This window comes from Orcinus orca, chromosome 5 (genome assembly GCF_937001465.1).
Source record: "Orcinus orca chromosome 5, mOrcOrc1.1, whole genome shotgun sequence".
Taxonomy (NCBI): Eukaryota; Metazoa; Chordata; class Mammalia; order Artiodactyla; family Delphinidae; genus Orcinus; species Orcinus orca.
In genome coordinates, this window is record NC_064563.1 from 146,299,718 (window position 1) to 146,540,243 (window position 240,526).

General features: G+C 52.3%; 5 protein-coding genes, 3 long non-coding RNA genes and 1 pseudogene across 30 annotated transcripts; 4 read left to right on the forward strand and 5 right to left on the reverse strand.

Moving 5' to 3' along the window:
* Positions 1 to 1,147: 1,147 nt before the first annotated feature.
* Positions 1,148 to 6,431, reverse strand: LOC117199297 (uncharacterized). Its single transcript, XR_004480506.2, has 2 exons — positions 5,376 to 6,431; positions 1,148 to 2,838 (listed from the first exon to the last, which is right to left on the reverse strand). It is a non-coding gene; the product is annotated as an uncharacterized LOC117199297 (long non-coding RNA).
* Positions 6,432 to 6,485: 54 nt separating this feature from the next.
* Positions 6,486 to 16,846, forward strand: NDUFV3 (NADH:ubiquinone oxidoreductase subunit V3). Of its 3 annotated transcripts, XM_033418399.2 has the most exons (4): positions 6,486 to 6,635; positions 7,859 to 7,979; positions 12,965 to 14,056; positions 16,606 to 16,846. In XM_033418399.2, exons 1-4 carry the CDS (start codon positions 6,582 to 6,584, stop codon positions 16,767 to 16,769), a joined length of 1,431 nt encoding a protein of 476 aa, XP_033274290.1. In that variant the 5' UTR covers positions 6,486 to 6,581; the 3' UTR covers positions 16,770 to 16,846. The 3 variants fall into 3 exon arrangements, with proteins under 3 accessions (XP_033274290.1, XP_004264642.2, XP_049566357.1); XM_004264594.4 differs by lacking the exon at positions 12,965 to 14,056; XM_049710400.1 differs by lacking the exon at positions 7,859 to 7,979 and having other exon boundaries at positions 6,501 to 6,635.
* Positions 16,847 to 26,290: 9,444 nt separating this feature from the next.
* LOC125964521 (uncharacterized) lies at positions 26,291 to 46,545 on the reverse strand. 5 transcript variants are annotated; one of them, XR_007477611.1, is made up of 7 exons: positions 45,597 to 46,545; positions 44,919 to 44,972; positions 31,973 to 32,102; positions 30,946 to 31,075; positions 30,234 to 30,544; positions 27,945 to 28,089; positions 26,291 to 27,755 (listed from the first exon to the last, which is right to left on the reverse strand). It is a non-coding gene; the product is annotated as an uncharacterized LOC125964521 (long non-coding RNA). The 5 variants fall into 5 exon arrangements; XR_007477607.1 differs by lacking the exon at positions 30,946 to 31,075; XR_007477609.1 differs by lacking the exon at positions 30,946 to 31,075 and having other exon boundaries at positions 27,945 to 30,022.
* A 39-nt stretch (positions 46,546 to 46,584) lies between these two features.
* PKNOX1 (PBX/knotted 1 homeobox 1) lies at positions 46,585 to 96,796 on the forward strand. Of its 13 annotated transcripts, none has more exons than XM_049710409.1 (13): positions 57,425 to 64,708; positions 65,600 to 65,668; positions 66,070 to 66,164; positions 66,628 to 66,734; positions 70,222 to 70,349; positions 72,362 to 72,533; positions 74,324 to 74,494; positions 78,249 to 78,348; positions 79,240 to 79,337; positions 85,033 to 85,161; positions 88,829 to 88,905; positions 91,056 to 91,228; positions 93,578 to 96,796. In XM_049710409.1, the coding sequence occupies exons 4-13, from the start codon at positions 66,684 to 66,686 to the stop codon at positions 93,787 to 93,789; spliced, it is 1,311 nt and encodes a 436-aa protein (XP_049566366.1). In that variant the 5' UTR covers positions 57,425 to 64,708; positions 65,600 to 65,668; positions 66,070 to 66,164; positions 66,628 to 66,683; the 3' UTR covers positions 93,790 to 96,796. The 13 variants fall into 13 exon arrangements, with proteins under 13 accessions (XP_004264644.1, XP_004264643.1, XP_049566367.1 ...); XM_049710406.1 differs by lacking the exon at positions 66,070 to 66,164 and having other exon boundaries at positions 57,425 to 61,193; positions 62,219 to 62,309; positions 62,544 to 65,668; XM_004264596.3 differs by lacking the exons at positions 57,425 to 64,708; positions 66,070 to 66,164 and adding an exon at positions 46,585 to 46,718.
* LOC125964524 (uncharacterized) lies at positions 54,141 to 240,286 on the reverse strand. Its single transcript, XR_007477617.1, has 2 exons — positions 240,241 to 240,286; positions 54,141 to 54,362 (listed from the first exon to the last, which is right to left on the reverse strand). It is a non-coding gene; the product is annotated as an uncharacterized LOC125964524 (long non-coding RNA).
* On the forward strand, positions 54,335 to 56,792 carry LOC117199298 (40S ribosomal protein S26-like; annotated as a pseudogene).
* Positions 112,547 to 143,314, reverse strand: CBS (cystathionine beta-synthase). Of its 3 annotated transcripts, none has more exons than XM_033418403.2 (16): positions 143,186 to 143,314; positions 139,340 to 139,547; positions 136,054 to 136,151; positions 133,961 to 134,095; positions 132,516 to 132,595; positions 132,302 to 132,436; positions 131,692 to 131,761; positions 130,347 to 130,438; positions 129,455 to 129,580; positions 128,731 to 128,815; positions 128,304 to 128,409; positions 120,281 to 120,358; positions 119,983 to 120,117; positions 119,161 to 119,269; positions 115,286 to 115,370; positions 112,547 to 113,399 (listed from the first exon to the last, which is right to left on the reverse strand). In XM_033418403.2, exons 2-16 carry the CDS (start codon positions 139,537 to 139,539, stop codon positions 113,254 to 113,256), a joined length of 1,680 nt encoding a protein of 559 aa, XP_033274294.1. In that variant the 5' UTR covers positions 139,540 to 139,547; positions 143,186 to 143,314; the 3' UTR covers positions 112,547 to 113,253. The 3 variants fall into 3 exon arrangements, with proteins under 3 accessions (XP_033274294.1, XP_004264645.1, XP_049566355.1); XM_004264597.4 differs by having other exon boundaries at positions 136,045 to 136,151; XM_049710398.1 differs by lacking the exons at positions 131,692 to 131,761; positions 132,302 to 132,436; positions 132,516 to 132,595 and having other exon boundaries at positions 136,045 to 136,151.
* Positions 159,268 to 172,187, reverse strand: U2AF1 (U2 small nuclear RNA auxiliary factor 1). 3 transcript variants are annotated; one of them, XM_004264599.3, is made up of 8 exons: positions 172,030 to 172,187; positions 168,496 to 168,583; positions 165,977 to 166,043; positions 161,694 to 161,743; positions 161,443 to 161,541; positions 160,747 to 160,880; positions 160,578 to 160,670; positions 159,268 to 159,549 (listed from the first exon to the last, which is right to left on the reverse strand). In XM_004264599.3, exons 1-8 carry the CDS (start codon positions 172,071 to 172,073, stop codon positions 159,411 to 159,413), a joined length of 714 nt encoding a protein of 237 aa, XP_004264647.1. In that variant the 5' UTR covers positions 172,074 to 172,187; the 3' UTR covers positions 159,268 to 159,410. The 3 variants fall into 3 exon arrangements, with proteins under 3 accessions (XP_004264647.1, XP_004264646.1, XP_049566381.1); XM_004264598.3 differs by lacking the exon at positions 165,977 to 166,043 and adding an exon at positions 165,095 to 165,161 and having other exon boundaries at positions 172,030 to 172,186; XM_049710424.1 differs by lacking the exon at positions 172,030 to 172,187 and adding an exon at positions 165,095 to 165,161.
* On the forward strand, positions 204,834 to 208,197 carry CRYAA (crystallin alpha A). Its single transcript, XM_004264601.3, has 3 exons — positions 204,834 to 205,243; positions 206,398 to 206,520; positions 207,411 to 208,197. The coding sequence occupies exons 1-3, from the start codon at positions 204,932 to 204,934 to the stop codon at positions 207,618 to 207,620; spliced, it is 645 nt and encodes a 214-aa protein (XP_004264649.2). The 5' UTR covers positions 204,834 to 204,931; the 3' UTR covers positions 207,621 to 208,197.
* Positions 240,287 to 240,526: the final 240 nt, after the last annotated feature.

The following is a 240,526-nucleotide window of genomic DNA, read 5'->3' on the forward strand; positions in this document are numbered from 1 at the left end:
GACACGGGTTCGTACCCCGGTCCGGGAAGATCCCACGTGCCGCGGAGCGGCTGGGCCCGTGAGCCATGGCCGCTGAGCCTGCGCGTCCTGCGTACCGCAAAAAAAACAAACACTAAACTGACCCTGAAGCTTCACTACTTTCATGTTATAGGTTACAACCTCGAGAAATAACTACAATTTTTTTGGAGTTGCACTATTCCTCTTAAGTCTTTATTATTTGTTATTTGGAGGAAAAATAATAAAGACTTAAGAGGAATCCTGCATTGTATCAAAAGACGCAGAGCAGCTATAAATGAAAACTTAAAGATCTGTACTTGACGGTCAGATGTAAACAAAACTTAAGCATTTTGAAGTTTTTGAGTTGATAAATCACTTGCCTCATACTTTGAATTCTTATAGTACTTGTGCCAACAAGACTTATTTTCCTCAAGATTTTTTTCATCAAATTTCATGATAACATGTACCTTTTTAATTTTAATCAAATCTAATTGAAGGGGCTTCCCTGGTGGCGCACGGGTTAAGAATCTGCCTGCCAATACAGGGTACACGGGTTCGAGCCCTGGTCCGGGAAGATCCCACCTGCCGCAGAGCAGCTAAGCCCGAGAGCCACAACTACTGAGCCCACGCACCTAGAGGCCGTTCTCCACAAAAAAAGAAGCCCCCGCGCACCGCAACGAAGAATAGCCCCCACTCGTGGCAACTAGAGAAAGCCTGCGCGCAGCAGCGAAGACCCAATGCAGCCAAAAATCAATTAATTAATTTTTTTAAAAGTTAAGAGAATAGATCTTGAAAGTCCTCATCACAAGAAAAAAAGTTTGCAACTATGTGTGGTAATGAATTTTACCTAGACTTACTGTGGTCATGATTTCACAATGTATACAAGTACTGAATCATTATGTTGTACACCTGGAACTAATACAATGTTATACGTCAACTATATCTCAATAAAAAATAAAATAAAAATTGTACGGAAAAGAGAAGAAAAAAGAAAATGCTACATATATATATATATACACATATATATATGTATATATATAATTCAGCCATAAAAAAGAAGTAAATCCTGCCACTGCACCATTGCAACAACATGGATGAACCTAGAGGGCATGATTCTGTGTGAACTAAGACAGGCAGAAAAAGATGAATGCTGTATAATCTTATTTATATGTGGAATAAAAAACCAAACTCATAGAAACAGCAGATTGGCAGTTGGCACGGACAGGGGTTGGAGTGGGGAATCGGGGGAAAATGGGTGAAGTGGTCAAAGGCTACAAACCTCCAGTTATAAGATGAATAAACACTGGGCATGTAATGTACAACATGGTGACCATAGTTAGGAATATTGGATTGCATGATGGAAATTTAATAGAGTAGATCTTAAAAGTTCTCACCACACTCACAAAAATTATACCTATGTGAGGCGAGGGGAGTGTTAACTAAACTTACTGTGGTAATAATTTGCAATATATACACTTGACCCTTGACCAACTCAGGGGTTAGGGACGCCAACCCCCTGTGCAGTCGAAATGCATGTACTGCTATCTCTGCCTCAAAGGGCAGGAAGCTGACGCAGTTTGTTCCGAATCAGGACTCAAACCCCAGTTCTTTTGATTCCGCATATTGTGATTGCTAATCGAACACAAACTTTTCCCTACACTTAGTTAATGTAAAGACCTGTAAAAGGAAAATACAGGTACTATATTTATTGAAAAAAATACAGGTATAAGTGGACCCATGCAGTTCAAAGCCTGTTGTTCAAAGGTCAACTGTACATACGTCAAATCATCACATTATTCACCTTAAACTTACACAATGTTTTGTCAATTATATCTCAATAAAGCTTAACCATTTTTTCCATTAAAAAAATAAAGTCACTCATAATCTCCCATTTGGTGTGGTTTTGACATATGTTATGGGTTGAATTGTGTTTCCCCCAGATATACTGAAGACATGTGGAAGCCCTAAGCCCCAGGACCTCAGGACATGACCCTATTTGGAGAGAGGGTCTTTACAGAGGTAGCCAAGTTATAATGAGGCCATCAGGGTGGGCCCTAATCCAGTACGACTGGTGTCCTTATAATGGGGGAAATTTAGATACACAGACATGCACAGAAGGAAGACTCAGTGAAGACACATGAGGAGTGCGCCTTGTGGAGACAGAGGCAGAGACTGGACTGATGCAGCAGAAACCCAGGGACAGCAGGGACTGCTGGCCACCACAGCTAGGAAGAGGCAAGGAAAGATTCCACCCAGGATCTCAGGGGGTGCGTGGCCCTGCTGACACCTTGAGTTAGGACTCCAACCTCCAGGAAAAACTGTGAGACAATAAATTTCTGTTGTTTTAAGCCACCCAGTTTGTGGTCCTTTGTTACAGCAGGCCCTGCAGGCTACTACGACACGTGTTTTCATCTTGAGGACACTAGTATTATAACAACTAAGTTCTTAGTGGCAGCACTCAGCTTCTCGCTTAGTTGGTAGCGACCTTTGTCCATCAGACGCTTGGAAAGTCTCCGGTAACAGCCACTTGGTGAGGCGGGAGAAACGTGAAAGCAGATCTTCCAAGCTGGATGCAACTTTTATCCCTGTTGGTCCATCGGGAATGAGTTAGAGCATGCTTAGATATGCAGGATTCACATACACAGGACCTTGCTGGATAATCCTAGTCATCACGTCAGTGTACAAGAAGACAGCCTTTCTAGTAGCATCGTTGGAATCTACACCCTTTCCATGAAACAGTGGGCATCTAAAACGATCATATCAGGACTTCCCTGGTGGTCCAGTGGTTAAGACTCTGTGCTTCCACTGCAGGGGGCACGGGTTGGATCCCTGATTCGGGAACTAAGATCCCACGTGATTCACGGCATGGTCAAAAAGTAAAAAAAGAAGAGAGAAAAGAAAACAATCTTATAACTTTGAAGCACCAAATGAAACAAAGCATTTGTGGGGTTTTTTAACTCATCAAAATGCATTATGAAATATTTCTTACAAATCAAAACCATGCATATAAGAGAGCAAACACTCATGTACCCCCAATATACCTTAAGAACTAACCATTACAAATAGAACTGAAGCCCCAAGGCTCCCTTCCATGTAGGCCTCACTCCAGTCTCCCAAATCCCCTCCAGAGGTAGCCCCTATCTGATTCTTTTGGGTGGCTTGTCCCTCTTGTTAATAAGTAGGAAACACTTTATGTATGTTGGATACCAATTCCTCACGAGTTAAATGATTTCCCGGTTTGTGGCTTGCCATTTCACTTTTTATAGTATCTTTTGCTAGAGAGAAATTTTAATTTTAGGGCTTGGCATGTCCTGGACCATGGGAGGTATGTGTATGTTTTAACCCCAGACTCAAGAGAGAATAGGCCTTGAGATATGTATCCCCACCTGAGATAGACACATTTCCTGTGGACTTTCTTTGCAGATTTTTTTGCTAGCGGGTGGCTTTGCCCAGGTTCACCCTGTCACTGAGGGGAGTTCTGCAAGGGCTTCCTCTGATGCTCTCCAGCCCACTCCCAAGTGTCCTCAGGGCCAAAGTCTTGTCTCCTCTTCTGATGTCAGTTAAACCAATGCTTTGGCTTTACTGAGATCAGCAAATGCTCCCAGGGCAGTGCTGGCTTCTTGTCGTTTCTGGCTTCTGTGTTTTGGCCCCTGGAGACACACACTTCCTGTGGTCCAGGACACTCCAGACTGTGAAAAACATGATCACACTAGACCAAGACAACCAGCACTAAGAAGGGTATGGCAAAACCCAAACCCACTAGGGAGGAACGCACATTCAACCCGGAACTTGGGAATTCCCACAGAGAAGAGCCCAGAAACACGAGCTCCCAGTACATCAGTGCCCGGCAGTCATGAATAGGAGCCAGCAGAGACCACGGAAAGCAGAACTGGCGTGAGAACGGAACTGGTCGTTTGAAATTATGCTTGTAATACTGTACCCAGCATTGCTACATGTTTTGTAACCCGAGGGTTCTTCATTACGTCTCGTGGCCACATACTACCAGAAATAGAAGTCATTACATATGTTTTAAAACACAGTTTTAGGTACATCCAGTATAACTTCAACTTTATTTTCGTATTTTTTCTTTATGTAAAAGCTTTTAAATTTACTTTTCCTGTTTGCTGAGCAATCTGCTTTTTTATTCGATTATTAAAAAGAAAATTATCTTACTAACTTAGGCATACTATGTATGGTCATTCTAAACAATAGTTTTAAACTACACTGTTATCATATACACACTACTATACATAAAATAAACAACAAGGACCTACTGTATAGCACAGGGAACTATACTCAATATTTTGTAATAATCTATATGGGAAAAGACTCTGAAAAAATATATATATATATAACTGAATCACTTTGCTATACCCCTGAAACTAACACAACATTGTAAATCAACTGTACTTCAATAAAAATAAATTTAGAAACTACACTGTTACTGAAAGCTTTGTTTTAAAAAAATCTTAATTTAAGACGTAATTAAATCATACTTATTTACATAGGATAATGCCATAATACATTTCCTTTGGGGCTTACAATGTATGTACATATTAGCCCAGGATGCAGAGTGAGGTCATGCGTATGGAAGGTGTGATAGCTGAGTATGTTAATTTTCCTCTTTGGCCCAAACACCTTTGAGTTCAGGACACCCATCACTGGGTCCAAGTGATGCCCAAGTGATCCAGTTATCTTAAAAAGAAGTTTAATTCACCCTTGGTTGGGTGGGTGGTGGATTCCTAATAGTTTAGACAGAATTTTATGTGATTCCTTAAGGAATGTAGACAAACACAAGTTTTTGAGGTTTTGCCTAAAAACGCTGGATCATCACTTGCTAGAACCTCAGGCACAGGTGACGGTGCCCGCAGAACGACTAGGGCAGAGAATTAACCACTGACGAACAACCCCCGCTGGCAGCAAAATCTCGCCTACACTTTCCCAGCTGGCTGTGAAATAAGATGTAATCTCCTCTCCACAAATACCTGTGAGACCACCGGCCCTTTCTCTGGCCCCTGCTTGGTTTTTCTATTTCCTGTTTGCCTCTTGTTGCTTCTGTTCCTTCTGGCCAAATGTCGTGTAGGCCTGCTTAACCTCCCCACCTGGCTGCAGCAGCGTCCAAGGAGGTCCTGCTCCCCCCAGGCTTAGGTGCTGGTGCCAACTACAAATTGTCCCTTGCCATCTGCCTCTACAAAGATGAGGTCATCCTCCACTGCAGCCGCTCACCTTCTACACCCCCTGAAAGGAGCTCAGGGTGGAGATCAGCAATGAGGCCCTCTGTGCTCTGGGAGAAACTGGCAGAACAGGCCCTCGGATAGTTAGAGATTTGCAGCAGATGTTATGAGCCGAATATCTAGAAAAGCGCTAAAATCACTCACGGTGACATCTGTTCCTCCTGATTAGCAGGATCTGAGGGTGCAGTTTTCCACCCTCTGATCTCAAAAGGTCATTCGTCCGACACCTGGCACGGGCCCAGTTTTAGGGTTGGTGATCCCAACCAGTCTTAGCCGGCTTGAACTGGACAGGAGCCCACCCCAAGTTCCTGAAAAACGGCGCGGCGGCCTGGGCGCTGGGTCACCGAAGTGGTCGTTGAAAAACCACTAAAGTTCTTGAAAAACCACTAAAGCCTCCATTACTACAGTGACCCATAGGTCAGAGGTGTTATCTATAGGCGTGACTAAGGAGTCAGAAGTAATTAAGGTAAGCTTGGTCAGTGAAGGCACGTTAGAAGCAGAGTTTTTAGCGAGCTGTTCCTTTAGCTGCTGTTCTGTCAGACAAGCTCAGGTATTTCTGTTAGTCACCAGTTTCTGTTAATCCTATGGGGATGCTTTTTTTTAACCCTATGGGGCACGGTTTCACGGGTTATCTGTTTTACCCATTTATCTGGCACTTGTATGAGTCTCCAGCCTTAGCCACGGTGGGGGGCCTCTCCCGGGTGGAGTTGAGGTGTGGGTATGCTCCTCTTGGTTGGAATGCTTCCCGGCACCGGGCATGGGCAGGAGCGGGGATTGAAGGCACGATCAATGGGGGAGAAGGAAGCCAATAACTAACCACACCTACTCCATGTCTATGCCTAACTTGGGGGGAGTCTGCACCGCAAGTTATAAACACTCAAGTAAACTAAAGCTTGCACTTCTGATCTGTTTGGCTACGGGACTAGTGCGGTCACAGGCCAAAAGAGCGTCCACGGTCCCACCTGAGGCTGCCCTGCAGGGTGACCACAGGTGACCACTCCGGACGGAGTACAGGAAATGGCACCCACAATAATCCCTTCGGTGACCCAGCGCCCAGGCCGCCGCACCGCCCGGGTCCGCGGGCCCCAACCGCCAGTGATTGGTGGCTCTTCCCGGGGGCGTGGCCTCGAGGCGCAGCGCGGGGAACCTGGAGGCCGCCAGGATGCGCGCGCAGGACCTCGGCGGTGGTGCGCGCGCAGCAGCCGGAGCCCCGCCCCGCCCCGTCCCTGCCTGTGATTGGCGCCTTCATCCTAGGGGGCGGGCCCTCAGGTGGCAGAGGGCGCGCTGCGGCCGTGTCTGTTAGGTGTGACCTTTTTCCGCCCGGCTTGTTCCCCGGCCCGCGCTCCCGTCATGGCCATGGCGGCCTCGTTTCTGCTGCGGCAAGGACTAGCCGGGGGGCTGAAGGTAAAGGGGGGCCGGACCGGGCCGGCGCCCGGGAGCCCGTGGAGGGCGGGGCGAGGACCGCGGCCCTGACGGTCACCTCCAGCCGTCCGGGGACGCCGCTGACCCCACTTCCTGGGCCGAAGAGAGGACGTCTGGTCGGGGGCCGGGCCCGGGGAGCGGCGAGGGTCCCGGCGACCCCGGCCACCGCTCCCTCTGGTCCTGGATCACCGGGAACCTCCGGTGTGCGGTCCAGGCCTCCGACAGACGTGGGGGCCGCTGGTGCCCCGCGCCGAGCCCTGTCCGAACCCTTGAGGACAGTGTCTCTACTGCTTATTTAACCCGCGAGGAAATAAGGGCACTTTCAGGCACCTGGTTGACCCGGTAACTTACGAGGCAGCCATGTGAAGCCAGCTTAGGTTACCTCATCTGTGAAAAAAAAGGAAGAAAGAAGGGCTTTCTCCATATAGGAAAAGCAAAGTCCCCTTCACTATCTTTACAATTAAAAGGGGCTCTTATTACAAAAGCAAGAACTATTCGTGGCAAAATAAAGTACAGATGGTTGGAGGGGAGATCTGTTGTCAGAGAGGCCACTATTTACCTCTGCATATCTAGTCCCAGTTCATTTCGGTTTTTGCTTTCATGTATACATATACACACGTGCTGACGTCATAACCATAAGAAGCAAATGTTTCACTCTCATACATGGGCTGTAGGCACCTCTCTTCTGTGTCCAGCATCTGGAACAGTGCCCGGCACATAGCAGGCCTTAGTAGATGTATGCTGAGTGAATTAACGCTCTGTAAAATGCTTTCCACTTATGATATATGGTAGGCAGTTTTGAAGCAACTATTATTCATGTACATTATTTTTCATGGCTAGATAGTGCTTCTACTTTATATTCTAAGTACAGGAAAACATTTTATGAAAAGAATCAGTATTTTGTAGGTTGATAGGTAATTGGAGAGTACAAAACAGCACAGTCAGGAGAAAGTCTGGTTGGAGAAATACCCAAATGTTAATAGTGACTGTCCTTGAACTCAGGTGTTTTTTTCTTGCAGCTTTTTTAGTATTTTCCCAAATTTCCATAATACACATAGATTAAGAGAATTGTAATAACTGTTAGAAATATGCCATATGTATGCAAAACATTTATATGTCATAATAATACGTAGTATTCGTGTCGTAATAGCTGTTAAAAACGGTATTACTCTAAAATATTCGTATTTGTGCCATTCTTTTGTCAGACTGTGCTCCTAGAAGCAGGAGTGTTTCGAGGACTTGCTTCTACAGTTTCTCTCTCTGCAGAATCAGGAAAGAATGAAAAGGGATTGCCACCGAATCCCAAGAAGCAAAGTCCACCAAAAAGTAAGATTTTAGTGGTCGTTTTAAGGGAGACAGAATACAGAGTAAATCAGTCAGCTTCCCAAGCAGGAAAAGGAGTTTACTAGCTACATAATTGGACTCTTTGTTTCTAGCAGTGTCCAGGTTATAATCAGACATAGGATCTGTAACAGGCTTTAGACCAAACACATCAGTAACATAACAGTTAACTCTGTTAAGGCTGAACTCAACGATTAGCCCTGAACTGTTCTCTCTGTATTTTCTAATTGCCGTACTCCACGGATAGCAATGGGCTGCAGAGTATGCAGGCTCTGTGGCATTTAGGTGGCCCTAATACCGATCCCATACTCCCGTGAAGTAGCTGTGAACCCCTCCTTTTTTTTCTTCCCTGATTGTGACTTTTCAGTGTCTCTGGGACTTATCCGTAGTCTCCCAGGCTTTGCTTGGTCATAGCCCAGGATTGCAGGCATCCTTTTACGACTGTGGAGAGAGAGTTAGGAGTAGGTACCGTCTTCCATTATGACTCTGGTGAAGCATGATTCTAATCTGCTTCCAGCTCTGTCCACAGTCATTTTGACTTTTATCACCAGTTTTGACTTTTTCCCCTGAACCCAATGTCGTATATCCTCATAGGAGGAGAGCAGGAAATGCAGCAGTGTAAACCTGATTATAATCCAGGTCCACCACGTTTAGTCTTAACTGATGAAACCCTAGTTAACTCTTAATGCATGCATATGATATATACAGTCTCTTTATAAAGCTTTGACTGTGTGGGGTTTAGAAGGATAATTGGAGTTTGTCTTGTTTTCATCAGAATATCATTTACTCAGTTTGAATGCTTGAAAAGAGTGTAGACACTTTTGTCCCCCTTCATCTGCCCACGGAGACATGGGCAGCCTATAAAACGTCTGCGCGCTGTTGAGAGAGCCAGCCACCCACTGCCTTTCACACGCCATCCATCCACGCTGAGCAGGTGTACCCTCCCTGTGGTGTCTACGCGCTCCCGTCCGAATTCAGCAGGAGCGTTGTTTTCTGTCCTGTACCTGCTGTGTTTTTAAAGCCAGAATTCCATTTTCATTTTCATCTGTACGTTTCTAAACAGGTATCTTAAACATAAGGACTCTTCTTTTTTCCAAAGATCCCCCTTTTTACAAACATGCTTCTGCCTATGAGTAGAAATGGAATACTTCATCCTGTGGCGGTTTGGGGTACAGTTACGAGAAGGGAACACGGAGCTGGGAGTTGGCCTCGGGCTCATGTAGCTTCTGCCTCTGGGCGTGGCGGGCCCTGCCGCCCTCGGAGTTCCTCCGTGCTCAGCGGGATCAGCATGCCAGTCTGGGCCTGGTCGATGTGAGACTGATGACCGGCGTGTCATGTGTATGTGCTGTCAGGTGGGAGGACAGTTTTTAGAGCTACACCGTCTTTAATGCACATTATGTTTGTATCTCAGAATTTAAAAAATAATTACAGTCCCTCCATGAAGAAAAAGAAATGATGCTTCTAAGTCAACATGTGCAGGCCTCAGTATTTCTCCCGAAGTGTCAGTGATTGGTGAGTGTAAGATACAGAAATGCTTTGGCCCGTCAGTGGCACATTGCCACTGTGGGTGGTTTTGGAAGCTCGAGGGAAAGTTCCCTGCGTGCAGACCGGGCCCTGAGCGCTCACCCTTGGGTTCACATCTAGTCCGGGGATCTGCATCTGGGGTGAACACGCTCTCCATTGTTCCACCTGGGGCGCAGCTCATCGTAGCCAACGATTCCTTCCTGAGGGGAGCTGCCAGCATGGCGAGCACAGACATCAGAATCCGGGTCTCCAAGTGGGTGCCTCCCCTGCACAGCTGCCTGGCTTGCCAGCTTTGATGTTCTGGTGAATTCCATCACTAGGCTGAATTTTGCAATAATCAGTAATAAACCATTGACAGGATAACTCCTATGTGGCTTTCTAAAGACTCTGTCAGGAAGCCAAAGTTCATTATCTGCTTCAAGCCCCTGTTCCAGTTTGAGAAATGAGGAATCTCCGGAAATAGGGATTTGATGTATTTAATTCTAACCAGTGTTGCTAGGCACTGTTTTAAGCACTCCGTATCTCCCCTCCACACCCTGTGAGAAGGTACCATTAGTATCCCTGGGTTATAGATGAGAAAGTGGGCGGGGGACTCCTGAGCTGCCCAAGGTCACACAGATGTCGGTAGTAGAGCCCAGTCTGAGCCCAGGCAGGAAGCCCCACAGCCCATATTTATAAGCAATGTGCTGTCTTGCCTCTGAAAAAGGTCTCGGTTCTCGCATGTTCATTAAAGCCAAAACCAAAAAAAACAAAACAAAACTTTTTTTAATAGTAAAAAACATGTAAAAAGAGGTTTTAGTTACCATACAGAATTTGAATAACTATTCTTTCACATCTTGTTGAAATGCACCTTTGTTTCTGAATGTGCTTTGTTTCTGAAATTAGTTTTGTGACCCACTGACAAGATGTGGCGGTATTGTAAGGCTGCTGACCTGTTTCAAACACCAAAGGCATTTTTCCTTTCAGTAGGGGACTACTAAAACGTTGAAGGTCATGCCCTCCCTTGCTTTTCAATGAGCAGGAAAGAAATTCAGTAAATTCAAATTGAGAGGAGATAGAGAAGCAATAAGAGAACTCCTGTCTCTGCGCTGTCACTAGTGTTCGTAGACCTTTATTTACGTGGGTTGTGATGGTCTCTGAGGGTTCGAAACCGTCCCTGAAAGCCCCCCTCTTGTGCTGGGAGGGGTGTCTCCATGGCTAGTCTTATTTAAGTAGCTTTGTGTTTTCGTATATTTATCTTTCAAGGAAAGTCACACTGAAACTAAAACGTTTTCAGAGTATGCAGGCATCCCGCCTCTAGACACGCAAGAGGTTTCATGAAAACAAACAGGTAAAGTCATACTTATATTCAAAGTGAGAGCCATTGTTCCTGTACCCAATGGTTGTGTCTCCAGGTGACATCCTGCACTGTGAATGCAGGTGTGGTGTCCACACTGGCACTTTGGCACAGGGGTCACTGGTGGCAGCTACAGATCGTTGTGGCAGGCTTCCTGCTGAGTCACAGAGGACGCTGGGCCTGTGCTGCAGCAGGTCAGAGGTTGGCTCTTAATAAAAAGCAAATATGCTACTGAGGCTTATTCTATTAGCCTTTCCATGGAATTGTCCCAATAACTAAGCCTGAATAAAAGATATTTTAAAACATTAATATTCTTATTAACATTATCTGTTAATGTTAATAAGAGCATTAATGTTCTTATAACATTAAATAAGACAGAAGTTTCCTTTTTCAAACAAAATAAACTATATCATTTGAAGTTTTCTTCCTGTTTTCAATAGGTGATTAACGTTTTAATAACTTATTTACATTTTTAAAAATCTCCACAATAAATTTTAGAAGATTGAGGCATAATAATTAGATAGCAGCCTATCTAAAATAAGCTTTATTTTAAGTTAATTTTTCACACTGGAAAATTCATGCTCAGCGTAAAAGTGTATTAATGATACAGGTGAGCAGGCTAGCAGGGTTTGTAGACCAGCCTGTGTTACCCATTGCTTATAGGAATTTCTGGGCTATATCAGGTATGGTTTAGAAAGACAGAGAGAGAGTTCAAGTGCATGTGCATGCCTTTGCCATGGTTTTATGTTTAACACGATCCTGGAGCTCTGTTCTGCTCCTGTAGTCAGAATGCAGATTCTGGGGTGGCGCACGGCCACAGAATCAGACAGGGCATGGCAGAGGGGGTGGTGGGGGTGGAGGTGACACGGTGATGGTTTTTTAAGCAGTGACCCACTGCTCCAGCTGTTCAGTCATATCCTCTTACACTGCCCATTAACCTCTCTCTGACCCATTTCTCATTATTTCTGGTTATTCCTCAGTTTTCTTTGACCATTTTCTATCATTCTGTTTTAGAGAGAGAGAGTTCCTGAGCTCAGAAAACAATTAGAAACTTTTTTGGATACCAGTAAGATGGTAAAGTTAGAAATACATTTTTTTCCACTTTAAAGAAGTAGTATACTCTTTAGTATAAAGTAGACTCCTAGACTTGAAAGTAAGGAATGCATTTAGAGTTTGCTCATCTGAAATATACTTTATAAAGTTTTGCTTTAGATTTGAAAAGTAATTTTAATTTATAAACACTTGTCCTGTATTTTTCTTCTAATCTGTATGGTTAAAAGAGATTTAGCACCTGAGAAAACTGAATGAAATGAGCTCTCATGAATGTACTGTGGCGGGCTTTCGTTTTCTTTTGTAACTGACTCTACAAAGTCTAAGACGTTTATATCAGCATCTTTTTGTAACAGCTTAAAACTCATTGTTTCCAATGATATATATGATACTAAATTATTTTAGACTTTTCTGGTCTTGTAATACTTTTCCTTGGCAGAGGAAATCCCCAAATGATAGGATTTTGCAGGACTTCCCATCGTCTCCAGCATCTTCACTTGAATCACATTACGCCCTCCATCTGATCTCCCACTCTTAGACTCATGCATATGCTCACCCCAGGCCACTGTCTCTACTTCTGCTTTGCTGTTTTGTTCAGAAAGTTCAAGTTCATACAATACGGGTAATTTTTTAAAATATTTGAGGTGCACCAATTTTTTTAGGGATTTAAGAAATGATACATTTCTAAAACTTCATTATCTGAAAATATCTTTATATTATAGTTTATCTTAAATTTAGATGAAAATAGTAGCTTAAAAAATTACCATCCAGAAGCTCTCCCTGCAAAAAATGGAGACAAGATTGTTACTTCTATTGGTAAAAATCCCATCTTAAAAAGTTTCAGCTACCAAGAAAAACATCTACGTTTTTTACTGTTCTCTGTCTTGTGTGGCTTGCCTTTCACTTAAGAATGGGTTTCGATGGAACAGTTCCTAAGATGATTATGTTGAAGATATTATCAATAACAAGGTGATATGTAATGAAATGTCTGTGGCCTTGGTGAATTTTCACTGTTTTACTAAATATTAAAAATAATCTTCCTCTTTATGCCATTTCCTAGATGTAGTGGAGCCAAAGGAGAGGGGCCAGCAGCTAGCCACCCCAACAGCAGATGAATTGTCTAAAAACGTACCTTCACCCACTTCTTCCCCACCAGTTGTGAAGCAAGGCAGGGTGCTAGCTGGCCCTAACCCCGATGCCAGCATGCCGCTTACAGACCAAGGGGTTCTGAAGTTTTTGCCAAGAAAGACTTTGGTAGAGTTTCCTCAGAAAGTTGCACCTCCATTCAGAAAACAGGGTTCTGATTCAGAAGGAACCCAGCAGGGCAGGAAAGGGACAGATGATTCATCTTCGTCTTCATCTTCGTCCAGCTCCTCTGATTCCGAGTCAGATGAGGAGGGTGACAGCTCAGAAGCGGGTCCTCAGGCAAAGAGCAAGCTCAGAGGAGGGTTTCCCGTAGCACAGGCCTCCCATTCCTCTGCAGGTGGGGCCCCCCAAATTGAAATATCTGCACAAGAGAAGAGTGTATCACAGCAGCCGCATCCGGACCTCGTCTCTGCACAGAGGACCCCCGGGGCAAAGAAGAAAGGGGCCTCCCGTCAACCATCAGAGGACAGAAAAGACCCCAAACCAAAAACCACAGCACCCAAGTCACACGCAGGTGGAAAGTTTATGGAGCAAGATGTAAAGGAAAAACAGTGGCAGGAAGTATCTACGTCCAATGAAATAGATAAGGAAAGCCAGAAGCCACTGGAAGTTAAAACCTTATCTGACCGTGCGAAATCAGGGTTATCCACGCGACCGCATGGCAGCCCAGCGCCCACTCAGTCTGCGGAAACCAGAGCAGGAAGACGGCTGCCAGCGACTCCTGAGACCACAGAAAGGCTTTTGGAAAAACAAGTACCAGAGCCTGATGGGGAGGTGGCTCTTTCCCTGTTCCAAAAGGAAAATCTAGAAAAGCAAGTAGCAGAAGGAATCTTGAAGGCTAAGGAAGAGATTTTGGAAGATCAGTTACCAGTGAAAAATTTGAAGCCAGTCCCTGTTCACAATAAAGACGTTTTTGATGAAAAGACAGCGGTACTAAAGCTTGAGGAAAAGGGCGGAATCATCGAAGACTCAGCAACTCAGATGGAAGGCCAGGACGGCACACAGGGTATACCTTGACTTGGGGCTGAGAGCTCTTGTCCTGTGGTGGTGGGTGAGACTGAAGAGCTGTGTGATCTGAAGAAGCCTTACGCTTGATCAGATTCTGCAATAGGAATATGGCCTATAGCACTGTCTCAGATAGGCTGAGGGATATATGTTAGTTATGGATAAAAATTCCTGAAACATTTGAAATTTATATCACAGTGGAAGAGTATGCCCTTGGCACTCTTGGACTGTCCCTTAACCAGTGTAACTTGTGAAAATAGGCAATTTAACGTCGTCACCCTTAACTTTTGAGGGTGTTTAAGTGTTCATTTCCTGAACCTGCAGAGCATGTCACTGAGTGGAGGGGGCGGCTGTCCTATTAAACTCCCACAGGTGAGGAGCGATAGTTCCAGCTGTACTGATGGTCTTCAGGTGAGCCAGACAGGCTGTGGCTTTCAGCATCTTTATGCCTAAGGGAAAATCGCATTTTAGGGAGTAAAGCCGTGACATGAAGGCAGCCATGAAATGCACGAGTCTAATTTACACTAGACAGTTCCTGCTCCTAAAAAGCGCAACGGGCTGCTTTTTCCATATTGAATTTTTATGAAGGGCTTTTTTGCTACCCTAAATTTTTTTTTTTTTTTTTTTTTTTTTGCGGTACGCGGGCCTCTCACTGCTGTGGCCTCTCCCGTTGCGGAGCACAGGCCCCAGACGCGCAGGCTCAGCGGCCACGGCTCATGGGCCCAGCCGCTCCGCGGCATGTGGGATCTTCCCAGACCGGGGCACGAACCCGTGTCCCCTGCATCGGCAGGCGGACTCTCAACCACTGCGCCACCAGGGAAGCCCTGCTACCCTAAATTTTTAAAGGGAAACTTTATTCCTATTATTTTACCATTTTCTTGCGCTTTGAACCTCATAAAATGCAGTGTGCTCTAGGTGGATCGTGGCGAAACTGTAGAGCAGGTCTCCTGTCTTAGGATCTGTGGCTCTTGAAAACGCATCACTGACAAACCCCGCTCCTTCCTGTTTGCTCTCTTCTTTTTAAAGCCCCCCCCCCTTGCCTAATTTACATTACCTGTAATTATACTTACGGGTTGCACTATGTTGACAGGATTGATGTTTTCTTCCCTCTCCATCTTCTCTTTCATAAATGTGCGAAGTACCAGCCCCTGCCAGACTTCTCCAGACGTCAAGAACCACTTTCGTGATGCTGCTGTTAGTCATTCTGCTGTAAATTTGTAAAACCTTCAGGATGATAACAGAGAGTTGGGGGTTTTCAGACTGCAATCTTTTTGAAAACAATTTGCCCCTACTTTTTCATGGTTGTGTTATTTTTCCAGTATTGTCTTTGCCCTTCAGAGGCTAAAGACACTGCCCAGGAGTGCAGCTCACTTGCAGGGGCAGCGTCTACAGGGGGGCCGACTTCGTAGCTCTCCCAGCCCAGCTGCCTGGCTCCTGGCCCTCCGGCGGGATTGGTGTTGGACAAGCGTTCCCCAGACCCTCGTTCCCTCCAGTCAGCACCTTCCCCACCTGGGCTGTAAGAGTGCATCTGCTTGGGATGTCCCTATACCACATCGAAGATACTCTGCGTGTTGAGATTGGAAAGACAATCATTTATTTAAATAAGACATCATTTATTCTAATACAACCAAAAAAATGAAAACCAAAACTTTTGGTATGAATCCAAATAGTGGAAAACTGTAGTTATTTTTTGTACTGCATGAATAGGAGTGGCGAGAGTCCCGACGGCAGTGGTTTAGGGTCAGTAAGAACTTAACCAGGCTGAGCCGTCACCCCACGCCAGCTTCGCTGTGCCTGCATCGTGTCGCGTGTCATGTTGCAGGAGAGCCGGGCGTCTTGTGCTTCATCCACGCTCTTAGTTCTAAGATCACCAGTTGTGTAGGCGTGTGGATTTTAATTCTTCTTTCCACTTAGAGAAATAAGGCTAAGTATTTCTTAGTCTGTGAATCTAAAGTATACCAACAACTTCTTCAAAAAAAGTTAAACAACAGAAATTACACATCTCATTTCCAGTTCCCCTTAACTGTGTCATTATTATTATAACCACTGGGCTTTATCTAATTTTCTTGCGTTTAGAGACTTAAAAGGTTCACTTAGTTTCTGCTTTTAAATTTCTCTTCTGTGAATGGTTTATTTCTATTAGAGACATTTTTTAATAGATCTGCTTTTTTTCTGCATCTTTAAATGACCTGAAAGTCCCTCCATAACTGTTCTTGGCATTTTCAAGGCTAGAGGTATACAAAGTTAAGATGTTAAGGCACGTTGTAAAAGCTATTCCATTTCTTGCATTATTGAGGCTGTATGTTTTAGTATAAATTTTCAGCTAATTTCTTTATTTTGCTTTTGAAGACAGTGTTGCTTTATGGGCTTTTCTAAGTAGACAGTGCATTCAGGAAAGGTTCATGTAGAATGCTTGGTATGTGAGTGTGTGTGTGTGTGTGTGTGTGTGTGTGTGTGTGTGTGTGTGAGTGTGTGAGTGAGTGTGCGCTGACTCACTCAGAAGCTCCCTCCCTGCCGGAGGTCCTCACCTGCGCTGTGTTTCCCCCGCAGAGTCCCCGCTGGCCGCCACCCCCGCTGAGCCATTTGACAACACCACCTACAAGAACCTCCAGCATCATGACTACAGCACGTACACCTTCTTGGACCTAAACCTGGAGCTCTTGAAGTTCAGGATGCCTCAGCCCTCCTCAGGACGAGAGTCACCTCGCCACTGAGAGCTCAGTGTAAAGATTAACCTTTCGGTGTCTTTCTGCATTCTTGTGTGCGAAAATAAAATCTGCTCAGTGGTCAAGAGGCCTGGTGTGTAGGATTGCTTTCCCTTCCACACCTTTCATAGTGAGTTGTGAATTGGCAGCAGTCCTGCTGATGATTTATTCACCATGTGTTTAGATGCATCTATGTGCAGGGAATTTTTCTTTTTTTTTAATTAAAAATTTTTTTAATTAATTATTTATTTCTGGCTGTGTTGGGTCTTCGTTGCTGTGCGCAGGCTTTTCTCTAGTTGCGGCAAGCAGGGGCTACTCTTCGTTGCCCTGCCCAGGCCTCTCATTGCGGTGGCTTCTCTTGTTGCGGAGCACGGGCTCTAGAGCACGGGCTTCCGTAGTTGTGGCTCGTGGGCTCTAGAGCTCAGGCCCAGTAGTTGTGGCGCATGGGCTTAGTTACTCTGCGGCCTGTGGGATCTTCCTGGACCAGGGTTTGAACCTGTGTCGCCTGCACTGGGAGGCGGATTCTTAACCGCGGCGCCACCAGAGAAGTCCGGGAATTTTTCCTTAATTATAAAGTATGGGTCACTGGACAGATCCACACAATTAGAGAATTGCAGGTGCTTTCCCTCTGTGATTCTGCTGTGCTGGGCCCCTGGTCAGTTCAGCATTTTCTGGTTCACCAGCAAGGTGTTGATAAGGGCAGCAGGGCCTTCTGATTTGGTAGACCTAGTTCTTGATGAATTGGAAATAGGAGTTTTACACATTTTAACTACCTGCTGCGTTGCAAAGAAATTACTAAATCATGGCATTTTATTATCAGAAGGATGGGAATTCTTTTGCTCACTTGAATTAGGCATGGGATGTAAACTCGGGGAAGTTTCAAGCGGTGGCATTACAGACAGGTGAAGGTCGTATAGGGTCCAGCAGCAGCTGGGTTCCCAGGTGGCCTGGCAGACTGAGCTCATTTAGCCACAGAGGGTTTCTGGGTTGGCCGAATAACTCTGTCATTTGCGGGAACATTACCCAGGCTTGGGGACGTGCGCTGTGTGAGCAGGCTCCCGTGTGTCACTCGGTGCCTGCACCAGGCCCCTGTGAGGCCGGAATAAACAGTCCGCTCTGAGAAGTAACAAATCCAGATGAGGTGTTGCTGGGCTGAGAGACTGCACCCATCTGTTGGGGCCTCGCATCCCCCCCTGAAGCAGAATGTCCGTCTGCACACCGGGGACGTTTCCAGGTTTGCCTGTTCTCACACTTCCCTGATGTTTATGTGCCCAAACTCGTGGGCCTTATTTCATTTCAATTCTGGTTCTTGGCCTCTAGTCAATTTATAGCAAACAGTACAGGGTATTATAACTTCTGACTCACATTTCTGTAATCCTGCATTTCTTAAAATGAGTCCAAGTAAGGATACCAGGACCGAAAACATGGTGTTGAAAGCTAATATCGTGATCACATGTCTCAGACTTTGTTACCACCCTGGAGGCTTAGCAACTCTGCAAGATTCTTCTAATCACGTTTTTTATTATAATAGCACTAAAACCCCATTACCAAAAGAAAGAAAACGGGGTTTCCCTGGTGGCGCAGTGGTTGAGAGTCCGCCTGCCAATGCAGGGGACGCGGGTTCGTGCCCCGGTCCAGGAAGATTCCCACATGCCGCGGAGCTGCTGGGCCCGTGAGCCACGGCCGCTGAGCCTGCGCATCCGGAGCCTGTGCTCCGCAACGGGAGAGGCCACAGCAGTGAGAGGCCCGCGTACCGCAAAAAAAAAAAAAAAAAGAAAGAAAGAAAATGGAAAATACTAAGATTACCTAAAATCCCCTCTGCTAACCCAACCATTATTAACACTGAACAGGTTTTCCTGGTGGTGGTGGTGGTTTTGTTTAGATATGACCATATAATGTATGTACAGTTTTCTATCCTTCTGGGGCTTTTTTTCATTGGATAGCTTGCTTCTCACACTGGCCCACAGAACCCCTGTGCTCTGTGGTGGTTGGGGGGGGCATGGACGCTGATGCCACGGAGTGTGTCTCCCTGGGCTGTTAACACCACGGAGAGTTGAAGTTCTTTTTACATAAAAACCAGTCCAAACATATTTTAAGTTGCATGAAGCTTTCCCTTGGAACCAGTGCTGTTGGGCTCATCTCAGTCTCTCTGGGAGTTTGGTTCCCTCTGCCCCGCCCCCTGAAAAGGCTTCCTGCGGCCACGATAAACAGCACCGGGTGTGGCTCTGTCTTCAGACCCCCTGGTCCTCCATCTGGGGACAACACCGTGGTTACCCGCCAAGTGCAGCGTTTTGGATTTGTGTAATTTCCCATGTTCTCCTTTAAAGAGTGCTACCAGAGACACCTTTGTGAATGTAACTCATTTTGTATTTTGTATTGTTTCTTGAAGATGAATTTCCAGAAGCCAAGCTGATGATCATAAGTGATTCATGAGCACAAGTATTGCTCTCATTTCTGTGAGATTTTTAAACCGGCTTAATATGTTTTTGAGTTCAATAAGGTAATGATTCTACCTCCTTTTATATTTTTCCCATCACGTCACCTGAACTCTGACATCTTCCTAGATGTTGGTTCTCTTACACCTGTTACAACACATACCCTGGGACCGCAGGAGGCTGTACAGAGACCCTAAGTGCAGGCCCTGCTTATTGTGGACCCTGGTTCTAATGCTTACTGGCCGCTGCTTAACCTGAAACTCAGCAGGTTATCGTGTGGCTTTTCTGATGCTGCTTCCAAGCCCGAGGTTTGTGTTTTGATAGTTTGTACGTTCTATTTGTCTCCCAACCCAAGAAAGTGCTCGGCGCTTCCTCGCTCACCCCCAGCGCTGTGTGACCGTGGCCCCGTACCCTGCGTGCCGGATGCAGGCAAAGGTTTGTAAAATGAGTTCGCCAACGGCACAATGTGCCTCACCCTGCAGGGAGGCTGCATGAGCTAGAAACGATGCACACCGACTCAGTCTCTTAAAGCAGGGGGGGTGGCACGCTTTTCCAGAAATGGGCCGGATGGTAAATATTTTTGGCTTTGACACATACAGTCAGTGCGGCTCAGTCATTCTTTTTTTTCAACCCTTTAAAGATGTTAAAAACCATTCTTGCTGTGGGCCTTACAGAAAGACACGGAGAGCGGGGTTTGTCTGAGGGCTGCAGTTTTAAGTGTTAATACCCCAGTGTTATGCGGCGGCCACAGATCATTTGATTCAGTGAAAGGCCAGCTAAGTGGTTTTCTCCACAAGCTCAGCGCCCCAGCTCTACTGCCCTCTCCCCTGCCCTCCTTCCCTCCGCCCTCCTCTGGCCTTTATTCTAGAAGGGTCTGAAACAGAGACTAAGATGTAAAATATTAACCACCGAAGTGATGCTCCTTTGGGAGTAGTTTTCTCTCTTGCAGGCCTGGAATCCACATCAGTCTAAATGTCTGCTCCACGCTGGGCTCGGGTCTGGGCCTTGGATTCACAGATGGTAAAGGCCGCCGGCCTCTCCCGAGTTCACAGCCTGAGAGAGAAAGGAGGCCTGTGAGGCACATTGTAGGCCACGTGCCGAGTCTCACGACATGAGTCAGCTGTATGGAGAAGAGGTGAGGGTGGGCGTTCATCAGAGGAGGCTCTGTGGGGCGTGATGTCTCACCTGAATGCTGGAAGGGGGCCGGGGACTCACCGGTGCAGGTGTAGCTGGTGGAGGGAGCCCTGAAGGTCGGTCTCCGAGGCACGGGGGATGGGGGGTGTGATGCACGGGCCTGGATGCTGGAAGAGCGTTGTGTTTTCAGGAAGCTGTAAGTCCTTTGGCATTGCTAATGTGGTAAGTGCTGGCGCTGAACCAGGCAGCCAGGGCTCCGCCTGCCACGGCAAAATGCAGCAGGTTCAGTGGCTAAACCACACCCATTCACTGTCTCACAGTTCTGGAGGCTGGACGTCCAAGATCAAGAGATCTGGTGCCGGCTGATTCAATGTCTGGTGAGAGCCCTCGTCCTGGCTTGCGTGTGTCCGCCTTCTCCCTGTGTCCTCCCATGGCAGAGTCAGAGAGTAAGATTCTGGTGTCTCTTTTTATAAGGGCACTAATCCCATCTTGGGCCCCCCTGCCCTCCTGGCCTCTCTAGTCCTAATTCCTCCCATCACATCAGGGGTTAGGGCTTCAACATATGAATTTGAGGGGGACACAAACATTCAGTCCACAACAGGCTCTGTCCTGTAGGAGAAGAATTTCACTGTCTGGTTTTATTTTGTTTTTTTAACTGGTAATTTGTTTGAAATATTCTGACAAAAAGTATGGGAAGGGCTAAGCTGCAGAGATGATAAAAGAATGGGAAAATGATAATTGCTGAGCCTGGGTGATCGACGATTCTGTTCTCTGCAACTTATTAAGTCCTTGGGAACTTTCATAATAAAAAGACTTTTACAGGGCTTCCCTGGTGGCGCAGTGGTTAAGAATCTGCCTGCCAAGGCAGGGGAGACGGGTTCGAGCCCTGGTCCGGGAAGATCCCACATGCCGCGGAGCAACTAAGTCCATGTGCCACAACTACTGAAGCCCGCGCGCCTAGAGCCCGTGCTCCGCAACAAGAGAAGCCACCACAGTGAGAAGCCCGCGCGCCGCAACGAAGAGTAGCCCCTGCTCGCCGCAAATAGAGAAAAGCCCGCACGCAGCAACGAAGACCCAACACAGCTGCAGATAAACAAATAGATTTATTAAAAAATAAATAAATACATTTCCTTTTCTCTTTCTTTTCCATGTGTTTGGACATCTAGCCTTCGGTGATAGCCCTTCCGTCTGTCCCCACATCTACCATCTTCTAACTCCTTTCTCCAGACAGCATATCACCCCGCGCCCTTGGTGGGAAAAAAACTAGGCAGTGAAATCCAGTTGCTCGGAGATGAATGAGCTCGTTTCCAGCCCAGGGATTGGAGAGCGCGGAGGGGGCCGGGCTGACCACACAGCCCCTCTGCACAGAGCTAGGACAGAGCACGGGGTCAGGGTGGCAAGACAATGGAACTGTCAGAAACCTCGACTAAGGAAGAATCAAACAAGTCAAGGGGTCTGGAGGAGGCAGGGGGGTCGGGGGGAAGCCTGAGAGAGTGACTCAGCTGGACCTTCGGAGCAAGTTAGCTGGGGCCTAGAGCAGAAACTCGGAGAACAGCCACCGGGCTCTGCAGGGCTCGCACGGGCTGTTTCTGGATCCAGTGGGATTTTTAGGAACCAGTGTGTCTTGAAAAAAAAATGTGTTTCTGACGTTTAGGAACTCCTTTTTTACTTCAATTTCTTTCCATCTGTTAAAATTTAATAATTTAATGCTTTTTATTTTTGAAAGTGTCAGATGAGTTCTTTTATGTCTGACAGATTCTTGTACAGAAGAGACTTTTTTAATTAATATTAAATTTTTAAAAAAATATTTTAAAATTTAAACAATTTTTTGAAAACATTAAAGTTTTTAAAATACAGTATTCTTAATAAAAACCTAATTTTTCTTAAAGCATTTTTTTACAAGTCTCAGTAACTTACTTATAAAGTCCAATTTTAACAAACATTTCTAAACTTATAAAGTAAGTTTTTACTGGATACGTATTTCTTAGTGATTTGTATTGAAACTATTTTTTTCAATTAGTTCCTATATCCATGAATGACTAGTACTTAAGGCTAGAAGAGGTTCAATGAAAATTAACAGAAAAAAAAAAGAGAGAAAGTATAGCGCACTCTTGAGGATTGATTCAGGTTTTGTGGGGCCTAAATCTGACAGAATATGGAGCGCTCTTAAATAAAAATAATGCACAATTATGAATTCAAAATTAGGTATGAAAGTGATATTATTTAGAATGAGGAAAAACTAGCTTACAAATTTTAAAATTTGGTAGATACTGTAAACCTCGCAAAATCCAGAAAAATAACATGGTATTTTGATTAATGGCTTGACATACCTCTTTATGTGTCAAGCAGTTAATAAAAAAATAATTTTTGGTTGCATACTTTTTGAATCCTTCTTCACATGGCATTTTTATAGTACTATTTTGATAGAAGAGAAAGATAATTCAGTCTTTCCACCTGCAGGGTTGATCAAAATTTGTTTTTAGTCTGGACACATAAAAATTGTGACCGCACACAGACATCCTCGCTGTTTGTAGCACTGCTTCAAGCACAGGAATTCTGATCAATATAATTTCACATGATTCCCATCAAAAAAGAGAAAGCAAGGCCTATGTTTAATTGCATGTACTGTATTATGGAGTTTGTTCCCCACAGAGAGAAGTTCTGTTCGTCTAGGTATGGAGGGGAATCAAATCTGATGCCATATTTCATGATTTAAAGAATTTTCCACGACTAGTTTCTGGCTCCCTGCATTTCAAAATTTGCTTCTCAGGACTTCCCTGGTGGTCCAGTGGTTGAGGCTCTGCCTTCCAAAGCAGGGGACTCGGGTTCAATCCCTGATCCGGGAACTAGGATCCCACATGCCTGCGGGGCAACTAACCTGTGTGCTGCAATTACTGAGCCCACATGCTCTGAAGCCCACGGGCCACAACTGCAGAGAAGCCTGTGCGCCACAAGGGAAGATCATGTGTGCCGCAACTAAGACCCGATGCAGCCCAAAATAAATAAATAAATAAACGTTAAAAAAGACAAAAATAAAAACTTGCTTCTCCTCCTTCCCCACCTACCGCTGCTGCCAAACCTCTCAGGACGTGGTCACCGCTTACGTTCACGTCACATGTTTGTAAGCATGCTACATGTTCACGGTCATGGGACACGGTCATAGCACATGTCCGTGACGCTCATACTGCCGTCTCCCCTCTGGTCACCACCTTCACATCCGCGTGCCTGGCGGGTCGGCTCTGTGGGAAGCAGGAGTGTCCCCGGAGGCCGTGCCCACGGCAGACAGCTCTCAGTAGCCCCGCCACACAGGAAGTCGGTGTGAACCCATAGACATGTCTCTAAACCCAGACAAAGTGTGCCCCGACAGCCACTCCAAGCCGGCCAGGAGTGGAAAGTGATGGAGGACCCTGGAGTGGAAAGAGGCTGTGGTTTGGTTTTGTTTTTTTGGCACGTGGGATCTTAGTTCCCTGATCAGGGATCGAACCCGTGCCCCCTGCAGTGTGAGTGCAGAGCCCTAACCACTGGACCTCCAGGGAAGTCCCAAGAGACTGTGGTCTTAAGTGATTGTGTTCAAATACCCTCCTTTTGCAAGTCTGACGCCACCTGACTGTGTGAAGCCTTGGCCGCCCCCTCCACTACTCCCGGGAGGGGCCTGAGGCTTGTCCCCTTAGCCACGGGGGAGCCGCCCCTGGGCTGGGGTCAGCGTCCAGCTTGCACACGTGCCATGATGATGGCTGAGTACATCTTCACACAAAAGCCTCAGCACTTCCCATTAAGCTCATTTAAATATAACACATACATTCGTACAGGCAGGAGTGAGTGAGAGCAGGCAAGATTGCCCCATGTCAAAAAGAAAAATAAAAGAGTGTGGATTTATAGTAACCAGTTACCTTTTGGCAAAAATCAGTGACTGTTTTCCCAAGTCTGGAGAACACGTGAAACATTCAGTTTTCTCCGGTATCTGCTTCTTTTACTTGAGGATGTTACCTTGATCTGTCAGAAGTGAGGACTTCTCCCCGCCTCCTTGAAATCATGAAAACTGTGCAGCTGAACCCCAGTTAGGGAGAGCACTCACCACACACTTCCTTGTGGGAAACGTGCAGCAGGTGCCCCTGCATCCCGCAAATACTGAGTATCCCAGCTCCGTGACACACACACGGCTAGGTGGGATCTCCGACCTGCCAAAGGTTATCGCCTGGATGAAGCCGGGAGTCGTACCCTCGAGCCAGGGGAGGGGGTCTGACTTTGAGTCTGCTCTGCTGTCTGAGGACCCTCGTCCTTCTTCCCTAATTGGAGGTGGAAGGGGCACAGCTACATGGGACCACTGCTTTCAAGCCCACCCCCCCCCCGCCAAATACCCAACGTCGTGACACAGGCCAAAATGTCTGTGTCTAATGCTACATTTTGTTCATAACAGAAATACACATATAAGCCCAGGGAAGATGGGAGCCCCACTGCGCGGTCCTAGGGCCTTGATTAGTGGGGCATCCTCTGACATTGTGAGTTGCTTCTTTGAGGGGTGCCCCGGAGATTTCTTTTTTTTTTAACACCTCTGGGATGATGTATCCGAGCAGTCTCCCAGATGAGTGAGAAGCCAGCCTTTCTTCTGTGGGGGGAACAGGGTGCTGGTGAAAGGGGAGATGGACAGGGCAGGCACCCACCACAGGCTTCTCCAGACATCAGGGCACAGGAAGACCCAGGGGAAGGTGAGGGGTGCAGACTCTGCCCTCCAAACCACCCACGCCCTGTGCCCCAAGCGGTCCCTGCTGCCCAGCGCATATTAAAATACCTTTCATTTATACCGGGTTCGACACTTACAAATCAAGTATTAACCTAAGTAATACCGGAAATGAAACAGTAAAACCGAATCAGCTCCTCGGCCACTGCGGGGCTGGGTGGTGGAGAACCTCAGCCAGGCGGTGGGTGAAGACGGAAATGGGTGTCCCAGAAAGTGGGCTGCTCGGGACCGGGTTAAGCAAGGTCTACCCACACGCAAGGAGAGGACCTTCCACAAAACAGATACTAGGGCAGCATGAACGATTAGGTCCATGTTAGAACTATGCCTGCGGCAGATGGAGACGTGGGTTGGAACGCAAATTCTCCACGTATGTTCCTTTTATCCATTTGGATTTTTGAAGTATGTGAATTTATCACTTACTCAAAAATAAAATTTTAAACCTTTGGAAAAAAATTTTTAAAGAAAGAAAGAAGCAACTCTTTTTACCAAATGAGGTTGAAGCTATTTCTTCTGTTGACCCCGCCCTGCTGAATCCCCAGCTGAGCAGGGACGTCATGGGTGGAACAAATCAGGGACAGAATATGGCCAGGCATAGCCGTGCCAGTCTAAGGTCTAAAACAGGCAACCCGGCAAACACATTATAGGGGCAAACTTGGGCAGCCTGGAGAGAAGCTTCTTTGCGCTTTCTTAGGTGGTCGAGGCCAACCGACCACCTGCATCCCCTTGGCAAGAGCTGCCTCCAGGCTCTGAGGGCCACGGAGCTGCTTCCGGGACCACCACGCTCTGTCCTGGGATGCCAGCCCTGCCCCGGAGCGGGACCAGTCCTCGAGGGATGGAGTCCGACCTGTCGCCTGGGCTCCCCCAGTCCTTTTTTCTCTCTTTTAAGCACTGGTGTTAAAACCTTACAAAATCCAAACTACTCGAACCCCAGGTTACAAGTATATCTTGATGTCTTTAGTTCATCAGAAGCTTTGCCAAGGTTTTTAAAGCGTGGGGCTTAAAATACATCATCCTCTGCTCCGAACCAGCTGGGGGAAGCCAAAGGAAAACACCGTCTCCCTCTGAGCATATGGCCAGTCGCTGCTGCCAGCATAGGGAGAAATCAGGAAAGAAAGGACGCTCTGGCATGAAATTAAAATGTGGGTTTACTGCATGGAAATAGACAAAGCTTCATGCCACCAAATGCTGTTTGCAGGGCGAATTTTTTTTTTTTTAAGCTGAGATTTCTTTTTCTTAAATTTATTTATTTTTGTCTACACTGGGTCTTCGTTGCTCCACGTGGGCTTTCTCTAGTTGCAGCGAGCGGGGGCTACTCTTCGTTGCGGTGCGCGCGCCTCTCATTGCGGTGGCTTCTCTTGTTGCGGAGCACGGGCTCTAGGCGCGTGGGCTCAGTAGTTGTGACTCACGGGCTTAGTTGCTCCGTGACAGGTGGGATCTTCCTGGTTCAGGGCTTGAACCCGTGTCCCCTGCATTGGCACGTGAACTCTTAACCACTGCGCCACCAGGGAAGCCCTTCAGAGTGAATTGTTAAATGACAGAGTTAATGAGAAACAGAAAGGGGGAAAGGCATTGCTGAAACCTCACTTGGGTGCTGGCGACCTGACTGTCCTACCTGAGATGGCGACCGGGAAGGGAAGGAGATAGATTTGGATAGAGTTAACATGTGCACACTGCACAGCGAGGTTTGTGGGCAGGACGAGCTCCATCCTGGGCCTCATGGTCCTCCAAGAAGATCCTTTTCTTTCTTTTTTTTTAAAATTTATTTTATTGACGTATAATTGATTTACAATGTTGTGTTAATTTCTGCTGTACAGCAAAGTGACTCAGTTACATTTATATACACGTCCTTTTTCGTATTCTTTTCCATGATGGTTTAGCCCAGGAGATTGGATATAGTTCCCTGTGCTCTACAGCAGGACCCTGTTGTTTATCCATTTGAAATGTAATAGTTAAGCAGGTCCTTCTCTGGCTCATGGCTTTCAGTTCCCACCTTCCCCGTTCTCACTGTGCCACCGGGTCCTTTAAAGCATCGTGATGGCATCACCAGGTGTACTGCTGCAAACGAAGGTCACCTGCATGCAGGGAGCAGCTTAAAGAGCTTGTGGTGCTTGAACCATATCTAAGGTTTATTTTCAGCATCTTTTGACCCTGTATTTCTGCTCGGTCTTTTGGTTATTTAATCTAAAACGCATAATTCTCTTTTCCACACTTTTAGCATTCCTGGGGTTTCCACCTCGCTCTCCTCCTTTCACTGAATGTTAGACTTGTCATTGTTATTAAGGATTTGACAACACAGAAGGAGGAAATTTTATGTAGTGTCACTGGAGTCAACGTTTTACTATTGGAGTTGGAGCGTCCTTAGGAAAATATGTGTGTAACAAAAGACTGCTGGTGGTGTAATTGTAGAGGTATTAGGTTAATATATAATGCATAAGTCTGTGTCATGGATCGTTTTTATTCGTCATAAAATTTTCAAATGACTCGAGGAGGTGTGGCCCTCGCAGCTGTTCCCCCGCGCTAACGGCCTCGGGCTCCGACTCAGAGAGGAATTCCGTGCCAAAGCGCCTGGCAGCCACCACAGTTCTTGGGATCCTCCCAGGGAGATCACTCGTTGTCAGCAGTGGTGATGATGACGAACCAATAAAAGGCTGCACGGGGAGGACCTGGTGAGGATAGAAGTCTGGGTCCCTGGGGAGTGAAGAGGCTGTTTTGACCCCAAAATGCTTACCGTTGATTTACTTACTTAAATCCGTTTCTATTTACAAAGTCTAATTTTTGCCCCCTGCAGCAGATCAGAGAGGCCCGTGAACACGAGTCTGAGGACACACCTGCATCTGGAGAGCGGATCCCCCAGCCTGACGCCCGCGTGCCCCTCACCCGGCTGTGCACAGTGTCTGTCTGAGGTCGGACCACGCAGCCCTCGAGATGCTCTGATGCTGCTGCCTCTAGGGCTGAGCTGCTCAAACTTGACCCCGTAGGAATCGCCCAAGGGTGCCGGTGACTCCTGGGCCCAGGGTGGGAGCTGCGGGGACAAAACAAACGAGAGTGGAGATTGATTTTATTCAGGCTGCTAAGGGAAGGGGACGCCCAAGATCAGAGCTGCTCAGCGGAGGGGGCCTGCCTTGGGCTTTACAGGCAGGGCCATCGAGAGACGGCTCAGTTCGCTGAACGGAAATGTTTGTCTCTGTGTCCAGCTGGTTTCACAGGGACAATTCTAATCTCAGCTCACCCTTCACAAGACAAACAACGGGACATTGGAGGGCCTGTGTGTAAAAGGGCATCTTCTAGAAAAAAAAAAAGGGGCATCTTCTGCGAGTCCTACGGGGGTCGTGAGGAAGCGCGGACTTATCTAAGTCGTGTGGGGCAGGGGGTTTCCTCAGCACCAACGATCTGCACTTTAACAAATGCTCAGTGACTGAGAGGCAGGTGGGACTGGACCAGACGTTGAGAAACTCCCCCTGGAGCATCTGAGAGAGGCTGGACGGCCCGTGTTGCCCTGGTAACACCTTTGCCATCTCCTGGTCCTGTGACAACCTGAGACACCGGGGTGCAGGTGTCCCGGCCTCTCCAGCGTTTGCTGCTGTCGGCCCATGAGGTGGGTCTCCCACGTCTGACACTGGGGAGACCCCAGGCCCACGATGGAGGAGGGGCCTCCCCGTCCCCGCCGCACAGAGGGTCTGCCAGCCAAGGGTACCTGCCCCCTGCCCTCTGTCCTCAGTGACCTTTGCGGGCCTGCCCCCTCTCACCCCAGCCTGGTCGGACCAGAACCACCCGGGCTTCCCCGCCATGAGCCTCAGCGCTGGGCGGACGGCGGCTGCTCCCGCGGGGCGTAGGCTGCTTTCTGGCCCCCTCCCTGTTCCCAGTGGGACATTGTACCGGTCATCTGAGGACACTTCCTGCGGGCACTGGCTGCGAGCTGGGGCCGAGGGATGAGGCACCGCTGGTTCCTCACATGGGGTTGGTTATCGAGAGCTGAGAGCCCCCAGAGGGAGGGCAGGGGAGGGGCAGTCTCAGAACCAGGAGGCAGGCGATGCCTGGGGCTGTGACAGCGGGCGAGGACCCTGCACCCACGGTGACCCAGGCATGACCCCTGGCTTTCTGCCGACCCTCTGCGTTCTGAAGGTGCCCACATGGGCCAGCCCACCCGGGAGCCGGAGGAGGATCCTGGGGGCAGCCAGTGCGATGGCCCCTCAGGGCACAGAGCAGGAGGGGGCAGGGGGAGGGTTGGGGGCGGGTGCAGCATCCCCGCCTTCCCTGCGGGAACCGGGCCGGCTTCCTCCTTCTCCCCTGAAAAGGGCACCTCTTCCAGGGCACGGCGACAGCCCATGGGGACACTGGGGGTATTTTCATTTATCGGCGTCTATATTTTTGTTTGCTTCTATATTTGAGCTTTCAACGACGTGTGTTATTCGATAACAAAATCTACTACAACTGGTCCGTTCCCAAACGTACACGAAGCGGCGACGGGGGGAAACGTTAGGGCAGCTGGCCCATCCCCGCGCTCGCGGTGAGGCTGGAGGTACTGCCTCCTCTTAGGGCGTGGCCCCCAGGCCCCCGGGGTGCCATGTTGAGACCTGGGGGTGGTCGCAGGACAGATCTGGACCGGGCGCCTGGGCCCAAGGCGAGTGCGCTGGGGTGAGCGGTACGACCCTGACACCAACTCCAGGCTCAGCGCAGACCCTGCAGGTTGAGGACACGGCCCCCCACAAGACCGTCCTCACTCCGGACACCAGCTGCACTTTGGGGGTTCCAGGCCCCTCGTGCTTCTGACCAACTGGCTACAAATTTGGGGGTTCCCGGCACCCCCTCCGGTTCCATCGTTCGCCAGAATGGCTCACGGAACTCAGGAAAGCAGGTCCTGATGACTACAGGTGAGGTCCGGGAGGGCCCTTGGGTGCGCTCTCCGCCCATCAGCACAGCCAAGTGATCCAGACGCCCATCTGAGTTTCCAGCGCCTGGAGTTATTAGGGGTTTGTTACACACGCATGATTGAACTCTGATCTTGTGATTGAATCCAGTTTCCAGCACCCCCCCCCCCCCCCCCGGAGGCCAGAGGTCAGCCTGATGTCACTCGACACCAGGTCCCCACCCTCTAAACCCAGGTCTTTCTGGCACGATGGGCCCCCCGCCCACACCTGAAGCTCTCAAGGGGCCACGGTTAGTCACCTCATTAGCATAAACTCAGGTGTGGTCTGAGGGGTTGAGCCGGAACCGGAGACAAAGACGGCTCAATTCTTGTTGTACGACAGCTGCCCAGGGGGTGCCTCGAGGCGCCGAGGAAACTCCCGAACTGGCCTTCTAGCCTCTGGGAGCTGCCCCGGAAGCCCCACCCTTGTGGGGAGGCCGGAGGGGGTGACGCGTCTGGCAAAGTTTCCTCGACGCGGCGGCATCCAAAGCTCAGCAGAAAACCCCAGACACTCAGGATGTCTTGGCGGGAGATGGTGTTTGCTGTCATTCTCCTCGCAGGAACGTTGGAGCTGCCAGTGCAACAACAAAAATAAGTATTTTTAGGGTTGCAGTTAAACAAAAGGTCACACATTTATTCTTTATGACTCCATATGTTTGGATTTTAAATAACATTCTTCTGAATATATGCAATCCGGGGCGTTTAGCTTCCTAGTTATTCTTCAGAGGGACTCTGATTTTTACTTTCTGGAAGTAAGCTCTTAATTTATTTAAATAGTTGTGGGCTGAGATAAATCTCTCCATGTGATGGATCTGGTTGAAGACCTCTGTCCCAGCTGACACTGTGTCGTGGGTGACATGCTCTCTACATGCCCGAGTCAATCTGTGTGTGGGATGGCTGCGTCAGTTTGCAGGAGCACAGTTAGGACAGGGGGAAGTTGAGGACGGGGGGAAGTTGGCTTCTGGTACCTACCTTCCCCCACAGACTCAGTGTATCATTCTGGGCGATACTTTTCAGTACTTCTATTTTCCCATAAAGTGGAATTATTAACACTTGCATCCTACTGCAGTGAAACAGCATGATCTCTGGGATTTGCTTTAAACTATGTAAGGGGAAAAAAGGATGGGAAATAGATGAAACAAGATTGGCAAAATATCGACAGATGAATGAAGAAAGAAGATGTGGTGTATATATATAATGGAATACTACTCAGCCATAAAAAAGAATGAAATAATGCCATTTGCAGCAACATAGTTGAACCTAGAGATTATCATACTAAATGAAGTAAGTCAGAAAAAGAAGGACAAATACCATATGCTATTGCTTAGACGTAGAATCTAAAAAAATGATACAAGTGAACTTATTTACAAAACAGAAATAGATTCACAGACATAGAAAACAAACTTATGGTTACCAAAGGGGAAAGGGTGGGGAAGGGATAAATTAGGAGGTTGGGATTAACATATACACACTATATACATAAAATAGATAAACAACAAGGACCTGCTGCACAGCACAGGGAACTATATTCAATAACCTGTGATAAACCATAATGGAAAAGAATCTGAAAGAGAATATATATATATATATATATATACGTATAACTGACTCACTTTGCTGTACACCAGAAACTAACACAACATTGTAAATCAACTATACTTCAGGGAATTCCCTGGTAGTCGGTCCAGTGGTTAACACTCCACGCTTCCACAACAGGGGGCATGGGTTCGATCCCTGGTCGGGGAACTAAGATCCTGCAAGCTGCATGGAGCGGCCAGAGAAAAAGAAAAGAAAAAAACCTGCAATAAAGGTTGTCTGTTTGGGGGGAAAAAAAGAAAGTCGTAAAAAAAGATTGGCAAAATGTTGGTAATCTTACAGCTGAATGATGAGTCCACACAGGTTCATGATACTCTTCCCTCTACTTCTGTGCATGCAAAAAATTTTGTGAATTTTTGTGAAAATTTCAAAAATGAAAAGGTTAAAAAGATAACAGTAATACCTGCCCCTGTGTACCGCACATGAGCTGTCCTTAGAGCACCTTGCTTCCCTTGGAGAAGGATGCCTCGTAAATACAGGACCGAGTCACTACTCCGTGGCCCTCAGATTACTGCATCACACCTTGAGGTATTCTTGACAAGGAGACAGAAAATAGATTAGACCCCACGGGAAGCATGGCCATGAAAGAGGAAGATAAACTTTCAAAGCATCGGATGCTACGAGGAAAGAGCTCATCTTCAACTGACAAACTGGAGGGCCATCTGGGCAAATCGTTGACGTGGGAAGTACATTTGCAATACATCAAAAATATGTTTCCTGGTCGCTGACAGTTTATTTCTGGAGTTCCATAAATGTAACATTTCCGAACTTGTAAATAATAAATGTTTATTTATAAATCACTGGTTCCCAGAGGCAGATGAGCACACAGAATAAAAACAAGCTGCAGCAGCTGGTTAATTCCCACCAGCCTGACTCACGGTGGGGATTCATGAGCCCTCGGGAGAGGCCAATACGTCCAGGAAACTGTGCTCATCTCAACACCAAGGCTACCAAGCGTGGTCGGCGACACCCAGAGCATCAGCGTGCGTGCCGCAGAGGAACGTGTGTCCTTGCAGATCAACAAACCTGCCCCTGCTCGGAAAGATGCGGACCGGGGCACGAACCCGTGTCCGCTGCATCGGCCGGCGGGCTCTCAACCACTGAGCCACCAGGGAAGCCCCCTAATTTTTAAAAACGGCTAACGTGCCTTTGGGAATGCAGGAGGGCTGAGGATTGGAACAAGGCATGAGTGAAAGCTTATCTTAGTTCGCAAACCTTTTGGCCACGAGATAATACGATGGTGTAGATAAGCCTATAGTGGAATCAGAATAAGTAAGAAATGCTTTATTAAAGGCTTTGAAAACTTTTACATACAATTGGCAAAAGCTTAGCTAATTTTAAGTGATTCCACCCCACTGCTAAACAAGCCTTCTGAATCCTTACTAGGGAAGCGTTTGTATTCTTCGTTCACTCTGAAGGCAGTAAAAGGGGACGCCCAGTTGGTTAAGCCGTGAAGACCACTGCCCGGGATGAGGGCCCGGCCCGGCTTCATGGCCCTTCGGGACTGCTGGGAGCCCTCAACTTGTCCAGTTTTCTTCCCATAAAAGGACCCCGGGTTTCCTTCCGGGTCTCTCATTACATGAGCACTTTCTGTTTTCGGGTAACAAATCTATTCTTTAATCTTTCCACTGATCCTGACTAATATTTGCACGTAAGAAAAGTGCATTTACATAGCACAGGGAGATCAGCTCGGTGCTTTGTGACCACCTAGAGGGGTGGGGTAGGGAGGGGGGAGGGAGACGCAAGAGGGAGGAGATATGGGGATGTATGTATATGTATAACTGATTCACTTTGTTATACAGCAGAAACTAACACACCATTGTAAAGCAATTATACTCCAATAAAGATGTTAAAAAAATAAAGTAAAAAAAAATAAAAGTGCATTTAGATAATGTCATACATGGTGACGCAGCCAAACAAGGGGCCACCCAGCCCGACGGGCAGCGGGAGGGCGGCACAGCCCACCACCCAGCCAGGCTTGGTTCTTTCTTTTCTTCTCATTGAAAATATGTTGCAGAAGCAGCAGCTCTGTTCTCTGACGTCTCAAGAGATGGTAAACATTCATTTCAGCAAGATCAGGAAGAGAGCCAAGAATGAGGCGGCAAGAAGAAAGAGAAACGTTTTTTCATTTTCATGCTCCTTTCTGTGCTAATTTCGTGCCGTCCCGGGGGGCAGGAGGACAGCGTGCCAGCTCCGCCTCCCTCTCCCCTTGGGCCTCCATCATCAGCCTCCCCGATGAGCCACAGAGACGCCAGGCCCTGCAAAGGCCAGTGCAGCCAGCCGGCGGGCAGGGGTGGGAGAGGGGCCCGCAGCTAGGCCACCATCTCTCTGTCCCTTCTCATCCTCTCTACCCGCCCCCACTCCTCCTCAGGCAGGAGGGCACCCTTCCCAAGGACACGGATGGCTGTGGGCAGAGAGGAAGCAGGACTTGAAAGCATGTCTTCTGAGGCCGAGCCTCAGCTGTATCATTCCTGTAGGAAGAACCTGGAGCTGAGCCTCCCAGGGTCCTCCCACGGCCACCTTGCCATCCACGGTAGGGAAGGACGAAATGGTGCAGCGAGTAAATGGAGCCTGCCTGTTCTCGTGGTGGCCTCAATGTGCCATTCTCAGGGCCTAACTAGAGACAGAAAGGGTACTTGTCTTACTCAGGGGTCTCCAGAGAATCAGAACCAATAGGATGGAGAGACAGACAGATAGGTAGATACAGACACACACATAGAGAGAGACAGACACAGAGACAGAGAGAGATTGATTTTGAGGAAGTGGCTCATGCCACGTGGGTACTGGCAAGCCTGAAGTCTGCAGGCAGGTTGGCAGGCTAGAAATTCTGGTAAGCAGTCGGCTGGGAGAATTCCTTCCTCCTCAGGGAAGCTCAGTCTTCTCTCTAAAGGCCTTCAGCTGGTCGGATGAGGTCCACCGCATTACGAGGGCGCTTGGCTTTACTCCAAGTCAGCTGATTCAAACGTTAATCACATCTGAAAAATACCTTCACAGCAATATCTAGACGGTATGTGACCACACAACTGGGCACCCCAGCACAGCCACGCTGACACAGGAAACTAACCATCCCAGGTGCCGAAGCCCAGGAAATCCTGTCCTGACCCAATGCAGCTGAGCCCATGCCCAGTGCCAGCTGCCTACACTGGGTCATCTCACAGCTCTTGCCTCTGTCTTCCTCCGGCCTGAGGGCGTTGTCTCTCTTTTAAAATGAAGCACAATTGGGCTTCCCTGGTGGCGCGGTGGTTAAGAGTCAGCCTGCCAATGCAGGGGACACTGGTTCGAGCCTTAGTCAGGGAAGATCCCACATGCCGCGGAGCAAATAAGCCCGTGCGCCACAACTACTGAGTCTGCGCTCTAGAGCCCGCGAACCACAACTACTGAGCCCGTATGCCGCAACTACTGAGACCGCGCACCTACAGCCCGTGCTCTGCAACAAGAGAAGCCACCACAATGGGAAGCCCGTGCACCGCAACAAAGAGTAGCCCCTGCTCGCCACAACTAGAGAAAGCCCGTGCGTAGCAACGAAGACCTAACGCAGCTAAAAATAAATTTTAAAAAAATAAAAAATAAAGCAAAAGTATTATTCAGCCTTAAAAGGGAAGGAAATTCTGACCCATGCCGCAACACAGATGAACCCTGAGGACACCGTGCCCAGTGACATAAACCAGTCACCAAAAGACGAGGCCACTCAGATGAGGCCCCCGAGAGGCAGAGACAGAAGGCAGAGCTGTGACCCCCAGGGGCTGGGGTGTGTGCGGGGAGCTGCCCTTCCAGGGCCCAGCGCCTCAGCCTTGCAAGACGACAGAGCGCTCTGGATGCGCGGTGATGGCAGGACTACAGCGCGTGTGCGCCAGGCCACTGACCTGGACACCTGCACACAGTCGGAAAGGCAAACCTTGTGTTATGCGTATTCTACCCAAGTGTGTAATACGGTTTCCAAATATTGGGGGTTTCCCACTATCTCTCTGTTACTGATCTGTAGTGTAGTTCCGTTGTGGTGGGAGGACGGGCTTTGTACGACTGGAATCCTTTTAAATTCCCGGACACCTGACCGCACTTGCTGGCTTGCTCCGTCCTGCTGTTGTTGCCATGTTTCCACTGCTCAGAGACCTCCTCAGCAAAGGGTCTCTTACAGGATTACAGAATCGAGTGATATGCAGAACGATTGGAGTGGACACGATATGACGATATTTGTACGGTTCCCGGCGTGTGGAGGGAGAGGCCCTGGAGGGGTGTATGAAACGTGGGCTCCGCTCAGAATAAAGAGAGGGAGCGTCACACCGATCACTGAACACCCGCACGGGACCTCACACCCCGTGGGCTCTCAATTACAGGACAATAGCAGGTGAACGATGGAAAGGAGGAAAAGACGATGCTGAAGAGGTCCTGCGGGGAACTAACTAGTCTTCCGTGCGGCACGCACGTCTAACCAGCTTCTCTCAATGTGTGGCCCATGGGCCCCAAGGGCCCCCAGACCCGTTCAGGGTTCAGCAGTTTAGGGTCAAAGCTACTTTTTTTTTTTTTTTTTTTGCAGTACGTGGGCCTCTCACTGTTGTGGCCTCTCCCGTTGCGGAGCACAGGCTCCGGACGCGCAGGCTCAGCGGCCATGGCTCACGGGCCCAGCCGCTCCGCGGCATGTGGGATCTTCCCGGACCGGGGTACGAACCCGTGTCCCCTGCATCGGCAGGCAGACTCTCAACCACTGCGGCACCAGGGAAGCCCATAGCTACTTTTAAAAATTAGGAGTTTGGGATTAACATACACACTACTATATATAAAATAGGTAAACAGCAAGGACCCACTGTATAGCAACTATAAATAACTTATAATGGCAAAGAATCTGAGAAAGAGCAGATATTTGTATAAGTGAATCACTTTGCTGTGCAGCAGAAATTAACACAACACTGTAAGTCAACTATACCTCGGTAAATTTTTAAAAATCTGAAAAAGAATATATATATGTATAACTGAATCACTTTGCTGTACACCTGCAACTAACACAACAGTGTAAATCAACTATACTTCAATTAAAAGATAACTGGTATTAAAAAAAAACTACTTTTCTAATAATACTAAGACGGTCCTTGCCTTTTTGCGGGGACACGATGGTACATATATATATATCACCATCTTTATCCATTCATCTGTTGATGGATACCTAGGTTGTTTTCACATCTTGGCTATCGTAAATTATGCTGCCATGAACATTGAGGTGCATCTATCTTTTGAAATTAGTGTTTTTGTATTCCTTGGATAAATACTCAGATATGGACTAGCTGGATCATATATGGTAGTTCTAGTCTTAATTTTTTGAGCAGTCTCCTTACTGTTTTCCATAGTGGCTACTCCAATTTACATTCCGCACAACTGTGATTTTTAATATTGTCTAGTGAAATGGGTCAACATTTGGAATAACTGCACCATTCAGTGAATTAATATTTTCCAAATGACCAAATGGCCATGTTACAAAATCATGTGTGGGTCATAGATCCATCCAAAGTGCCAGAGAGACCAGTGGGTTTTAGTCTAACAGCAGGAAAGGTACATTGCAGTGCTGCTGGAGTCCACATTGCAATGAACCCGTAAGGAACATTCACTTGTCAGTTTTGGTGGAGAACCTGTATAAACGCTCCTCCACTTTCCTGCTACACATCCCTGCGAGGTCAAATTTTCTTCACAGACATCAACTAAAACAATATATTACAAGAGACTGAACACAGAAGCAGCTATGAGAATCCAGCTGTCTTTTATCAAGCTAGACATTAAAGAGATCTGCAAAAATATGAAACAAGTCCCTTGTTCTCACTAATCATTTTTTGAAAATAATGATTTTTCATAAAATGTTATTTATTGTTGAGTAACGTAGAATCGGTTTCTTATTGTAGGTTTAAATGAATGAATAAAAATCTTTTAAAAACAATCTTTTAGTCTTAATTTCTAATATTGTATATGTTTTCATGAACCCAAAGCCAGCTGTGAAGTGAGACAGGGCAGGCTCTGGCTGGGAGAATTCAGGGTGGTAAAAAGGGACTCATTCCAATCCCTCTGGGAAATGTAAGTCTAAACTTCCCAATTCCTCATTTTTGGGAATTTCCTTATCTTATACATTTAACCTCTTAAGTATTTCATAAGGTAGGAGGGGAGAGAAATTGGGAAGCAAAGGAGTCTTAAAAATCACCGATACCGCCTCACGCCCACGAGGGTACAGACCCAAAAGAACCGAAAGCAGGAACTCAAACAGATATTTGTACATCCCTGTTCAGAGCAGCATTACTCACACTGGCCAAGGGGTGGAAACAACCCAAGTGTCCACTGAAAGGTGAATGGATGAACAAGATGTGGTCTATCCAGACTATGGAATATTATTCAACCATGAAAGAGAAGGAAGTCCTGTCACCTGCTACAACATGGAGGAACGTTGAGGACATTGTGCTTGGTAAGATAAGCAGGGGCCTTCGAGTAATGCTTAAATCAGATCACTCTTCACAGCAAACAATAAAGAGAAGTTGTATTCTGCTTATTAGTTCTGTTTCTCAGACCAGGAAGTGGATGCACAGCCTGGCTGGATGCTTCGGGCAGAGGTGGGCTTCATCCACCCACCACCCTGGACCCCCTACGCCGGCGGCAACGATCAAAACGAAGTGAGCTCGGCCCTGCGAAAGCTCGTGTTGCCATTACTTTTGTAACTTCAACGAGAAACAGATTTTTAAATACGTGACATCACAGACCATGCCTCTTGACCGTTACCCAGTTTAGAAACTGGCCTGATCACAAAGGAAGCTGAAGCAGCTGCTGGTTTGGGAAAGTCGCCGGCTGCAAGCGAGCAGCTGGGTCACGGTGTCACTTGCAGCTGCATGGCCCGAGGAGGCCTGTTCTGGTCCCGCTCAAAAAAGTCGCCACCCGGCTCTCCTCGGGAGCAGCCAACTCCAGCACCTGTGGTCCCTCTGAGGGGTGGGCAGCCATCATGGTGTGACCCACAACGAGGCCAGGGAGAGGGACCGCTGGGAAACAGGAGCTGCGGAACGAAGCGTCGTGCCATCGGCACAGCTGCGCTGGGGCAGGTGGTTGGAACAAAGCTCTCACTGGCAAAGTTGTCCAAAGGCTGTGCAGTCAGGGGACAGCCAGGAATCGTCCTCTACCACGGTGTTTCGTACTTTGTTTTTTTAACTGGACAATACAGTTTAATGTAGCAAAAATCTAGGGAACGATCCGGTATTTCAGTTAAGGCTCCGGGTGCCTGAAAATGATCAAGAGAAAATTGGTTTCACGGCCTAAAAACGTGAGGTTGCATCAGGGAACGTGTTCATGTAGGAAGACTTAGTCTAAAACATTGGTTAATAAAAGGTCAGGATAAAACCAAGAGGAAGCTGGCTTTTCCCTGTAGCATCTGCTGTTTGTTTTGACTGGTATTTCGTATCCTTGGCTTCATCTCAGGGGAGCATGCCTGGCCAGGAGGCCAGCCTGGGAGACAAGGACCACTGCAGCGCCCCTGCCCCCAGAATGCCTCAGGAAACATTTTCCTGATGAGATTTTCAGTTAGTGACAGAGAGTCACCCCAATAAGCCGAGTCGTTCTGGTGCCAGGGCTGGAGCCCACTGGCCAGGAGAGGCCACGGGACCACGCTGACCTATGGGTGGGGAAGGGGCCACACAGCACGGACCTGGTGCGATTTGATGCTGTGACCAGAGCTCAGGCCCTGGTCCTCCTCACTATTCTGCCTGGCCAGCTGTGTTTCCAGGGTAGGATTTCCTGGTGTGAGGGTTGGATTGTGTCCCCCCAAAATTCATATGGTGAGTCCTAACCCTCAGGACCTCAGAATGTGACTGTATTTGGAGATACGGGGTCTTTATCAAGTTACAGTGGGGTCACTGGGGTAGGCCCTAATCTAATATGACTGATATCCTTAAAAAAGGGGGGAAACTGGGCACCCAGAGGCACACGGGGAGAACACCACGAAGGCAGAAATCAGGGTGAACTTCTACAAGCCAAGGAGTGACACAGCTTGCCAGCAAGCGACCAGAAGCTGGGGGAGAGCTTGGGACAGATTCTCCCTCTCAGCTTCAGAAGGAACCAAGCCTGCTGACACCTTGATCTCAGACTTCTGGCCTCCAGACTGAGACAGAATAACTCTCTGTTGTTTAAACCACTCAGTCTGTGGCACTTTCTTACGGCCGCCCTAGCAAAGTAATACACCTGGTGTAAGGACACCTGGAATAAGCAAAAACGTTGCCTGGGCGTCTCCAGTGGGCAACTACGCATTCTTTGGAGCTCACCCTTCTGGGTCATCTGATTCTAGCTTTTCCTTGCCTTTGAGCTATCTTATGGTTGTAGAGAACGAGTGACGATGCAAATTATTTTTGTCTCTGGACTCTGTGATGGAGGGACAGCCCTCACCCCACGGTCCCCAAATCCTCCCACCCAAGGCCAGATTTGCACAATTTGCAGTTCCCGCCAATATTCCTGCCTATACAGGTGTGTGTCCTTTGCATTTTCCTTTGAACTGGCTGGAGCGTCTTACCAGCTCCCTCGCTCAACTAACAAGCTCAGGAAGCTGCCGGCCACCTGCTGATTGCACGTCTGCCTGAGAGTCACGATTCCTTCTTTGGTCAACATTATCTTTTGACACTGGCCGTGGCTGCCACGTCCCTGTTGCGCTGTGCTGGGATCCTTGAGGAGGAGCCGTCACAGCTGGGGGCAGCGTCTCCCACCCTGATCTTTTAGGGACTTAATTGCTGGAATTGTCCCCTTTAGAAAACCGGGGCTCCTGGGGGGTGGTGGTGGGATGAACTGAGAGACTGGGATCGACATATATGCAACTAATATGTATGAAACAGATAACTAATAAGAGCCCGCTGTATAAAGTCAATAAATAAATAAAATAACCAGTGGCAAAACACTCCCCCCAAAACAAACAAAAAAAATCCAAATTGCTGACACAGGTGAAAGTAAACAAATAAAATTATTGTTAATTTTTTAAAAATTTAAAAATAAAATAAATAAAAACAAAACCACGAGCCATGAAATAGAGAGAGACACAGAGAGAGAGAAAGTAGATAGATAGAAAGATAGGAACGCACATCTTTCTTCGGCGTTCTAGTGACTGATTCCTCTCCCTTTCCCTTCAGCCTAGTTCACAGTGGTTTGTTGTTAATTAGTCTCCTGGATACTTAAGTATCTTTTTAAAATAGTACTTTTATTAAACCGCTCTTGAAATCTTCCTGATTGATACAACTCCCAAATTTGTATCTCTACCTATAACCTCTCTCACAAACTCCAGATTTGTTTACAAAACACTCACTTGTTATTCTCAGAAGTCATTTTGAAAATACCTCAAAGTCAGCATGCACGAAACTGAACTTTCGCATTTCCCCCAAATACCATCTCTGCCAGGGCCTTCCCCGTGTTATTTAATGGCAACTTCATCTGGGAGTTGCTTTAGCCACTCATTATATCTTATGATCCAACAATTCTTTTTTTTTTTTTTTTTTTGCGGTACGCAGGCCTCTTGCTGCTGTGGCTTCTCCCGTTGCGGAGCACAGGCTCCGGACGCGCAGGCCCAGCGGCCATGGCTCACGGGCCCAGCCGCTCCGCGGCATGTGGGATCTTCCCGGACCGGGGCACGAACCCGCGTCCCCTGCATCGGCAGGCGGACTCTCAACCACTGCGCCACCAGGGAAGCCCCCAACAATTCTTTATTAGATGCACACCCCTGAGAAGTTCTTGCACGTGTACCCCAGGAGACATGCAAAAGAATATTAATATCATGTCTATAATCCTTGCAAAGAAAGAACAGTCTAAACCTCATTAAGAGTAGATTGGATAAAATGCTGGAGAGGGTGTAGAGAAAAGGGAACCCTGTTGCATTGCTGGTGGGAATGTAAATTTGTACAGCCAGTATGGAGGTTCCTTAAAAAACTAAAAACAGAACTACCATATGACCCAGCAATCCCACTACTGGGCATATACCCCGAGAAAACCATAATTCAAAAAGAGTCATGTACCACAATGTTCATTGCAGCACTATTTACAATAGCCAGGACATGGAAGCAACATAAGTGTCCATCAACAGATGAATGGAGAAAGATGTGGCACATGTGTACAATGGAATATTACTCAGCCATAAAAAGAAACGAAACTGAGTTATTTGTAGTGAGGTGGATGCACCTAGAGTCTGTCATACAGAGTGAAGTAAGTCAGAAAGAGAAAAACAAATACCATATGCTAACACATATATATGGAATCTAAAAAAAAAGAAAAGGAGTGGTTCTGAAGAACCTAGAGGCAGGACAGCAATAAAAATGCAGATGTAGAGAATGGACTTGAGGACACAGGGAGTCGGAAGGGTAAGCTGGAACGAAGTGAGAGAGTGGCATGGACATATATACACTACCAAATGTAAAATAGACAGCTAGTGGGAAGCAGCTGCATGGCACAGGGAGATCAGCTCGGTGCTTTGTGACCACCTAGTGGGGTGGGATAGGGAGGGTGGGAGGGAGATGCAAGAGAGAGGGGATATGGGGACATATGTATACATATAGCTGATTCACTTCGTTATACAGCAGAAACTAACACAACATTGTAAAGTAAGTATACGCCAATAAAGATGTCAAAAAAAAAAGGGTAGATTGGATAAACAGTGGTTATACAGATGGAATAGTATACAGCCCTTAAAACGAGTGAACCTCAGTACTGTGCAGACTCATAAATGGATGTCTCAAACCAAAGATTAGGTTAAAAGAACAAGACTCAATAAAATTCAAGTATTGTTTTAAAACAGTGAAAAGTAAAATATATATATTATTTGAGATTTCAAATCTAAATGGTAAAACTATAAGGAAGGGCAAAGGAATTACAAAACAAAAAACAGAAGTCAGGATATGTTTATTTCTGGTTAGAGAAAAAGAAAAGCATTTAAGAAAGGGGACAGTGGGTTTGAAAGGTAATGGCATTGTTCTATTTCCCAAGATTGATAAGTATATTTATATTCCTTTTATTATTATATAAATGTACGTATATGCTATCTGCTCCCTTGCAGATAGATAATGTTTCATAATAAAAAGTTACACAATTAAAAAAAACGGGGCTCAGGCATGAAGAACCGTGGTTCCTCCAGTCTCGGCCCTGGGCACCCACTGTGTGCTGGGAGCCTTCCACACGCAGCTCATTGCGTCCTCTGCAGAATCCCAAGAGATGTACGAAGTCCCCACTGAAGGCAGGGAGCTGGATCTCAGGGAGGTCAAGTGCTCTCATCCACATTCACACGGCAAGTGGCAAAGCCAGCCTCCACCCCCAGCACTGTGGACTGCAAGCCCAGGGCTCTTCTGACTACACCACAGTGCTCTCCTTTACACAGAAAAAGAAATACCACTTGGGTGGGCCCTAAGATGGTCCTGGGGGATCCTCTCTTCCTGGTGTTTGTGTCTTCCTGTGACCCCCTCCCCTTGTGTGTGGGCAGGACCTGAGACTTGCTTCTAACCAATAGACTAGACAAGGGTGATGGGAAGATGCTTCTGGGATTACCTTCCATAACAGTGTGACTTCTGTCTGCCTAGCAGACTCTCTTCCTTGCTGGCTTGGATAAAGCAAGCCGCTGTTTTCCTCTCTGGACAGGTCCATGTGGCAAGAAACTGAAGGGGCTCCAGCCAAGAACCAGCAAGGACCTGAGGCCCTCAGTCCATCTGCCCACAATGATGTGCGCTTGGAAGTGGATCCTTCCCCAGTGAAGCCTTCAAATGAGACCCCAGCCCTGACGGCCACTCGTGACAGGCCCTGAGGCAGAGGACCCAGTCAAGACACGCCCAGATTCCTGACCCACAGAAATTTGAGATAATGTATGTTGTTTTCAGACACTAAGTTTGGGATAATTTGTTATGAAGCAATAGCTAACCAATACACCATGCCTCAGAAGCACTCGTTCATGCGTTCAACAAATATTTCCTTGCCAGGCACTAGTACAGGTGCTCGGTATACATCAGTGAACAAAACAGAGTAAAATTCTTGTTCTCCTGGAGAGTAGATTCTAGTGTTTATGTGTGTGTGTGTTGGGGGTGGGAGTGTTGGATGATAGACATAATAAACAAGCTACATAGTTATACAGTTACATCATATGTTACATGTATCTACACAAGTACCACAGAGGAGGAAGCAGGGTGAGGACAGGGAATGGGTTGGGAGTTTGCAATTTTAAACCTCTTCTGAGAAAGTGATGTTGAGAAAGATTTCAGGGAGTGAGGGAGAAAGCCATGCAGATATCTTTGGGAAGAGTGCTTCAAGCACAGGGAATAGGCAGTGCAAAGGCCCTGAGGCTGAATCATGCTTGCAGAGAGCAAGGAGCCGCAAGGTGGCAGACTGGAACACAGTGGGTGAGGGGAAGGATGGTGGGAGCTGAGCTCAGAAGTGCAGAGGGGAGAGAGATCCGGGAGACCCTCAGGGGCTCTGCATGGACTTTGCTTTTGCTCTGAATGAGATGGGTAACACTCGGAGGGGTTGAGCACAGCAGTGATGAGGTCTGACATATTTTTAAAAGGATCATCCCCTACTCATCGCTGGTGACTTCCTGCTCACCTATGCAAACTGAAGCAGCTTACACACATCAGCCACACTGGCCGCCATAACAAGCCAAGAGACTTGCCCTTATTTTTAGGTGTTTTTCTCACTCGTTTTTCTTACCAAAGCCCCAGATCCCAGCCATCCTCTGAGGATGGCCCAAGCCCTGCCTGCCCCCGTCACCTCCTCCAGCCTTCACCCCGTAATCTCCCCCACACAGTGCAGCTCCCTGCACCCCATCCAGGCTGCCACAGGCTTTGTGCACTGGCTCATAAGCTCCGCCAGGCAGGGTCCAAGGCTCGCCTTTCTCCTACATTCTCCCCAACCCGCTCCAGCTTGAGACAGCGCTGCACAGGGCGGGGCTCTGTCAGGCTGGCCGGCGCCTTGGCAGAGTTCTTTTTGCCTTTCCTGTGGGTCCCTCAAAGCGTTCCTCCACCTCCCTGCCTGCGCCCACCTACTGTGCCCTCCCCTCCTGGCCTCACAGCACCTACTGTCATCTGGACAGTTCTAGAAACAATTATATGAGGCTTTTCATTTCACACACCTAGACGTGGTCCTTGGGAAAACAGTAGCAAATCTTTATAAAAAAGAAATTGGAAGGAAAGTACTCAGAAGAGCTGCTTGTGCACAAACGTTCCTTTTCTGTTAGTAAACCACCCTGGTGCCAATACTAGGGGGCAGGCTGTGGAGGGAGGCAAATGGAAGCAAAGGAAGCCTTGCCCTCCGTGACCCCACTTCTACCTCATTTTGAATTATTTTTCCTAAAGAGGGCCCCCAAATGTGTGAGCCTCAGAGCCGCAAACCTGGAGGGGATCACCGACGGCACCTGCAGCTCTTCCTCTTTTCTGGAGATGGCCCTGTAGAGAGAAGGAAAGAAAGAGCGGGCAGATCATGGGGGGCACGGGTAGAGGAGACCAGGCGCAGAGGCCAGACTGGCGTGCAGGGCCTGGGCCTCAACTGCCTGGTGACTTGTACCTGGCTATCAGGGGGCTGCACACCCCCAGGTCTTCCTGGTCCGAGACCCCTGCTGCCTCACACACTTGATGGGAACCAGGTGAAAGCTTCAGCCCTGCGCCAGCACTAGGATGAAGCCAATGAGGCCAGGATTGCTGCACCGCGCCTGTGACCAGTGCAGACGGTTGGGCCCGAGCTTCGTATAATGCTCTGCTGTCCCTGCCTTAAAATTCTTAATATCCTTTGAACAAGGGACCTGTATTTCCATTTTGCACTGGGCCCTGCACATATAGGTAGCTGGTCTGCATCACTGACATTCTGGGGTCCCCTCCCTCCAACTTTCCACTGGTCAGTGGCTCACTGGCCTCCCCTGAGCCCAAGCGCTGCTACAACCTACTCTCTGGAAAACAGAGCCGTTCTGCAGGGCCACACAGACTGTCTGTGGCTTCCTGGTGTTGCTGGAACCCTGAAGACTTAGAGGAGGGATGTCCTGACGAGCTGTTCACAACTGAACCCACCCCGGGCACCTTTCAGCCACGTGTTCCCGTCCTGGGTCTGCTTCTTCCCGGAGCAGCGCGGGAGCCCTTCTCCAGACAGCGATCCCACACAGGAGGAAGGTTTCCGCAAAAATGGACAGTCAGCCAAGCCCCGTGCCTCTGCACTAGGGAAGGCCTGCCCTTCCCTTCACGTCTTGGAGCGCACGGCCACCGGCGGGGCCCGCGGACGCAAGGCAGCACCGCCTTTGAAAGTCCACCTTGAAATACGACCACACTTTCCGGGTCGCTCTAAGGGAGGCCACTTCACCTACAGACTGGGCCTTGCGTGGATCACCGGGGGACAGGTGCCTGAGGGCAGAGCGCGAGACCAGAGGCGAGCGTGCTGCAGTGGCTGGAGCCCGGACCAGGGCTAAGGGCGCTCGGGGTCAGGCGGGTCTCTGGGCACAGCCGCCGCGCTCGGGACGCACGTGCGCATCCGCGGGGAAGAAAGCGGGGGGCTGCCGCGGGCCTGTACACAAAGAGGGCGCTGCGCAGAGTAGGGGCCTGGGCGCCAAACGCCCGCGCGGCCCGGCCTCCGAGGGCAGCCCGGGGGGGCCGGGCCCCGCGGCGCCCTGGCGCGCGAAGAGGACCCGAGGCTCCTCCCGCGGATGGTACAGCCCGCCCTCCCCGCCGGACCATCGCGAATGGTCTCGCCCACCCGAGCCCCACCACACACCTCCCCTGGCCGAGGAGGGGCGAGCGGAGGGGGCGTGGCGAGATAAGGCCACGCCCCATCTGCGTAGTAGTGAGGCGGGGCTCGAGGCCAGCGGGGTGGGCCTCTCCTCGCGCCGCGGCGCAGCGGTCGTGGGCGGGGCCCGACTGGGGAGCGAGGCGGGGGTGGGGCCGGCCGCCGCCAGCCCCCGGCTCACTCTCCGCCCCCGGCGCCAGGCCCCGCCCCCGGCCGCCGCGGCGCCGGGACGGGGCGGGGCCCGGGCCCGGAAGGCCCCGCCCCCTCTGTGAATATTGATGCGGCGCGCGTCGGCGTCGCCCTCCTCCCATTGAGCGAGGCTGTGTCGCGTGGCCCAGCGTCGGCGTGACGGTTGGACGCGGGCGCGGCACTGCGGGTCCCGATTGCTGCAGCCGCTTGTCAGTGTGATGAAGATTGGCACCCAGGTAAGCTGTCACTCAACCGCTCTGCCGCCGCCGCCGCTCCGCCGCCCCGTCACTATCAATCACGCCGGCCTGCAGGCGCCGCGGCCACCGCCCCGCCGCCGCCGCCCGGGTCTCCGCGGGTTGCCGCCGCCCGGGAGGGCCGCGCCAGACCCGCCGCCCGGGGCAGGGGGCGGGGAGGGGGCGCGGGTGGGGGAGGGGAGCCGCGGCAGCGGGGAGGGGCGCTGTCCGCCGGGCCGGCGCGGGGGCGCGCCCCGCTTGTTTTTCGGTGTGGGCTTAGGGACGCGGAAATTTCTGGAAGGCTCCGCCGCCGCCGCCGCGCGGGGCCCGTGGTGAGGCGCGCGCTCCTAACCGTCCCTCTCGGAGCGCGGCGCGCGCCCCTGCGCGGGCGGGGCGGGGGGCGCGGGGGCGCGCGGTGGGGGCGGGGCCCAGGCTGAGGAGGCGCGCGGGGGCGGGGCCTGGAGCGGGCGCGCGCGGGGGCGGGGCCGGCGTCGCGGGGGCGGCGGGGGTGCTTCGGGGGGTCACCGAGGCACTGCGTTGGCCGTCGCCGAGTCCGAGGCTGGGAGGGAGCCGGGTGCCCGGTGTCTGGAATGAGTGACAAATGCGTCGCGAGTAATAAACAGCCGATGTGAAGTAGAGGCCTGGGCGCGTCGGGCACGGTCCGGCCACTCGCTGGAATTCCACATTCCTTTAGAAAGAGATCGTGAGTCACTTCAGAAAAGGCAGGGAGCGTTAGTCTGCTTTATATCATCGTCAGGGCTGTTGAAACGCCGTTTTGTTAGCGGTTCCAAGGTTCGGCCAGCCAGGTTCTCCTTCTTGAAGTTTGACTCCTAGAATGCGTCTCAGCGCGTGCTGCTGGGGTCGGAGTCCCGGACGGGGGCGGCGCGGGGCGGGGCGGACTGGGGGCGCGGGTAAGGGCAGAAGGCAGATCCTTGCGGGGGGGATACCTATACATGCGCGAATATGCATTTGGTAAATTTGATCGCACACCTGCAACCATCCAGGATAGATTTGCCATTCGTAAGAGGGTTGAAATTAATTTTGATCCCAAGACTTAGGTTTTTTTGTTTTTGTTTTTTTGCGGTACGCGGGCCTTCCACTGTTGTGGCCTCTCCCGTTGCGGAGCACAGGCTCCGGACGCGCAGGCTCAGCGGCCATGGCTCACGGGCCCAGCCGCTCCGTGGCATGTGGGATCTTCCTGGACCGGGGCACGAACCTGTGTCCCCTGCATCGGCAGGTGGACTCTCAACCACTGCGCCACCAGGGAAGCCCCAAGACTTAGTTTTTAATAGAAACTACTGGTTTTTCCTTAGGAAGGGAGTGCTTTCTACTTTATGGTAAATGAAACCCTCAGCTTTCGTTGGGTATACTTGTATGATTTTTCCTGACATATTGAAAAGGGATTTATGTATTTATATAATACATAATTGTATATAAAGTATTTTGAATATTGTATGGAAGAATCGAAGTGAAATGTAAACATTTTGCCAGTCAGTTATTGGTGATACTCTCAAGTCTAGTTGTACGTGCATGTGGAAGATGGCTCACTGACTCAAATCTGCCTTGCATCATTTTTTTTCTTAATTTACCGAGCGTGGAGAGTGGTATGTAGATCGTTTAGTTACAGTATTTGGTTGAATCAGCGATGCACGGCTGTGTGATATTGACTGACACAGGGCTTTCGGAAGGCAGCAGTGGAAGGACTCTTCCTGCTTCAGAGATTTACAAGTGGGAATTGAAATATGGTAGGTGAAGTACGATTCGGAAGATTAACGTTCTATGCTGAGGATTTAAGTGTCAGCACTAATGGAACTGGGTGTAAACAGCTGTCCTCAGTGTCCTACATTTACATTTCCGTATCAGTGTGTTGTGACTTTAGGAAAGTATTACTTAGGATTAGTGAAAGGTAACATTCTGCTTATAACTTTCGCTTTTGTTTCAAACTAATTGAAACTGTTTAGAAGAAAACCTTGAAACTTCTGGACTGATGCAAATCATGCGCCCCAGGGGACCTTTCCCTGCGCTCTGCTGGTCTCCAGACTCCTCCTCTCCTCCTACAAACGGTTTAGAAAAAATAAGAGAGGATCAAGAAGAGAACCTATTGCACTGAAATACAGTTATCAAAATATTGAACCAAACTGGTGATAAATTTCTTTACATGCTTTTTAGTAGCTCACTTAGTAACAGATTAAACACTGGCTCTAATAATTTCTTCTTGAGTATGTGATGCTAATGCTTTGTGCAAATACCTGCGGTTTCTGTTGGTGAAGAAGTCACAGGTGCTCTCCAGGATTTCACGTCTGCCGGTGGAATTGAGTGAGTGTTAACTTTCAGCCAGATGTTATTGCAAATAAAGATGTGATTTTTTTTCTCATTCAGGTTCACAGAGACCAAGTTAAGAACCTCTGCACTGGAAGGCTGTTTACTCTCAGCCCATCCCTTAGTAGGAATATGTATGTGCCTCCTTCTTCCTTCTTCACATGCTTATACTGATGGCAAGGGTGACAGGAAGTAAAAACAGTGCATCGAGGGAACCCAGAGCTTCACAGTATGGGGTCATAGTGGGGTGAGGCCACGTGGGTTTACTGCCTGACACCAGTTGTGATGACTCACAACTGTGATGGGTTACTGTTCTGTCTTGTACAATCTGTTTAGGAAGACGTGGAAAGTGAAATATAGTGTAGAAAAGGTTCAGTTTGGAAATTGTTAGAATAAACATTCAAGGGCTGGGAGGCATGGTTGTTTGGTTGGAAAGGCCTGGCTGCAAAGGGCCCTATCAAATGAGGCCCCTCCGGCCGTGCTGTCTGCCCTCCAGCAAGTGGACAGGGTGCCTAGCTGCTGGGTGCCCTCGCCAGCAGCCGTGCCTAGTGTCGGTGTGTCAGCCCCGCTGGTCTAGGCACTGTTTCTGGGAGTTTCACTCACAGAGGGCCTGGTACTGACCCAGCAGACCTGCCGTCTGACGAGGTGGTTGTAGACTCCTGATGCAGAAGCACTGTGGCTCTGAGGATGTGTCTGGGGGACTTGGGGAGGGGACAGAGCAGCTGCTGCTTTCCATCTAGGATTCCTTGGGGAAAGGGTCCTACAGCTTTGTCAGAATCTTGAAAAGTACTGATCAGTCACGTTGCAGGATTGAGGGCCAGTGAGTTAGTGAACCTTTCAGATGCCCTTTGTCTTGAGTCTTCGCTTCAGTGTTGGCATGTGCTCGTCTTGACGGGTCCAGCAGCAGGCCTTGTCATCCCTCCCCTCAGGGTGAGCTGCTCAGTATGGGGTGATGCGCTCCTGTCTGGGGGATTATTTCTGTTCAGGGCGACCCTGCCACCCAAACGGTGTGTGTCATTTGGTGTAACCTCTGGCCTAGCAGAGCCTTGTTGGTGGCAGGCTGCAGGGCACATGGTGGGAATTGCCTTTATCGTTTGTGTCTGTCTTTGATGGACACCTGGCTGTTGTAGTCAGGCCCCAGGACGGCAGGGAGCGGGCCGACTTCAAGTCCGGGGGTTTAGGGTCACACAGGAATAAGGAAAAAAGGAATCCAGCGGGGTCCAGGGACCAAGGTAGTGCTGGGCCTTGGGGCTGATGGAACTGCGGCTTGGGCCCTGGCGGGATCCGGCTGCCACCCTGGTCTTGACCTTCCCTGTCCACTTCCACTGTTGCTCTTAACCACTGACTGCTTCTGCACACTGTCTGCTGCATGTTCTCTGTTTCCCAGCTCTGCCCACCTCATCCTCTTCCTGTTTCCCAGCGCACATCCTGGAGACAGGGTGACAGCTCTCTCGCCTTCCACCGTGTCCCCCAGGTGCTGACCTGGGCGCCAGGGGCTCCTGGTCCCCGAGCTCTCCCCAGGGAGGGGTGGGCTCCTTTCAGCAGGATCTGCAGTGGTGGGTGGGGTCACTCGGAAGGGACTGTGGATGGTAGGAATTGTGATCGCAGCTTCCTGAACAGTCTGATCGGACTTGCAGAGATAATGCCTTCACGAGAGTTTGGCAAGCCCTCACTATATGTCACATGTTGTCTGAGACATTTTACCAAAGTTTGTATTTTTTTTTTTTTGCGCTACACGGGTCTCTCACTGTCATGGCCTCTCCCGTTGTGGAGTCCAGGCTCCGGACGCGCAGGCTCAGCGGCTATGGCTCACGGGCCCAGCTGCTCCGCGGCATGTGGGATCTTCCCGGACCGGGGCACAAACCCGTGTCCCCTGCGTCCGCAGGCGGACTCTCAACCACTGCGCCACCAGGGAAGCCCCCAAAGTTTGTATATTTTTTGCATTAAAAATCAGGAATTTAACTTTGCGATAGTCTAAGTTCAGTTATGTGTTTGTGCACAGTTTTTTTTAAAAACAAATACGTGGGCTTCCCTGGTGGTGCAGTGGTTAAGAATACGCCTGCCAATGCAGGGGACACGGGTTCGAGCCCTGGTCTGGGAAGATCCCACATGCTGCAGAGCAACTAAGCCCGTGTGCTACAACTACTGAGCCTGTGCTCTGGAGCCTGCGAGCCACAACTACTGAGCCCATGTGCCACAACTACTGAAGCCCGTGTGCCTAGAGCCCGTGCTCCGCAACAAGAGAAGCCACCACAATGAGAAATGAGAAGCCCACGCATCACAATGAAGAGTAGCCCCTGCTTGCCACAACTGGAGAAAGCCCGCGCGCAGCAACGAAGACCCAACGCAGCCAAAAATAAATAAATAAAAAAGAACCCTATAAAACAAATATTTATTTCAGTACAATTTATTGCAGCCTAAGTGAAACACCCCTGTGATCCTCTACGGCAGGCGTTCAAAGCTGGGGCCCCGCTGACATTTGGGGCTGGGTACTTCGTGTCCTGTGCGTTGTGGGATTTTAGCAGACACCAGAGGAACCCCCACCCCCAGTTGTGATGACCAACAATGTCTTCAGATATCGCCAAGTGTTTTCTGGGGGACAAAAATCCCCCCTGGTCGAGAAGTACTGACCTAGAACAGCATTTCCCAAAATGCCTTGTGTGGAACCCGGGTTTCATGAGATGGGCATAAATTTTTACAAATTCATCAGTTCAGCTCCTTTGAGTTGTGTTTTTAGTCAGTGTTATTACATATGTTTTCATGTATTTACATAATTGACACATTTCTCATTTTAAATATTTGCCTACAGTCTCTTTATTTTCTGGCTGTGCCCGATGTTGTGAAGCCTTTCAAGCGTTTAGGTCTTGTTGTTTCCCATGTTTATTTGATCATCCTCTGGGCTGCCAAGCTGAGCGCCAGCCCGATCAGGATAGGGATGGTGCTGCCAGGCTGACGTCCACGGTGCTCTGTCCCTGAGCTCAGACGGTGCCCTAGGGAAAAGATGGTCCCAAGAAAGAGCCCTTGCCTTGAAGGGTGGGGGTTCCTGTTTTTCCTACAACATATTCATTGACCGTCAGTAGCAAGTATGTCATGAAAGTTTTAAATAGCAGTGTTTAGTGATGCCGGTGATAGTCATGGCCCTAAAGACAGAGCTGTGGTGTGAATCGAATCTATCAGCTGTGAAAGGCCATTCAGCCCAGAATTTACTGAAATGGGTTCTGAAACCATTAAACACCTTTGTTGTTAGAATTTTGCTGTGTCTCTTGGGGACATAGGTGGTTGGCTTGGAAATATTTTGGGGGGATAGATTTTAACAGGATTTAACGTCTGATTTTATTTGAATATTAAACTTCAAGTGGTACCTCCCAAAATCTTGCTTGAAAAATAAAGTGATATCTTGATAAATGTTTTCCTCAGAATGAGTTCTTGACTGAACACCGCCCTGGGATGGGACATGGAGCCAGGACAGAAAGCAGGGGACATCTGGCTGGTGTTCTCGAGTGGCAGTCACCTCAACCCCACACACAGGAGGAAAACTGATTGCACTGTAGTGACGTACAGCTGGTGTCCTGCAAGGTGTCTCAGAAAGGATCTGGTTTTTTGAATATAGAATTTTGAGAGTCTTGGGTTCCTTGACAGCTTTCTTAGCTTTATTAGTACACAGGTTTGGTTTAGAAAAGGATCATCAATTAAATGTTTTGGGAAAGATAAGCAACTGCCCCCTAAAATCTAGAGATATAGTTTGTATTGTCTCCCAGCCGTTTTCTGGCTTCATAACCGGCTCTCACAGCCACTAAGACTGAAATTACCCCAGAATTTCCTGTGTTTCTCGGTTAGTGGAATTGGTGGAACTCTTAGAGCAGCTTCTGAGAGCAGCTGGGGAGGTGCCCTGCTGGGAAACTGAAGCCTAGCTGGGTGGGCATGGCAGCCTGGGAGGGAGGGAGCTGCCTGGACGCACCAGCATGTGTGTGGATTAAATGAAAAGTGCAAGAGACTTGACATCACCGAAACTGAGTTAGAGAGTGCGCTGTAGCTGGGGTTATATTTGTCAAGTATAACATGTCTCTTGGGATAGCTAAACTTTAGGCCTGGGGTTGGCAAACTGCAGGCCTATGGGCCACGTCCCACTGTGGCCTGTTTTTGTATAGCCCTAGAGCCATACATAGTATATTTTAGAGGAAAAAGAAGACGGGGACCTCCCTCGTGGTGCAGTGGTTAAGAATCCGCCTGCCAGTGCAGGGGACACGGGTTCGAGCCCTGGTCCGGGAAGATCCCACATGCTGTGGAGCAACTAAGCCCGTGCGCCACAACTACTGAGCCTGCGCGCCTAGAGCCTGTGCTCCGCAATGAGAAGCCTGTGCACCGCAACGAAGAGTAGCCCCTGCTCGCAGCTACTAGAGAAGGCCCACGCGCAGCAATGAAGACCCAACGCAGCCAAAAATAAATTAATAAATTTAAAAAAAAATAAAAAGGGATATGACTACAAATATGAAAATTTTACAAGTGAGAACATCCATGTACAATTTGATGGCAGTAAATTTGAAAAGCTGTGGATAGTTTATGAAGAAGATATAAATGATCAGAATTGACCTTGGAGGGACTTCCATGGTTACGCAGTGGATAAGACCCCGAGCTCCCAATGCAGGGGGCCCAGGTTCGATCCCTGGTTAGGGAACTAGATCCCACATGCATGGCGCAACTGAGAGTTTGCATGCCGCAGCTAAGGAGTCCGCCTGCCACAACTAAGACCCAGTGCAACTAAATAAATAAATAAATAAGAATTGAACTTGGAGGTAGAAAACTTGTACAGACCAGCAACTTTAGATGAAATGGAGAAAGGTAGTCAAGATTTATCTTTTTAAATTTTTTTTAGTAATTCTTTTTTTAAAATTTTTATTTAGGGCTTCCCTGGTGGCGCAGTGGTTGAGAGTCCGCCTGCCGATGCAGGGGACACGGGTTCGTGCCCCGGTCTGGGAAGATCCCACATGCCGCAGAGCGGCTGGGCCCGTGAGCCATGGCCAATGAGCCTGCGCGTCCGGAACCTGTGCTCCGCAACGGGAGAGGCCACAACAGTGAGAGGCCCGCGTACCGCAAAAAAAAAAAAAAAAAAAAAAATTTTATTTATTTATTTATGGCTGTGTTGGGTCTTCGTTGCTGCGCACAGGCTTTCTCTAGTTGTGGTGAGCGGGGGCTACTCTTTGTTGTGGTGCACGGGCTTCTCATTGCAATGGCTTCTCTTGTTGTGGAGCACGGGCTCTAGATGTGCGGGCTTCAGTAGTTGTGGCATGCAGGCTCAGTAGTTGTGGCTCGTGGGCTCTGGAGCGCAGGCTCGGTAGTTGTGGCGCATGGGCTTAGTTGCTCTGCGGCATATGGGATCTTCCCGGACCAGGACTCGAACCCGTGTCCCTTGCATTGGCAGGCGGATTCTTAACCACTGTGCCACCAGGGAAGTCCCAAGATTTATCATTTTAGAAAGGCACTGGCGTGAGTTAGGTCAGATTTTCATGGAACAGATACTTACTGTGTTAAATGTAACAACCATTCACTAACAAAATGACTGTGCACCTGCTGTGTACCAGACATTGCCACGGCGGTGGGGAGTATAATGGTGAACAAAGACAGACACGGCTCCTTCCTGCCAGGAAATAGTAAAGGCACAAGTTAATCCGAGGCCCATCGGAATAATGTAAGATTACAGCTGTAGGAAAGACTGTAAAAGGGAGGCATGTTTTGCTCTGAGATGTGGGTCGGAGGTCAGGGGCAGCTCTTCTAAGTTGGGGATGACTGATGTGAATGGTCCAGGGGAACAGGAGTGGGCGAGGGGACGAGGATTAGGGTGACCAGTCCAGATGGGGGCGAGAACTGTGCTCAGAGGCTTTGGGGGTTGGGGGAAGCCCAGGGCTCTGAAGAACCTGGAAGGGCCTGGTATGCTTGCGGTGCGGAGAGTGGGGCGATGGGGGGCGGGGAGGGAGGAGCACAGTAATGACCCAGTCATGCTGCGTTACAAGTTATCATCTGTATCTTGTAGGCAGTGGGAATCCTCTGAAGGGTTTTAAGTGGGTGTGTCTTGATCAGATTTGGGTTTCCAGAAGATCCCTTTGAAGACTTGGAAACACACCCATGTCCACAGAGGGGCTGGTTAAATAACTGCACTGAGTCTGCTACACCTGTAGTACTCACTCTGCAGCTGTAAACAGGAGTGAAGGTGATGACAGCCTGCTGGGAAGCACCTTTAGGATGTGGTAAGTGAGAAAAGGAAGGCCCGGAGCTGAGAAGAGTGTGCACTCTTATCTGAGAGAGGGTATGACTATTTGCTTATGATAAAAAAGCTTAAACCCCAGACTATTAAAATGAGGTTCCTTATTGGAGAGGGAGGGGACAGGGTTATAGATTAGGTTTCAAACGTATCTTCTATAGTAAAATTAAATCAAAAGGAGGGGGGAGGACTACCTAAAAATTAAAGCAAAATGAATCAAAAGAATCTAACTAGGGCTCCCTTGCCTCCTTGCTTCTAAGATGACCAAGAAAAGAAGGAAAAATGGTCATGTCAAAAGGGGCCGAGCCAGCTGTGCCCAATGCATGCCCAAGAATAAGCCCATTAAGAAGTTCGTCATTCGGAACATAGTAAAGGCCGACGCCATCAGGGACTTTTCCGAAGCAAGTGTTTTCGACACCTGTGTGCTTCCCAAGCTATATGTGGAAGTACGTTACTGTGTGAGCACAGCATGGTAGTCAAGAATGGTTCTCGGGAAGCCGGAAGGTTGGAACACTCCCACCCTGACTTAGACCTGCGGGTGCTGCCCCATGGCCTCCACCAGAGCCCAAGTAAGGAGCTAAGTCCTTAAAGACTGAAGAAATACTATTCTCTGAAAACACAACAACATGGAAATTATACTTAAAAAAAAAAAAAAAAGAGGACTTCCCTGGTGGTCCAGTGGTTAAGAATCCGCCTGCCAACGCAGGGGACATGGGTTCGATCTCTGGTCCGGGATGATCCCACATGTCCCGGAGCAACTAAACCCGTGCACCACAACTACTGAAACCTGTGCACTTAGACCCCGTGCTCTGCAGCAAGGGAAGCCACCACAATGAGAAGCACACGAACCAAAACGAACGAAGAGTAGCCCCCGCTCGCCGCAACTAGAGAAAGCCCATGCACAGCAACAAAGACCCAGCACAGCCAAAAAAAAAAAAAGAAAGAAAGAAAGAACAAGAACCTAACTAGGAATTGAATTGGTGGCTTAAGTACACAGAGAATTATTATTTCCAGTGACTTCAAAACAACTTGGATTGTACATCTATCCTAGTGGGATAAATCCTAAAGACAAAGAAACTACAAAGAAATCTTAAACAATTTTTAGTACTTGTATTGTTAGTAGTAATATTCATATTATTTTGAAACTATATATATATATATATATACACACACACATATAAAGTGATAAATAGGTCATTATGTTACTGTCATTTGGAAATTATTTTCAGGGTAAGAGATATACAAATATTAATTTGAAGTAAAGTAAATACCCTGTAATCCCAAATTTGAATTGGAGGTATCAGTGTTATTTTGTTTGTACAAAATTTTTATGAGAAAACATTTCTTATCCCTGTCCATTGGAAAGGTTAGAAACAGTGACCAACCAGTAGCAATGAGCACACAGCACCTGGATTGTGGTTTCTACGTATCATTTCCCATTGGAATCAAAGCCCCTTGGATCAATGGCAAAGTCTGGGTTTGACATAGAAAATAAACAATATGAGCCTGGAGTATCTCGTTTTACCTGAAAGCAAGAAAGCTATCAAGAATTACTAGAGGGCTTCCCTGGTGGCGCAGTGGTTGAGTGTCCGCCTGCCGATGCAGGGGACGTGGGTTCGTGCCCGGGTCCGGGAAGATCTCACATGCCGCGGAGCGGCTGGGCCCGTGAGCCATGGCCGCTGAGCCTGCGCGTCCGGAGCCTGTGCTCCGCAACGGGAGAGGCCACAACAGTGAGAGGCCCGCGTACCACAAAAAAAAAAAGAAAAAAAAGGGCTTCCCTGGTGACGCAGTGGTTGAGAGTCTGCCTGCTGATGCAGGGCACACGGGTTCGTGCCCCGGTCCGGGAGGATCCCACGTGCCGCGGAGCGGCTGGGCCCGTGAGCCATGGCCGCTGGGCCTGCGCGTCCGGAGCCTGTGCTCCGCGGCGGGAGGGGCCACAGCGGTGGGAGGCCTGCGTACCGCAAAAAAAAAAAAAAAAAAAAAAAAAGAATTAGTAGAGTGCGTTAAAAGCTGTAGGAGGTAACTGAAAGGGCTTACATTGGAAAAAGATGGGATAATTTGGAACATCAGAAAATATATACATATATAAAAAAGCTGTACTTATTATTTTTTTTTTTTGCGGTACGCGGGCCTCTCATTTGAGAGGCTATTTGAGAACGCTAGGGAACCAGCACGTTACTCTGAAAATTGATAGCAGAGGGAAAGCAGCAAAGCCTTAAGAAACCCCATCACTGGGGCTGCAGTGTGGAGAATGGACTTGGGGGACGGGTGGGGTTGGGAAGAGTGGCCATGGGGGAGAGGTCCGGAGGCATTACGGGGAGCTCAGGGGATGGAGGTGTGATGGTTGGTGATTGTTCTGTAAGCTTAGTTGTTGGATCAACACCACCAGATGGCTCTTCTCCAAAGTGAAATTCTGGAAAATAAACTTTACGGTTGCAATTGGGGTCTTCATCGCCCAGCATTTCAACTCTTACATGCTCATGGGTAGTATCGTTACCATGTGCTGGCAACATACGGTGGCTGCATCATGTCTTTCTCATACATGTTGATCGGGCAGGAAGGAGGAGTTCCTTTCCTTTTCAGTAATTGCTACGATATTTTGGAGATGTCTGGCTTGCAAACCTTGGCTGTTACTGGGAGATGCCACTTGTACACTTAGCACCGGGCCGTCATTTTCTTTAGACTCGTTACTGTTTGCAAAGCAGAGTTGCCTGTGTGTGCAGCGTTGAATGTTACATGGCTGGAGGTCATTTGTGGTGTGTACCTGGTGGTTCACCTTCTTCATCCATTCTCTTAGTGTTTCCCGTTTTGAATGACACTATAATTCATAGATTGACTTGAGGTAATTAACATCTGTAGGCATCAGAGCTGTCAGATTGTCAAACATTTGCCTGATTTCCTTGTGAGTTCTACAGTTATCTTAGAAACGGTTGCCATAAAACAGATAGACTGCTGGTTACTTCTCCAGCAAAATGGGTTTATTCGGGACCAACGAAGAATTGAAATCTGGGGTCTGCAACCATGGGGCGCCCGTGCAAGTCCCTGCGTGGCCAGGAGAGGAGAGCTCTTTTAAAGAGCTTGACTCTGGAGTCGAGAGTCCGCCGGAGGAATGGGTCCCTCCGGCGGCTTTTCCCTGCTGGGCTGGGCTGGGGCAGCGTCTCCTGGGCTGAGGCCTTGCCAGGCGGGAAGAGGAGTCTGTCCACTTTCTGTCGGGTGGCCCTACCGTCGGGGTGTGGGAGTGCGCCTGCTGGCCTCCCAACTCTTTTTTTTTTTTTTTTTGCGGTACGCGGGCCTCTCACCGTTGTGGCCTCTCCCATCGCGGAGCACAGGCCCCGGACGCGCAGGCCCAGCGGCCACGGCCCACGGGCCCAGCCGCTCTGCGGCACGCGGGATCCTCCCGGACCGGGGCACGAACCCGCGTCCCCCGCATCGGCAGGCGGACTCCCAGCCACTGTGCCACCAGGGAAGCCCCCAACTCTATTTAATTAAGGGTTCTGTTTATTAATTTTTACTAGACAGAGTTCTGTTGTGTTCTCTGAAATAGCACATAGGGGAATGGCAGGGCCTGGGAGCCAGACAGATCGGCCTCTCAAAGGCGCTCCACCTCTTTGCACCTGTTTGCTCATCAGCAGGGCTCCAGAGACTGCCGAGCGCTCCGGTCCCTACTGGCGGGGGCACAGGAGGCTGCACACCTCACTCTGCTCACGGGCCTGGGGGCCAGGAGTTTGGAAGGGCTGCGGTGGGACCGGCCCGTCTCTGCCCCACAAGGTTGGGGTCCTCAGCTTGGAGGGCGCCGGGCCGTGGATGGCTGGGTGGCTGAGGGCTGGAGTCTTTTGGAAGGGTTTCCTCAAATCTGCAAGTTGCTGCTGCCTGTTAGCTGGGACGTGAGCTGGGCTGCTGAGCACAGCACCTCTGCGTGGACTCTCGCTGTGGCCTGGGCTTCCTCACAGTGAGCGCAGGGGCCGCTCTGTTTAGTCAGACTTCTTACTTCTCGGGGCTCCGGAAGTGAGTGTCCCGGTGAACATGGCGGCGGGAGCTTCCGCAGCCCTGGAGTCACACAGCGTTGCTCCGGATGCGCTCTCCTGCTTCCCAGCAAGTCGCTGAGCGTAGGCCACGTTGAAGAGGAGGGAACAAAGACCCCCATCTCGGGAGGAGTGTCGCAGTTTGGGGATGTGCTCTAAAAGTGCCTCACTTAGGTCTGCACATATATAGACCCTGGGAGATATCTCCTCCCTCGTTTTCCTTCCTGCCCTCACTAAGCCCCGCTGTGATGCTGGCAGTGCAAATGAAGATGGACCCTCCTGGACCAGTTCTCTGTGCGTCTCTGCGTTAGCGTGGGCCCCGTAAACAGGACTCTGATGCAGAGCTCTGATCTTGCGGGAGCTTCTGCTTGGCCCGCCCAGGTGGCCGAGAGTCCGCGTGCCCGTGGCTGAGCGGGAGCGCGTGGTTGCCCACGTACAGTGTGTGTGTGTAGCAACACCAAAAGCCCGCGTTCACCAGCACTTCGCAGCAATTGATGAGTACAGAGAGGTGTTTGTAAAAGCATCAAAATTCCAAAGCTTTTTGCATCTTTGGTACTTTTCCTTCCAGCCCTGACGAGTCCAGCGTCTCACTTCTGCTGTTCCATTGGCCTGTTTACCTGTTCTTGTGCCGTTAGCCACTTCTTAGTTGTTACCTGTGGCCTTGTAGGATGTTTTCCAATTTTTTGAGTTTTTCAGAAACAGCAGGAATCTTGATTGGGATTGCATCTGCGTGTGCTGAGAAACACCAGCAGCCTCTCCATGAGCTGTTAGGAAGGTTGGCGGGTGCAAGGTTAGCCTGCGCAGACTGGGGGCATCTCTCACCCAGCAGTCCACCAGAAAGTATAGTGACAATGAGATACTTTTGACAGTAGCAAGAAAAACCATGATGTGTTTCAGGATTAATTAACCAGGGCTACAGAAGACCTCCACAGAGAGGACCATCAAACTTTTTAAATTATATTTTATTTTTTAAATAAATTTATTTATTTTTTATTTTTGGCTGCGTTGGGTCTTCGTTGCTGTGCGCAGGCTTTTTTTAGTTGCGGCGAGCGGGGGCTGCTCTTGGTTGCGGTGAGCGGGCTTCTCATTGTGGTGGCTTCTCTTGTTGCGGAGCACGGGCTCTAGGTGCATGGGCTTCAGTAGTTGTGGCTCGAGGGCTCTAGAGCGCAGGCTCAGTAGTTGTGGTGCACGGGCTTAGTTGCTCCGCAGCCTGTGGGATCTTCCTGGACCAGGGCTCAAGCCCTTGCCCCCTGCACTGGCAGGCGGATTCTTAACCACTGCGCCACCACGGAAGTCCCCGGACCATCAAACTTAATAAAGGATGTAGGAGAGGACCCCACGCTCTTGGTCCTAGAGAGCTGTCTCTTCTCCCCACATTAATTTCCAAATACTTTTTCAACATTGTTGTAAAGTTGTTTCTTTTTTTTTCCCGGTACGCGGACCTCTGACTGTTGTGGCCTCTCCCGTTGCGGAGCACAGGCTCCGGACGCGCAGGCTCAGCGGCCATGGCTCACGGGCCCAGCCGCTCCGCGGCATGTGGGATCTTCCCAGACCAGGGCACGAACCCGCGTCCCCTGCATCGGCAGGCGGACTCTCAACCACTGCACCACCAGGGAAGCCTGTAAAGTTGCTTCTTGACAGCAGGGACTGTGTTTGGTTTGCTGCTCCATACCCAGCATTTAGAACAGAGCTTGGCCCAGAGAAGACTTTCAGTAAACATTTGTGGATTGAATGAAAGGCACAGTTACGTGCACAGCAGATTGTGTGCCCTGCTTTTCCATTTGACAGCACCCATGAGACTTTTTCCTTGGACTTAACCTTCGTGTTCGTGATTGATGGTTGGAACCGTAATGGATTTCACCATTCCCCTATGGATGACGTGTAGGTTCTTGTTCTCTTTTCTATCAATGTGGATAAGAAACATTATTTGCCTCTGACTTTCTTGCCATGAGTTTTTTTTTTTTTTTAAACAAAAGGCTTCATTCTTTTTTTTTTTTAAATTAATTTCTTTTATTTTTGGCTGCATTGGGTCTTCGTTGCTGCGTGCGGGCTTTCTCTAGTTGCGGCGAGCGGGGGCTACTCTTCGTTGCCCTGCCCAGGCTTCTCATTGCGGTGGCTTCTCTTGTTGAGGAGCACGGGCTCTAGGTGTGTGGGCTCAGTAGTTGTGGCTTGTGGGATTCAGTAGTTGTGGCTCGTGGGCTCAGTAGTTGTGGCACACGGGCTTAGTTGTTCTGCTTGCCGTGAGTTTTTAATGCCCTTTGAAATGAGGCTTTTGAGCTTTTCTCTTTTGAGAAGAGATTATTTGAGGTTATTTTTATTTATTTATTTTATTTTTTTATTTTTCTCTTTTTGCGGTACGCGGGCCTCTCACCGCCGTGGCCTATCCCGCCACGAAGCACAGGCTCTGGACGCGCAGGCCCAGCAGCCACGGCTCATGAGCCCAGCCGCTCCGCGGCACGCGGGATCTTCCCGGACCGGGGCACGAACCCGTGTCCCCCGCATCGGCAGGCGGACTCTCAACCAGTGCGCCACCAGGGAAGCCCTGAGGTTATTTTTAAATCAACATTTATTAAGGCTACAAAGCTACAGCCCTGTTTTTCTCTCTATGCTTTTATGTTAGAATTTATAGATTTCATTTTTCTCCTTATAAGTTTAGTAAATTTTGATCTTTCACCCATAAGACAGCCTTTGATCAACTCAAGATGATCAGACTACATGCACCATTTTTAATGATCAGTCCCATATACAACTTAAATCTTATGCATTTTGAACCCGTTTTAAGTTTAGTAGATACACTTTTTGTTTTAAGCACCTTAAATATGTGACCAAATAAATAAAACCTTCTCAGTAGATCTAGTAACTTAAAATTGCACATGTAGTGAATCTCAAGTTCTCAAACTTTCCAGACCTTCTACCAGGAAGTGACGTTCGTCGGATGAGGAACTTGGTTTTGCTCACTGCTGCACCCTCAGGACCTAGAATAGACCCTGGCAGTCGGTAAACTTGCATAGATGAAGTAATGTTTACAATCTTAGTAAATTTCTTGTGCCTTTTCACTAAAAAAGAAATGTGTAAAATCAGTAACTCAGTTATACTTTTAAACTGGAATCAAGGCTAAAACCTAAGATTAATTTGCCAAAATTTCTTGCGTACTGCACACAACTTAAACGTCAAATACATAGATTATTCTGAAGCTAAACACAAAAATATTAAAATCTATATCTCCCACAGGGCTTAGAGACACCACTAAGGCAGGAAGGAAGTCATCTCAGGCGAGTCGGGCTTCTCATCTCAGGGACCACGTGGGCTGGGATGAGGGGAGCTGGGGTGCTGCTGACCTGGGGCCCCCTCCACCGTCTGACCCGCATGCTGCACCTCCTCTTCCTGTCTCTGCAGACTGAGCCGTCCTGGACCTTCCCGGACTCACCGTCTGCTCTGAGCAGGAAGGCCTTCTCCACCTGGTGGTACTCAGCCAGTCTGTCTGCCTCTGGTTCTTCCCTGACTTGTCAGTTGTCCTTGACTAGATCCTTAGAGATATTAAAACACCTGCCTGTTAGATTTGGCTCACCTTTCATTTTTTTGTCTGCCTTTCAGGTTGCAACACTAATGCTGTCTTCTTAGCTGAGTTTGAGAAGAGTGTAACTTTTTTTATGGGTAACTATACATACGGTCAAATCTCCTTCCAAACCAATTACACGGTTTGTGAGACCTAGGATTCCTGCAGGGTGCTGGGTTTCACTTCGTCTTTGCTAGCAAAGTGGCGCACTGTTGTTTTAAAGTTAATAATTGCTAGCTGAGAAAGGATGTATAATTTTAAATTTTGTATTTCTTTAATTACTTTTAGTTTTAACGTTTCTGTACATGAAAATTGGAAAGTTGTGTTTTCTTCAAGTCTGGCTGGAACTCTTGAAAGGGTACCAAAGTGACAGTTTCCATAAATGTGTTCTTTTTTAACTGGATGAAACTTGTAGAAATAAAATGGACAAAACCGTGTCTCACCCTTCAACACCATGGTGTTGTTAAGCCTGTTGGGTCGGCAGTTCTTTGACTTGGATTTTAGAGCCTTGCGTGACGTTAAGAATTGAAGACAGTTGGAGGAAAGGGAACCCGTGTGCACTGTTGCTGGGGATGTAAAGTGGTGCAGCCACTATGGAGAACAGTATGGAGGGTCCTCCAAAAACTAAATATAGAGCTACCATATGATCCTGCAGTCCCACTCCTGGGCGTATATCCAGAGAAAATGAAAACACTGATTCAAATGTTCATAGCAGCACTGTTTCCAGTAGCAAAGATATGGAAGCAACTGAGGTGTCCATCAGCACATGAATGTATAAAGAAGTGGTATATATTTACACAATGGAGTACGACTCAGCCATAAAAAAGAGTGAAATCCTGCCGTTTGCAACAACATGGAGGGACTTGGGGGGTGTTATGTAAGTGAAGTAAGTCAGAGAAAGGCAAATACTGTACGTTTCCTTTATACGTGGAATCTAAGAAATAAAATAAACTAGTGACTATAACAAAACAGAAACAGACTCAGAGATATAGAAAACAACCTAGTGGTTACCAGGGGGGAGAGGGAAAGGGCAGGTAGGGGTAGGGGATTATGAGACATAAACTACTAGGTATAAAATAAATAAGATACAAGGATACATTTTACAGCACAGGGAATGTAGCCAATATTTTTTAATAATCATAAATGGAGTATAACCTTTAAAAAAAAGTGAGGACACTGTTGTTGAGTTTGAATATAATAGAAGCTTACTTTTCTATGTAATGGGGGAGAGAATTAGGGATTAATTGATGTTTAGAAATCTCAAGTTAACCTTGGTTTTCATATAATGCCTAAAAGAAGAGTTTTTGCTAAACAAAGATGAGCCTGCTGACCTTTCATCCTTGGGTTGGATGCTTTATTTCCCAGTTAATGGTAGGTTTCCCTTAGTCACTCAGGTTCTGTCTTGGGCCTGCCTTGGCCAGGGCTGGGAGGGCCTGTAGCTGAGTAGCTGAGGTTGCCAGAGGCCTGGACCAGGGCACGCGCTTCCTCCCAAGCCCAGGCAGCTCTGCGGGATGACCCTGTGAATTCTGCTGGGGACCAGGGCACGCGCTTCCTCCCGAGCCCAGGCAGCTCTGCGGGATGTGTGAGCCTGTGAATTCTGCTGGGGGCTGTTTGCCCGCTTGCAGGTGCCAGGCCGTGTTTCTGCCCCAACATGGAGGACCATTTTGCTGCAGCCTGGAATTGAGCACCTGAGGACTTTGCAGATAGATGGCTGCCGGCGGGCCTGGACCACCCTTTCAAGCGGACGGCGCCATCTGCTGGCAGCTTCTTCCAGGCGCCTTCGGTGTCCTGCGGGAGTGGGACCTTGGCACTCTGTCCCCACCTTTTTACTCAACAAAATGTTAGTCATATGGAGTTGCCTTTTTTTTCTTATTTTTCCACTTCTTGCGTGGTGTTCCATTGTAGAGGAAGTATGTATTTTCAAAGCTTTTGACGCAAATTTCAAATTTTTTCCTTTAGAACGGTTGTACCAAGTTATGTCAGATATTGAAGTTTCAACCAGGTTGGTAGAGAGAGGGACTACACATCTATATGTTTTTAAAATGAAACGTTGACTTGTCCCCACTATTTATTATGGGCATTTTGAAAGCCCCCAGAGTTGGAAGAGTGATCCGCCACTGCCTAGATCCCGCAGCTGTGGGCTCGACCGCAGTGTCATCTCGTGGGGCGGGCCGGCCGGATGCTGGAAAGTGACCGTGGAGAGTTGGCCCCCAGCCGAGACCCACGTGGCTGTGGCTCTGCCTTCTTGGTCGAGGCCCTTCCAGGGCCTCTGCTGTGCATTTTGTTCAGGTCAGCTGTTGGGAAGCCACTGTCAGGTGGACGCCTGTAGGTGAGCAGCTCGGGCCCCTCCCGGCACTGGGCTCAGGACCGGCTCTGGGTGTCCTCGGCCTGTGTCAGCACCACTCCAGGCTGCTTCGGATTCACACAGGTTCACGTGGCCACGCCCTCGGCGCCTCTCCCCTCCCCCTCTCGGCAGGACACGCCTCTCGAGACCCCTAACGTGATTACCCCTGTAAAGACCCTGTTTCTAAGTAAGGCCCCACTTGCAGGGCCTGGGGGTCAGGACCTGGGCTACTTGGAGGACACGTTTACACCGCTGCACGTGCTGGCCACGCCCTGACGATTACCGGGCTGGTACGGGTGGCCCAGACTCGCTCGTCCAGAATTCCCTCGTGGGTATTGAGAAGCGTCTCAAACCTTCAACGTCCCATCTCTCGCTTTCTCCTCCCAGGCCGCAGACCCCGCTCCCCGCCGTTGGCTCCACCTCGGGACATGCGGCTCTGCTCTGCCGGTGGCTCAGGTGGGAACTGTCGACCTTCCCCGGACCCGCCCCCCTGCCCATCCCGGGCCATCTGCACGCCCTGTGCTCCCATCGGCCCCGGCCACACGGCCTCCGCCCTCCTCCCTCCTCGGCCCTACAGTCTCTCACCTGCCCTGCACACCGTCAGAGGGACCGTCCCGAGCCGGGAGCCTCAGGGCCCTTCTGGTCAGACTTTCCTGGGGCTTCCCTCCCCCGCCCCAAGAAGGCGCACAGTCTCCACGTGGCCCATGAGTGGGTGTGACCTGCTCCCGTGTCCCCCACTGCCCCCCAACTCTGCTGTCCCACTGCACGTGGCTCCACTGTCCTCCTGTCTGCGGGGGGCACGGGTGGCATCCCCACCTGGTTTCTCTCGTCTCATTTACCTGTGTGCGTGGTGACAGGTGAATGACAGCGTTCCCACCTTTGCATCGCGTGCAGATGTGAGCCGATGCCCAGCGCAGCCTCCCTGAGCTCACCTGTGTCCTTCCTGCCTGAGGTCGGCCTCCCCGGGCTCAGTGTCAGTGCACCTGCCCCGTCACGCAGCCGTGTGACCTGCCAGCTGCGTGCTCACCCTCTGTCGTGTCACCCTGCCTGAGCGCCCCTACGCCCTCCGTGTGCTGCCTGGCCTTCCTCTTCCTTGTGGCCCCAGGAAAGCCGCAGGGCCCAGGACAGTGTCCCGCACGTGTAGACATTACTAGGTGTTTGCTGGGTGAGTGAAGGAATAAACCCAAATGCCTGGAGACGTGATAACGTGTCCGGGCCTGGGGCAAGTGCAGACACGCAATCGCCAGGCAGGTGCGGGGCTGCTGGGTAGGATTTGGCTTATACCGTAGTGTGGAGGATGGCTTTTACTCTCCGTGTGAAGATATGTATTTAAAAAGGTATACGGGTGCTGTGGAATAAGGGACGAGAAATGCTCTGAGTTATTAACCGATGCTTCTCTGCTTTTGTCTTCCCAGACGCCGTTTGCTTTTGACTCGAGATGATTTGATGTTTTATAAAGAACTCACTCACCATGATGGCTACGCAGACGTTGAGCGTCGACAGCTATCAGGATGGGCAACAAGTGAGCTCGGGCGCTCTGCGCGCGTCCTAAGTAGTCAGCCGGCCTGGTGCTGAGACACGGAGGCGCCCTGTGCATTCGCAAGCTACTTTCCGTGGGGGTGCAGGTCCAACGTTGAACGTTTGGTGCATTTATTGTATCTTGGTGCTCAGAAAGATTAGGGGTAGAATTGGTCAAGTAGTTTCCTAAATGACACCGAGATTGCCAGTGATTTTGAGTCCCCTAAGTCATAGTTTCTTGGGACTTTACCTTTCTAATGTCAGTGTTAGTAAGTATCGTTGCTCTTAAAGGTTGTGGTGATAATCATAGACTCCCGTGTTGCCCAGTTGCTGGCCTGGGCGGGAGCTGTGCGGTTTCGTTCCCCTGCATGTGGGTGGCAGAGGGGACCGTCCGATGGCACGTGGGGTGCAGCTGCGGTGCTGTCTGTACGTCTCCTGCCCCTGCAGGAGACGGTCATGACGCCCGGCTCCCTGCTCAAGGGTTTAGGGACACCCCCCCACAGGCCTGGGGCGCCTCGCCCACCTGTCACTCCCCACTTGGTGAGACTCAGGGGGTGTGTAGGACCTGAGCTGCGACCCTGTCCCCTTCTCAAGTCGGGTCTTTCCTTGATGGACAGTTTTGTTCCATTCCTGGGATGTTTCCTGTTGCAGTGATTTTGGTTTTGTTGATTTAAAAAAATGTTTTAAATGTTTTTGCTTCTTAGAGGTAGGGAACTCTATTTCAGGCTGCTCTCTTCACCAGGAAGTCCTCTGATATTTCCAAGAGATTTTGTTTCTCAAATGCACATCTAACGATGTCCCCGCTGTCCCTGGGCCCTGCGGTGGCTCCTCGTGGACTCCCTGCCCGGAGGGCCCTACGACCTCACAGGCTCTCACCTCTGCCTGCCCCGGGGCCCTGGCTCTGGTTGCCCCTTGGCTCTGCTCCGCTCCGTCCTGCAGGTCTTTGCTTCGCCCCGCTTTCTGTGAGGACCCCCCACCGGCCCTGGTTACCCCCACGGCCTGCTCCCCACCTGCCACCCGCTTCCCGGTCCCTTCCTCTGATCTTTGTTCTCCATCCGTGGCAGTGATCACCCTCTGACACACCCTGTTACGTGTCCGTCTCCCTCCAGCTGGTCCCTGCCCTGATGCAGGGAGTCCAGGGCAGGGCTGGGCGCAGTGGGGGAAAGGCCTCGCTTGTAACAGCTCAGCACTTCCCGTGACGTGGAGAACCGCTTGTGAGCACTCCTTTCAGTAAGGATTTGATCTTCTACCGCACAGACAGACCACACTTACTTAGCCGGTCCTCTGAGGTTGAACATTTAGACTTCTCTTTTTTCACGATCATTTTTTTAAAATCCTGAAATAAATCCTTTAAGGCTTTTTTTTTATAATACTGTCAGACTTCTCTCCAGAAGGACTGTGTTTGATTGGGCTTTAGTCAGTCACTTTTGTTTGTTTGTTTGTTTGTTTTTTGTCTGCACTGGGTCTGGGGTGAGCAGGGGCTACTCTTCGTTGCGGTGCACAGGCTTCTCATTGCGGTGGCTTCTCTTGTTGTGGAGCACGGGCTCTAGGTGTACAGGCTTCAGTAGTTGCAGCACGCGGGCTCAGTAGTTGCAACACGTGGGCTCAGTAGTTGCGGCACGTGGGCTTTAGGTGCGCGGGCTTCAGTAGTTGTGGCACGTGGGCTCAGTAGTTGTGGCTCATGGGCTCAGTAGTTGTGGCTCGCAGGCTCAGTAGTTGTGGCGCACGGGCTTAGTTGCTCCACGGCATGTGGGATCTTCCCGGACTAGGACTTGAACCCATGTCCCCTGCACTGGCAGGCGATTCCTAACCACTGCATCACCAGGGAAGTCCCACTCAGTAGTTGTGGCGCACAGGTTTATTTTTTTAAGAGAGAAGCAATTCCCAAGTATACTGTTCCATCTAAAGGCAGCAGAATGGAAGTAACCTGCTCGCTCTGGCCTGCTGGAGAGTTGAGAACAGGGCCCGAGCCCGGACCTGCAGGGCTGCTCTCTCGCCTGCAGCCCCGAGCACCAGGCTGGGTTCCTGGCAGGATGCAGGCTCTCCCATCTCCATGGATGAGCTTCCCCCCACCCCACACCCCACCACAGGTTCCCCAACAGGCTGCTTCCCTGAGGGGCGGGGGGTGGCAGTTGTGGGCGGGGCAGGTGCATCCCAGATACCCCAGTCCTGAAGAAGCCGAGGAGGGCAGTGATCTGCTCAGGGATAACAAGAAGTTTACTGTAGCGATTTTGTTTTATTTGTAAACTGAATTCTTTATGTTGAAGGATTTAAATACTTTTCCCCGGATGTTACAAACAACACAGCCAGTTTAAAGCAATTTCAGTGGTAATATCTTTAAGGCTTCCTCTTACGTTTAACACTGTTTCTTTAAACACAGCTGGTCTTTGCTTTCTGGATGCAGTGACTTTCCTTAACATTTTTTTAAAAAATTTTATTACTTTCGGTTGCATTGGGTCTTCGTTGTGGTGTGTGGGCATCTCATTGCGGTGGCTTCTCCCGTTGCGGAGCGCGGGCTCTAGGCGCGCAGGCTTCAGTAGTTGCAGCACGCGGGCCCTAGAGTGTGCAGGCTTCAGTAGTTGTGGCTCGTGGGCTCTAGGGTGCGCGGGCTTCAGTAGTTGTGGCACGTGGGCTCAGTAGTTGTGGCTCGTGGGCTCTAGAGCGCAGGCTCTGTAGTTGTGGTGCACGGGCTTAGTTGCTCCGCGGCATGTGGGATCTTCCCGGACCAGGGCTCGAACCCATGTCCCCTGCATTGGCAGGCAGATTCTTAACCACTGCACCACCAGGGAAGTCCCCGTAACATTTTTATAGCTTGTGTATTCCTGAGTTTAAGGATAGGTAAGGGAGAATTTCAGCCCTGTCACAAATATGGAGCATCTTGGGTTTGAGTTGTTTTTGTGACAAGATAAGAAAGCTTGGATTATTTGTTTATTCTTCTCTTCCTGCAACGTTACTCAGCATGAGGACAGATAACAAGGAGAGGCAGACGAGAAAGACTGCATGTGTACCAGTTCCCTTCAGGGATGTAGAGTTATTACGGTTTTGAAAATCATAAGCATTTCACAGATAGCGGTCCTCTCAATTTTTAAATGTTTTGGAAATTTGACCTTTGTTTTAGCCGTTTAGAAGTACATTAAGTTCAAAGGACTTTGTTGGTAGTATTCTTTCCGTATTATTGCCTGTCATAACCGTCTGGCAGTTTACCATTCCACTGCATTTCTGTTTGAGAATAGAATACAGCAAGTCCCCTGCATACAAACGTGTTCCTTTCCAACAGCAAGTGCGTGTCCAACTTGTTCATAAGTCCAACAAAGTTAGCCTAGGTATCCAGCTAACACAATTGGCTATATAGTACTGTACTGTAATAGGTTTATAGTCTGTTCGCATCTTTGAAAGTTCACAACTTGAAGGTTCGTACGTAGGGGACTTACTGTACTTGGTAGCAGCTTATTTTCTTTCTAGTAACAAAAGTTCTCTTCCTCCTTTCACAGATGCAAGTAGTAACAGAGTTAAAAACGGAGCAAGACCCCACCTGCTCTGAACCAGATGTGGAAGGAGTGAGCCCTCCCCCTGTGGGGTCCCAGACCCCGATGGACGCAGACAAGCAGGCCATTTATAGGTAGCAATGCGATGTGAAGCGTGTGGGTGTTCAGAGGAGTAAAGAGAATGGAAAATCTGGTTAAATGGAACGTGAGCTATTAGCCAGACAGAGCAGTGAGGCGTGATGTGATAACTACTGGTGTAAAAGTTTTCTCAGATTACAATGTTATTCCTAATATCTTTTAAAAAAAGTTTTGGAATGTAAATCTACATTTTAGTCAACCTTACAAAAAGCAATCTTCAGGCCCAGATAGTTGTACTGGAGAATTCTACCAAAAAGAAGGAAAAGCAGTAAGTCGACACAGTCTCTTCCAGGAAGTAGAAGAAGAGGGAATGTTTCTGAACTCATTTTATGAATTGAACATCACTCTGATACTAAAGCCAGACAAAGACAATATAAAAAAAGAAACAACTAAAGACTAGTAATCCTCATGAACTTTGGCATAAAAATAATTCATAAGATATTAACAAGTAAAGTCCAGTAACGTGTAGAGAGAAGACTATTTAGTGACCAAATGGAGCTCGTCCCAGGAATGTGAGACTGGTTCACCATTCAGAGATCAGCCAGTGAGACGCACAATGTGATCATGTCAAGTGATGCAGGAAAGCATTTGACAGAAGTCAACAGCCAGTTATGATTAAAAACTCTCAGTGAAGCAGGAATAGAGGGGAACTTTCTTGGCCTGATATAGGGAAACTACAAAAGAACCCTGCAGCTCGCATCATACTTAATGGCGGAAGACGGAATGTTTTCCCCCAAGTTTGGGGATAAGGCAGAGATGTCCGCCCTGACTCCTCCTGTTCAGCTCTGTGATGGACGTTTAGCCAGTTCACTGAGGCAAGACAAAGAAAGAAAAGGCACATCAGGTTAGAAAGGAAGAAGTGCAGCTGGCTTTATGTACAACTGACACGATTGTCCACATATGGAAAATCCCGAAGCACACAAAGGACCTCCAGAACTAAATAAGTGAGCTTAATTAGGCCACAGGCTGCAAGGGCAACACACGGAAACCAATCCTGTTTCTCTACCAGTAATGTACAATTAGAAGCTGAAATTAAAGAGAAAATACCACTTTCGAGAGCTCCAAAAAAATGTAGGTATAATTCTAATAAAGCACATACAGAACCTTTATGTTGAAAACTATAAAATGCCCATGGAAGCAGTCAAAGGAAACCTAAATGAAGGGCATACCATGTTCATGGATTGGAAGACTCAACATAGTAAAGATGGCATTTCTCCTAAAATTGCTCTATAGCAATTACAATTAACGTTGTAGCAGGATATTTCTGTACATATAGACAAGTTATTTCTAAATTTTATATGGAAGTCAAAAGAACTAGACCAGCTAAAACAATTGTGAAAAGAAGAATAAAGTTGGAAGAATCAGTCTACCTGATCTTCTCAGTGGAGAAAGGTGGAGTTTCCAACAGATTGTCCAAGTTGGAACAATTGGACATCCACATGCAGAGAGAAGATCCTTGACCTAATCTCACATCCTTTACAAAGATCTACTCAAAATGGAGTATAGATCTGAAAGTAAAATTTAAAACTGTCCAACTGGTGTTAACCATACAGTGAAATATTATGCAGCCATAAAAAAGAACGAAGTACTGTTATATGTTACAACACTGATGAGCCTAGGAAACATCACGCTAAGTGAAAGAAGCCACACACCAAAGGCCACACAGTGTGTGACTCCTTTCATATGAAACGTCTAGAATTGGCAAATCTGTAGAGACAGAAAGTAGATTAGTGGTGGCCTGGGGCTGGGGTTTGGTGGAAAATGGAGAGTGACTGCTAACAGTTACAAGGTTTCTCTGGGGGATGAAAATATTATAAAATCGACTGTGGGGATGGTTGCACAACTCTGTGACTATACGAAAATCCGTTGCATTATAAACTGTAAATAGATGAATTGTGTGGCGTGTGAATTATATCTCAGCAAAGCTGTTATATAAAACATTGCATATGTACATAGTAAAACATTTTCATGAAAGTGTAGAACACATCTTTTAAATTTTTCCCCCCAGGCATCCGCTGTTTCCACTATTAGCTTTGTTGTTTGAAAAATGTGAGCAGTCCACACAGGGCTCGGAAGGCACAACTTCTGCCAGCTTTGACGTGGACATTGAGAGCTTCGTAAGGAGGCAAGAGAAGGAAGGAAAGCCCTTCTTTTGTGAGGATCCAGAAACTGACAACTTAGTAAGTAACATACATGGTCTTAATTTTTATTTCTTCTAAATTTAATCTGTTCGATAAATTTTAAATTTCTAATTAGAACTTCAGATTGTTTGTGGCTCTGCCGAAGGGGAGAACTGTACAATTCGTGAGATAATTTTCCGTGTGTGACTTGAATGTCGCCAGGTCTCCAGCCTTCTCTGTTGACCCCTTCCTGTAATAATCCAACAGGATGGCTTGAGCCTGCATCCTGAGTGGGCTGGGGGTTCAGTCCCTCCTGTATGTTCAGGAAGGTCCACTGGGGTCGGCGTGCCCTGTGTCTTGCTTCCTGGGAACGTGTCTGGGCCCAGCTTCAGGTGTTGGCTCTTCCCCGATCGTGGACCACAACTTTGTTCTCCAAGACAGCTCTGTCTGGAGGCTGGCACTGGTGGTGGGTGACAGACTGTGGATGACTCGGAGTGGCCTGTGAGCACAGAGCAGGGACGGGCCTATCAAGGGACCGACACCCCTTACGGCCTCCCTTAGGCTTCCTGTCTGAAGCCAGCCTGGCTCACGCGGGTGCCCCCCTCCCAGGTCCAGTGCTCCAAAACCTTGGGTTCTCTGTGCTTCCCGACAGCAATGGAGAGTTCGTTGGGCTGACATCACTGCTATGCCCAAGGGGAGTGGCATCCTTCAGCACCGGGCAGCCCTGGCAGCCTGTGTCTGGGGCTGGATTCCCACTAGAGTTGGCCAGCTCCCAGACCAGAGCCCTAGGCCCCTCATCAGCAGGAAAGGGTCTTTGGAAAACTTTTCCCTGAATAAACTGCCGTGGTCTTAGGTGTTACTGTTTTTAATTTTTCATTAATATTCCACCCTTACAGCCAAATAGATTTTATAGGTGAGTTGTCTGACTTTGAGTCTGTCTCCCCGTCTTCGAAATGGGACCAACAGTGCCTGCCTTTTGGGGATGAGGGCCTGATGCTCTCTCTGCCTCCGCATCTCTGTATGCGGCCATCAGCAAGGAGGGAACGGGCGTAGCCAGCATGGGCCAGGTGGGCAGGGACCAGGGCTCTCCTGCCTGGTGCCCTAGCACAGGGCCTAGCAGAGCTTGGTACTTAGTAGTCATTCTCACTACTCGCTGGCTGACTGGTTGATTCCACAGAGATGTGTGAACTGTCACCACCAAGGTCACGGGGAAGGAGCTGAGTCTTAGGTTGCTCGTTCACAGGAAGTGGTGTTTATGGTAATGGTTCATCACTAGTGTCCGTTATCTACTGCTGGGAGACGAATTACCCCCAAATGTAGTGACTTTGTATAAAACCGAAGAACTTTTAGAAAAATTGTAAGAGAAATTCTTTAGGATCTGGGGCTAATCTAGGGGTAGGCATAGTTCTTAGACTTGATGCCCAAAGCAGAGTCCATTAAAGGCAGAGTTGGTAAGTTGAACTTCTTCAACATTAAGAACCACCCGGGAGGTGCGTACGGACTCATCCCCATTTACAGATGAAGGAGCAGTAGCGGGGGGAGGGTGAGTCGCTAGGTGAGGCCAAGGTCGAGGCCCGGCGGCTCCGGAGCTGTGACCGCCTCTGTCCCTGCAGCCACGTGGAGCCGAAACAACAAGCCACAGGTCGGTGGGGCTGGAATGCTTGGTGGTTCTGCGTAACATCTGGTGTCTTTCTCCTCCTGTTACTGGCGGTACAGGTGGCCTTGGCTGGCTCATAACCAAGCTGAGTCATTACCAAGCTCATAACCAAGGAGAGTCGTGTGGTGATAATGATAACTTACCGTCATGCTCCCTTTTTCTGGTCTGAAAGTCTTCATTTTCTTGCTTCTAGATGGTAAAAGCAATCCAGGTTCTGCGTATTCATCTTCTTGAGCTGGAAAAGGTTAATGAACTCTGCAAAGATTTCTGCAGTCGCTATATTGCTTGTCTAAAAACGAAAATGAACAGTGAAACTCTCCTGAGCGGGGAACCTGGCAGCCCGTACTCCCCTGTCCAGTCCCAGGTATTTACGGCGGGCCCTGTGCTCCTGCTTGGTCCCTGCAGCGTCGGCAAGGGTGAAACGTGCTGATGTCTGAGGCCGCAGCCCTTTCAGATTGTGGGGCTGCCCTCGGCTCTCCTGCTCTGAGGATCCTCTGGGTTTCTGAACGTGGCCTGTGCCGGGAATGTGTTCCCTCAGGCCAGAGAGAGAGCCCACCTGGGCTTCCTGGGTGAAAAAGGGAGGCTTCACTCTGTGTCCTGGATCCTGGACCCCATGTTTCTGGAGGCCAGTGTACCAGTCATTTCTTTCTAATTCTTTTCTTTTTAATGAACTTTTAAGATTGTGGTAAAACACAAATAACACAAAACTTACCATTTTAACCATTTTAAAGTGCACAGCTCAGTGGCATTCAGCACATTCACATTGTTGTGCAACCATCACCACCGTCCTTTCCAGAACTTTCTCACCTTCCCAACCTGAGACCCTGTCCCCCTGCAACACTGACTCCTCACTCTCCCTCCCCCTCCCCCCGGCCCCTGGCCCCCACTATCCTGCTTTCTGTCTCTGTGACCTTGACTAATCTTGGTACCTCATGTAAGGGCAGTCATACCATGTTTGTCCCTTTGTGTTTGGCTTATTTTCCTTAGCATAATGTCCTCAAGTTCATCCATGTTGCAGCACTGTAATATTTAGCCATTCTGAAGGGGTGTAGTGACATTTCATTGTGGCTGTAATTCGCATTTCCCTGATGGCCAGCGGTGTTGACCATCTTTTCATGTGCTTATTTCCCATCTGTGCATCCTCCTTGGTAGAAGGTCTGCTCGTGTCTTTTGTCCATTTTCTAATTGGATTTTTAAAAATGGTTGACCTTTGAGAGTACTCTAGATGCAAGTCCTCCATTGGATATATGGTTTGCCAGTATTTTCTCCAAGTCTCTAGCGTATCTTTCCATCCTCTTAACAGGGTCTTTTGCAGAGCAAACCTTTTTCATTTTGATAAAATCCCATTTATCAAATTTCCTTTTATGAGTCATACTTTCAGTGTCAAGTCGAAGAGCTCTTTGCCTAGCCCTAGGTCCCAAAGATCTTTCTCTTATTTTTTTCCTAAAAATTTTACATTTAAATCCATGGCCCATTTTCAGGTTTGGGTTTTTTTGCCTAAGTTCGTCCATTTGCTCCAGCACCGTTTGTTGAAAGGGCTGTCCTTCCTCCATGGAATTGCCTTTGCACTATTGTCAAAAACTAGTTGGTCATACTTGTAGGCCCTGTTGCTGTGTTCTCTGTTCTGTCCCATTGATCTGTGTATCTAGACCATATAGTCTTGATTCCTGTGGCTATATAAGTCTCAAAATCGGGTAGACCGATTCCTCCTACTTTATTATTTTTCAAGATTAGTTTAGTTATTCTAGTTCCTTAGTCTTTCCACATGAATTTTAGAATAATCTTGTCTATATCTGCAAAAAAATGTTACTGAGGTTTTGACAGGAGTTGCATTAAACCTGTGTGTCACCTTGGGGAGAGTTGACACCTTTACTGTGTTGACTCTCCCAGCCCACAGTTGCGGCGCTCTCTCCACTAATTTACTCTTCTGTGATTTCTTTCATCAGTGTTTTCTCGCTTTTGACATAAAATTCCTGCACACGTGGTTTTAGAATTATACCTAAGTATTTCACTCTTTTGCACAATCGTAAATTTATTATATTTTTAACTTCAGAATCCATGCCAATATGTAGAAATCCAGTTGATTTTTGTATCTTTATCTTGTATCCTGGGACCTGGCTGAACTTGCTTATTAGTCCGAGGAGATCCTTTTTGTAGATTCTTTAGGATTTTCTACCTGTTTAGTCTTGTCATCGGCAAATAGGGACAGTTCTGTTTTGTCCCTTCTGATCTCTACACTTTCTGTTTCCTTTTCCTGCCTTACTGCTCTGCTGGAACATCCAGGACTATCTGGAATGGGATTCAGGGGACATCTTTGCCTTCTTCCCAGTGTCGGGGGAATAGTGGTAGGTTGGTTTTTTTTTCTAGATGCTCTTTTTCAGGTTGAGGAAGTTCCCTTCTAGTCCTGTTTTTCTGAGGGTTTTTATTATGCTGAATTTTGACAAATGCTCTCCTGCATAGATTGATATGTGATTTTTCTTCTTTTGCCTGTTAATGTGGTAGAGTTACATTACTTGATTTTTTTGAATACTGAGCAAGCTTTGCATTCCTGAAATAAACTCCACTTGGCCCTGGCATGTAATTCTTTTTGTATAGATTCCTGCATTTTGTTAAGCATTTTTGTGTCTATATTGAGGGATATTCGTCTGTAGCTATTTTTTTTTTTTGTACAGTCTTTGGCTAGGTTTGGTATCAGGATAGTATAAGCTTCATAAAATGAATTGGAGAATGTTCCCTCCTCTTGTGTTTTCTGGAAGAAATATGTAGAATTGGTTAATTGTGTTAATTCTTCTTTAAATGCTTGGTAGAATTCTCTGGTGACACTACCTAGACCTGGAGATTTCTTTTTTGGAATTTTAAAATTACTAATTCAGTTTCCTTATTACTTAAAGGGCTATTCAGATTATCTGTTTCACGTTGGATTTTGTCTAAGACGTCAAATTTACGTGTGTCGAGTGGTTTACAGTAGTATTCCTTTTTCATCTTTTGATATCTTCAGGGTCTGTAGTGATCTCCCCTGTTTCATTCCAGATATCGGTAATTTGTTTTTTTTCTCTTTTTTTCTGTCCGTCTTACTAGAGGTTTGTCACTGTATTGATCTTTGCAAAGAAGCAGCTCTTATTTCATTGATTTTTCTGGTTTTCTGTTTTCAGTTTCATTGATTTCTGCTTTCATCTTTCTTATTTCCTTCCTTCTGCTTGCTCTGGTTCCATTTGCCTCCTCTTTTTCTAGGTTCTTAATGTGGGAGCTTAGAATACTGATTTGGATTGCTTAATTTTTATCCTGACCAAGTTTATGTAGCAAGCTTCACGTAGACCTAGCAAAGCTTATACGTTCAAGTGGATGTGATAGCCCACAGGGTAATTGTCTTTGAAGGCTCTCTACTTAGGCTGTTTAACCGCTCAAGCATCTGGGTGCCTGCTGTGTGCCAGACCCCGTGCTGGATGCCGGGTGCAGAGGTCCGCCCCTCGCCGGCTCCCAGTCCAGCCATCACAGGAAATGGATACATCGGCCCATTTGCATCTGGCTTCAGATGGGTAGATTCTCCGACATGGTGTTTACGGACACTTGCAGGGAGCCTGCAGTAGGCCAGGCCCAGACCCAGCACCCCACAGACGTGGACACTGGGGGCTCCGGCGTGCTCTGTGCTGTGGGAAGGGCAGGTACAGGCTGTGCCCCCGGGGGGGCTCCCCAGCCTGTGGCATCATCTTTTGAATAGCTCATCCTGTCCAGGAGGCTTTGGTTCTTGGAAAACTCTGAGCCAAGTTGAATGGAGAAGGTGTGTGACTCGATCAGGTGATTTTAGTCTTCCTAGTTATACCTCCAGGGCTGTAGGGTGTTTAGTATGCGGAGGAGGTGAGAGATCATCTTTTGGAAGCTAAGCTGAAACTAATACCTCAGTGTTGATCACATTTAACACGCAGTCAGTTCGGCACCTCTTGCTTCCAGATACATCTGTAACGCAAGCCTTACGAAGGCTTGTCCTCTGATGATGCTCTTTGCCTCAAGCGTCTTTCCTTTACTGATGATGCCATTATGCCACGTGTTTTGGAGTTTTAAACATGGGTTTTCTGTCTTCTGATAACATAACCCGTTCGCTGTGTGTTCATGACTTACAGCAGGTTCAAAGCGCCATCACAGGCACTCTCAGCCCCCAAGGAATCGTGGTACCAGCATCCGCTCTGCAGCAGGGGAGCGTCACCATGGCAACAGTGGCAGGTATGACGACAGAAAAAGGGACACTTGCCTCGAGCTTTTGCAGAAAGAAGGCCTTTATATTAGAATGAAGAAGTGCATCACCGTGGTTTCTAATTAATGCCAGTTCCCGATACAGGAGTGTCAATGTCTAGAGCTCTTTGAATGCCTGGTTCTTGTTCATTCTCAGTAACAAATATTTTATACAAATTGTGTTTCCCTCTCAAAAAATATTGGCAGGAAAGGTTTTATATGGGAGTTGAAAATATATAGCAAAAACGAACAGAAATTTTCAAATAACATAGTTTTTAATTGTGCTCTTAGCAGCACCCGGAAAACCTTAAGCAGCGTCAGAAGTCGATGATAAGCAGGTGAAAATGCAGCCTTAGCGTTAGTGTTACTTGTCTCGGATGCACCAGGGAACTCTGGAATCTGTCCTCTTCCTGTGATGGTTTTTCTTGTACGTTGCACATACAGAACCATCATGAAAATGGAATGGGCACAGAAGGAGGGGGAGAAAGTAAACTAAAACCCTCCCCATAATCACACAAAGGGAAACCTCCGCAGGAAGATGAAAGCACGTTGGATGAAAAAAATAACTAGAATAACAATATTTGTTATCTAACACCTTTGGCCAAGTCCTTTAATACGTGCCAGGAAATGGAGGCGAGCGAAGCAGGGGACTCACAGACCACCCCCAGCCGCCCCGCCCTGTGCTGTCTCACGAGGAGCCCTGGCTCACGCGCCCCGCCCACCGCCCAAGTGAAGCGTCAGCTAGCCAAGTGCTGTTGGCCGTTCGAAATGATTTTCAGAGCTCATAAGCTACAGATTTTGTTCTTTCGGTGAGCACACCGAGAAGAGCGGTTATAATCGTTAGGACTGGAGAGTGATTCAGCTTTTCGTGTTCCTTTCTAGGGGGCACAGTCTATCAGCCGGTCACAGTCGTCACTCCCCAAGGCCAGGTGGTGACACAGGCGCTGTCGCCCGGCACGATCCGGATCCAGAACTCCCAGGTCCGTGAGCTGGCCCCGCGGGGTGCTTGGGGGTGTGTTAGCACAGGGACGGGGGCACAGGCGGCCCGGGCTCCAGCCGTCTCCTTGGCGTGAAGGCCATGCGGGCGGTCTCCAGTTAACCTGAATGTCGGTGTCGTGCGTTTTCTTCACGGTTCATCTTCCACATTGTTGCAGAGTTCAGAGAAGCCTAAGGAAGGAGGAAAAGGTCCCTCCCCGCGAGGGGCCACTGCTGTCCCGTCTAACGCGGGGCTGTGTGGTTGTCTCCGCTTCAGCAGGGCGGAGGCTGCGTAGACGCACCCTGCCCGGACCCCCGGACGTTCACCCCGACCCAGGCCTCCAGCTGAGGGGGTGGGCTTGGGCCGGCAGAACGCCAGCGCTGGCAGTGCCGTGACGTGCTCCGACCTGGGGGTCGTCTTACCCTCCCTGTGCCTTTGTGGTAACGCGAGACCAGTCCCCTCTACGTTCTAGGGATATACACACACATTTTTTTTAATGTTTTACACTTAGCTAGGTTTAAATCAGAAGCAGTGTTTTCGCCATCAGTTCTTACTGAAGACCATTGATTCATTCTTTATGTTATTCTTTGTCTTTGGCCTGCACAGATGCTTTGTACATCCTCGTTAACCACTTTGAGGCCCGGCCTTGGGGATGTCAGTGTTTTCTTAAATCAGAAGCAGGTGTGAGAGGGCCTGGGGCAGGGGCCGCCTGGGCACACCTGAGGCCAGGACACGAGGTGGCCCCCAGGCCCAGCCACCCAGCGCCGGCCCGCCATCCCTGGCCAGCCCGCCGTGCCTGAAGTTTTCCATTTACAGTGGCTGGGAACAGAAAGCTGGTTTTCAGAGCGTTTCCTGGCCTCACAGTGAACTGTTTTTAGCAGAAGGAAACACTGTGAAGCCCAGTGCTTACTTGTACAGTGGAGGCTCATTCGTTCTGCTGTTTAAGGAAGAATTTCACCGAGTTTACATAGCAGACGTGCAGAGTTTGGGTCACGTCCGCGGAGCCCCTGCTCCCTGAGGCTGCTGGCCAGGAGCCGCCTCTGCTCTGGTCCTCAGTGACCCCGCAGCCCACCCTGCACTTGTCCCCTCCCAGTCACAACCCCGGTGTCTGTCCCTTGCAGGGCGGCAGGGCTGGGGAGCTGGAGAGACAAGCCCCGCGCAGGGCGGGCGGGGGGTTTCACAGAAGAGTAAATAGACAGGCTGGGGCCCGGCTGGGGCCTTCTGTGACCAGGGAGCCCACGTGTGTAGGTACGTGATCCTGCAGAGCTGTTGTGGTCACTCCGGGCGTTTTTCCTTCTCATTTGGCCGACGTCTGGGTTCTTGCTGGGCTGCAGGTAGTTAGGGTGAGTCCCTCAGCAGTGACGGCTTCTGTGTTCTAGAAACTGGAGGTCAAGAGAGCGCGCGGTTGTCTCTGACGGCGCACGGCGGTGGCCGGCCCCTCCCCGCGCCGGGCGCATTGGCCACGGGGGCGTTTTCTGACCTGGCACCGGTCACACGGAGGAGCCGGACGCTCTTCCTGGGCTGCGCCACCTCTACAGAAGGGTCCCCCGTTGTGCTCGCAGTACATACTCATTTAAAAGCATTTTTTTCCGAGAAAATAAGAAGTAGCCAGGGCAGTGAGACTCCACTGATTTCTCCTCGCCCCACCCTGCTCCCCTTTCCCGGGTTAGTCTTATTTGTACAAAACCGTTATTCGTATGGGTCGGGGTTGTGCTGTTGTCTGACGTGTGACAAGTTTTCGTCTCCTTTTCGCGATTTACAGTGATGCTTGACTCTCTGGTATCAGGTCGCCCTGTGCCCGCGTTGCTGAGAGGCCTGGACCAGACTCACAGCAGCCCCCACCCTCACCTTCGCTCCCCTTGGGTGACCGCTTTCAGGCCTCCTGGCCATTGCTTCTGCTGTTCCCTCCGTGTTTGAAATAAAATCCCCTCCCCTAACTCACCCGTACAACCTGTAGCTTGGGCTTTCTGTCCTGCTGGGGGCTGTGCTCTCTCCCGTCCCCTCCCTGGCCAGGATGCCGTCCACGTAGACACAGTGCAGCTGATGCGTTTTCATTGTGAACATCCTCATGAGCGTGTAAATGCTGGTTTCTGCTGAGCTGCGTGTGTAACCGTGACCACGCTGCGGGAGGTAGCAGCTGGGTTCTCCCCCACCCACCCCTGCACAGTTTCCACGGCGTCGGCGGCTGAATCCTCACGGATGCCTAGCATGCTTTCAGTGTCCCTGTCAGGTAGCTGGTCGGGGCCGCGTGGCCTCGGGGCTCTCGGCCTCCTGGTCTCCACCTCGGCCGGGCGTCGTGCGTCGGGCATCCGGCGCGTCACCCTGAGGAGCCCCTTCTCCGCGAGCCCACGTCTTCTACTTTCTAGGCTTCACTGCCCCTTCGAGAACTTGCGGAGAAAACATGTGTGGGAGGTGCCTCGTGTTGGGACTTAGCAAACCTAGAAGTGACTTGGTCTCATCCTTGACACGCAGTTGGTTTGCATGTACGATTCCAGGTCGGGAAGGGGCTCCCCGGGTGCCGTCAGTGTGTTCTAGCAGCCGCGCTGCCTTCGAGAAGGTCAGTGTGGGCTCCGCTTTCCCGTCTTCGGTGTTTTCTCCTCTGTCAGATGCGTCTCTTTCACCTGAGTTTTTGGCGCGGGTCTTGTTTGTCGGCTGCGCTGGGCACTGCCAGGGACCTCGTGTCCTTGAGGCTGGGACATTTTCCTGACCTCTCTGTGACAGCCCCGCCCCCGCCCCCAACCTGCACATTCTCTCCTTCCAGAGCCCTTACTGATCGGACGCTAGACCTTCTGAACCGAGTCTCTCGGTTTTTCTGTATTTGTATTTGTACCCCATTGTCTACTTTCTGTCTGCTTTCGAGAACTTGCCTTTTATCTTCCAACGCATCTGTTAGGTTTTACATTTCAGTGTGGTTGTAACTTCTGAGGCTCGTCTTGGCCCACTGTGCTCTCCTACCCTTGGTTCACGGATGGTTGGCACGTGCTTTGCTTTCTGCACTTGCCCTGTTTCCCCCACGCACGTCATACCATTCATTTGCTTTGCTGTTGGCTTTTTGTGATGGAGGCGCTCAGGTGTTTGGGGGCAGCTGGCTGTCCTTCTAAATGTAAACACGAGGCACTGGAATGCTCTTTGGTGCTCGTCAGGTGCTGCGCTTTGGCGGGCCGGCTCCTCTGTGGCCTGGCCTCCAAATTCTGCGCTCCCTCAGCCTTTTCTTCCTTCATTTCCCCGGAGCAGGACTCTGATCTCTTGCTTGGGGCGGAAGCACAGTTGCAGGGGCAGGAGTGGGCGGGGTCTCCCACCTTGTGTGCAGATCTTCTTCACCCTCGTTCTGGCCTCGCCCCTCCTCCCACCCTCGAGCTATGCTCGGTCTTCAGCCTCTGGTCTGTTGCTTTGGGAAAGAGACCCCGAGTCTCTGCAGGGCTGGGGGCAGATCAGTCACCCGCAGAGAATGATGGGGAGTGGTATGGGGGCCCCACTGCTCCTTAAATGGGTTTTCACCCAGTTTCCTAGGCTTTAAATCCCCCTGCCACGCGCAGGCTCAGCTTTGCTGGAGGGCGGTGGGCCGGTTGGCCGGTCCCCCCGCAGGCCCTCGGCTTCGTTGGCCTCCCCAGGCCCCCTTGGTGGCATCTGTGAGGTCGAGTCATGTGGCCAGCTGTCACTTTCCCTGTTCATGAGTCCACATTTGTTTTAACCCTGCACAAAAAAAGCAACACTGAAAATGAAATACATGTCACATTGCATGAAGAAGGTCATGTATTAAATTGAGGCAAACACAGCAGACAGGTTCCATTTTGGCCCTAGTGGAACTAGTTTTAAAAGCCCATTTTTCATTCTTTTTCCTGTTGCACACAAGTGTGAGCATACAGGCATTTGCTTAATACTGTTCAGTCCTTGGGGCTTCCCCGGCGGTTCAGTGGTAGAGAATCCGCTTTCCAGTGCAGGGGACACAGGTCCGGTCCCTGGTCGGGGAACTAAGATCCCACATGCCGCGGGGCAACTAAGCCTGCGCACCACAACTACTGAGCTCACGCATCTCAACTAGAGAGGCTGTGTGCCGCAAACTACAGAGCCCACGCACCCTGGAGCCTGCGCGCCACAACTAGAGAGAAGCCCGAGCGCTGCAACGAAAGATCCCTCGTGCCTCAACTAAGACCCAACGCAGCCAAAAATTAATCAATCTTTAAAAAAAAATACTGTTCAGTCCTTTAATGAACAAACACATGCATTCCAGAAAACAGTTATGCTCTTAGTAATAATCTTAGGTTTTAAGAAATTTTAGTTAGTGGTTGTAATGTCTCCTTTAAGTCATAAATTCTGTCTGTTTAGATGCTGGTGTTCAGTCTTTTTTTTTTTTTTTTTGCGGTACGCGAGCCTTTCACTGCCGTGGCGTCTCCCATTGCGGAGCACAGGCTCCGGACATGCAGGCTCAACAGCCATGGCTCACGGGCCCAGCCACTCCACGGCACGTGGGATCTTCCCGGACCGGGGCACGAACCCGCGTCCTCTGCATCGGCAGGCGGACTCTCAACCACTGCGCCACCAGGGAAGCCCTGGTGTTCAGTCTTTTAAAGAATTATCCAAAATGATGTAAATCTAGAGGAAGAACAAATAATAGATACCTCTCCAAAATAAACTTCCAAGTCCTGTAAATGATGTTTATGACTGTATTATACTGAAACTGACCTACAGAAGTTGATGCGTATTTATTGATCTTTCTTTTTTTTAGTACACCTTTATTGGAATGCAGTTGCTTCACAATGCTATGGTAGTTTCTGTTGTACAACAGAGTGAATCAGCCATATGCACACATGTACCCCCATGTCTCCTCCGTCTTGAGCCTCCCTCCCTCCCACCCTCCCTGTCCCACCCCTCTAGGTGGTCACACAGAAGTTCTAAGGTAAAGCATGGATCACAGTGGAGAGGTCCCGATGTGTCTGTGTGGAGGCCCCAGCGCGGGGTGTTGGTTTTCTCCCTGGTCTGGGGGATGAACGCCACTGGCACCATCTCTGCAGCCCCTGGCTGGACGCCTGGGGCATGATGCTCTTTCCTCGTGTTTGTGTGAGCGGACGGACGCTCATCTAAGGGGACTTACACACGTGTCCTCTCCTTCCGAGATGGAATGAACAGGCTGTATCTCAGGCTCTTCTCAGGGCGAGGGGGGCAGTGTCTTGAGTGGCCGTGGAGCCGTCTGGGCAGAGATCATCGCCTTGGCCCCTCTGCTCTGTGGTCGCTCTGTCCGCACTTTGTGTGTTTCTTTCTCTCCTGGCTGGGCTCCTCTAGTTAGTGGCCCTTCCAGCTTCCCTGTCCATCCTTGTCGGTTGCTTGAATCCTGCTCCAGGCCAGGAAATGGGCTGTTGTCTCATCTGTCGCCAGAGGAGACAAGCTGAGGACAAGTGTGTGCGAGGGCGGGGCTCGGCTGCGTGCAGGGTGGGACACTCGGGGCTTCTCGGTGCCCGTCCCACCTGCATCGCCAGACAGGGGGCCCCTGCGCGGCTGAGACGCGAGTATAAAGGGTTACAACGCGAGGGGCCACATCCTCGGAAAATCAGCCCTACGGGGTCCCAGTGTTTATGCCTTTCCTGTAAATAAGACACGTAGCTGTAAGATCCTTGGTTATTCTCTACACCTGCACTCATAAGCTACTTGGGTATGTCATCATTTTCAATGCTTTCTAACGTTATTTTTCAATTGTTTAAAAGCTTCAGTTACAGTTAAACCAGGATCTCAGCATCTTGCATCAAGATGACGGTTCATCTAAGAACAAGAGGGGGGTCCTGCCGAAGCACGCCACCAATGTGATGAGGTCCTGGCTCTTCCAGCACATCGGGGTGAGGACACACGTGCTCTGCAACTAGCCAGACCTCCGTGATGCTTTCTTTCTGGCTTATTTTCTAGAAAAAATGGACTTATGTGGGCTGGTAGGCCTGGGTTTAAGAATCGGTGTTCTGTTGACTGTCCATGATGGGTCGAGCACAGGACAGAAGGGAGGGTTACCCAAAAGCTGGTGACAGGGAGTAAGTTCAGCCGCTGTTAACGGTACGCGCCCGTGAGAGAAACTGCCCGTGGAGGGTGCCTGCGGGGAGGTGAGGTTGATGAGAGAAGTGGGCAGAGGAGAGGTGCTCTGGGGCAAAACCTTGGAAAGTAGCGATGTTTGATACGTGGGATTTGGGAGGGAGATGAGGAGTCGAGCTTGTGGACGGAGGGGCGGCACGTGGCCGTGACCGTGAAGGGGAGCTTGGTGTGCCTTAGGCTGCGCGCCCCCTTTCCTCACCTGGACCTCGGCACGTCCCCCTGAAGCCGTCCTGTCTCAGGGTGCACGCTTGCCCACCGATTTCTGGGAAAGGCTGGCTGGTTCCCCGCCTGAACCCAGTCCCCACGCCCCCGACCTCGGGGGAGGGTGTGACCGCGAGTAGCTTCCAGGAGTGACAGCCTTCTCGCTGCTGCTGTGTTGGGAAGGACCGGGCTGGCCCCGGGGGGCGCGGTAGGATGGAGGTGGGAAGGTGGGCGCACCGCTGGGGTACGGCCTGTGCGGGCAGAGGGAGGGGCCCAGGCGGCGTGCGGGCGGATGCGGAGGTCCAGAGGGTCTGGAGGGCCGGGAGGGAGAAACCCCTTTCCGCGGACCTGTCCATCCGCAGCCCCGGCCCGGCCGCTCCTGAGGGCTGAGCTGGTCGGCCCGGACCTGCGCCTGGGCGTCAGCGCTGCCGTCACCCGCTGCGGCCGCGTCCTCACTGCCCCGGCCTCCCCGCCTCCGCCCCGTGCGCCGTGGTGCCCTCGGGTCTCCGCAGCGCCCCTTTGCCCCTGGGGGCGCCCCCCGCCCGGGCTGCGGCCGCGTCCGTGCCTGGGCGCCCGCCTCCATCCTCACCCGGCTGTTGCCTCCAGTCCCCCTGGGGTTTGGCCCTGGTCGCTGCTGAGACCCCTTCCTCTGCCCGGAGCTGGGTTCTGCGGGCTGTGCCCCGGCCCGGAGGGGGCGGCTCACGTGCCGCGGGAGAACGCGGTCGTCATCGGCAGTGCGACCCCGCCTAGAAGCTGGTCCTAGCGAGGGTCACGCGCAGTGGAGACGTTTAGGGACAGAATGTTACAGTGCTGTTTGCTGCCATAATGGGAAATGGGTTGGTGTGGGCGTTAGGAAGGTTGTACAGCGAGTTAGCACGATAAGCGAGGGCCAGAAGCACTAGGAAGCTGTAGGTACGTGGACGTAAGTGAAAAAGTAGAACGTACGTGTTTCTAAATACATTGTGAGTATTACAACTGATAAATGTGTCTGTAATGTAGTGATTGGACTACAACACAAGTAAGTGATGGAATTGGCTATTTTCCTGTTAAGTTTCCTTTAATGTTTTAATCATTTCTAAAATAGACCCTGCTCAGAGGTTCAATTAAAATGCCTCTTTTTTTCCTATGAAGCATTTCCTGTGTCTTCTTCTTGACCTCATTTCTCTGAAATACTGTCCTTTCCTTGTAGTTTTCCTGACACTCTAGGCAGCACTCACTACTGTTTTGGTGGGTTTTTGTTTTGTTTTGTTTTGTTTTGTTTTCTGGTTTGTGTACTTGCTTCCTGCCCCCTTTTTATTTTACGAGCCTTTGTTTTTTCCAGTACGCAGACCTCTCACTGTTGTGGCCTCTCCCGTTGCGGAGCACAGGCTCCGGACACGCAGGCTCAGCAGCCATGGCTCACGGGCCCAGCTGCTCCGCAGCATGTGGGATCTTCCCGGACCGGGGCATGAACCTGTGTCCCCTGCATCGGCAGGCGGACTCTCAACCACTGCGCCACCAGGGAAGCCCCTATTTTACGAGCTTTTTAAAGGACAAGAACAATATTTCTGTTTCCATAAACTCTCCCTTGGGGCCAGATGCTCACCTATAGAATGAAAGTGAGTCACTGTGGGTTAGTGTGAGGAGTGGGACCACTGCTGTTGAGATAAATGCGGTTATATATCCCAGAAGGCATAGTGCCCTTCCGGACACACGGAATGTTCGCTTAAAAAGCAAAAGAGACCCCCACCTCCTTACTTTGTCGGTGCCAGTCACTCCCTGGGGTCCTGCTCGGTGCAAAATAAGGGCCTTCAGTGCGTGCACGTTTTAGAGTGAATGTCGTACTGGTTTCTACAGGCAGATGGTAACCGACCTTGGAGAAGTTGTTTGTTACTGCAGATAGAAGTTGTTTTCCTCTGGTTCGTCTGTGAATTTTGGTACAAGCGTACTGCACTTTATTGCGCTTCTCAGATGTTCGTTTTTCACAAACTGAAGGTCTGTGGCAACCCTGCGTGGACCACATCTATCGGTGCCATTGTTTCCAGCAGCGTTTGCTTACGTCATATCTCTGTGTCACATTTTGGTAATTCTCTCAATGTTTCAAACTCTTCCATTATTATTATATTTGATATGATGATCTGTGCTCAGTCATCTGTGATGTGACTTTTGCAAGAAGGCTCAGATATGGTTAGCATTTTTTAGCAATAAAGTATTTTAAAATAAGGTGTGTACATTGTTCTATTAGATGTAATGTTACTGCACACTTCATGGACTCCAGTAGAGCCTAAACATAACTTGTATATAACATTTTTGGAAACACAAAAATTCGTGACTCGCTTTATCACAATAGTCTCTTTACTGAGGTGGTCTGGAACTGAGCCTGCAGTATTTCCTAGGTGTGTCTGTATTTATTATACTTGTGGCATTTTCTGAGTGAAGTATTTCGGTCATACGTGAAATGAAGAGTAAATAGCAGACACCCCGTCCCCAGCCCTCAGTTCGGTTCTCTGCCAGCCGCACACGCGAGTCTAGTGACGCCGTAGGTGACACCTGTGCATCCCAGTGTCAGCTCGTGCTGGCGCTTCCCGTGACGGAAACGTGTCGCCTGAATGTGACGGCCTGGAGCAGCCCCATCCGCTTCCTGCCTCCTCTTGTTCAGCCGGCCCAGGATGCGGGGAGGGTGTGCACTGCCCTGCTCAGTTTCCTCATCGTAACATCACGGTGGCGGCAGCTCTGTGTCCGTGAGGAATCAGTGAATCTCCGTAGGATGTACAGGGGTGACCTGCGCGCTCTGTCTTGCTGTGGGTCGAAACTCAGCCATTTATCTGCTTTAAATGGTTGCAGTTTATGGTCCTTGAATTACACCTGTAACATTGATACAAAGCCATAGATTGTGTCGGGTGCTTAGGGCAGCAGCTGGTGCAGCCCAGGAGCCCCTCTGCGTGCCCCGCGCCCTTCCCCTCGCCGTGGCCTTTGAGTGTGCGGACTCCTGTCTGCGTCACACCTCTGCCTGGGCTTTCACTAGCTGCTGCAACACCTGTGTTCTTGGGCTGCTGGGAGAAAGGCTTCATTTGTTTTAGGCATTTCTGGAAAACATGATGAGACTGAAGCTAGGTTTTAGCTGCAAGCACCCTTGACGCCGGTTTTTACTAACGATTGTTTGTGTGCCTCTGTTTCACCAGGATGATCTTGAGTTCCTTTTTAAAAGCTGGAGCTCACGGTGACCCTTCTTTTTATTTTCAGCATCCCTACCCGACAGAAGATGAGAAAAAACAGATTGCTGCTCAGACAAATTTGACGCTACTCCAGGTGAACAACTGGTAAGCTGTCCCTGCTTTCCGAAACGGTGCCGTCCGCACGGCGGAGCACCTGCAGGCCTCACGCCAATAGGTAGTAAATTTTGGTTGAAGTACATGAGTTCTTTTAACTAGCATTCCTGTGTTATCAGAGTCTGGAATCGGGGGCAGCCAGGTAAGCGTAAATCACACACACTTTCACCTTAAATTCTCAATGCTCGGGACCCCACTAAGGGCCTTTGGCCGACATCCCCCTCCCTCGATTAGAAATGGGTTTCTCCAGGGCATTAGCCAGCGCCCCTCACCCCAGCCTCCACTCACAAACACCATGTTTCTGTGGACGAGCTCCTCTGGGCGGTGGATGGCCGAGGTGAGTTCCCCTCACCCCGGTGGCCCCTCCGCACCCCTCACACCTTTTGAAACCCGTGTCACTTGTTCAGCAGTGACTGGGGGAGGGAGTCCCATGGCCGGCCGGCCGCGCGGTGGTCCTGCCCCACAGCAGGCCTCAGGGTCCTGAGAGGGAAGCGTTTCTTTATGAAACACCCTGTTCTGCTTCTCGTGTCACATGGCAGTGTGGACACGTGGACCCTGACCGTGATGGTTTTCCCTTACACAAGAGGCGCTCACATCACTGAGCGGCGTTGAGGTCTGGGTGTGCACTTGCGTTCTGCTTGCAGTCATTTGCCTCATTTTTATTTACTTCTTATTCAGATGTAGGAATTGATTTCAGGTTAATGAAATTGGCTCGCGTAAAAGAAAAGGAAATACAGATTCTACCACTTGTAAACATTGTTATCTTTTCATTTTAACTGTTAAAATTTAAACTTGAAGGTCAGGTGAGTTCCAACATAAATGATAAATTCTTCCGTTTTGGGCAGTTGTGTATGCAGGAGGTATGCTTTGGCGTTGCATCAGGTATTTCCAGTATCTTGCACTTGGGCCAGTACTTTTTACTTAGCTAGCCATAATAGACCATACCCTTTGAATCAGCTCCTGTTAGACCTTTTAGATAGAGTGTTAACAGGAGTTCAAAGGTTTCGAGTACTGTGTGGCTGTGAGTTTTGTAATGTCTTAGCATGTTCTCCGTTATTTTCCTGCGGTCCCACGTAGAGACTGTGTCTGGTTTAGTGATGGATGGATTGAGGGATGAGAGACGCAGAGGTGCGTCTCTGGATGTTCTGGTGTGTTTGTCGCCAATCAGCCTTCTCCTCGCTATTTGTTCCTCATTCGTGGGCTCCCTGCCCTTCCCTAAGTTGCTCCTCTGCTGTCTTAAGAGAACTGTCTTATCTAGAAGGTTTGACCTCAACTTTTAATTTTGAAATTCATCACAGTTTAAAACATGACTTTTATAAATTCTAAACTTTCTAAAGTCTTTTAGTTAATATTTGAAGCTATTTTTACCTCTTCTGACTTTCTTTCCTTTTATATTTGCAAAAATTATATCTTGGAGCGAGATTGGACAACACTCATCGTTAGCTTAGGCCTCTGCCTCGTAGCAGCTTTGACAAAGATGGATAAAGAGACAGATTGAAAGGTAGCAGCGGGTGCCCCTTACCCAGGTGGCGCTGGGGTCGGCGGTGAGCTTCCGGGGAGTCCAGCTCACGCTCAGCTGCAGGGACCAGAGATCGACGCTGAACGAAGCTCTGAGGCGCCAGCCCGGTCATTTGTATTATTAGAATATGTCCTAGTGCAACTGTAGATGTTTTTGAATCTTAGGACTTTGAAGTTAGGCAACCTCAGAGCCGGACATCTGTCCACACTCAGGGCTTGGCCGGGTGGGACCCTCAGATAGGAGACGCACAGCCTGCAAGGCCTCGGGCGTCACGACTGCAGGGCGTGTAGTTTTGCTGCTTTGACCTTCCTCTTCCTCAGAGAAAATCATGCCGCATTCACAACGTTGACAGTATCATCAGTGTCATTATGAATAGCAGTTTCACCGACAGGGAGACGTCGGTTACAGTGGAGGAAAGGCCCCATGGAAGAGCTGGTCTGTATTCAGATGAATCACTTTAAAAGCAGCCCTGTTCTCTGGACATTTAGATAATATGCGTGTCGTCACCGAGTGCTGCTTCTAACAGGGAATACGTGTTCCTGCTCGTGTGGTTCGTCAGGCGGGCCTGTGACTGCCCTGGGCGACCTCGGAAAGGCCGTTTTGACCTGTTTCCTGCTCGCAGGTTCATCAATGCGAGAAGACGAATCCTGCAGCCGATGTTGGATTCTAGTTGCTCAGAAACTCCAAAAACAAAGAAGAAAACTGCTCAGAACAGACCCGTCCAGAGGTTTTGGCCCGATTCCATCGCCTCAGGAGCCGCACAGCCAGCCGCCAGCGAGCTGACCGTGTCCGAAGGTGGGGACCGGGCCCGGGCCTGTGCCCTCGCAGCCGGTGGGCGGCCGCTGTCCTGGGGGCTGGGGGGGGGGGGGGGGTGTGAGGCTGTGAACCAAGGGCAGGCAGTGGTCGTTCTGCATCTGACCACGAGAGAGCGCTGGTCCCGGTGCTTGTTAGGGGTGCAGGTGTGCCCGGGAGAGCCGGGTCCCAGGCCAGTCCCCCGAGGTCCCTCCCGCCTCTTTCTGTCCCTCCTGCTTCGGTGCAGCGAGTGGACGTGTCGTGCGCTCACCGCCTGGCGCTTCACCCTTTCTGTCCCTGCGGCCCTCACCCAGCTTTTCTTCTTCCCTTTGACCCGCGTCCCCTCATCACGGGCCGCTGCTTCTGTGTTTAGTTGACGAGCATCTTCTGTGTGTGTGAGTTCCTCACACTTAAGATGGTTGTGTGTGTGTATTTTTAAATGTAATAAGTTGTGTTATTATCGCATTCTTACCTTCTCGTTCTCCTCTTACGTTTTCCGCTCAGCAGTTTACTGTTATTCAGTTGGGAAAGTTTGGGGCCATTATTTCTTCAAATATATTTTCTGAGCTCCCCTCCCCCAGGGGCTCCAGTTGCCCCTATGATAGGGCGTTACAACTCACACAGTTACTGCTGCTTTCTCCAGGATTTTGGACTCTTCTTCTCTGTTTCATCCTGGATAGTTTCTCTGTTTCTATTCTTAAGCTTCCCCAGGCTTGTGTTCTGTGATGTTTAATCTTCCGCTAATCCCATCCCTGTGTTTTTCATGTTGGACATTGTCTAGAAGCTCCGTGGGAGCTTTTGTATCTTTCACGGTCTACTGAAGTTTTGAACAAACAGCACACAGTCTCCAGTGACTGTTTTGATGACCTCCTCTGCTACTTGTAACATCTGTCAGCTCTGGGCTTGTTTCTGTTGACTGAATTCTCATTATGGGCTGTTTTCCTGCCTGTTTGCGTGCCTGGTAATCTTTGACTAGAGGCCAGACATTGTGGGTGTGACCTTATCGGGGGATGGGTGTTTCCGTGTCGCTCCGGGTCTCCCTGAGCTATGTTCTAGCGGTCAGGTTACTGGGCACTCTCTGATCCTCTTGGGCTTTGCTTTTGCAATTGGTTCTTGCCTGGTGGTCCCGGCAGTGCTGGGTCCTGGCCTGCTTTTCCCCCTCGACAGAGGCAAGACCTGTCAGTGCCCGGCCCAGGGCCTGTGCTCCAGGGTGTGTCCAGTCCAGCTCTGCCAGCTCTGGACACTGTGCTCTGTGATCTTTGGGGCTGATTCTCTTCCTGGCCTCGGTTGTTTCCTGCACACATGCACTCATCTGTCCTCTGCCAATGCTCAGGGTGTCCCAGAGCCGGGCTGGCCCTGGGCTCGGAAGGGGCCCCTCACGGGATGTGCCTGTAAAGCCTTGGCTTCTTTATTTGGGTTTTGATAGGCAGTGGCTTTACCTTCATACTTAGATCATTTGTATTTTCCATTTTTGTTTTCCTTTTTAATTCAAGGATTAGTTAGAAAGGTTTTTTTCCTCTCTCTCTCCCCCTCCCTTGCCCCACTCCTGGAAAAGGCAATACCTATCCACTGGGGAAGAACTTCAGGCAAGGATATCCAGTGAGAAGTACTCTTTCCTCCACCCTGGCTTCTTATCTTCTCCAGAGACAACCCTTAGTACCAGTTTCCCGTGGAGGCTCCCAGTGCGTGTCTGATGCCGTGGTCTGTGCACAGACAAGAATGAATGCGTGAATGAATCATTTTTAGAAGTTCCCTAAGCGTAACGCTGCATGAATTATGTAAACCCCAGATGACACCTTCTTGCTGTCTTCACCCGCTGGTGCTGTGCAGATTTTTATGGACGGGCACATGTGACCCACCATGTGGGGTTCCCTAGCGCAGCGCCGTCCTCGGCCCAGCGTGTCTCATCGGCGTCCCGCTCGCGGGCCCTTGGTGCTCTTCCCCCTCCGCTGTTGGCTGGGGGAGCAGGAACGCGTGTCGCAGGTTCTCCGTCTCCGTCTCAGACCGGCCTGCCTTCCTCTGACCCAGTCCTCCCACCCCGTCTCCCCGCTTTGTTGTCTCGAGGCCTCTCCCCCGTGTCCTGGGTCTCTTGTCCTCTGTGTGGCGCTCGCTCTGCACCCCGGGCGTCTGTGCCCTTTACCGTCCTGACCCTCGGACCCTCTGTAGACTGAGAGCTTAGCCGCGCAGGGTCTGGGGCCCATCCTAGAGACACGGGTCCTTAACTCCCTGCGGATGGTCCCAGGAATGGGCAGGGGGCTTCGCGGGAGGGCAGGCAGCCTGGCCCCACAGGTGGAGGGGTAACAGTTGGCGTCCGAGCGCCGATGGTGTGGTGACAGCCGCCTTGTGCCGCAGGAGCCGTCGTGACCATCACCGCGCCCGTGGGCATGAACGTGGACAGCCTGCAGTCCCTGTCGTCGGACGGGGCCACGCTGGCGGTACAGCAGGTGATGATGGCCGAGCAGAGCGAGGACGACTCGGTGGACAGCACGGGGGACGGCGGGGCGGCGCTGGCGCCCGGCCACCTGGGCGGGCTGGTGCTGGAGAACAGCGACTCCCTGCAGTAGGGCCGCCCGCCCCGCCTTTTATAGTTGGCACAGCAAACATTTTACACAGTTTTATTTCTAATATGTTTTATATGTAGGCATAGAAGAGTGCACTTTTGTATTTCCTAGTAAGCTTCCAGGGCGTCTTTGCTGGTGCAGCGACTTCTTTCAAGGTGTGTGTGTGTGTGTGTGTGTGTGTGTGTGTGTGTGCGCGTGCGTGTGTGTGTGTTTTTAAGGAAATTCTTTCAAGGTTTAACGCTAAAAGTATGATGAATGACAGACCCCCTCCCCCGCCCCCTGAACCCCCGACTAGATTAAGGAATAGTGCTGCCATTTTCTAGAAAATCATGCAGTTTTAATTTAGCTCTGTGGTGAAAGCAGGTCTCAGTGGGCTGGTTTATTGACGGAGCCCGTGGATTAGGAAGCAGCTTCTGGCCCTGAAAACTGCCGGTGTGAGGCGGATGACAGCACACAGCAATAAACCGCGTGCGACCTGGCGGCGAATGTATGGCGAGTTAAATGTGGTTCCGTTCGCTCGTGTTCCGTGAGCCTGTGTCATTTGCTGTATGTGAAAAGAAACTCCTATTTTTACCTTGCTGGAATTATTGGATAAAAAGCTATTTTTATAAATTCGTTATGAATTGGATTATGACTATATCGAGGATAAAATTTCTAGAGGAGAAACAGTACATGCTTACTGTCTCAATTTGGAATGTTCTGAATTGACCAAATTTGACGAACCTGCCCAAAGTTAGCTAGCATTCCATGGCTCTCTGCTATCCCAGGGTAGCAATTTACATTTACTCCTATAAAAGAAACACCTATTTAATGAAGGTTTGATATCTTCAAATTTTAGTCTATCCGTACATGCTCAGATTGCATCCTACACTTATCTTAAACATACGTCTAAAGGTACTTGCTAAGTAGAGCTTAGGTAAGCTAAGAAATGGTAGCCAGTGGTCAGTTCAAAGCTCTTACTGACATATTTCAGTCTAATTTAAATTTGACCACAGTTAAATGGTTAGTGTACCATGTTAGCTGGGTGTTGTTTTAGAATTTTTTAGTCAGCCATATGTTACGTGTAGAATGTTTATGATAAACTAATATGAAGTGTCCTCTATCCCGCTGGCTCAGAGCCGGGTAAAGAGCAAGCCCTCGGCTTGGTTACACGATTAACAAACATCCCCTGCGGGACGGGAACGAGTGGGGCCTGGAGGATGGGGTGACGGTGGCCCTCCTGCCGCCGCGTCTCACGCTGGTCCTGGGGTCGGTGTTCTCTCCTGCACGTGGTCCTTCCCTCTGACTTGATCACATCAGATCTGGAGTAGTGTTGGGACTTCGGTTCCTGGTGACCAGACGAACCACAAGAGCAGACTGGGTTTGTTTCCTTGGGTTTTGATTTGTTTCTGTTGGTTTGCTTTCAAGTGGGGCTTTTCCTCAGAGAGGAAGCAGAGGCCCTGGTTTCACGGAGGAAATCTTCGTGTTACCGTCAAGCTCAGCGCACTTCTCAAGGACAGTCTTACGGTCGGGAAGGTCGTCAGCTCCTGAGAAGCAGTGACGGTAACTGGTTGTGGACCAAGGCAACGTGGGGGTATTCTGAGCTGGTGCAGGTTGTTTTCTGGAACTGACTTTCCCCCCCGAAATTATTAATAATTAAAGTTACTCATAGGAGAGCACTTCCTAGGTAACTCAGAAGGAAGCAAGAAACACACAGGAATTTCTTTAAAAATATTTCAGGAGGTTTAAAAGAAAAACTTGATTCTCGACTCTTTTGGGGGAGACAATAACATTTTAAAGCAGCTATTGCGTCCCTCATTTGTAAACAATTTCAAATATTTTAAGTCAAGTCTACACCAGTTTAAAAGATCATTTGAAGTCCAACGAAGTTAGAATTTAGACGAGGCCCTGTGGAAGCCGGCCAGCCCCTCCCTCCCACCTCCCTCCCTTCGCCTCCCCCCCCCCCCCGCGCCCCCCCCCCCATCCCTCTGCCCTTGGGCTCAGATCAGTGACAGGGGCAGGTGGTCGCTCCAGGTCCGCGTTTCCCTGCAGCAGAAATCCTGTCCCGGGATGCGTGCTGCACAGGCCACGGCAGTGCTCACGCGGCGCCGCGTGGGGGTCCAGCCGTCGGTGCCCGGGGTCTCGGCCACACTCCCTCCAGCCGAAGTCTGCGTGCTGCTCGCCACAGTCAGAGGACAAGGATGAAGCCCACTCGAGAGAGGGCGCTCTGGACACAGCCTGAGGTTCCTTTAAGCCCTTCCCCTGAGTAACCAAGGGGATTTTAAACAACCCGACAGGCAGATTGTTAACCGCTGCCCGGCGTATTGCTGGTCACTTGGTCCCTAATAAATACCCGTTTTCCAGCCCTCGGATTTTTGAGAGCATCTGTGAGAGCACGACCCCGTTGAGCTTTCATTTTAAATGAACAAATTCGACCTTGACTTTGCTTTTGTTGAATTCTTTCCCTGTGAAGGATGCTTTTGACGGTGGTTTGAGACCCAGGTTAAGCGCGGTGTGTTACCTGCTGCTCAGCTTGCGAGCCGGTAGCGGACGGCTGGTCCGTGCCCTGGCCACGCTCCAGCTGCTGCACTAACGGAGCTTTCCGTGTCTTGATTCCAGAAATAAGACAGTGTAAGCATTTATCCAGCATGCAAAGTGAGATGGGCCCCGGCCCCAGCTCGCTCACAGACCACAGAGCCCTGACGCTGGAACCTCAGCCCCGAGGGTCCCGGGAGTCATCTCTGCATAACCTGCCCGTGACCCGACTCTTACCTGGGCGAGAAAGTGTTGGAGCACTTTTTCTTTTAGACAAGCTCAGACATCCCCGGAAGGTGAGAACGGCCCACCTCTGGCAGTTAGGGACAGGAATAACTCCGCCGTCCTCCCGTTTCCGTTGTTTGGTCTATGAACTGACAATCTTTAAATGTGAATATACTGTAACAATTGTTTTCTCGGATTGTTGTCTTTGAAAGGGATTTTTGTGAAGCAACTGATCTATCAAAGCAAAAAAATTAAAAACAGAAACATGCTTCATGGACGTTTTATTTTCTAGAGTCCGTGTCACCGCAGCTGCTTTTCCATTTTGAGAACAACGTTCAGATGTTGGCGTGTTTGCTGGTGGCGCTTGGGGTCCGCGGTGAGCCCCGCGCATCCTTAAAATGAGGGCCGCACCGCCCTGGCACGTTCGGGCCCGGTTACATTTTCAAGAACCTTTTCTAAGTTTCTTCAGGTCGTCATTGGTTTTCCAGGAGAAAAACTGGAAAGTTTTTACTTGTTTTTTATTGTAGTTCACCACAAATCTAATTATTTTGATAGTAATGAGAAAATGATTCATTCGTAAGGTATTGCCTTCGATGGTTCACGTTGTCACATTACCCGCCAGAGCAGTTCCTGGACATACTGAAGGGGGGTGTCCACTGAAACACTGGCAGAGAGTTTTAACTCCCAAACCGTTTATACTTACAAGCTAAAGTCAGCAGACTTAAGTGATTTTGTAAAGTGCATCTGAAATCGTGAACTTGGCTGGAATGAGGAGTGACAGCTATGAAATGTGTTGCTCCAAGACATTGTTCGGATCCGTTTGACAGAAAAAGGGAGTCACCCTCTTCTCTCTCCAACTCTTTTGAGGTCAGAGGTGAGAGGGCAGGCGTGAAATTTCACCAGGTGAGACCTTGGCTCAGCCCTGGGCCCCCTGGGCTTCAAGGGCTTCATTTGTAAGTGGGAAGAAGTTGGTTTATAAAAGGAAGAAATTGCTTTATAAGATTTGGTCTAGCTCAAAGTAATATTTGATGAATAAAATTCTACCTAGAGAGAGGTGAGTGAATAAGTAATGAGCTAGCAAATCGTGAAAATAAGAACTGAATTTGGACCAAGTACCCAGTGTTTTTGCATCCTGTTGCATTAGGAGATGTCCTGAACAATGCATGTATTATGTTTAGCCCACGTGCTGTGTTATACACACTCTTAAGAAATTCTTGGCACAAGTTAGTTTTGCCCTTTTACAAACAGATCCTCTTATTTTCACTAAGACCTAAGGTCTCCGTACCATTTTAAAACTAAAATTTGCAAAACAGTAGAGCTATAGCTTAATCACTTAATGAATGCTGGCCTAGGGGGCGGGCACCTCCGCCCACGGCTGGGAGCCTGCTCTGCTCATCACACTGACCCCCAGCCCAGGCCCGGCCTCTGCAGAGGAGGGTCCAGGGCCATCTCAGCTCAGCAAGGTCTCTTCCAGCTCTTCCCTGTTAGTCTATAAAGGACTAGTTAGTGTTGCTTAATGAAATAATTTGGTAAGTATCTTACATACAAATAGTATTGAGAAGGCATTTCTCGCACAGATGTTTCCCTTTTTTTATATCACTGTTTAAACGAACCCAAGAGTGCACCCTATAAAAGCCAATAATGGCTTTAATATACAGGGATAAATCAGGAATTCTTTTATCCCAGTGTCTTTGAAAAGGAACATTTTAGTGATGTTGATGGCTCTAGTTGCTTACACAATTTTAGAAAATGGGTGGGAGAAAAAAGTCAGGTATATTTAAAAAATATTTTGCTTTATGTTAACTCAGTTTTTTTTTTTTTTTTTGATATTAACACTGCAGTCAATCCAAGTAAGTGGTGAAGCTCCTTGTAGTTTATGCTCTGAGTGTAGACCTGAGTTTTCCAGCCAGAGGGTTCTATTGCAGGAGGACAGCCCTGGAGCTGCAGGAAATGCTTCCCGGCATCAAGCCAGAGAAGCCAAGGAAGGGGTGTTTCCAGGAGGAGCGGAGTGTGGGGACGTGGGGCGGGGCCCCAGGCGCCCAGCCTCAGTAACGCGGGGCCCGGGCCGAACCAGGCGGCCGGGCTCCCAGGGCTGGTGGCCACGAAGCCAGCGGAAGCTAATGGAGGAGCTCACCGTCATCACCACAGGGCGAGGAGGACCTACGAGGCCGAATGCATGAGTCAGAGGACGAGGCCTGGTGGATGCGGCCAAAGCAAAAGGGCGACAGCCTGGACCGCCGACAGGCGACACTCGGGGAGAAACGCGGCTCCCTCGCTTTCCTTGTTAGCATCTAAAGCTGGCAAGGAGTTCATATTGAGGGTAAAGGGAGGATTCCTGGAAATCAAAAGAAAAGGGCAGAGGATCGTAAGTCAGTTCACTGAAGGGAAAACCCGCGCAGCCAACAAGCACGTGAAGACGTTCTGGGCCTCACCGCCACCAGAGGCTAAACCAAGAGCACGAGGGGGCTCTGCCCCTTGCCCGGCAGCGGTTCGCAAGGTGGCACCGAGTGTGGGAGCTTCACCGGGATGGCCGTCCCCAAGGAGATGGAGCTGGACTCCGGTCCTACAGGCTCTGCCAGAATTCCTCTGCAGGGTCACGTGAGGACCTGCAGAGGTGCCCGCGGCCGTGCTGTCCGTGGCGGCAGGAGTCAGGGAAGCGCCCTGGGGGTCCCTGCCGCGTGGAGCGGCTGTGCGGTCCGGGCTCGGACAGCGACGGGCGGCACGAGGACACTCTCGGGGCTGGTTCTGAGGACGAGGGGTTGTCTTCTCTTCGCCGCGTGTCTCATGCTACGTGGCCGAATGCCGGACACTTTTTGTAGAAGGGCAGAGACCAAAGCCGAGAGGCCTCGCGCGGAAGTGGGTGCAGCCAGCGGCAGGCTCGCGGTGCGGGGCTGAGTCCGTCTGTTGGGCCCTCGTGCTGGGTTTGGGGTTTAGTTTGGTCGCTGCTTTCGTGGCCTCCGTCCGTGTTCCTGCCCGGCCTCCAGCTTTCTGCCTGCCCACTGCCGGGGGCGGGGGCGGGGGGGGCGTGTCTCTCTGCTTTGTTCCCCCCCCCGCCCCGCCCCCCAGGTGGAGGCAGGTGTTCTCCTGGTCCAGGCTCGGTCGCAGGCAGGTCCTGCGTCCTGGGGCCCAGGGGTCAGCCTTTCCAGCCATCCTGCCCCCTCGCGCCTCTGCCGCAGCCTCTGCCTCGCGTCTGGGTGTGGTTCGGGGTTTGGGGGCGTGTCCCTGGGGCGGGGCTGAGAGGCTCCCTGCTCCTCCCCAGAAGCAGCAGCCTTCACCTGGGTGGGGTCGGGGGGTTGTCCCTCCACCGCTGGATTAAGGCTTTGCTTCGAAGGAGGGGAGGGTCAGGGTGGTGGGTGGCGTTTCACGCCTGCTCCCCCGGGGCACCGGGCTGGGGGTGTGGGGGAGGTCTCCAGCCCCTGCCCTGCTCCCCGGCACACGGGGGAGAGAACGCTCGCCGGCCGAGGCGGTGCCCTTTGCAGCTGGGCTGCCGGCTATGCCAAAGGGGAACCAGCCTGCAGCCCCGCCTCCCGCCTTGGGGGGCTTGTCCCTCTTTCGGATTCAGTCACCTGCTCGCCTTGCAACCGCAGCTCTCTGAGCTCAAGCAGCATTAAAGATGTAGATTATCCACTTTTTCTCCTTGATAGGCTGCGAAGTGTTCTCATGGCCTCTACATCCAAAATGGAACTGGGGCCCCAAAATGATTACTGAAAACAAGATTTTACGATCGGTTTGAGTGGAGAAAAAGGAAGTGGAACCAGACCTGTTTCACCATTTAGGCACATGGGAAATGTACGAAACGCTGTTTTTCAAGGATACGTATCTTTCTGAAGGTCCCAGGGAGGATGCCTGGGAGGGAGGGGGGAGGGCAGGCATTAGGAGTGGGTCCTGAGGATGAGCCCGTCTCAGATGAGGTGGGGCCTTGTCCAGACAGGGTCGGAGTGCACAACGAGCTCTCTGCACCGCAGGTCAGGAATTAAAAATGGGAATCGGGAGTGGGAAGAACTGTGCCTAGAGACTGTTTTTATTGGGAATTGAAGGGGCTGTTCGGTCGCCTCCCACCTTACTGTTGAGCGACCTAAAGCCGTTCCCATCTTGCTTCTTTGCCCGGCAATGCTGGTTCGCGGCAAGCCTTGGGGTCTCCACAGGTTAATTTCCCCGCAGTGGCACAGCAGTCTTTCCAGGCCCATGTGCTCTTCTAGAACTTTGTCCGTCGAGCAAGTCCCCTTCTCTAGAAACTGGCTGAGGTCTGGCTCCTCCGCCTTGCCGTCAGGCAGGATGCGTGTCTGTGACGCTGGTGACTGAGGTTAGAACAAAAGTGGACAGCGTCCTGTTGGCGCTGTACCACTCAGGACGCGTGCCCTTGTAAGGAAGCCCAGGCCACGTGCAGAGGTTCCAGCCACGGCATCAGCCTCCTGCCACGCACGGGCGGGTGGCCTCGCAGACGCTGGGAGCTGCGCTGGGAGGTGGGGCAGCTGCTAGACGTGGGAAGTGTGAGCAGGTAGATGTCGTCGTTGCCCGATGCTGCTGGGGGTGCCTACCTGGGCAGCCCCGGTGCCAGCGCTCCGCGGTGCCCTGCCTTCGCGGTGCCCCTTCTCCTTCACCACGTCAGGCACTGGACCCAGGAGAAGAGAGTGAGCCGCGTCGATTTTGATGCTGGTCTGGATCCAGTCACTAACCTTCCCCCCACTTGGATACTGGGCCCGAGGAGAGGCACTGAGAGGGGCTCGAAGGGCCCATCTTGCCAGGGACGCCGCCCTCCAGCCAGTCACCTGCCTTGTCCAGGGTGCGGAGCTTACGTTTGGCCCTGCGGTGGTGTCTTCAGCGAGGACAGGCATCCGGGGCTGTGCAGCGAGGGGCTCAGCTTCCCACCCGCTCCCTCCCGACTGGTGTGCTTGTAACTCAACCCTGCCTGCTGAGAGCCCTGGGGCTGCAGGAGGTCGGGCCTGCCTGGGACACTCCTGACCTGATGGAGGAGGTGGATGTGGCCATCCCCACGTGGGCCGGCCCGGTCCCGCCGGGGGACATGGCTGGGCTAGATCACGGGAGCCGGAGGCGTCCATGAGAAGGCTGAGCCATAGACTGCAGAGAGACCAGTCCTGTCGCTAAAACGCACAAGAAACGCGCCAGCGGCAAATCAGGTGTCCCTAGGACGGAGGCTTTAGGGCCTTGTTTAAATTATGGCCCGTCTGTAACGAGCAGCCTGCGCGTCCTGGCGATTAAGTGCCGCTGCGTTTCTGAAGCGATGATGCGTGTTCTCGAACCGCCAACGGCTGCACAAATGCGCACGTGGCCGCCCTCCGCGGACCCCCCAGTGCCTGCCTTGCCCAGGAGGCTCCATGTCCTGCAGGGGCAGCCGCAGCAACTGGGGCTGCGGGCTGCCCGTCCCGCGAGGTCACGTGCCCGGCCGGGGACGTAGGCACCAAGGGCTTGCCCGAGCCAAGGCCCCTCCCCGGGTGGGGGAGTCACTGCCGCCCCCATCTCCAACGTCATGGCTGTAGGGAGGGGCTGGGGGCTGGGGGAGCCCCTCAGCAGCGTCCAGGACCCCGGCTTCCTCCTCCTGTCCTGCCTTGGGGGCTCCCGCAAGACCCCGGCCGGGAAGCAAGGGGACGCGGTGCCTCCGCGGGGGCCACCCTGCATCGTGTTCCCCTTGCTGCAGCGTCACACGTGGAGGGGGTAGATCTGATGGTCCCGCAGCACTTCCTCGTCTCCTCCCCAGCTGCCCCCCTTCGGGGTGTGTTCGTTCCCTCGGGGCTCATCAGCTGGCCTTTGACGGTTCCCATAGTCTTCCAGTGGCACACGTGGTTCGTCCATCTCCCCCTTTCTTTCAAGTTGTAAACCTTCAAGTAAATACGTGCTCCAAAATACTGCACTCTACAATTCTACCCACCCAGTTAAAAATAGCTGACATGTATTTATTATTACACAATACTGAGATGCTCACTTAATTTTAAATTTCAAAAAAATTAGAGAACTTAAAAAGTTCTGAGGAGATCGACTCCCAAAGGCACGCCGCCCGCCCGCCTTGCCATGGTGACTCAAGGGTGGGGATCCTGGCCTCGAGGGAGGTGTGTCCACTGGCAGAGCCCACGCGAGCATCCTGCCCAGGGGACCCCGGGGGGCACACTGAGCCGTCTGGGCAAAGCTCCAGTTCCACGGCCAGCTTTTAGGGACCCCGGGCGGGGGGCAGTCTCTGAGGCAGGGCCAGCCTTCATGCAGAGCCGACCTCATCACACCCACTGGCTCTCCCCAGCTCCCAGATGCCGGGCTGTCTCTCCCTGCTCACGGCCCGACCTCCCTCTCTGCTCCCCTGCTGTCCTCCCGGCCATTCTGGTAAAGCAGCGGTCCCCAACCTTTTTGGCACCAGGGACCGATTTCGTGGAAGACAGTTTTCCCACTGATGTGGGGTGGGGGATGGTCCAGGTGGTGATGCCGGCGGCAGGGAGCAGCAGTGAAGCTTTGCCTGAATGCCCGCCGCTCACCTCCTGCTGTGCGGCCCGGTTCCTAACAGGCCGCGGCCCCCAGGGGTTGGGGACCCCTGTGGTAAAGGGTTGAGGAGGAGCTGGCGATGCAGCTCTGACGACGCCTGCCGGCCTGGACCCCTCCTCTGTTCTCGTGGTTTCATGGCCTCTGCTGTAAGAACCGCATCAGGAGATGCTCGGCGAGACCTCTGCACACCGTGGACTTGCCGTGTCCAGAGCACCGGCACACGCGTGCCGCACGGGGCTTCCGTTCACCAAAGAGCCGACGTGAACTCCACCAGAGCCAGCCTCTGGTGGGTGCATGGCTCAGACCAGGGCAGACGTGCTCCTGCAGGAAACAGAGCACCGAGCCAGAAGCGACGGGCCACCTCAGCTGCGGGGCTGCCCTCTGACTCGGCCCTGAACCTGCTCCCGCTGCGCACCTGGTCCTCGGCCCATGCCCTGACTTGGGGAGCATCTCCTGCCCCAGGGCCTTTGCACCTTCTGTACCTCAGCTTGCTGGGCTCTTCCCCTGCTGTCCACCGGGCAGCCCTGCCAGTCTGTTGGGAAACGCGGCCACTCTGCCTCCCAGAGATCTTCAACCCTTTCCTTGCTTTTTCTCTCTTTTTAAAATTGCGGTGAGGGCCTCCCTGGTGGCGCGGTGGTGAAGAATCCTCCTGCCAACGCAGGGGACACGGCTTCAAGCCCTGGTCCGGGAAGATCCCACATGTCGCGGAGCGGCTGAGACTGCGCACCACAACTGCTGTGCCTGCGCTCTAGAGCCCATGAGCCACAACTACTGAGCCCGCATGCCACAACTACTGAGCCCTGAGCCACAACTACTGAGCCTGTGCTCTAGAGCCTGCAAGCCACAACCACCAAGCCCGTGCCCTAGAGCCCATGAGCCACAACTGCTGAGCCTGTGCTCTAGAGCCTGCAAGCCACAATTACTGAGCCCATGTGCCACAACTACTGAGCCTGAGCCACAACTACTGAGCCCATGAGCCACAACTACTGAGCCTCTGCTCTAGAGCCTGCGAGCCACAGCTACTGAGCCTGTGCTCTAGAGCCTGCAAGCCACAGCTACTGAGCTCACATGCCACAACTGAGCCCGCAAGCCACAACTACTGAGCCCACGCTGTAGAGCCCACGAGCCACAACTACTGAGTCTGTGAGCCACAACTCCTGAGCCCATGTGCCACAACTACCGAGCCCACGCTCTAGAGCCCACAAGCCACAACTACTGAGCCTGTGTGCCACACCTACTGAGTCTATGAGCCACAACTACTGAGCCTGCACTCTAGAGCCTGCAAGCCACAACTACTGAGCCCGTGAGCCACAATTACTGAGCCTGCGAGCCACAATTACTGAGCCTGTGCTCTAGAGCCCGCACTCTAGAGCCCACGCGACACAACCACTGAAGCCTGCGCGGCTAGAGCCCATGCTCTGCAACAAGAGAAGCCACCACAATGAGAAGCCCGTGCACTGCAATGAAGAGCAGCCCCCACTTGCCACAACTAGAGAAAGCCCGCACGCAACAACGAAGACCCAAAGCAGCCAAAAATAAATTAATTAAATAAATTTTTAAAAAATTGTAGTAAAATACACATATCGTAACATGTACCATCTTAACTATTTTTTTTTTTTTTTTTTGTGGTACGCGGGCCTCTCACTGTTGCGGCCTCTCCCGTTTCGGAGCACAGGCTCCGGATGTGCAGGCTCAGCGGCCCTGGCTCACGGGCCCAGCCGCTCCGCGGCATGTGGGATCTTCCCGGACCGGGGCACGAACCCGTGTCCCCTGCATCGGCAGGCGGACTCTCAACCACTGCGCCACCAGGGAAGCCCATCTTAACTATTTTTAAGTGCACAGTTTATTTCATCCTCCCAAACGGAAACTCTGTCCCCGTTAAACACTCGCTCCCTGTCACTGCCCCCCGCCAGCCCCGGGCCCCCACTATTTTCACTTTCTGTCCCTATGAATCTGACTCCTCTAGAGACCTCTGTGAGTTAGGGACTGTACAGTACCTGTCCTTCTGTGACCAGCTGATGTCACTCGGCGTAATGTCCCGCAGGCTCATCCACGTTGTGGCAGGTGTCAGAATGCCCCTTTTCGAGGCCAAATACTATTCTACCACGTGCATAGACGGCGCTTTTTATCCGTCGTCCATGGGTCTCTTGCTTCTTCCTGGTGGCACAGATCTCGCCTTTGCAGTTGTTTTATTTCTTCTTTGACTCTTCCCACGAGCAGGGAGGCCCCGGTGCCTGATCAGTGGTGGGACCTCAGTGGCTATCTGGTGAGCGAGTGAGTGAATGAGGGAGAATTTTAAGGCTCCTGCTCTCAAGCCGCCCTCCCCGGGGGTTGTCCCGGTTTGATCCGCCCTCATCGGGAGCTGGTGGAGGCCCACGCCGGATGGGCAGGGATGCCCAGCACCTCCCACTGCTTCCTCTCTAATGCTGACCGATTTGGTAGATAAAGAAGAGCCTCGCTGTGAGCCTGCAGGTCTCTGTGCGCACGTGGAGGCACGTCTCCTAAGGAGCGCGGGGCTGCTGACAGTATTTCAAGCTGAAGAGCTCTATTAATGGGGGCAGGAGTCTTCCCAGCACTACCGAGACCGCCACGGAGAACAGCTGCTTCTTTCTCCAGCTGGCTTGGCTCCGGGAAGCGGGAAGGGTTCTGGAACCCACTGTGCGCTCAGCTTGAGGGAGAATGAGGGCGGGATGAAAACCCAGCCATCCCTGGCGGCGGTGGAGGGGACATGTCCCTGCTCAGGGCTCCTGCTGCAACCGGCACAGCCCGCGGCTTGTTCGGCAGAAGGGGAACTGTCAGGGGGGCCTGACTGATGGCCACGAAGTGGGAGGGCCAGGCTCAGGCTGGCCACCCACCCATGGCTGGTCACACCAGGGATGGGGAGGGGGCCACGCTGCTGCCACCAGTGGGTGGGACGGCACTGCCCTCTGCATGCCGGCCGGACCCTGCAGAGAGGCTCGCCGTCCCTCCTCCCTCCTGGTGGCCCTGGCCCCGGACCTGGTCGGGGTGGCGAATCTCATCCTCCAGGCATGTCGGGGGGCCTGCACCCTAGCTGCAAGGGATGATGCGGGAGTGGCTGGCGCTTCCGGTCCAGAGGTTAGGAGGTGGGCTTTGTCTCCCCCCAGGACTTGAGTCATGAGACGAGGCAATCCACAACCCAGGAAGACCCCCTTCCTGCTGAGCACGGCCAGGCATGACCCATGTCCACCACCCCAGCTCGGGGGAGGGAGGGTCCACCAGCCACGTGGGCTGACCATGGGTTTGGACCCAAGGAGCTCCATCAGTTTGCTTGCTCTCTGGGACACCAGTGTCCTGAGCCAGCTCTGTCATTTGGGTTTTTATTAAAAAGGGCACCTTGGGAAGGTGTGAGGGTATGGCAGAGATTGAAACCGGCACCCAACTTTTACTTTTTCTTCTTCCTTAGGACTTCCTTAGACACACCCCCCCCCCATTTTAAGCTGAGCCTGTGGCCACGGAATAAATGTTCCACTGCCCAGCCTCCCTTGCAGCTAAGGTGGGACACGTTCCCACATTCAGGCCAGTGGGCAGGGCAGCCTCCTGTGCTAATACTGCTGTGGCCAGAGCGAGGGTGTGGAGCAGAGACGGTGAGGCTAGCTGACTCCAGGCCGACCTCTGCTCACTAGAGGGTCCCCAGCACAGGCCTGCGTCCTGGGTCTGCCTGGAGAAATGGCAGCGATGGACTAATTCACCATTTTTCCAATTTGCACAAAGGCACTGTCGCCTTACCAAGCTGTGTGCCCTCAGGGCTGCATCTAGCAGAGGGATTGCCTTTTTCAAATTCACCCAAAGGTACCTCATGTGCTGGCAGCTGGATCAGCCAATAGGATCCAAGTGGAAGTGTCGTGTATGACGTCAGAAGTGTCAACAAAGGGATGAGGGCACTCTTCTTTTTTTTTTTTTTTTGCGGTACGCGGGCCTCTCACTGTTGTGGCCTCTCCCGTTGCGGAGCACAGGCTCTGGACGCGCAGGCTCAGCAGCCATGGCTCACAGGCCCAACCGCTTCGCGGCATGTGGGATCTTCCCGGACCGGGGCACGAACCCGCGTCCCCTGCATCGGCAGGCGGACTCCCAACCACTGCGCCACCAGGGAAGCCCAGGCACTCTTCTTTATCCCCTTCTCCTCCCTGCTTGCTGGAGCATACACATAATGGCTGGTGCTCCAGCAGCCATCTGGGATCATGAGGTAGAAGGCTGTGTTGAGGATGGAGGAGCAGCAAGGTAGAAAGGTCTTGGGTTTCTGCTGCTGATGGAACTGCTGGCCTCTGCACTGTGATTCAGTGAGAGAGAATCTCCTCTAACCTGAATGGAGCCATTGTCATCTGGGTTTTCTATCACTTGCAGGAGAACCGAATTATAAGTGATACAGAGAGTGTTGATGCTCATTAGCAAACTGAAGGCTCTGAGAAGTCCTGCAAAAAAAACAACTGTTTCCCCAGTGCTTGCCAAACAGTCAACCACAGAACTCTCTCACCACCCAGCTCTTTACCCCTTAGGAGTCCCTTTATTTAGAGGAACAGCGTTTGGGGGTGACAGCTCCACACAAATTATGACTCAATAATGAACACATGTCAAAGCACACATTCTAAAGACTTAATCCACAGTGATTGGTTGGAGACGTTCTGGGTTCCTGGGATTCCATTTCTCAATAATGGGTGGGAGAGGGAAAGAGTCAACTGTCTCAGGCATAGATACGGTGAGGTTTCAGGCTCTCAACTGTGTTTAAAAACATCTGTCCTCAGGCTTCCCTGGTGGCACAGTGGTTGAGAGTCCGCCTGCCGATGCAGGGGACACGGGTTCGTGCCCCGGTCCGGGAAGATCCCACATGCCGCAGAGCAACTAGGCCCGTGAGCCATGGCTGCTGAGCCTGCGCGTCCGGAGCCTGTGCTCCGCAATGGGAGAGGCCACAACAGTGAGAGGCCCGTGTACCGCAAAAAAAAAAAAAAAAAAAAAAAAAAATCTGTCCTCAAATAACTAGCTTTTGGAACTGCTCCCTGCAGAGTCTGAATTTAGTCCCATCGCATAGTGATGGGTTGATGTAAGTCCCAAGGGTGTGCAAGTTCTGGGAAGTGAGTGCATGGAAGCACGGGGGCGTGTCCCACAAGGCAGTGCCCTGAGGAGGGGCAAACGGGGAAGCGGGACAGGGGGAGAGGGATGGTAACATTACCATGATTGAGGCTTACCATGACCGTGGGTGGACCCTGATCTAGTTTGATTGGATTCCAAATACCAGTGAGGTCGAACTTACCTCCTTCTTTACAGACACAGAAATCAGGGCAATCTGCCCAAGAACCCCGCACTGATAAGTGGGAGAGTCAGGATTCAAACCCAGATTGAACTGGGCCCAGGACGCTGCTCTCTGCAGGACTCAATGCTTGTTGGGGTCTAACAGTCCCAGCACAATTTGCACAAAGGCACTGTCGCCTTGCCAAGCTCTGTGCCCCCAGGGCTGCATCTAGCAGAGGGATTGCCTTTTTCAAATTCCCTCAAAGGTACCCTGTGTGCTGGCAGCTGGATCAGCCAATAGGATCCAAGTGGAAGTGTCGGGTATGACGTCAGGAGTGTCAACAAAGGGATGAGGGCAGGTTATGTCGGGGGAGTCAGGGGCTGACTGCGTCCCTTCCAAATTCATAGGTTGAAGTCCTAACCCAGCACCTCTGAATGTGACCTTATTTGGAATGAGGTAGTTATAGTTGCAGTTAATTAAGATGAGGTCATTAGGGTGGCCCTAACCTGATGACTGGGGTTCTTATAAAAAGGGGTGAGTTGGAAACAGAGACACATGCAGAGGGAGGATGCCATGTGCAGATGGAGGCAGAGGTCAAGGTGATGCTTCTACACCCCAGGGAAGCCCAAGAGTTACCAGCAAACCCCTAGAAGTTGGGAAAAAGCCTCCGGACGGAACCAACGCTGCCCACACCTGGATCTTGGCCCTCTTTCCTCCAGAACTGTGCGAGGATTAATTTGTGTTGTTTAAGCTGCCCAGTTTGGGGTACTTCGTTACACCAGCTCTAGCTAATGCGGCGTGGGGGGCGGATGGCAGCTCTAGCTAATGCGGGGTGGGGGGCGGATGGCCGTCTATCTCTGGAAAAACTGAAGACACCGTCACTCCTAGCAGCCCCCTCCTCCTGCCTAAGCATCCCAGTGAGGGTCGGGCCCACCTGTAAGTAGCACAGACCCAAAGTAACAGTGGCCTATGCAACAGAGGAATGAGTGTCTTTCTCGCTCATAGAAGTCTAGAGGTTAAATCACGGGACTTCAACTGAGTGAATACACATGAAATGCTTAGAGCAATGGCCAGTTCATAATAGCGATCCGTAAGGTTTAGCCACTGCGTTCAGAGATGTTTGTGGCCGCACCACGTGTCACAGTAAAGCACTGGAAACAAGCCCGTCCGTGTGGGTGGGCGAGGCGGTCTGATGGAAGATGACACGGCCGGAAGTGGGTGAGCCGGTGCGGCACCGTCAACACACACCATCCTGAGGGCGCGGAGCTGAGCAGAAAAGGCTGGCGGCACAACGGTACCTATGATACCGGTAACACACGCCATCTAGGGACACACGCGTGTGTAGCGAGACGACACAGGCGCCATCAGAAAGCCACGCGGGGCTCCAGCTGCCGTTGTGAGGTTTTATTTCTTCAGCGGGGCGGTTACTGTTCTTTCCACCTGTTTGTATGTCTGAAATTTTCCCTTAAAATCAGAATATTACGCTGAGTGAAAGAAGTCAAATACAAGAGTATAATCTGATGATACACTGGGGCTGCGGAAACAAAGCACCACGAACAGGGGCTGAGAGCAACAGACCTTCATTCCCTCCCAGTACGGAAGCCAGGAGTCTGAGATCAGGGTGTCACAGGGCCGTGCTCCCTCTGGAGGCTCTGGGGGCGGGTCCTTCCGGCTCTTCCAGCTTCCGGGGCTCCAGGCATCCCTGGCTTGCGGCCGCATCCCTCCCGTCTCCGTCTCCACGGCCACATCCTCCTCCTCTTGTCCGTGAGTCTCAGGTCTCCGCTTGCCTCTCCCCTAGACGGACCCTCGTTGTCACACACGTGAGGGCCTTTAGGCCTACCTGGATGACCCAGGATAATCGCCCCATCACACCTGCAAACACTTCCAAAGAGGGGAACATTCTCAGGTTCCAGGGATTAGGACCTGATATTTCTTACTTGTCCTACCACAGTTCTACTGAAAAATACTTTTTTGAAAAAACTTCCCCATCCTCAGTCAAATCATCAAATGAGCCCCCCTGAGGTCAGAGCACGTCTCCCGCCAGATCTGTGCAGTCCCAGGCCCTCCTCGGACCTGGTGGGGAAGGCCTCTGCCTGCCAGGTTGTCTGTGGGGACGGGGACGGCTTCCCGCACAGCCCCCGGGGGGACAGCGGCGTGTGGCCTGCTCGCGGCTGCCGGGGGCCCAGGGCTGCAGAACACCCGGAAGGAGCCTCGGTCTTAGAGACAAATAGCTGATGACTAAGGAACTGGCCGTTCCCAAAAGGCACACCCAGCTGTACCTGGGGCTCTTTACAGAGGAGTGAAGCCGCGTCCACGACAGGAGGCCCTTCCCGGAAGATAGATGGAGCGCGGCAGCCGGGACAGGGTCAGGCAGCTGTGAGCACCCCCTCCACACAGCCCAGCCCCGCCAGAAAGCTCCCAAGGGACGGTGGCCTCTCCCGTCGAATCTTCGGCCTGCCCACGTGGTCTGAGGCCTTGGAAGGGGCTCCGGCGTGTAGGAAACAAGAGTGGGCCCTCAGGGCTGCGTCTTCAGCATGTCCTGCACGCTGTGTCCGTCTATTGCAATATCTATGGCTGCCCAGCCCTGTTCCCCGTCACTCTGGGGGTACCTGTCTTGATGGCCTGCTGGGGCCCTTGTTTTCCCCCTTCATTTTGGTGGAGTGCAACTTCCAGTGCTCCCTTGGGCCCGGAGGCCACCTGCCTCGGGGGAAACGTCTACATCCTCCCTCCAGGGTTAAGGGAGAGCGTGCCTGCACCCAGGATTCTGGCCCACGTCCCTTCTTTCAGATGTCTTGAGGCTTCACTCCCTTGTCTCCCAGCCTCCACATTCTAGAGATGGAGAAGCTGGATCCCTTTCTCATTCCCTAGACTCTCTCTGTGAGCTGGGTTTCCCCACCCCTAAGTGGAAACTTTTTCTAATCTTCTTGTCCCTGTGTGGGTCTTTCTCCATCTGTTGCGCTGAGTACTAGGTGGAACCTTTCAATCTACAAACTCGTGTCTTTCAGACTGGGACAGTTTCTTGAATTATTTCACTGGTGATTCCTTCTCTTTTCTGGAACTCCTACAAACCAGATATTGGAACCCAAGAAGCTCAAAGAATTCCAAGCACAAGAAACATGAAGAAAGATAGATCACGATTTCCAAAACAATACTGAACATAAACAAAGCCAGAGGACTCACACTTCTTGATTTCAAAACTTACTACAAAGCTACAGTAATTAAAACAGTGTGGTACTGGCATAAGGACAGACATATAGACCAGTGGAACAGAACCAGAAGTTCAGAAATAAACCCATACATCTATGGCCAACTGATTTTCCACAAGAGTGCCAAGACCATTCAATGGAGAAAGAATGTTTGTTCCCCAAATGGACAGCCATATACAAAAGAATGAATTTGGACCCCTGCCCTGCACCATGTACTAAAAGTAACTCAAAATGGATCAATGAACTAAACGTAAAAGCTAAAGCTATAAAACTCTTAGAAGAAAACATGACCTTGGATTGGCAAGGATATAATACCAAAAACGAAACAAAAGAATAATTGAACATCATCAAAAACAAAACACTGTTGTACACCAAAGGTCAATATCAAGAAAGAGGAAAGCTACCCCACAGAATGGGAGAAAATATTTGCAAATCACATGTCTGATAAGGCTCTAGTATCCGGAATATATAAAGAACTTCTACAACTGAATAACAAAACGCAAACAACTCAATTTTAAAATGGGCAAAAGACTTGAATAGACATTTCTCCAAAGAAGATACACAAATGACCAAACAAGCACATAAAAAGATGCTCAATATCATTAGTCATTAGGGAAATGCAAATCAAAACCACAGTGAGATAACACTTTACACCCACTATCATGGCTGTAAAAAACAAAACGCAGAAAATAAGTGCTGGTGAGGACGTGCAGCAACTGGAACCTTCATGCACTGCTGGTGGGGATGTAAAATGGTGCGACCGTGGAACGCAATTTGGTGGCTCCCCCCAAAATTCATCATAGAATTATCACGTGGCCCAGCAATTCCAGTCCTGGGTATAGAACCGAAAGAACTGAAAACAGGTGTTCAAACAAGTGCCTGTACACGAAGGTGCATAGCACTACTAGGCTCAACAGCCCAAGAGTGGAAACAACCCAAATGTCCATCAACGGATGACGGATAAACAAAATGTGGTCTGTGCGTATAAGGAATACTGATCGGCCACAGAAATGGAGCAGATTCATGCGCAGCGTGGGTGGATCTCAGAAACATCAGACGAAGTGAGATAAGCCAGACACGAGGCCACAGATCGTACGATTCTTTTTATATGAAACATCCCAAACAGGCAAAGCCGTGGGGACAGAAGGCAGAGTAGTGGGTGCCAGGAGAGGAGGGGAGAGGGGAGTGACAGCTTAATGGGGGAGGAAATGTTCTGGAACTCGACAGAGGTGGTGGCTGGACGACCTCTAATAAACGCTAATGAATTACACATTGAAAAACTGATCATTTTAGGTTAAGTGGATTTCACCTCAATTAAAAAACCCCAAACACTCAAGCCACTCCAACCAAGCCATCCCCCAGTGGAGCACGCTGCTGGGAGAAGGGCCACGGCGCCGACGCACGCTTCCTGGGCCCCATTCTCCTGCTCCCCCCTCTGGACTGCTGGGAAAGGCACTGGCCTCTGTCTTCAGTCCCCCTACCCCAGTCACGGCAGCGGTCCATCCGCCTGGCTGAGTTCTCTTTGAAAAGATTTGCTTGCTGAAACATCTTAAGGGAAAGTTAGTTAAAGAAGAACACATCTAATCGAATAAATCATATGTAGATTCATTTAGGTGGCCAGGTGTTAATGACGGGGACCTGTAACATCTCTGCCGGGCCCCGGCTAAGCACGACGCATCCTTGACACCCACTGTGACAGTGATGCCCAGTGCCAGGTGGCTAGAATCATGTGTGTGTTTGTTTAGTGTTTACGAAAGCGAAGGAGAACAGCCGCACAGCCCTGGGGGGTCGTCAGAGCTGGGCTGCGGCCCCGGCACCTCCACTTCCCGAGTTTGTCTTCTGGTTCCGCTCGCGGGCGGCCACGAAGTTCAGCAAGTCGATGGCAGTGACGACTCCGAACACCATCTGCCTCTTACTGGACTCCCCGTGGCTGTGGTCTGAGGGGGGACAAGGCCGCAGGTTCAGAGGGGCCTTCATACGGAGCGGATCTGAGGCACAGGGTGGCGGGGGTGTGCGGGGAGGATGCCCCGTGTCCACGGGCACCTGTGTGCCCTGGCGGCCCAAGCACAAGTGCCGTCCCCTCCCAACGCAAGCCACTTGGGCGAAGCTGCAGAGAGCAGGGCCCTGACCCTGCTGAGCCACGCCCACCAGGGACGCCCGAGGGCCACGTTCGTTCAGAACAGCCGGCGGTCGCCCCTGGTGCCCAAGGCCCAAGTCGTGGCATGAAATTCCAATCCCACTCACACCCAACACCACCGGCTCACATCTCTGGCCTACCGTCCTGTGTTCAAACCCACGCCTTTCTCTCAGGCTCAGAATGAGTGCAGGCCGCTGGCCCCCTGCCCTGCCGCCCAAGGGCAGAGAGGGGGATGGAGATGGTATATTTTACATTTCAGCTCGACTGGGCCATGGAGTGCCCCGATACTGGGCCAACATTCTGGGTGTCTTTGGATGAGATCAACTCTTGATTGGGTGGACCTAGTAAAGCAGATTGCACTCCCCAGTGTGGGTGGGCCTCATCCAGTCAGTTGAAGGCCCGAATAGAACAAAAGGGCTGACCCAACGCGAGTAAGATGGAAACGTCCGGCCTTTGGACCCGGAAACATTGACTCTTGGGGCCTTGAACCTGGCCACTAGCCCCGCAGGTCTTGGGACTTGCCAGGCTATAAGCCGTTCCTTAGAGCAAATCTCTGTATACACACATCCTACTAGTTCTCTTTCTTCGGGGAACCCTGACTGACAGCCGTTGTGAAGCACACAGCGGGCCGGGCAGAGCTGAGCAGCCGGTGGCAAACGCCCAGGTCGCACCCCATTCCACCAGACCCCGCTTCCCTGTCTGTCCCTCACGCCTGTGAGGGCAGAGGTCACACAGCGTGGGCTGCTGGAGACACAGAGAGGCCAGGCACCCTACTGGCTGGCTCGGAGCACCTCAGGAGAAAGCAAGGGGCACCCAGAAGAGATGAGGGGCTTCGAGGCAATGGGGCAGCTTTGGAGCACCGAGCCTCACGGGGGCGGGCAGTCGGAGCGGTCTCCAGGTCCCCCGGGAGATACTGGCCAGAGCTGGGTCAGCAAACTTTCCGTAAAGGGCGGTAGGGTCTCTGTTATGACCCCTCAGCTCCGCCCACACAGCACGAAAGCGGCCGCTGACCGTGCTTTCTGACAGGGCGGTGTCAAAGGAAACTTTATTTACAGACCCTGAAACCGGATCCCACGTCAGGGTGTGTAGATGTTCAAACACGAGTGTGTGACACAAGAAGGGGAGCCGGGGCCTGGACGCCCTCCTTGGCACTTGGAGGCTGCGAGGCTGACCGCAGCGCCGCTCCCCAGCTCGAGGGCTGGGCGGGGCGTACACACCTGCAGGTCCCCCCATCCCCAAGGCCAGGTCCCGCGCCCAGGAACCGAGGACGGGAGAGGGTTAGGTGGTGGCGCCCAGGCCCCGGGACCAGCCCTCGGCGGGCGGGAGGGCGGGCTCCAAGGCCCCCCCCCCACCGGCCCCAATTCTCGGGATCTGTATAACCCTCGTCCTCTCCCGGCACCAGAATAACATCCCGGGCCTCCAGAGATGCGGCCAGGAGGTCCGGGAAGGGCTTTGTGAGCAGGCTATAAAGCCCTGTGATCTCACCGCGAGCCGGTACCCAGGTTGGCCCACAGCGGGGTCCCTCTGAGATCTGCACCCAAGGCTGGGGATCAGCTTCTCCAGCTCCCAGACGCCCTGTGCGCTCACGGCAGGAAAGCGCACACACAAGCCTGGGCCGGGGGCCCGGCGGCCAGCACCCCACAGGGCTCCCGCCCCCGCCCCCAGCCCGCAGAGGGCCCCACTTACACTGGATCTGCTCGTGGACCACCAGGGCGAAGTGGTCCATCTCCAGGATGTGTGAGAGCTTGCCCAGAGGGTCCGTCAGGTGGATCTGGAAGGGAAGCCGCGGTCAGCGCTCGCCAGGGCAGCCCAGCTCGGCCGGGGCCCGAGGAAAGCACAAGGCAGCAGGAGGGGCCGGCGTCCCTCCAGAAGGTTCTTCTGGAGGCTCTTGCTGACTTAGAAACTGAACGAGCCCTGACACACGGGAAAGGACACTTGGATGACCTGGAAGAGTCCGTACGTATCACTCTGCAAAGAGCCAGCAGGACGGCTTCCCACAGTATGATTCCACCTCTATGAATTTCCGGAAAAGGCAAAACTAGTCAGATTGGCGGTTCAGGCAGTAGGGAATGGGTACAGGGATCCAGGGCACGTGGGGCACATACACTACTGTGTGTGATGCTGTAATGGGTACAGGTCACTGTACATTTGTCAAAACCCACAGAGCTATAGAACCCAAAGACTGAACCCTCAGTAAACTAGTGACTTTAGTTACGAACAGCGTAACATGCGCCATCCATCGGAACAAATCCTACATCAGTGCAAGATGTGACAGGACAGGGCGTGGTGAGGGGCGGGGGTACAGGGCCTGGCGAGGGGCGGGCAACGTGAGCGCCCACTCTGGGCCATCTGCTCAGTAGACACACGATGAGAGCTTCCAAGAAAAAGAAGAAAAGGACACTTAGGTCCGTCTTTCAAAGCCCAAGGCGATCTCCAAAGCTGTGAGCCCCACTGGAACCGTTTCTAGTTCAGCTCTCGCAAAGGAGGCAAGTTCCCTGGGAGAGGACGCAAGCTCGGGGGTGGGAGGAAAAGCGCCAGCAGTGCCTTAACCTGTGTAAGGAGGGCTGGGCACCACTGCCCGCCAAGCACTAGAGCAGCTGAGCGGTACACAACACAGCGGCCCGGGCTGCGGAAGCAACTTCCCCCACGCTTGCCTTTATGAGGTCAGACGCTGGGTGTGGTCAGTAGACCACAGGGGTCAGGATTCCTCCTCTCCGCCAGGAGAACAGGGCGGAAAGGGGGCGCCACAGCTCCATGGGCACCCTGCTGCTCACTGCCGGCGGCCAGACCCCCGTGGCGGCAGGAAGGGGCAGCCCTGGAGGCGGAGGGTGTACCCAGGAGACAGGACCCACCCAGGTTTCCTCGGGGCCGCATTCTCCTCAGGACACTGTCTGCACCAGGGATGCCGGGGACCCTGCTGAAGGACGTCCTGTGTCCGCTTACACCCACCGCTTGGTTCCTGGAGCAGAGCAGGCACACACGGCCCCACCCAACATCTCGGTGGCAGGGCGTCGAGACCCCTGAGGGCCTGGATGGCACTAGAGCCCAGGGAACTGACGCTCGGCTACACCCCGGGGGAAGGCTGCAGCTGGAGGTCAGCCTCGGCCACTAAGGGGGGTGACCGAGTGGAACAGGGAAGAGCCAATCCTGACTACAGGCTGCATCTGTTTCTTTTACTTTAACTTTTGCTTCCGGTTGCTTTTGTTCGCTAAAAGGACAGCCTGCCTCGGGGAACCCCGCCCCTCTGCCTGAATGTTAAACCCAAGTGCCTTTGTTCAGGGAAACGTCCTGACCCTGCCCACCTGTGGATGGCTGCAAGAAGAAACGAACACATCCCCTCCCCCACATCCCCTCCCCGAGGCTGGCCATTCCAGGGGACATTTGCATATCTTATGGCCTTTTTACTTTACTTCCTCACCTCCTCCCCCTCTCTGTTCTGTGAAAGAGACTGGCATCCAGACCCCGGGAAGATGGTTCTTTGAGACATCAGTCTGCCATCTTCTCCGTCTGCTGGCTTTCCAGATAAAGTTGTATTCCTATAGCCTCGACACCTTGTCTCCCGATCTACTGGCCTGTCGTGCGGCAAGCAGAGCAAGCTTGGACTCAGTAACATTAGAGCGCTCGGCTCTTCCCTGGGGGAGGCAAGGGCACACACAGCAGAGAATCAGCAGGAGAGGCCAGAGACACAACAGGACTGGACTCAGGCACGGGAGGGGGTGGACAGCATGCACACCACACCTCGGAGGGACCTCAAAACACTGCTGGGCTTCCCTGGTGGCACAGTGGTTAAGAATCCACCTGCCAATGTAGGAGACACGGGTTCAAGCCCTGCTCCGGGAAGAGCCCACATGCCATGGAGCAACTAAGCCCGTGCGCCATGGAGCAACTAAGCCCTGCGCTCTAGAGCCTGCGAGCCACAACTACTGAGCCCGTGTGCCACAACCTCTGAAGCCCTCACGCCTAGAGCCCGTGCTCTGCAACGAGAAGCCACCGCAATGAGAAGCCCTCGCACCGCAACAAAGAGTAGCCCCCGCTTTCCGCAACTAGAGAAAGCCTGCGCGCAGCAACGAGGACCGAACGCAGCCAAAAATAAAATAAAATAAATTTATATATAAAAAAAAAACACAAACCACTCTGCTGCATGAAAGAAGCCAGACAAGGTACACACGGTGGGGCTGCACATGCGCACGAGCCCGGGGAGGGCGCACAGTCTACAGGACAGGATAGACGTGCGGGGAGGGGAGAGGAAGCCGGGGTAGAAGTGGGGGAGGGGATGGAGACGCTCACTCTTGACTGTGGTGTCGCGGGTGTGTGTTCATTTCAAAATCATCAAATGCGACACGCTATGTTCAGCTCAACGCAGGGAAGAGAAGGAGGGGCAGAAACTTCCAGAAAGGCTGGTGGGCAATGGCATGGGCGGAAAGGTTGCCCCTGCTCAGCCTGGCTGGCCACCCACATGCATGTGACGCCGGGCCCTGTGCTCCCCACTCAGGGCCCACGGGGGCCAGGATAGCCTCTTGGAGCCTCCACTGGACTGGGGGGCAATAAGTGCTCCCAGAACACACCCCGTGTGCTAGGTGCTCGGGGCCCTGGGGGTCAGAGAGGCCGAGAGGAGGGGACGGGGGGTGGGGGGCAGGAGAGCAGAGACAGCGGTGCCAAGGCAGCAGGAAGGGACCGGCCCGTCTGAGAACCAGGGCAGGTGGACGGCAGGAGTGGAGGCAGCAGGGGTCGCAGGGCCGGGACCCTCCCGGCTGGGCTTGGCAGGAAGGGGCAAGACCCCACCCACGTCTCCTGTGGTCTCTCCAGCCGCAGAGAGTTAGGGCCAGGAGTGAGGGGCCATGCAGGGACCACGCTAGAGGCGATGGCAGCGCGGTGGATATGGGGAGAAACACACAGATTCTGGCGACATTTCGGCTACGTGTGAGGTGGGGAAAAAGGAAAATCAAATCCATTCCTAGATATGGGCTCCACTGCTAGCCTTTCAAGCGGGAGGCAGCCAGCGACCCAGCACTCCCCCTCACTGGGGGTCCGAGGAGAAAGGGGTTGTGGAATGCCAGGAGACCAGGGAGAGGGGCTGCCCTGACCCCAGGCACCCTCGGGGACAGAGTCGGCTCTGCCCTGGCCCATCACAGGGTGGCCATCATCTCAGGATGACCACGGGGTCTGACCAGCCCCGGCTCAGCCCCCAGAACGTTCTAGTTCTTCTTAAATACTTAGGCGTGCCAGGTGATCTTAAATGAGGTGTGCACAGGACAGAATCAGGGCCCGGTGCCCTGGGAATGGTCATGCTGGCAGATGCCCGGCTCGGCTGGGATGACGGTCCCTGGGCTTGCCAGTGACCACAGGCATTGCCAAAGTACAGGCGTGGGTGAGCCCTCACCAATGCTGGCCTTTCCCCACCTGGGGCTTCTCGCTTTGTGAAGCTGGGGCGAACTGTCAGATTTAGGGGTCTGATGGGGTCTGGGGTGGTGTCAAGGGTCAGGGGCGACGGACGCGTGGCCCCGCCTCCCGGGACAGAGCTGGTCTCAGCACCAACTGCTCAGGCCTTGCGAGGCTCGTACCTGTTTGAACTGCTTGTAGATGACTTTTCGAACTTGGTCCGAAGGCTGAACCTTCCCCGCGAGCAGGGACGACAGCATGTTCCCCAGGGTCACCATCCCCAGGATCACCCTGGGGAAGCAGAGGCGGTGCAGGAGTCAGCACTGGTGCCTCTCCCGCACTCTCCACACCCCACCCCACCCCACCCCCTGCCAAGACAGCAGAGTCCAGCACAGCCACCCTCAGGGTCAAGCCCAGAACTCCTCTTAGAATCAACACTATCTACCCAGGGTCTCTGTGTGGCAGGAGCCGAGCAGTGACCAAACACCCTGCCCTTGGAGCTGACCGTCCAGTGCAGGCAACGGGAAACCAGTGAGTCCTCTGGGCATCTCCATTCTGACAGGTGTCAAGGGTGACCAGCTGGCCAGTGTCCTGGGACATGGGACTTTCGGTGCTAGAATTGGGACAGTCCCGGGAGAGCCCTGATGGTGGGTCACTGTCACCAGGGCACGTCTGTCACGGCCTTCCACTGTCAGGCACATGCCCAGAGCCAGGGCATGACCCTACACCGGCCTCCTGTGCACATGCTGGGTGCAATGGGCTGGGACCAAGGCATTAAAGCCCAAAGGGTTAATACAAGCAGCCCCCATCCTGGCCGGTGCTCAGGGACCAGCCGTCCAAGACTCTGAGCATCTGAGTGCAAAGTGACCAAGGCCAGCCGGCCAGCTGTGGGGTCCCCTGGGCTGCCCCATCCAGCACCGCGGACACAGCAGCGTGGAGCACAGGCTGGAGGCGCCCGGCAGGGCCCTCTGAGGGCAGAGCTCTGGATGGAGGCTGAGACTGACCCCGACTCGTCCACCACGGGCGCCTGGTCGAAGCCCTTCTCCCGGAGGATGTCGATGGTGTGCTCACAGGTGACCGTGGGCAGCACCGTCAGCGGGGCAGACAGGCTCAGCTCCTGAACTCGGAGGTGCCACCACCTGCAGGAAGAGGGTGGGCCAGGGAGGCTGAGTCTAGGACAGGGAGACCGCAGGGGCGCCCAGCCAGGTGCAGGACAGCACACGTGCCCTGGGTGCCAGGAACGCAAGTCCCGAGCCACACGCGTGCGGCTGGGGAGACATCTCTGCTCAGAGGCGTCCTCACCATGGCTTCTTCACCAAGAGGTCCTCCTCCTTCATGAAGCCCTTCTGCAGCATCCACTTGTCGCTCAGGAACTTGGACCTGCGGCACCACGAGTCACCAGGGGCTCACCACCACCTCTGCCCACACTGAGGGTGGAGGTGCTCAGAGAGAGAAAGCCCAGCATCCCTCCCCAGACCCCATGGCCCAGCAGAGACCCCAAAGGGGCTGGCCGGAGGCTCCGCGAAGAGGCCCGAGAGCCAGAGTCCAGAAAGATCCCCCAGGGAACTGTGGTCTATGGGGGCATCTGGTCAACCAGGGCTGAATGAGCTCAGAGCACAGCAGAAGGTTCTGTGGTACGCTGGGACCTGGGACCTGGGACCCTTTTCTGCAGTGCTTGCACCTGGACAAACGTCTTCTCAAGCAACAGATACAAAGAGACTATGAGGGACTAAAAATAACTGCATGCACAGCACAGCTGGGGCAAATTAAGGACAAAACAAGATAGAAAAAAACCCAAAAACCCAACTGCCACTTCTGAGTTGCTGGGAGCAAAAGCAGGGTCCTGCAAATGCCCCGTGTACACAGTACCACAAAGGGGTGGGCAGACCACCTAAGCCACCCCTCCTGACCCCTGGACCCACCCCTACCCTCACCCCACTTAAGGGACCAGCTCACCCCCTCCTCAGCGAGAGAGCAAGGGAAGCTGTTACTTGTTTCCACTCCCGCCTGCTACAGAATGAGTCCCAATAAAGCCTTGCCTGAATTTCTCGTCTGGCCTCTTATTAATTTCTATTGATTAAAGAGTCCGAGAACCCAGGTGGGTAACAGTTCTGTCCCGGATCCTGTGCCATCATGTCCCCTCGGGGCTCCTGGGTGGCCTCTTCCCTGGCTGTCCTCATGTCTGCTCTGGCAGAGGGGTATGGGGGACCCCATCCCACCTGGGGTCAGAGGACACCAGACCAGGCCTTGGGGTCTGCCAGAGACCTGCCCTAAAAAGGCAGATGAGAAAGCACCTGACAAACAGCTGCTTAGGCCTGGAGCTACAGGGGCAGGCTTGGAGGGAAGACCGCTGAAAGCCCAGAGTTACTTCAGTTCAGGGGTGAGGAAACTGAAGCCCAGAGGGCAAAGCAGAGTTGTTGACCCTCACCAGCCATGTGGCTGACAGGGTCTTGGTGCTCCGGCCGGGTGCCAGGCCTGAGCCTCTGAGGTGGGAGAACCAAGTTCAGAACAGTGGTCCATCAGAGACCTCCCGGCCCCTCGTAATAGCAATCGGCAAGAGCTCTCCCAGAGATCTCCGTCTTAACACTAAGACCCAGCTCCACCCAACGGCCAGCAAGCTCCAGTACTGGACACCACACACCAAACAACCACCAACACAGGAACACAACTGCACCCAATAGCAGAGAGGCTGCCTAAAATCATAAGTTAACAGACACCCCGAAACACACCACCAGAGGCAGTCCTGCCCACCAGAAAGACAAGATCCAGCCTCATCCACCAGAACACAGGCACCAGTCCCCTCCACCAGGAAGCCTACATGACCCACTGAACCAACGTTACCTACTGGGGCAGACACCAAAAACAACGGGAACTACAAACCTGCAGCCTGTGAAAAGGAGACCCCAAACACAGTAAGTTAAGCAAAATGAGAAGACAGAGAGACACACAGCAGAGGAAGGAGCAAGATAAAACCCCACCAGACCTAACAAATGAAGAGGGAATGGGCAGTCTACCTGAAAAAGAATTCAGAATAATGATAGTAAAGATGATCCAAAATCTTGGAAATAGAATGGAGAAAATACAAGAGATGATTAATAAGGACCTAGAAGAACTAAAGAGCAAACAATGATAAACAACACAATAAATGAAATTAAAAATTCTCTAGAAGTAATCAATAACTGAATAACAGAATAACTGAAGCAGAAGAACAGATAAGTGACCTGGAAGATAAAATAGTGGAAATAACCACTGCAGAGCAGAATAAAGAAAAAAGAATGGGGCTTCCCTGGTGGCGCAGTGGTTGAGAGTCCACCTGCTGACGCAGGGGACATGGGTTCGTGCCCCGGTCCGGGAGGAGCCCACATGCCACAGAGTGGCTGGGCCCGTGGGCCATGGCCGCTGGGCCTGCGCGTCCGGAGCCTCTGCTCCACAACAGGAGGGGCTGTGGTGGTGAGAGGCCCACGTACCACAAAAAAATAAAAAATAATAATAATGAAAAGAATGGAGGACAGCCTCAGAGACTTCTGAGAAAACATTAAACGCGCCAACATTCGAATTATAGGGGTCCCAGAAGAAGAAGAGAAAAAGAAAGGGACTGAGAAAACATTTCAAGACATTATAGTTGAAAACTTCCTTAATATGGGGAAGGAAATAGTCAATCAAGTCCAGGAAGTGCAGAGAGTCCCATACAGGATAAATCCAAGGAGAAACACGCCAAGACACATATGAATCAAACTATCAAAAATTAAATACAAAGAAAAAATATTGAAAGCAGCAAGGGAAAAGTAACAAATAACATACAAGGGAATCCCCATAAGGTTAACAGCTGATCTTTCAGCAGAAACTCTGCAAGCCAGAAGAGAGTGGCAGGACATATTTAAAGTGATGAAAGGGAAAAAAACCTACAACCAAGATTACTCTACCCAGCAAGGATCTCATTCAGATTCGACAGAGACATTAAAACCTTTACAGACAAGCAAAAGCTAAGAGAATTCAGCACCACCAAACCAGCTTTACAACAAATGCTAAAGGGGCTTCTTTAGGCAGGAAACACAAGAGAAGGAAAAGACTTACAATAACAAACCCAAAACAAATAAGAAAATGGTAATAGGAACATACATATCAATAACTACCTTAAATGTAAATGGATTAAATGCTCCAACCAAAAGACACAGACTGGCTGAATGGATACAAAAACAAGACCCATATATAGGCTGTCTACAAGAGACCCACTTCAGACCCAGGGACACATACAGACTGAAAGTGAGGGGATGGAAAAAGATATTCCATGCAAATGGAAATCAAAAGAAAGCTGGAGTAGCAATTCTCATATCAGACAAAATAGACTTTAAACTAAAGACTATTACAAGAGACAAAGAAGGACACTACATAATGATCAAGGGATCAATCCAAGAAGAAGATATAACAGTTGTAAATATTTATGCACCCAACACAGGAGCACCTCAATACATAAGGCAAATGCTAACAGCCATAAAAGGGGAAATCGACAGTAACACAATCATAGTAGGGGACTTAACACCCTACTTTCACCAATGGACAGATCATCCAAAATGAAAATAAGTAAGGAAACACAAGCTTTAAATGATACATTAAACAAGATGGGCTTAATTGATATTTATAGGTCATTCCATCCAAAAACAACAGAATAGTCTTTCTTCTCAAGTGTTCATGGAACATTCTCCAGGATAGATCATATCTTGGGCCACAAATCAAGCCGTGGTAAATTTAAGAAAATTGAAATCGTATCGAGTATCTTTTCTGACCACAACGCTATGAGACTAGATATCAATTACAGGAAAAAATCTGCAAAAAATACAAACACATGGAGGCTAAACAATATACTACTAAATAACCAAGAGATCACTGAAGAAATCAAAGAGGAAATCAAAAAATACCTAGAGACAAATGACAATGAAAACACGATGACACAAAACCTATGGGATGCAGCAAAAGCAGTTCTAAGAGGGAAGTTTATAGCAATACAATCCTACCTCAAGAAACAAGAAAAATCTCAAATAAACAACCTAACCTTACACCTAAAGCAATTAGAGAAGGAAGAACAAAAAACCCCCGAAGTTAGCAGAAGGAAAGAAATCATAAAGATCAGATCAGAAATAAATGAAAAAGAAATGAAGGAAATGAAAGAAGCAAAGATCAATAAAACTAAAAGCTGGTTCTTTGAGAAGACAAACAAAATTGTTAAACCATTAGCCAGACACATCAAGAAAAAAAGGGAGAAGACTCAAATCAACAGACTTAGAAACGAAAAAGGAGAAGTAACAACTGACATTGCAGAAATACAGAGGATCATGAGAGATTACTACAAGCAACTATATGCCAATAAAATGGACAACCTGCAAGAAATGAACAAATTCTTAGAAAAGCACAGCCTTCCAAGACTGAACCAGGAAGAAATAGAAAATATAAACAGACCAATCACAAGCACTGAAATTGAAACTGTGATTAAAAACCTTCCAGCAAACAAAAGCCCAGGACCAGATGGCTTCACAGGCAAATTCTATCAAACACTTAGAAAAGAGCTAACACCTATCCTTCTCAAACTCTTCCAAAATATAGCAGAGGGAAGAACACTCCCAAACTCATTCTACGAGGCCACCATCACCCTGATACCAAAACCAGACAAAGATGTCACAAAGAAAGGAAACTACAGGCCAATATCACTGATGAACATAGACGCAAAAATCCTCAACAAAATACTAGCAAACAGAATCCAACAGCACAGTAAAAGGAGCATACACCATGATTAAGTGGGGTTTATCCCAGGGATGCAAGGATTCTTCAATATACGCAAATCAAACCATGTGATATACCATATTAACAAATTGAAGGATAAAAACCATATGAAAATCTCAATAGATGCAGAAAAAGCTTTCGACAAAATTCAACACTCACATATGATAAAAACTCTCCAGAAAGTAGGCACAGAGGGAACTTACCTCAACATAATAAAGGCCATATATGACAAACCCACGGCCAACATCATTCTCAATGGTGAAAAACTGAAACTATTTCCACTAAGATCAGGAGGAAGACAAGGTTGCCCCACTCTCACTACTATTATTCAACATAGTTTTGGAAGTTTTAGCCACAGCAATCAGAGAAGAAAAAGAAAGAAAAGGAATCCAAATCAGAAAAGAGGAAGTAAAACTGTCACTGTTTACAGATGACATGATACTATACATCGGGAATCCTAAAGATGCTACCAGAAAACTACTAGCGCTAATCAATGAATCTGGTAAAGTAGCAGGATACAAAATTAATGCACAGAAATCTCTTGCATTCCTATACACTAATGATGAAAAATCTGAAAGAGAAACTAAGGAAACATTACCGTTTACCATTGCAAAATGGTACCTAGGAATAAACCTACCTAAGGAGACAAAAGACCTGTATGCAGAAAACTATAAGCCACTGATGAAAGAAATTAAAGATAAAACAGATGGGGAGATATACCATGTTCTCGGATTGAAAGAATGAACACTGTGAAAATGACTTTACTACCCAAAGCAATCTACAGATTCAGTGAAATCCCTATCAAACTACCAATGGCATTTTTCACAGAACTAGAACAAAAAATTTCACAATTTGTATGGAAACACAAAAGACCCCGAATAGCCAAAGCAATCTTGAGAAAGAAAAACGGAGCTGGAGGAATCAGGCTTCCTGATTTCAGACTATACTACAAAGCTACAGTAATCAAGACAGTATGGTACTGGCACAAAAACAGAAATACAGATCAATGGAACAGGACAGAAAGCCCAGAGATAAACCCACGCACACACGGTCACCTTATCCTTGATAAAGGAGGCAAGAATATACAATGGAGAAAAGACAGCCTCTTCAATAAGTTGTGCTGGGAAAACTGGACAGCTACATGTGGAAGAATGAAATTAGAACACTCCCTAACACCATATACAAAAATAAAGTCAAAATGGATTAAAGCCTAAATGTAAGGCAATACACTATAAAACTCTTAGAGGAAAACATAGGCAGAACACTCAATGATATAAGTCACAGCAAGATCCTTTTTGACCCACCTCCTACACAAATGGAAATAAAAACAAAAATAAACAAATGGGACCTAATGAAACTTAAAAACTTTTGCACAGCAAAGGAAACCATAAAGAAGACAAAAAGACAACCCTCAGAATGGGAGAAAATGTTTGCAAACTAAGCAACTGACAAAGGATTAATCTCCAAAATATATAAGCAGCTCATGCAGCTCAATATCAAAGAAACAAACAACCCAAACCAAAAATGGGCAGAAGACCTAAACAGACATTTCTCCAAAGATATACAGATTGCCAACAAACACATGAAAGGAGGCTCAACGTCACTAACCATTAGAGAAATGCAAATCAGAACTACAATTAAATATCACCTCACACTGGTCAGAATGGCCATCATCAAAAAATCTACAAACAATAAATGCTGGAGGGCTTCCCTGGTGGCGCAGTGGTTGGGCGTCCGCTTGCTGGTGCAGGGGACACGGGTTCGTGCCCCGGTCCGGGAAAATCCCATATGCTGCGGAGCGGCTGGGCCCGTGAGCCATGGCCACTGGGCCTGCGCGTCTGGAGCCTGTGCCCCGCAACGGGAGAGGCCACAACAGTGAGAGGCCCGCGTACCGCAAAAAATAAATAAATAAATAAATAAATAAATAAATAAATGCTGGAGAGGGTGTGGAGAAAAGGGAACCCTCTTGCACTGTTGGTGGGAATGTAAATTTATACAGCCACTATGGAGAACAGTATGGAGGTTCCTTAAAAAACTAAAAATAGAACTGCCATATGACCCAGCAATCCAAATACCAGGCATATACCCTGAGAAAACCATAATTCAAAGAGTCATGTACCACAATGTTCACTGCATCACTATTTACAATAATCAGGACATGGTAAGTGTCCACTGACAGATGAATGGATAAAGAAGATGTGGCACATATATACAATGGAATATTACTCAGCCATAAAAAGAAACGAAATTGAGTTAGTTTTAGTGAGGTGGAAGGACTTAGAGCCTGTCATACAGAGTGAAGTAAGTCAGAAAGAAAGAAACAAATACCGTGTGCTAACACATATATATGGAATCTAAAAAAAAAAAAAAAAGTTTCTGAAGACCTAGGTGCAGGACAGGAATAAAGATGCAGACGTAGAGAATGGACTTGAGGACACGGGGAGGGGGAAGAGTAAGCTGTGACAAAGTGAGAGAGTGGCATGGACATATAAACACTATCAAATGTAAAACAGATAGCTAGTGGGAAGCAGCCGCATAGCACAGGGAGATTAGCTCGTGCTTTGTGACCGCCTGGAGGGGTGGGATAGGGAGGGTGGGAGGGAGACGCAAGAGGGAAGAGATATGGGAACATATGTATATGTATAGCTGATTCACTTTGTGATACAGCAGAAAGTGACACACCATTGTGAAGCAAGTATACTCCAATAAAGATGTTAAAAAAAAAAAAAGGCAGACGAGGACCAAGAAAGTGGGGAGCAGGGAGGACCCACAACCCCCCAGCCTAGACGTGTGTGCCCGAGACATGATCATTCAGTCACACTCTCGCCATTTCTCTCTCACACACACAGGCAGGAGTGCGCACGCACAGCAGGCCGGCCCAGCACACGGGGAGACGGCCGTTCTCACGCACCGTGCGGTGTGAGCGGACGGCCATGCTCAGGGCAACCTGGCAGTGGACACCCAGACGTGCCTCACCCCTTGCTGGAACGGGCGCCCACCAGGGGCAGCGGAGCTCACCCGAGGTATGTAACCTGCCACTCCTGGGCCAGGGAGGAAGCCCACGGGTCCGTGGGGGAGGTCTCTAGCCCCCCGTGCCCTTGTTCCCGCACAGCAACCCTGGCTCTTTCAGCCGGTGGCCCCAGACGGGCGCCATCGGCCCAGAGGACGGGAACTGGAAGCAGGAGGCTGCAAGCTGCCACCTGGGCAGGTGTGCAGATACTCAGCACCATCGGACTCGAAGGGGCCTCGGAGGCCAGCAGGCAGGCATCGCACAGCCCGTCCCCGGGGCTGCCGAGCCCAGCCTGGGTCTCGCCAGGTTGGGGCTGCAGTGTGAGTGAAGCAGCAGAGCCGGTGCTCCCTGCAGCGGGGGTTGCGGAGGCGTTCTTAGGGCGGCTGCGTCCTCCTCCGCGTCCCCCGCGGCCTCACAGACCCCCATGCCGCCTCCCTCCTGCTGCCGCGTCTCGGGGAGGCCTGGCGGGCAGCAGAGCCGGCACAGGCGCCTGGGGGGCGGAGTGCGGGCAGCCGAGGGGCCGGAGGGACTGCTCCTTACATGTAGTTCCTCACAGAGTCCGGCAGGATCACCACGCAGCGCTGCTCCTCCCTGAGCTCCTGGGCGGCCTTCACGGCCACCGACATGGCACTGCCGGCACTGCCGCCTGCCGGGAGGGTCGGGGTCAGACCCGGTGGGGGCGTGCGATGCGCGTGTGCGTGCCAGTGCGTGTGCACGCCCCAACACGCTCTGGAGGGGTCCTCGGTGGAGGGACCGGGCTCGGGGTGCTGGGAGGACCCCCGATTCTCACTGTCCACCCACATTCTCCTCGTTACCACCGACTGTCACGACCAAACCCTCCTCGCACAGAACCTCCAAGCCCTGCAGCAGATGGGGTGCAGGTGGGCCGGGCAGCCCCAGAGCGAGGGTGTCCTTCCGGCGCTGGCCCAGCAGCTGGCAGAGGCCAAGCGCCCGGCGCCCCACTCACCGCACAGCAGCCCCTCCTGCGCGATCAGCATGCGCGCGAAGGCGAAGGCGTCCTCGTCGTTGCTCTTGAACCACGTGTCCACCACCTGGGGGGCCGAGGGCAGGCGGTCAGGCCGGGCAGCGCCGGGCGCTGGGCAGCGGGGGTGTGGTGGGCGTGGGCAGCACCGCCCAAGTTGCAACCTCACAGAGGACCTCGGTCCAGGAGGTCGTGACCCTCCAGGGATGCAGCCCAGCCCCTTGTCTGGGATCCAGGACTCGCATCTGCAGACCTAGGTCGCGCCCCACCCCCTCCCCCCGGGTCCAGCACACTGTGCACGTGGCCAGTAAAACCGCCCAGCAGCCCCGCTGAGGGCCACACTTCTAGTCTAGGTCTCTGACCGAAGCATCCTTTAGGGTCCTTAAAAGGAGCCTTCTCTGGGGTCCTTAGCTCTCCCACGTCGGCCTGCTTACCCGCTCCAGCCACCCGGCTCCCTCCCCCTGCCACGGTGGTCTGTGCCACCTGCCACCCCCCAACGGCCTCTGTGTCTGCCCAACAGGGCCGTGGTACATGCTCGTCAGGTAAAGTACCGCGAGTCACCACGTCATGACCCCCGAGACTAGTGCCCCGTGCAGCGCGGAGCTCGCGTCTCTGTTCCCGCTCAGCCAGGCCCCGCCCCCCCCACACCGTGCCCAGCTAGGCAAGGCTGTGGCCTGAGGGCGGGGCTTGTCACTGCCGCCCCGCCTACCGTCCGGTCCAGCACGGTGGGGATGAAGTCGTAGCCGATCCCTTCCACCTCGTAGGCCGTCTGCTCCGTCTGGTTCAGCTCCTCGGGCTCTGCGAGGATGGAGCCTTCGGGGTCCACCCCGATGATCTGCAGAGTGGGCAGCCTTAGGGCTCAAGTCTCACCTGGACGCACCCGGCTGTCATCCGGGCGCGGGCCCTGTTCCCGGACCTCGGGCACGAGGCTCGAAACCCACAAACCCAGGCCCGGGCGCTGGGAGATCGCAAGGTAAATGAATGTCCAGCTCAGGGCACTCGAGGGGCAGCACGAGGCTGGGGGAAGCGGCGTCCTGGAAAGCTCCTCCTGCGCGGGGTGCCCGAGGACAGCCCCAGGAGACACCCCGGGACAGCGGGAGCCTGGGGCGAGGGGGCTGCTAGGACTGACCTCTCCTGGACGGCGGAGAAATGGGCAGAGAGGAAGGGTGCGCTCGGCACCTCCAGTGGGGGTCTCTCTGAGCCCCTCCCCAGGCTCAGGAGCCCCTCCCCTACTCTCAGAGCCCCGGTGGGGCAGCGGTAGGACCTGAACCTGAGAGCTCTCGGCTTCTGGAATGACCCTTGGAGGCCACCCAAATGGACCCTCCCACCCCCAGTTCATCTGGGCGTCCAGGTTGCTGGGTCCTTTATCCCCCGGGCAGGCACAGGTACACCTCCCCCTATATAAGATGCAAGGCCATCTACGCGGAAGTGTCAGAAATGGGAACTTCCGGCTCTAAAGCAGAGGCCACTCTGTGGGCCCAAGGCCAAGGAGCCCGACAGTTAAGCCTCCAGCTGCAGTTCAGGCCGCAGGTGGGGAACGCGCACACGTCCAGGCCCACATCTCCTGGGCGGGGCAGGCTGGCGCCCTCGCAGCCCCTCACCTTGCATCCAGGGCACTTCTCCTTCAGCTTCCTGGCGATGCCCGTGATGGTGCCCCCCGTGCCCGCCGACGCCACCAGCATGTCCAGCCTCCCTGACAGGGGAGAAGGCATGTCAGGGAGAACATCCTCAGGCAGGAGCGGCCGACCCCCACTCTTTTTTTTTTTAAGCATCTTTACTGAAGTATAATTGCTTTACAATGGTGTGTTCGTTTCTGCTCAGCCCTCCACTCTTAATAAGAAGCAAGAAGGTCCTCAACCACAACGAAGGCAAGTTATCAGAAAGGGCAAAAGCAAACCTATTCTCAAATTTAAAGCCCCTCATCACAGTCCTTCATCTCTGAGACACAGTCACAGGAACAGAGCCCCAGGGAGCCCCATTTAAGGCTAAACGCGCCAGTCCCTGAAATCCCTATTTGTCGTCAATCGTGAACGAGGTGACTTCCTGCAGGAGGTGGGCCCCAGCTGGCTGAGGGCTGAGCCCAGGGGGGCTCTTCACGCTTCCTTAAGCTGTTTGGTTCAGAGGACGTGGATAAGTAAACCGAATTATCAAAGGGACCAGAATAAACCGCTCAGCTTGGCTCAGATGTCGTCTGGGCTCTCTCAGTGCCCGGCGGCCAGCTCAGGCACCTGCAGACAAGTCAGCGCGGGCACCCGTGCGGAGGCAGAAAGGCTGTTTTTACCGAATGAGAGGATTCTCACACATAAGACCTGGGTGAGCAAATGCCTGGACCTTGCTGCCTGGCTCCTGGGCACGGAACGAGGGCACTTAAGCCAACGCTAGGCGCCAAACAGGAAGCGAGGGGTGCCAAGCCCCTGGCAACTCTCCCCGAAGACCTCTTAGGGAAACAGCCCGTCAGAAAACATCGCAACCCCCTCGGCCTTGGCACCAACTGTGCGGAGAGGTTCCAAGCAGCCTCATGTCTGTACAGAGTAAGCTAACTGCAGATGTCACCACCCCAGTTCTGCAGATGAGAAAACCCCAATGTTGAATTCAGTGCCCAGGCTGGGACTTGACGCCAAGTGCCGTTCAGCAACGTGAAGCCCCAGCTGTGAGCCCAGAACCAGCCTGGGACACCCTTGTGCCCTGCACTCAGGAGCTCCTACGGGTCTGGAGGAAAGACTGCTAGGTAAACAGATACAACCACATGGTATGTTTGGTGCTATAGGAGAGGCACGGGCAAAGTCCAAGAGGGAGGAAACCGCTCTAGAGAAATGTTCTAGAAAGCACTTCACGGAGAGGGACATTGGAGCTGGGTTTTGAAGGATTAAAAGGAGTTTACGAAGGAGCGGGTAAGTGACTTGTACACTCCCAGTCAAGATGGACAGCAGGGTTAGAAGTATACACCGTCACACTGCTGCAGGATCTCCTCGGCCGTGATGTCGTAGTGAGCGAGAGGGTTGCTGGCATTGCGGTACTGCAAGGAAAGAGAGCAAAGGAGTCGTGCTGAAGTCGAGGCACAGAGCCGGCAGCAGCCCCAGGGCACCAGGCAAACAGCTCAGTGCAAAGCCAGAGAGGATGCCGGCAGCTCGAGGAATGGCCCGGGCACCTCAACAGACACCAAGCACGAAAACCAGCTCTCCACAAGATGCGATTTCTGAATTAACCCAGACGTGGAGTGAGTGACAAAGAAGAGCTTCCAGTCAAAAGGTCTGCATGTATTTTATGCCTGTAGAGAGCTTCCCGGGTCCTCTGCAAAGGGCGTTCCAGCGCACTGAGCTGAGCCCTCGAAGCCAGCACACAGACAGCAGAGCCAAAGGCTTGGCCGACCCTGCCGGCCACACGCTGGGCTGGGAGAGGCCAGTGGCCGCGTCCCAGTGCGTCGGTCCCTCTGCAGCCTCTGCTCCTGCTGCAGATGTGACACCACCCCCAAGCCCCCGGGAGACATCCCCCAGGGAAGGCCCCACTTGGTCCCAAGCCTCTGGGCACACAGTCGCCTCCAGGGCCCGGCCCTCACCTGGTCCAGGATGTGAGAATTGGGGATCTCGTTCCTCAGCCTCCAGGCCACGCCCACATGTGACTCAGGGGAGTCGAATCTGGCGTTGGTGGGTGTCCTCACGATCTCGGCCCCCAGGGCACGCAGGACGTCCACCTGCAGAGGTACGTGGTGGCCTTCACCTCCCCACCGGGCCTACAGCGCAGGGGCAGGGGCCGGGGAGATGCCCGCCTACCTTCTCAGTACTCATCTTCTCTGGCATCACGATGATGCAATGGTAGCCTTTCACCGCGGCAGCCAGGGCCAGCCCGATCCCTGGGGACAGCACATGCAGTGAGAGGGGGCCACAGTGCCCCCGAGACCCCGCTTCCAGCCCCAAAGGCCCAGGGGAGAGGGCGCTGCAGAAATGCCCTACGTCATCCCCTTCTGCCCTCAAATGAGGGGATAAGAGGAAAATGTGGAGGCAGAGATAAAAAGGCAAGCGTGCCCAGAGGAAAAAGCAGGCTGCCCACCACGAACCCCAATTCCTCCAGCTCTTACTGGGCGCCTGGGAGGTGACGATAGCAGCAGACGTTGTGGAGCCCGCGTGTCCCCGTCCCCAGCCCCACCGCGGGGCCGGGGCGCAGGCCCGGGCCGGACGCCTCCTCCCTGGTTCCAAAGGGGTCGGGGCCGCTGCCCAGGGCTGAGGGGAGGGGCCACCCCAGTTAGTCTGAAGACAGAACACGGAGCCAGGGAGGAGGGTTCTGGAGGCTCAAGATCTCCTGGAGTTTGCCCCACTCGGCTTCGGACCTGCTTGGGACCCGCGACCCCTTTCTGGGTTTGGATGGGAATGTCTGTCCTGTGCCTGGCCTGCCACTGTGCTTTGGAAACACACAAATTGTCCGGTTGGAAGGTTCGCAGCCGGAGGGGAATTTTGCTTCAGGAGGAATCGAGCCTCAGGTCTCATCCGCCTCTGACTTAGGTGATCCTTACATGAGACTTAACGTCGGTGCTGGAACGGGTTCAGGCTTTGGGGGGCTGTTGGGATGGGGGTGAATGTACTTTGCATTCGAGAAGGACATGAATTCTGGGGGCCAGAGGGTGGAGTGTTATGGACTCAACTGTGTCCCTCCAAAATTCATCTGTTGAAGTCCTACCCTGCAACCCCCTCAGAACGTGACTCTAACTGGAGATGGGCCTTTGAAGAGGAGATTAAGGTTAAACGAGGTCATATGGGTGGGCCCTAACCCTGTATGTCTGGTGTCCTCATAAGAAGAGATCAGGACACAGACACACACAGAGGGACGCACGTGAGGACGCGGGGAGAAGATGCCCAGGAGAGAGGCCTCAGGAGGAACCCGCCCTGCTGACACCTGATGTCAGCTGTCCAGCCTCCAGACTGCGAGATAATAAATGTCTGTTGATTAAGCCGCCTAGGCTGTGGCATTTATTACCGCGGCCAAAGGAAACTCGGACAGATTTTTACTACAAGGTGTGGTTGCCCACATAACAGACTCCAACGTCACCAGTGCAGATGGGACGGCAAGATATCAGAGAAAGCTGGGCGCAGCCACACACCTGCACACAGGCATCAGGAGCCGAGCGAAGTGCGTGGAGGGAAGGGAAGGGCCCGCCGGACAGGCCAGCGCGTGCAGCCCCGGGTCACCCGGGCCGGGAGCTCTGGCCCGTGGCAGCGCCCACCTGTGTTCCCCGACGTCGGCTCGATGATGGTGTCCCCAGGCTTCAGGGTCCCCTCGCGCTCAGCATCCTCAATCATTCGCAGGCTGATGCGGTCCTTCACGCTCCCGCCCGCGTTGAAGAACTCACACTTGGCCACTGGAGCCAGAGACGCATCATGAGAGAGGAAGAGGACCCCGACCGCTAAGGGATGCCTGCCGTGCCGTCCCCTCCCCAGCACCCGATACGCCCAGGATGCAGGGACAAGCTTCAGTGGTCCTGAAAATCATCGCCTTTCCACTGCCACCTCCCACACCTGACGTGGGTGAGGGTGCTTGCCCACGGGAGCTTCTGCCACCTGCCCGTCCCACCCCCCATGGACCACGTGGCAACTCCAAGTGCATGAGACAGAGCAGCCTAAGGAGGATCCAGCTGGATGGATGGAGCAGAGCCACCCCCGTGACGCAGCACAGTCCCGAAGAGACTTGCTGGGCGTGCAGGGGGCGGCCGACTGGAGCCCAGGCTTAAATCAGGACAGCCAGCCCCAACGTACCCAGCGGATCATGACAGAGGACCTGATGTCCTGAAGCCACAGCTCGCTCGTCACACCCCCAGACCAGGACCCACACACCTTCCACACCCGCCTCCCGCCATCTTCCCCACCTAGCAGATACGACGTCCTCTCCCGTGCCTAAGCCTCTGCTTCTGCTCTTCTTCCCTTGGGGGAGGGCTCCCTCCCACCTCTCAAAAACACGCAGTGTTCGTAAAAGGGGGAGAGTGGCACCAAATGTGACTGAAGGACCAGGCCGGCCTGCAGCACCCACAAAACAAGCTCCTCCTGCTTTGTCCTGGTTTCTGAAATCCACAAGACCCAGAGAGGCCCCTGCCGGGACAGTGAAGGAGGGGCTCTTGAATGTCTGACCGCTGAGGAGCCCTGCACCCCAGACTCTTGTAGGTCACACACTTGAATTACTTGTTAGAAAATTCTAATGAGCCCCTGGGAAAGCCAAGAGACGCAGGGATTCAAGCTGATCAGCCGTGGGCAAAGCCAAGTAACCAACCGGGGGCTTGGTTCTTCCATCTGTAAAATGGACACAGTAAAACCTACTTCAGGGGCTCCTGCCGAGTTGACGCGCACGCAGCAGGCCCATGCCTACGGGGTACTAGTTACTGGTCTCTGTTATCTGATGGAGGAGCACAGAGCAGATAGCTCTCCTGGGCAGTTCTGATACACCCCCAGCAGCGCCTGGGAGTGTGTACTGCTTGTTGCTTATGAGAGAATTCTTCACCAGAGGCATGCGCGGGAAGCCTCTGATGGTGATGCCTCTGGGGTGAATCGACCACGTGGCCTCGGTCCCTCCCCTAGGAGGTGTTGACCCCCAAGGACCCCCACGCCCTCCCCTCCCCAGCTCTCTCTGCCCCAGCAGCACCGGGCCTGGTCCGCCCCAGGGCCTCTGCACCTGTCACTTCCTCTGGGACAAGGCTGACATCTACCTGGGCTCCGAGCTGGGAGAACAGTGGTGGTGAAGAAAGGCCCCCACCCTCTTGTGTTCCTGGAAACAGCCTCCTGCAAAGAAGTCCCTTCTCCATAGGACTTGGATAAGACTCTCAGGTGATCCCCACGTGTACCAGACGCAGCTCCCAAATCCCCACTCTGTCTCCTAAGTGAGACGCGAACTGTCTGTCTGAGCACCGGGGCAGCCAGTTCCTGCCCGGCTGATGGCTGGGACCCTCATCACAAAACCCGCCCCGGCTCTCAGGTCAGCCCACCCCACCCACGGCATGGCTGCCCCTCCCTACGAGAGTCCGAGACAGAACGGCGCCGCTCTGCTCCTGCAGTTGCCGGCTTAGAGCACCGCCTTCCCGGCTCGGGTTCTGCCCCCGACATCTGCCCGGACACGCTTCCCTCCACAATCCAGGCCTCAGCTCACAGGCCACGGCCCCCCCTTACACCGACTCCGGCGAGGGCTCGCTCACCCTCCAGCAGCCCGCCCTGTCCTGGGTGCTTCCCGACCTCACCTGACGTGGTCAAACACCCCTCCCGCAGGCTGTGAGGGGCCCACCCACGCCCCCGGCCTGCGAGCCGCGCGCAGGAAGCCGGCACTCACGGAGCTCACACTTCAGGCCGAAGTTCCTCCCAATCTTGTTAATCCTCACCATCGGGGTATCCCCAATCTTCTTCAGGATGTCTGGCAGGATTTTGGGAGACTTCTCCCTAAAACAGAGGAGTCCACGATTACTCAGAAAAACAAAATGGTACCAGCCTTGGCAGGCCCGCACATTCTTTTAAATAAATCAAGAAGTAAAGCCAAGAATTGCCTTTCATGAGGAACTGGGTGGCAAGTACACGAATCCACATTTGCTGAAAGGTCACACACATATGCACGGGCAAGTTCACCTCAAAACCTATGAAAACGAATGCAGTTTAGTGAACAGCTGCACCAACGTTTCCGGGGTTTGAAAACGCACTGTGGTAACAGATGGTATCAGTGGGCAGCTGGGCGAACGTCCCCACGACCTCTCTGTATGATTTTTGCAACTTCATTTGAGTGTTATTTCCAAATAAAAAAGTTAAAACAAACAAACACTGATTTCAAAACATCACGTCCTGGTCCACCTTTTTAGGTTTTTTTTTTTTTTTGGCATATGGGATCAAACCCGCGCCCCCTGCATTGGAAGGCGGAGTCATAGCCACTGGACCATCAGGGAAGTCCCGATCTTTTTAGGTTTTTGGTTTTCAATTCATCTCCTCTCTCAGCACCTGCCTCCTGGGATACCTCCCTTCCTTTTCTTCGATGAAAAAACTGGTGGGGACCCCTGGACAGAGACCCCCTCAGACGGTCTGGCCACCGGGCAGTGACAGTGACAGTGACTGCAAAGAGCCCACCCAGGCACCTGGCATCACTCAGAGTGTCTGGCACAGGTGGCAGGAAGCCTGATACTCAGACCAAAGAACAAAGGCCTCTGGCGGGTCATCTCTTGTCCTTGGGGCTAAGGTCAGGCGAATTCCCAGGTGGGCCTCCAGGCCCAGAACGGGATTCGCTTCTCATGGACCAACTGTCCCCCTTCACATTGGAGTGACTGCCCCCCCCTCCCCAGTGGTTCTTCCAGCTGAGCAGCCGGTGACAGGTGACAGGAAGGTGTGGGACAGCTCAGCTGCTGCTCAGCTGTGCACGCTGTGATACCTGCGTTTCCTGAGTGGCCCCCACGATGTTGCCTCCATCCTCATCCTCAGGGACCGACTATTCATCCCGGAATATGCAAAACTGACGTGAGTTCCAAGAAACTCAATGGCTTCCTACACCCTGGATTTCTCAGGTGCCATCCCCACGGCTCTCACGCTTGCGTGAACCGCGGTCCCCACTGCAGGGACCCGTTAACCATGTAGATTCCTCCCCGCTCCCTGGGAATGCCGCCTTCCGCCCCGGGGCCCACACAGGCAGCAACACGGCCTGGCTGGAGCCCAGCTGCACCCTCCAAGGTGGCACGGATGCCCCGAGCCCCCCCAGAGGCAGGCTTGGCCAAGAGAGGTGCGGAAGTTGGGGTGAGGGGAGAGCCGGGGCGGGGGCAAAGGGCTCCTGACCCCAGACTTGGAGGGAGACCAGGCTCTAGGGGCGACCTCGGGGTTGACTTATTAACTAGTTAAAGCCAGGGCAGGAGGGGTAAACACCTGGGAAGCACTGGAGGGCGGCTGAGTCATCCACCCCCAGCAGAGGTTGTAGCGGCCTGAGAACGGGGAGGCCCAGCCCGCCCCTGCGGAGAACTCAGGGCTCCTGACTCAGCACCAGGCCGGGGGGTGGGGGTGGTGGGGGGGGCGCAGAAAGTCACCTGGGGAGCTTGCCTGAGGCGATCGGGCCGGGCCTGGGGAGGGAATTTAACACCTTATCTCAGCTGCTTTCCCTGCGACAGCCCAGCAGGCTTCCGGGAGCAGAGCCCTACAGCCCCCTGGAATAACCTGAAACCCCCTCGCCTGGCAGGGCGCCTGGCTCTGCTTCCCCTCCGCAGCCACCCCCCCCCCCGCTGCTCCCATTCTGTTCCCCGTTCTAAGCCCACCCTACCTGGGAACCGTCTGGAACCCCTTCCCCAGATACCCACAGGGCTGGCACCTCCTGCCCATCCAGGTACCGGCTCTGAGTTCTCCCCAGGCCACCCGTCTCATCACCCCTGTGCTCTCACCACCGGGATCGCCTAGGCTGCCTCGTCCAGGGACCCGGGTCCAGCGTCCTGACAGCGGGTGAGCCCCAGAACCTCAGGCCCGGGCTCAGCTCCTCATAACCTGAACTGGGACAAGCAGTTTCAGGATGGGACAGCAACCCCGCCAGGGCGTTTTAGGAGGGTCAGGCCACCACGTGAAGCGCAGGTGGGATGCTAGGTTGCAGCCTGGATAGGATGGTGTCCCAGCCACCCCAGGCCCAGTGAGAAGCTCACGGAGCCATTTCACCCCCTGCTTTGTTCTGGAAGCAGGGGCTCATGCCCTATGGCCGGCGGCCAACTTGGCCTCCTGAGCTCCCAGAATCGAGGTATGTTTAACGCTGGGAGCTTCTGGGTTTGTAAATGTTACTTCGGTCCATTGGCCCCAGTGAGGAGAGCACCCCTCCCCCTCCCCCTCCCCAGTTCTGAATCGAAAATCAATAATCATAAACGTTGGTACAGCAGTGTGTGAAGGATAAGAACCAAACATCCAAAAGGCATGTTCTTCCGACTCCTTTGTTGTATTTCTGGGAGAGAACACTAAGGAAATAAAGATAATCCTAAGATTTAGTGAACTCAGTTCGAGTTTCATGATGGCTCAGGGATTTTTGCCTTTTTTGTTTCTTTTTCCTTTCCCACTGATTGATCTGATTGTGCACCTAGAACAGGGCACACATATAGTAGGTGCTGTGACTAAATGAACTGCATTTTCCACTGCAGTTATTCATAATGAGATCATTGCAGACACACGAATACCCAAGAGAGGGCTCAAAGTCGCAGTTTATTCATCCAACAGTCTCAGTCCAACCACAAAGACCCCACTACAGAAAAATATCTCACAGCCTGGAGGTGAGCAGAGAAGGGCAGGCATGATCCTAATTACAAGAGTGTGCAACCGGACGGATCTGGATCGGAAACCTCCCCCCTACCTGTCACTCAGAGCGTGGGACCTGGGCACATCCCTTTATTTATTGAGCATCTGCTCTTGGGAGGCACTGAACTAGGTGCTGCGCTACAGCACAAACGAGCCTTGGCCTCTCTGAGCCTTGGGGGACTCAGCTATAAAATACCTCCCACCCCAGCTCACCATCCATCCAGAGCGACTGCAAGGGACGGGGGTGGTGGGGTGGTGGTTCACACCCCAGGTCCCTGTGGCTACCTGGCTTCAGGTAGCAAACTCTTCCCCCATCTTATGATCATAAAGGGACTCACAGAGCAGTGTGGCGATGTGGAGAGCTGGTGGCAGGCCTGCCCAGCTGCCAGGAGCACCTGCTCGGGGCATCGGGACGGATCCACAGGACCTCCTTGTCTCCCGGAGGCTCCTTTTCCAGGCTTCCTTTCCCCAGGTGTGCCCCTGAGAGGTGGGGGCACCCTGCAGACCTCTCTTCTGCTTGGGGTGTCTCAGAAGGCATGGTGGGATCTGTCAAAGGCAAGGGGAAGAGATGCTGTCAGTTCGGGCAGTTTCCAAACACCTGCAGAAGGGCCTGCTTCTCTGTTGCCTGTCCTGGGAATCCTGCGCGCCTGGCCCCCACTGGGCGTGGAGCTCCATTCACTCAAGTAGCTCGGCAGGAAAAGGCATAACTACGCAGGCACCAGCTGCTGTGGACAACAGCTGGACAGCTTCTCAAAGGGTTAAGCATACAACTACCGTGTGACCCGGCAATTCCACCCCTACGCATATAGCCAAAAAAAATGGAAACATACAGTATGTGCCCACCGCATTCATAACGGCACTATTCACAATAGCAAAAACCTGGAAACAAACCAAGTGTCTATCAGCGGATGAATGTATAAACAAAATGTGGTTTCCCCATACAGTGGAAGAGTATTTGGCCATGAAAAAACAATGAAGTTTTAAAATCTTCTCAACATGTGAGCGCATGCACACACACACAGACACACACACACAGCAACTATGTAGAGGTGATGAGTGTTATTCATCTTGATAGCCTGATTGTGCTGTCTTTTTGTAATGTATACATAAATCAAAACATCACGTTGTACACCTTAAATATATATATGACTTTTATATATCAAAGATAACTCAATAAAGTTGTTTGAGAAAGACTACATTTAGGGACTCCCCTGGTGGTCCAGGGGTTAAGACTCCGCGCTCCCAATGCAGGGGGCCCAGGTTCGATACCTGGTCAGGGAACTAGATCCCGCATTCCACAGTGAAGATCCCGCATGCTGCAACTAAGACCCGGAGCAGACAAATAAATAAATATATATATTTTAAAAGACTACATTTATATGATGGAAATAACAAGAGGAAGATGAAGATGTTAATAAATATATTTTTACCCTAAAAAAGAAGGAATGAAACATTCTGCGAAGTCAAATAAGCCAGAAGAATATTGCATGACTCTACCTATGTGAGGTACCTAGAATAGGCAAATCAGAGAGACATGAAGTGGAACAGAGATTCCCAGGGGCAGGGGGAGGGGAGTCACTGTTTAATGGGTACAGAGTTATGATGAAAAAGTTTGGGGTACAGATAATAGTGCACAACATCGTGAATGTGTGTATTGCTACTGAATTCAGACACTTATGAATAGTTAAACAGTATATTACATGTATTTTATCAATTAAAAATCTCATGGAACCTTAAAATAGATGACAAAAAAAAAAAAAAGAAAGAAAGGAAAGGGAATGGGCACACTCAAAGAGGCTGCAGCCCTGCCCAGCTCCTTCTGGTGACGATGAGCAAACGCCCACCTCTCATCTTCAGAAACCAGGACTGAGCTCAGCCGCTCGGCTGCCGCCCTGTGATTTCCCACACTGAACAGAGGACCGGTCCACGGCGGCGCGGAGCCATCACTCACCAGGCTGATGACCGAACACTCACCACGGCTCCAGCTCCGTAAGGAGCAGTGAAAACGAAATGGAATGAGGTGTCTTGGATGGAATCCCAGAACAGAAAAGGGTATTAGGGGAAACTAAGGAAATCTGAATAAGTAGGGACTTTAGTTAACCATCATGTTCATTCATTGTAAAAATCGTAAGATGGTAATAATAGGGGGAACCGTGAGTGTGAGGGGGGAGGTACGTGAGAACTCTGCTCTCTTCTCAACTTTTCTGTAAACCTAAAGCTCCCCCCACCCCAAGTCTCTGGAGCCCTGTGGGTCTGGAAGGCCCCTGCGAGGAGCTCAAGGTAGGGGATGTGGCTCGGGGTGACCTCTGAGTGCAGCCCTCACCACTCCTCCAGCCCCCAGCCTTGCCCCTCTGCTCCCCAGGACATTTCGGCAGGCAGTTTGCTGTGAAAAGCTTCGGTGGCCCAGGCGGAACTGGGCTGAAGGTGCAAAGGGCCCCTCGCTTGGAGGTGCACGTGGAGGCTCGTGGACCCGCTGGATTTCTCCTCGGGAGCGGCCCCATCTGGGTACCGCCACCATCAGCAAGGGCAGAGGCCGCCCCAGCTGGTTCCCTGTCTCCCAGCGCAGGGCCAGGTGCAGACCAGCGCCCAGCAGGTCGCCCCAGATGCCCAGGCCGGAGCCTGCGCGCCGGGGAAGCGGAGACCCCCACTCTTGGCAATCACATCCGTTTCAAATCCACGAGGCCCGCGGCGCACGGCTTTCTGGGAGAAACCAGCCTCCCAGACGATCTGCCCCCAAACGTGCCTAGAGCAGAGGTTCCTTCAAGTCTTTGGATCAGCAAGTACTTTTTCAGGCGTTCAGTTCCCCTCGTGAAACCACGGAGGGACGTCCCGCGTCCTTCTTCCACCTTTCAAAAAGCCCCCGAGGTAAGCGGAACACTGCCTTCGCTCCGCGGTGCGCCCGCGGGTAGGTGGTTCTTCCGTCGTGCAGAAGCGCCCCTGTCGTACACCTCTCTCCCCATCAGAGGCCGACAGGTCGGCAGCCCCCTGGCCAGAACACCCCGCAGACCCGTCACGCAGACGCAGGCAGCCCTGCGCCTCCTATGTGGCGACTTGCCTCGCCTGTAGCGACCTCCTGAAAGGTAAGGGGCTGCTGGGAACTCAAATCGAGACCGACAGAGCCTCCGTGGAACCCACAGGCACTCGGCGGGACCCTCGTTGGGCGACCCGGGTTCGAACCCGCGGATTCAGTCCAGTGCAGCCCGTCTCAGCTCCCAGCGGGCACAGCTCCCCGCGGGCACAGCGCCCTGCGCGCCGACGCACGTGCGTGCTGGGAAGGCGGGCTCCCCTGGCGCGGTCCTGCTGGCTCCTGCCGCAACCCCAAACCCCAAGACCCTCCTGGGGTCACGCCCCCCGCGCCCCCCAGCGCCCTGCACGCGCGCACCAGTCGGCCAAAGGGGGCCAGTTAGGGCCAAGGGTGCGGAAGGTAGTAAACTCCCGTTTCAAAGGGAGACTTTTCAGGCGGGTAATTGAGACGCTACAGAGGATCTGGAGACCGCCCGGTCACCTGGCCTTTGGGGATACCGTTTGGGATAAACACCCCCAGGTAACTCTTGGGAGGCTAAGTTTTGCGCTCCCGCTCCTTCCCCACTACCACTCCCCATTCTCCAGCTCAGCCATCCGCCTAGCCTAGGGCTCGAAGTGGGGGTCTCAGGGCACCCTCCCCCATCCCCTTAGTATGTGCTGGAGGCAGGGCCCTGTTTGCCCTGCGCTCCCTCCCACCGCGGGCAGCCACCTCCCGTGCAGCCTACGCAACTACATCAATATTTTACACCCCGCCCCCCCCGCCCACTCCACAGAACTGGCAGAAAAGAGCAATTTTCGAGACAACCATTTCCCATCCAAAATGCAGCGAAAAATCAATGATGCCACCATTAGAGCGCATCTTCCGAAAGTCTCAGCTCGACGCCCCCCGGCTCGCGCCCCCTGCCGTCCCCTCCGCAGCCGCAGGAGTTGGAGTGAAGGCCCTGGGCCACGTGGGCGCGGAACCCCCAGCTTCAAGACAGTCTGGACTCGCGATAAGGGGAAGGTCCTGGACGCGGGGTTCGCGTGGCCAGCTCCGCGGCTGGCAGATGTAGATGATGCAACACCGGCCCAGCGGTTGCCGAGGCGGGGACCCCGTCCCAGACCCCGGCCAGATCCCTCCGCCTAGGGGTGGGGCGAGTCACGGTCCGGCAAGTGCTCACCTGGACCGAGACCGGGAAAAAGCGGCGGGCTGGGCGCGTCCGGGAGCGGCGAGCGGTGACCCGGAAAGCGCGACCCCGGGGCTGGGTGGCACCCCGGGGACCGGGCGGCCAGAGTGGAAGGAAGGCGATTGGCCGAGAGGAAGGGGCGGGGGCCGGCTTCCGGCCAATCCCGAGTTGCGGATCGCGCGGCCACCACCTCTCTCGTACCCGCCTCTCGCCACGCCCACCCGCCACGCCCCCACCCCTCCCCCACTGCCGCACCTTGGGTCAAGACCCCACCCCCATCACCTACTCTCTTTTGACGCAGCCGTGGGCCGGTGGACTCTGTCCCCTCTTCTCCCCTCACTCCCGGGACCCCAGCACGCTCCGCCTACCCCTACCCTCTCCCCACCTCCCGCCCCGGGACCCCAACCCGAACCCCGCATCCAGGGGTGTGCGAACACTGTACCCAATGTCCCGATTCTGTTTTACTTGGGTAAATCCTTGCTCTGCGGGAGTGTAATAAATAAGTATTGATTGATGAGTTAAAAACGTGCGGTCTGGAGAGAAGAAGGACTTGGAAGGCCCTGAGGATGAGCCTCAGCACGCATCCCAACTGCTAGGTCCCCTCACGCTGGCCCGGTCCCGCGACCACCGGACACGGTTCTGTCTGGTCGCGGGACCCCAGGGGGCTGAAAGCTGCGGGCGGACCCAGCGCGCAGACAGTAGGCGCTCTGCACCTGGGCTTCGGATCCACCACGGCGGGTTTGTCCCGACTTATTTCCTGCCCCTCACGGTCCAAGGACCCAGCATACACAGTGCTTCGCCGGCCGAGCCCCTCTGTCTGCCCAGCCCGGGAGGGAAGCTGAGCGCACGTGGACATGGCCAGAAGCCACAAAGCCGCTGGGAGCCGGGCTGCCGGCAGGCTCTCACGGGCGCCTAAGGCGCCAAAGGCTGACGGCCAGGATGGCCCTGGTCGCTGGGAAGGCGACCGCTAATAACAATATTCCAGACTGGGTGCTCTCGACTTTTAAAGAGCCTGCCTGCCTCTTGAGGTTCCGAGCTGAATGGAGAATCCCTGACCCTTGAGTTTCTCCTGCACCGTAGTGACTAAGTGAAAGGTGGAGCCGCCAGGCTTGGGCAGACACACAGGATGGAGTTACTTGGCCCAGCACCCAACTGTTTAGTGCGCTGGCCACGTGCCCGCATTGCTCCCAGCGCTGCATGGGAAACAGAGCAGGCTGAGACAAATGGCCTCTGTGCCTGTGGGGTTGCTGTTCTAGGGGAGGGGGCTCAACAGACATCACTTCATAAAAAAACTTCCACTAATGACACTGATAATAAAGAATGATACAGCGGGGAATGGAGAAAGACAGGAGCGGCAGAGTCCCAGATCAGGTGGTCAGAAGTCTCTGTGGACAGGTGACCCTAGAGCAGAGAGCTTAGGCACCACATCTTGTCCTGGAGAAGGATGTCCCCGGCTGAAGTTAGCCAGTGCAAAGGCCTGGGGCAGGAAGAAAGCAGGTGTCCGGGAAAGCAGGGAAGGTCACTGTGGCCAGAGCAGAAGCAGGTGCGGTCAGAGGTGGGAGGGGAGGCGGAGTCCAGGCCACGATCTGGACTTTAGCCTCAAAGACCTGGGGCGCTTGGGAGGGTTTCCAGTGGGGAGTTTTAAATTACGCTCCGAATTAGGTTATCTTGGCATAATTTCAGACTGCCACAAAAGTGGCGGGAATAGTATAAGAATTCCCAGATACTCAAAGATTCCCAGATGTTAAACTTTTACTAACCCCTGAATCTTTGAGTGTGATCTTACTTGGAAATAGGGTCTTTGAGGACATAATCAACTTAAGATGAGGTCATAGTGAATAAAGAGGGGAGGTCTAAATCCAGTACGACTGGTGTCCTTACAAGAGGGAAATTTGGACACAGACCCCCAGAGGGGAGATGGCCATGTGAAGACAGAGGCAGAGACTGGAGTCATCCAGGCACAAGACAAGAACACGCAAGCAGCAGGAGCTGGAGAGGCAGGAATGACCCCCGCCAGAGCCTCAGAGGGAGAACGGCCCTGCGGCGCCGTGATTTTGGACTTCTGGCCTCCAGAGCTGTGAGAGACAATGAACTTGTGTTGTTTTAAAGGGCAAGCATATAAATTAAAAAAAAATTTTAACGTAATTTTAGAATGTCAGAAAAGTGGTATAGTATATAGTATATATATATACTATATATATATATATATATATATATACACACTATAATATAGTACATACTATAGTGGTATAGTATATAGTAAAATACTATAAAGAATTTCCAGGTGCCCTTCATCCAGATTTTCCAAATGTTAAATTTTTATTATGTTTGCTTTACACTTCTCTCTCTGTGTCTCCCTCTCTTAGATTCTTACATATAAAATATGTATCTAAGTCTTTGTCATCAATTTATCTACCATCTATGTATCTGTTTTTTCTGAATGGTTGAGAGTAAGTTGGAGATACAATGTCCCTTTACCCCCAACTACTTCAGTGTGTATTTCCCAGAAACAAAGAATTGTTTCCTATAACCATATTTCAACTGTCAAAATCAAGAAGTTAAGCTAAAACTGCTTTGAAAAAATTAAAGACTTCAAAAAACAAAAAGTTAACGTTGATACAAAACTATGATCTAACCAACAGACCTTCCTCAGTTGGCCAATCATTCCCACAGTGTCCTGCATAGCCAGTCCCTGACCACATGCCACATTCAGTGGCTCAGTCTCTTTAGCTATTCTTTGTATTAAGACAGTGACATTTTTTCTTCCTTCCTTCCTCCCTCCCTTTTTTATTTTGGCTGTGCTGTGTGGCTTGTGGGATCTTAGTTCCCTGACCAGGGATTGAACAGTGAAAGCGTGGAGTCCTAACTACTGGACGGCCAGGGAATCCCCAGGACACTGACATTTTTGAAGTGTACAAGCCAGGGATTTTGTAGAATGTCCTTGGTTTGGTCTGATTCCACCCAGGGGATGCACTCTGGATGGAGACCACAGCAGTGGTGCTAAGTCAGCGTCTGAACTATTGTTTCTTTACTGATTTTCCTGTGTTCCTGCATTCCCTCACTTCCCCAAAGATCATTAATTACTGAGACCAGTTTAAGGGCAAGCACTGTGGCCAAGCTTAGATCACAAAGTGGCTTAGGGGACTTCTTGGGTGGCACAGTGGTTGAGAATCTGCCTGCTAATGCAGGAGACACGGGTTCAATCCCTGGTCCGGGAAGGTTCCACGTGCCATGGAGCAACTAAGCCTGTGCGTCACAACTACTGAGCCTGCACTCTAGAGCCTGCGAGCCACAACTACTGAGCCTGTGCGCCACAACTACTGAAGTCCGTGTGCCCTACAGCCTGCGCGCTGCAACTACCGAGCCCGTGTGCCGCAACTACTGAAGCCTGAGCACCTAGAGCCTGCACTCAGCAACAAGAGAAGCCACCACAATGAGAAGCCTGCGCACCGCAATGAAGAGTAGCCCCTGCTCGCCACAACTAGAGAAAGCCCATGCGCAGCAATGAAGACCCAATGCAGCCAAAAAATAAATAAATAAAATACAATTTTAAAACAAAAGCAAAAACAAACAAACAGAAAAAAACAAAGTGGCTTAGGCCAAAAATGGCTTCTCTTGTGTTGAGAAGGCCATGCCTGGTTCTCTTTCTCCAGGGACCCCCTACCCTATCTGCTTGCACAATGTGTCCTTGTTATGGGCTGAACTGTGACCTCCCCAAGTTCATATGTCAAGTGCCGCCCCCCAACACACACCTAAGAATGTAACTATATTTGTGCATAAAGTCTTTGAAGAGGTGATTAAGTGAAAAAGAGGCCTTTAGGGTAACTAAGACTCCTTGACCAAACCTTGGTCAGGCTCCTCTGAGCCCTCTTCTCCACTAGCATCCCCCCAACACCTTGTCTTGGGCCTGCCTAGGCCACTTTTAGCAGGAATCCTGCTAAGTCAGTTTAGAGAGACTGCCCCACCCCATATCTGATCACCCTTGACATTCGATCAAGGTCCCCCCTCTTTTGATGTAGAAGTCCCTGGCCTGCCTTTAGCAAGAACTCTACAAGGTCTGTCTATCAAGAATCTCCCTGCCTTAGGGCTTCCCTGGTGGCGCAGTGGTTAAGAATCCGCCTGCCAGTGCAGGGGACACAGGTTCGATCCCTGGTCCTGGAAGATCCCACATGCCGTGAAGCAACTAAGCCCGTGTGCCACAACTACTGAGCCTGCGTGTTGCAACTACTGAAGCCGTGTGCCTAGAGCCCATGCTCCGCAACAAGAGAAGCCACTGCAATAAGAAGCCCGCACACTGCAACGAAGAGTAGCCCCTGCTAGCTACAACTAGAGAAAGCCCATGTGCAACGAAGACCCAACGCAGCCAAAAATAAATTTAAAAAAAAAAAAAAAAAAGGAATCTCCTTGCCTTGATGTCTCCTAGTAGTCTTCCATCCACTGAGCCCTCACTCCGCTCCTTGGCAGCAAATCCCCGGCTTCCTCCTTGTACTTGGAGTTGAGCCCCATCTCTCTCTCCTATTGCAACAGTCTCAAGTAACGTCTTCTTTACCCTTTTTACAAGTGTCAGAATAATTTTCTTTAACAAGAGTAGGGGCTCGGCTTAAACAACAAACATTTATTTCTCATAGTTCTGGAGACTAGAAGCGCAAGATCAGCCTGGTGAGGCCTCTCTTCCTGGCTTGTAGACGTTGGGGGAAGGAGCAGGGGACAAGCTCACTTGTGTCTCTTCTTATAAGGGCACTAACCCCATCACGAGGGCTCCACCTTCATGACCTCATCACCTCCCAAAGGCCCCACCTCCAAATACTGTCACATTGGGGTTTTTCTGGTTGGGGGACGGGGGCACAAATATTCAGTCCATAGCAGGCTGGAACCCAATCTGACTGGTTTCCTTATAAGACGAGGAAGAGACACCAGGGGTGCACTCACAGAGGGGAGACCACATGAGGACACGGGGAGAAAGCGGTCATCTGCAAACCAAGGAGGGAGAAACCAATCCTGCAACAACCTGATCTTGGACTTCCAGAACTGTGAAAAAATAAACGTCTGTTGTGGAGGAGTTTGCTGTCCCTGCACCCAAGGGCCCTAGGGGCCAGCAAAAGGGCTTGCAGCTCAGGAAGAGGCAGGACATTGAGGCAGATGAGGGACGTGTGAACTCTCCTGCGGAGGTGAGTCTGGGTGGCAGATGGCTGGCTGGCCCCTCCAGTTACAGGGCAGCAGGAGGAAATGGTTCTCATCCACAGGGTGACAGAGCAAACGCAGGAGAAGAGCTAATGGTAGAAGCATTACACAACAATGTAAATCAACTATACGCCAATAAAACTGGAGTCTCTTTCCACCCCCAGTTCCAGGTCCCAGAGACAATTTATTTGGCCATTTTCATTTCATTTTATTTTATTTATTTATTTATTTTTGCCTGCATTGGGTCTTCGTTGCTGTGTGTGGGCTTTCTCCAGTTGTGGCGAGCGGGGCCTACTCTTCGTTGCAGCGCGCAGGCTTCTCATTGCGGTGGCTTCTCTTGCGGAGCACGGGCTCTAGGTGCGTGGGCTTCAGCAGTTGTGGCACACGGGCTCAGCTGTTGTAGCTCGCAGGCTCTAGAGCACAGGCGCACAGGCTTAGTTGCTCCGTGGCATGTGGGATCTTCCTGGACCAGGGCACAAACCCAAGTCCCCTGCATTGGTAGGCGGATTCTTAACCCCTGCGCCACCAGGGAAGCCCTGGCCATTTTTAAAATGGTATATTCATCGCCATCATGTAGACAATATCCAGTATTTCTTTTTCTTGATTTATGACCTTTAGGCCATATCTATTTTAACAATAAAAATAATGCTTGGGGCTTCCCTGGTGGCGCAGTGGTTGAGAGTCCGCCTGCCGATGCAGGGGACACGGGTTCGTGCCCCGGTCCGGGAAGATCCCACGTGCCGCGGAGCGGCTGGGCCCGTGAACCATGGCCGCTGAGCCTGCGCGTCCGGAGCCTGTGCTCCGCAACGGGAGAGGCCACAGCACTGAGAGGCCCGCGTACCGCAAAAAAAAAAAAAAAAAAAAAAAAAAAAAAAAAAAATGCTTGGGCTTCCCTGGTGGCGCAGGGATTATCTCTTTGTTAAAGAGATAATTCTTTCCCCATTGACTGGTCTTGACACTTGTCAAAAGCAATTGACCATAGATGTTAGGGTTTACTTATGGACCCTCAATTCTAAATATTTTGTTGATCTATACATCAATCCTTATGCCAGTACCACACCATTTTCATTACTGTGACTTTGTACTAACTTTTGAAATCAGGAAGTGCAAGTCTTCCAACTTCATTCTTCTTTTTCAAGATTGCCTTGGCTATTTGGATTTCCTTGCAGTTCCATAAAATTTTAGGATCAGCTTTTCCATTTGCACAAAGAGGCTGTTAGGATTGTGAGAGGGACTGAACTGAATCTGGAGATTGTTTTGGGGGAGTACTGCCATCTTAACAACATTAAACCTTCCAATCTGTGAACAAAGGATAACTTTCCACTTATTTAGTTTTTCTTTCATTTCTTTGCAATTTTTTTGTCATTTTCAGTGTACAAATCTGGCACTTCCTTGATTAAATTTGTTCCTAAGTATTTGATTCTTTTTGACTTGGGGAATAAACTTTCTAGCCCATGAATGAACATGGGAGGTCTATTTATTTAGCTCTACTCTAGTTTTCCCAACAATGTTTTGTCAATTTCAGAGTCTGTTTTGTACTTAGTAACTGCTTTTTGAAAAATTTTATTTATTTATTTTAAAAAAAATTTTATTGGAGTATAGTTGATTTACATTGTTGTGTTTCAGATGTACAGCAAAGTGAATCATATGTCCACTCTTTTTTAGGTTCTTTTCCATATAGGCCTGTACTCAGTAACTTCTTATACCACCTGTCAAGTTCTCACCTTGTACAACAAGCCTATTAGGGTTCCTGGTTATTCCTCTGCTTGTCCTTCTCCGTACCACCATGTCCTACCTTCAGCTACGAATAGTGTTACCACTAATAACAACAACTAGCCCTGCTTGGGCACTTACTATGTACGTGCCACTCACTGTTCGAAGAACTTTACCTAACTTTAACTAATGGAATCTTCATAACTACCCTAGGAGGAGAGGTTGGGTGACTTGCCCAAGGTCTGCAGCTAAAGGGGAGCAGAACCAGGATTCGACCCAGGCAGTCGGACGCCTGCATCTCTGCTTTTCTTGCCCGTCTTGCAATGGCAATCAACCCAACCCTGGGACATGTCAGGTTGGCCCACATGAAACTGCTGATGTCTGACCATTTTTAACCTACAAAAAAAATGGCAATTTCATTTGATTCAACTTGTTAAAAAAGAAATAAAAAGACCTGGGATTTGAAGCAGGTGCCTGAATGTTTGTTCACCAGATGCAGGTGGGGATTGTCTGAGTTTAAGGCTCTGCTGTGTAAGGTTTGAGCACGCTCGCCAAGGAAGCTCCAGCTGGGAGTGAGCCAAGTTCACCTGGATGAACCTGGCATCTTCTGTCCTGAGATGGGGGCCCCGTTTCGGAGGTGAGAGCTCCTGAGCTCACTCTAACAGTAAGTCCCAAGCGGGGGGGGGGCATGGTAGGTCCCCCCGAGACCCATACGGTGCCATCCACGTGAGTCATCCGGCCGCCAGGAACCCGCCGCCAGGGACGGGTGCAGCTCTTACGTCGCGGGCAGGGAGCTCTCCTGGCGGGCCACGTGGACTTGCAGGGCTGTGTTTTCAGGCCCGTCCTGCTTCCTGGAACAGGTGCAAGGGAAGGCAGCCACCTGGTGGCCTCAGGACTGTTTGGTTGAGAAGCTTCCATTACATAAGATGCCATAGGAGGAAGAGACCTTGAGCTTCAATGTCTTTGAACTTTATGGGGGAAGGTGATTGCGGCTTTGGACTACCCTCTCTTAGGGATTTGATGTGGGAGGAGGGTTACACTTTCTCAATTCCCGAAGTTTCAGATTGCTGGCTTTGTTCTCATTCGGTCTCCCGCACAGGTGCTGGGAAGCCTCTCTGGACAGTGGGACCGAGGCTCAGGGGAGACAGATGCTTCGGGAGTGAAGTTTCAGCCTTGACCTCAGGGCGGCCCTTGAGTTGATTACTGCACGGTTCTCACCTGTTCCAAACTTTCTTGGGATGAAGCCAACCGCCCATCCGTGGAACAGGAGGGGTAGGGGTACTGGGGACATGGCCTGTGCGTGACGGAGGGCAGCCTTGAGGGGTGAGTCCTCCCCAGCCCACTCTGGACCCCACCTGCCTCCGCCCAGGGAGCTGGGAGAGAGCTCTGAGGAATCCTGGGGTGGGAAGTGACGCCCCTTTAGCTCAGTACTGTGTTTCCACAAGGAACCAGCACCCATCACAGTGCTGCCTCCTCCCCTCCCCTCCCATGCCCCCTCCTTCCCAGGAGAGGAGAGTGGTGGTCTGCTCGGCGGAGGCCCTTGACTTGTCCGTTCTCTCCCGACTGCAAGACACTGATCCGTTTAAAAGGTGCGAACCCTGGGGACCAACTCTCCTGTCCCCTCCCCAGGTTGGCATTGGCAGTATCCTGGAGACTGTGCCTGTCCTGCGGACACAGGCTGTCCCTCAGGTGGGCTGTCCCAAGGTCAAACCATGGATGGAGGTGGCAGTACGAGTTCTACGGGCCTTAAAACCTACATTCATGTTCTCCAATCAGCTTTATCAGTAATGAAATTGATAAAGAAAAAAAAATCTGCTGAGGTTAAAGCCGTGGAGGCGACCTGGAACCTTCTCTCTGACCACATCTGACCGCCAGCAGGTCCTATGGGCTCTCCTTCATTCTGACTATACGTGAGGCACAAGGAGGTACCCGGGACTGGAGAAGCTGGAAACGGACCCATCTACACGTGTGGTCACCTGATTCAACAGAGGCCCCCTCAGCTCTGCAGGGAAGGCTGTGGCTCTTTCCACAATAAAAGTTGCTGGAACGATGGGCTAACCCTGTAAAATAACAAGCGCCCATACACACAAAACGATCAGAGAGCAATCCTGCGTGTACCCTAAGTGTGCACGCTAAGACGATAAGCTTATGGAGAGGCAGAGTATCAGCAGGAACTCGGGAGCAAAGGTGTGTTAAACGGGACCCAGAAAGCACCGTCCACAGAAGACATATTGCTGAACTGGACTAGTTACAGGGGAAGCCATGCGTCCATCCCACCACTGAGAGGGAAAAGGAAGCCCGAGACCGGGATAGATATTTGCAACCTTCAACAAAGGACTCAGACTCCTAGAAATACACAGGAAAAAGACAAACGACTTGATTTTAAAATGGGCAGAGATTTGAGCAGGTCCTTCACAGGGACACGCAAATGGCCAATGGCACGAAAAGGCACCAACCTCATCCGTCCATTGTGGACGTGCCAGGTGAAGCCAGGGACCTGCCAACCTGCCACTGCAGCCACTGGAAGAGATAGAAGGCAAAGGGGGCAGAGACCGTCTGTCCCAGACTCAACGGCCCCCAACACCTGCCACAGTCCAAGCTGCCCTCCCCACCTGCCTGGACCACAGCAGTAGCTTCCACTCTGGTCCCCTTCCAGCACCCTGCGGTGAGACACTACTTCAGAAACATGAATCAGAATGTATCGTCCTCGTGCTCAAATCCTTCCCACCACTCAGAACAAGCTCCAGGTCCTTCCCAAACTCACGAGGCCCTGTACAATGTCGCCCTGACTCTCTTTCCCGTGTGCTGTGCCTTGAATGCACTTTGGAGGACGCTGCTGTCCACCCAGCATCCCAGGACCCCTCCCTCTGGCGCCCCTCCCACTGCAGTGCTGAGTGGCCTTGTGACTTGCTTTGACCCACGAAGTGTGGAAGGAAGTTCACGTGTCTCTCTGATCAGAGTTGAAGAACCGGCAAGGGGTTTTCCTCCCTTTCTGCACCCGCGGGCTGGCCACGCTCCATCCAGGTGGGGCTGCCCCACCAGCCGCCCCAGGGAAGATGACGGTGCTGGGAGTCAGAGCAGCTGGCCCTCGGCCGACACATGGGGTGAGGGGGGATGAGGGCCCCGTGCTTCCACAGCACAGCCTAGTGCCGGTCTTTCCTGATCCAGGCACGTCCAAGCTCACTCCTTCCTCAGGGGACGCGTCCCCACCGGCCCCCCCTCCTCTTCCTCCTTCTGTTCCTCCAGCTGGCCAGCTGTGCCAGGAACAGGTATTAACTACTCGATTCATATGCCTCGAGCTGCAATTTCAAGTCAGCGGCGTCCAAAAACATACTGAACGTTGCAGACAAGCTGAGTCAAAGCAAGGCAAGGCGATACGCAATGATTCCATTTATATAAAATTCAAAAACAGGCAAAACTGTAATGTTTGGTGAAGCCTATGTAGATTTTTTTATTATTATTGGAGTACAGTTGCTTTACAATATTGTGTTCGTTTCTACTGTACAGTAAATGGAATCAGCTATACGCATACATATATCCCCTTTTTTGGATTTCCTTCTCATAGGTCACCACAGAGCATTGGGTAGAGTTGCCGGTGCTATACAGTAGGTTCTCGTTAGTTATCTATTTTATACATAGAATCAATATTGTATGTATGTCCATCCCAATCTCCCAAATCCTTCCACCCCTAGATTTTTAGTTTTGTTTTTATTGAAGTATAGTTGATTTGCAATGTTTATTCTTTTTCAGATTCTTTTCCATCATAGGTTATTATATCGAATACAGTTCCCTGTGCTATACAGTAAGTCTTTGTTGGTTATTTTATTTTTTTGATTTTAAAAAATTAATTAATTTTACTTTTGTCTGTGTTGGGTCTTCATTGATGCATGCAGGCTTTCTCTAGTTGCAGCGAGCGGGGGCTACTCTTCATTGTGGCGTGTGGGCTTCTCATTGCAGTGGCTTATCTTGTTTCGGAGCATGGGCTCTAGGTACGCAGGCTTCAGTAGTTGTGGCACGAGGGCTTAGCAGTTGTGGCTCGCGGGCTCTAGGGCGCAGGCTCAGCAGTTGTGGCGCACAGACTTAGCTGCTGTGCGGCATGTGGGATCTTCCTGGACCAGGGCTCGAAACTGTGTCCCCTGCATTGGCAGGAGGATTCTTCCCCACTGCGCCACCAGGAAGTCTGACTGATTATCTATTTTATGTATTTTGTATCTGTTAATCTCAAACTCCCAATGTATCCACCCCCCCACCCTTTTCCTCTTTGGTAACCACAGTTTGTTTTCTATGTCTGTGAGTCTGTTTTGTAAATAAGTTCATTTGTATTGGTTTCTTAGATCCCACATATAAGTGATATCCTATGATATCTGTCTTTCTCTGTCTTACTTCACTTTGTATGATAATCTCTAGGTCTATCTATGTACAGTGTTTAAGATAATAAAACCAAATCGAAACAAGACGATGGCCACACATGTTGAGATGGTCAATGGCCACATATGTTGAGATGGTCGATGGCCACACGTGTTGAGATGGTCAATGGCCACACATGTTGAGATGGTCGATGGCCACACGTGTTGAGATGGTCGATGGCCACACGTGTTGAGATGGTCGATGGCCACATGTGTTGAGATGGTCGATGGCCACACGTGTTGAGATGGTCGATGGCCACACGTGTTGAGATGGTCGTTTTCTTGAGGAGGGAGGTGCTTTGTGGCTGGGAGGCTGGTCTGGGCGTTGGCCGGTGCAGCTACTTCCTGACTGGGCAGGACCTTCTAGGGGGTTCACCTCGTAACAGTTCTCTAAGTATTGTACGGTAGGCATCACGCAGCTCATTAAAAACATGACAATCATGGAGCCGGCTAAGAGATACAACACAGATGTGATTGGGACTCTCCTAAGAAAACTTAAGTAGAACAAATTAAATATTTGTTATAATTCATCCTTAACTCCTAGAATAAATCCCACTTAACTGTGGCATATTTAATATGCTGCTAGATTGTTTGCCCATATTTAGGACTTTTGCATCCATATTCAGAACTGAGACTCCCCTGTAGTTTTGTGTGTGTGTGTCCCATTTCTTGGAGATTTTATCAGTACCGTACTCATTTCATATGAAGAATTTGGAAGCTATACGCAGTAACAATTTGGGTCAATTAGACGCCAGGTGCTGGGTGTCCTGGGGGAAGGTGTCCTTGCTCTGGAACGTGAACCCTGGAGAAGCTGAGGCGATGCAAACCCCTACGGGGTGGGGCAGGCAGAGAACTAGAGCTGGAGCGCTGTGGGGACTTGCACACGGCTCCTCACGGCTACAGACCCCAGTTGGATTCTCTGCTTATCCTGAAAAAGCCCATCTTTGCTGGAGAAATAACTGGCAGTCTATGTGTTTTGGGTCAACACAGCCAATACATCCTTTATTTTTGTTGATGGAACTAGCTCATCGTATCTGCTGTTACTTGCACTGGGACAACGTGCTCAATTTACCTGATTTCTAGAGCTGTCCCCTCCTATCTCTCAAAAGGTTATGCAGATCAACTGGAATAAAAAGCCTGACCCAACAAGGCGCCTTCTCTTCCTGCTTTGTTCCATGCTGCCTGTGTCTGGATTGACAGGGACAGGAATTCAGCCTCCAGGGCTAGTTCCTGTTGCCACTTCCAAAGCCCTCTGAGAACCTAATCCCCACGCCCCTAGACAGACCCCAGCCCTCTTCCCAAGTTGCTCGGCTGGACCCAAGAGTTCTCGGAGCACCTGGTCTTCTGAAGCGCCTCTTCCAGTTGAGCATCCTTTTCTCAAGTGTAGAGCTTTGCCTATTCTTGCCCTGAAATGCCAGCCGAAAATGCCAAGTGCCAACAAGCCATTTATTCCACCTTGCTCACTTTTGGCTGGTGCACAAGCATGTGTGCAAACACACACACACACAGCACCCTGATGGACGTGCTGCTACACCCCAACCCTAGGAGATACGAAAGGAAAGGCAAGGCACCATGGCTGATGGAGCCAAGCTTATTCCGGGCTGTGCTTTCCTGAGGTGGCAGCATGGAAAAGTCCTTACGTTTCAGGGATGCAAACATCTTACGTACACAAGGTTTAAGTATCTGGGGCTTCACCACAATTTCTCTACTTTTGAATATGTTTAAAAAACTGAAATGCTCTTTCAGCAAATGATGGGTGAAATTTGATGAGAGCAATTGAAAAAGTCCCACTTAGCAGACCAGAAGTTGAGAATCTTATATTGACCACAATCCTATGTTGTTTCTTTGGAAAATTCTAAATGGTCTGAGAACCCCCAAGACTGGGAACCACTGGACTACACAAAGCCAACCTCACTAGGGCCAACCACGCTGAGTCCCGTGTGACACTCTGACTGCCAAGACCCCAGCCTGACTTTCCATTACAAAGGCCCTAGAAGCACATTTATAATACCAGTGTTTTGAATAGACTTTTTTTTTTTTTTTTGCGGTACGTGGGCCTCTCACTGTTGTGGCCTCCCCCGCTGCGGAGCACAGGCTCTGGACGCGCAGGCCCAGCGGCCATGGCTCACGGGCCCAGCCGCTCCGCGGCACGTGGGATCTTCCCGGACCGGGGCACGAACCCGCGTCCCCTGCATCGGCAGACGGACTCCCAACCACTGCGCCACCAGGGAAGCCCCTGAATAGACTTTTAAAAAAGAAAAATCATTTGCTGCTTCATCCCTTTTGGTAAATAAGGACTCCTGAACTGAGAAGGGAAAAAGTGATACTGCAGTGACCACACCAGCAACCCTTTCTCCAATACTATCTTGTTCAAAGGAAGTGAATTTTCTCCAATCGATAGTGGTGGTGACCTCAAACACCAATGTTTGAAATATTTAAAATGATTTTCAACTATTATATATATACACATGCATAGGGTAAGCTTGCTATACGTGTGTCAAAACAGCAAGCAAAAAAACAAAGGCTGTAAAAGTTAATTGAAGTAATTCAACACAACTGTTGAATTAAATGTGTTGATACCGTATTTGAGTTTGTTTCAGCAGCTGTTCTCTATTTGGTTTCAGTCTTAATATACATCGTGTAATATTCAGGACAAGAAACTTTTCCAGTAATATTTGGGCCCGTCCTCATTACAAATCAATTATTTCAAGTGGCTTTTTTAAAAAAAATAAATTTATTTATTTATTTACTTATTTTTGGCTGCGTTGGGTCTTCGTTGCTGCGCGCAGGCTTTCTCTAGTTGTGGCGAGTGGGGGCTACTCTTTGTTGTGGTGCGCGGGCTTCTCGTTGTGGTGGCTTCTCTTGTTGCGGAGCACAGGCTCTAGGCACGCGGGCTCAGTAGTTGTGGCTCGTGGGCTCTAGAGCGCAGGCTCAGTAGTTGTGGTGCAAGGGCTTAGCTGCGCTGCAGCATGTGGGATCTTCCCGGACCACGGCTCGAACCCATGTCCCCTGCACTGGAAGGCGGAGTCTGAACCGCTGCACCACCAGGGAAGCTCCCCACCATTTTTATAAAATAAAAATCCCCTTGGACCTGGCTGCTACCACCTTTACTCGGGCTTATCTACTGAGCTGCTCCTTGCTGACGTGGGTAGGTCCAAGCATGCCCAAACCAGTGGCAACACGGGGCAGCTTCAGGCCCAAACTGCCCTCAACGGCCTTTCACTCCAGACCTGCATTAGGGTGTGGAGGGCGGGGCAGCAGGGTTCCTTTCCCTTTACTTTGTAAGCTCCTCTTTCTGACTTTGGTGACAAAGTTTTCAAGACACTTAAAAAAAAAAAAGTCTACTTATTTTTGGCTGCAACGGGTCTTAGTTGCCGCAAGCGGGATCTTTCACTGCGGCATGTGGGTTCTGTAGTTGTGGCACACGGGCTCTCTCGTTGAGGCACGCGAGCTCAGTAGTTGTGGCACGCGGGCTTAGTTGCCCCGTGGCATGTGAGATCTTAGTTCCCTGAGCAGGGCTCGAACCTGAGTCCCCTGCGTTGGAAGGTGGATTCTTAACCACCGGACCACCAGGGATCTTCATTTACTTTTGAAACTAGAGACTTTCACAGGAAAAGGTGACTCTAATCAAAGTTAAGAAATACAAATTAAAAATTCTGTCACGTTGCCTCCTTCAGATGCAGTGGAAATGACTCAGTAATTTCTACAACTCTGACGAAACTTAGATAGAAAATCTGAAGTACTGGTACAGACTCTTTTGCGAGTATGAAAACTGATTTAAAGATAACTTCCTAGACCACCGACTCAAAGTGCCACTTTATCCAAAATCATCTGCCTACTACTGCAAAAAAACAAAAAAACCCCAAAATTTCAACACTGCAAACCTGAACAAAACTAACGTAATCACTAAATCACTTTTTATAATTTATCAGATAAAAGCTGATTTCCATGAAACAAACTGGTCAGGGAAGTAATGTGTCTCCCCGCACTCAGCAGGCACACCTCTCAGGAATGGGTAAGAGGGTCGGACGCCTGCGGGCAACTGTGCTTGGGGCTGTCTTGAGGAAACACGGGGATGCCACGCAGTGCCGTGTGCTGGTCACCTGGAAGCGTGTTTCGGTTTGCCTTTGGGTAAGACATTCTCTTAAGAGGATCTCTGTGCTCTCAGCCGAGGCACAGCCACGGCAGGAGCCGGGACACGACTCCACGGCTGCCCTGAGTCACACTGCCCTGCGTTGCCATGACGAAGATGGTTTGGGAAGGTGACACCAGACAGGAGGGTTCTGCCGAGGCAGATGTGATCACAGGGCTTGTGCTCCTGTCCCTTAGTGGTTTACGACGCAGCCATCAGTCGGTGAAACAGAAACGCGAGCGCCTGAGCGCATCCCCGTGTTATGTGCCACCCGTGCCTCAGGACACAAGGCAGCCCTTGGAGCAAAACTAGAAGCTCATGGATAAGAACCCAACACTGCAGGCTCCACGGACTGCGCCTGGTCGAGAGATCAAGTTTCCTGCAGACGCCAGCGCAGTCTGCAGGGCTTCCACTCCAGTCTGCTGACAGCTTCGGGAGAGAAACACTGGATACCTGTTAACATGCAGATCGCAGGAAACAGGCCTTTTTCGCACATGAATTTTCCCTTAACCGGTAGGTGTGTCATTTATACGCGAAGTGCCTGATGTAATCCCTTCACCTCAAGGGCTGATGATGTATGCACAGGTCTGTAAAGGAAGAGACTGGAAACAAAGACTTGGCACAAGAAATCAGTCACACAGGAATTCTGTATCACTACAAATTTTATTCAGAAACCCATCTTTGTTTTTTTTGTTGTTTTTTTTAAAAAAACTCCCATTATGAACTGGCTCGGTCCACCAACGACGGACGACGCTTCCCAGCAGACACGCGGCAAGAACAGCACGGCTCAGAATCGCCCAGACCTCTCTCGGTCTCTCGACCGCCTCCTGTCGCGTTCCCGTCCCCCGCCGCCACCACCGCCGCCGCCACGGCCACGGTCTCTAGACCGAGAGCGACGCTCCCGAGAGCGGGACCGCGACCTATGCCTGCAAGCAAGGACAGAAAAGGACACCGTGGCACCCACACCGCAGCACGCAACATACAGGACGGGGGGACTGACACGTCTGAACACTGCAGCTCATCGCGCCGATGAGGCCAACAAAGGAGAAGAATGCTGCCGATGAAGCCACAAGCTGGAGCTGTAAGATGTGCCCTCGTCTCAGACGTTAAGTGTCAGGGATAAAAAGGGGCACCTGAAGACTGAAGAGCTACGCCATCTTCTCTATCATATCCTCCTGTGGCGCCAACTCAAACGGCCGGGGGAAACCCTAATCCAGAGTGAACGGGACACACACACCCCTCACTCCACATCTGACCCCAGTTTCAGGTCCTGTCCCAGCCAAGCCGCCGCCCTGACACGTACGCAGCTCAGCGACGGTGTCCGTCGGGCCTGCTGTGGGTGAGGGGAGGCCAGGGTTCTTTTTCTCCTACGCTTCTCTTTGTTGACAATGAAACAATCACCAGTAAGGTCTGCATTTCCAAATGTTTGACAGGAGAGGGATGAGAATCCCTCTGGGGTCAGAACTCAGTGATCTGAGTAGGAGAAGAGACTCGTCACACTGACACCTTGGCCTTTTCTCTGCTTGGTGACACGACCACCTGCACTTAAGCAACAGGACCAGACACGTAACGGTGCCCAACTGTCGGTGGTCCATAGGGTGGTGCCCCCGCCCCCAGCCAAAGAAACCTGCCCAAGCCAATAAAAACCAAGAAACCCCAATGGAAATAGGCAGCACATAAAGGAAGTCCAGATATCTGAGAACACCGTGTAAACAAACCTAATTTTAGTGGTCACCAGCTAAAAAACGGTTCCCTCAGTTATTAAGGTTTGATCTCGACCTGACGAGGAAGCCGTGTGTGCGTGGAAAATGTCCTTCAAAGAGTACATGTTATATTTTAAAATATGCACTACATTCTAAGCAGTGCCTTTTAAAGAGAAATGACACGAAGGCCAAGCTTTACTTGAAAACAGTATTTTGGTTAAGAAACAGTCACGGTTCACTCGAGTACTCACTTCTTACGGCGGCGCCCGTACAACTCCCGCCGCAGCTCCCGCGAGATGGGCTTCAGGTGCATGAAGTTGCAGAAGCCTCCCCGCGTGCACTCCCTGCGGGAGAACAGACGGGGTCATGTGGTGCGTGCCCCCCCCGCCCCGGGCGCCCCTGGGGCCTGCACACACCTACCCCATCTCGTACTGGCGGCAGCAGGCTTCTCTGAAGTCGGTCACAGGGGAGAGCTCGGCGTGGATCGGCTGGCCATTAAACCAGCGGTTGTTCAGGTCAATCACGGCCTTTTCCGCATCTTCTTCACGGCGAAACTGAAAAGACAAGGCAAAAACATTGCCGCCCACACCTCAATGACAAACGTCTTCAACTACTGACTCAACTATGCGTCACCCGCTCACAGGTAAAGTAATTCAGATGGGATAAAGTAATTCGGGTGGGATAATGTCGGACAGCAATTTAAGAACCAGCCCACCCTTTATTTACAATGAGTTAATTTTGCTACGGTCCAAGCTCATGCCATATATGTTGCCATGGTTTTCAAATTCAACTGGTTAAAAGAACACGTCATGATTTATGCAGGCAATGAAAGCTTTTTATTTAAAAAAAGGGGTGGGGGGGAGAAGAAACCAAACATATAAACCAGCTTCTTCTCCCCAGTCCAACAGCCGCTAACCAACAGCTGAAGACACCCGCCGACCGGGGCCCTCCCTGCGCCTTCCCGGCACCCGCAGGCCGGCCACCAGACCCAAGCCGCAGCCAACGAGGGCCGGTCAGCGCATCGAATTCATGGACAGGGCCGAGCACGTGGAACTTCGACGCTAGCGGCTAAGGGCACTAACCCTTCCTCAGCCTCACCTGCCGTCTCACTCCTACCTTGACATACACGTTCCCAACAAGGTGGTCTCCGAGGTTGTCGCAGACGTTCATCTCCTCCACCTCCCCGTACTTCTCCTCCATTTCTGTGAAAACCTCCTGAAGGGAGGACAGTGGTTTGAGGATCACAACAGAAATAAAAGAGTAACTGAACATAACTCACGTTTAGGCATTTTTATTAATGGAGAAAAGTCCTAATTCCATATACAGAGGGTGAACAACAGGTCAGTGGGTTTCAGTCAACAGCTCACCTCAAAAAATTCATCATAGTGTTCCTGCATCTCGACATCGCTCACAGCACCTGTGAACAACAGAAATCTTGCTGGTTAGAGCAGGGAACCATGACTGAGACAGCTCTGTGCTTAAACTCAAACTGCTACATAACACACATCAGATTATCTAGAGAGAAAACGAGAGCTGCGTTCTACTGGAGACTGAAGACACTGCATTACACAGCCACTTGTTAAAATTTTAAAGTGTGGTGAGATTTTTAAATGCCCCTTATGACAATCTCAATTCTGGCTATTAAAATGTTAAAATCACAACAAGTTTTAATCAGCATCAAAGGGCCAACATTTTCAGAAAGTGTGAGGAAAAGGTTGACTCTCAAATTAAGAAACTTTTAAGTGAAAATTGTCTTCCTTTTTAGATTTAAGATACAGGCCAAGTAATCACACTGATTTTTTTCCTTTCCTTTATTAGGTTAAAATGAAAGCTGAAATCAGGGTAAATGATTAAAAGCTTATGTTCCTGACTAGTTTCTTTTACCAATTAGCAGCCACGCAAAATGTCATTAAAGTTCTTTCTGATGCGATTAAAACCCAAATGACCGAAAATAAAGACTCAGTAGGATAATTACCAAATTCAATTACAGTATTTTGAACGCCCTCTTTCACATAAAGGGAAAGTTACAATGCTTCGTTGAAGAAAGCATTATTTTCTATTTCAAACTATTTTCATCAAGTTTATTCTTCATAATTCACATGCACTAAGTGAAATCAAGTCAGTTCTGTGGATAGATTTTGCAAATTTACATTCTATCCTCATCATCCTCCTACCAAATCTTACCATCAAACTCTAACGTTCTCTGAACCTAAATCTGAGAAAGCACAAAGCTGGTGTGTCAGTAAACTGACGTTCCAAACAGCCAGACCGGGGAGTGGCTTTGAGGCTGGGACAGCCTGTCTTTAATTGTCACCTTCCACAAGCCACCTCCTGGACTGGTGGCCCCCTCTGGGCACCCGCCAAGGGCGCTGGGCTGTGGCCATGGGCTCTATCCACACTGCGCTGCCTGCGAGTCCCAAGCTCGCTGGAAAACTTTTTACCTCAAGGATAAGAACTAACTTCAGTTTTTGATCCTGACAATGATTTAAGTTCACTTTCTTGCCACTGGAGTTGGGCGGGGGGGTGTCCCTGCATTTTAGTTATTTTTGAATTTCTAGGAATCCAGCTTGCATCAGAACACAGAACTTACTGAATGCATTAGGCAACAATGGCTACTCGACAGCTCGTGTCGATTTAAAAGCTATCGTGAACGTACCTTCTTCCCTGACCAGAAATCAAGTTCTAAACAACAGAAAAGCTAGTCAAGTGAAACCCATTCCAAGGGCAGATTTTAATGTTTACAATTTCCTTCTCCACATTAGAAAAAATGAGAAGACAGAAAATATTTACACACTCAAAAAGTTTTAGCAATACTGAGAATCAAATTTTGGTGGCTGTTAAAATACTGGCTATATTCTTAGAATTCCTATTCTGTTACCATATAACAGAATATCGTATTTTAAAATTTATGTAAAGTTCATATTTTAAAATGCTTGATGGTGGGCATATCTCATCTCCTATACTCTGGTTAAAATTTCTGAGTCAATCAAAATGACCTAAAAGGCAGAGATGAGTGATTAAAAAACTGTTCAATTAAGAAAGTATTTACACGACTCAATATATTTTAAATAAGTACCCAGTTTTCTTACAGAAACGCTCTTAAACTGGGGTTCATTTTTGAGCTTAATCAGAGCAGAGATAGCTTATTTTTCTACAGATAAAAGGGTACGTTAAAAAGAGCCAGTAATTTTAGGAAACTGATGAACCTAGCTAAATTGTAGAATCAGAATTGTGTTTAATTTGTACAATCTGGACCCCAGAACTGTAGTCTTTAGTACAGCTAAACTTTTATTTTGTAGCATATGCAAAACAAGAGTCCTGTGAATCGCAAATACAGACACAGAGAACTAATCCAACATTCTTCTGTCAATAAAGCATACGCATCCCCGAAAAAACAAGCAGGGCAAAGAGTGATTAACTGTCATAACTCAGTCATCTACTTCTCATTCATTTCTACCCCAGGGTAGGGCTGTTACAAAATTATTTAATCAGTCCATAGAGAAACAGTTTCTTCCACCCATTGATCTTATTTCTTTAAATAACAGAAAACCAGGTATTTTAATTCAAGGGCTACCAAGTAAATCCTGCTACCATCAGATTCAGGGAAAGAAATTAATTCTCTATCAGGTCAGCATTAGCGTCGAAAAACATTTAGTGTCTCGGCAGGAAAAATGTACCAGTCCCTCCCCTGCAGACACAGGCACCGTGCACGCACACACACGGAACTGGAAGGCCTCCCAGTCTGGGGCCAGCTTGAGGAGGTGGTGGCTGCTGGGACCATTTCACCCACTGTAGGTCACCCTATAAACTGAGGGGCTCCGGGCCAAGGGTGTGTTTGATCCAGGTTTGTGGCTATCCAAAGGTACCTCGTGGTATTATTCTGTGATCTAGTTTTTACAGCTTCAAAACAAACTGGTGAATGAGAAGCATCTACCCTTTGGTCTGGACCCCTTGATTTTAACACGAGTCCAGGATGTTCGTTTCAGCTTATCCTCAGATGACTAAATTCACTCCACGGTGAATTTCAACAGCTGTAAAACTTAAGTTTAACTTTCCAGAGATAGTAGTATTTCTCCTGTTCCCCAAAAGATACCCCTCAGTAAATACATCCATAACTCAAATTCAGCATCTCCCATGACCTGAAGAAACCAGTGATGTCTACTGAATGCCCGGTCTAGAGCTATTCCCTACCAAGGATCCTTTATTTCCCCAATGTAATAAACTAACTCCTGAAGTCGGAAATACCTACATAAAGTATCTGATGAAGACAGGAGTCCACACAGGACTGGTGTTGCACTCGGGGTCAGTGCAACTTGGAGGACCCTACTTGGGAAACATTCTCAGAACAGTGCTCTCACAGTTAAAAGCATGATCTCCAAAATGGAGTTTAAGGGGGAAAAAGTCTAATAAGAAATAAAATCTGAAAAACAATTTCAGAACAATTTTTTTTAAGTCAGAGAAACTTTCCCTGTTAGCGGGAAGAGCGTGCACACACATCCCCCCGGATGACGGCCAAGGGGCCGGAAGGGAGAGCAGCAGCGCCATGCTCTTGTCAAGGGCACCCTCTCCAGTCACTTTTTCCTTCCTAAATAAGTGGGCACGAGTTCCAATCTCAAACAGAGCTTTCCATGGGGTCAGTGGGACACAAGCTCTCGACACCTCTAGTGAAAGGTGGTCCTTGACACTACAGCGGCAGACCAGATGGAGTTGACGCTGAGCTCTGACACGCAAGCCCAGGGAACCAGGGAAGGAACTTGTATGAACTTACAGCGCAAACCGTCAGCAGACTGGGAAGAGTTTTGAGGGTTACGGTAAATGTTCAAGAGGGCAATGGTCTGAAATACAAAACGCAACAACTTTATATCATGGAAAATTAAATGTAAACACTTAACCGGTTTCCTGTGGCGATCACTTCAGTCAAGACCCAGTGCTGAAAAAAGAGCAAGTTATTTTCTTTCGAAGCAGAGGTGTTCTCTCTTAGTTGGTGGCTGTCGTGGAGCGCCCTGACACTGCGATGCAACAGAGATCCCATGACATGTTCATATTGTATTTCTGTCACAGACTGTAAAAATTCTCCCTTTCGAAGCTCCAATCCAGTTAAGAATGCAAACAACTCGGCAGGCTACTACCAAAATATTCCTGTTACAGGAAACTTTTAATGAACAATGAGAAAGGGTGCCTGTATAAACTGATTAGAGAAATACAATAATTACGTATCATGAAATCTCTACTTCCTAGAGGAAAAAGTATAATGGTGAAACAAAACCCACACTTATTGGGCAACTTACCTTATTAAATCCTAAATATTCCTAAGGTTTTTGATTTCACAGAAAGAACTTAATAATTGCCAGGGGTTCAGTCACTGTGAAGACCAATGACTGGCTGGTGACGTCTGGGTGTCACAGGGCCGGACCCCTCTTGTTAACAAACGTCCACGGTGGGAAGAGGTCCGGCCAGTGACCTCCCGGCCAGCCTGCTGAACGCAGCCAAGTATCAAGTTCTTGCTGTGTGCGCCAAGGACCTCCGGCACCGTGTCCTGTTTGCAACAGCTCTATGTCAGCAGCTCAGAAGCCAACATTATTTGTCTCAATTAAGAGTGGGCTCTTTAACACCATTGTTTTAAAAAAATTTCTCCAACTGTGGGACTTACAGTGTGAGCCGTCAGCCGTCTGTGCACTGTTTTGGGGATTACGATAGATGTTTTGAATCAAGATGGTCTGCGGGGAAAAAAAAATAAAAAGGGGAATTCTACTGGCTGCTGTGCATATATTAGACAATTGCAAAGAGACAACTTGTTTGCAAATGGCTCAACGCCTGCTGTTTGTTTCCTGCAAGTCAGACACTTGTCTTCTGAAGAGTACACCCAAACCATCATATTATGAAAACAGAGTTTGAGCGGTGACTTAGGTCAAGTGACTTAGGTCAAGTCAGCCAGCAACCAAGAAGAAATTGTAATTGTTACTTTGAGTAGTCCCATGTCACTGAAGTGTTTTAAGACACGGTAAATGATAGAACGCTAACATTTCCTCATACTTCAAGCTAGCAGACACTATGATGTCGAAAAAGTCACATTATAATCATATTCCCCATATGAAAAAAATTTTTTTAAACCAAATGCATAAGCCAAGTATATGCAGTCCATCAAGCTCTCTTGATCTCGTAGGAAACAGGCGCACCCAATGGGCTTCCTAACTCTCATGGACACCTAGCGTATTTACATTTTCTTGGTGGGATCTCTGTTTACATAATACAATAGCTTAAAACATTTGCTCTTTTCCAATCCTTCTTTTAAGGGAAAAAATCCTTTTAGCCCTTGTGCTTTAAGCTGGATGAGGCAGACGTGAAACCTTACATTGTACCGTTCTTCTCAAACTCAAGTTGTCTGAAAAAACAAACCATGTTTAAGTTAGTAGGCTAGCATTACATGAATCTTAATGTCCACATCACTGTAAGAAGCTTAAAAAGAAACCCACACTGAATTATGCTAGATTTACAAGCTGAACCAATAAACCACATGATTTAAGAAAATAAATATTCAGTCTCAACGTGTATCCAGAGCAGTTTTGTAAGTGGTTTCACAGAACCGGCCGCCTCCGCTTCCAGCTGCGGGGTCAAGGGCAATGGTCGTGCGGGTCCCTCCGCCGCAGGTCTGCTCTGAGAAACCCACCTGGGAGCATGCCCGCCAGCCACACAGCACAGCTGTCACCACACAGACCCACCCCCAGGGCCTGGCCTCTCTGCAAGCCACTGATACCGCCCCGAGTCAACCACTTCAGGACTCCGACGTTCCCAAAGCCAACCGCACTTGGTTTTTAACTGGAATCACCAGTGTGTGGCAGCTCTGATGGAAAGCTATACTGAGCCCAGTGATCCAACAGGAAATTCATTTTAGCTCTCACTCAGGTCATCTGGCAGTGGCTGTTTAATAATAAAAGAAACTTCACTTAAAGGGAGTAATTCAGTTCCATTAAAATCACAGGTGGTCAGGATTACCTAAAGCCAACCAAACGAATCAAAACAAGATGTTCAAGTGAACACATACACCTGACCCCACCAAACTCTAACGGAATCACGGCCACTGGCCTAGTGAGGGAGATTTCGTTCATAAACGGAAGCACTTAAAATAAAATTTCAACAAACAGAAAACGTAAAGCGAATTCTCCAATATTCTGAATTTCAAAAGAGACATGTTCAAAGCTATTAAATTAGAAAATACTGTCTCTTTCTTACAACAACTGACTGACTTTCCTAAATACTTATACACAGTGGTTCTGAGGCTGCACATTCAGACTTCACGGGCGGCTTGAAGGAGCTCAAGAGCCCTCAGTCTGGAAAGACTGAAGTATAGGTTCTTTTCAAATCCAAACATTCAGGTAAACACGGACAGAAGTTTTCTCTTCCTCCCAGAGGTGCTTTCTCCCTTTAATTCACTGGATCTGTTGCAGGGTGTAAACCCTTGCCTTTTCTTCAATTAGCCAAAAATAAACTATCAAAAATCACCATTTTTGACCGATCTGAACTCACAACATAGCCAAGCCCAAGGTAACAGGCATCTCTCAATTAACTGAACAGACTGGCCACGAATAACTGAAAGTAAATGCCTGTCTTCTAATGTTAACTTTCATTGTTCATGTTTCTAATGACATGATACAACTTGCTGTGTCCTTGGCTGGGGTCTCAGAGGAGACACACCCAGGCGTATTGGAGAGCCCCTGCGTGCACAGTGTGACGGCTCTGCTGACAGTCACACCAGCGTCTCCTCTAAGGGGGCTCCATCCACCTCTACTGCCTAGAGAGCAACAAGCAGAAAGCCAGCTCTGCAGCTACCAGCGCCTGGAGCAGAGGCGAGGGCAGCGCAGGCCTGGCTGCCCCTCCCGGCCCACGCCTGTTAGAGGCAGGGAGAGTGGTCAGGCAGTGAAAACCAGTCACAACCCATAAGTTTTTCTAATGAAAAAAACAGGGAATGGTGCTCTCAGACCTTCCGCTAGGGGTGGTTCACCTGCCTCATTCTCATTTAAACAAACACATTTATGAACACAAATGGAAAATAAAACTATAGAAAAAACCCCCCTGCTTATTAACACATGGAAATTAACTGCCTGTGTAAAGTACATTAACTTTTGATCATTTACATGAAAACGGAAAAAAAAAAAGGAAAAACAAACAAACCTGGCTAAAGGTCGGTTTATTGTGCAACCGAGAGCATCTGTCTCCATGACGACATGCTCCAATTTTGAAATAAAATGAACAGTTGACTCTGTAAGGGAAAATAAGAACTGATTATTTTGCTGGGAAGATAACAAATAGATGGAAACATGTCATCAACATGATAAATGCTATCAAACTACGTTTCTTTTACTTCACAAAAACACAGGCACATTGTTTTTACTGGTAATAGGTACCTTCCCATATTTTAGAACTACTCAGCTTCAATTTGCCCCTCTAAAAACATGGTACTCTTTCAATGAAGAACACTCTAATTCTAACCTGGTTCCTCTGCATTGGAATCCCCTCCACTTTCAACTACAGTTGACCCTTGAACAACATGGGCTCGAACTATGCAGGTCCACTTATATTCAGGTTTTTTAGTCATTAAATCCTATGGTACTGCACGACGCATGGTCGGATGAATCGTAGGATTCGGAACAGCAGACATGGGCTGACTAGAAGTTAAACTCAGACTGGATTATTGACTGTGCAGAGGGTCAGCACCCCAACCTCCACGTGGTTCAAAGGTCAACTGTACTTCTCTATCGTTTCCTCTTAAACTGTATGTTAAGTTAATCTAAAACTGTATTTAACTTAAAACCTATCTGTTCTTTAGTCTTCCACGGTGAAATTCTCTCTTGAGGACATCAACACGGTGTAGCGAGGGGTCAAGATCCTGAGTCGGCTACTAGCTGCCTGGACTTGGGCCAGTAGCCAGCCCCTGTCCAGGTCTCAGGAGCCATCTGTAAACTGAGGAAAATGCCAACATGGCACTGTTCCGAGCACCAGAATCAGATGCACCATCTGTGTGCTCATTACACGTAGTCGTTATTATCTAAATAATCACAAAGTCCAGGTTCCCTCACCCAAGACACCAGACCAATAGGAAATTTCCAAAAAGATGTCTGGTTTCCAAAAGAAATTTCCAAAAAGAGGTCCTCCTGGTTTCAATACACTGAAAACAAGCTATTGGGGAACTCCCCCCCGTCTGCAGGAACTACACGAGGCCACCTTCTGTCCCCATATCGCAAAGCCCTCCCTTAAAAAGCTCCAATACTTGGGCCATCCGGATAAAATCAAAACCGGCACTCCAGCCAGCGTGAGAGCAATGCAAGGTGGCTTAGCATAACCCATCCATGATGAAATATGCACTCTTACTAGGGGGCCCCATTCAAACTTAGACTCGCAGAGGTGGGAAAGTTACCCTGTAGATTCAAGTATTCAGCAAGGGCCACCCAGAGTTAAGGTCAAAGGGCCTCAGTGAAATCTGATGGACCATTAAGGTCAACTAGCCATTGATTTACTATGAGATGGCAATATAAGTGGAAACGTCTAAATGTACCAGGAGAGAAAAATGATTACTACATGTATTTGCAAACTTATAGGTCTTGCTTCAGATTATTTCACTTGAGTATATAACATTACATCTTCAGGAAGTCACTTGAAAATAAAGAGCTTATTTTAAGAAGATCCCAGAATAGACAAAACCCATCTCAACAATTAATACCCAACTATTCCATATAACTAAAACAACCCTTGGTCCTGTACTTCCAGAGATGACTCTCTTTTCACGATGCCCAGTTAATTACTGAATTTAGTCTATCAGTCAAAACTTTTCTAGTGTGCTCATTAAACTACTGAAATAAAATGATGTAAAACACGTGATTTACTATCACAGAGAAGATATCAGAAAGGCTAATCTATGCTTAGATTTAGAAACTGTCCATAACCTCACATGTGTAATTAGCTAGATATTTTTAATTGGTACAGACCTACATTTTACTTCCAGCTTAAATTGAAAAAAAAAAGAAAATTAAAAGGTTAGCGGGAATCATCATCTTCATTTTTTAGGAGTCGAGATGTTTCCTGGAAACTAAAACCCCGCAAGTCTCCCTGAAATGAGAAACCTAGATTAAATACTCGTTTCCTGAATTATAGCCATGATTTTTACAATACAGCACCAACAGACTGAAATGTGGTTATTTATAGAAGGAATATAAAAAACATTGACATGAACCTCTGAAGTAAGAGTTTCATAGAGCAAAGAGCGAAGACACCACTTTATGCAGCTTTTTACCAGAACAACGGAAAAACACTGCATGGGACATAAGTCATGGCGCACACTAACATAAGCTCAAGAGTGAAATTAACACTGCACGCTCTTCAGCAAACTCCGAGAAGCCTCTTTTTCCAGCAGAGCTGGCCAATCCATTCAAGATCATGTTCCCCAAGCTGCCGCCTCTGGAGCCACGGCCTTCGGGGCACACACCTCTTCCATAGCACTTAATACATTTTAATGTGTTTTACTTTAGTTATCCTTTACACAATAAGTACCCCCTCACTCCTTGAGTTCCTTGAGAACAAGATCCAAATTTTACCCATCTTTGAGTCCCCAGAGACTGGCCTTGAGTTGACACTCAACTAATGTTTCTGGAGTGAGTATGACTGATGCTTTTGTCTTGTGAGTTTTGCTAGGAAAAAATATAACCCCCTCTTCCAAACAACACAGGAAATTCTAGAATGTGTAAAAGAAGACATTTTACAAGATAGACTGCATCCTGGAAAACAGAAACAATTTAAAGTGTTTGATCAAGTGGTATTGAAACATTATCTATAGCACCCTTAGGAGTTTATCATTAAAAAACATATTCACGTAAGCCCTGTACAGCCCTAAAGAATCCCAAGATGTTAACCATTTATTCAAAGAATAGATTAAGCTTAATCTTTGGGTTTTCAAATAAGAATTATCCTCCAAAATGTCTGGAAACATTCCCTTTAGTCTAAATTTCAGTGAATAAACTGGAAATTAATACGTGGCAAAATCAAAATTATATGTTTTACTTTTAATCTAACAATTGATTACGAAAGATATACAACCTAATAAAAGAAAAAACACCCATCTTACTATTATATTGGAATTACATCTTAAAGTATTTTAAAATCAGATTATGTCTTTTACGGTTAGTTAAACCCGTAATCTCCAAAATACTTTTTCACATCAAATATCCTTACGATCAGCCCGATCACCGCTTAACTCACACAAGAGGCTCGTGAAGCGGATAAAACCCTAACAGTTAGGACCCTAAGTTATCTAACGATTTAACGCGGGCGAAGCTTGTACTACCGCTTGCCCGACTCGACATTAAAAGATAAAAGTTGGGGGAATCGTTAATGTTGACAACTTCAGCACAACTCGAGGCGGCTTCCGCGTGCCAGGGGCGCGGGGGCCAGGGTCGCCTGTAGGTGGGCCGCCGAGAAGCCCCCGGCGGGAGAGGCCGCGCCGCCTGAGCGGAAGCCCGCCACCCGCCCGGCCCATCGCCCGCCCGCCCGGGCGCACGAGGCGGCGGCGCGCGACTCCCGAGGCCGGAAGAGCCGCCCGCCCCTCCCCCCGCCGGCCCGCCGGGCCTCCCGCCGCCTCCCGGGCCCCGCCGCCGAGCCTCGCCGCACACCGCCCGCCCCCCTGGCCCGGGACCCCGGCGGCCGGCTCTCACTTACTTGTCTTTCTCGGTGCCGAAGATGGAGGCCAAATACTCCGCCATTTCCCACCCGCCGCCGCGGCCGCCGACACTGGTGCGGACGCCGACGACCCCTCCCGACGCCCGCGGGAGACGTCACCCGGACGCGACGACTCTCGGCCCACCCCGACGGCCTGGAGGCGCTGCCCAATCGGAAGAGACGCTGCCTGCGCGTGGGCGGGGCTTGGCGCGCGTGAGGCACCGCCCTCGCGGCCCAGGAGCCCGCGCGCCGCCCGTCTGAGTCCCCTCCCGGCGCCCCCTCCTGGCGCTTCCTGCGCTCTCCGGCGGCGCTACCTGCGCTCTCCGGCCACTCTCCCGCGCTCGTCGCGCCACTGCCGAGGCCCTAAGATCCCCGCCGGCGTCCCCCGGTGCCCAGAGAAGCCGAGTGCGCAAACGGCGGTCAAGGAGGAGGAGGCGGCGGACAGCTTCTCCACGTTGTCCCTGGGGCTGGGCCCGGGGCGCGCCTGTCCCGCGCGGGCGGGTTCCGCGGGTTCTCAGCGGGACAGGCGCGCTCTGCCCGCACTTTCCCTTTGGGACCCCCACCGTCTTTCGAACCCTTCCTCCGGGAAGATCCCTCCTCGAGCACCACTCGTAGGCGGGGAGCAAAATCTGGGTGCCCAGCCGCCCCCGGTCCGGGAGGTGCGCCGCCTGGGCCCGGTGCCGGGAAAGCCCGGCGGGTTCGGAGAGCCTCCGATGCCCAGAAGGCCGGTCGCACGTAAACCCTAAAGACCGCGGAAAAGCTGGAGCGCAGGGGCCGCCGTGGGAAGGGGGCCGGTCGGGAGCCGAGCAGAGGTTACAGACCTACGGGGACGCCAGGTCCTTCCCCCAGCGCTACCGACCTCCGGTTTTCTTAGTTTATTCCGGTTTTTGGAGGACCCTCCTTTCTATCCATGTTTCCTCCTCTTTGCCTTTTTTCATGTAACCGTCCATCCTTGAGGAGGCTCCCTAGGATCCGTGGTCAAGGTCCTGACTGCTTTTGTAGCTGCGCAGAGCTCCAGTGTGTGGTCAACCCCGTCCCCTGTTGATGGGCCCATGGGTTGATCCAGTCTCGTCTCCATTAGCAGTCCTGCAACAAGTGGCCTCCTGCAGGCATCTTTTTGTATTTGGGGCAAATGCACACCTGGTGTGTTTGCCAACCAAGCTCTGCAGTCTTGGGTGTTCATAACTAAACAAGAGAATGCAACAAGGTTTTATCCTGGGGGGAGGCCTATACAAAAGTGAGGTATCCTGGCAGAAATGGTTAATATTTTGGCCGTCTCTAGTGTGTTAAAATTTGCTATAGAACACATTTGAGAATGGGTTGCAGGTGAAGGGTAAAAATAGATAATCAGGTCCTTGTGTAGCTCTCACAGCAGATCTGAGGCCTCTTGGTTTCCTTTGGACACAGTCTGAGAACCACTTTTTTGGTTGGTGAGTGTCATAGCAGGGGCTATGATCCAATCTGTGCTCTTGGGGAGGGGGAAACTTCCCCTCCACCCCTCTTGGGGGCTTGTGGCTGGACTGATAGTACAGTTGGCACAAGACAGATTAACGGGTGAAAAAGAAACTAATTCTAATTCATGTGCATGGAGGCCCCATAGAAATGGGACCTAAGAAGTGGCCAAAGCAGGAAACTTTTATACTTTTTAGACAAAGAAACAATAAATTTGTGAGGACTCGACAGGACAAAGAAACTGAGGTTTAGGGTGCCAGTTAAAGAATGAGGTTTGTGCTTCTCAGCCCCCAGTTCCCCATCTTTGGGGATAAGGGTGTCCTGCCTCTAGATGCAGGGGATGCTCCTTTCACAGGAGAGATTTATGTCCTGCTTTCAGGGAGACAGAAAGGAGGGTCAGAGTGTCCCTTTGCATTGGCCGTTTCTTAAGTACTTTAATTCAAAATAATCAATATGCCATTAAGGCACATTTTGAGATGGCCTGTCCTGGGCCCCAACGGTCCTCACGTGGGGGAAGGGAGAGCGCTCTGGGATCCTTTTATAGGGGCATTAATTCCATATGTGAGAGCTCTTCCCTCATGGCCTGACTGTGATCCGAAGGCCCTCACCCCATTGGAGGTTAGAATTTAAATGTGTTGAGGGGGGGAGATGTAAGTCTTTATAGCACTTGGTTATGAACTTCTCTGGGCTCAGAGTTTCCGTTTGTTAATGGGACCAGCAATGCTTGCCTTGGAGGGACCACTTCGTAGGTGCTCACTCTAGGTAAGCAAAGTGTGCCAACCCAAAATGTGTCTCTGGCATGAGGATTAATTTAGCCTGATTGTTTTTAAGAAAAAAGACTCAGAAAGTGTTTCTTTTTACCACCCCCCCCCCTTAGCTGCCTAAAGAATTTAGATAAAGGGCCTGTTCCTGGAATAGAGCCGTCGCCACAGATATCTACAAAGAACATGGCCCAATGTGGGAAAACCTAGAGGTCAGAGTCCACTCTGTGTCCCACTGTCTCTGCAAGGCCCACGAACATTTGCTTACCACACATCTGCTTTTCTATCTCTGTGAATTGCCTTCCACCCCTTTGAAGTCCCAAACCACTACCCTCAACGTGCTCTTTTGTCTTCAGCTGAAGATGGTGTTTAAGGTGAGGGCTTCAGCCATTTTGGTGAGATACTCATTTTTCCAGTGCCTCTCCCATGTATACATATTATTAAACTTTTGTTTGATGTTCTCCTATTAATCTGTCTCAGGTCAATTTAATTCTTAGAGCAGCTGGAAAACCCTAGAAGGGTAGAGGGTAAGGTCTTCCTCCCCGGAAGGAATAGCAGCTTTCACCACTGAACTGTGCTCTGTTTGCAGACAGCTCTCTCTTGTTGGACTGGGAGCTCTTTGAAGACGCTGGTTCTGTCTTTTCCTTTCCCCGGTAGAACAGACCTACAGTCCCTTATCTGCAATTCCAAAATGCAGAAAGCTCTGGACACTGAGAAGTTTTTTTCCCATAAGTTTGGTGCCAAGATTCACCTCGCTGCAAAGCTGACTTGACCTGACTGTAGCACTCCAGTGCTCCCAGGGGTGCAGGCGCCTCTATCCGTTGCTTATGTGTGTTTTAAATTTTAAAGTTTATTTTTCCTTTTGTGACTTCGTGTTCAGTCGTACTATTCATGCCTGAAAAAAGAGTTAAAGATACCCCACTGCTTGCTGGGGACACAGATAACACTGTCCTTGGTGATATCAGGAAGCCAGTGATGTTGGGACCCACCGTGACATATGACTTTGGAAATCAAAGGGCGGGCAGTTGAAGTTCTGCAGGATTGGTGATGACCAAGACCCAGTGAGACGTGGAAACCACTGCATGGGGGGCCAGGGATGCTGACAGAAGTGGATGGTGGGGTTGGCAGTGAGGACGCCAGCGTATGCCAAACGGCATTTGCTGCTCACGAAACAGCTTGGATAGCACGGGAAGAACTGATTTGTAAAGGTGAGCATGAATATTCAGAAGCTTGGCTGTAGAGATTTAGGCAGTGATGTAAAACAATCTGAATGTCTGGTAGAAAAACTTCTCTTCAGGAACCATCTGAAAATCATAGTGGTGGATTTGCTAAGATTGCTTCGGGTTAAAACCTCAGTCTGCACTAGGCTTCAGAGCTGAGGAAACAGCTGGGTCCTGTAGTGCATTTCTAGGAAGGCATTAGAATGGTTGAGGAGGGTGCAGGCAGGGTTGCAGGATGAAAAGCACAGGCCGACTCAGGATGAAGCTGGCTGTGATTGGAAAAAGGCCCAGGTGGCGGGCGAATGCGTCCCTGTGTATGCCCTCTTATGCAAACGAACGTGTACTGGTAACCCAAGAAGTGTTTTCTGCCTGGCTTGATAATCCCTTTCAATCAGCGGCATGAATTCACTGAGAGAACCCCAGACTGGGAGAAAACGGGTATTTTATTATTCCTGCACACGGTGCTTTCCTGAATGTTTTTCGAAAAGTAAGATTTCTGACATTCATTTTCCCCCGATTTGTGACAGGAGTTTTACACCCCATGAAGAGTGAATGTAAAAACTTTTTTTTTGCGGTACGCGGGCCTCTCACTGCTGTGGCCTCTCCCGTTGTGGAGCACAGGCTCCGGACGCGCAGGCTCAGCAGCCATGGCTCACGGGCCCAGCCGCTCCGCGGCATGTGGGATCTTCCCAGACCGGGGCATGAACCCGCGTCCCCTGCTTCGGCAGGCGGACTCTCAACCACTGCGCCACCGGGGAAGCCCCGTAAAAACTTTTTTTTTGAGGTGCAGTGGGGGGTGGGTAAGTGAATGCTTCCTGCAGTTGACGTAAACCAGGGCTTAAGTCAGGCGAAAGGGACATGGAAGAGATGCTGGGCATGGGAATGGAGCAGGTCTCCTGCCTCCCTTGAGGGATGGAGACGCCTGTGGACTGCGTTAAATACAGATGAGGACGAGGCGGGGCGCTGTGCATGCTGGGGAGGCCCCCGGGGACTGTGAGGTCATGACGTGTGACCTGCCCATCACTGGCTTCGAGGACATTTATCAGCAAGCAGGCAGTCACGGAGCCCAAGAGATGGCTTAGTTCTCAGCTGGTGACGCGCAGAGACGTGCCGAGAGGCACCATGTTTCTGGGGCTGCATCGTGGCTTGAGATGACAGTTCTCCGATGCCCGCCTCCAGCCTGGTGACCGAGGCTGCGCAGCGCTGCTGGGCCTCCTCGCGGGGCTGGGGCAGCCAGGCCTGGAGGTGACTCACTGCACAGGCACGTCTGGGCACTGAGCTTCGCTTGAACTGGCATAAGCTTGACGCTTTAGAACATTTTCCTTGAGAGTAAGAAGTACTAGAGAATTTATTGTCTGTAGTTATCTCAGCATCTCACGAGCCACTTTATTGCTACATAAGTCAGCCGGAAGCAAGGTGTAATACTGTTTATGGGGTATTTATCCCACTTAGTGGGACAGATTTGGCTGCAGAAGTGTTAGTGTATTTCATGCTGGCGGTCCTGCCCCAGGCCCTGATGGAGGTTATATAATATATTGTATGTCCTTTTCTTCTTATTATTATTTTGGCCCTGAATGCTTTGAACTCCGAAGCCCAGCTGGCCCCGGAAGACTCAGACCTGGAGCTCAGCAAAAGGACCCCCGGAAATATTTGTGAGCGAATGAAGCCTAGTGAGGGGGGATCACTGTGGGGTGTGACAGACACTCTGATGGAAGGAGCCGTGGCCCAGGCCAGCCCCTGGGGAGGAGGGGGTAGGGGCACAGGGAATAAGCCAGTTCAGCCAGTCTCTGTACTTGACCGACGCTCTTGTGAACAGAAGATGCCGAAGTAAAGGCCTTGATGGGACTTACTGTGTCTATCAGACTCTGTGTCCCTGAGGGCAGTGCTGGGGTCAGAGTGTCAGGTAAAACACAGGACGCCCAAATATCCGGAAAAAAGACGAAAACTCTAATTCAAAATGATGCATGCACCCCAATGTTCATAGCAGCACTATTTGTAATAGCCAAGACATGGAAGCATCCTAAGTGTCTAACATTCAGTTAGTTTAAGAAGATGTGGTATATGTGTGTGTGTGTGTGTGTGTGTATATAAAAAATAGAATATTACTCAGCCATAAAAAAGAATGAAATACTGTCATTTGCAGCAACGTAGATGGACCTAGAGACTGTCATACTAAGTGAGATAAGTGGGACAGGGAAAGGCAAACACATATGACACCACTTGTACGTGGGATCTAAATAGTACAAGTGAACTTATTTACAAAAGAGAAACAGACTCACAGACATAGGAAACAAGCTTGTGGTTACCAAAGGGGAAAGGGGAGGGAGCGGTAAATTAGGAGCTTGGGATGAACAGATATAAACTATGTAAAATAGATAATAAGGGTTTACTGTATAGCACAGGCAACTATATTCAGTGTCTTGTAATAACCTCTAGTGTCAAAGAATCTGAGAAAAAAATATAACTGAATCACTTTGCTGTACACCTGAAGCTATTACAACATTGTAAATCAACTGTACTTCAATTAAAAACAAACACAGGATGCCCAGCTAAATCTGAATTTCAGATAAAGGATGAATAATGTTTTAGTATAAGTATGTCCCAAATACTGCATGGGATCTATACTAACAAATTATCTCATTTATCTGAGCTTTGTCCTGCACTTTTATGTACTAAATCTGGCACCCTTGCGAGGGCCTCAGTCACCTTTGCAGACGGCCCCCTAGCTCAGGGCTGCCTCGAGATGCACGCGGTGGACATGGGGGGAATGGCTGACTGTAGGGGCAGACTTCGCCAGCGCGTGGGCTTGTGTCAGCTCTCGGTCTGTTCCCTCTCAGCTTCAGATCCTCCCTTCTTTGCCTGCTCTGGGCTTTGCAAATGGTTCTGCTTTGGGGCCAGAGCTGTGAGGAGCCTCGTCAGTACAGAACCGCGGAGGGACACCGGAGGGAGGGTTTCTCTTGCTGTTCCAGTGTTCAGGCCCTGCAGTGCACAGTGGCCAGCACCTCCCCTGGCCCTTCTCCCAGGGTTTCTGCACTGGAGTGACCTGGCAAGGCAGGTCCCAAGAGCAGCCTCTCCTGTATCCCCTGGGGTGGCTTGGTAGAGAGCTCTGGGGCACGGCACCCGCTGGCATCCCAGTGGACGAGCCTCCAGCGACCCCGCTGGTGAGGTCCCCCATGACTTCTCCACCAGCCAGCGAGCTCCGTGCCTGCCCCACGCTGCCGGCCGCACCGGGCCACGCCGCACCTGCTCCAGCACGGCCTGGGGTGGGGTCTCCCTTGGGTGCCCCATGTCAGCCTGAGGGCTGCTCCCTGCGTCTTGCTCTTCCTGTACTCTTCAGTGTTCTCTGTACCTGTTGCTGCCAATTCTCTGTTACTCCAATGCCTTTTCATAATTCTTTGTAATAAACTTTCCGTTTCAAATCACCCTGTGGTTTCTGTCTCCTGACTGGACCCTGCCGGCCAGGTGTGAAACAGCTTCAGACTTCTGTTTCCACTCTAACCTAGGCTGCCTCTTTGTTTCAGGAGGGGACTCTGTTTTGATTGTTGGCCTGATTCTTTTGATGGGAATAGGACTGCCAGCACCCAATGCCACCCAAAGGCCTCCCAGGGCTCCTTAGGCCACTGTCTACCTCCTGAGAAGTGGTGTTCATGTGACAGCCTCGCTACCACCCACCAGCCCCCTGGCTGAAGGAAAACGGGGGAGCCAGGTCTCCTGGGTTTAGGGCGGGAAGCTGGGCCAGCCTGGGGCTGGCGGTAAAGAGATGCAGAGAACGTGATGCGAGATTTTTCCCCGGGAGGCGGGCTTGGGAACTTTGGGTTACTGGGATGGGAGCCCACAGACGCACGGTGTCCCTTCCAGCACATCAGAGGAGGCAGCTCCTGTGCAGACTCCAGTGGTTCAGGATCGTGGGGCCCACAGTAGGCCACCCCCAAATGTGCCTCGATGGTATATTGTTTTGAATTAAAGTTGCTTAAGGAAAGACTAATGCAAGAGGGACGCTCTGACCTTTCTGTCTCCCTGAGAGCAGGAAAGAAGTCTCCCATGTGAAGGGTGCACCCCCTGCACCTGGAGGTCGAAGGACACCCTTATCACCAGAGACAGGGAATTAGGGGCCGAGAAGCCTGTATAAAAAACCCCGTGCCTCCTTTCACTGACTGCCCCAAGCCCAAACTGTTTAGGTGCTTCACGAATTGGGCACCCAAACGCAAGTTTCTTTGTCCTTTCAGTTCCTCACAAATTTACCATTTCTTTGTCTAAAAAATATAAAAGCTGCTTGCTTTGCCCACTTCTTGGGTTCCATTTCTATGAGACCTCCATGTGCATGAACGAAAATTAGTTTCTTTCCCTCCTGCTAATCTGTCTTGTGTCAATTTTACTATCAGTCCATCCATAAGAACCCAAGAGGGGTAACGGGGGAAATTTTCCCTCCCCTACAGTTTCAAGCAGGAGAAACAACAAATCCAGATGGGTGTGACTAGACTAGGGGACAGGGGGCCTCTGAGGGCCTTTCTTCTTTTGACAACCTTAAAACCTGTCACCAGCTCGTGCTGACACCCTGCAGATCTCTAGCAGGAGACGGGGACCAGTGGATTAAGGGCAGCCACTGCCCGGGTCCCTCAACAGCCAGAAGGTCTTGGAAGGAGGCCTGGTCTGGTCAGTGGAGGAGTCTGGGGGCTCCAGGGCCTCGCGGGCTATCCTCGGGGATGGTCCTCAACCCCTCTGGGCTCTCCTGGCCTTTCTCTGGGGAGGTCCCTGCCTCTCACTGTGGCTGGGAGGGGGCCCCGAGACCCAGGTTCTGGGCTTCTTCCAGTAAGGCGGAGTTGGGGGAATAGCAGGGCCCCTAGAGGCCCTGGGAGAGCCCCTGGTGTCCTTCAGCTTCAGCCGATATCTCCATGCTGGGGCCTCTGAACCTCTATGTTTTCGGCAGCCTCTCCTTGGAGCTGCCCGGTGTGTCGGCCTTTGAGTTGACCCCTCCAGGGTCTGGGTTAACGGGAGCATTTCGAGCCCACACTTGTTGCAAAAACTCCCCAGAAGTTCTGTTTTCCGATTTTACCAGGGATGTCCTACTCAGGTTACAGGTCACAATCTGGTGACACAGTGGTTTTTTTTAGAGACTCAGACACCCCACTCAATTCCTAAGGTGGGGGGGTGCTGGAGAAGTCACGTGATTCTCACCCCAGTGTGGACAGACAACGCCCCTTTCATGACGGCTCCACCCACGTGGATTCCGTCTGGCCCAACCGAGGACGCCCCCGGCAGCCCCACCAGATGGCCGCAGTGGGGCTGGGACAGTAAACCGAAGGCCTTGGGTCATTTTAGATGAGGAAACAAAATCCTCAGGCCTCTTTTTTCCTTAGGAGGGTTTTATCTCTACAAAGACTTTCATCCACCTGAGCGTGTTCTGTAAGCCGTCTACAGGGGCTGCTCCTTGGTCCCCAGCCGCAGCCCCTCTGCCCATCCATGCCCCCCCCGCAGAACAGCCCCACTGGACGTGCCCTGAAGCCACCCCCTTTCCTTCCCCCACACCTGAGGCATTTGGCTACAAAAGCGTGCGTGTGAAATCAGGCAAACCATCCTTACATTTTTGTGTGTGGTAGGGGGAGCTGGAGTGTCACACCTTGGCTTGGGCAAGAGGGTTAAGACCAGGGTGAAAGTGAGTACTTGTGGATTATGGGCGAGTTTAACCTCTCTCGGGTCATCGAGCCCTTTCCCATGCTGAATAAAGGCTCTGGTCCGAAGCATGAAACTTTGTACATTTCTGGGGGTTCACGAGCGTCCTGAGGTCTGTGGATCTGGGTTAAGAAACATCAGCCTGGGTCCACGTCTTTTAACGTGTGGTCAAGGACCCCTCATGTCAGAATGGCCTGGGCACTTGCTAAGCACACAGCTTCCCGGGCCTCACCCCACAGGATCAGAAGTGGGAGAGAGGAGTTTGCAGGTTAAGCTCCAGGCCTCCTGACGGCATCTGAGGCTGGTTCTGTGCTCTGCCTCTGCAGGACTGTGTGCAGACTCTCACTTAGAGATGTGACTCCATGACTCCTCATATCAAGCCGTGGCGTCTTATGTCCCCTCTCCGCGAGTGAGGCACGTCCAGGAGAATTGCTCTATGCGGTAGAACGTGGTAGAAGGGGTGCGGTGTGGTTCCCAGCCTGGCAAGTCCTCTGGAGGACTTCACACTTACGCTCTAGGGACTGCCAGCGTGGGGGCCACCCTATTGGAGCCCGGAGCCCAGGGCAGCCATGCCCACTTGCACCAATGGCAGATGTGAGGGTGCCCAGCTGCCAGTGGACAGCCCCAGTGGACCAGCTTCAGTAGTCGATCCCCAGAATCATGAGCTTATAAAAGCACTGTTGGTTTGGGGTGGTTTGTTACGCAGCGCTGATTGTGGCAGAAGATAGCTGATACAGGCTCTTGGCCACATCTGGCCTTTCAAATGGAATTAAACCCTAGTTCCATTGTGGTAATGATAGGTCTACCCAGGGACTGGTGTCCGCTTGACCTGACCACTGACACCCATCTCTGTGACTGTTGAGGAGACAATAACACAGTGTGTGTTGGCCATGATGGCAGACACATCAGGAGCCGATGCAGCAGATGTGGACCGGGCGCTGGCGTCCACATCTGCCAGGGGGATGGGGTTTGAACACATCAGCCAAACGTTCTCTCGCCTGGGTGGGAATGACCCCCTGGCAGAACTGACAGGCTGTTTTGTGCCTTCGCAGCGTCTGCTGGGCAGTCATTTCCATCCCAAAGCTGTGTCTTTCTCATTTTACGTTTAACGGAGTAGAAAACGCTGCGTGCACATGCTGGTAGCACCCGTATCCTACTGCATTACAAGTCATACAGGCCTGACGGAGGAGAGTTTATCTTTCTGCGTGGAAGGACGGATGTGCTCTCACGACACAGGAGAAAGCCCCCAAATCAAAATCACCACCGAACCAGCAAGCAAGACCACATACAAACACACCAGGCGGGGTAGGAAGTGGACAGCGGGCTTCGGTAACGGTCAAAGCAGCTCCGCGGGGCTAGGACTGCAGGAGCTTCCAGTCCTTCTGTTTTTCATTTCTTCATCAGAGTCGCATGTTTTCCTGGCACCTCTAGGACCACACATTCATTGCTGGAGGCACTGGGGACACCAGGGCGTGTGAGAGCAGGTCCTGTGCTCAGGGTTAAAAAACAAAGCTCTCCTGAGTAGATTGGAAGGGCTAATTGGCTTTATTCAACTACTCCCGGTCGAGCAGTATCCCATCTAGTAAACAGAAGGGCCCGAGGGGGTTGTAGGAAATGGAGTTTTTGATACACAGAGGAAGGGCAGGGCAAGAAGGTATTAGCAGGAGAAAAGAAAGGATTTTCTCTGGCCCCTCACCTTCTTTGGGGGAGGGAACGGCAGGGTCTGTACCCTGAGGACTGCCTCACTCTTGCTGATCCGGAAATTTCCCATCACCTGTTTAATGGTCACATTCCTGGAGGGGTTGAAACTGCAATTAAGTCTTGGTTCCTTTCTCTGGGGGTGGGGTGGGGCGTCGGGGGTGTGCAAATGGCCCCATCTGGGACCTGTTGCTGCTTTTTAAAAAAAATGTCAGGGAGCCCTCATTCAGGGGAAGAGAGAAGACGAGGAAGAAAAAGCACGAGCTAACTTCAGACCACGCCGAGAGCTGTGAAGGGAGTTAAGAGGGAGTGAGCGGTTGGAGGCCCGGCTCCGGGAGGAGGACCCCGGCAGCTGCGCGGGTCAGGGTGGCCTCTGAGGTCCTGATATTCTAGCTGAGACCTGACAGGTGTGGAGAGCTGGAATGAGCATCAGAGGGAAGCGTGACCGCAGAGACCCGGGGAGGGAGGGAGCTTGGTGAGGGGGTGCTCAGCGGACAACCAGTGTCCCTGGACCTGGGGAGGGAGCGGAGGGCAAGGCGAGGCTGGCTGAGTTTGGAGATGTGCTCCGGCCAGGCCAGGTGGCCGGAACCCCGAGACTGGATGTCGTTGTGAAATCGATAGGTGTCATCGGGGCGGATGAAGGAGGAGAACTGAGACCCGATCCATGTTTTATAAAAGCCTCAAGGGTGGAGCACATCATTCAAACTCCCCAGTGGCACATACTGATTTTAGAATGACATCTAGTCTCACACAAACTTGTACCTGAATGTTCACAGCAGCGTTATTCACAGTAGCCGTAGGTGATGTGCACAGAAAAACATTGCCTGCTGCGAATGAAAGATAGTGCCTCTGCCGTATGGGTAGACAAAGGACGTGGCAGCCAGAAGTCGGGTGGAGGCCGGTGCCTGCCATCAAGCCGCTGGCCGCTGCAGCTCACCGCCCATCCCCACAGCAATGCGCCCTGCGGAGACCAGGATGAGAAGGTACAGGACGCCAGCCCCAGAGAGCTGAGGTGCACATCAAAGGAATGATTTCAGGGAGCCCGGACTCCTGCGTCTTCCCATACAGAGAAAAGCACTAAGGTCATTAACTTGAGATGTCTGGTTTTTGTGATTTGCAGTAATCTTTTCATGTTCAAATACATGGCTTTTATTTCAGCAATAACTCCTGCACGTCCTGGTTCATCCCCTACCTCTCTGGAGCAGTTGCTCAGAGCTGAGAGGCTGCCTTCCCAGACTGTACTGCTCAGTAATGAATAAAACATAACTCTCAGCTTTTAGGTTGTGCGTTTGTTTTTTTGTTTGTTTGTTTTTTTGCGGTACGCGGGCCTCTCACTGTTGTGGCCTCTCCCGTTGCGGAGCACAGGTTCCGGACGCACAGGCTCAGCGGCCATGGCTCACGGGCGCAGCCGCTCCGTGGCATGTGGGATCTTCCCGGACCGGGGCACGAACCCGTGTCCCCTGCATCGGCAGGCGGACTCTCAACCACTGCGCCACCAGGGAAGCCCCAGGTTGTGCGTTTTTTGTGGTGTTGTTTTGTTCTGTTTTTAGTTGACAGTGAGAACAACCCAATGTCCATCAGCGGATGATGGATACACACAATGAGGTCTGTCCATACAGTGGAATAGTATTCAGCCATGAAAAGCAAGGGAATTCTGATACATGCCACCACATGGATGAATACTGAAAACACGGCTTTAAGTAAAATAAGCCAGCCAGACAAAAGGACCACATATTGTAAGATTCCATTTATGTGAAAGGTGCAGAGTAAGCAAATCTGTAGAGGCAGGAAGTCGATTAGTGGTTCCCCAGGGCTGGGGTGGGCGAGGGGAGAATAGGGAGTGACTGCTAATGGGCATGGGAGTTCTTTTTGGGGTAAAGCAAATGTTCTGAAATTTGCCAGTGGTGATAGATGTGCAGTTCTGTGACTACTCTAAACGTCACTTAATTGTACACTGCAGAAGCGTGAACTTCGTGATAGGTGAATTATATCTTAGTAAAACTGTTTCTTTAAAAAGTAGAGCTTGGAGTGTTGGGGGTAGGGCAGCGGGGAGACTGGTTAGGGCGCTGATGCCAGGAGGGTGACCTGGTTTGGCCCAGGGTGGGGGCAGGGAGGGGGGGTGAAGCAGACGGGGTCAGGAAGCATGTCGGGGGTGGGGTGCTGGGCCAGGCTAATGGGTTGGACGTGGAGGGCGAGGGTGTGAAAGGAAGAGGTTTTTGGCCTGCGTGTCTCCCCCAGGCAGGAGGGTGGGCACCTGTGCGAGGAATCAGGACGGACAATGTCCTGGGGCCTTGTGTCTGCACAGCCCCCAGCCTCAGACCAGACTGAATCCTGGCTCCGCTGTGGAAGGAGTCTATTTCTCAGGTGAGTTTCCCCATGCGTAAGATGGGGATGACGTTTCCTCCTCCAAGGCTGTGGTTAGGTTAGATGCAAAAAGGTGGGTGGAGGCTGAGCACAGGCCTGGTGAGAGCGGAGGGCGGGGTGGGGGTGGGGGTGGAGGTGGGTGGTGGGTGGTGGTGGTGGGTGGGTCAGGGCCTTTCCAGCTGGGAGCCTCTGAAAAGTTGCTTCCTTCCCCTGGGTCTTGGTTTGTTGGTCTGTCTAATGGGGCTGGATTTCTGAGGTCTCCTCTCAAAGCCTCCTTCAGTGCTTTTGTGACATGGAACATAGCTGCCCTCCCTGGTCCGAGGAAAGCCATGAAACCTCACCCCCCAGTCATGTTTAAGGAGGTAGAGTCCATCTCCCTGGAGGCCCTGAAGCAAAGCAGGGCCTCTGAGAGCGGGGAGTGGGATGGCGAGAACTTCATTTCCACCAGCTCCTGAACGGTCCAGGGGAATCAGTTAACCTGGTCTCAGCAAAAGAAGCACGTTTGTGTTTTCTTTTATAAGCATGTGTAATAGACCAGACCATGTAGTTGGACCCTTAAGAAGGCTTTTGGGTGTTGTACATCTGAAATCTTATAATATTGTATATCAACTATACCTCAATAAAAAAAAATTTTTTTGAGGGAGAAAACAGAAAAAAAAAGAAGTCTTCAGGTCTGCACCTGGGCCTCTGGGACACCAGTATTTCTGGCAGAGTAAAGACGGTCAACACATACACACCACACCACACACACCCACCCCGCCCCCCGTCACACACACAACCTCCCCCCGCCCCCATGGCTTTCCGGGGTGTGCCCTACATCTTCACTCCTTGCATTTGTACTTTAGTAAATGACTTTATGTGTGGGTGCTGTTGTCACGGTGGAAAATTCAGAAGTGAGACCCCCTGCATCCCCCTCACCGAGGGCAGCCCCATCACCCATTCCAGCGGGTCCTAGAGGTAGTCTATGCAGTGGCTGCACGTGTGTTTCCTTGACATAAATGTTAGCGCACGATACACATTGTTCTCGACCGTATTTTCTGGGTAATAACTTGGAGATATTTCCATATCACAACATAAAAGAATTGTCTCACTTTTTTATTGTGGTAAAATATACATAACATAAAATTTACCACCTTAACCATGTTGAAGTGCACAGTTCAGAGGCCTTGTTACCGACCCAGACTTTGGTCCGCTCGCCCGTGCACGGTAAAGCCAATCTACTGACACCAGGTTGTGGTGAAGGAAAGTGCAGCGTTTATTGCAGACGCCAAGCAAGGAGTCCAGGCAGCTTGTGCTCAAAAGGCCCAAACTCCCTGATGGCTTTCAGGGAAGGTTTGTAAAGACAAGGTGAGGGAAGGGAGTCGTGGCTTGTGTGATCAGCTCGTGGACGTTCTTCTGATTGGCTGGTGGTGAGGTAATCAGGAGTCAGCATCATCAACCTTCTGGTTCCAACTGGTCTGGGGTCTCCGTGCTGGTGGGCAGCACACAGTGAACTTCTTCCACTTCATGGGGGTTTCCGTGTCTGCAAAACAGCTCAAAGGACATGACTCAGAATATTATCTATAGCCCTCGAGGAGGAACTAAAGGTCCTTGACTTTGTTTAACGGCTAAACTATTATTACTTTGTCTTGCTTGACTGAATTTTCTACATTTTCTCACTTCTCTGATTAAATTCATTCTTTGGAACTCAGGGGAAGGCCCAGGAGGCTAAAGTTTTTCTACAGACAAGAGGCAGGCGGAGGACATGGGGGGTGGTCTGTCCCAGGAAGACCCCATAGATTCCTGCCTGGTTACAGCATTAGGTTCATTTACATTGGTGTGCAACTATCCATCTCCAGAATTTTCCATCCTCCCCAACAGAAACTCCGTCCCCATGAAACACTCTCCCCATCACCAACCCCTGTCCCTGGCACCCATCATTCCACTTTCTGTCTCTATGAATCTGACTCCTCCAGGAACCTCAAGTAAGTGGATCGTACAGTATCTGTCGTTCTGTGTCTGGCTTATGTCACTGAGCACAATGTCCTCAAGGTTCATCCATGTTGTAGCAGGTGTCGGAATGTCCTTCTTTTCTGAGGCTGAGAAATGTAAGCAGACCACATGCTGTTCATGCATTCGTCTGCTGATGGATATCTGGGTTGCTTCCACCTTTTCCCTTTGTGCATATGCTGCTGTGGGCATGGTGTGCAGATTGCCTTGCTGTTTTAGATGGTTGCAGAATATCCCTTGCGGCGGAATTTACTGCACCTGCCCTCTACTGATGTGCCTTTAGCTACGGTCCGCTTTTGCTGTCACAAACACAGCTGCACCCAGTGACCTCGTGCACCGGCTGCTGCGAACCTGTGCGACTCTACGTTGTAGGATGCGTTCCTGCGGGTGAAGTGCTGCATCGGACGGGGGTTCTGTAAACCTGTGTCTTTGAACTCTTTCCATTTAGCTGCTGTTGGAAGCTGGTTTCAGATGCGCCAAATCTCATGGGTGATGGCGTGACGGTCGTGGGAGTATTTACCAGGCAGCAGTCATCGACAGACTCTTTCATACAAAATTCAGACTTTTGACGCAGTGGGCGCTGCACCTTTGACACCAGGAAGCGGAAGCTCCCCGCTTGCTGCGACAAATGGACACAAGGGGGTGCTATTCACCTGCTTTTAGGCAGCGAGAAGGCTCAGCCCGATGCTCTGATTCTGTAGCTGTGCAGGCGATTATTTAGAGCTCGAGTGGGAAAAAAAGCACGGTGTTTCCTGAAGAGATGCTGCACAGGACTGGTTGTTCGGGTTTTGGGTAGAGAAGAAGTATTGAAGGTGGAAACCGACTTGGGGGACAGAGAGATTCCTGTGATTCCATCCCAGCCTCAGCCCAGCACGGGCTCTCCAGCCATTGCTTCTCCCTGGGCATCGTGCCCTAGGCCCCGTCGGAAACAGGGCCCAAGGTTGCTACTAGCAATTCTTTTAAACAGATAGTGGTATATTTCTTTATTGTCTAATTTACCCAGTGGCCTGGCCTTCAGTGGCAGAGGGCACAGCTCACCTCCTCTAGCCTGTTGACCTGGATGGGCCATACGGCCCCGCCTCGCTGCGGGCAGGTGGCTTCTGGCCCTGGGTCAGAATTCCCAGTGGGATGCCTGCCGTGGGCCACAGCCTTTGGGGGTGGGGATGGGGGCTGCAGGAGGGGCGGCACCAGGTCCTTCCCCACCCTGGATGTTAGTGGGGGTCAGTGGCGGGGGATTCACTGCCTGTGCAACCTCCCTTCCGCCGCCTGCCAACACACGTGCAGGGGCCACCGTCCCATGCCGGGTGTCAAGGGAGCCTAGGTTTCGGGGTGTCTGAAGGAGCCCAGAGGGACTGGGGGGCTGCCAGCAGGAGAGAGGCTGGTACAGAGCTGTGCTGCCTCCAGGGTGGGGTGTGGGGTAGAGAAAGGCTGGCTGGGGGCTGCGTGGAGGCTGGCAGGGCCCCCGGGCTGTGCTCAGAGGGAGGCCTTCCTCCGTTCCCCCAGCCAGTTCCCCCACCCGCCGTACCGCTGCCCGCGTGGGTCTCAGGCCATCAGCCTCCCGGCTGGAAACCTGCCCCTCTGACAACCCTCTCCCCCTAGCAAGAGTGGGCTTCTCTCCTTCTTCCCAGGACGAGGTCCTGACGGTCCATGTGAACCAGAGCCCCAGCCCCTGCAGTCGGAACCCTCTGTCTTTCGGCAGGTTTGTACTTGGTGGCGATGCCGCGGCTCTGCCTGCCCCCGCCCCCTGCAGCAAGGTCACTCTGTCAAATAGGCCTGCCTGCCTGGTGGCCCTCGGTGTCCGTCACCCTGTGTTGGGCACCGGCCCGACTGCCGTGCCGTGCACCCCGTACTGCACAGCAGCCCTGCCCCAGGGGGACGCAGCCAACCCACCCTGGCTGCGGCGACACCCCACCCACCATGCCACCCTGCCTGCGGCTCCCACCTCACCCCATCCGGAAGCCACCCGAGGTGCTGGGGCAGCCCTGGGGCCGTGCTCTCCGTCTAACCTGTGCCTCCCTGCAGGCGTTGCTGGGCAGGACGCGCATCCTTGCTTCTCACTGGGGAGGGCGGGGGAGGGATACTGCGTTCGGAGCACACAGAACCGGGGTCGCTGGAATGGAAGGGACCTCCCGGAAGTGGTCCAGCCCCCTGCTTTATGGAGAGGAAACGGAGACCCAGAAACGGAGACGGAGCCTGCCCAGGCCAGCCAGCTGCGAGCGGAAGCCCCCGGGGTGTGGACTTGGCCATCCTGGCAGAGCTCACCCCTCACCGTGCTGGACCCAGCTCTTAGGGTCTCGGGAGGACGGGGTCAATGACACCCTGCAGGGGAAAGTGAAAGGGGCGTGTGTGAGGGTCCTGGGGCCGCCGTAACAAAGAACCACAGACGGGGCGGCTTAAAACAAGACGTTCACTCTCTCCCAGTCTAGAGGCCGAAGTCCGAATTCAAGGTGTGGGGAGGGCTGGTGCCTCTGAAGACTCCAGGCGAACACCCTCCGTGCCTCTTCCAGCTTCTGGTGGTGGCAGCAAAGCCCGGAATCCCCCGGCGTGCGGCAGCATCCTCACCCCAACCTCTGCCCCGTCCTCACGTGGCTTCTTCCCTCTGTGTGTCTCTGCTGCGATGTCTCTTTTTTTACTGGGACGCCGGTCACGGGATTTAGGGTCCACTCGAGCCCAGTCTGACCTCATCTTAACTTGACCACATTGCAAAGACCGTATTTCCAAATAAGCCCATTCACAGACTCTGGAGGTTGGGATGTGAACACAGCCTTTGCGGGGACGTGATTCAACTCCATACAGGGGCTCGCGAACTGTCAGGTGTCAGGCATGAGTGAGCTGTCGGTGCAGACAGTCATTGGCTCCAAAGACCACAGCCGCTACACTTGGGGATCTAGAAAGGGTAACTGTGGAAATCTCAGGCCGCCGTTTCACTGAGACACATCTGTAGGCTGTCAGAAGGGTTTGGAAAAGCCCCTGGGACGTCACGCAATTCCATAGTCATCTCAATGCCTATATCCCCTTCATCTACCCCATTTTCTTACTCTGCCCGCCCCTCAAGTATTTCAAACTAAGTCCAGACATCATGCCATCCCGCTGCCTCCCTGCTGCAGAATATTCCCCCACGTGCAGAGCCGTGATACCATCGACAGACTGGACCAAATCAGCAATAACTTCTCAACGACACGTGCTAGCCTGTGTCCAGATCTCCCCAATTGCCTCACAGCTGTCTTTTTACAGCGAGTTGACTGGAATCAGGATCTACACCTTGAACGTGGTTGCTATGTTTTGCAAGTCTTCGCAGACGGAGCCGGAGTGTGTCTCATGCGCAGCGACACCTGGGTCCCATGGCGGCTGTGGCAAATGACCGCGAACTTAGTGGCTTAAAACAGCACGACTGTGGTGTCTTATGGGAGCGGTGAGGTGGCCAAAATGGGTGTCGCTGGGCTGAAATCAAGGTGTTTACAGGGCTGCCTTCCTTCCAAGGTTCTCGGGAAGAGTCCTCATGTTCTCCCGCGCCTGAGGGCCACCCACATCCCTTATCTCATGGCCCCGGCCTCACTCCTAACTGTTTCCCTCGTCACACCTCCTCCCCCTTCCCCTGTGATGACACTGGGCCCACCCGGATCACCCAGGGTAACCTCCCCAGCTCAAGCCACTTAATGCGATCACACCTGCTTTGCCAGACAAGACAGCACAGTTGCAGGTTCTGGGGATTAAGACCCAACATCTTGGAGGAGGCGTTATTCTGCCGACCACAACGGCTAAGCAAAAACAACTGGGAAGGAGAGACAGCCGTGACCTCAGTACGATTCTTTCAACTTCTGCAGCCAAGTGGCCCCTGCTGCTCGGCTGGTGAGGGAGAGGCAGGGACACGCTGGGGTCCGAGCAGGAGGGATGCCGCGCAGGTCACCCTGTGCGCGCAGGGCCGAGGCTCAGCCTGAGAAACAGCTCAGCCGCTGCTGCCGAATGCAGTTTGCTGACTGGCACTTCCTTTGGCCATAGCCATCACCGGCGGGGCTCGGGGGTGTCTTCTGGGGCTCCCGGTGAAGTGTGTCTCACCTTCTGGGTGGTCTCCAGGCGTCAGCATTCACCCTGATCACAGCCTGTGATGGTCAGGTTTTTTTTTTTTTTTAATGAAATATATAATAATATTTAGTCGTTTAAAAATAATTAAAAAAAATTTAAAGATAAAAAATAAAAAAAATTTCGTGATTAAAAGTATTTTTTTAAGTGTATAGGTCTGTGGCATTAAGTACATTCACCTTGTAGTGTGACTGTCACCAGCACATGACAGTCAGTTTTGTGCGTCAGGTAGACGCCAGAGATTCAGTCATCGGTAACCCAGGTGGTGCTGGGAAGGTGTTCTGTAGATGTGGGTAACATCTACCCTCAGTGGACTTGGAGCAAAGGAGATTATTCCAGAGAATCTGGATGGACCTCATTCGATCAGCTGAGAGGCCTTAGGAGCAAAGTGGAGATCTTTCTGGGCAAGAAAACATTCTGCCTCAAGCCTGCAGCATCAGCTCCTGCCGGGTTTCTAGCTGACCAGCCTGCCCTGCAGACTTTGGACTTGCCACCCACGTCTCTGTCCCGTTGCTTCTGTTTCTCCATGACTGATAGGCCGTCTGCATGTCTGTCTCTCCCACGGGACTCTAAACTCTCTGAGGGCAGGGACTGTCCTTTTCATAGTTGTGTTCAATTGGTGTGGCACACAGTAGGTGCTTCGTTAAAGTGTAGTCACCTTCTGACTTCACAGTGTTCACGTAGACGTAGACATGGGAGAGAGCTGCTCCTGGCTGCACGGATGGCCCGATGAGTGCCCTTTGATAATGCACATGGAACCTTACGTTTTCCCTCTCTCCTTGTTAATGTCACCCTCCCCTACCTATTCCCAGTGGTTTTATTCACTTTGGGGACAGGAGTAATCTCCAGGAACTCTTCATCTGGTAGGTCAACCTGGCCATCTAGGGTTTCTGTTGCTTCCTCTGTGAGGACTGCCCTGATCTCCAGGGCTGGGTTACAGGTCCCCTTATATGTTCCCCGTGCACCCAGGACTTAGCTCTAGTGTCAGACCCATCATAGTCATTCACTCATTCAGTGATATTTGCCCAGTGCCTCCTGTCGAGTGCTGGGGATCCAGTGGTGAATGAAACAGGTGAAAATTCCTGTTCTCATGGAGCTTACCTTCTAGTCAGGAAGGCAGACAATGAAGATAAATAAGGTGCATATAATGCACATTAGAGAATAATGCGTGTTGAGAAACAATTGAACTGGGAGGGGGAAGCCCTTGTGTATCCGTCAGCTACTGCTGTGGTGATGCGGCGTAACAAACACCCCAAGCTTACAACCACGGACATTTATTTCTTGCTCGTGAGCCTGCGGTTTGGCTGGGTTCTGCTTCAGGCCTCAGGTTAGGTTTAGGTCTGCTCCAGGTGTTTCTCTGCTGGGGTTCAGGCTGACGGAGCAGTGGCCACCGGACATCCTCTTCTCACGGTGCAGGGTCAAACCACACAAGCACATCGAAAGCCTCCAGTTGGATGTGGCCAAAGTTATGTCTACTCACACTTCATTACCCAGAGAGAGTCACAATGCCAAGCAGCATGTCGGAGGAGTGGGGAAGTGAGCTCTGCCTGCAGTGGACCATGACAACGTCACAGTGGAAGCTGTCCCTGACAAGGTGGTTTTGGGTAAAGACCTCCAGGAAGTGTGTAAACCAGCCATACAGAAACTGAAGGAAGTACTTTCTGTGCAGAGGGGGCAGGAGGTGCAAAGGCCCTGAGGCAGCAGCACATCTGAGCAACCAGGGGCCAGCGTGGCTGGAGCTTCAGGAATGAGGGGAGGGTGAGGCCAGACCTGAAATGCATTGCAGGTCATGGTAAAGACTTGGGCTTTTACTCGGGTGAGACGGGAAGTCAGCAAGGTTTGGAGCATAGGAGTGGCCTATGCGACTTTAAGGGATAACCCTGGCCGCTGGGTGAAGAGCTTCTGGGGGGGACAAACACAGAAATGGGGAGCCCAGTGAGGATGTAACTGCGAAAAAGCAGGCAAGAGGTGGTAGTGTCTCAGATGGGGGGCTGGGGGCTGGTGAGGAGTAGGTGAATTCTGGATAATCTTTGCAGGGAGAAGTGACAAGTTTTGTTGAAAAGTCAGGTATGGGAGGTGTATTAGTTTCCTATTCCATCCATCTATCCATCCATCCATCATCCACCCATCCGTCCATCCATCCATCCATCCATCCTATTGGTTCCGTTTCCCTGGAAAGCCCTGACTCACACACCTGGTTTGGTCTCTTTCATGGTCTTTAACTCCTTGACTGTTCACACCATTGGTGGATCCTGTTGCTGCCCTGCCCAGAGCCCCGGGCAGCCTGTGAACCCACCGCAGCTAAGGGACCATTTGGGGGGGGCATGCCCCCCTCCCTCTCTGTTCTCAGGGCCCCCGCATCCACTCAGCCCATTTGAAACTCCCAGAGTTGACGTCCTCAGGAGCAGCCTTCAGCCAGGAGGGGCTGTGTCAGGATAAATGCCCCAGCTCCGTCCCGCAGTCGGGGGGAGATCCTGATGTGTATCGTACATGATTCCCTGGGGCCTGAGCCCCAGCCTCCCACCTTAGCGCCCCTCTCATCAGGGGACACTTTACGGGCTTCCCTCCTTTCCTGTCTCACTGCCCTGCCTCACTTCTGCTTCTTGGGTCCCCCCCCCCACCCCGACACCCCTGGCTAAGGGACCAGCACCTGTACCTTCCCTCAGGGTCTGCTCTTGGGGGGCCAGGCAGAGACCCCCTCCTGTGTCACTGCTTCTCCGTGACAGTGTCAACAGAGACGGAGGGGTCAGGGCCGCTCTCCGGGTGCAGCGTCCAGGCTGGGAGATGCTGTGCGCGGCTGACCACCTCCTTCTTCTAAGCAGACACAGAGCTGCAGACACTCCTCTCCCGTTTTACATCTGGTTGCCGTGTGAAGTCAGCGGGGTAGAGTCTCTGGTTAGAGAAGTTGTGTCTGTGGCTCAGGAAACAGAGGCTGACCGCCCGGCCTTGTCCTCCCTCCCCGGATGCTGACCCTGGGACGCTGCTGCCCAGTCCCTGTGCCCGCTTCCTCTCATCCCTGAGTGCCAGCACCCACGTGTGTCCACAGCCGCGCGCAGCCCCTTGGCCGCGGCCAGGCCGATAGCCGCTCATGTTGCTTCTTGCCGGCCGCCCGATCGCTCCCATCCAGGTGGAGGGAACGATAAGATTGTCCACCGAAAAGTCTGGGCAGGTCAAGTGAAGGTTTGGGTGGCGTGAGCTCTGGCTATCCGATTGTGATGACTGGCGTAAGAGAGGCATAACTGATCCAGAGAAGCAGAGCGTTTTACGCTGGGACCAAGAGACACACAGCCCGCCTGTGGGTCCCAAGGGCCTCCTGGTATCCACGTGCCTCGGCTCCCGCCCTGTGGATGGGGACTGCAGCGTCATTCATGCTAGCACTGAGTCCACCCCAGGCATGGGGGCAACGTGGCGAAACGTTTGCTATTCACACGTGCACACACGCTCTTCAAATAGGAAACTCACCCCGATGGAAGGGTGGCTAAGTTCACTGTCACGGGGCCTTTTCCTAAGGCCTCTCCCTTCCTCTCAGCATCTCCCCCAGAATTGCTAGTTCCTCTGAACAGAGCGGATGCCAGGACTTGAGTCCTCATTACCTGCCTCCGAGCATTTTGGGGTCAGCGTGGAATCAAGGTAAACATGTAAGTGGGCGTCCAGTCAGGCCCAGGGGTCTCACGGAGGCTCCTCTGGTTGGCCTGCTTCGCGCTTCGTTTGAGTGTCATGAGCTGGGCGGTGTGCTGGGCTCCCGGGTTGCGCGGCTGCCGCCACATGCGCCTGACTCTCCCGCCGACTCCTGCGAGATGCAGCTGAGGGGATGGGGACGCTGATATCCCACACGAGAGACGAAGAAAAGGGAAGAACCAAATACCCAAGTAACCACGTAACGTTAAGGAAATTAATAGCAGCGTAAATCCGGAAAACACAGAAGGAAGAATATAATAATAGGTGCAGGAACGGATGCAACAGAAAACCACAAAGCCAGAAACGGATTCCTGAAAAACCAAACAAAATTGACAGACCTCTCCGGATGAACAAGGGAAAAAAGCAAGTGGACCTAAGACACAGCAGGAGCAATGAAACGGGGCAGGGGCCCCCGTCGTGCTCATGGGGCCCAGAGGAGGTGCAGTCCGTGCCCTGCAGGAGCTCCTAATGCCGGGGACTCTGGACACCTACACAAAACTGTGTGTAAAAAGAAGGGAAACCACGAGTTGCCATAACTGACTCAGGGAAAAAAAGATAGAAAATCGGAAGTCCTCTGTAACCATTACAAAAATTGAATAGGTAGAAAACACGTCCCCAGAATAGAAAACATCAGGCCCAGGTGTTTACAGGTGAGTTTGCCAACGTTTAAGGAAACTCTTCCGGAGAAAAGAAAAATAGAAAACATGACCCTGTCCCCCATTTTATTATGAATCATAACCTTTTTATCAAAACCAGGTAAGGAGAGTAAGAGAAAGATTATGGGCCAGTTGCATTCGGAGCATAGATGCAAAGTCATAAACATACTAAGCAAACTTATAAACCCACTGGCCGTCTCCTAAGAGCCCAGGGGGCAAGGCTGGGCCTGGGCCCCCATCTCCACACAGTGGGGCTGCGGGAGCTCTGGCCCTCAGGCCGACTTCCCCGATCAGGGGCTGGGCTCTCCAGAGGCTGCCCAGAGGGGCCCAGGGAAGACAGGTCAGAAATTCAGGGAGTTAGTGCCCTTTGGAGCAGATCTGGCCCATGAGAGCGATGACACAGGAAGCAACCGGCAGTTAAATTCTGTTCTGAGGTTCTACCAGCTGTGCTCTTGTGAGAGCTGCTGCCAGCCCCAGAGAGTACCACCATATACTCTATTCTATTCTATTCTATTCTATTCTATTCTATTCTATTCTATCCTATCCTATCCTATCCTATCCTATCCTATCCTATTCTATATCATGTGACATATCACACCCTCTTTGCATCCCTTCATTCCCCACTTTCCTTTTCCCCACTTTTGCTTCCCTGGGATTGCACCTCCTGGTGAAGTATTAATACCCACGCTTTGCCCCTGCTTGGTTTTCTGGGAAGCCTGGGTTAAGACAACTCAGCTGGATTGATTCCAGCCTTGGAAGATTGGTTCACAGTAGACAGTGCATCCATATGGTTCGCCATGTAACAGATCAAATGAGGAAAACACATGAGACCTTCTCCATAATGCAGAAAAACCTTTGGAAAAACACACCTCCCCAACAACCATAGAAGGGAGTGGATTTGGTTTCGGTCTTGACTTAAAGAAATCGATTGTAAAATAGCATGTTTGAGATGATCAGGATGTTTGATTAGGGCCCAGGTGTTCGATGATACCAAGAAATGATGACTATCAAACATGAAATGGAATTTGTGCTGATACAAGGAAATGTTCAGCTTTTAAGAGAAGTTACTGAAGTATGTAGGGGTGAAATGACAGGAAGTCTGGGCTTTGTTTTAAATTAGGAGTTTGGGATTAACATACACACACTAATATATATATAAAATAATCAACAGGGACCTGCTTTACAGCACAGGGAACTCTACTCGATATTTTGTAATAACCTATATGGGAAAAGAATCTGAAAAATAATAGATACATGTATATGCATAACTAAGTCACTTTGCTGTACACCTGAAACTAATACGACATTGTAAATCAACTATACTCCAATATAAAATAAAAATTAAAGAAATAAAATAAAATAGTTTAGGAAAGAAAAAGAAGATGAAGCAACTGGGGCCCAAATCCTCACAACTGTTGAATCTGCCTGGTGAGTATATGGGGGTTCATTGTACCGTTTCTTCTACTTTTTAGATGTATGAAAAATTTTGTAACAAGAATAAACTCACTGAACTAGTACTTTACTCTCATGACAAAAATTGTTGAAAATGCCAAGTGTCGTGGGCAGAAGTGAGTGACCCACTGGGTCAAACACGACCTGGTGTGTTTGGAACAGAACTGTCTCAAGGCCCCAGCTTTGCTCGTTTCCCCTTCAGGCGGTGTTTGGGGGGTCCCTGCGGGGTCTGCCGATGCCGGTGTCCTGGAAGGGGCTGGAGGAGGACGGCTGGCCCTCCCGTCCCTCCCTGGGGCCGCAGTGGGTGTGGGCAGAGGACTGTGTGTCCAGCCTGCCGGCCTCACGGAGGGTCAGGGGCGAGCGAGGGCTCAGCCCGCTGACCCACAACAATGCCTGTTGGCCTGAGTTGGGCAGATTCGTGGGTGAGCCCCGCTGGGCCCTGGTGTGGAAAATTGGGGTGCCGGGGCTTTGTGACTGCGCCTGCAGACTGCTGACGTCCGGGAATCCTGTAGATAAAGCAAATACCAGCCTTTGTGTGAGAAGGGCCAGCGTTCAACTGGTGTGCAGCGGGGTGCAAAACTGCTGAGATCAGGCTTGACCCGCCACGGAGACAATGCGGGAGGGGCCGGCGCGTCTCCAGGGCTCACCCTCCAGCCTCACTTCCTGCCGGCGCAGGGCTTTAGCCAGCGTCCTGTACCAAACTCCTGACAGGTCCCGATCCATTTAGATGTTAGAGAAAGATGGTCTCAGGAACTGGGGCTCTCGCTCCCCCAAGCACACACCACATGTGCACCCCGATATATAGACACACACAGACATACACACAAGCACACACGGACACACACGCGTACCCCCCATACAGACACACACACACACACACACACACCCCCCACATGTGCATCCCCCCCTTACAGACACACACACACAGAGACATAATACACATACAGTCACACACACACACCCACCATATAGACACACACATACCACATGTGCACCCCGATATATAGACACACACACAGACATACACACAAGCACACACGGACACAAAGACACACACACGTACCCCCCATACGGACACACACACACACACACACCACATGTGCAGCCCCCCCTTACAGACACACACACACACACAGACATAATACACATACAGTCACATACACACACCCCCCATAAGACACACACACACAGAGACATACACCCATACACACACATAGATACACAGACATAGATACACAGATACACAGACATCACACATGCACCCCCAATACAGACACACACACACAGACATACATACACATACAGGCACACAGTGCACCCTTTCTATACACACAGACACTCACACACAGAGCCACGTGCTCGGGAGCTGAGGGTCCAGCCCCCGCCCCCCGCCCCCCGCCGCGGCCCCCGTGGGCCTGGTCCAGGCTCTCCAGGCAGGAGCTCTGGGGCCGTCCCTGCACAGACCTGGCCCAGGTGGGACACACACCTGTGCACTCCCTCTGCTCCCTCACCTGCGCTGCAGGTGGCCTTGGGGTCAGCTCTGTGGCCTTCCAGATGCCATGGCGGGGCTGGGTGGGAAGCTCTCTGTTGGTGTCTCCAGGACAGGCTGGAGGGATGGGAGCATTGGAGCACAGCTGTCCTGGTCACTAGGGATTTGCACAAGGCAGGGTGCCGCCGGGGGGCCCTGGCTCAGGGCTCAGCGCGAGGGCAGCGGGGGTCCCTGCACAGACATGAGGGGGGTGTCTTTGTCACACAGAGGATGGGTGGTCAGGCCCCTAGAACCCCTCCCCTTGGGGCGTCCTCAGCCGCTGGCCCCTCCACATCTCAGGAGCGCGTCTTCGGGATTTTGTGGCTCCCGCTTCCCTCGGGCACAACTTTTTGGTCGGCTCCCAAGACGCTGATAAATAGACCAACAACCAAAATGGGGAAGACTCGCCACCTCCTCTGAGACAGCCTGTAATAAATACTCAGGGCTTGGTAGGCTTATGGGTAACCCCCACTTTTAGGTTTATTGGATTTATCCAAATTCTGAATGACAACGGATCACTTTTATAATAGCAATGTTATTTGAAATAGAATGAACCTCACAGGGTTCATCGATCCTCTTCTAAAAACTCAGTACACAAAGACCTCGAGAAAGCATCTCCTTGTTAACAGTCTCCTTTGTGTATGGGAATGATAGAAAGGACAGTGCGGAGGGGCCTCGGGCACCCGGGGATGTCCATGGGGCTGTGTGGTCCTCAGAGCTCAAGTCTGGCCATTAAGGGCTGTGGCGCCGGAGCCGCTGCCCCAGGTTGCTTTAGCAGGTGATGCTCCCACGGAGAGGCAAGGGAAGGGCGGCACCTCACTCTTGTGACATGCTGGTGTGAACTCCGCCTGCATCCTCTCCGCCCGGGGGGTCCCAAAGCTGCTGGTGACCAGGCGGGTTGCAGCCTGGGGCTCACAGAAGCAGAGCTGAGGTCCTGGCCAAAGGGCTCCGTGTGTGTGTCCACCCAAGACCTTTTGGAGAGCTGCAGGCAGCGGGGCGTGTACGGTGGGCTTCAGGTCTGCCCTGAACAGCTGCGGGGCCCACGTCACTGTTGCAGATCTGCAAGGTGCTCCTGGGATGCCAGCAGAGAGCTCAAGGCCACTGGTGTGCCTGGTGCATGTGACACCCAGAGCAGGTCACGCTGGGGCCCTCCTCCTCCACACGAGACGGTTATTTCCAGTGTAATCAGGGAATAATCATGAATAATCATGAGTTTCCTGATTTGTTCTTTAAAACAAGCAATTAACAATAAAATATAATATATTTCAATCTTAAAGATATTCCTCAAAATCAGTGAAATATTCCATTGAGAACTATCGTTTGCACTGAAACATCACACCTCACAGCCTGTGCTCTGTTTCAGTTTTTTATATATATATATATATATATATATTTTGTGTGTGTGTGTGTGTGTGTGTGTGTGTGTGTGGTACGCGGGCCTCTCACTGTTGTGGCCTCTCCCGTTGCAGAGCATAGGCTCTGGACGCGCAGGCTCAGCCGCCATGGCTCACGGGCATAGCTGCTCCGCGGCATGTGGGATCTTCCCGGACCGGGGCACGAACCTGCGCCCCTGCATCGGCAGGCGGACTCTCAACCACTGCGCCACCAGGGAAGCCCACAGTTTCATATTTTAAACACGCAATAAAAGTGCGAGAAGTCACACAGCGTGACAGAACTGGGATAACTCCGGTGCTGAGTCTTCACATGGGCTGTCGTTTGCCAACCTGAAGCCCCGTGTTTAAGCACAGAAGTCAGAGGCTGGAGGTGAGAAGCGCCCCGGGAGCCTGAGCAGTTCCCGACCTTGGAAACGGGCTCCAGAGCAAAGGCACGGAGCAGGGCGGGCCAGCCTCGAGCTGGCCGTGTCGTGTGAGTTCTCCGGGGGATCTCCACTTAGCGCGTGTTTAGAGAAGGAGAAGAAAGAAAACTCTGCTTATGTGAACATTACACACATGCAGGCTCTCCTTGTATTTGCGGATCCCGCGTTTGAGGATGTCTCCCGCGTTAGGTGCCCAGGCCGCCACACCACAGAACCACGCACGAGTGGCTTAAACAACAGAAATTATTTCTCAGTCTGGACTCTGGAAGCCATGATCTGGGTGTGGGCAGGGCTGGAACCCCTGAGGCCTCTCCCTGTTGGCGTGTAGACGCCGTCTTCTCCTGTGTCCTCACACGGTGTTTCATGTGTTTGGGGACCCCTGGTGTCTCTTCCCCCCCCTTATAAGGACACCAGCCCCCTCCTGTATAAGGTCTTGCCCTGTGTGTGTCTGTGTCCTCATGTCCTCTTTTCATAAGGACACCATCAGATTCGACTAGGACCCACCCTAGCGGCCTGATTTTAGCTTGATCACCTCTTTAAAAGACCCCTCTGCGAGTAAGTTCACATTCTGAGTACTGGGGGTTGGGACCTCAACATAAGAATTTGAGGGGGACACAATTCAGTCCATAATATCTGCTCTGTGAAATCTGACCTCAAATCCATGCTCATGGCCGTTTTCACAGTCATTCACTGAGCAGAGCGGCAGAGGTGAAATATCTGAGTGGCCGGACGTGCACGTCCCCAGCCGAGGGTGACAGGGCGGCTCCGCCTGCTTGTTTCAGCTCGTGCTGCAACCAGCGTCCTTTCCAGGGTCTGTTTAGTATCCCGTTTCCCAATTTTTCTGCTTTTTGTGGCTTCACTGTTTGCATGGTCCCAAGCACAGTGGGAAGGGCTGTCTAGTGTCCCAAGTGCAGGAGGGCTGGGATGTGCCTCCCCGGAGAAAACATGTGTCAGGTGAGCTTCGATACAGGAGTGAGTTATGGGGCTGCTGGCGTGTGTTCAGTGTCAACGAATCAACCACACGTGTGACATTAGCTGTGTTTGTACAGAAACACACACCAAAGAAGCTCACGTATTGATCGGTGAAGATGCTGCCCACGTAGCGATTGATGAAGATTCTGTTGCCCACGTAGTGACTGATGCAAATGTTGTGACCAGAGGCTGGTAGGACCTGACCCTGTGTTCCCCTGGGAGAAATGGCTCCGTAGTTACCAGCTCACTGTTCATGGCGACTTTATAGGACATCACTCCCTCCAATAAGGAAAATGGACCGTATTATTACGTAGAGATTGCTCAGACCTCAGACTAACAGAAGAGGAGGCGTATTTTCCACCTGCATGATTAGAACGGACTTTTGGGTGGTTGTTATTGTTTTAAATCTCTGCAGATGCAGACAGCGCAACCCTTAGCACATGGCCGTGAGTTCAAGGAGGAACCCAGGCCCGGAGGAAAAGGGTCTTGTTTTCCAAGAATCCAGGGTGGGAGGGTCTGGGCTGTGTGGGGTCAGGTGTGAGGCAGGGTGAGTTCACACAGGTGAGCTGGAAACAGCCGGTCGCCCATCACTCCATCCCGCATCACCTCTCATCCCTGTGGCCACTTTGCAGAGCTCTGGACCGCCTGCCATGGCGCGTGTGAGCCACAGGTTTGGCCGATAGGCGAGGTCAGCAAACCGGAGAGGAAGTTGGAAGGGCTCAGACACCTGACGGAGATGTAAGTTGACCCGAACGAGGTGGTGGCTCTGAGTGACGTGAGCTCGTATTGGCCGTTAGTGGTGGGCATTTCCTGAGTGGAGGGTCCCTCCAACTGCCCCGAGGGAGGGCGCCTGTCATCACAGTGCTTCCCTCCCTGCAGCGCGTGGTTAATGGCCTCCCCACCCTGATTCCAGAACCAGTGAATGTGTCACCTTACATGGCAAGGGGGGAAATAAGGTTCCTTAAAGAGCACACTGTAAGGCTGGGGGAGTGATCCTGGATTCCCCGGGCGGGCTCAGTAATCATAGGGTCCTTACTGGAGGGAGGCAGAGGGGGCAGCCAGAGGGATGTGATGTGACGGCTGCCTTGGAAGACAGAGGAAAGGAACATGGGTCAAGGGATGGGCAGCCTCTGGAAGCTGGAAAAAGCAAGAAATGGAGTCTCCCCTGGAGCCTGCAGGAGGCACCAGCCCTGCCGACACCTTGATCTGAGCCCAGTGAGACCCATTGGGACTTCTGACCTCCAAACGACAAGGTAATACATTTGTGTTGTTTTCAGCCGCCAAGTTTGCGGTCTTTTGTTACAGCAGCTGCAGGAAACTGGTACAGCACCGTCATCTTGGGTTGGAAAGGTCCCCGAGGGCTCTGCGGCCGTCCTGGGCCCCCTGTCCGGGGCCTGCGTGGTTGGGTTTGCCACCTTGGTGCTGGCTTACTCGGAAGGCCAGCTCTGGGCTCCCGCTGGCTGCAGCCCACGGGTCGGGGGCATGGGTGAGTGCCTGGGCATCCCTACGTGTCTGAAGGACCTTGGCGGACCCTCAGCTACCCTGGGCCGTGCACCCTGTGGGCCGAGGTTGTACCCCGCCCCTGCCTGCAGACCCAGCGTGTCTGAAGGACCACACGGACAGCCAGGTGCAGGTGAGAACGTACCAAGTGTCAGAGGGACCAAACGCAGTCATCAGGGTACATCACATCTTAATGTGATGTTTAAACAAATCAAAATGGGTGCAAAAGTCCATGATGAGCAAAATATCAAATCGTACATAAAGACAGGACCCTTACTGCTGCCTCTGCCTTCTGTCTGCAGCTTCAGTGTGGCCCTGGCCCGCACTGACCACGTGCCTGGCCCAGCTGGACCCTCTCCTCAGCAGCCAGCTGGAAGCCTGTGCCCCTTCCTCCCCCTGTCCCACGCCCAGGAGCAGGCAGCCCATGCTGTGTGGGGTCGCCCACAGCCCTGCCCATTCCCCGGTTGACTCCCAGCCTGGGTGGGCAGCCTGCGCTAGAGCCCCCTCCCCTTCCTCCACGCTAAGTGACCTGTTTAACCTTTCTATACCCCACTTTCCCTCTCTATGAAGTGGGGGAGGTTTGGCACCTACATGCCATTTAGGGTGGCTGCAAGGAGCCATGAGGTCACCATCAGTGTGGGCCCAGGCAGGCCTGGGGCAGGGAGAGTGCCCTCCACCCCTCAGAGTATTGATTATCTGCCCCCTAGTTTGGCCCTTGTTGCCTGACACCCTAGGGAATTACCTGCCGAAATCGTAGACTTGCAGGGCAAAGGTTGGCATTTCCAGTTTTTTCTGGGCCCTTTACCACTGGCTGGATGCACATCACAGGTGCTCAGAAAGGCAGGGAGGTGGGCTTTGATACTGTGCACCGCTAGTTAGGGAGGGGCTGTGTGAGGGAGGCGCCAAAATTCCCACTTTTGACACCAGTTGCTTCTTAGGTGTGTGAGACAAAATCCTACTTAGGTACAGGGTGAGTACTCTTTCCTGGCCCACTAAGCCCAGGGCTTGGAGGTAAATTTGCAAAGATCCTGAGTGCTTTGAAGATGCACTGACCCCACAAACAGGAGGTGGACGCTGGTCAGAAGCTGCACGAGGACCTGGGGAGACGCAGGGTGAATTAGAAGCATCTCACCGTCTGGACTGTGCATGAAAAACCTGGCTCGGGTAGGGCGTGGGTCCGGCACACTCCTGTGCTGCGGGTGTGGAGGGGCTGGTGGGTTAGTGCAAGGCTCCCGGAGGCCAAGCCACTGAAAAGTATGAAAGCCTTAAAGCCAGGAGTGCCCCAGCTGTGGCCGGTCCCCCCGGAACGCATCCTGGGCCATAGCTGGATGGGCCACAGAGACGGGAGCAAACCAGCTACCAGGCCAGTAACAGGGGCAGGGCACCTGCTCTAAGGACCCTGGCTCTGTCTGTTCCCAGGCCTCGAGCTTCTCAGGGATGGTGTCCAGAGGAGACCCCGGGATGCAGGGTTTCCATGTTTGTAAAACCAAACCTGCCCCCCCTCAGGATGCACTCAGACGCCACAGCAGGGCCCCCCGGTGCTGGAATTACGGGCGCTTTCTAGTTTCTTCTCTTCATTTTCTGTCTTTGTTGAGAGTTTTTACAAGTATGTATCATGTTTGTAATCAGGAAGAAGTAATGGAGGTAATTCTGTTCTGAAACACAGTGCAGCCTCGCCTTGTGGCGGTGGGACTCGGGGACCACTTGTCTAGCCTCTGTGCCTCACTCTCTTCGTCTGTGAACCAGGGGTACGAGCTCCCTCTCGTAAGGTGGCCGTGAGGTCACAGGGCACCACATATGCAGACACGGGCATGCTACCTGGCACACAGCACCCCTGCCCAGGAAAGGGGAGACGCGAGCCTTTGCTGAGCACCGGCTGAGTGTTGGGGGGCACAGAGCCACGCACAGAGAAGCTCCCCGGGGACGCCGTTCCCCTGGCGCCCAGAGCTCTGGGCTGTCAGCGCTGCAGCCCGGGGCTGGGAGACGTGCACGCTCAGCCCAGCCCACGTTTCTGCTGACTGGGCGGCCTCCCTCCTGAGCTCACGCCTTCCAGACAAATCCCCCTGATGCCTCCATTCTGTCCTGCCGTATATAAGGAGGGCGTGCGCCCCGGGTCCTCAGTGCGCTGCCCAGAGGCCCCTGCCCTGACTCCCCGCCGGCCCCGGGTCCCTGCAGAGTCCGCACCCACCATGGACGTCACCATCCAGCACCCCTGGTTCAAACGTGCCCTGGGCCCCTTCTACCCTAGCCGGCTCTTCGACCAGTTCTTCGGCGAGGGGCTCTTCGAGTACGACCTGCTGCCCTTCCTGTCCTCCACCATCAGCCCCTACTACCGCCAGTCCCTCTTTCGCAGCGTGCTGGACTCCGGCATCTCCGAGGTAAGACCTGCTGCGCGCTGCTTCCTCCTGTGGCTGCACGGGGGCCGGGCCATGGCCGGGCGAGAAGCGGGGGCTTGTGAGGGCCGGCCCTGGGGCAGACGCGGCACCCCTGCGCTGCGTGCCCGCGCCCTGCTTCGTGGAGCGGCTGGTGACCGCCGCGGGGCCACTTTCCCGCCTCAGCCCACCTCGTCCGTCCTGGACGCACAGAGGCCAGGCAGACCACCCCGCAGCAGAGCCTCGCGTGCCCCCGGGGTGCTGGGAGGAAGAGCCCGCCTGCTGCCTGCTCCTCCTGTCATCAGCACATGGCCCGTATGTGGCTGGTGCCGTCCCTCCATGTGCCGGGAGCCCCCGGAACAGCCCAGGGCACGGGCGCTGGTGGACGGAGCTCTGTGTGGCCTGGGGCTGCACTTTCCCTCCAGCAGCGAGGTCTGGCAGGAGGCCTCCTGTCTGAAGCCCTCTGCGGCCATGGAGCTGCGGTGTGTGGGCTCTTCCCGAGTTCGCCCTGGCGCCCAAGGCCAGGCCCCGAGGGCAGGCAAGGCAGCCCACCGGCCTTCCCTCCCAGGGTCCAGTGCTCTGGAGGTGCCAGGGGTCACCACTGCCTAAAACACAGCGGCCTGCTCGGAGCTGGTGAAACGCCGACCATTCTGGGGCCGACGGAGCCCAAAGGAGCGTCCCCAGCGAGGGGAGTGGGAGGGGAGGCGGCCGAAAGCAGTTTCTGTGCGAGGAGCTGGGCAACCTGCGTAGGCTGCCGGCATGTCACATGCACGTCCGTGTGCAGAGACAAAGCCCCAGGCTGTTCACAGAGAGGCGGGCAGAGCCCCAGGGCCGCGACCTCATTCCAAGTGCTCAGTCCCACCGACCAGCCAAACAACACGTAAGCAGCCAACCAACCAATGTGTAACAGGCCGCGCAGCCCACACCTATCACCCAGGCAGCCCCTCACCCACCAGGCGGCCGCAGAGCCCCGGGGCTCCGGCTATCAGCCCAGTGGCCACAGAGGCCTGAGTCCCAGGTCCCTCTGCTCCCTGGGCACGTGGACGGAGAGCTTAGAGCCTTGACTGCAGGTTCTGTTCTGATGACTGGGGACTGAGCCCCGGCCACCCCCCTCCCTGAGCTGCAGGCCCGTGGAGACCCACACGGACACTTGGTTTCAGGTGCGATCCGACCGGGACAAGTTTGTCATCTTCCTGGACGTGAAGCACTTCTCTCCCGAGGACCTGACGGTGAAGGTGCAGGAGGACTTCGTGGAAATCCACGGCAAGCACAACGAGCGGCAGGTGAGCCTGGGCCCGCAGGGAGGGGCTGCACCCCCGAGCGAGGCCCCGTCCCGGTGACAGGAGGCCGCCCCGGGCCCGCAGCAGGCCTGGGCAGCAGGTGAACGGCCGGCGGGGCCTGTGGGGAACCCCACTCAGGAGCTACTCGGCATCCCGGGCTCTGTCCAAATCCCCTGGGTGACGGGGTGGGATTAGGAAAGACCCCAGGAGACACCAGCACCAAGGGAGCGAGCTCCAAGCCACGTAGGTTTTCATACCAGCTTCTCCCGGGAGGACGGTACAGCTGACTCGTGTCGGAGCCCGAGTGCCCGGAGCCTGTTATCTCGAGGGGGCAGGGGCCCAGCCAGGACAGCTCAGAGATCAGGGCTTTGTCCAGTAGTGGGGAAGCTGGAGGCGGGGGAGAGACCCCACTGCATCTGCTGTTCTCCCCTCCTGGGCCGCTGGAGATGCCCGGACACTACGCCGAGGCTCTGGGTCTTTCCACCTGGAGGGGAGGGAGTCGGGCCAGGGGCTAAGCTGGGTCCAGGGCGTCAGGAGAAGGGAACGTCGAGGCATGGCTTTCTGACCCAGCTAGATGGATGGCAGGGACCTGAGCCCAAGCAGTCTGTGAGGCCAGAGGTGCAGGGATAGCTGGACCCAAGGGCCGGGCCAGGGGCAGGACCACTCACACGACGTTGGGGTGACATTATTGTGAAGAGCCAGGGGCCCCAGGCAAGCCCAGACTGTATGCAGGGATGCAGCGCGGTCCCAGAGCCCTGAATACGGTCCAGCCCACGCCCTGTGAGGGTATCGTGGGTCTGACCCTCGTGCGGTCCAGGATGCCCTCCTCTGTGAGAGGCGGCCGCCACCCGCTGTGGCGGCGTCTCTGACCACGCCCTCCCCCGGCCCCCCAGGATGACCACGGCTACATTTCCCGCGAGTTCCACCGCCGCTACCGCCTGCCTTCCAACGTGGACCAGTCCGCGCTCTCCTGCTCGCTGTCTGCGGACGGCATGCTGACCTTCTCCGGCCCCAAGGTCACGTCTGGCATGGATGCCGGCCACAGCGAGCGGGCCATCCCCGTGTCGCGGGAGGAGAAGCCCAGCTCCGCGCCCTCCTCCTAAGCTCGGCCTCGGCCTCGGCTGCCACCCGCTGCGGCCCCCGCCACCCATCCCTCCGGGGGAACCCTAGAAAGTGGGGCGTCTGTCTCCCCTGCCTCCCCCTTTTCCATTTCCCTTTCCTTTTCTCCGAGGGCATGAGGGTTTGAGAGAGTAGCCTGGAGAGCTCGGGGCCTGGGCCTGAGGTGCTCAGACCTCAGAGTGACCCGGATTCCAACACCAGCCAGTCGGTGGAAGTGACCGCCATCCCAGCTTCTCAGACGGCATCCCCATCCTCCCGGGCTTGCGGGCCGTCCAGGCTGGCCGGGATGTCAGAGAACACCCCTTGCTGAGCAATCTCTGGGTGGCCTCTGGTCTCCAGGGCCAGCCAGGTGCGTCTCAGCCCTCGGTGGCAGGCGCCCTCACTGCGGCCGAGCCAGGTGTCGTGAGATCCGTCTGGCGGGGGTCCCGTGCGCCCGGGCTCTCTGCAGGCTGCCCCTCTCAGACCCCCTCCCCTCCAACCCTTCTCTATGTAGTGCCGCTCTTGGGGCATCTGGTCACCCATGAGAAGGCAGCCCGTGGCAATCAATAAAGAGCAGGTGACACAAGCAACTTGCTGTGTGCTGGCCGTACTATTTTCGTGGCGGGTGGGGGGGGTTGGAGAGCAATGGAGAAGGCGCGAGGGGACCCGTAATGGGGATGCGAGGGACAAAGGGGCGGGGGAGACTGGTCCGCCTGTCCCTGTTCAGCCCCGGCTTCCTCTAAGTGACCGGGTCGCCTCCTGGCTCCCAGACCCGGTGCAGGAAGGAGGGGCTCCTCCAAGAGCCCCGAGGGATGGAGGGAGGGGGGGAGGGGCGGGGGACTTGGGAGGGAGAGGATCTGGGCTCCCTTCTCTAACCCTGTGTGGGAACTGGGGTGCCAGGTGGGGATTTCCTGACTGCTGGCCTCCCCCTGGGGACTTCTGTCCCAGCTCCCTTGGGGTTTTGCTCCCTGGAAATCAGAAGTGTCCATCCCTGTTAGGTACCACACCCTGGGGGCCCCCCTCACTCTGGCTCCCCCTTCCTGGAACAGGCACGGGGCGCTCGGGGGTTTCTGGCGACCAGGTCTGAGTGTCCCCCACACAGAGGGGCGGCCTTCGTGCCATGTGCCCAGACTCCCCCGCTATGGGAGGAGACAAGCAGCCTCCCGGGGGAGCCAGCGGGGGGGGGTCAATCAGCCAGGGGCTGCCAGCTGCGCGGTGACCACGTAGAGGGCAGTGGGCGGCCGGATGTGGCCTCCGGGAGTGGGAAGCGAGCGGATGTCCCGGCTGGACGGGCACTGTTGGTGTTGCCAGGCCATGTGGAGGGCCCTCTCCCAGGCAGAGGAGGCCAGGGCCCTGGGCGCCCTGATGGGGTCCAGCAGGATGTTCCTTGTGGTGGTGCCCAGGCTTCTCCTCCCTGGAGAAACTGGACAGCAAGCAGGGAGGGCACATGGGAGAATTTCCAAAAGTGAGCCCTGCTTAACACACAGTGTGAGAACACACACACACACACACACACACACACACACTTGCGCCCTTGTAGCTTGGGGTCACTCTGGGTTTGGCCCCACCTAGGGAAGGGGCCTCACCCCGTGGGAGCTTCTCCAGACTCCTTTCCACCCGCCCCCCCCAGGCTCCTTCCAACAGGAAGCCCCCCTGCTGCCGCCCTGCCTTTGCATCCACACCCGTGGAGAAGGGCATGCCCTGGGTAGGCAGCGTAAACGGCCACTGCACTAGGGGGCTGGGCAGGTACTTTGGAAAATCAGAGTCTCTGAGGTCCCTGTTCCTCCTGGGTACCCCAGAGGCCGCCTTCCATTTTGTACAGCCTGGCCTATCACTGTACCGGGTCTGGGGAGCTGAGGGGTCCTGTCGGTCTGGCCGCAGCCAGAACTGACCTGTCATTAGATGCCGCTGGTCTTGAGTTCACTGTGGTTCTTGCCCAGGCCTGGTAACGGCCTGAGCTGTGATCCCCAAATCCATATGTAAGTCCTCACCCCCAGCATTTCAGAGTGTGACTTTTTTGTTTGTTTGTTTGTTTGTTTTTTGCGGTACGCGGGCCTCTCACTGTTGTGGCCTCTCCCGTTGCGGAGCACAGGCTCCGGACGCGCAGGCTCAGCGGCCATGGCTCACAGGCCCAGCCACCCCGCGGCATGTGGGATCTTCCCAGACCGGGGCACGAACCCGCGTCCCCTGCATCGGCAGGCGGACTCCCAACCACTGCGCCACCAGGGAAGCCCTGGAATGTGACTATTTTGAAGATGAGGGTCTCCAAAGGGGTGAATAAGTTAAAATGAGGTCATGAGCGTGGCTCCTAACCCCATAGGGCTGGTGGCCGTACAAGGAGGGGAGGTTAAGACCCAGACACACACAGAGGGATGACCAAGGGGGTCACAGGGAGGGGACAGCCGTCTGCATGCCCAGGAGGGCGACCTCAGAGGAGCCACGCCTGTGGCACCTTGAGCTCAGCTTTCCAGCCTCCAGGACCGTGAGAAAATGAGCGTCTGCTGTTTAAGCCTCCCGTCTACGGCATTCCTCGCGGCGGCTCGAGCTGACTAATGCAGACCCGAATACGCAGACTTTGGCCCTCTGGGGAGGGGTGTGAGGTCACGCAGCCGGCTCAGGGAATCCGGGATGGAGCTCCTTGGGGATTTGCAGAGAGCCCTGGGGCCCAGCCCAGGCGGGGAGCTGAGGGGACTTTCCCCGATGGCAGCACGCTGGGAGACCCCACCTTGCCTGGACTCCTGACGCAAAGCCTCGTCCCGCTGTCCTCCCAGGGCCCCCGGGCGGTACACGCCCCTTCTCTGCTCTCCTCCCTGCCTGGGCGTTTCTCAAGCCAAGGGGCCCAAGGGCTGGCCCACGGCTGCTCTGCACCTTCGGAGACGCCCGGGACTCTGGGGCACGACCAGCTCCTGAGGCCATTGACAGAGGGCCAGGCCATTGACATGAGGCCCAGCCTGCATCCCGGTGGCCTTCGCCCGTCTGGTGCTGCCATGTCAGCTGGCGTCCGAGCCTCCTCGTCTTAGGGTCTGTTCTGGAACAGTCTCCCCGCACGGCCCACCCACCATGGTTGCTGTCAGCCAAGTTACACGGACTCTGCGCAGGCACCCAGCTGACCACCGTCTTCTGCAGAGCTGAGGGCGAGTCTGCCTGACGCTTGCCGGACCGGAGGCCGCACTGATGCAAAGCAGGGAGCACAGCTTGGGCTGCGGCTGCCCGGCCGTGCTCTGGGATCTGACGGCCACCAGATCTCTGACTGTGGTGCTCCCACCGGTATCAGTCCCTCGGGCTGTTGCAGGAGGAACTTCTGAACCCAGAGGACCGTCTGCTCCCCCTCCCTTCAAGCTCCTCCCAAGCTCGTGTCCGTCTACTGATGCAGGGCCTGGAGCTCATCACCTGTGCAGGTGCCAGGCCCCCACCACCTGCTGCTGTGCCTCTGCCTGCCGGCCCTTCCTCACCCAGGTTAGGTGACAAGGGTCTACCTCTGGTCACATCTCTCCTGGGGGGGACACTGCCCAGACAGCCTTGGGCCACCAGAGCCTGGCCTTGCCCGCTCTAGGACACGTGTCTTTCCCCTCTACCAGAACCATGAAGGTGGGATGGGTCAGCAGCCCTCAAACCTGTCGGCCTTTGGGACCCACCCAGAGTGCTGCACGAATACAGATTCCTGGGCCCTGTCCCAGACCCAGCAAATCGCACCGTGCGGGGCTGGAGTCCAGGAGTCTGTGTGTCCCATAATTCTCCAAGAGACACCTACGACCGGGCTAATCCGGGACGTGCCAGAGTGGTCGCCTCCGTGGGTGGGGCGAGTGCGGGGAGAGCAGTCTCACTGGAGGCCGCCTCTCCATCCCAGGGCTCAGGTCGCGTTGTAGATCTCTGGGTCCTCCTCAGCGGCAGCGGCAGCAGCAAGGGCATTCACTGAGCACCTACTCTGTGCCAGGCACTGTGCCAACCGCCCTGGCAGCTGGCAGCCCTCAAGCAGCCCAGCCGCCTGTAACAGGCTCCACTGTTAGGGAGGAAACCCAGGCTTGGAGGCTGAGTCCCTTGCCCGGTGCTCCTCATCGGTGAGGGCCTGGCCAGGACCCACCCCCTCTGCCTGACCTCAAAGGCGGGACTCGGAACCCCTACCTGATGGGTATCATACAGCCTCACCCCTAACCAGTAAGTCAGGAGGCGCTGAGGAAGCCAGGCTGGTTGCTCTGCAGGCGGCTCGCTGCGTGAACACGGGCAGATTTATCAAGCCCTCTGAGTATCAGATTCCCATCCTTACCGGTTCACGAGGGTGGTGAGCTAGATTCTCCCAGGGGTGTCCAGTTCCCAGATGACCACCTGCGATTCCAACACTCACCACCAGATGGCAGCAGAGGCTTTGCCTTGGCCGCCAAGACCTCGCCGGAAGGAGGCGCGGATCTTGTCTCAAAGGTCACCTTCAGGGGTCCAGCCTTCGGGAAGCGAGCGCCGCAGCGCACATCCGCAGAGGGCCTCGCTCGTGTGGGCTGCGCTGGCCACGCAGCGCTCTGGGAGGCCCCATCCTGACCCAGGAAGCCAGTGTCCAGCAGCGGACACTGAAACAGACACAAAAAGCCCCAAAGGGAGCCAGTGGTATTTCTTTATAATAAGCAGTTTTTGTTTCATTTTCTCGTTTGCAAAATCATCTGAAAAAGAGGCAGTCTCTGCCTGGCAGGCCAGCACTGTGCTGGGGGGTCCCCGCGGCTCTGGTGGGATCTCTTCCCACACAGAATGACGTGGTATGTCAGCCCTCCCAGGCCGCCGGCCTCCCGGGCCCCCGCGGCCTCTGCTGGGAAGACTCTCAGAGCAGCCTTGGTCCTGCCACGTCCCAGGAAGGGACTCGGCTGGGCAGGCAGCCCCAGAGCCTGACACAGGCGGCCGGATCACGGGGTCAGAGGTCCCGCCAGCCACATGCTGCATGTGGCCGCCTGGAGGCGGGCTGACACCCAGAGGCTTATGCTTACGTGTCAGGCCTCAGTTTGAAGGGGGGCCCGAGGGATGGGACCTGAGGGATGAGGCCTGCACCTGTTTCCAGGGGCCGGTGGCTGCCTCCGGTACCGGCCTCGGCCTTCAGCACGGGAGTAGAGGTGCGGGAAGTGGATTCCCACTCAGGCCAGGGCCAGATGAGGGTGGCCTGTGAAAGGCTGCAGCCCCTACCTGGCCCACGTTGGGGTCAGCTCCCTGATGCTGAGCTCGCCAGGCTGCAGGGTTACCCCACGATCCTGGGCGGAGGGTTGAGTTTGCAGGGTCAGGGGAGGGGAGCCGGCCCTACACCTGTGTGTGCAGACTGCTGTCAGGAAGACAGACCTGAATAGAGGACACGCACACGTGTGCACACGCACACACACAGAGCAAGTCATGTGCACACGCGCACACACACAAATACACACAGAACAAGTCACACACACAATGACACACAGCAAGTCACACGCACACACACACAATTACACACAGCAAGTCACACACACACACAGGCATGCACACACACACGCACAACGCCTGCACATCCATGTACACACATGTGCACACAGAGGACCCCCACCCCCACCCCCATGTGCCTGCAACAGACACGAGCAGGCTCTAGGCTCTGTTTCCTACATCTCACTGGCCTCCCTCTGTGTCTGATTTGTACCTGAAGACACGCATCCCCTGCTTGTTTCTGCACCTCGAGGAGAACCCCCCGTGTGCTCTGGTCAGCAGACCATTTCCCATCCAGGTGCTCTTAGGGAGACCCGACATTCTTTGCGTGGCTCGAGATACCTGATGACCTTCTGCTGCTAGAGATTAGCAAGAGAGAAGGTGGGGTGGTGCGCTCAAGGGCACCCCAAGGTCACAGGGAAGCAGTGTGAGGGGTGGGGCGCCTGCTCCTTCCCTGGAGCTGACAGCTACTCGGGGCCCCGTGAGCGCGTTCCTGCACTCCCCCCGCTCCCACCCCACCTGCCAGGAGCCGGAAATCAATTAAAACAAACAGATCTGGCTCCAACACGCAGCTTTCTGATGACTTTTCAGACGGAGCCTCACTGCACGCAAGGGTGGGTTTGCGGAGTTTTGCTGAGTTGGGGGGTGGGACGCCGGGCACCGGCCAAGGACACCAATCAGACCTGGGGCACCGAGGTGGGAGGTGGGACCTGGGCGGCCCCACGCTGGCCTGGTAGCGGTTGGCTGATGATGAAAGGGAACGGTTCCTGGAGGGGCTGGGGGCCGATTTCCTCCCGACGGCTGCTAACAGCGATGTTTGGGGTTTTCTTGTGCCGGTGTGTGCTGAGAGCTCACCCCTGGGCTCACTTGTGGGGACTCACCAGGCTGCTGCTTCCGCTCCTGCTTGTTTCCTGTCAAAAACCAGTTAAATGAAGGGTCTGAGGACGCCTGGCCTCCGGGGGGTGCGGGGGTGTGAATCCCAGCTGTCTCTTGTGCTCCTGACTCTCTCCACTGCCTGTCCTGCAGCCAGTGTAGAACTTGCTTCCCATGGTGGGCAGCTCATGTCCCGCAGGGCTGTGCTGGTTTCCCGGGGCTGCCGTATCAGATGACCACGAACTGGGCGGCTTCAAGCTACAGAAATTTATTTGGAGGCCAGAAGTGTGAAATCGAGGTGTGGGCGGGTCATCGCTGCTTCAGGGGGCTCGAGGGTGGGGTCCTTCGGCCTCTTCCAGCTCCCGGTGCTGCCAGCATCCCTGGCTTGTGGCCGCATCCGTCCCGTCTCCGTCTCCTCCAAGGTCACGTGGCCTTCTTGCCGCGTCTGTGTCTCTGCTCTCCTTTTAAGGACACCAGTCATTGGGTTTAAGGTCTGCTCGGGTAATGCAGAATGATCTCATCTCGATCCTTACCTTAATGACACCTGTAAAGACAGATGTAAGGTTTTTCCAAATACGGTTGCGTTTGCGGGTTCTGGGGTTTAGAAGTGAGACAGCTCTTTAGGGGTCACTGTTCTGCCCGTGGCCAGGACTGACTCCCCCGAGTCACACGGCCCTCACCTGCTGGGGCTCTTCAGGTGCACCACTCCTCCTGGTGCAGGACGGGAGTCTCGGAGGTTGGCAGGACTGGCACCAGCCCACTTTAAAGGCTCAGGAACGTAGAGCCAGGCAGCAGGAGGCCTGGGGTGGGGGGGCCCTGCGTGGCCACTGGCGGCTTAACCTGAGGTGATGTAGCCGTGAAGGGAAGGGCGGTCTCCTAAGGTCCCTTTGTGAGGAGATGCTGTGATGCCTTGATTTCTTGGTGAAGGAAAGTGAGGGGTCTGTGATGCCCCCCGCAGGCCAGGCTGCCCCGTGGCTTCCATCTCAGCAGCCGCGCCTCTGCTCTAAGAGCTGGGGTTGGATGTGTACGTCTGAGGTGCCCCCCACCCTGGCTCCCCCAGAGCCCAGCCTGCATCCTAACACTCGGGGGCCTGGGGTTCTGTTTTGGGCATTGCTATGGCAACCCTCTGTTGCCCAGCCATGGATGACCCGCTGTCCTGTGTCTGTCAATGGTTCACCTATTAACAGACCTGTGGGGCAGCCGCTGACCCGGGCCCGGTTATTGCCGCCCACGGGGCCCCAAACATTCCTGCCAGGAACCAGGAGACCGGCGGGCGCCACTCAGGGAACATCCCCGCCCTGCCAGCAAGACGGTCCTGGACCTGGTCTGGAACCTTGCCCATGGATGTGGCCCCCAAGGCCAAGTGCAAAGGAGGCTTTGCTAGGCCCTGGGCACTGGGGAGCGGGCAGGGTGAGGGAAGGCCTGGGGCCCAGGTGGCCGGGATAGGCCCAGGGGACTCCGGGTCGCCACTAACCCCGAGCGGGCACTCCCAGGGGGCTTCCTGACACACCTCCACCCTCGGCCCGTCCGCCCAGAGAGAAGAACCAGGGCTTGGGTGATGGGGGCTGAAGCCCTGCTCCCCACTTCTGGTGAGAACGGAGGAGAGGGGAGCAGTGGCGTGTGGGTTCTGTGTGTGTCTGTATACGGGGCCTGACGTCAAGGGAAGACGGGGAAGGGCCCACGTGATAGACTCAGTGCCCCTCAGACACCGCTTCCTCCGGTGCCCTGAGGACTTGGGTGTTTCGGGGCTGAATGTGCCTGGCGGGGGGAATGTGGGTCTCCGGAAACGGGCCGAGACCTGCTGCAGGGTGGCAGAGAACATTCCATAGCGCGCCTCAGCAGGTGGGGAAGCGCCGTCCGGGCCTTTGGCCTGGGCCACATCAGCCAGCCCCAGGAGCCTACACCCTGCCTGACGGCCGCGGGGACCCTATGGTGTGTTGGCCGGGCCGTGACTAGGGAGGCCCCGGAGGGCAGCAGAGGCGGCCCTGCAGTTGGGGTGAAAAGGATGGGAAGTGGGGCACCCAGAGCCCCACTTTGGGGAGGGGTTGGGGCCACCCCCTGCTCTGCCCTGGCCCTGCTGGGCGGCTCTCCCTCTGCCCCAAGGCCCCCCGGCTCAGCCCACCTCAGCACTTCCTGCCCCTGGCTGCACTGGTCGCCACCCCTGAGCCCGGGGTTTAGTGGGTGATGGAGTCGGGGTGGGGTTGGGGGAGGGGAGCTGTGGGAGCCCCCAGGCGACTCCCCGTGTGGCTGGCGACTTCTCTCCTGTGCGCTGAACCTGGGGGAGCTGGCGGCACCAGGTCCCAGCCCCCCGCCGCGCTGGACCTTCTCGTGAGAGCCCCCCCGGGCGTTGCGGGTCCTCTTCCCCAGGTCACCTGGACACCCACCGGACTCCCTGAGCTCCAGGCCAGGCCCCCTCCCTCTGCCCACGCTGGGTGCCTTCCACAACTCCCTCTCCTCTGGCTAATTAACGCGACTCGGGGCTAACGGATAAACTCAGGCCCCTGGACGCAGTGGGAGGGAGGATTTCCGTTTTGGAAAACAAGGAGGTGCAAATCCTTACCCAAAGCTGGCCTTCTCCTCAGCCCATTCCCAGGCAGGTGGGCAGCGGGAAAGGTGAGCGTCAGTCCCTTGGGTCTGGCGGGAACGAGCCTGTACGACAGTGGGAGTGAGAGATGGGGGGCCCCCTACCAGGGGCGCAGCTGCCCTGCCCCTGGGGCTGCCCCCACCGGGTGGAGCAGGGGCATGGGCCCCTCCTCCTGGGTGTCCCGCGGGGAGGGAATGGGACAGCCAGGCGCCAAGGTGGTGTGAGAGAGCAGCTCGGGCCCAGGTGGCCTGCAGGAGCGGCTCACCTGTCCTGAGCCCCGCCCACCACCTGCGGGCAGGAGTGCTGGCTGTGGGAAACGAGCAGTGGCTGTGAATGGCTGGGGCAGCCTCACGGCCACTGTGTCCCCACGACCCCTGGCTACTTCCCGTGCTCGTCTTGGTGTCACACCCCTTGAGCTCGGCTTGGACCAGAGACCACACGGGAGGGGTTCTGCCATCCCGAGAGGCCCACGGGGCAGCGAGTGCTGGGGCCGAGGCTCCACAGGGCAAGCCATGACGGGAGGGGGTGGACCTGCGCCTTGCCGCCTGGGGGCCACCCCCGTGGAAGCCCGCGTGCAGAGCCCACGTGCCCGGGCGTGACGGCTGCTGGGGCGCTGCGTCTGTGGCCTCACGGCTTCTCCTGCCTCAGTTCCCTCCTGGCTGTCGCTGCCCTGGGCTTGCGCTTCTGAATTTAAGCTGCTTAGTCTTCGATCTGGACTCTGCGTTCCAGAGCAGCGCTTCCCCGACATGACTGCCCATCACCTGAGAATGAGGTTCTGGCCCGGCAGGTGGAGGGTGCACCCTGCTTTGTAACCAGCTCCGGGGAGGATGCCGCAGTGGACAGCACTTTAGCAGGGAGGAGTCTCGTCTGAGTCGGGTCTGTGGCGTTAGGGCTGCAGGGGGTCCTCCCCGGTCCCGGCCCCCAGTCACCCTGGGCCTGCTTTCTGACCGTGCAGCGGGGAAGAGGATGCGGGGCGTCTACAGGGACAGTCGGGTGTAGGGGGCACTGTGGAAGTCTGGGGCTCACACGCAGCCTGCCGTGGGGCCCGGATGCCCTCCCCCATCAATGATCCTCAGGGGGGGTGGGGGGGCAGGGCAGGGAGGATGCTGGGGACACCGGAGTCCTGCGCTGACCAGGCTCACGGCTCTGTCCCCACAAGGCCAGCTCTGCAAATGCGTCCACTCATCCTCAAGCCCGAGCCGGGGGACAGGTCCTGTTGCCAGCCCCGCTTTACAGCACCAGCTGAGGTTTCCAGGGGACAAGGAACTTCCTAGGTCGCGTCTGGCTGCTGAGAGGCAGGGGCCCTAGAACCCTGGTCTGAGCCCCCAGTCGGCTCCTGGTCACTGTTCCCTGCTCCTCGGGGCATTGCGGGCCTGTGCTGCCCTGGGGGCCCCAGTTCATTCAGGCCGGGCCTTTTCTCCTCTGAACTTGGGCAGCTGGATGGCCGTAGCCCTGGGCTGGGGGAGAAATCCCTGTGGCCCCGCCGGTGGGGGTGACAGGTGAGGGCCCAACTGCAGGGAGGGAATGGGCCCGGGCCCCCCGAAGCTGCCAGCTGGGAAAGCCCCAGCTAAGAAGGGGCGGGGGGTTCACCCAGAAACTCCTCTGCCTGCTCCCTGATCCCTGAGGGGCTCCCCAGAGGGAAGCTGCCGGAAGGAGTGGTTTCTTGTGGCTTCCGCGACACGGGAGGACACGGCCACACGGCCGCCTACACATACCCTGCCCGGACACCCCCCGCCAGCCCCTCCCGCGAGCTCTGTGCCTGGTGGGTGGGGCTGGGGGAGGGGAGCAGAGCCCCTTAGCCACACCGGGGTCTCCTTATCTGCGGCCTCCGTCACCCAGGAGGCTGCAGGCTGTCAGACGCTGCGTCAGTCTGAGCTGCTGGGCCTTGTGGGGGGGAGACCTGGGGGCTGGGGTGCTCGCAGTGAGGACGTGAGGGGACAGCCGGGTCCCTGCCTTCGGGGCCAGCAGGTCTGGGCAAATCTTGGAGCTTTGGGCTTCTTGCCTCAGTTTCTGAATCTGTCAAGTGAGACGCTGACACTGACCCTGTGGGGCTGCTGGACGTGGGTGGCCCAGCGTCCTCTGCCTGCTCTCAGGCCTACAGGGTCCCCACTTCCTTCCTGTCCCAGGCTTGGGCCAGTCGCACTCTGCACCAGCCGCCCTGCCCCTCACCGCAGGCTCCTGCCCCAGGACCTTGGCGCACTCCGCCCCTCTGGCTGGAGGGCCCTTGTGCACGGCTCCCTCCCCCCCGGCCCCAAGCCCCCCGGTGGACAGCCCTGGCTGGGCACCCCATCTAGACAGCACCTTTCCCACCCCGTCACAGCACCCCGTGCTCTGACAGCCCAGAGTCCCCCGCAGAACCCGAGCCCACGAGCACAGCGGGGGGTCCGTCTCACTCACTGCCGCTCCTCCAGGGCGTCGGGCAGAGCCTGGCACCACAAAGGCGCCCCATAAATGCTGGGAACGAATGACCGGAAGGATGAATGAATGAATGGGGTGATGGTCGGGGTGGACGGGTGGTAGAACCAGAAGCTGGGTGAGTCTTGGAAATCCCCATGGGAAGGTCAGCCCCACAAGGCTCCGTTCCCCTCAGTGTGTGAAACTTGCCCCAATCCCACGGTTCTCGGCCCCGGCTGGTCCTCAATACTTGGGGAGCTTTTAAAACCACTGATCCCGGGCCGCCGCCCGGCTTCCCCGTTAGGACATAATCTGGGCGGGCCTCCACAGGTAAAAACCCTCAGGCGATGCCACGTGCAGGCGGGGTCAAGGACCCTGTTTTGGCTTTATTTCAATCCTCGACCAATTAGAGAGGCATTTAGGTTCATCGGCAGCTCTGGCAGGTCCCATCAGCCATTCACTCTTGAGTCTGAATTAGTGGGGGAGACTGCTTCTTTTTCCAAGCACTGTGCTGGGTTAGGCAGGTGAGGGAGTGGAAAGTTTCCTGGGTGGGAGAGAGAAAAGAAGAAGGTTGTGTTGGGACTACCAGGAAAGTCCCTGGCTGGCACGTTTGGGTCTGGGAGGGTGATTTGAGGACCTGGAGGTGAGGTGGAAAGGGGGCGACATTTGGGACCCAGAAGGGAGGGTGCTCCTGCTTTCTGGGTGTTTCTCAGGGCCGGACTTAGGATGGGGCCCCCTCCCCAAGGGCAGAGCAGGTTTTCCTGCCCAGCCTGGTGAACCTGGGGGCTCCAGGCCGAGGCTGATGACCCCGTGATGACAGTCGGGTTGGGGGCGGGGCCTGGCTGGCTTCTTGTTACACTCTGACCGCTGGGACCACGGGAATCCCCACTTGCGGCTCTCGGTCTACAGTGCCCGCCCCACCTGTGGCTTGACCTTGCCAGTGACCTGTAGCTTTGGGTGTCCAGGCAGATCCCTGCCCTGGCAGAGATTTCTGACTCTGAGGCGGCCCCGAAACTGCTGGGTGCAGCTGCGTTCTAACAAAGCCTCCAGGTGACTCCGTGCCCGCTGGTCTCGCAACTGTGCCCGAGAGACGGGGTTACCCTATCGCAGAAGGGGAAGATGGGGGCTGAAACGTGGCTCATCCCCGCAGCCCATGGTCCCCGAGTGCTCAGAGACACTGCTTATGCCCAGACCCTCCTGGTCACGCCACAGCTGCTGCCCAGGTCAATCTCCCCGTGTGGCCCCTGGGAACAGATGACCCACACCCCCATCTCAGTGCCTCGGGAGTCTGTGGACCACATGCCTTAGAAGCCGGTGACCTTGAGCAAGGTGCAAGGTCACTGTCAGCAGCAGCCGAAGCTGAGACCTACGGGAGCTTGGAAGGAGCCTGTGCAGGACTGAACAGACCCTAGACCTGCACCTCGAAAGGGGAAGAGGGACAACCTTAAACTGAGTCTGAAAGTGACAAATCAAAGGTGGTGACTTTAATGCATTTCACCATTTGAAAGTTCAATAAAACGTTATTTAATTAGGGTGTCCCCTATCTTCACGTTAACGGCCCTGGCAGTCGGCACACGACTTCTGCGTGCACGGCCCTCTCCTGTACTGCTGGGGCGGGTCAGTCTGGGTGCAGGGGCTCCTGAGCCCTGCTCGCTGGGGAGAAAGCAGTGTGGCTGGGGGCCCAGTGCCTGGCCTGGGTGTAGAAAGCTTGGCTGCCCGGCAAAGCCACCGAAGCGGATTCCGGCGTGGGGGGGCTGAGGATCCTGCTGTGCGGACCCAGCCTATTCCACGTGCCGAGCGGGGGCGTCCGGGTTTTGGCCAAGATGTCTGGCCTCTCTGGGCCTCTGTCTCTTCATCTGACCAATGGGAATCCCAATACAGTCGCGGGGTTCGGGGGATCAGACAGAACTCGGCAGGTCCGTGGAGATGGCTTAGCCCTGGGGGATTCCTGGGGCCAGGAGGGGAGGGGCGCAGACCTGCAGGGGGGTGTGGACACAGGGTAGGAACTTCTGGGGAGCAGGCTTGTTCTCCTGGGCTCACATGTGCCCTCACCTGTCACAGGGGAGGAGCTGGCAGAGCTTCCGTGGCCGTTCCTGTGCTTTCTCTTGCCCCAGGACACCCGCGTCTCTGCAGTGTAGACACAACCCACACCTGAGGGGGCAGTGCTGGGGGCTGACACCACTCCTGCAAACTCAGTCCCCTAGCCACGCCTGTCCTTGGCCTCCTGTGGGTCCAGCCCAGGTGAGGTCTGTTGGCCTGTAGACACAGGCACGCATGTGCCCACTACACGTGTGCAAGTGTGTGGAAACCAAAGGGTGAAGTCATCCGTTGCTGCCCATTGAGCCCTGGCCACCAAGATCCGTGTCGCTTGTCGCTTGACTAAGTTGTCACAGACCCACATTTGGTTCAACAAAACAGAGGCTGGAAGCGTCTCAGGAAGAGTCTCAGGCCGCCCACACTGCCACATGTAGTAGGGAGGGGCAGTGCCACACCTTCATGTCCACCGAGGTGCAGTCCATGGGGCCTGGGATTCTGAGTGTGTGCGCATCTGTGTGTATGCGTGTGCCCACATGCATTTGTGCCATGTGCCCACATGCATTTTTGTACCACCTCCGTGCACACGTACGTGCATGTGTGTGTGCGTGTTTGCATGAGCACACACCTATGAATGTGTAGACGTGTGTGCATGCATCCCCCGGGTAGAAACGCCCTAGTTCCATGACAGTGACCAAGACCTCCTTCGGAACTCTGTGCTCAGAGTGGCTGCAGCCTGGTTTTCATGGGATCATCCGTGGCTTGTGGGTCCCCCCGAAGCCAAGCCCGTGTTTCTGAGTGTGTGGTGAGCCTATGTGTAGGAGACCGTGTGCTCAGCACACACAGGGCTTGGTCAGCTAGGGGATGTGTGCCTTGGTCTCCGACACAGTTCATGCTGTGAGTAGCGTGTTCTGCCCAAGGCAGGATACTGGATTCGTTCACTTATTCACCCATTCATTGGTTCACCAGTGATTTATTGAGCATTTACTGCATTCTGGGCTGGCCTGGTTTGGGGAGGCAGGTCCTTGTCCTTGGAAAATGCTCTACTAGGAAGGGAAGGAGGTGGTGGGGGGAGGCAGGAGGCAGCTACCATGGGAACTGATGGAAAGATACAGCTACCGTGGGAACTGATGCCTTAACCGGAGCTGGGGAGGAGGGAGCCATGTGCCCTCCAGCATCTTTTCCTGCAGCAGTCAGGAGAGACTGCTTGTGCTGCATAACAAGCATGGCCCAAATCTCAGGGCCTCAGAGCAGCCTCGACACAGGGGCCGAGGGTTTAGTTCTGGTTGTTGCTGTCTGACCTCACAGTGTGGCATTATGTCCATCCCTTCATTTTCAGCACCTCTTCCTGAGAAACGGACTCTGCCCCTTGTTGTGAGGTGGGGCATGAGTGAAGAAGAGGGACATGGGGCTTGTGGTCTCCGGCCCCAGTCTGGCACCGTGCAAGGCCAGCCCAGATTCAAGGGGAAGGGGGCCAGCCTGCGTCTCTTGGTGGAGGAGCTGCAGGGTCCCGCTTCAGAGAGCGTAGATGCAGGAAGGCCTGGGACACTGGGGCCACAGTCTACCCACCCCAGGGCTCTTTACACCCTCCTTGCAGAGGGGGGCCCTTATCCCCTCCCCTCCTTCAGTTTTGCACCTGAGCTGGGAGCCCAGCCAGGGAAGGTGCTTCTCTCTGCCCCGGGGGTACCGTGACTCAGTTTTGAGCCCCTTGTCAGGGCTTTCCAGGCTCTCCGCGCCCTCCCCTCGCCCCATGCTTATTACAACACAGGAGAGTCCTGCGTCTGGGAGGTGCAGGGTGGGTTTTCCTTCTCGAGTCACCTGTGGGTGGTGGAGGGTGCAGCTGGGTGGAGGGTGCCACTGCTGCCAGGGCTCTGGTGGGCTTGGCTCTGGAATCTGCAGCCCAGCCCATCTCCTCTCTGCTCTGTTCGTCACCGCTGGCCAAGGGCCTGTGGGTGTTCTCTCCACGGTGATCTGTCTGTGCTCGTGACACGTGTGGACGGCCAGGCGTGGGGGAGGGAGGGCACCGTGGACACACGGGCTGGAGTGGGGAGCTCTGGTCCAGAGGGAGTCCTCCTGAGCTTGACCCCCAGCCCCTGCGTGGGGCCTTTGGTACCTCTGGGGACCCTCGAGGTAGGCCCTAGGGGGCAGTTTTCCCAGGGGGGAGGTTCTCGGGCCAAGGCCTCCCCTTCTGGGCCCTGTCCTGGCTCCAGGCTGAGAGCACGTGTAGGGAGGAAAGGGGCGATGGCCCTCCTGGTCCCTGGCCTCTGGGTAGAGCCCTGGGGGCACAGGGCTGATTGGAGAGCATCTGACCTCCCCTTCCCCAGACTGGCTCAGACACCTGCACTCGCTCTCGTGTCGGAGACCCCCATGAGACGTCCGGAAGAGCGACGAGGGGGCAGCCCCTGGGTGCCCAGCGGTGGGGGCCTGGGGGGCTAGAACTTGCTGCTGGGGTGAGGGCAGGACTCTCGATCTCTGGAACTGGCTGGCTCCTTTGCATTTTTTTTTTTTTTCCTCCCAGACATTTTTATTTATTTATTTTTTAAACATCTTTATTGGGGTATAATTGCTTTACAATGGTGTGTTAGCTCCTTTGTTTTTGAAATGGGCTGTGTGTGGGAGGACCTCAGCGTCGGGGGTGGGAGAGACCTTCCGTTCTGCAGGACACCCCGTCACCCAGACCACCTAGCCCCACCCCTGTGGGGGCAGCGTGAGCTCCCCACAGAACCGTACCCCCACCCCTGTGTCTCACCAGCTGGGCCCCCCAGGACCGACAGGATGCCCAGGGGGTGTGGGGGGGGCGTGGCTCTCCAGGTGTCAGGACCTCTGCTGGGAGAGCTGAGCCGAGGGCTCTGCCCCTGAGCTTCCATCCCCACAGCTGGAGCGCGGCCTGCTGGGCCAGAACCCCCTGAAGCCTCCCTGACCTTTTCAGATGAAAAGAACTGACAAGAAAAAGGAAAACGACCCAGGGAGCTGGGGAAAGCAGCTGCGAGGCAGGAGGCGAGGGCGGCCTGCTCTGTCCTGGCAGCGTTGAGCTCAGCCCGGTCCCAAGGATGCTGAACGGCCCAGGAGAGGATGCAGGTCCCGAGCTGAAGCCTTTGAAAGCTGAGCATGTGCTGTTTAAGGGCACAAACTTGCTCCTCGTAGATAAATAAGGCCCGGGGATCCAATCCACAGCACTGTGATTAGAGTTAACAGTACTGTATTATGAACTTCAAAGTTGCTGAGAGACCACATCTTAATTGTTCTCACTGCAAAAAAAAAAAAAAAAAAAAAAAAAGATAATTATGTGAAGGGATAGAGGTGTTAGCTAATTATGGTGGCAAGCATATTGCTACATATGAACGTATCAAATCAACAGGCCAGTACCCCTTAAACTTATACAACGTTATATGATGATTATACATTAATTAAAAAAAAAGCAGGGTGCACCTTGGAATGGGGTTGGGACAGGGGTGGGCGGGATGGGTCTCTGGATAAAACGTTTCCACGGGGGCTGGCAGGTGAAGGACCAGGAGAACCTAAGGATGGGGTTTCCTTGCAGAGAAGTCTGGAAGGCCCAGGGCACTGGGACAGCACTGAGAGGGGGCTGCCTTGCTACCACCCACGTTTTCCCCAGGCGCCCTGCCAGTCTACTCCTCTTTGGACCCTAAATGAAATATCCTGGCTTCTTTCCATCCCACTGAGCGGGGGCAGTGGTAGGAGCACACACTTTGGGGCGCACGGGCCTGGGTTCCATGGTTGTTAGCTATGGGACTTGGGCGGGTTGTCGAAGCTCTCTAAGTCTCAGTTTCCTTTTCTGCAAAATGACACTAATAATGCCTATCTCAGATAATTGTTTTAAATATTAAAAGAAGATATATTGATAAAACACTTAAGTTAAGGTTTAATTTAAGGTTAAGTTCTCAATGAATTGAAACAACATGATCACCACCATCACCTTCAATCATCATCATCACCACCATCACCACCATCACCTTTACCATTACCATCATCACCACCACCATCACCACCATCACCATCATCACCATCACCACCATCACCATCATCGCGACCATCTCCATCATCACCACCAGCATCGTTATTACCACCACCATCACCATCACCTTTACCACCACCATCATCACCACCACCATCATCATCATCACCATCATCATCACCACCATCACCATCATCGCGACCATCTCCATCATCACCATCACCACCAGCATCGTTATTACCACCACCATCACCATCACCTTTACCACCACCATCATCATCACGATCATCACCATCACTATCACCACCATGGCCATCACTGCTGGGTCAGTCTGCCCAAACGCTTAGTACTCCTCTGGTGGTCTAGGCAAGGGTGCAAAAAAGAGAGTGAGAGAGAGGGGGTGGGACCAGAGACTGGCCTCTACAAAATCTGACCACAGATTGCTCATGAGGTGTGGGGTGTGTGTATGTGTGTATCCGTATGTGGGGTGTGTGTATCCGTATGTGGGGTGTGTGTATCCGTATGTGGGGTGTGTGTATCCGTATGTGGGGTGTGTGTATGTGTGTATCCGTATGTGGGGTGTGTGTATCCGTATGTGGGGTGTGTGTATGTGTGTATCCGTATGTGGGGTGTGTGTATCCGTATGTGGGGTGTGTGTATGTGTGTATCCGTATGTGGGGTGTGTGTATCCGTATGTGGGGTGTGTGTATCCGTATGTGGGGTGTGTGTGTGTGTATCCGTATGTGGGGTGTGTGTATCCGTATGTGGGGTGTGTGTATCCGTATGTGGGGTGTGTGTATGTGTGTATCCGTATGTGGGGTGTGTGTATCCGTATGTGGGGTGTGTGTATGTGTGTATCCGTATGTGGGGTGTGTGTATCCGTATGTGGGGTGTGTGTATGTGTGTATCCATATGTGGGGTGTGTGTATCCGTATGTGGGGTGTGTGTATCCGTATGTGGGGTGTGTGTGTGTGTATCCGTATGTGGGGGGTGTGTATCCGTATGTGGGGTGTGTGTATCTGTATGTGGGGTGTGTGTATGTGTGTATCTGTATGTGGGGTGTGTGTATGTGTGTATCCGTATGTGGGGTGTGTGTATCCGTATGTGGGGTGTGTGTATCCGTATGTGGGGGGTGTGTGTGTGTGTATCCGTATGTGGGGTGTGTGTATGTGTACGCGGGGTGCGTCCCGGGAGCAAGGCTGGCGCAGTGCCCTGTGGGCAGAGCCGGGGCTGGGGCAGCGCTGGCTGCTCGGCAGCGTCCCAGGGGAATTCTGACCTGGAGACACAGGGGCAGCCGGCCTGGGCGGGGGCGGGGCCCACCCCCGGGAGCTGGGTGATGACATCCAAGGGGGGCGGACACTGGGGGTGGGGGCCGCCTCGTGCTCCACGCAGGTGCCAGCGTTCAGCAGCTTCCCCTCCCCACGGCCAAGCCGCCTGCACGGCCTGAGGCTGTGTTTATGCGTCAGCTCACCCAGACTCGGCGCTTCCCCACAGCGAGGTTCGGACCAGCTACGCACCTTAGGTGGGGGGTATGTGTGTGTGTCCACTAACGTGTGAGCGTGTCCATGAGCACGTGATTGTGCATTGGTGTGCAAGTGTGTATGAACGTGAGGGCGTGTGTGTGTGTGTGCACCTGTCCACGAGCACGTGACTGTGTGTGTGAGTGCGTGTGTGTCCCTGCACCTGGGAGCGGCTGCAGCATAGGAAGTGGGCACTGGTCTGGGACCCAGGCACTTGGTCTTTGCAGGGAAAGCACCACACTTGTGGGCCCTCAGGTGGCAAACATCCAACATTAACTAAACACCCAGCTTCCCGGAGCTGCCTGAGAAGGTTTCTAGGGGGCTGCTTGCAGTGTTCCTTCCCTTCTAGGGCGCAGCCAGGGGTCGGCCTCCCGTCTCGACGGAGCAGCTGGTCCCCTCTGGGCTGGTCCCCGGTCTCCGGCGGGTCATTTCCACATGCAGGTTGGTAGGAGGTGAGGACTCCTTCCAGGGCACCTTGGTGGGAAGGTGGCTGTCTTCTCTGGCAGGTGGAGCAGCAGGGGGGCGCCGGGGCCCTGGGATGGGTGGGCTGTGGTGGACAGGCTCCGTGCGGCTGGTTTCCGTGGCACTGGCTGTGGGCTGAGCAACACCCGTGCAGGTTAAATGCGGAGTCGCGCTGAGCACGGTCTGTGGCCGTCCCGGCGGACAGCCCGCAGGTAGAGCAGTGGCCCCAGGGCCCCCGCGGCATCTCAGCATACGCCCTACCATGACATCGTGCCAGCGGTGGCATCCAAGGATGTGGAGGGCAGAGGGTGTCCCTCGTACACGCGTAGCTCCTCAGGGGTCCTTGGTGCCCAGTGCCCACCCAGTGGAGGTGATGGTGGGAACCACCATGGCATGCACGTCTTGTGTATGGGTGGCCTTGCTGCACGATCTGTGCCAACTGCAGACAGGCAGAGGCCCTTTAAGCGAATTCCTGCGCACCCTGCGGTGGGACCTGGCGGATGGCTCCGGTCGCCTGCTGGAATTGCACCTGCTCTAAATTGTGATCCGGCTAAATTAGATGGAAAAACATGCAAATACAGTTGGAGCTTTTGGGCAAATTAGCATGCAGACAGGCGGAGGCGAGGATTGCTCTGGAAGGGAATAGCTCGCCCCGTTTGACTAATTATCCAGGCGGTCAAATTAAGACAGCGGGCTCTCCACGAGAGCGTTTTTAAAGGGGGAATTATTTCAGCTACATCTTCTAGTTTTCCAAGGTTGCCTAAAAAGGCCAAGAAAAGATATTCCCCTGTTGGTTTCTTCCCCCATTGTATGGGTAAAACTGGGAAAGCTTTTTCACGCTAAGCGTCTGGAGATTTTCCTTGGTCAGCCTTTGATCACAGGATATAGGATCCCAATATGTTTTACTGGGTGGGTTATCTGGGCTACGCTTGCTGAAGATGGGGCACTCAGGGCCCTGAATCTGAGGTCATCCGTGTGTAGGAAGCAATTGTCGGGCTCCGTTTGTGTGTGATGCCATGATGTCTTAAATACCGCAGTTGCACGGAGATGGTGTTAGGTGTCAGCCGTCTGAGGGTGAGCACACAGGGTGGGGGTCACGTCAGCAAAGAGGACTGGTGGTAACACGATACCAGGCCCTCATGTGGAACGGGGCCACGTGTGGTTGGCATCCAGTTCCTCACCTGGGTACCGTAACTTAGCATCAGGCCAAGGCCAAAGGCATGTCTGGGGTGCCCAGTGGGGACAGCGGACATGGCATTGTCATTTGAGGTGGGTGAGGAGACATCCCACATTACTCCAGCTCTCTCTGACCCCATCCTTCCTCTGGATGCCCCTAACACTCCCACCCCATCACTAATGGGGCCCTTTTGTTTTTAGTGCATTTTCGTAACTCCCCATCCGAGGAAAGGACTGTGTTTTGCGCCTTCCTGTGATTTGACTCCCCTTCTCCCTCCTGCCCTCAAGGTCACTGCACACGCAGTGCTGGGGGGCTGAGCTCGCCCTTGTTCATCCAGGGTGGGTCCCCAGGTGAGGCGTCCGCTGCTCTCTCTGAACGGCTGAGAGTGGCAGGAAGGCAGCCTGGGCATCTGCCCATCGCGGGAGACACAGGGGCGGGAGGGCTGGCTGGCACGTGGGCAGGATCCCTGAGATGGCATCACTGTTTGTCCTCTTGATCTCAGAACTCGACTAAGCTCTGCATCTCACGCTTGTTTCTGGACAAGCCAACAAGCAGCCTTTCCCTGAGCCCCCGAGGGTGCACACCTGTGGCTGGCGGGGCTGCCAGAGCAGCTGCCTTTGTGTAGACGGAGGCATCGGGTGGCGACGTCCCCGTGGCTGGCCTGCACCTGCGTGCCCCTGCCGCGAGCAAGGTCGTGGGGTTGGCCACGTTAACAGTCTCGCTCGTGGATGCTTGGACTGAATCCAGCACTTTTTCCCCCTGGGATGGAATTTGGAGGTGGAAAAAAATCACAGAAAGATTAATGTAGCTAATTATCAAGTAGACACGGAACAGTCCCCATCACGTTCTATGTGGGTGGTCCTGCAGCAGGTAAGTTGAGGTTAAAACAACAACAACAGCAACAGTAACATCACACGACGCAGAATTGCTGCGATGTGCATCCTGTGTTTAGGGGCTTGGAGTTTCAAGTTGTCCTCCAAGGTGACTGCCATGGTTGGGGAGACCCACTGTGCCACTTATAGAGCTGCAGTAGAAAAATGGGACCCTGGGACCCTGGGGGAGATTGGGCCCAAAGCACCTCACATCCTGGATGAGGAGAGAACGTCCACTGTGAAGCTGTAGGAGCATCTTCTGTGCAGAACAGACTCGCGTTTGCATGTGGGGGTGACTGTCTGCTTGCTCTCGTGCCTGGTGGTGGTGCACGTGTGTAGCCAGGAGCCACGTCTTACTCTTGGAAGACGTGAAGGTTTCCCCAGTGGAGGTGGGGGCTATGTTTCATCAGGTCTGTGTCTCCTTTACGTAAAGTGTCTCTTTCCTCATTCATCACTTCCTGGGAGACCTGCTGGTCCTTTCCAAGCACCGGGCGTTGAGAGGGAAGAAGTAAGGAGATGGAAGAAAAGACGGGGGGAAGCCGCCCCCCTGTCTCGAGGCCTGGCGACACCAGCACTGCCCCAAGGTCACCGAATCCACTTCAGCTCTGACGAGTGCCACGTGGCACCACTCCAGGTTAAACAAACTTGACCGCGGACTCCCAGCTCCCGGAGAAGGTCTTGTTTCCCCTGTCTTCCTGCTGATTATAAACTCTGGACGAAATAGAAGCAGTAAGTACTTGAAGGCATTGGAACGTGGCACAAAGCGAGAGAAAAGTCCTAGAGGAGCATGAGCTGTTAAAGGAGGGCCCCTTCCGGGCCCCAGAGCGGATGCACCCCAAGCCGAAGGTGGCAGTCCTGTCGGGCTGGGAGGTCCGAGGCTGCCAGAAGATCTGGATGTTTAGGGAGAAATCTCAGAAAAGCCCCACGGAGCAGATGCCCCTACACCTGGCACAATCTCCGCTCAAATCCCTGGCCGGCCCCGAAGTGAGCCTGGATGAACAGGACTCCAGAAAGCCCAGGAGGAAGTGCTGGCCGGACAGTGGAGAAAGCAGGGTGTCCAGCTGGTGCTGGGAAGACCGGTTTGGGGTCACGTCCATCAGGTGAGAGGAACATGGCAAACACCTTGGGCTTTTCACCAGAAGCCCTGACATGGAGTGAAATCTTCCATGTGCGGAAATAAAGCGATTATTAATTATACTGATTCTGGATGGCGGGAGGGAGAGACGAGCCCTCACTGGTGTGGCGGGCTGACCACCTGGCGCAGAGGGAGGTTGAGGCCCTCCTGGACGCAGAAGCAGTGCGCTCAGGTTGAGAGCCTGTGCTGAGGTTCCCTCTGGGTACACACACCTTCCTTCTGTGAGGCCCTGTTGCATGTTCTAGATGCCTCCCTGCCTCCCCCGTCCCTGGGGCATCTGAGGGAGGGGTCCATGTCTCGGGGAGGACCTGGTCATCAGCAGACCCCTGAGCTGCAGGACGAGGTGCACGGGGTGCCCTCACCCTTGGAAGAGTGTGTCCAGAGGCCCCCTTGCTCCCTCCATCTCCTGCATCATCTCATGGACCAGGCTTGCGGCAGACAGCTGACCACCGGCGTGAGGTGGAAGAGGGTAGAGCTGGGGTGCCTCAGAGGAGCAGCGTCTCCTTTCTACCCCCCCGGATCCCCATCCTGCGTGAGCCAGTGGGGCTGATTTCCTGTTCCTCGAAGCCGAACGCTTCCCACCTGGCACATGGTGTGGAAGTGAAGTAGCGTTTTCATCACTCCATGGCAGGTGCATTTAGGTGCTTGTGACCTTGGGCCTGACCGTGGGTTTATGGAGGATTGCCCACTGTGAAGTCCAGTCACTGTGATGAAATAATGACGAAATAATGAAATTGGATCGGCCACGTGGCCGGTCACTGGCTTGACCTCAGAGCCCTCTGCTGAACCCTGAAGGTGCCGCGGCAGGGCTCAGGGACGCTCGGTGTGGACAGAGCACAGGGAAGGGGCAGGGGCCTGACATACACTGGCCCCAGGTGCTGGACTGGCCAGGCCTTGAATACGCCACGGCAGTGTCACTGTCACCATCCACACTTCGAGAATGTGCTCCCAGAGCCCAAGACGACTGGGCCAGGGCAGAGCTGGGGTTCAACTTGGAGCTTCCTAGCATTCCTTAAAAAAGAACCAGGGCTTCCCTGGTGGTGTAGTGGTTAAGAATCCGCCTGCCAATTCAGGGGACACGGGTTCGAGCCCTGGTCCGGGAAGATCCCACATGCCGCGGAGCAACTAAGCCTGTGTGCCACAACTACTGAGCTTGCGCTCTAGAGCCCGCGAGCTACAACTACTGAGCCCATGTGCCACAACTACTGAAACCTATGTGCCTAGAGCCCGTGCTCCGCAACAAGAGAAGCCACCGCAATGAGAAGCCCACGCACCGCAATGAAGAGTAGCTCCCGCTAGCCGCCACTAGAGAAAGCCCGTGCACAGCAACGAAGACCCAACGCAGCCAAAAAAGAAAAAAAAAAAAAAAAAGAAACAGAATAGAGTGGAGTGGAAATGGCGTAGTTTCATCACCCTTTCATTTCAGGGCTGCACCCCGCTCACATGTGCTCTAGCCATGCGTCCCTCCCCCTCCTCTTTCCCTCCCCCCTGCAGAAACGTTAGCCAGAGGGGCCCGTCCCAACCTCTCTGCTAATGGCACTAATTAGCAAACTGGCTTCCATCCCAGTGGGCAGCTTGGCAGTTGGAGACTTTCAGTGTGCCAGAGCTTCCTCCTTGCCCGTCCAGGTCTGGGAGGACCGCATATCTCAAAGAGGGCACATGCCGACCTCCCTTGGCAAACCCATGACGTTTCTCCACTTTTGCCAAAAATGTAGCAAAATCCAGCTCAGTTTCTTGAGCTCTTCTGGAACTCGGAAAAGAAAAATAATGATTCCATATTTTTTCCCTAAACTTTCTGTCCTCATTTTCTTCTGATACTTTTGTCTATTTCTGCACCCAAACCCCAGTGCTTCAGCTCTTCTACTTCGATAGTATCAGTAGTGTTAGTAGATTTAGTTATTCTACATCGATAAATACAAGTTCTCCCCCAACACTGTTTTCTTCCAGATGTTTCTGTGATTTAAAACAATTTTATATTTTTATTGTGAAATAGAGAGTACATACAGAGGAGTGTGTACAATACCTATGTGGCTTTTAAAGGCTGTGTGGCCTCTTCCCAGATGAAGAAATAGGGCATCACCAGGACCTTTGAAGCTGCCTGGGTGCCCTCTGTGGTCATATCTCATCTCTCCATCCGTCCGTCCATCCATCCATCCATCCATGTATTCGGCACATCTCTGAGCCCTTGCCATGTGCCAGGCATCGTTCTGCATGTCTGGGATACACAGTGAATAGGATGTGAAAACCCTGCCCCACAGCCCGATGTGGTCCCTCAGGTAAAAGGCCTTTTGGTGGTCATGGCTTCGCTGCCCTTCAGAGTCTGTGTGCCCGGCTGCGTCCCTGATGTCCTGTGCGGGTTTGCCCGTTTGGGAACCTTAGGTCAATGGGACTGTGTGCCTGGCCTGGTGGTCCTGCCCCTTCGCTGTCCTCATCTGTGATACGCGTCCTGTCGTCACGTGGGTGTCGCTCGCCGGCGTTCACGTCTGTGACCACAAACACCCAATCCATTTCCCCATCCTGCTGCGGATGGACAGCGGGTGGTTTCTGATTTGTGGCTCTGACGGAAAATGCTGCGTGAGCCTGGGTCTCCGTGTCCTGGACCCCGGGAACGGCACTGCTGTGCCCCAGGACTCGCGGGCTCTGCTGCACCAGGTGACGGCAGCTCCGATTCCGTCCTGTTTGCCGTCACGAGGGATGTGAGTGCTGCGAGGATCTGCGTCCCCTAATACTGCGAGGCCAAGTCTCTTTTCACAGGTTGTATCCTTTTCCATTGGTTCATTTTGAAGTCTCTGCTCTTGTCCTCTGTTTTGGCCTTTTTCTTTGACTTCTAAGCATTCCCTATATTGGCTGTTCTCAACAGAGGCAGTTGTGTCCCCCAGGGGACACTTGGCAGGGTGGTTCCTGCTGGTCGGGGTCCCTGTGGCACCCCCTTGGCTCTCAGGTTGCAGCTCTTCTCATGGACACCCCAAGTGTGGCTGCCGGCTGAGTGGCTGGCTCCAGTGACCCCTTCCCTGGGGGATCCGAGCCCAGAGTTGGCCCTGGGTCCCCACTGGTCAGGGTTCCTCCTCCTGGTGTCTTCCTTGGGCTGAGTTCTTACCCTAAATGGAAGGGGTCTTGGCCAGGGTCGTTGCCACGTTCAGATGTCCTTCCCCCCTTCCCAGACCAGCTCAGCCTGCACAGGCCCCCTGTAATCTGTCCTTCTGTCCCTCAGGGCAGCAAGGACGTGCCCAGGTGTCACTGCTCAAACGCTGGTGCTCCTCCCCAGCAAAGGGGTCTGCCCACCGTGACCTGCCGTGCCCACCCACCAGAGGAGCGCTGGCAGGATCTCAGACTGGCTGGCACCTGTGGATTACCTACCTGTGGATTACCTGTGGGTTACCTGTGGATTGGGGACTGTGTTGCCACTGTCACCTCCCGAGGAGTCTGTGAACAGCAAATTCGAAAATACAGGTAGTTCCTGTAAACCACGATGGCGACAGCCCCCCTCCTCGCCCCGTCACTGCCCAGACCCATGAGGCTTTGATCAGAGATGCCAAGGGGTGGGGGAGGGCAGCGGTCCACACCCGCTCCTGTCAATCAAACCATATTTGGAATGAGATGCGGGAGTTCAGCATTCAGAGGCATCCCGTCACAGACCTGTCGGTAAACGAGAGAATTTTTCTTTGAAACATGGATTTTCTGACGTCATTCTGCTTAACAGACAAAGGTCAACGAGGAGTGAGGAGGCTATGGCAGGAACGTGGATGTCAATCCACTGAGAGTCCTGACATATAAGGGGAGGGGTGGCAGAAAGGGGGAGGGGTGGCAGAAATGAGCAGGGTTGGCAGGTGGGAGAGGAGGTGGCAGTGGGCACAGGGGACACCCGCGTGCTGGCGGGAGGGGAGGCCTTCGGAGCCCCCGGAGGAAGGTGCCCATGTGCTGGTCCAGGGTGGGGGAGGGGAAGGGCTCCGCTGCCGGGGGAGGTGACTCAGCTCCGCTCTAGGGACCACCCACGAGCCCCCGCTTCCTGGGCCCTGTCCCACGGGCGCGGAGCGAACTGCATCTGCGAAATGGCAGCAGTGCCTTCAATGTTTTCTTTTACACCTTTGAGTCACTAGCCGTAAATTTCCTCCCAACGGCAATTAGTTCTCTGTTCATGTGAGAAGCGCTAATTTTTGTACCGTGTAAGACTGCCACCCAATTCAATTTTGTGCAAATGAGTGAAAGCAGAGGGCGGGGCGGCCCCTCATCCTTTGTGGATGGAGAGACTCCTGCCTCAGGCTGGTCTTCCGGGGTCTGTCTCCACCAGTCATGGCCATGGGGGCGGGGCACTGGGCCTGGGGGAGCCCCGGAGTCTGTCCACCCAGCCGGAGTGTCTGGGAGCCCAGGCTGTGGACCCGATGTCCCCTGCGCCTTCCTCTGCCAGGGCCACCTCTCAGCTCTGGGGATCCTCCAGGGAGCCGCAGCGGTGGCGGTGAGTGGTGTGAGGAGAGCTGCAGGGCCCTGAGAGGAGCCATGGCCAGCTGGGTCCCTCCTCCGTCCCCTCCCCCTTTGTCTCAGTCGCCTGGGCTTCCTTAACGAAATACCATGACTGGGCAGCTTGCACAGCAGACATCGATCGACTGGTCACTGCTCTGGAGGCTGGAAGTCCGAGATCAAAGAGCCCACCGCTGCGGTGTCTGGCGGGGCCCCACTCCGCTCTCTGTGTTCTCACATGAATGAGAGACAGCATTGCGCTCTGCCTCCTCGTGTGGGCCCGGCCCTGCCCCTTCAGGGCCCCGTCCACCCTTTATCAGCTCCTCACAGACCCTGCCTTCTCATGTGGTCACCCTGGGAGGTAGGGCTTCAACATGTGAATTTCAGCCCATAGCCCTGGCCCTGTAGCAGGGCGACTCCCGGGGCCTCACTCCAACCTCATCTGGCTGCTTTCGAGTCCGACCTTGGGACCTTGGGCTTGGCTCACTGAGGGGCAGTATCTCCTACGCTCCCTGTGCTTTGCTTGATTTCTCAGGTTTGTGTAAGCTTCTGTCCCCCTAGCAGCAACGATTCAGCCCCGAGGGGCCTCCAAAGGCACAGGGGTCCTGTGTGAGTGGGGGGGGTGTAGGGTGCACGGTGGAGACCCGGCACCATGTAAAGGGGGTGTTGCCTCTCGGCGCCAGGGTGACTGTAGTTACGGGAGATGCAAGCCCAGTCTCGTGGCATCTTCCGATTGTTTGAAAGAAACAAGAGATCAGGATTTATTAGCTTATATTAAAAAGTGCTGCACAAATCAAACGAAACATGTGTGTGAATCAGCTCTTTGGCCATGGGGTTGAGACCTCTGCCAGCGCCTGCCTGGCTCTCTGCTTTGCCAAACGGGGCAACAATTAAATCACATTTTCGCTAATCCACCCGGGGTCGGTTTCAGCATCCCTGCAAACGATGGTGATCATTTTGTTATGTGTTCAGTGTCCTTGGATGCAAAATAGCTCCAGCGCTGGGGGCTTATTTTAAAGATAACAGAGGAGTAAAGGTGGCAGAGCCTCCGGGAATCCAAGGTGGGAGCTGTGACAGTGTGATGGCAGAGCCCTGGGGCAGCTCAAGGGACTCTCAGGGAGGCCCCACCATCCGTGAGACTGACGCCATCTCTGTGTGTTTGCGCTGTCCCCGTGTTCTCATTTTCCTGTTTTATAGCTTCACTTACTTGTAACTTCAGCCTGTCCTGTCTCTGCCCCTGAAGGGTCCAGACTTACCTCAAGGCTCATCTCTTTAGTATCTTTTGAGTTTCAGCCCTCACTACTAAATGTCTTGTTTGTTTGATATGTTTTAGTTCGTATTCAAGTGAAGGATAATTTTCCTCGCAGACCACCCCAGAGGCTACTGGCAAGCGTGCAGGCAAGGTGTGCTGCTCCATGGTCCACTCCAGACCAGGCGCCTGGAGGAGAAGGAGCAGGGTCAAGGGTGCCAACACGGTAGCCCACGTGGCAGGGCTTGGGGGCCGGGCACTGCTCAGTAGAAAGGGCCATGGCAGTAGACACATGCCTAACACGGTCATCTTTACGGCTCATCCACCTTGCTGGAAAGTTGGTTTTATGAGGATCTACTAACTCAGAAGAAAGCTCTTTCATCCTAGAAATAGAAAGCACTGGAGCGGACGTTTGGTGACAACAGACCTAGATCATTCTACTCAGAAATGAGGCTCTTCCAGGAGTCTTATCGGTCGGAAATCCCAATGCACCCCACTTTGACTAGAGTCACGTGTTTGCGAATTCTGCATTTTGCTTTTGTATTTTTGAAAGTGGGAGTCAATAACTCATCTAAAACACCAAGATCACAGATTGCTGGAATCGGAAGGAACTTGGCCCTAATCCCTCTTTTGTTCTGCCCTGGACGTGCCTTGGCCTTAAGTCCTGGATGACCACACCCTTGTGTGGTTCCTCTTCCCGGCCTCAGGGACTCTTGTTCCGACCAGTCAGGCTTCCCAGGGTCTGGCGTTGGCAGGTGGTTAGTACGCGTCTGGGGCAGGCATCATCTCCTTGAACCTTCTCAAGTTCCATTTCTAAGAGTTCCTAAGGAAGGGAGGTAACTTAAAACACCAAAAACGGTTTGCAGAATTTCTGCAGCCAGCCACAAAGACACAACTGGTAGGAAACTTGCGCTGGCTCTTTTCTTTTTGCCAAAAGAGCTTGAAAGCTGGATTTGGGCATCAGGACAGCAGGTGGTGCAGGACTGTGACCCCTTCGAGAAAGGGAACAGACGAAGCAAGTTTGGCCAGTCCACACAGTTGTCTTTCCGGGGGCAGCGATCCTTCTGCCAGCTGGGAGGAGGAAGGTCCGGGAGAAGAAGGTCAATGTCTACATCAGGTCCCGTTGAGCTTTGACCGAATCTGAGTCTACACACACGTCGGGGAAGTTCCATGATGTGAGCTGGCAGTGGAATAATTCCCAGAACTCAGGCCAGGCGGGGAGATGTGTGAACTCCATCGAGCCGGTTAGAGAGACAGCTCAGGGAACGCTTGGGGCAACGGATAGAGGACACCAACGGTTATGCAAGGGTAAATCAGCCCAGAGGAAAGTGTACTTACACTCGCCCCAAGGAAGCATAAAACAAACTACGAAAGGAGCAATGTCATCTGAAATCAAGAACATCTTACCTGATACAAACTTTAACCATTTCATGCTGTATTTACAGGAAATATTGTTCTAATAGGTCTTTAAAAAATGTCCTGTATGATAGTTTGATGTACAGGAAGATGCAGAAGCATATGATTAGATTTAGGGGGGAAAAAAAATCAATGCCAAACCTGCTGGTCCTCAGACCATGTGTGGAGCCAGCTTCCTGTGATGTAATCTCATCGACCTTGGGTAAATAAGGTGAGAAGACATTGTAATTTTAATTCCTTCCATCCCAAATGTATATAGTTACTAGACAGCAAGCTGGACTTTTCCCTAGGAGGACCCTTTTTAATATGTATTTTATTATTGTTACAAACCTTGAATCTTTGAGATCTGACCTTTCCAGAATGTTCTTAGTGGGCCAATGTGGTTTCCATCTGCTTCCCCCTTTGTTCTGGGCAGTGCCTGCCTTTCCCTCCTTCTCCTGCTCATTCCAGGCCATGCTGCCGGTCAGAATACCCTGGCTATCAGAGTACCCACAAGAAGGGACATCTGGTCAGAGTCTGGCCAGTCATAGCACTCTAAACCTCACCACAGGACCTGATCCAGAGATGGGGCCCGGACTCCTTCCCTAATCAGCCAGCCTCAAAAAATCACCAGTATTGGTGGCTCTAATCTTCAGGTTGGTCGTGAGGGGGCGTGAAAGAGCTAAGATTCACTGTATTTAATCAGGGTTCCCCAGAGAAATAGAATATATATATGCATCTATTTAATTTATTACAGGAATTGGCTCAAAAAGTTATAAAAACTGAGAAATCTCATGATCTGCCCTCTGCAAGCTGGAGAACCAGGAAAGCCATCGGCGTAATTCAGTCTGATTCTGAAGGCCTGAGAATCAGGGACCTGATGATGTAAGTCCTGGGCTGAGTCCAAACACCAGAGAATTAGCTCAATATCTGAAAGCAGAAGATGGTCATCCCAGCTCAGGCAGAGAGAGCAAATTCACCCTTCCTCCACCTTTTTGTTCTGTCTGGGTCTTGGTGGTTTGGATGAGGCCCACCTGCCCCGGTGAGGACCATCTGCTTTATTCATTCTACTGATTTAAGTGCTAATATCCTTGGAAACACCCACACAACCACCCCCAGAAATCATGCTTCCCCAGCTGTCTGGGAACCCTCTGCCCAGTCAAGGTGGCACAGAAAATTAACCATCACATACACTATATAAGCTTTCACCTCACCTCCCTCTTCTTAGCCGTGTGCCTCTCTCCTGACCTCTTCTGCACCCAATATCCCTGGATCCAGAGAGTTACTGCTTTAAACTTTCAGATAATGAAACTCCAGATTCTTGTGGGGAAATGCCTGGCATGGGGCCTGGAGGGAGACCTCCCCCCTTTCAACCAAATCCCCTGTTTAAGTACTCTACATCATCCCCCCTTGCATGATAGTGGTAACTCCAACTCCTGACCCATTCTGTGCTTCTGAGGTTCATCCTGAAGTAGTTCCTTCACAGAGCGTTTATGAAGAACAAATGTTGACTTGTCTCTGCTTTTTTTCTGAAATGACTTTGGTTCATCCTTGTTGTGAAGAATAGTTTGGCTGGGTATAAAATTCCAGATTGACAGTTATTTTTCTTCAGCACTTTGGCGTTCTCACTTCTAAGTCTTTTGGCATACGTGGCTCTTGACAGCTTCCTGGTGTCCCCTTTTGAGGAAATCTTTCTCTGTAGTACCTTTTAAGATTTTTGTTTGTCTGGGGCTTCCCTGGTGATGCAGTGTTTAAGAATCTGCCTGCCAATACAGGGGACACGGGTTCGAGCCCTGGTCCGGGAAGATCCCACATGCCGTGGAGCAACTAACCTGTGAGCCACAGCTACTGAGCCTGCTCTCTAGAGCCCACGAACCACAACTACTGAGCCCATATGCCACAATTACTGAAGCCCATGAGCCACAACTACTGAAGCCCGTGTGCCTAGAGCCCGTGCTCTGCAACAAGAGAAGCCACTGCAATGAGAGGCCTGTGCACCACAAGGAAGAGGAGCCTCACTCGCCACAACTAGAGAAAGCCTGTGCGTGGCAACCAAGACTCAACGTGACCAAAAATAAATAAATAAAATAAATAAATTTGTTAACAATAAAAAGATTTTTGTTTGCCTGTGTTTATTTATCCTGTTTGGCACCCGATGTGCCCTGCCCATCTGTCTCACATCTTCAATTATGAAAGGTTCTGAGCCATTACCTCAGAATTGGCCAGAGTATCACAGTGCCTAACTGCAGTTTCCTCTGTTCTTTATGCCTGGAATTTCTGAAAGGCATGTGCTAGATCTTCTCCACCTGCCTTCCTCATCTTCTAACTTTTCTTTCATGTTTTCCATCTTTTAACATCTCTATTATTCTCTTGGTCATTTCTTCACTACTAACTTCCATTTCACTAGTTATTTCTTCTTCTGTGTAGGGTTTATCCCAACTATTGAGGTTTTAAAATTTCTTCATGGCCATAGTTTTTATTTCTAGTATTTTAGTTGGTTCTCCCCTATGTTCTCTGTTCTTGACCAATGGTCTTCTTGGCTTGTTTTCTCATCTCTGGGGATTTCGAATGTAGGGAATGTTATACTGTCTGTTTTGATGGCTTTGTGATTCCACTCCTCCCGTCTGTTGAATTTATTGGCTGAGTATCATGGTATTAGTTTTTCTAACGTGTTTTGAAAGTTTATTTTGTAAGTTCACCTCGAGTAGGTGTTTTCTGTTTTATTTTGCTTTTCCCCCCTCCCCCTTGCTCAGCCAGCCCCCTGCATGGGCACTTTTTTTTTCTAAGAATTTATTTAATTTTTATTTATTTATTGGCTGTGTTTGTGTTGGGTCTTCGTTGCTGCAGGCAGGCTTTCTCTAGTTTCAGTGAGCAGGGGCTACTCTTTGTTGCAGTGCATGGGTTTCTCATTGTGGTGGCTTCTCTTGTTGCAGAGCATGGACTCTAGGTGAGTGAGCTTCAGTAGTTGTGGCTCGTGGGCTCAGTAGTTGTGGCTCACATGCTCAGTATTTGTGGCTCACAGGCTCTAGAGCACAGGCTCAGTAATTGTGGCTCACAGGCTCAGTAGTTGTGGTGCACAGGCTTAGTTGCTCCGCAGCACGTGGGATCTTCCTGGACCAGGGCTTGAACCCGTGTCCCCTGCGTTGGCAGGCAGATTCTTAGCCACTGTGCCCCCAGGGAAGCCCATGCATGGGCACTTTTGCAGCCGCCACCATTGGGTTCACAGTTCAGAACCAGGTGTGACTTCAGCAGACGGACGTTCCCTCCCCGAGGCTGATGTGGCTGAGACTCTGGTTCCATGGCCACCTGCGCCCTGAAGGCAGCAGCTCCCTTTTGGCCGCTGTTTACAGGCAGAGCAGCCTTA

Excerpts from the sequence above, each read along its gene's own strand:
- NDUFV3 (XM_033418399.2), top strand. The coding sequence starts at position 6,582 with ATGGCCATGGCGGCCTCGTTTCTGCTGCGGCAAGGACTAGCCGGGGGG. Across the intron at positions 7,980-12,964 it reads GAAGCAAAGTCCACCAAAAA|ATGTAGTGGAGCCAAAGGAG; the intron begins GTAAGATTTTAG and ends GCCATTTCCTAG. Across the intron at positions 14,057-16,605 it reads AGGCCAGGACGGCACACAGG|AGTCCCCGCTGGCCGCCACC; the intron begins GTATACCTTGAC and ends TTTCCCCCGCAG.
- PKNOX1 (XM_004264596.3), top strand. The coding sequence starts at position 66,684 with ATGATGGCTACGCAGACGTTGAGCGTCGACAGCTATCAGGATGGGCAA. Across the intron at positions 74,495-78,248 it reads ACTCCCCTGTCCAGTCCCAG|CAGGTTCAAAGCGCCATCAC; the intron begins GTATTTACGGCG and ends CATGACTTACAG. Across the intron at positions 85,162-88,828 it reads GGCTCTTCCAGCACATCGGG|CATCCCTACCCGACAGAAGA; the intron begins GTGAGGACACAC and ends TTTTATTTTCAG.
- CBS (XM_004264597.4), bottom strand. The coding sequence starts at position 139,539 with ATGCCTTCTGAGACACCCCAAGCAGAAGAGAGGTCTGCAGGGTGCCCC. Across the intron at positions 134,096-136,044 it reads CGGCCTGAAGTGTGAGCTCC|TGGCCAAGTGTGAGTTCTTC; the intron begins GTGAGTGCCGGC and ends CTCTGGCTCCAG. Across the intron at positions 131,762-132,301 it reads ATTCTCACATCCTGGACCAG|TACCGCAATGCCAGCAACCC; the intron begins GTGAGGGCCGGG and ends CTTTCCTTGCAG.
- U2AF1 (XM_004264599.3), bottom strand. The coding sequence starts at position 172,073 with ATGGCGGAGTATTTGGCCTCCATCTTCGGCACCGAGAAAGACAA. Across the intron at positions 168,584-172,029 it reads TTCGGCACCGAGAAAGACAA|AGTCAACTGTTCATTTTATT; the intron begins GTAAGTGAGAGC and ends TTTCCCTTACAG. Across the intron at positions 160,671-160,746 it reads TGCCGCCAGTACGAGATGGG|GGAGTGCACGCGGGGAGGCT; the intron begins GTAGGTGTGTGC and ends GTTCTCCCGCAG.
- CRYAA (XM_004264601.3), top strand. The coding sequence starts at position 204,932 with ATGCCTCCATTCTGTCCTGCCGTATATAAGGAGGGCGTGCGCCCCGGG. Across the intron at positions 205,244-206,397 it reads TGGACTCCGGCATCTCCGAG|GTGCGATCCGACCGGGACAA; the intron begins GTAAGACCTGCT and ends ACTTGGTTTCAG. Across the intron at positions 206,521-207,410 it reads GCAAGCACAACGAGCGGCAG|GATGACCACGGCTACATTTC; the intron begins GTGAGCCTGGGC and ends CCGGCCCCCCAG.